The sequence below is a fragment of the Notamacropus eugenii genome, chromosome 1, assembly GCF_028372415.1.
Source record: "Notamacropus eugenii isolate mMacEug1 chromosome 1, mMacEug1.pri_v2, whole genome shotgun sequence".
Classification (NCBI taxonomy): Eukaryota; Metazoa; Chordata; class Mammalia; order Diprotodontia; family Macropodidae; genus Notamacropus; species Notamacropus eugenii.
In genome coordinates this window covers 345,144,102-345,432,459 of record NC_092872.1, presented here as the reverse complement: position 1 = coordinate 345,432,459, position 288,358 = coordinate 345,144,102, and the positions used below count along the sequence as shown (strand labels likewise).

At 38.9% G+C, this 288,358-nt stretch overlaps 5 protein-coding genes and 1 non-coding gene across 24 annotated transcripts in view; 3 read left to right on the top strand and 3 right to left on the bottom strand.

Moving 5' to 3' along the window:
- GDF9 (growth differentiation factor 9) overlaps positions 1–1,467 on the top strand; it is a 2,559-nt gene extending 1,092 nt beyond the window's left edge. Inside the window, exon 2 of the mRNA XM_072630029.1 lies at positions 136–1,467. Coding sequence (XP_072486130.1) covers positions 136–1,064 — 929 coding nt within the window. The 3' untranslated portion in view covers positions 1,065–1,467. The remainder of the gene's footprint in view (positions 1–135) is intronic.
- A 63,589-nt stretch (positions 1,468–65,056) lies between these two features.
- SOWAHA (sosondowah ankyrin repeat domain family member A) lies at positions 65,057–68,336 on the bottom strand. The gene has a single exon (XM_072630015.1). The coding sequence runs from the start codon at positions 68,185–68,187 to the stop codon at positions 66,541–66,543; it is 1,647 nt and encodes a 548-aa protein (XP_072486116.1). The 5' UTR covers positions 68,188–68,336; the 3' UTR covers positions 65,057–66,540.
- A 45,987-nt stretch (positions 68,337–114,323) lies between these two features.
- SEPTIN8 (septin 8) lies at positions 114,324–149,489 on the top strand. Of its 13 annotated transcripts, none has more exons than XM_072630023.1 (12): positions 114,325–114,641; positions 118,071–118,147; positions 120,537–120,604; positions 127,471–127,585; positions 128,945–129,140; positions 130,664–130,850; positions 132,461–132,622; positions 133,047–133,143; positions 134,213–134,381; positions 134,803–134,935; positions 135,207–135,397; positions 148,194–149,489. In XM_072630023.1, exons 4-12 carry the CDS (start codon positions 127,480–127,482, stop codon positions 148,315–148,317), a joined length of 1,365 nt encoding a protein of 454 aa, XP_072486124.1. In that variant the 5' UTR covers positions 114,325–114,641; positions 118,071–118,147; positions 120,537–120,604; positions 127,471–127,479; the 3' UTR covers positions 148,318–149,489. The 13 variants fall into 13 exon arrangements, with proteins under 13 accessions (XP_072486118.1, XP_072486124.1, XP_072486120.1 ...); XM_072630019.1 differs by lacking the exon at positions 120,537–120,604 and adding an exon at positions 117,567–117,696; XM_072630021.1 differs by lacking the exon at positions 114,325–114,641 and adding an exon at positions 117,575–117,696.
- Positions 149,490–168,212: 18,723 nt separating this feature from the next.
- KIF3A (kinesin family member 3A) lies at positions 168,213–229,285 on the top strand. Of its 7 annotated transcripts, none has more exons than XM_072630014.1 (19): positions 168,638–169,008; positions 173,066–173,339; positions 176,940–177,084; positions 187,636–187,720; positions 188,915–189,020; positions 190,383–190,522; positions 190,767–190,964; positions 204,646–204,820; positions 206,695–206,793; positions 208,285–208,356; positions 211,050–211,058; positions 215,025–215,181; positions 217,383–217,563; positions 217,763–217,873; positions 219,203–219,328; positions 226,491–226,544; positions 226,636–226,704; positions 227,277–227,401; positions 228,478–229,285. In XM_072630014.1, the coding sequence occupies exons 1-19, from the start codon at positions 168,676–168,678 to the stop codon at positions 228,524–228,526; spliced, it is 2,508 nt and encodes an 835-aa protein (XP_072486115.1). In that variant the 5' UTR covers positions 168,638–168,675; the 3' UTR covers positions 228,527–229,285. The 7 variants fall into 7 exon arrangements, with proteins under 7 accessions (XP_072486111.1, XP_072486112.1, XP_072486115.1 ...); XM_072630013.1 differs by lacking the exons at positions 168,638–169,008; positions 208,285–208,356 and adding exons at positions 169,268–169,451; positions 171,448–171,540; XM_072630010.1 differs by lacking the exons at positions 168,638–169,008; positions 208,285–208,356 and adding an exon at positions 168,213–168,624.
- LOC140521806 (U6 spliceosomal RNA) lies at positions 191,357–191,459 on the bottom strand. The gene has a single exon (XR_011973097.1). It is a non-coding gene; the product is annotated as a U6 spliceosomal RNA (small nuclear RNA).
- Positions 229,286–237,732: 8,447 nt separating the features above from the next.
- IL4 (interleukin 4) lies at positions 237,733–244,593 on the bottom strand. Its single transcript, XM_072641429.1, has 5 exons — positions 244,394–244,593; positions 244,084–244,131; positions 240,581–240,637; positions 238,669–238,788; positions 237,733–237,927 (listed from the first exon to the last, which is right to left on the bottom strand). Exons 1-5 carry the CDS (start codon positions 244,532–244,534, stop codon positions 237,820–237,822), a joined length of 474 nt encoding a protein of 157 aa, XP_072497530.1. The 5' UTR covers positions 244,535–244,593; the 3' UTR covers positions 237,733–237,819.
- Positions 244,594–288,358: the final 43,765 nt, after the last annotated feature.

The window sequence follows — 288,358 nt, the reverse complement described above, 5'->3', positions numbered from 1 at the left end:
GGAGGGAAAATAAAGAGTAGATGAAGCATTAACTTTAGTATTCTTGCTATTGGGTTGTATATTTGACTTGATATCTAATGTTCTGCCTCATTTGTATTGAAACACCCGTGTTGTTGTTTTTTTTTTTTTTTTTAGGAGTTCTTCAGTCAATGGATCTGCTGTTTAACCTGAATCGCATTACTGCCCCTGAACACTTACTCAAGTCTGTTTTACTATACTCTTTGAAAAATTCTGTTTCTTTTTCTTCCACCACTAAGTGTATATGCTACCTAGTTGTAAAGGAACCTGAATGTTCTAGCCCATCTTATTCCAGGTCTCCACGGTCCTTCACTTTTAATTTACAGTCTGAATTTAGAAAAAATCACACATGGATTGAAATAGATGTGACCACTTTGCTTCAGCCACTAGTTGCCTCCAACAAGAGAAATATCCACATAGCTGCGAATTTTACTTGTCTCAAAGATCAACAGAATCCAGTGCAGGATGAGTTCTTTGACATGGCTGTATTAATGGCCCCATCACTACTAATATATCTGAATGACACAAGTGCTCAGGCTTATCACAGATGGAATTCCCTTAGATATAAAAGAAGGCACCAATTGTCACCCGACCAGAGAGATCCTATGGAAAAAGAACTGACTCAGAACAGAAAATCTTCCCGTCACCGAAGGGATGAAAGAATTGGAGACACCAAAGCGTCAGTTTCTAACAACCTGAGTGAATATTTCAAACAATTTTTATTTCCTGAAAACGAGTGTGAGCTCCATGACTTTAAACTGAGTTTTAGCCAGCTAAAGTGGGACAACTGGATTGTGGCACCACATAGATATAATCCTCGATATTGCAAAGGTAACTGTCCCAGGCTTGTTCGGCATCGGTATGGTTCTCCTGTCCACACTATGGTGCAAAACATAATCTATGAAAAATTGGACTCCTCCATCCCAAGGCCTTCCTGTGTGCCTGCTAAATACAGCCCCTTGAGTGTTTTGACTATTGAGCCTGATGGCTCTATCGTTTATAAAGAATATGAAGACATGATAGCAACACAATGTACCTGTCGTTAGCAATATTGTCTTGGGGGAAATGAAAACTGAAAGCTTAGAACTTTAGGACAACATTCATGCTGAGTCCAGCTGGGTCTTCAGGAAGGCTTCGTTACAGTAAACTTTGGATATAACGAAGGTGAAATGTATTGGGTAGATTTAGCATGTTCTGATAAATATTATAATAAGTGGGTTTTGGAGCACTATTGAATTTTTTTTTAAATTACAAATGTAATATATATTTTGGAGTTCTTAATATGCTTTGAGGAAGTGAATTTTTGTTTAAGTAAGTGATATATTTGCTTCTGTTGAAGTAAAAAAAAAATCCATTAGTATGAATGTTAGCTGGAAATGAAAACAAAAAAAAATTTGATAAGACAAAATGCTATAGTCTTGATGAAAGAATAAATACTTGTCAATAGTATATCTCTTCTGTATGATTTTTGTGAAACCTTAAAGAATTTTTTTCATAAAGGATATTTGGTGCAATAGTGTTTGGTGGAATAGTGGTGATGGGCAGAGGTGCAATAGGTCTTGGTAATTAGGGTTAATAGGGGTGGGGCAAGTGGAAAGCAATAAAGGATTAAATGATACTCTTCTAGAGAAGATCTACATACCTATTTGCCTGTAATTCTTTCTTCCATACTGCTAGGGTGTGACTAAGATAGAATACTGCGTAGTAAAGAGTTCAAGAATTAAAATCCTAGTAGAGTTTGCAGGACCTATTTTTTAAAGAGTTTATTTACTAATTTAATTTTCTCTGGGGTAATTGTAAACTATGAATTTGATACACTCATTAAATTTGCCTTTACAGTCCAGATTAGTACATATCAGAAGTAACACATCTTCATTTTTCACTTCAAAGGCATTAATTTTCTCCTTAAACTTTAATAGGAAAAGAACTTTTCTAGAAAGAAAGGAAAACAGTGATAACTGGAAGTTCAAAGATAAAGTTACATATTCTCCTTGAATATATTTACTTGGCATATTCCACCCAGATGATAAATATGACTTACTGTGATGTGTTGGCCAAAAATACCAAGGAACGATGGGGCATGCTAAGAACACTTTTAAACTTCAGCTCTGGATTAATTTTTTAAAATTTTATTTTAATTGCTACTCTTAAAAAAACAAAAACCACTTCATTTCTAAGTATATTCGTCCTACCCAATGGAGTATGCCTTGTAGCAAAGTCTTTTTTTTTTTTTCTCCTTAAAAATTGTGTGAGGGGACACAGAAATCCAATCAAAGTAATTTATATCTGACAAAATACTCTCCCCTTCAATGAAGGGAGGTACGTTTCCTCAACTCTTCTCTGGGGCTAACGTGTTCATAATTATATAGGATGACTTATCTTTTCCTTTGTATCAATTCCCTCGATAGTTTAATAACACGTTAATTGTACTAATCAATTTCAAGTGTAGTGGCAACTCTATCTAGTCAAAGTCCTTGCACAAAACAAAGCCTTTGGGGTGGGGGGAGGGAAGGGAACACGTGTAAACTATATGGGGGGAAAAGTTGTCACCTGTGACTTCTGGAAGAAAATGTAACAATGGTCTGTTCAATTAAAATAAAGTTAAAGTATTGTAGATGTTTAAAATGATGCTACCTTTATAACATAATTATCTGGAGTTTGACTATGCATTAACAGAGCAGGGAAGTTTGCCTCCTATTCAGTTATTGCTTTGACCAATAATAATACACAGGCAAATTTAGAAATCTTATCATCTAATACAATTAATGCTTGTCAGCCTGCCATCTGCAGGTGGTCTTACTTTCCTCAAGCATCTTCCCAGCACAGAATGGTTTTAGGAATATATTTGCTATTATGCAGGATAGCAATTATTAAATAAAAGCTTCATATTTTCAGTTATTTGGGTGAGGGTCTCCTGGTCATATTAAATGAAACTTGTTCTGTTAAATCATTTAACAAATTTTTAACTTTCTATACCAGTATCTTTACAGATCAAAAACTTGCCAGCTGATTAAAATTAGAATAGTTGAGCCTAACTAGGTGACTCCTTGGTCCTGTCTAAAGGATAGACACTGGTTGGCTCTGCCAAGAGAAATATCTGCTGCTATTATGGCAAATAACTTTTTTTCTCTTTCAATTTGAATTTTAATCACAAAGTATGATGTAGAGTGATACGTTCCACATACAGCTTGTAATGGAAGTCATTTTCAATAAGGAACTTTTTCCAACACTTGAAACATTATTACATACATTTTTACTGAGCTTTACAAAAACCCTATGCTGTTATTACCTCCATTTCATAGATAAAAAACTGAGATTCAGAGAAGTTAAGTGACTTGCCTATGGCCACAGATCTCTGCTGACTGCAAATTCAACATTTTTCCATTATATTATACTCCCATTCTTGTTGGAAATTGAAATATTTGCAAGCCAAGGGAAATGCTGATCCAATGATCAATGGTAATGTAATATTCTCCAATGGTCTTCATGAAGTAGCCCCAAAATATAATTAATCTTATAGTCACACTCTTTATCAGTGGTTCTCAAAGGATATGCTGACGTACATTGGTGAGCAATGAGTTTCTCTAGGGGTATTCCAAATGGTATGGTCTTCACAAGTGAGTCTCTGGACTCTCCTACAAGGTTGCTAACTTAAAAATTTAGCATGCTGCAATAATATTGTGCTGGGAGTAAAAAAAAAAAACCACTGCAGTAAAACCATTGGATATTTGAAAAGCCACCATGGGTTGTAGGTGCTTTAGGGAGATGCTTTAGATAGGAGCTGGAGATTTATGGGAAGATGAAGAGTACAATAGGGGAGCTAGTTGGTGTAGTAGATAGAATGTTAGACTTGGAGTCAGGAATACTCATTTTCCTACATTCAATTCTGACCTCAGAGATTAGCTGTGTGACCCTGGGCTAGTCACTTAACCCTGTTTGCCTCAGTTTCTTAACTGTAAAATGAGTTGAAGAAGGAAATAGCAAACTGGTCCATTTTCTTTGTCAAGAAAACCTCAAATGGGATCATGAAGAGTTGGACACGATTGAAATAACTGAATAATAACAGGGGATGAGAAAGATATACATGAGCTGGGATCTGTGCCCATGGAGGGGGTACCCCACAACAAGGACAACATGGATGCATTGAAAAGGAGCCATTATAGCTTCTGAAGTTAACATTTTCATAATTCTTACCCAGAATTGGTTACTGAGGCTAGATAGGGCTTTGTTTGGGTTTGTTTTTTAAACCTTAGAAACCCTTTTCTAAGAAGCATAGTAATGGGTAGAGGTTGAATTCTTTTTTTTCCAAATTTTAGTTTTGTTCTTTTATTACATTTTCCAAATGTACCCTGAAAAAAACTCAGCAAAATAACCCAATACAAAAGGCATCAGCATTTGAATATTTCTCTTAAAAAACTCCAGCCAGATATTAAGAAATGGAGATTTGAGGGAAGATAAATGATCCCCTACCAGAAAAGATGTTGATTCATAAGTAAGGTTTCACAGGCGTTTAATACAGCTAGTTCTTTCTTTCTAATTCAATGTCCTTTGTCTTTAAGTGATTCTTCTTTACCTCTTAATTTCTGAAATAACATATAAATAAAAACACTAATTTCATTCCTTAATTTATATTATTTGTACTTATTAAACTTTTCTTTTGTTTTCATAAATTCAAATCAAATATGCTGCTCATTTCAGGATTTTTTTTCAGGAATTCTTCAAATGCCTCTTTTCATGGAAGATAAAATTTTCTTCATTGATATTAGGATACAGCATTCTGGGCTTTAATCTAAGTTCCTCAGCTCTTTGGAATACATGATTCCTTTCTCTCCATAGAGGTTGAATTCTTAACCAAATAAGGAACAGAGAAAATTATAAAAGACAAAATTATAAATATATAAAATAATAATAAATTACAAAAAATTATAAAAAGATAAAATTGAAAAGCTTTTGAATAAACAAAGCATTTCAGTGAGGGTATGAAGAGAAGTAGTTGACTGGGGAGAAAATCATTGTATCAAATATCTAAGATAAGGGTTTGATACTTAAAATATAAAGAAACTACAGAAATACATAAGAACATGACCCATTCCCAATAAATAAGTGATCAAAGGATATAAACAAGTAGTTCTCAAAAGAATTGCATACCATTAACAACCACATGAAAGAAAATTCTAAATAAGTAATAAGAGATATACAATTCAGAACAACCGTGAGGCTTCACTTCCCACCCTGAAAACTGACAAGGATGACAAAAGATAGGAATAGTCAATGCTGGATTATAGGTGGAGTTTTGAATTGGCACAAACATTGTGGAAAGAAATTTAGAATTATGCAAAGAAAGTGAAGGAAATGTCCATATCCTCTGACACAGAGATTCCACTGCTAGACATACACCTCCAAAAAGATTACCGATAAGAAAGTCCTCATACATATCAAAATATTTAGAGGAGCACTTTTTGTGGTAGCAAAGAACTAGAAGAAAATTAGTAGATACCCATGAATTGGGAAATGGGCAAACAAATTGTGGTACTTGAGTGTCATGGAATAATACTGTGGAATAAAAACAATGAATGCAGCACAATATGACAAGTGATAAATGCAAAAGTATGGAAAGACTTAAATGATCTGACTCAAAGTGAAGTAAGCAGAGTCAGTAAATTAATATGATTCCACAATGTAAACAGTATGTTGCTTCATCATCATTGTCTTTCACATTGTTTTTATTAGTTATTCTTTGACCCACTTGTTATTTAGGATTTCATTATTAATTCTTTATTTGGTATGGATTTTTGTTCTCTGTTTACTTTTTTTTTTGTATTGGGGGTTGTAAATGAGAAGTTTTTTTTTCTTCCTTTTTCACATTATTTCCAATATCTCTGTGTCTGAATGTATTGTCAGTTTTTATAAAAGTTCTTTATAGTGCTAAGAAGTGCATATTTTTTTAGAAGATGCCACAAATCTCTTAGATCTAGTTGCTGCATTGATTTTTTTTCAGTTCTCCATTTCCCCTTTTGTTTATCTTTCTGTTAATTTGTACCAATTTGAGAGAGGGACATTAAAGTCTTCTTCCTATTGTTATATCTTTTTGTAATTCAGTTAATTTTCCCTTTGTTAAATGTTATGACATATAAAGCATATAAGTTTAATATTGATATTTGTTATCTATAGCACCTTTCATTATAATTTCATTTTCTTTATATTATTAATTTTTGTTTTTATCTCATGTTATGATTGTAATTCCTGCTGTTTTAGGTTAATCTGAACCATATTAAGTTTTGCTTTAACCTGTCATATTTTATTCTGTGTTTATTTTTGCTTTTTTTGGAGGGGTATAAGTAACAGATTGTGGAGCTCTGTTTTCTTATTCAATCTGTCACTTTTTTAAAAAAATTAATTGTATCAACAACATTATATGATGATCAATTATGAATGACTTAGCTCTTCTCAGCAACACAAGAATCCAAGATAAGTATGATGGAAAATGCTATCCACATCCAGATAAAGAACTGATGGACTCTGAATACAGATCAAACCATACTTTTTTCACTTTATTTGTGTGTGTGTGTGTGTGTGTGTGTGTTTTCTTTTTCTTTTTGATGTTTCTTCTTTCACCACTGTGACTAATAGGAAAAATATATTTTACATAATTGCACATATATAATCTAAAAAAATTGATTGTTTCACCCATTCACATTTGAAGTGATGAGAGTTAACTTTATATTTTCCTCCATTTATCTCCAATATTGCTTTTTTCTGAATTAGTATTTTTGTTTGTTCCTCTTCCTCTTTTAAGACAATATTTTGTCTCTGGTTATTTTTACTTAATCTGTCTTAAAAAGAACCCTATTCTTAAAGGTTCTCTTCCCACTCTTCCTCTTTTAAGACAATATTTTGTCTCTGGTTATTTTTACTTAATCTGTCTTAAAAAGAACCCTATTCTTAAAGGTTCTCTTCCCTTTACCCTGAAACCTCCTGTTTGTCACACTCTTTTCCTTAATTTTGGATTTTTATTTAACTAATTCTTTTTTCTTTTATTTAGTTATCTAATTCTTCCCCTCTTTTCTCTCTCAAGTAAGTAGTTAATTAAAATCTCCTCTCCTCTCTTCCTTTTAACTTCTTTTATTAGTTTTTCTGTATCTTTTTCTAAAGAGGTTCCCCCCCCACCTTGTTTTCTTCATTAATTCTATTCGCTTTCTGTCTATTCTAAATTTTTATTCTTTGGTTTGTGGTATACTCATATATTCCTTATTTAGTCTCTTCCTTATTCCTAATTCCTCAAAGAATTAAAGCTTTAAAGTACCACTTTAAAGTTCCTTCTAAATTTCTATGTTATTGTCTTATAGATCTTGCCCCCTTCCTCCCTTTTCTTCCATTGTGCTACTCAGAACTATTAATTCCTTTAGGAGGCAGTGAGATTAGAAGAATTGTCTCATCATAGATATTTCCCTTTAACCCTGATCATGTGTTCCAATTCTGCATCTTGCTTTCTTGATAATAATTTTCTTTCATATACCATATAATCTCCTTTCTATGTCCATGTTTTGCTACCCCTCTTGTAGCCCTGAGGAATTCTGATTTTCTCTTGAGGCATGATGATGGCCACAGAGGCATAACACTTTAAATAGAGTGGTCTCTCTGAGCTCCAAATCTCAGAAGATTATACCCTTTATAAAGACCCTATAGCCCATCACCCATTACAGACTATTTCTCTCCCTCCTTTGGGAGTATTCTTTAGTGGGATCCCTTTGAAACAAGAAATCAAAATTTTCTTATTTCTTTCCCACTGTTTCTAATCCCTCCCTTTGCCACCTCACTCACTCTCTTGTAGTCCCTTGTCTTCCTAAGGGACTGGAGGAATTATTTTCCCTTCATTTTTTATCACTGACTTGATTATGATGCATCACCTATTCTCCTCTGTCTTCTACATCTTCTCTGCCCTTTTATGCACTATAGTTTACACTGACTCACCTATAGGGAAGGGAGGGGCTAAAGTTTAGACTGTAGTGTTTCAAGTCTAATTCTTGCCTGTTCCTTCTTCTATTTCTTTAAATTCTGTTTTCATCTTTAATCCCTTTTGTACCTTGAAAAAAAAATCTCTTTATGGTTCCTTTATTTTTATTTTCTATTTTTAACCCAATACATGTTTTTCAATTTTTTGTTTTGTTTTAATAGTCTTGATGGAGGGGGTGATTTATTATATTACATTTCTTTGGTAGTTGTATTTATTTATCTTATTTTTGCAAGTTGAATAATCAGCTTACTTCTATTTTTTTATTAGTCAACAAGCATTTGTTGAAAAGGGGAATGGGAAGATGAAGGTATCTGGAATAAGGGAATGGTAGAGAAAGTCTGGAGTGAAGCCTGGACACCCTCTTTAAATGGAATTTCTGGGAGGAGTCTTCCAATCAGTTGAAGAGGCCACCAGAGCAGAGGCTACTTCCAATATGTGAATTCCCAGACATCCAGGTATATCACCAATGTAATACCCACAGCAGCTGCTATGGATATACAGATATATTTCTAGTAGATGGTTAACCTGATATGGGGTCTGTAATCCCATCTATACATTTCTTTAATCTGAGTTGGGGTTTGTCCAATTTCCTATTGTCCCTGAAGGTGTGACAAACTTGAATAGGATGATTCAGGAGGATCCATAGGGGCAGTTCTTACTTCCCTATTCTGTCTACTATTAAGTCCCTTTTCTTAGTATATCTTATATAGTTCATTAATTGGAATACAATCTATTCTTCTAAAATCTATCCTTGTTCTTAATAAAGCAGTAAACAGTTCTTTCCTTGTTAATCTATTCTGATTTTGAATCACTGTCTATTTACTCTTCTCTCTTGAGGAAATTAATTTTTTCCCCATTCCCCTAAGTCACCTAACTGTGAAATCTTATACAGTACCTCCAAAAGAAGGTGCCCTATTTCGCCAATTAGTAGAGTTAAAAGTATGTGTTTATAAGGAGGAGTGGTCTTCACTATTACATTTCTATGAAGAACCATTAAGAGAGTGCTATGATAAGCATGGGTGTCTCTGACCATTATTCCAATTTTTATTACCTCTTCCTTTAACTTTCTCATTCCAAATACCAGGGTCTATCTCCACTTGGCCACATAGAATCAGTGGGATACTGTTTATTGCATCCCTGGGCTGCTAAAGCTAACAAATTAGTCCCATTGTTACCTCCTTAAAAGTGGTAATCCCCAAAAGCTTGTTATACAAAGGGATTCTAATACCTATGAATTTCAAAAAACCTATGTTATCTCTCCATAATCCACTGGCCCCTTAGTCACTGATTCTCACCATTCAATTCTCATTTTGGGGGTGAATAACTTTAATATATCTGTGACATCCTGCTGAGTAAAATCCTTAATTACTTACTTAAACACTCTGTGGCCCCATTTCCTTCATAGTATTGGACAGGTTTCACATTTCTGGAAGCCTCTTCATCTGAATTAACTTCATTTTTCTCCCCTGTGTCCTGGTCCATATCAGGCTCCACACATTCAAAGGTGGCACGCACCTTCCTCTTGTTAACTTTTCTTTTTCAGAAATACACTCACAGCTGCCTTTTCTTCTACCACCTGATACTTTCTAGCTTGCTCTTCTAAAGGAAAGTTTGAACACTGTAACATAGAAAGCTTCTCATGCAAATCAGCTAACTCCTTTTTCACCTGCACCTTTTCCTCCAGCAATTCGTTTCCATTTTTACATATAATATGGTAACTTGTTAACAAGGCCCATCTTCCTTTACACACCCCTGCCACCCCAGTTCTATTGTCATTCCTTGCAAATATCTTTATAAATCTCTGTGTTCTCCCTTCTGCAGCCTTGGTTCCTAATTTTTACGAAGTCCTGTGCTTTTAGCCCATTCTCTTGTCAGGGAGGAATAAGGTAAATCCTCCCATACCAGGATACTCATTTCCTTCCCTACAGCCTTCCAAGTAGAGGTTTTATATTGTGCGATCCCATCCTTGTTGACAAATATATCACCAATGCGATACCCAGAGCAGCTGCTATGAATATGTAGACATATTCCAGGGTTGAATTACAAAACATAACAAACTCTTTTCCTCAAAGATGAAACTAAGATAGTTATTTAGATACCAGAAAGCCAATTCCACCATGATAACAAAGAAGTTTATACATGTCATCAATCCAGAGAACACCAACATCCCCAAGCCTTCCCTCCATTAGGCCTCCCCACAAAAAGCTCCCTTAGGCAAAATTCCTCCCTCTCTCTCTCTCTCATGCTAGCTGTTCTGCCTCAGGTCTGCCTCACCTCCCCCTCCCCTTCTGGCTCACTGTCACTACCTGCTTCACCTTTCCTGTTCCACCCATTTAGCAAGCTCCTCCCACCATGGGCTCCATGTGACTCAGGCTCCATCAAGCATAGTAATGTGTATAAACTTCTTTGTTACCATGGTGATGTATTTGGCAACAGGGATGAGATCCCAAAATATAAAACCTCTACTTGGAAGGCTCTAGGGGAGGAAATGGGTATTCCAGGATGGGTGAACCCAGAGATTCTTTGTCAAAGCCTGTGGTAGATATATAATCTTTTTCCTTATATTTTCTTATCACTTATTTTCTGATCCTTTCCGTTTTGGTGAGGAGTCCTGGGAACTGGACCTCAAAGTTATCTCAGTCTCCACTCTTCTTGAGGGATTCATTGACTTCAGTCCCCTGGGGGGACAAGACTGGATGCCATTTCCTGGTGTGAGGCCTCGTGTAGTCTTGCACATATAATGTGGTTCTCTATCCCAGTTCCTACCCTTTTTAGTTCTCTGCCTGAGAGCAGCTGTAAACACGCTACAGCCCCAGGCAAAAGAAGCTCCCTTTTTTGCTATATTTCTACCTCCTCCTTGAATAGGTGAGCAGAGTTAAGGTCTGCTGCTTATTGTCATAGAATAGTCAGATGAGGGCAGCATATGTTGACAGACTACAGAAGATGCAAGGAAATTGCTGAGTGGGTCCCTGAGCACAAATCTGTTGGTTGGGTTGGGTACCCTACCAGAGTTTAAGAAAGGGAGTACTGAGTGAACGAATTGGAGGTCAGTGTTCTCTGCTATTAATATATAAGGCTGTTACCTCAGGATTCTTATTGTCTTGGCCAGCAGAAACAACCACAATTGCTTTTAACTCTTGCACCTTAATTCTTCTTTGGGGGAGTTTTTGAGAGTGGAAATTGGAGGAAATATCTAGTCTTCCATCTTGATGGTCACTTGACATATAGAAGTATCTCTGTGAGATTTGTGTAGTGAGTCAACAGCTTCTTATCTTTCCTCTTATGTATAGGGAAAAGTTCCAATTCTGATGTGTTTCAGTGAAGTTTTCCCTAGTTTTATTTGCTTTTCAGAGGTTCTGAGGTAGTGGTTGATTGGAAGGTAAGGTCTTATCTGTTGCTTCTGCTCCTAGATTTATACTTTATGTTCTTTGAGCATTAAAATTTGTTGAAGGGGTGAGGAAATTAATAAAAAAGGGGGGAGGGCAAAAAGAAAGTCTGCTCCTACCATAATGAATGTATTGTTCACTGCTGCATAGAGATAGGCATCTGCTATCATAGCTTTGAATAGAATCTGTGTAACATTTTCCCAGAACCAGCTTCATCTCACTGGAAATTTGTAGAATAGTCCTCATGGCTCAGAGAATGCAAAGTTATCAAATGCAAAACAAAGGTGCCATTGTGTTTGTTCATGGTCTGCATTTCTGACTTAATTTTTAATTTTCCTCTAGACGTGAAAACCTGATAACAGTATGGATTCAGTGAGACAATATATGTGAAGTATTGTGTAAACCTTAAAGCATTATAGAAATATTAGGTAATTATAATATCAGACAGGTTAATATTTATTCAAGGGCTTTTGTTCAGCATTTCATACACTAGGGTATCTTCCATTAAGAAGATGGATCAGAAAGCAAGTACAAAGGCTAAAAGCAAGACACTTAAACTCTGTCAGGAGTCACATGTCTGTGTGATTTCATGTTTATTAAAGGGAAGAGATTTTTGTTTCGTTGTTTTTTCTAGCACTATTGCACTTTAAACCAGGAAGGAGACTGTTTTCTTTCTTTTTTCTTCCAAGATACTTAACAATTCTGGGACTATAAACTTCCAGACTAAATGGTTCATTAGTGAGAGTCTAGTCTCTTCAAAAGACAGTTGCTGTCTCCACTTGGCCCCCACCCAGAAATTTGGGCTTTCACTTCTTTTCCCTTTCTTTTCAGCCTTTCAGAATCACTAATGAGAAAGAGGTGACCACTAATGCGACAGCACAAATTTGGCTAAATATTTTTACTTGCCAATCAAGGTCTCCCATTGAGGAAACGGTATTTTGGTTTCCAAATATTAATAAATGGATTCTAGTTGAGATGGCTAAATTGTTGGTAATGAGAGAACCCTTGCCTTGGGGATAGCGTTTAGATCATGGGATCATTTTTTTAGAATTGTAAGGGATCTTAGAGATCATTTAATCCAGTCCTCTCATTTAATAGATGAAGAAGCTGTGTCCCAGAGAGGGCGAGGCTTGCCCAAGTTTACAGTGGAAGTAAGTGACAGCAAGTGTTTGAATTCAGCTCTCATATATCCAAGTTCAGCATTCTACATTGAAGGAGAAGGAAGATGGGCCATCAGACACTGAGCCTTTCTTCCAGGGTAATAGTTGCTGGGCCTACTTATTAAGTAGAGCAAGGGCAGGTAGGTGGCTCAGTGCCTGGAGTTGGGAAGACTTGACTTCAAAGGCAGCATCAGACATTTATTTATCCACTGTATAACCCTAGGCAAGTCATTTAACTTCTGTCTGCTTCAGTTTCCTCAACTGTAAAATCTGGATAATAATGACACCTACCTCCTAGGGTGGATGTGAAGAGTAAATGACAATAAGACATAATAAAGAGATATAATATAAAAGTAAGCATTATAGATGTTAGCTACTGTTATTATTATTAAGGGCTTGGGAGGTTGAATTGAAACCCTTTTGGCATTCTCATTTGGGATTTTGGCACAGATCTTGGTTTTTGTGGCATTTTAAAAAATTCTGGCCACAATATATATATAAAAAAAAAATCCAGTGGAATGAAAAGGAAAGAAAAGTGAATGTATTAATTTTCCTTTTTGTACCTCCTTGGCTGTGCTGGCGATTGTTTTCTGCTAAATGTCATGGCTTAAAGCTAGCCTAGAATGGCTCCTTCACAGCTCAGCTGAAACAGAAAGCAAAGTTCCTTTGCTTCATGACATTGGGTGAAGGTAAATACACTGAGAATTATGTCTAAAACACAGTGGCCAGGTTCTGATCAGGAGAAAGCCTGCAGGTAAAAGGAAGTGTAAGAATACGGTATATGGAGCTTAATAATTTAGCAAAACCCAGGAACCTCAGTTCTGAAAATGAACCATACCTCAAAGATTATTCTTTCACTGAGTTCTCAGATAGCAAAATATAGTCTCAGCCTAGAGATCCTGCTTTCAGATTTCCTGGTAGCAACTCATTGTAAAAGCTCAGAAGTGCTCTCATTAAATGGGCCAATCATTGGATAAGGACAGATGGATCTGTTGGGTAATTAAAAAGCAAACAAGCTTGCCCTGAGGGGAGCAATTGTGATTAAAATAGCTGTCCGAATAAACAATGGCTTACCAAGGGGGCATCAGGGGCCAAGGTCTCCCAGTGCATCCTGGGTCATCTCCAGTCATCCTGATGAATATCTGGTCACTGGATTCAGATGGCTCTGGAGAAGTGAGGCTGGTGACTTTGCACAGCCCTCCCTCACTCAAAACAAAGTCAAGTTCAAGTCATGTCACCATTTCTCTGATGGCATGGGCTTCTTCGGCAACAAAAGACAAACATAACACAACAACATGCTTTTGTTGAGGGATTTCAGTCCACTAATGTAACCCGCTGTATTGGGTTTATAGTCAGAGTGATCACCTCTTTTTCTATCTGCTACTTGTACATTTTCCTTATTCTGATCTCAAATTCCAAGGCAAATCAAGGGGCTGTGTTTTGCGATCTCCTTATTAATTACTAAAATTGAATCATCTCTTTTTTCATTATTTAACCAATTAACTCTGTACTGCACCAAAACAGCTTATTAAAAATTTATTATTTAATAAGCTAGAGAAAGCTCTTTCTCCATAAACTTTAGATCATTTCTATCAAACCCTCTAATTTTCTAGGCTTTAAATAAGGAGAAAGGAACAAGTATTAAGCACCTATTATGTGCTTAGGCACTGTGCTTACTGCTTTACAAGTATTATCTCATTTGATTGTCACAACAACCTTGTGAAGCTGATGCTATTAGAATCTCTGTTTTATAGTTGAAGAAACTAGAGGTTAAGCCACTTGTCCAGGACTATACCACTAGGCAGTGCCTGAGGCTGAATTTGAACTCAGGTCGTACTGAGTCTAAGCTAAGTGCTCTCTTTCTCCATTATGTCAACTACCTACCAATAAACATCAAAGTTACTGACTGAAAGGGAATTCCCTTTATAGTGTTGTATATGAATGTGAGTGGAATAGGTTTAGTGAAGACTTCTCAGATTGTAATTCTTCTCCCAGGGGTGAGGTAAGACTGAGAGGCTCAAGGTTACAATATTTTTAGAGTGGAATAATTCCATATAAGGATATAAAACTGTGTAGTACATTAGGGTCTCAATGATTGGATGAAACTTACATAATTCTTCGATGTCTTCATTTCAAAAAGGATTGGCTAGATTTTACATCTAGAATGTAAGATCATATTCTCAGCTAATGAGGATAATGGTCAGTGGTGGAGGGAGGGACTTGCGTTAGAGTCTATATATGTCATTGCTTCTCCTTTGTCTTTGGCTTTTCCTGGTAGACAAATTGCCCCGCTTCTCGAGAATCGAATAAATAAACTTTCTGTCGTCACTTTGAGAGGCCTCTGAGTAATTAGGGAATCTTGTCATCCCACACAAATGTAATGCAATATTACTGTGATGTCAGAAACAATGAATACCACGAATACAGAAAAACATAGAAAGGTTTATGTGAACTGTTGCAAAGTGGAGCAATGTGTATCGCATACATACATAATGACTACACGTATGTAAGGTGGATTTTGTTATTCTTTTTTAGGTACTAGTTTCCAGGACCCACAGCCATAAACAATCGACTAGTTCCCAGGTTCCTGGCTTATAAACAGTCTCATCGTGCTTGCACATCATATTATAATCTTAAGATAATATAAACATTGGCATTTAAGCTGTAAATGCGTACTATATACCTGCACTATGCTGAATCACCATGATATTGCAATAGTTAAGGAACTCTTGGGAGGCTCTTGCTGGCAAATTGCCTTCCTTGTATGCTTCTCTATAAATCATGACCACTGGTCATTAAATGGGGAATGCACAGATTTAGGGGAATGTGCATGGGGTGCCCCCTTGACTGGCCCCCATCGATACTTAGGGGATACTAGGGGAGTTGGAACTCCCATTTTTACCCACCCTTGAAAGAAGAGTAATTAGGGGATACTGTAGTAGTTGGGGCTCCCATCATCAGCAACTCCATTGAGAAGAATTAGTCAAATAACCCTTTTTCATGTCTCTGTTGCTGTCTTCCTGGCTACCCAGACCAAGAGTGAACCTGCAAGAGGTCGGAGCCCCTAAGCTCCTGTGTCTCCTTGCCTAATACTACAACAACGTAAATAGAAAGAACAACCGAAAACCACTAAAAATCAGTGTTGTAAAATGATGCAGAAAATACGTGCCCTCAAAAAATACAAAAGGACACTTCCCCCATTCTTTTCTTTTGGTTTAGAACACTGCAGATGGTCTCAGATATTTAAAAACTTTTATCGAAAAACTATTTACATTCTTTACAATTTGTTACATGAGCTATCACTTCCTAGCTATGATTTTCCCATCATGGTCTACTAACTAAGCCTCTGAGTAAAGCTAGAGTTCTTCATATTTGTTTTGTACTTGGGTACTATTGGGTAATGTCAATAGCTGAACTTGCACTACCCTGAACCAATCAAATCTCAGACAGCTTCAGGATTTAAGATGTTTCTCCTACCTCAAGGGGAGATAACACATTAAAAAAAGTTTGTCTGAAGGGTGGATGTAAAAGGCCCAGCGGCCCTTGCTCTATATTAGTAAGATATATGATAGAACTAGAGCTTTTAAGAGGTAAAGGCAAAGCAGATGGTAAAGCTTACTGTGTGTCTCATAGGAAGGAACAGAGTTGATAACTCCCATCTCATCCAAACCATGTGAGTAAATAAGCAGCCTGCACTGGTTCTGAACATCCCTGCTGGGGGAAGGGTCAAAGAAGGAAGTCACATATGCAGGGTGCTGGCCCTGGGGTGAACTAACACTGAAACAATAACAAGGGATTATTTATAATGTATTGGTGGTGAGGAAGATCACTACCACTAAAACTGATAACCTAAACTCTGGAAACAGTTCCACAGCTCAGTTTTCTCAAGATATCAGTTTAAGAGTTCTCTTCACATTTCTTCAAATGATAAAGGTTAAACTCAATTCTCTCAGGAAATAAGTCCTGACAGTCCTTTTTCTCTGTCCTCTCCAGCCATCATAGTTAATAGTCTCTCCAGGATGCTACATAAACGCTGTCTTCTCCAGACTTTTCATCAAATGAAAATTAAACTGTCACTCCCAGACTCCACTGCTTCTGAGAGAAGTTATTTTTCTAATTATTAAATTAGGATGCAAGCTTTTTCTCCTCTGTTTCTTCACTGAGGCCCTCCTCCTGTAAGGACATGGCTGATTGAACGTTAGAGTTAGGAGTAGGAGAATATGCTCTTTAATCTTGGGCTGGACCCCACCCAATCTTCTACTTAAGAGTGTAAATAGAATCCAGTTTAGGTGAGTTCTTATCCTGAAGGAAATGAGCCCCTATTGTTGTACCCCTTCATTAGAGTTTAGAGTGACCCAGATCATGAAGCAGAAAACCAACCAAAGTGGTCTGGATGGAGGTAGTAGACTCACTTATCCAGATGGCTGGAGACAGCTAAGTCTCATGTTCAAGCCATATTCTCAGCAAAAGGATCTGAAGACTTCTAGCCCACCTCTTCATTAAATGTCCACCAATCAGGGTTGATTTTCAGTTGTGAAGGGAATTCCCTTTCAAGGATTATTTAAAGCTTTCAGGCTCCTGTGTCTTTTGTCTTGTGATTACCAAGAGAAACCCTTAGCCATCAATTTATTGGCTATTCGCTAACATAATTAACAAATTCATTATTAATTACCCAGAGACACAGTCTCAGGTTTTTTCATTCATAACATCTCTTAAATATATGGTAACAGTAACTATAGTCTCTGAGGGAGGTGCTATTGAAGCTGGCATAAAGAAAACCAATCTGTTTTCTGGTTATAGTAGAAAAGCTATACAAACTGTCTAGATGGAAGAAGTTTGGTTTATGCTCAGGGAATTGTAGAACAACTGCCAAGAAGAAAGAGAGATGGTCAATAAGCTCAGTCCCTACGAGTGTAAGCATATACCGAGTGGCACTGAGGCAATTCCTTACATGAAAGAAGCCATAGAGCTTGTTTTTGAGAGAGTCATGATGACATGTAATAGAAGTGGCTTTAGAGCATGCATAGACATTCTGCTAAGTGATTCCAATCTGCTAACTATATGGGTAGAAAATCACTTCTTTGGGTGCTAGAACTTGGGGAGCATTCAAAAAGTCTTAGTTGGTCTCTTGATTTGTCTTCTCCTGAAGTGACTTCTTTCTGACTGAAGACATCTAGTGAGAGATGAGAGGTTGGGGAGGCATTTAAATGGCTGTTAGATGGTTTCTCTCAATTGGACCAGTTCTCTTGGTTAGAATCCTTCAATGACAGCATCAACTGTAAGGGGAGAGGTTTCCATTGTTCTCGTGACTTGAGGCCCCAGGGGCTCAGTGACAGCTTTCTAGACCTTTCTAGACGAGTATTCATCTGGTAGCAATGCCACATTTGAATATGAACTTGGTGAGACCAATACTATGTAGAAACTGTGCTGAGTCTGAAACTACTATTCCGAGATGAAGGTGGTATAGGAAAGAGTATACCCTCAAGATGTTTGAGGGAAATGTTCATCTATTCTTGGAATACGTTCAAATAAATGTTTTTTGAAAAAGTTAATTGATGTTAATTGGTTAAATAAAACTGGAGTGCTAGTCACTGGCGATGAGTAGCTGTTAGCACCAGAATGGGAGCTCATGACAATGGCAATAGAGAAGATATAGCCCAACCTCTTAGGGGTACCCCCTAGACCAGGGCTTCTTAGACTATACACTAGTGTACCTTTTTTTTCCCACCGTCCCTCCAACATTTGTCATTTTCCTTTTTGTCAGCTTTGCCAATCTGATGAGTGTGAGGTGGAACTTCAGAGTTACTTTATTTACATTTCTGTAATTATTAACAATTTAGAGCATTTTTTCATTTGGCTATATAGCTTGTGTTTCTGGAGGCCCTTTTATTCCAAGCAATTGACCCTGAGGCTCTTTTCTTCAAAGTCATTTTGAAGTCCTTCACTTTGTCCAGATGATTGAGTCCAAGGTTCCCTCTTTCTCTGGAGATCCATATTAAAGCCACTGTGCCAAAGGGGTTTAGTTGCATGTTAGTAGGAGTTAACTTGTATAGTTGGGAGGATGGGAGAGGGTCAAGGAAAGGAAGCTGGGGTTCACTACTTCCATATATTCTATTGTCTTGGTTCAAGATGAACCATTTTCCAAGCCATTTACAAAGTCCCAATCCTACTTTATCTAGTACAGGTTAAGGGATCTCCCAATCAGAAAACTTTTCCTTAGTCTCACCCAAATCGTTCTTCAAAGAGTTTGGACACAGCTAGTCAGCACTCTGCACAATGCTTCCCTCCTCATCTTTACCTCTTAGAATCTCTGGATTACTTCAAACACTACTTTCTGCAAGAGGCCTTTTCCGGTCTTCCCCAGCTGCTGGTTCCATCCCCTCTAAGACCTTGTGGATTGACTGATTGTATAATGCTGTTTTCCAGAGATTGATGAAATGACTGGAAATATGGGAATGAAGGTTAAGAGAAAGGTTAAGTCTAAAGTTAGAAATTTGAAAGTTAAATGAATAAAGGCATTAGCAGCTTTAAATAAAAAAAAATTGTATTGATTACTTTCATGTTTAAACTACAGTAAATTCTGGATATTCTCCCTACTCCCAAAATAAACAATAGAATGTAACAGGACATTGGCCCCGTCCTTTGAGCACGCACAGAATACGATGACTGTTGCCAACACACATGGGGGCTTGGTGAGTCTGCTTTTAAGTGTGTGTAATGAAGGGCCCTAACTTCTACTTCAGAGCATACTCAAGTATTTTGTAACTGTTTCCTGTCCATTTATTGTGTGGTGAGAGAAATGATTATTTCCTTCATATATTAACAACCAATTATTGAATTAACACTAAAGGGTTTTCCACTTCCTTATCCAGAAATCAATTTGCCAGTAGCTAGGTCAGATGAAGAGCTAACCCTGAGGAATAACCTGCTTGTCTCAGTCCAATGGTGACTGAGGAAAGCTAAGATCTAATCAAAGACAGTAAAGAAATTTTAAGTTTAGGTGAACGGGTGGATTCCTGCTCACTGTGTTTACTCAAACAGATCTGGAAAAATATGGATTCTCCATTTTGTCATATGGGTGATATGGATATTGATAAATCTCTTTGACCAAGACTGGATGATCAGTGTCATGTACTCTAAGACCCTTATTAGAATAAGTTTACCTCTCATTATAACATTTATTCTCTCATTACTTGTTAACCAATCAGAGTTGATTTCCACCCTCAGGTGCACCCGTTTTCAGAAGACTTAATAAATATCAAAGGTTTGACATTGACAGGATTGACCTCTTTGTTCACCTTCAGGAACAATGAGCCTATATGGGTGGCTGCTTTCTAGACTTAGTTAATAAAATTGATTACAATTTACTCAGAAACTCTGTCTCTCAGAAATTTTCAGTCATCATAGTGGCAAAGAAAAGCTTTTTAAAAAGTTGAGAAAGAACTGACTGCATATGAAAGGCTCCAATAGATAAATTAATAAACATTTATGAAGTACCTACTATGTGCAAGGAACTATGCTAAGAGCTGGAACTAAACCTGTGTCTCTCCCTGGTGGCTTTCAAGTGAAGAAGGCAGCCCACCTGCGAGACTATGGGTAAGGGAGGGGACTTAGGATGTGGCCATGTACACATAGTTCCTCTGTTCTTTGCCTCTTTGTATTTTTTTCACCATGTTAGGTAAGTGAATATTGGAGATGGAGTAAACTAGATCATAACCTTGCAAAAGATTTAGAAGTTTCAGAAATGGAGTCCATAGTAAAATTTTCCAGCAGCTAAGCCTGGTGAAGAGGTTGTTCCCTGAGCAACAAACTGCTTGACTCAGACCAGTGTTGAACTGACTGAGTCATTGAGACAATATTGTGTCTTACAAGCAAGAGAGTAGCTTGTCCTCTGGCTGTATCATATACAGAAGTGAACTTGGTGGCAGTGGTGGCAATGTTTTATAGCAACCACTTTGACTTCGACCCCAGTTTTCCCAGGAACCAAGGTGTGTACTTTGGCTCACGGGAATGTTTTGATGATTAGGTTTTTACTATATATTTACTTTTTATTTTTAAATAAGTTTTTTTAATTGATACTTTGTTTCTTACATCATCATAGTATCCCATGCATCTCTTCTTATTCCCCTCCCAGAAAGTCATCCCATATCTTTTTGGAGAGGGAAAAACATTTGTCACCACTGCTGATTGACACATTAAAGAAGTTCAAGAACATGTGCAAGCTGTAATGCCTGTGGACCACCCAACTCCATGAAAGGGTAGGTTGGAGTACTTTCTCATATCTCTTCATTTGAGTTAGCTTGTTTTTTATACTTCTGTAACATTTACTTTTGAATTTTTGCTATGTTATTCTTTCCATTTACATCATTGTAGTTAATATGTATATTATTTCCTTAGCTCTGCTTACTTTACTCTGCATCAGTTCATGTAGATCTTTCTGTGCTTCTCTGTATTCATCATGCACATCATTTCTTACAGCACAATAGTATTCCATTAGATTCATATACCATAATTTGTCTAGCCATTCCCATTTGATGGGCATGTACTTTAGTTTAAATTCTTAGCCATTACAGAAAAAGCTGCTATATTTTAGATCATATGGGAACTTCTTACCAATGTCTTCCTTGGAATAGACTTATAGCTTTAATAGACTTATAATATATATAATAGTTTTATAATAGAATCTCTGGTTCAAAGAATATAGATATTTCAGTCACATTATTTACGACTCCAAATTGTTTTCCAAAATGGTTGTGCCATTTCACACCTTTACTAACAATGTATTAATGTGCGTATCATCCCACAACCCCTCCAACATTGACTTTTTTGGTCATTTTTGTTAATTTTCAGGGTATAAGGTGAAACCTCAAGGTTGTTTCGATTTGTATTTCTCTTATTATTAATGATTTGATGCAGTTTTTTTCTTAATGTGATTGAGAGTACTTTGAAGTTCTTTTAAGAACTGTTGGTTCCTATTCTTTGACCATTAATCTATTGGAGGATCTGTTAGTCATATATGTGTGTGCGTAAATAATATATATTATGTATAATATGTGTTATCTATGTGTGTATATGTATATACATAGATATATAAATTGTTTATATATCTTGGATTCCAAACTCTTATCAAAGAAATTTGATACAAAGATTTTTCACATTCAACCACTTCCTTTCTTATCCTAGATGCATTGTTATCTGTGCAAAAGCTTTTCAGTTTCAAGTTCCTCCTCTTCTATAGTCACAGTATTATGTTCCTTCAGTTACTTTACTTTAATCTGTTTCAAAGGTGGCCCAGTTCCCTCTGGCTCTCTTCTCCTCACACCTGATTCCCACTTCTCATTTGATATTCTCCCTTCCTTTCTTCACCTTCAGCCAGTCCTATTCATTAGTTTTTAATTTTTTTGTCCCTTTCCAAAAAGAACTTCTCTCACTCTATGATCTGTCTTCCCTTTCTAGTTACTCTAGACCCTCATTCTCTGATTCATGACCTCTATAACTCTCTATTCTCTCTCTTTTCTCTGTATTCTTCTGATAATCATTTAATATCATTTTTGGACTTTGATAAGTGCCAGAGCCTGAACTGATCAATCAGAAGAAGAGCCTAGACCTAAAAGTCTCTTTGTTCTCTGAAGTAAACTCAGAGAATACCTCTTTCTATGTCAACAAGGCCAGATGGGGCTGACTTAGCATTCTTTATGAGACCCTTAGCCTGAGATACTATCTTGAATAATGGGACTTTTTCTGTATCTTAATATTTTGTGGACATATACTATGTTATGGGACATTAATGGTAAAGAAAACACAGATATCCTGAGTCATAATTTCAATTGAAACTTTATCAACTGTCTTATCTTATTGTATTTACAACCTATTCAATTTCTCATGGTATGGTTAAACACATATTGAGATCATAAATCTGAGGGACCCAGAAATCGTTGGATTGTTCTAAAACAGATTTAAACCTGGTCATTCTTGTATTAGTGAGTCAGAAGTTTCCTTCTGGCTCCATGATCTTGTAACTGCTAGCTTTAAGGGAATAAATAATATGCATTTAGTCTGTTTGCCTTTTTAACCAAATTTTCAAGTTGACACTTCATATAATCAAAGCTTCCAAGGCATCCATTCTAGTCTATCCCTTCTAGGCACTTTCTACTACTGTTTGTCTCATGGAATCCCCTTTTCCACTGACTCACTTTGAGAACAATGCCAATTGTTGCAGGTGTCAGAGAAGACACTGTCCCATGGTAGGGTCCCTATCCCACTAAATCCCTGATTATGCAGTCCACCACTGATCTATACCCTCTCTTGTTGACTTTTAAAAAAATATTCCATAGAAATTTCCTCCCTCTGTCCATGCTCTCCCACTCCTCTAAGTGTCAGTTGCCCCCAGGCTTTCCAATTGCCCCTCCCAGGAGAAACAGACCTTTCAAGTACCAAATCCCCCACTCTTCATGGACTTTAAGATCCATGTCTCCCTTCACTCATAGGAATCCCCATTCAATCATAGGAGCATTCATCAGTGGAACACCAAACCCCTCTTCAAAGTAAGGCCTCCTTCCCTTTCCTCTATGTGATTTACATTCAATTTACCTATAAATAGAAAAATTATTTTTTTTTAAAGATTTTACTCTACTTAACTCATAATACACTGGAATGATTTCATTTTCATTAGGGAACTAAGATTTTCAATCTTTTCCCAGAGACTCAGGAGTAAAGAAAGTTAATGAGCTCCTTTTTTAATCTTGCTTTCTTTTCCATAATTGGGGGGAGGAAGAGGAATCCCTATATTTGTTTCATTAAAATATTCCTTTGTTGGACTTAACAACCCTAATTTTGATCTGTATAAATGTTTGGTTTTTACTTTTGATTATACTCAACTAAAAGTTAAATACATTTACTGAAAGGTTTTTGAATTATTTTGTTTAGTAGATTAAAGGTTTTTGGGCAACGGAAGATAATGATAAAAATAACAAATATTTTCAAAGGCACTGCACCAAATCACTTACTCATTTAAATAGTTTCAGATAAATCCATTTGAACTAGTATTCATACAAAACCTTACAATAAAGTGGAAATTGATGTGTGTAGCAAAAATTCTCTTTGTACCTTTATTCCCAGAAATATCATGTTAAAAGCAGCAAATACATACTGAGTGTTTACTGTGTTCCAGATACTGTATGAGGTGCCAGAGCATACAAAGACAAAAATGAAAATCCTTGCTTTTCAAGGAACTTCACCTTCTAATAGGGGAAACAAGATATGCATAAATAAATATTGTTGTTAAAAAATTCCATCTTTTCAATCTTTTCTTCCTCTTCCTCACCTACTTCCCTGTAGGCTCTTCTCTTTTTGAGACCACAAAGGTCACCTTCCCCTCATTGCTAGCCCTTGACTCCTGAGCATCTCACTCCTTTCTTTTTTTTTTTTTTATTTTGTAATGTTTAACAATCACTGCCATACAATTGTGATTTTATCCCCCCCACCTACTCCCCACTCCCCCCCTCCCTCCCCACGACTGCATACAATTCTGTATAGATTCTACATATACTTTCCTATTGAGTATATTTTCACTATAGTCATGCTATGTAGTCAGACTAAGATAAATGAAAGAAATTGTATAACAAATCAGAACATGATACACAAACACATACACATACACAAACATGATCTGCTACAATATGTGAGTGACTTCCATATTTCTCTCTCTGAGTGTGGCAGGCATTTTGCCTTGAGATCCTCCATTGGGATTTTTTTTTTTTTTTTTGGTAAGAAGTTCTTGTGTTATTACAAAAATCTAAGTCTACCAGAAAAAACTCTCACACACTGTGGTTGTTGCTGTGCATAAAGTTCTCCTGGTTCTGCTCCTTTCACTCAGCATCAGGTCATATAAGTCCTTCCAGGCCTCTCTGAAGTCTTCTTGTTCATCATTTCTTATGGCACAATAGTACTCCATTACATTCATATACCATAATTTATTCAGCCATTCCCCAATTGATGGACATCCCCTTGACTTCCAGTTTTTGGCAACTACATAGAGTGCTGCTATAAATATTTTTGTACATGTGGGACCCTTTCCCATTTTTATGATCTCTTGGGGATATAGTCCTAGTAGCGATATTGCTGGGTCAAAGGGTATGCACATTTTTGTAGCCCTTTGGGCATAGTTCCAAATTGCTCTCCAGAACGGTTGGATGTGCTCGCAGCTCCACCAACAACGAATTAGTGTTCCAACTCTCCCACATCCTCTCCAGCATTTATCATTTTCTTGTTCTGTCATGTTTGCCAATCTTATAGGTGTGATGTGGTACCTCAGAGTTGTTTTGATTTGCATCTCTCTAACCAATAGTGATTTGGAGCATTTTTTCATATGATTATAGATAGCCTTAACCTCTTCCTCTGAAAATTGCCTGTTCATATCCTTTGACCATTTATCAATTGGGGAATGACTTGTATGATTATACATTTGGATCAGTTCTCTATATATTCTAGAAATGAGGCCTTTATCCCCGAGCTTAGCTGTAAAAATTCTTTCCCAATTTACTACATCCCTCCGGATTTTGGTTGCATTGGGTTTGGTTGTGCAAAAACTTCTCAGTTTAATGTAATCAAAGTTATCCATTTTGCATTTCATAATGCATTCTATCTCTCCTTTAGTAAAGAATTCTTCCCTTCTCCATAGATCTGATAAATACACTATTCCTTGCTTCTCCAGTTTATTCATGGTATCAATCTTTATACCTAAATCATGTACCCATTTGGACTTTATTCTTGTGTACGGTGTCAGGTATGGGTCTATGCCTAATTTCCGCCACACTGTTATCCAGTTTTCCCAGCAATTTTTGTCAAACAATGAGTTCTTATCCCAGAAGCTGGGGTCCTTGGGTTTATCAAACAGAAGGTTGCTATATTCCTTGCCTACTGCATCTTGAGTGCCAAGTCTATTCCACTTGTCTACCTCTCTGTTTCTTAGCCAATACCAAGTGGTTTTGATAATTGCTGCTTTATAGTACAGTTTGAGGTCTGGTAGGGCTAGGCCACCTTCCCAAGCATTTCTTTTCATTAGTCCCTTTGATATTCTGGACCTTTTGTTTTTCCAAATAAATTTTGATATTATTTTGTCCAGCTCTAGAAAGTAATTGTCTGATAGTTTAATTGGTATGGCACTAAATAAGTATATTAATTTGGGTAGAATTGTCATTTTTATTATATTAGCACGGCCTACCCATGAGCAACTAATGTTTTTCCACTTACTTAAATCTGACTTTATATGTGCAAAAAGTGTCTTGTAATTGTGTTCATATAATCCCTGGGTTTGTTTTGGCAGGTAGACTCCTAAGTATTTTATACTGTCTACCCTAACTTTAAATGGGATTTCTCTTTCTATCTCTTGCTGTTGGACTTTGTTGCTAATATATAGGAATGCAGAAGATTTGTGTGGGTTTATTTTGTACCCTGCAACTTTGCCAAAGTTGTTTATTAATTCTAGTAATTTTTTACTTGAATCTCTGGGATTCTCTAGGTAAATCATCATATCATCTGCAAAGAGTGATAACTTAGTTTCTTCTTTGGCTATTTTAATTCCTTGGATATCTTTATCTTGTCTAATTGCTACAGCTAACATTTCTAGTACCATATTAAATAATAGTGGTGATAATGGACAACCTTGTTTCACCCCTGATCTTATTGGGAATGCATCTAGCTTATCCGCATTGCATATAATGCTTGCTGAAGGTTTTAGATAGATACTGCTTATTATTTTATGGAAAGTTCCCTTTATTCCTACATTCTCCAATGTTTTTAGTAGGAATGGATGTTGTATTTTGTCAAAAGTTTTTTCTGCATCTATTGAGATAATCATGTGGTTTTTGTTAGCTTTGTTGTTGATGTGATCGATAATGCTAATAGTTTTCCTAATATTGAACCAGCCCTGTAGTCCTGGTATGAATCCTACCTGATCATAATGTATTAATCTCGTGATAAGATGCTGTATTCGTTTTGCTAGAATCTTATTTAAAATTTTTGCATCTATATTCATTAGGGAAATTGGTCTATAATTTTCTTTCTCTGTTTTGTCTCTTCCTGGTTTGGGTATCAAAACCATATTTGTATCATAGAAAGAATTTGGGAGGACTCCTTCTTCCCCAATTTTCAAGTATAGTGTATGTAGTATTGGAATTAACTGTTCTTTAAATGTTTGATAGAATTCACTTGTGAATCCATCTGGCCCTGGAGATTTTTTCCTAGGGAGTTCATTGATGGCTTGTTCAATTTCTTTTTCTGAGATGGGGTTGTTTAAGTATTCAACTTCCTCTTCTGTTAATCTGGGCAATTTGTATTTTTTAAAATATTCATCCATCTCATTTAGATTATCGAATTTGTGGGCATAAAGTTGGGCAAAGTAGTTTCTAATTATTGTTTTAATTTCCTCCTCATTGGAGGTGAGTTCACCCCTTTCATTTTTAATATTAGTAATTTGGTTTTCTTCTTTCTTTTTTTTAATCAGATTGACCAAAGGTTTATCAATTTTATTAGTTTTTTCATAAAACCAACTATTGGTTTTATTTATTAATTCAATAGTTTTCTTAATTTCAATTTTATTAATCTCTCCTTTGGTTTTCAGTATTTCTAATTTGGTATTTACTTGGGGATTTTCAATTTGTTCTTTTTCTAGCTTTTTCAACTGCAAGCCTAAGTCATTGATCTCCTCTTTCTCTATTTTATTTATGTAAGCCTTCAGAGATATAAAACTTCCCCTAATAACTGCTTTTGCAGTATCCCATAAGTTTTGGTATGTTGTCTCACTATTGTCATTCTCTCGAATGAAATTGTTGATTGTTTCTATGATTTCTTCTTTAACCCAACCCTTCTTTAGAATTAGATTATTTAGTTTCCAATTGATTTTTGGTTTCTCTTTCCATGGCCTTTTGTTACATGTAATTTTTAATGCATTATGATCTGAAAAGGATGCATTGATTATCTCTACCTTTCTGCACTGGATTGTGAGATTTTTATGTCCTAGTACATGGTCAATTTTTGTAAATGTTCCATGTACCGCTGAGAAAAAAGTATATTCCTTTCTATTCCCATTTAATTTTCTCCAAAGATCTGTCATATCTACCTTATCCAGAATTTTATTTACCTCTTTAACCTCTTTCTTGTTTATTTTGAGGTTGGATTTATCGAGTTCAGAGAGGGGGAGGTTGAGGTCCCCCACTAGTATAGTTTTGCTATCAATTTCTTCCTTCAACTCCCCCAACCTCTCCTCTAAGAATCTGGATGTTATACCACTTGGAGCATACATGTTTAGTAATGATATTGCTTCATTGTCTATGGTGCCTTTTAGCAGGATATAGTTTCCATCCTTATCCCTTTTGATTAGATCTATTTCTGCTTTTGCTTTGTCTGAGATTAGGATTGCTACTCCTGCCTTTCTTACATGAGCTGAAGCACAATATATTCTGCTCCATCCTTTGACCTTTATCCTATGTGTATCCCCCCGTTTCAAATGTGTTTCTTGTAAGCAGCATATTGTTGGATTATGGCTTTTAATCCATTCTGCTATCCGTCTCCGTTTTATGGGAGAGTTCATTCCATTCACATTCACAGTTATGATTACAATCTGTGTATTTCCCTCCAACCTCTTTCCCACCATTTGTGCTTTTAGCTCTCCGGTCTCCCTTCCCCTCCTCAATAGTATTCACTTTTCTCCCCCTCCTCCTGCAGCCTTCCCCTCCTTCTTTTGACCCCCCTCCCTTTTAGTTCCCTTTACTCTTATTGCTTCTTTCCTCCCTTTTAGCCACCCTTCCCTTTCTTCCCCCTTCCCCTCCTACTACCTATAGAGCTAGTTAGGCTTATCTACTTAAGATTATTGTTCCCTCCTTTAAACAAATCAGATGAGAGTACCTCTCAAACAATGCTCATCTCCCTCCCCTCCTTCCCTCTACTATAGTTTTGTACTTCTTCCTGTGATATAATTTGCCATTTTCTGCTTCCCCCTTTCCACACCTCCTATTACATTCCCTTCTCATACTTAAATCATATTTTTGACATGACATCATTTACTTTATGCCCGTTCCCTCTACATATATCCCTTTTATCATAATAGCTGCACAGTTCTCAAGATTAACAGGTATCATCTTCCCTTATAGGGAGGTAAACAGTTTGCCCTAATTGAGTAGCAAGTTTTTGTTTTTGTTTTTTCCCCTCTGTTTACCTTTTTTATGATTCTCTGGAGACCTGCATTTGAAGATCAAATTGTCTATTGAGTTCTGGTGTTTTGGTCAGGAAGCTCTGGAAATCCCTTATTTCGTTGAATGACTTTCTCCTTGCCTGAAATGTTATGCTGAACTTTGCTGGGTAGTTGATCCTTGGTTGAAGTCCCAACTCCTTTGCCTTACGGAATATTGGGTTCCAATTCTTTCGATCTTTTAATGTAGAAGCTGCAAGGTCCTGTGTAATCCTGACTGTGTGTCCTTGATATTTGAATTGTTTCTTTCTGGCTGCTTGTAGTATTTTCTCCTTCACTTGATAGCTCTGGAATTTGGCAACTATATTTCTTGGGGTTTTGAGTTTGGGATCCCTTTCGGGAGGGGAACAGTGGATTCTTTCGATGACTATTTTGCCCTCTGAGTCTAGCACTTCTGGACAGTTTTCCTTGATGATTTCCTGGAAGATATTGTCCAGACTCTTTTCTTCATCATGGGTTTCTGGCAGGCCAATAATTCTTAGATTTTCTCTCCTGGATCTATTTTCCAGGTCAGTTGTTTTTCCAATTAAATATTTTACATTTTCTTCTACCTTTTCATTCTTTAGATTTTGTTTGACTGATTCTTGTTGCCTCATTGAGTCATTAGTTTCTACTTGCCCAACTCTAATCTTCATCGTATTGTTTTCTTCAGTTAGCTTTTGCATCTCCTTTTCCATCTGACCAATTTTTCCCTTTAAGGAGCTATTTTCTCCATTTAATTTTTGTACTTCTTTTTCCATTCGACCAATTTTCCCAGTTAGGTTTTGTGTTTCCTTTTCCATCTGATCAATTTTCCCAATTAGGTTTTGGGTTTCCTTTTCCGTTTGATTAACTCTTCCTTTTAAGGAATTATTCTCTCCAGTTAATTTTTGAACTTCCTTTTCCATCTGTTCAATTTTCCTTTTCAGAGTGATGTTCTCATCAGTGAATTCTTTTTTTATAGTTTTAAAATCATTGGCCAGTTTTTCTTTTATGTCCTTCTTCAGACGTTCCAGGTAATCTAGTTGTGCTTGCGAGAAATTCATAGTCCCATCTGAGGTTTCAGATGGAAGTACAGTCTCAGCTCTAACCTCTTTGGTGTTTGTGTTTTGGTCCTTATCCCCATAGAAAGATTCTATGGTTTTTTCACTTTTCGTCTGCTTTTTCTGATTCATGATGTTGGCTGAGTGTTGTAGCTTTTGGTTCTTTCAGTCAGAAGGTACAGATCTTTAAGTTGAGCTGATGTGTGTCTGGGCTAAAAGCAGGCTTTTGTTTTTTGTTTCCCCGATCAACCCTGGGGTTAGCTTGTTAGGTGTGTGGGAGGTGTGGTCTGGTCTCAGGATATCTCCTCAGCTGACTTGAGGCAAAGGCAAGGTCAGGGGATGGTGATCCCAGCTTCCCTATTGTCTTCCCTTTTCCCCTGGAGGGCTGGGGCACGCCTAGAAGCTAACGCGTGTTCCCGCCCCTCCTGGGGCTCGTCTCCCGGCTCTGAGGCTTGCCTGGGTCTCAGTGCGAATTTTCTCTGCCCTGGGTCGTCTGTCCCTCCAGATCGCCTCCACCACAGTAGGAAAAATCCCCCTTTGCCACTTTTCCAGCCTCTGGTGTTATGAGACCACCCGCCCCCTTCTGCTGTTCCCGCTGATCCAGGATTAATCTGGGGAAGAATTTTATGGTTCCCTCACGGTCATCAGCGGGGAGGAGAGAGCACTTACTGATCACTCTGCCATCCCAGTTCCTGGAAGTTCAAGTAGTGACCCACCGAAGTCCGTCTTCAGGCTGAAGATTTCAAGGGCTGCTGCGCTGATGTCTGGCACTCAGCGGCTCTCACCGGCTCAGCCTGGCTTATCTCCTGCTCCGCTGGTCTCGCCCGCCACTCTCGGGCTCCTCTGGTCCCCTCTGCCCTGCCGCGCTGACCGCGCTGCCTGTGCGCCGGGGTCTTACCCCTGCGGAACAGATCCCTCCCGTGGACCCTCCGGTCCAGCCTGGGCTCCGAATCCGTCAAAGTCCGTCACCCACTGGATTCTACACCTCCAAAGTCTGGTCAGACTCTCCCCCCAGAGATATCCAGAGGAGTTTTTCCAGGAGCTTAGGTGAGTCGTTGCTTTCACTCCGCCATCTTGGCTCCGCCCCTATCATCTCACTCCTTTCTATCACCCTGCTTTCCTTCCTCTCTCCTTTTATGAACCTCCTACATTGTTCCCTAAAAAAGCATTGATTCACCTATACTCAAGGTATCACCAAGTTCTATCTATAACACCTCCTATCTGCCTCTTCACTGTTATCTCTCAGATTTCCACTTTCATTCCTGTCTCCTTGTGTACATTTAGAAAGAAGTCTCTTACTGATCTTTCTGTAGTCACTCTGTGATTCTTACTGTCCTGGCCTGTTACATTTATTCATTTTTCCTGCATTTCTGTTGTTTCAGAAGCAAATAATCTCTTCAGTTCCAGTTTTCTAAAAATGTTTCAAACTCTTATTATTAAATTCCATCTTTTGTCTTGAATAGTTAAGCTCACATTTGCAGGATAGATCACCTTTGCCCATATCTTGAAGTGCAGTGCTCTTCAAAATACATTACTCCATTCTCTTCTCCCTTTTTTAGTGAGTATAAAATAGTCTTCTATTGTCCAAATGTCCTCTCCTTTGTATATGAAGGTCCTTTCTCCTGAGAGCTTACAGAACTTGCTGTTTCTGAATTGAACTGTTAGCTTTAGCTACTGTGTATCTTGGAGTTTGCAACCTTAGCTTTTAATCCTTCAGAGGTTATCTATTAATTCTTTAAATTGAAATTTCATTTTCTGTGTTTAGAGACTTAGTAGTCCTCTTCTATTTATGATGTTTATTTTGTCCTGCTCTTCTGGGAAACCTATGGTTATCTCTATGCATCCTTTCTTTGAGATCTGTACGTTTGCATAGTGAATATAGCTCCTTTTAGTGTTATTGTCTTTTGCTTCTCTTCTAAGCTGTCCTTCACTTCTGTGTATTTGCATCCCCAATCTATTGTTCTCTCTTTTGTGTCTTTGGTGAGGCTTGTCATTATAGATTCAAGTTCTTCTATTCTGTTCATTATTTTTGCTTTGCAGGATATCAAGTCTCTCATAATTCCCATTTCTCTTTCAAACCACACAGGGATAGCATATTCTCCTTTGTCTCATCAAGTGCTGGATCATTTTCCTTTATTTTGCAATATTTATTCATAAATGCCTGAATTCATTTACTAAATCTGGAGGTCATATTTCATTCCATTCTTACTGTTTTTCTTTGTGATTTATCTTTTTATGTTCAAGGTCTTTGAGGTTTCTTTCTGAAATCTTTGGTACTTTAAGTCTTTTCCCTCTTTGTTTTCCCTGTCACTCACTGCCTGACACCTTCCCCTTCCTAGTTTTCTTGGGGGTTAGATCTTAAAGTGACTCAGACCCTTCCCCCTTTCTCCCCCCGACCCCACCACATTGGGCAATTCATGGTTCATTGGACTAGGTGTCTGCCCCCAGTTGACTTTTGGGAGGTCAGAGCTATCTGTGGCTGATGCTGTGCTCTTTCCCTCAGGCTTGATGGAGTGCTGCACAACTCCCCACATGTACAGTGTCTTGTCCTGGTGACCTGTCCCATTCCTGTTTCTCAGTTCTCCGATCTGGCACCAGCAGTTCAGAGCTTTGTATTACTGATGTGTCTAGATTGTTGCCCTTGTCAGTCTCTTGCTTCTGAAGGGCTGTGGCCAAGCTGGCTGTGGAGGTCTGAGCAAACTTCTACAACCTGGAGGTGAGGTCTCCATTGCATTGAAAAGAGGGAGGGAAAACCCATATATAGAAATGGATCTATTCCTTGAGTCTGCTAGTGCAGCCTTGCTGCCAATAGTATAAGAGGTAGGGGAGGGGTGCTGAGAGAGCTCAGGGTCATTAATTCCTGAGATTTATGGGGAATTAAAAAAAAACAAACTTCTTTTGGATTCTTGGTGTCCTACACCATGAAGACAACTGAAGTTGCTTTATCTTTGGCACATCATTTCCATTTTAGGGATATTTAAGAGATTGCGGGGACCAGAGAAAATGTCTAGTCCACCATCTTCTTGCTCAGATGACCTGAAACTGAATTTTGCCGTATATTTTCAGTTACTTTTTCCTTTTAAAATGATGTTAATTAGTGATCAGTGACATTAAGAAGACATTAATTGGTCAAAATGATTTGGGAGTACAAATCTCTGATTAGATAATATTGAAAAGATAGTAAATTAATATTGGGTGGAATATACTGGAAAAAGACTCAAGCTGGTAACATTAAAAAAACCCCATTGTCCTTCAGGAGTGCCCCAAATACATGACAGGAAGATGTAACTAGTCATGTTTTTGGGGGGACCCTATGTGCTAGTGGGTGTGTGGTTTGGGAAAGTAAGTCCATAAGGTATAAGTGCTACAAGCACACAATTACCAGGCTTGACTAAGTATGCAAAATTCTGATTCTGTAGTCCTTCACCTCTCTTCAGAACAGAAGGAAATAAATTATTTGTTCTCCTATTCTCTAGAAGAAAGTTTTATTTTTAGACAATTAGAGCTTGATTTCCTTTTGTTTATCTTTTCATTTACATTACTGTAGCCATTGTATATATTCTTTTGATTCTACTTGTTTTGCTTTCAATTAGTTCATGTGATTCTTCCCATGCTTCTCAGAGTTCTAGAATAACACTGGGGAACACTGAGTTTGGAGAAAACTATTTCCTGGCAGCCCAGTAGTCTAGGCTCCAGCCAGATAATCCAGGACACTTTTGCCCATTGTTCATTGCTCATGGTACCCAGGGCTGGTCATCTTATTCTGGCTCTAGGGCGAGGCCCAGTGCCAGTAGGGTCTTCAGCCAGAGGAACAATCCTGACAGACTAGGTATCTCTTTCTAGGATTTTGTATAACTTTAACTAGCATGCTACCTATCCCAAATTCTGTTGAACAGCAGCTGGAAATTTGAGGTCAAAAGGCCCCAGGGTTCCTTCTCTAGTTAGCCTTCCTCAGCTTGCCTCTCACCTTCAGCTTCCATTCCAAAAACAAATCACTCATGCAGAACAAGTTTAAATCACTGAAAAATAGTGATCACTCTCTAAGAGAATGCAATTTCAAATGTAGTATCTATAGATGAGTAGAAGGGGAGACTTCTTAAGCCTTATAGTTACTGTGAAAGTTTGATCATTTGAGTTACATCTGATTCTTTGTGACCCCATTTGGGGTTTTCTTGGCAAAGAGATTGGAGTGATGTGCCATTTCCTTCTCCAGTTCATTTTACAGATGAGGAACTGAGGCAAAAAGAAGTTAAATGACTTACCCAAGTTCACACAGCTAGTAAGTGTCTGAGACCAGACTTGAACTCACGAGGATGAGTCTTCCTGCCTCCAGACTTGGTACTTTATCCACTGAGCCATCTAGCTGCCCGTTGTGACAGTTACCCTGATCATTATTAGAGAGTAAGCTTTTTAGACTGCATTGTGTGTGTATTTGCGTGTGTCTTTTTCAGTGCTAATACTGAGTCAGGAAGACCTGGGCTCAAATACTTCCTCAGGCATCTACTAACTGTGGGACTCTGGACAAATCCCATCATCTCTGAGCATTTTCCCCATATATGATATTAATAGCACCTGACTTACAGACTTGTCTTGGCAATCAGAAATTGTTTATTATTCTCTTTACAAGGTACCAATATACATGTGTATATTTTATAGGGCAAGGGTTTTTAACCTTGGTTTCCTGAACTTTTTAAAAAATATTTTGATAGCTATGATCTCTATGAATTGATGCAGAATGAAGTAAGCAGAATTAGCTGAATAACCTTATAGAGAAAAACAACTTTGAAAGACTTTAGAACTTTGATTAATGCAATAATCAACCACAAGTCCAAAAGAATGAAGTAGAAAATTGCTACTCACTTCCTGACAGAGGGGTGAACTTGAAATGCATAAAGAGACACACATGGCCAATGTGAGAATCCATTTTGTTGGACTATGCAGCTATATCTTGAGGACCTTATGATTCAGGGTCTTTTTAAAAATTTACTCCATGAAGAAAATAGGATTAGAGGGACAGATTAATTTTTAAGAATTAATTAATTTTAAAAAGAGAAAACTGGGAGGGCCAAGGACTTTGGGGGACTCTGGGGCAGTTTGGGGGACTCTGGGGCAGCAGATGTCTGAACCTCTTGTTACTGCTCAGCTGTGTGGATTCTTGCTGCAGCTTCTTTATAGAATGTTCTAGGGTCCCTCCTCCTTTCCTCAGTGCTACACTTCCATGAATAGATTTCCAAATGTCTTGGGTCATCTGGGATATGGTAGGACTCAGCCATTTCTCTACCTAGACAGAATGCTATAGAGGACTTCACTGGAACCATATCCCTTGTACAGGCCCAGTTGCTGCCCATTCCCCTGACTTCTCATGCTCTATGATTGTCCAGGAACACCGATTTTGGCTAGGTGCCTGTGGCATCCCTTGTTGATAAGCAATCTCAGGATTCAGATAATATGGCCGATGGCTAAGAATCATTAAGAATAATATGCAAATTGTCACTCCTCCATTCCTTTCTAGGCTACACTGCAGCTCCTTGAAGCTTACTCCAGCCCTGGAATTTACACACTGAGAGTACCCTCCACTCTGGCCCCTGAGGCCTCTCTCTATGATTGGACAGTTCTTGTTAGAACTTCCACGTTAAGGAGAGCAACCAAGTCGGTCATATCTTCATTACTTTCCAGACTCCACTCTTGACTCTCTTAGACTTTCTCCATTAAGGCCTGAGTATATACAGACCTTTATTTCCTTCCTTCCTCCCACCTTTTCAGCTTCCTTTTATAGGTTGTCTTCTCCCATTAGAGTGTAAGCTCCTTGAAAACAGGGTCATCTTTGTACTTATATTTGTAAACCTCACTGCTTAGGACATTTCCTGGCACATAGTAAGGGCTTAATAAATGCTTATTTGACTGAGACCCTCAAGGATGTCCTGGGACAAAGGGAGGAGTTGGGGTTGAAGCCAATGCCTTTGACAAGACTACCTGGTTTCAGTGTGATGATTATGGCCCTTCCCTGGACCCCACATCTTGCTGGAGAATGAGAAAGCGATTACTCAATGACTCTTTTGAGGAGGAAAGCTTCTATACTATTAAATCTCAGAGAGGAGATAGGGTCCTTTGCAGCAGCTGCATCCATTAAGAGTCAGTCCTGTGTCCAACATCCCCTTTTGACTTGATTTTTAAGTTTTTAAAAAGTTTTTTCATCCCATACATTTATTGAACACCCACTATATGCCAGTGATTCTGTTTGTGCTAAGCTACATTTGGTCCATCAGCAAGCAGTAAATCACCAAACTAATCAATTAGTGTTGAGTTATTCTTGTGCACCCAGTGCTGTGCAATGGAGAATATCTATCCATTTGGTCCACTCCTACCATCATCCTTCCTCACAAAGATTATCTTACTATTTTTTCTCTAAGTTAAGGATGACATGCTAAAATATAATACTTGAGGACAGCAAAGTTGGCTGACAATTTTCATTGAAGGGAAGAGTACTCCATCCAAAAACAGAAATTCCCTGGATAAGCATTCAATAGAAATAATATGAAATATCATTCTGATCTCTCTTTGGTGATCCCTATCAACTTAGTCCTTAGTTCGACAAGTTCTCCTCTTTTGGAGGGGGGAACATTACTGTCAGTTCTACTTCTTTAATTCCTCCCCAAAAATAAAATGGAAAAACATCCTTGTAGCAAATAAGCATTTTCAAACCAAACAAATCCACATATTAACCATGTACAAAACTGTCTCATCCTCTATTTTGTTCTGTCTATCATCTGTCAGAAGGAGGATAGCATCCTTGGTCCTCTGAAGTAATGGTTGATCACTGCACTGGTGAAAGTTCTTGAGTCTTTCCAAGTTGTTTATGTTATTGTTACTGTATACGTTGGTTTCCTAGTTTTGCTCACTTGTCTCTTCAGCAGTGTATATAATAAGTCAGGTTTCTCTGCAACCATGCTGTTTTAGACAGCTCTAACACAAACACTGTTCAAGTTTGATATTGGGATGAGATGAGGCACTGGTAAGTCACTGAATAGTTAACATCAGAAGTTTTCTTTGCCCTAATATAGGAAGGATATACAATAAGAGTACAATAGCATTCAGAGTCTCTGGATAGGGTTCCACTCATCTTCATATGGAAAGGTATTTTGTCCTCAGGCAGGATTTAGGGAAAAATATGGTGACTCACCAAGACTAAGGGTCCTCCACTATATATTGGTGGGACTTTTTATGCCCTTAGTTGACAAGGAGATGTCATCAATCAGGTCTCAGTAGAAGGAGGAAAGGGGGAGGGAAGGGCCTAACCTCCTAACCTTTGGGAAAATACTGCAAGAGATTTATCCTATTACACATGCCTTTTGTTATTTATAGTCGAATGATATTCTATTACATTTTATACCATAGTTAGTTCAGCCATTCCTCAATTGTTGGACTCTCCTTTTGTTTCTAGTTCTTTGTGACAACAAAAAGAGCTGCTATAAATAATTTTGTCCATGTGAGTCCTTTTCCTTTTCTTTTGATCTCTTTGGGATATAGGCTTAGTAGTGGTATCAAAGTAGTAGGTCAAAGGTTACACACAATTTAATGACTTTTTAGTTCCAAATTGCTTGCCAGAATGATTGGACCACTTAATGTCACCAACAACACTGTACCAGTTTGCTTATCTTCCCATAGATTCTTCCATTTCTTTTCATTTTTTCCAATCTGATAAGTAGAACTCCAGAGTTGCTTTAATTTGCATTTTTCTAAATAATAGCGATTTGGAAAATTTGCTTACTGATATCTTTTGACCAGTTATCAGGAATGGTTATCATTATTATTTTATCTTGGATATGAGAACTTTATCAGAGAAGTTTACTGTGCAAAGTTTTTTTTGGTAGTTATCTGGGTTTATTAATTCCAAAGAAACATTCTTAGGGTGAAATCCTTCCAGAAAAAGTATCTGCTAATTAGTCTGCCCATCACTCTGTGGCTCACACTTCCCCAACCTGATTCTCTGTCATACTTTTTTTACCCTGTCTTATTGTCTCCAAGAGAACTCAATGACAGTCTGTTCCAAGAAGACATTGGGTCTACAGGTGTTTGTGTTCAGATTTTCAAGGAGGTTTGAGAAGCAGAAGGGGAAACAGTATTTTTCAGAGCCAGGAAAGTTGGGGTAAAGGAGAAGGTACAGGTAATCTGCAAGTTCATGGACAAAGCTGGTCCAATTCTCACTTCAGGATAGAAACAGATGAAACATTAGGCATTGGCAGAATATGTGATACTGACAAGATGGCTGCCTCTGCCTACTGTTCAGCTTCCATCCCTACAATGCCCCTTGGCCAGGGTTTCCTTAAGAGTAAAGGTGACTGGAAGGTCCTGAGTTTAGCTCTGAAAATGGCCCAATCACTGGCACATGGAGAGAAACAGGGGCTTTTGGACAAAGGAGTACCTCTGTCTTAGAGCCTGAAATGACATTAAAGAGGCCAAGGAATAAGTCCATCCAATCCTCCAGACTCAGATAATGAGTATGCAAATTGGTTGGTGTGGCTATATGGCTGGGTCAGGGATGCTGTGTGTGCCTTTCTCTTTGTAGGACCAGAGATCCTAAGTATGATCCAATCTCCCTACCTTTTTCTTTTTCTATGTCATCTGATACTGCTTCCACCATCTGCCTGAAGGCTAGCCCCTAAGGAAGTGCTCCCCATCCCTACTTCAGGTGTGTCAAAATATTTTGGAGATAACTTGCTTTCCAGAGGTTAAGGCCCAGGCTGTGCCCTGAGTTGGCATAATAATAATCCTTCGCACTCTGGATGATATCACCCTCTAGCCAAGTGTATTGCTTGGACCAGCACCAGGACCAGTTGTTCACTTAGAGACTTAGCTCCCCCTATTTCCCAGGGCCATCCATCACATGTTAACAAATCCTGTTCCATGTCACTGTACTCCTGTTCTTGTCATAGAGTTATGGTTCTACACCCAGTTCTACACCATGACCCCTAAGACAATGACTATTCCCACGGGACCTAAGAAAGGCTGTATTGTCCCAAATGCCAACCATGAGAACTATCTCAATATCTAGCAATGATTGTGTTGTGGACCAACTCCTTTCAAGTATGTAAGTGGCCCCAGACTTAGCAACTTTAAGCCTCCTTTCTTAGGAGGGGGGCTCCCATATGCATGCATCATTTTCCTCACTCTGAAATTAATCAAACTTCTAATTTGTCCTGACTCTCCTGCTCTAGTCTGCTCTGTTTGTTTGGAGGCAGCCACCTATAGGTTAGATGCTGGTTCCTGTCAAGTTGACAGATGCATAGGTCAAATGTGGCTTCCCTGATGAGTACCCTGGATATGGTATGGGAAAGGTGTTGGATCTGTAACTTTAGCTCTATGGAGGTGTTATGGGGGAAGGGACTAAATTCAATCTGCTCCTAAGATGGAGAGTGGGCTCTGAGGATGTTTCTTGATTTCTGTTCCACACCTCCTCTCCCCACCCCTACCCCCAACCTGGGTGCCCAATTAATCCAGAGTCTCTCTCAGTTGTGGTCCAGAGAGGTAACAACAATTCCACTCTTGTCATAGGAACTGCCTTGGTAGCGGGGCTATCCCTGCTGTAAGAGCTCATAGCACCACCTGTTGGCATCAAGTGCAAATGATAAAGGGCTCAGGACACTGATATGCCTTTCCTCCTCTGCCATGGGGACTTCTGGTTTCAGTTTTTCAACAGAGTGAGAAGCCAACACGGAACAGTCGGTGGTGATGACAAGGATCAACATTATCTATAGGGGAGTTACTTCAGTCTTTAGCTGGATGTTTTTCCTCCTTTCAGATCTTGGATGGGTTTTGGGGTTGGGTAAGGACAGGCCTCCCCTGTCCCCCAGCTCCTCAGACCACACCCTTTTAGGAGGATAAAGAGCTTGAAGGCCTGGGGAAAGAAAGTCTGGCACATTGGTGGGTGTAAGAGTGTATGTGAGAAGTCCTGTGGACATAATCTAGAACCCTCCCATAATCACAGACAATGATGACCATAGGCCCATGGACAACAAACACAGACCTTTGACCACTGATCTGTTCAGGTTAGCTTTCTAGAAGTTTGTCTGGGAAAAAGAAGAGCTACAGCACAATAGCTTGAGGGTATAATGATGAGGAAGATCTGGGTATGGCCAGAGAAAGTAGGGAAGGAATTAGTGAATAAAGAGAGATGAAAATAAGAGAAAGAGAATGACTGAGAGGGCAAGTTCCTGGAGGATCAGGAATATAAATGGGATTGACCTTGGCAAAGAGGGGGTTCATTTCTTCATCAGAGACTGGAGCCAAGGAGAGAGTTGGGGAAGGTAATGAGGATTGATGTACAGAGTATGGAGAATTGGGCCTTCAGATGGATGGACTCTATTTTCTCTGCAAAGTAGTATATAAGGTTCTCTGCTGAGCAGGAGTCAGGAGGAGGTAATTTTGAAGAGACACAGTAGAGACTGTGATAGGGAATTAATAAGGAAAGTACAAAAACATTGTTATGCACCACTGAGGGCCAAGTTGAGATTATATAACATAAATTATGAACTCAGTTGAGAGAGTTACATGATTTTCTCTGGGAAGATTTAGGGGCATAGGGTAGAAATAGAGATGGCAGCTGGTAGGCATGACCCAGGATTAGGATTTGGCAATGCATGACTGGGTAACAGGACAAAGGGGCAAGGGATTTAAAGATACTTGATACCATATAGTTGAACTGGTCAACCACGGATGGGGTCAAGACTGAGAAGTGGCAAGGGAGGTCATGGTGATGGACTGTGAGAGTAGAGAGAGGCAGAAGGACCAGGGGCTATGGAAAAGGATACCTGGATGAAGATCAGAATAAAAAATTGAGGTGAGAAGTTAGATGAGATGGGGTTTGGGGGCCAGTTTTGAGCATCTTTGGTCTTCAATGGATAAAGCTGTGCTCTTCCAGGCAGAGCTCTAGACTTCTAGAACTCTCTCTAGTGGAGAGTTGGAGCAAGCAGAGGATAAAACCACTGTTTGGGCCCAGGGTGAACTGTACTGGAGGGCTTATGGGTAGAGCTGTGAGGTCAGGGATACAGGGAAAGGGGAAATCTGAGCAAGTAAAGAGGTAGCAAAGAAGGAGGACTAGGCTAAAATAAGTTATAGGGGAGACACTAAGGAGAGACATCAGTCTGGGGACAGTTTAAAAAGCTGCTCTGTTTCCAGAATGAGTCATTCAGAGATACTGTTCTTATCTCTTTGGCTCTTGAATATATTCTCTTCTGTCCCCTGTCCTAGCAATTTCTGATCCAGTGCCTGCAGATCCACTCCCAGAAATGGGATGGCTTGAAGGGGCACCTAATGTAAAGGGAGGAGGTCATGCACCTGCTCCTAGCATGGGACTTGCCCAAAGGGCAGGTCTAGGTATATAAAGCACTTATGAATATCAATGCTGTCATACTCTTTCAGAAGGGCATCTTCACTGTCAGTAACTTGTGGACATTCAAGGGAAGTGAGTCACATCCTTTTTCAGATCTCTTCTCTGCTGGATAATTTAATAAACTTCTTTGTGAATCATTTTAGTTTGGGTTTTTTTTCTCAGCTAGCAAGTGGTGTTAGAAGTGGGACCTCTGATGACCCTAGAAGTGGTATTCGACCTAGATGTGATCACTCTGCACAGTGAGAATAGAGTGAATACCCCTATAGTTCAGGTGAGACATAATCAAGTCATCCCTGCCCCCAGACTAGGTCTTAGGACTGAGCACTCTAGGTACCCAGAAATCTAGGGTGCTGTGTACTTTTTTGACCTGGGGAATTATTTAGGGAGGTTTAGAACTAGCCTAAACAAATGAGTAGTTTTCTTGGATTGACCAGCCAAGACCTCTGGGGAACAGATGAGCCATCTGTTAATTCAGCCAGTCCTCCAACAGATCTTTCTCTTTTTTTCTCTCTCCCCTTCTCTTTCTCTTCCTGTACTTCTCTTACCCAACCATAACCTTTAGAAAATAAACTGCATACCAAATCTGTGACTATATACTGGCAGCAACACATGCAAGGGTCAGCAGTAGAACCATGTGACCTGCTGGGAAGAAATCCTTTGTCTGTTTAATTGACCAAGTGACCATGAAGAACCAACCAGTTACATAACATCTAACCTACATTCATTCACTTAGGATCCCAGATTAATGAGGGAAGTTCTTATGTGAATTAATCAAAATAAATTGTTGTGTAGGGTTGAGTGACTCTTGGACTGAATGTTTGTACCCCCAATAGTTGGGAACCCCATTTTTTTCCTTCTCTATGAACTTTGTCTTGTATTCTGTCTAGTGTTGTTGGGTAGATTCTGCTACCTTGGAAGAACTCTAAGGAAAAATACAGCCAGCCAAAAAAACTGCTATAAAACTGCAGCCAGAGAATTTAGAATGCTGGGGAAGATTAGCAAAGTGCCATACTTAAAACAATTCTGCCAGTTTTCTGAAATCTGATGCAAACTCTTCATCCCAGTAAGCAGGGACTTATTCCCACTTCAGATTTTCAGCAGGAAATGAAGCTTTAGGCAAACAAAAGAAAACAAAAATATGTAAGATACTTTCTGTCATTTCAGCCCTGACCAGATTGGGTTTACAAACAAGCAAAGAAAAAAAAACTCTTTCCTTATTTGTAGAAGTTTGTGGTATTGCAAACTAGAGACTAAATTTGTAACTGAAATGAAATATTTTTGTTGTAAATTTCCAAATTATGGTTTGAAGTTTTTTTTTAAATGCTGGTATATTTTAAGAAGGAGAATGTGAAATTGCCACCATAAATCTTTCGAACAGAGCAAATTGAAAGCAGTGGGCTCTGTCATTTGGCGTGCTGGCAGCTAACTATCCTTGGGAAAACTGAGATTTTGAATGACACCATTTATGACTGTAAATCCAGATTTGATTATGTTTGTCCTAAAACTACATTATAATGTGGTCTCATTTAAAGTGAGATAATGGTAATGCTTGATCTTCTGTAGATAGATCTTAATGAAAATGCACTTGATATTTTGCATAAATGTGGTATATTTAGAAACTGTATGAAAAACAATTAGAAGTGTAAATACTCTATACTGGTTTTTGAATGTGATTAGTACAACAGAATGCCAAAGTGACAGATAAATAAAATGATTTACTATGTTAGATGATTTGGACACAAATTCAACCAAATTGATGTTATTTGACAGGCAAAAAGTTGTCTGGTACTTTTTAAACATCCACAATATTGTTTATGTTATTATTAGGTTTCTAATTGTTCTAGTATTGTGATTTTTGGAAAATCATTGATAATCATTGCTGTTAATTTGAAAATTAATGGTTTTGGTTGATACAGAGGTTGATACAATTGTATCACTGGAAAATTAGCTCCTCTTTTGGTGGAGACTGTGGGCTTTATGGTTTGGAAAAAAAAGAACTGCCAAGAATTTAATTTGGTGTGTTTTGCTTAAAAATTAATAATAAAGCAATTACTTAGAGTTTGGGAAAGTACTACAGACTTTGTAAATATCTATGAAATTCTTTGGGTACTTGCTGATTTTCAGTCCCCTGGGTCTTTAGGTTTAATGAGGTCATAAATCCTATTAACTCTGTGGGAAAAGTTGCTGAAAGAATATTATGAAGTTCTAAAATAATGAAGTGGTTTAGTAAGAAACAGCTGAAGTAAAGAGGCTTACAAGTTTATTTAATAGTGATTTTCATCTAATAGATTGGTCATTGCTCATGAAAATTATTAAAGTATATCAGAAATAGTATATATTCAAGTTACATCTTTGAGCCAACTTAATATATACAGATACCAGTTCTAAAGACTTTTATTCTTGCTTTAGGAGTAATACACAATATAAGATAGAAATATCTGTCAGACTCAAGGCTTACAGTGACCAGTGTTTTTCTGAGTTTTGAGTATATGCATTATATGTAAAGTTATAGAATGTGATTACTATTCTTAATTTCCAATTATTTATTTCTGCTCTAAGATGGATTCACACTGAAAAGGACTACAAGTTTTGTATGTATTTATTATTGTCATTACAACAACATGTGAGAAAGAATAATAGCTGTTCCTAGCCATAAGACCTGATGTAAAATCTCTTAGCATTATAATTTGCTGTTTGGAGTTTTGATTCCAGGTATGATTGTCTGATCTGTCATTAAGCTAATAACCTACTATATAATGGAAATGCCAAGTATTGTTTACATGGAGTGTGGTCTAAGAACTACTGCAGGTGGATATCTATGCTTTGAAAGTGTAATTGTAAGACATTCTTGACTCAGTTTCCTATTGTGCTATTTTCTTCTGAAAAGGAAATTTTCCCATCTGGTTAATTCTGAGCCTGACTGTAGTACCCTGTGAGTAATGAGGAACTTGGCAGTTGGTGGGGATAGAAAGAGGGTGTTAGAAAATTCCTAGGTACAACACAGGCCCCTTCCCTGCTCTAGACAGAATGAAAATATTTGCCCCCAGGTGCCAGATCTTGGTCAGAAACCTCAGCCAAAGGGCCCAATCTTCTGATGAAGGAAGAGTTAGGACAAGAAACCGAAAGCTCAATGCCTTTGGGAACACAGTAGACCATCAGAGGAAAGGCATCCAAAACAGATGGCAAGTTTAAACCTTTGGAGTTTCATGTGCTCCTAACCATTCATCAGAAGATTGGGTGAGGTTTCTGATCCATATCCAACTCCTTGGAGCAAATATTTTCATTCTTACTAGAACAAGAAAAAGGACCTATGTTGTGCCATGTTAGACAAACAACTTTTAAATTAAATTCTTATCCCTTATCTGCTCCTGGTAGACCTTTTCTGATTGATAGGCAAACTTAGGGGATCTGACTCTCTTTCCAACCTCCCCCACTCCCAGGCCTGGATTCTTTCCATTGGGAAAAGAAGCCTAGCTTAGTCTGGAACATAAAAACTCCTAGGGTTTTAACTCATACATTTTTTTTTTACCTGTTGCCCTTTTTTCTTACATTAAAAAAAAGGTTGATATTTTATGGTTTTTATATTACCATAGTATCCGTGGCTTCCTATTCCTCTCAGAGAGTCATCCCCTACTACACTTTTTTAGCCATTCCCAATTGATGGCATCTACTTTGTTTTCAATTCATAGCTATCACAAAAAGTGCTGCTCTAAGTGTTTGAGAATATATGAGGACTTTTTTCTTATCATTGGCTTGCTTCTTTGGGGTATGAATTTGGTAATGGAGTCTCTGATTCAAAGGACATGGATATTTTAGGCACTTTATTTGCATAATTTCAAATTGCTTTCCAAAAGGGTTGTATCTTTTCAAAGCTACACCAACAATCTATTGGTATGTCTATCATCCTATAACTCTCCAACATTGACTGTTGCCATTTTTGTCATATTTATTAATTTGTAGGGTTTGGGGTAAAATCTCAGGTTGTTTTGATTTGCATTTCTCTTGTTATTAATGATTTGGAGCATTTTTTCATGTGGTTGTCAACACTTTCAAGTACTTTAGAAAACTGTTCAAATATGTCGAACATTTATCTATCAGGGAATGTCAATTGGTCTCATTTTTTATTAATTTTAAGTGTGTCATGGACAATCAACCCTTATCGGAGAAATTTGATACAAAGATTTTTTTCCCCATTCAACTACTCTTTTTATCCTAGATGATATCCTATAGATAAGATCCTCTTATCTGTACAGAAAATTTTCAGTTTCAAATTTCCTATTCTGCTGGAAGCATAATCCTTCAGTTACTTAAACCTTTTTTTTAAAATGATGGTCCTATTCCTACTAGCTCTCCCTGCACCTCTGATCCCCTCTTTTTGTTTGTTACTCCTTTTCTTTTAGAGTTTTGTTCATTAGTTCCTTTTTCTTTCCTGCTTTTATCTTGTAATGTATTTCTTCTATCTCCTTATTCCTCTCGGTCAAATAGATTCCTTCTTCCATTCCTCCCATTCAGCTAGTCTTCTTTATTAGTTTTAAATTTTCATTTTTTGTGACCCTTTCTAAAGATGAATTTTTTGATTCTCTTCATTATCCATCTTCTGTGTTTACTCTAGACGAGGGGTGAGGAACCTGCAGCCTCAAGGCTACATATGACCCTCTAGGTCTTCAAGTGCAACCCTTTGGCTGAATCCAAACTTCACAGAACAAATCTCCTTAATAAAAGGATTTGTTCTGCAAAACTTGGACTTAGTCAAAAGGCTGTACCTGAGGACCTAAAAGGCCATTGGTTCCCCATCCCTGATCTAGACCCTTATTCTCTGATTCATGATTCCTATAATTATCTGATATCTCTCTTTTTTCTCCATATTCTTCATACAATCAAAATTTCCAAGGCATCGATTCTAGGTGCTTTCTGCTACTGCTTTGTAGAGTTTGCCCTATGGATTACCCCTTTCCATTGTGACTCACTTTGAGAACAATGCCAATTATTTCCAGCATCAGAGAGGATACTGCCTTATACTGGGACTCCTCCCCTACCAAGTCCCTGATTATGTAGCTCACCACTGGTCTGTACCCCTTCTTGTTATCCTGGAAATCTCTTCCATGTTCTTTCATTCTTCCAGGTACAAGTTACCCAAAGAGTTTCCACCTCCAACTCTTCAAGGACAAGTAGACTTTTCAAGTACCAAATCTCCAAGGTTTCATCCAATGTAAGGTCCTTGTCTCCTTTCATATCCTCATTTACCCATAAGAGAATTTGTCAGTGGAACCCCCATCTTATCTCCAAAGTAAAGCTTGCTTCCTTTCTTTCCCTACTCCTCACCTATTCCCCTATGAATCCTTTTTTCTGAGACCACAGAGGTCACCTTCTCCTATTGCTAGCTCTTGATTTGATCCCTGGGCATCTCACTCCTTTGTATCCCCCTGCTCCCCTCCCCATACTTTTATGTACCCACCTATATTGTTCCACAAAAAAGTACTGATTCACCTGTAGGCATCATGTTACCAGGCTCTGCCCATAAAGCCTCCTAGCTGCCTCTTCACTGTTACCCCCATCAGATTTCCATGTTCACCCTGTCCCACCTCCTCATGCACATTTAGAAAGAAGCTTCTTACTGATCTCTCTGTTGTTACTATTGATCTTGCTGTCCTTGCTTGCTGCACATATTCACTCCTCCATTTCTGTTGTGTGAGGTGTTTGAGAAGCAAGTAATCTCTTCAGTTCTGATTTTCTTTCTAAAAATGTTTCAAACTCATCTTTATTATTGAATACCCATCTTTTGTTCTATATAGTTAAGTTCAGATCTGCAGAATTCTTTTTGTAGTGGGTGTAAAAGTCTTGTGTTATTTGAATGTCTTTTCCTTTGTATTTGAAGGTTTTTCTCCTGACGACTTGCTGAACTTGTTTCTGAATTGAATTGCTAAATTTAAGCACTATTTCTTAAGAGTTTGCAGCCTTGGGTTTTTTATTTTTTTCTAGAGGCTATTTGTGAATTCTTTTCATTGGAATTTCATTTTCTATGTTTAGAAGGTCTTAGTAGTTCTCTTCTATTATTCCCATAAATACGATGTCCTTTTTATCCTTCTTGTTCTTTTGGGAGATCTATGATCTGTAGGTTGTCTCTATGCGATCTGTTTTTGAGTTCAATATGTTTCACTTTTACAGTGAGCATATTTTCTTTTAATGATATTGCTTTTTGCTTCTCTTCATCTAGATTTCTGTCACTTCTGTGTATTTGCATTTCCAGTCTGTTGTTCTCTCTTTTATTTCTTTAATGAGGCTTGTCATTGCAGATTCAGGTTCTTCTATTCTGTTCCTTATTTTTGCTGTACAGAACACAAATTCTGTTCTCATAACTCTCATTTCTCTTTTAAAACACTCAGGAATAATATGTTCTCCTCAAATTATACAAGGTCTTCTGTCTTATCCAGTGTTCAATCATTTCCCTTTAATTTGCAACGTTTATTCATGGATCCCTGGACTCATTTACTTGATAGGGAGGTTATATTTCTTTCTGTTGTTACTGGTTTTCTTGTCGATTCATCTGTTTATATTCAAAGTCTTTGAGATTTCATCTTGAAATCTTTGGTACTTTCAGTCTTGTCCCCCCTTATTTTCCTGATCACTCACTTCTTGACTCCTTCCCTTCTGACTAAGATTTTCTAGGGTGTTAGATCTCAAAGTGACTCAGCCTTCTTCCACACTGGGGAATTCACAATTTATCAGCCTCAGCTGACTTTTGGGTGGTCAGATCTGTTCCCAGCTAGAAGCTGTGTCCTTTCCTTCAGGATTATTGGAGTACTACATACCCTGTCCCCTTCACCACACACGGTGTCCTATCCCACTCCCTTTGTTCTTCAGTTCTCTGGCCTGGCACCAGCAATTCAGAGCCTGCTTTCCCATGCACAGGCAATTCAGAACTTTGTAGTGCTGGTGCTTCATGGTTTCTACCCCAAGGGTTTTTGCTCCTGAAGGGCTGTAGCCAAGCTGATTGTGAAAGCCTGAGAAATATTCTGCAGCCTAGAAACAGGGTCTCCACAGCACTGGAAATGAGAAAGTGTGGGTTTTGATGCAAGCCTATGTCATGTCCTTGGGTCTGCTAGTGCAGCCTCAGTGCTCGTGATGTGGAAGGTGAGAGAGGGGTGGTAAGAGGGCTCAGAGTAGGTGAGCATTAGGTCCTAGATTTTATGAGGGATTTTTCAAAAGCTTCTTTTGGATTTTTGGTGTCTTAGACCATGGAGGCAGCTGAAGGTGCTTTATGTTTGGCACATAATTTCTGTCTTGTTGAGGTTTGAAAGATCATGGCGATCAGAGGCTTTCATGTGGAGAGTGAAGATTCAAAAATCTGAACTTGCTTCTCTCATCCTCTTCTCTTGAATTCCTTCTTTAAAGTATTTGTCTCCATACAGACACTAGGTATTATGATCATTCAGCCAATCAGAAATCTCCTTCCACATAAACAGTGCTGTTGGGCAAACTGTCCCAGATTTGGATAGTGAGGGGGGTGGTGGGATTTACATATCTTACATTCTATTTGAAATCCTAATTTCCCCAACTTTGCATGGCCCCCAAAGACTACTTATCCACATAAGTACCTTTTATTTAATGAAAATTTTTATAAAGCTAATAGCATTAGAAATTCCATGTATCCTACAATCTACTATTCCTATTAAAGTCTAAAATTTTGGCACCCTCCCCCCAAGACTCCTTGCCACAAAGAAAACAAAATCAACAACATAGTCTCTAAGTCTCCCAAGCAGTGGTATTTGACCTTTCCTAGTAAGATCTGAAATCTTATCTTCTCCCCTTTTAGGGGTTTGCCTAGTTCAGGATTGGTACCTTTTAGTTCAGGTTCAGTGATGGGATGAAATGAATCATTCATAAGTCATTGAACACATAACAAAAAGAAATATTTACTTGATCCTAATGTGAAAAGCATATGCAACAAGAATACAGTGACCCTTAGCTCTGGTAATGGGCTACCCATGGCTCTATGTGGAAATGTAGGGCAAGGTATTGATGGCTCAAAAGATCTTGGGACATTTACCAAATCTGAAGGACACAGACCCTATGTGGGTGGGTCCTTTTATGCCCTTAGGTGATCAGGTAACCACTCAGAGACTATCAAGAAGCTATATTAGGGGAGGCACAGTTTGAGCCTTGCCCCAACCCCAGGCCAATCAAAGCCTAACTTGGTTGTCTTACAGGGAAAATCTAGTTTACCCCATTTTGTGGTAAACAGGGACAAATACTAGCAGATATTAGTTCTATCACCACCACCATTCCCCCAGTCTTGTTGCTGGGTATTTCCAAGATGCACCTAAATATCCTTTTAGGAAAGGATCATCTCATATCTTATATTCAGGGGTGTGTTGGAGCTCAGTAAAATCCTGTCCCTGACTTTCAGAGCTTGCAACCGTAGAGACTGCTGAGCTCACGCTATTGAGCTCTCTCCTTGCTTATACTGAGATGTTATCTCATTAACAGGTAAGGAGCTCATTTGCACTGGTATATTCTATTGCTCAGCCTAATTTGTATAACTTCTCTAATTTCTGTTTATTACTTATTTGGATAATAGGTATACTATTTGCAATGGTTTTTTGTAGGGATGGAGAACCTGTGGCCCTGAGGTCACATGTGGCCTTCTAGGTCCTTGGATGTGGCCTTTTGACTGAGTTCAAGTTTTACAGAATAAATCCTTTTATTAAGGGGATTTCTTCTGTGAAGTTTGGATTCAGTCAGAGGGCTGCACTTGAGGACCTAGAGGGCAACATGTGACCTCAAGGCCTCAGGTTCCCCACTTCAGATCTAGTATATGGCAGACAATCCACCTGTGTATGGAGAGGCATCATATTATAGTAGAAATGTACTGACTTTGTTCTGGAGACAATTCCTTCCCTCAAGGAGCTTATTGGCTTTGGTGGAGAGTGAATGATAAGTTCACACTAAGGCACTATGATATTTATACAAAGCAGCACTTGTTAACAGGGTTTTACTGAGCCAGTCGCTAACGGGAGAGTGACCGACGGAACAGCAGGCCAAAGACAAAGTGCCAGTAATCAGGTAGCTGAATAATTAATTAGTTTCATTTTAAAGAACAGGTTTGCAAATCGGGAATTCTCCTGATCAGAATTCCACCTTGTTGAAGTGAAGGCAGAAATTATACACATAAATCACAAGTGAGAAGGGAGGGGAGAAGGTGGATTACAAACAATCATTCCCAGGGCCAGAGTGGAAGACAATACAACAATTCTGGAGTCCTGTGAGTCGTTACTTGGTGGGTCAAGGGACTAGAGTTCCATGATGGGATTACCAGGTTCTACAGTTTTGATATGCTTCACTTCAAGCAGGCAAGAAGGCAGAAGGATGCCAGTGATTGTGAGCTTTATCAAAGTTTGGACCAGTTCAAGCTTCATTGTGACTCTGACTCACAAGCTAGAAAAGGCAATTCTGCAAAATCTAATCTATTAGTATATTCATTATACATATTGACTATTATAAAAATCAGAATTTCCTCCACACAGAGAAGGCTTTCTTGAACGGGGTGCTCCTTGAACTGAACCTTGAAGAGAATTAGAGGTTCCTAGATCATGAGGCAAACAGGGAAAGGGGTGATTCTTGCCTCCAACATATACTAGCAAGGTAATTGTGGGAAAATCATGTAACTTCTCAGGTAACTTCCCAGATAAATAAGGCTATAAATTACAGAGGAGTGACCCATCTGCATCTCTGAATGGGTGTTATTTATGCTAGAATTCCCTCAAAAGTAGGAAATCTCTCCCTCCAAAAGTATGTTAATGGATTTGCAGCTGTAAGAACTAGAGACTAGAACACTGTTCTTGCAAAGAGATAGTTCATTTTTGGAGCTTTTGGTCCATTCAGGGGTTATCTAGGGTAGGGTGTACTAGATTTGGAGTCAAAGGATTTCTGCTCAACTTTGTCATTTACTATCTGAGTTTTTAAATGTAATCTTAACTTTTCCGGCCCTCAATTTCCTTATCTGTAAAATAAAAGGGTTGACTTCTATGATCACTTCTTGCTCCAAATCTAAGCTCCTGTGTTAAATCAGTCACTAATGCCGAGCCATACTGGAGTCACTCCATGTTTTAACCTTGCTTGACTTTTGACTTTTTGCAGCCAGTCTGCAGGAGACAGCAGAAAAGGTCAGGAGACAGCTGTCCACATGTTCAATAATGGTATCTCCTTAGCGCTAATCCCAACTCCCTATCACTCTGTAACATGTGAGGTGCTGATGTGGCACTAACCCCATTTCCTCATTGAAATGTGTATCAATCAGGCTTGTCTTCCCTTATAAGGTAGTTGTTTATTCTTATCTATAAAAGCAGGGTGCAGTTTGAATTCTAGGCAGCATCCAATGCTGCTACTTTAATGTGTCATAACAAACTTTTTTCGTCTTAATTTTCCTTATTAATCAGAGGATGTCCTAAAGATGTTTTAAGTTGCCAGCAAGCAAGGGGATACATGTATCAAGATGGGATTGGCACAGACTAAGCCTCCTACTGACTCCCTGTTAGGCAAGCTTTGGGATAAGGGAAAACTGCCCATGCAATCAAGAATATCCAAAGTTTGAGTGACAGAACTCAGTTTGTACTGGACTCAGTACTTAGATAATTGTGGGAAACAAATTTGGTCAAATAAATACAGACCTTTGATTATTGTCAGCTGAGCATGCTAAAAACCAGACTTGAAGAACCAGAGCATAACAAAAATAGATTATGGTACTATTGGCAAAAAGCTATTATATTTTAAAATCTGTTGCGTTGTTTGTGTTACTGTTAGACTTCAAAATTTTCTTGTATTTTGAATTTTGGGAAACAATTATATAAGAAATGCTGTTAACTCGAAAAAGGATACAGAATGTATCATTAGGAAAGTAACTTTCCTTTTAATCTGGATATTATTAGATTATGAATTGAGCTGTTAAAAAATGTGGTTACAATGTTTGTAAACTATTAAGCATTTAATTGGGTTTATTTTACTTTAAAATGGATAAAGTTTTGGAACTATCTAGTCAGACAGAGTCATATGATCTTATCAATCCTGCTGACTGCATGTTGTAAAATTCTACAGTAATGAAGTTTGAGAGGGCCACTCCCAGTCAAATAAATAGGACAAAGAACTTATAAATTATTTTATAGTAAAGAGTGGGCTTTTTCTGGTAGATTATTTGGCTGTCACTTGTGGATATTATGATATTGTACCTGTTAATAAATAATATGAATTGAAGTTACGTCTTTTAGTCAACTTAGTAACAGTAGACCTTAGATTCAAAGATTTAGTTTTTGCCTTAGGGATAAATAGGGAATACAGTTTTGGAGGCTTACTCTAGTCAGCATTTTCTGAAGTTTTGAATCAACTCTCACATGATGGATGTATTCACCATATGTGTGAAACTCCAGAATGTGATTCTTCTTAATTTATAAATGAAGGAGAGCTAAGATGTCTTCATATGTGTTCATTGTTAACTGTTATTGCAACATGAGGAAAATAATAATAATCTAGCCCTAAACTATGATTAGCAAACTTTTGCTCTTTGAGGTCACATATTTTGGGACTGTAATCTGATATTGTTCTGAGTTTTTATTTCCAAGGAATGACACTGTTATTGAGTCAATAATCTATCATTCAAGGGGAACGTCATATATTGCCCAGAGGAAACGTGATAAGAGGACTGCTGCAGGTGGATGTTCCTATCTGGGAAAGTTGGGGAGACAACCTTACTTACATGAAGGTACTATCCTTTTGACTATTTCCCATTGTGATATTTCCTTTCTGAGCAGGAAATTTTTCCACCCAGTTAAATTCTGAGCTTATCTTTGATACCCTGTGAATAATGTGGAACTTTGTGATATTATTGGCTGTTTAACTTTCTCTCAGAATCAAATAAACATAAGGGAGTTCTTTCCCCTGCTATGGCTTATGTCAGGTCAATTTGTATGCTTGATGGGACAATCATAATCATGTTCTCCCCTTTTCCTTTCATGGTTGTTGTCACTGTTCAGTCCTTTCAGTCTTGTCCTATTTTTCATGACCCTATTTGAGGTTTTCTTGGCAAAAGAATTAGAGAGGTTTACCATTTCCTTCTCCAGTGAGTTTCACAGATGAAGAAGCTGAGATAAACAAGGGTTAAGTGACTTGCCGAATGTCACACAGCTAGTAAGTGTCTGAGGCTAGATTTGAACTTAGGTCTTTCTAACACCAGGCCCAGCACTCTATCCACTGTGCCCTGATTATAGAAATTTGCAACCTTTACCCTTTCATAGCAAATTTCTATAATCAGGGAAGGTGAACAGTAAAAGTTTTGTAGTTGCAATACTAAATCTATTAATATATTAATACTAAAACATTTTATTGGATATCAATATGAAAGAACTTACTGTTTCTAATCAGGATTTGTAGTCTATTCCATATCTTAGGAAAATAAGTAGATGAGTTCTTAAGCTTGTCACCCCCTTGCTAATAGTTATATATTCATGTGTAAGATTAGGTCCTTGAAGTGTCTCGTTCTTTCAGGATAATATGAAGAATATATGTCTACATCTATGTCTATCTATCTATCTTCAAAGGAGAGGGATAGAATAAAGATGTAAAAGTTTTTAAAAAGTTTAAAAAAATTTAACAGAGTAGTAAACTTTGAGAAAGCAGCAAGATTAGACTGTTTTCTCTAAGAACCAGGATACACACACAATTGACTTCCAAATATTTCTAATGGGATGTACAGGCCTTGGGCATGTTTTTAGTAATAAGTTCTCAAAATTGAGTTTACATATTAAATTGCATTAATAATTATGAAGAATTTTTATTTTTATTTTTTAATTTAAATTTATTTATCAACATTCATTTCCACAAAATTTGGGGTTCCAAATTTTCTCCCCATTTCTCCCCTCCTCCCACCCCTAAACACTGAGCATTCTAATTACCCCTATCACCAATCTATCCTCCCTTCTAACATCCCTCCCTTTCCTTAGCCCATCTTCTCTTTTGTCCTGTAGGACAAGATAAATTTCTATACTCCATTACCTGTATTTCTTATTTCCTAGTTGCAAGGACAATACTCAACAGTTGTTCCTAAAACTTTTGAGTTCCAGCTTCTCTTCATCCCTCCCTCCCCACCCATTCCCTTTGGGAAGGCAAGAAATTCAATATAGGCCATATCTGTGTAGTTTTGCAAATGACTTCCATAATAGTCGTGTTGTGTAAGTAATTATATTACCCTCCATCCTATCCTGCCCCCCATTTCTTTTATTCTCTCTTTTGATCCTGTCCCTCCCCAAGAGTGCTCCCTCCTCCCACTGCCCTCCCTTACATGATCCCCCCCACCCTGCTTATCCCTTTCTCCCCCACTATACTGTATTGTAAGATACAGGTTTTCATACCAAAATGAGTGTGCATTTTATTCCCTCCTTTAGTTGAATGTGATGAGAGTAAGTTTCATGTTTTTTCTCTCACCTCCCCCCTTGTTCCCTCCACTAAAAAGTCTTTTACTTGCCTCTTTTATGAGAGATAATTTGCCCCATTCCATTCTCCTCCCAATATATTTCTCTCTCACTGCTTAATTTCATTATTTTAAGATATGATCCCATCCTATTCAATTCACCCTGTGCTCTGTGTGTGTGTGTGTGTGTGTGTGTGTGTGTGTTTGTAATCCCACCAACTACCCAGATACTGAAAAAAGTTTCAAGAGTTACAAATATTGTCTTTCCCTGTAGGAATGTAAATAGTTCAACTTTAGTAAGTCCCTTATGACTTCTCTTTGCTGTTTACCTTTTCATGCTTCTCTTCATTGTTGTGTTTGAAAGTCAAATGTTCTTTTCAGTTCTGGTCTTTTCATCAAGAATGCTTGAAAGTCCTCTATTTCATTGAAAGACCATTTTTTCCCCTGAAGTATTATACTCAGTTTTGCTGGGTAGGTGATTCTTGATTTTAGCCCTAGTTCTTTTGACTTCTGGAATATCATATTCCATGCCCATTGATCCCTTAATGTAGAAGCTGCTAGATCTTGTGTTATCCTGATTGTTTTTCCACAATACTTGAATTGTTTCTTTCTAGCTTCTTGCAATATTTTCTCCTTGACCAGAGAACTCTGGAATTTGGCCACAATATTCCTAGGAGTTTCTCTTTTTGGATCTCTTTCAGGAGGTGATCAGTGGAGTCTTTCAATATTTATTTTGCCCCCTGGTTCTAGAATATCAGGGCAGTTTTCCTGGATAATTTCATGAAAGATGATGTCTAGGCTCTTTTAAATTGTCTCTCCTGGATCTATTTTCCAGGTCAGTTGTTTTTCCAATGAGATATTTCACATTATCTTCCATTTTTTCATTCTTTTGGTTTTGTTTTGTGATTTCTTGGTTTCTCATAAAGTCATTAGCCATCTGTTCCATTCTAATTTTTAAAGAACTATTTTCTTCAGTGAGCTTTTGAACTTCCATTTCCATTTGGCTAATTCTGCTTTTGAAAGCATTCTTCTCCTCATTGGCTTTTTGAACCTCTTTTGCCAATTGAGTTAGCCTATTTTTCAAGGTGTTATTTTCTTCAGTATTTTTTTGGGTCTTCTTTAGCAAGGTGTTGACCCATTTTTCATGCTTTTCTTGCATCTCTCTCATTTCTCTTCCCAGTTTTTCTTCCACCTCTCTTACTTGATTTTCAAAATCCTTTTTGAGCTCTTCCATGGCCTGAGCCCATTGAATATTTATTTTGGGTGTTTGGGATACAGAAGCCTTGACTTTTATGTCTTTCCCTAATGGTAAGCATTGTTGTTCCTCATCTGAAAGGATGGGAGAAGATATCTGTTCACCAAGAAACTAACCTTCTATGGTCTTATTGTTTTCCCCTTTTTGGGGCATTTTTCCCAACCAGTTACTTGACTTTTGGGTCCTTTGTCAAAAGTAGGGTATACTTTGGGAATGTGTAAGATCTTAGTTCCTCCAAGGTGGCACAATCAAGCGTGTATTGGTTTGGGTGCAGAGAGGAATTTTTGTGCCCAGAATCTTAGCAGAGTTTCCTCTCCACAGCCACCTGACCTCCAGTTCTGCCAAGTCAGCATGGGGGGCTGATTTTCAGATAAGCTGGATGGGCAGGGCTGCCATTCAGTGTGAGACAAAGACCAACCTCCCCCGGGGGCAAGAATCAGCTCCTCAGTGCCCCCAGGGTTTTTATGCTCCAACAATAGATTAGCTGCTGCGCCTGCAATGTGACCTCTGAGGCAGCTGCCTGCTGCCTGAGCTATGGGAAGGCCCTTCTCCCTTTCTGGCCAGCTGAAAAAACCCCATCACTGACCTTTGGTGCCTGTGGGTTGAGGGATCTGGGAACCGCTGTTACTGGGACTGGGGATTCCACGAGTGGAGATTCTGCCCCCAAGGGCTGTTCGCAAGCCTCGCTGCACAGCCAAGGCTGAGCTGGGCTTTGCTCCGTGTCTGGTGCAACAGACGTTTCCCATGGGCCTTTCAGGTCACCCTGGGTTGGAAATCTCCTCCACTCTGTTGTTCTCCACTTCTGCTGCTCCAGAAGTTGTTGAGAGTCCCTCTCTACAGGTTTTTTATGGGCTGTGTGGGGGGGAACCTCCATATCTGTGTCTTTCTACTCCACCATCTTGGCTCTGTCCCCCCTATAAAGAATTTTTAAACACAGTTGGCTTGGCTTTTTTCTTCCTATTTTGAAGTATCTATGTGATAATATAAAGAGACAGAAGGGTTCATTTTATTAGCCAGGTCCTCATGGATCCTTCTTTAAGATTTTTCCTTCAGCTCCTTGATAGCATTGTCAATTCGAGCACATCTTAAACTGTGGGTCAAGATCCCATGTGAGGTTGCAAAAACTTTGACAGCAGTAAAAGGTTTCTGAATGTGCAATGACCAAAAATTAATTAAAAATCAAATTTGTAATGAATCTGAGGTGTTTCTAGCAGTGCTTGCCCATGTTGCATCATACAACTTCACTATAGCCATGGTTTGGAACACAAAGCGTTCACACTTTGCACTGTGCGTACCCTCAAGACATGCAATTCCAACTAACCCAGCCAAAACAGGAAAAGGGATCAGGAGTGGGAAAAAGTTTAAGAATCCCTGGTCTATATCAGGTTTGGGTAAAGATAGAAAGTTTCAGGTGAATTATGGGCTCCTAATTTTATATTGTTCTTATAGCTCTGTTGCTATAATAGGGTTAGATCCACAATGTTTGAGTTAATTCTTACCACATGGAGTAGTTACTGAAAAATTAAATTTGGGAGGGCGTACTAAATTGCATTGAGTCTTGTTACTGGAAGATTTGAGCAGAATTACTTAGCAAGTCACTTAGAACCAGAGAAACAGGTCTACTAAGAGAAGCCCTCTTCAGAGCTGCCTTGAGAATGAGGCCTATTCCAGAATGTCTAAGAGAAGATGTTTCCAGGGACCAGACCACTACATGTGACATTTGGAACTCAAGATTCTAATTTAAATGGATATTGGGAGTTGGTTACTAGGTTATAAGGAGATGCATTTCTATTTACTATTGATGATCATTATTGCATTACTTTGGCATTTTGTTTCATAGTGTTTATGTTTGTCTGGAAAAGAGGTATGTCCTAGTTCCTTTCATTTATTGCTTAAGATCAGGGGCATTCTTCCTGTGACTTTTTATTCAACTGAATAACTGAAAATTTTCTGTTTGTATTAACTTCACCTGATCAAAACTTGATTTATGGAATAATAATGTTAACTTTTCAGTATTCCTTAGGTGAAAACCAAAAGAAAATTTGAAGTTCCCCAAAATAATTAGGTTATTACTTTAGTTAACTGTATAAAAAAAGAATTTCTCTGAATTGTCTTGTTTACTTTGGTGATACGGAAATCTCCCCTCTCAAATTAGTTCATAGTGAACTCTCTAAGGAGTTTAATCTGTAACCTAATTTAGTTTACCTATAGACTCTATTCAAAAAGGTTTATCTCCTTTAAGAATATATGAGATTAAGTCTGCTTAATTAACTTTTTTAACTTTTATGACACTGAAGGAAACATGGGATTATTTTTTTATTACTCCTGGCCACAGTGCACATTTCCTGTTGTAACTTTAAGTCCTCTAGCTTATAGGCACTAATGCTTACTGAAACTAATTCAAGCAGCAGAGATGAAAGTAGAGGGCCAGTACTGATGGAGTCCAAAATGTGAGGTACTATCGAGGTTTAACTTGAGACTTGTACTAGAGCTGATGTTCTCAGGAAATCCCACTCCTGATAAGCAAGGATAAGATCGTCCTGACCCTGATTGTGTACCCTGAGGTTGTTACGCAGAAGGAACTAAGATTAGGAAGTAAAAGATGTAAGCTAAAAATGTTCTCATGGGAATAACCTTGCTTGCTTGCTTCCTTAAGAGAGTATATAAATCTTGACCCTCAGATCAATAAACCAGTCATGTAGAGATGGTACAGGCTCGCCTACCTCCAGCTGCTATCTCTTTCTTTTCTATAACTGCCATGCCTCCGATCCACCAGTTGCTGGCAGATGAGGATGATGCAATTGAGGATTCGAATGATATAGATCTGATTGTGATGCTGCACCATGACTATGGGTAGGAACAAAGGGGGGGATATTGTGTAAAATCAGTCACTAGTGCAGGGTCATTCTGAAGTGACTCCATGTTTTAAACTTGCTTACTTTGGCTTTTTACAGCCAGCCGGCAGGACAGAGTGGTCTACATGTACACTAATTGTATCTCTTGAGTGCTACCCTCATCTCCCTATGATGTTACACGTAATAAGGGAAGAGTTGAGGTGTCACTAACCCCATTTCCTTATTAAAAAATGTAACAATCAGGATTATGTTTCCCGTATGGAAATGGTTTACTCTTTTCTAGAAGAGCAGGAGACAGTTTGAATTGTCTAGGTCACACCCAACATGCTGCTTCGGTGTGCTTCAACAAACTCCCTTTTTTGTCTTAATTTTCCTGAGTTTGTTTTATTAATCTAATAAGTCTATGACAAATTCTATACAGAGTCCACGTGATTTAGAAAATTCTGCTCTGAAGTTTGCTTTTTTATACAAAGTTATTTCCATATTTTAAATAGTCTTATAACTGATGCTTCAGTATGAATAAAAACCCTGCTACTGAGCACAATAAAATGTACATATATCTTTTTAGATAAAACATATATCGCTCCTGCTGAAGACTAATATATGCTCTAGAATTGTACTTTGCTTCTTTCCTTTTGAAAATCGTGGGTGGTCTTTAGTTTTCAAGGTTTTCTAAAAAGAAAAGCAGATTCTTTATACTTAACCTCTCCTTTGCCTGAATGAGATTTATTTCTTCATTTTGTTCCAATCCCTGTCCTCATCTCATTCTCTTATTGTGATATTTTTAGATATAGTTCAAGATGCTAGGGAAGCCAGTGCAAATTTGTATAGCTTAAAAAAAGAAGTCCTCTACTCCCTCAGCCCTGCAGACCAGGCAACATCAGGTTTTCTCTGATTATTGAAATGAATCAAGTTAATGTCTAGGTTTTTCCATAGTAAGATATTTTCCTCTCCTGTACAGTGGGCCTCCTCAAGAAAGTTCGAGCCTTCTAAGGTTCTTTTCTTTCTAAAATCTTAACCTCTTAACCAATGACCCAGGAGTTATTGAATGTCTTTTCTTCCTCTATCTTTCTTTTCTTCCTCCTTCCAGTTACTTTTTCCCTTTTCTTCTGTGTCCAATAGGGACTATCTCCAAGGGTCCTGATCTGCATCTTGCCACTGGACCCAGATGGCTGTGGAGGGGAAAGTGAGGCTGGTGACCTTGCAGTCAGTATCATCTTCCTGATGTCATGGTCCTCTTCATACAACAAGGACAAACAACAACCACTGTGCCCAGCAGACACAGTATTTACTGAGAGGACTTTATTCAAAGTGGAAACAGGGTGTTTTGTACTGCTGACTCTAGAATGTGTCATAAAAACCATAATATATCTAATGTGTCACACTGGCCTTGGAGCCATGAAGACTTTGGCTCGCTGCTAGACATATGACTTGCTGTGAAACCCTGGAAAAGTTAAAAAAAAAAGCTAATTCCCTAACACTATAATTCACATAGAAGGTGCTGATTTGCAGAGGAGAATTCCCTCACCTAGGAGTTCCCTACACCAATGAAATCAGCCATCCAGTCTTGTTTTTTTAACTTACAATATACTAAGTCCAGGTCCAAATAACCGCCCCTAGTCTTAACCAGTATAGAAGCTGAAGTTTCAGGGAGGAAAGTACTTTGGAAAGGGTTGAAGGGGTGTCAGCAGATTTTCTTTCTCCCTTTGAAAAGCTACATCTTTAAAAAGAAATGTCTGACTATGGGGCTCATTACTCTGTTATTAGAATGGGAAATGCAGTAAAGTGGTAGCTGTCCACAATGAGAGAAAGGAGTGGTTTGGGACAAAGTGAAAACTCACTTGTCAATAGGAATGAAAAGGTCAATCATCTCTGTTTTCTTTGGCCCTGAATTTTCTTCCCCAGTCATTACCAGCACTCACATTGAGTGGCTCTTGTGGGTGATTGAATAAGCCTCTTTTTTAGCAACACCTCTGTACCAGCTCATGGTATTTTTGCCCAGGTCCTTGACAGGGGATATTAATGGGGTGTAGGATCAGCCTTTGTTTATATTACCCCGCCCCACCTCCCCAGCCTGTATAAGTTCATACTCTTTCCAGATATTCAGCCATCCTAAGGAATGGTTGCTGAGAAACGAGAGGCTGGCACCCTATAGTGTGCCTCCCTAGTTTCAGCTACCACCCCCACCTTTTCTCATAATTGGGGCTTAATTTGTGTACTTTTTACATTTAAACTGTAAATTGGAAAATGAATAGAAAAGGAACATTTCTCACAGCCCTAAACCAGCAATCAAGCTGTTCTGAACAATCTGCTCTGCACAAAACCGTACTTTTTGCCAAGTGGATTTTATAAGCTTTGAAGATCTTCATTAGTACAACTCACTTAGAAACCAACCCTCAGGACTATTGATTCGCATATAAATCAGAAATAAAAGAACTGGAAATTTAAGTCAAACTATGGCTCTGGAAAAAGGAAATAACAATGAAAGGAATTTCAGGGGAGTAGGAAAAGAGGGGGGAGAGTAGGAAACTGTTCTCAATTCATTTGGTTAAGGTCAGATCTCACTTTAAAGAAGTAATCCCCACTGCTGGCCAAAGCTTTGAAATGCCAAACTGGATTTTTCCACTTCAAAATAAAGGTTTTGTATCATTTTTCCATCTCCTAGTAGTTATTCAACGATGCTTTAGATTGGGGTTCTAACTCCTTCACAAACATTATGATGCTTCTCTCTTGGCAATAATTTTAATTTGCAGATCAGAGTCCACAGGGAGGAGGAAGGGCAGGGAAAGAGCAATTAGTTAAGGTGAAAAGAAATCAAGATAACACTAACAACCAGCTTCAGAAAACCATTTTAAATAGTCTAGTGAGACAGAAAGCTGGTTTGGGGGCCCTTGGCAATTTCGAGTCTGTTGAACAAGCAGTCCCAGCCTAACTGTAGGCTAACTAAAAACCTCATAGGCAGTTGCAGGCTACACACATAGCATCTGCTTATTCACCTTCTCAGAAGCATCCGCTCCATTATATTTTCCTTATTGGTGGACATACTATATCCCTCCAGCAGAGTAGAAGCTCCTTAAGGGCAGGAACTGTTTCATTTATTTTTTTGTCATTCTTATCCTCTGTGCCTAACATCGTGCCTATACTTGGTATGTACTTGTTGAATTGAATTGACTGACGCAAGAGATGTTAATGGTAAAAAACCCTAGTTAGGCGATCAGCACCAGGGACCATTTTCTTGACCTTTAGGATTATCCATTCCACTTATCTCCTCTTCTGTTTGCAGGGTTTGGAAAAAATGAGTCAGCTCTCCTAAGGAGACAATCTGAAATATTAAAGTTTAAAAGTGTTATATGACTGTGGCATATTAACAATTAACTCGGATTAAAACCTTGTGACTGCAAAAGAATGCCAATTATAATTGCCCTAATTTAGTGACTGATTGCTATCTCCGTCAATCTAACTCAAAAAACATTTATTAAGCGCTTATGTGCCAGGCACTGTGCTAGTCCCTGTATTTAAGGAGCTCATCTTCCTCAAGGAGAGGAAGAAGGGAAGAAATCACATGTATGGAGATAAAGCAAATACAAAATATATTAAAAATAAACACAAAGTTAGGGGGAGGGCTTTCCTGAGTGACGGCCCCTCTAGCTGAGCATTAAAGGGAGCTAGGGGTTCTAAGGTGTGCAGCTTGAAGGCAGGAAAAGGGGAATTCCAGTAATGAGATACAGCCTATAAAAAAGCATGGAGGTAGGAAATGAAATTTCAGGTTTAGGAGCATCTAGTATGCCCTTGCAGTTAGAAATACAGTATATGTTGAAAGTAACGTCTAATTGTGCTGCAAAGACAAATCAAAATCAGATTATGACAGGCTCTAATGCCACACAGAGAAGTTTATATTTATACTAGAACAGGGAGCCACAGACGCTTTTGAGCAGGTGCATGGCATGATCAGATTTAGGTTTTCGAAATACCACGTTGGCTATGACATGGAGGATGGAGTGTATTAGCCAGTGACTGGAATCAGGGACCTCAACTGCCTATTGGAACAGTCTAGGAGAAATAGGGTAAGGGACTGAATTAAGGTGTTGGCTGTGTGAGTGGAGAAAATAGCATGGACGTAAGATTGCATCTCTGCAGAATAGAACCTCAAAGACTTATTTTAGATCTGTTTTGCATATGCTTATCTTATGTTGGACTCTTTGTGACTCCTTGGACTCGGGGTTTTCTTGGGAAAGATACTGGAGTGGTTCTCCATTTTCTTCTCCATTCTCTCCCCAGTTTTATAGATGAGGAACTGAGGCAAATAGGGGTTAAGGGACTTGCCTAAGGTCACACAGCCAGTGTCTGAGGCCACATTTGAACTCAGGTCTTCCTGACTGCAGGCTTGGTGCTCTATCTACTGTACCACCTAGTTGCCCCTTGTACATGTACATAATAGAAAAGTAAGATACTTGAAACCAGGGACTATCATTTTTGTCTCTGTGTACACACTGACTGCCTTAGTATCTAGTACCTAAGAGTTTCTCAATAAATGTTTATTTAATTGGATATGGGGAGGGTGAAAAGTCAAAGATGACTCTGTGGTTGAGAACCTGAAAGAAACAAGGAAATTAGGAGGAGGAGTGGGTTTTGGAAAACATGTGAATTGTGGATGTCAAGGGGACATCCAGATGGGGATATATAGCAGGCAGTTGGACATGTGGGACTGGAGCTCAGGAGAAAGATCCAGTAATGGAGATTTGAGAGTCCTTAGCATAAAGATCATAGTTGAATCCAAAGTAGCTTATATTATAAATACAGGTTCTTAAAGTTATACCATATTTCTGTAAAGCAAATTCTATTTTTCTATTGACTTTTTTTTTTTTTTAAATTTAAGTGAGCTGGTCTCTGAGCCAGGAAGTTCTTGTTCATGTTCCTCCTGAGACCTGAACTGGCTATGTGAACCTGAGTTTGATATTTAACCTCTCAAGGTCATAGGCAACACTGTAAGGCTATAAGTTGCAGCCAAGGACCAAAGTGCCTTGGTAGAGTTCTCTCAGCTAGGAATTCCCTATAACAATGAAACACAGGACCAAAGTTGAGCCCTCATTTTTGGGGGGCAAGTGGCACCTGTTTACTTGATAGGTGTTTCAGTGAACCCCAAACTCATTTCAAATGCCAAACGGGGAAAAACATGCAGCTACTGCGATCTTAGGATATGTTGAAAGGATACTTTTGGGGCTGACCTGATGAGAGACCCACAGCTGTCAGAAGGAAACAACGTACCTAGCCCATCCCAGGAAGTGGCCTAGGGAGATGGTGGGACAGGGTAGGCAGCACCCCTCTTCCTTCCAGAGCTGCCCCTTGGGGTGAGCATGTCAGACCTGGGACTTGAAGCAAGACAAGGCAAGGCAAAGAGGCAGAAGTAGTTCTTGGCCAGCCAACCTCTGAAAGCCCCTTTCTATGTCTAATTTCTCTAATGATAGACTGTCAGGAAAAAGTCTAAGATTAATTGTGAATTGTCCAGAAAAGATCATTCTTAGGGTCTTGTGAGATACCAAGTTGCCACTTACTAGAGGTTTTCACATTAAACTTGTAGGGTTTAGGTAGGACCATCCAGTTGCACTTTTTTTTTTTTAAAGGGGAGGAAACCAAGACTAAAGGAGATAAAGAGATTTGCCACCCAAGGTCACTGAGGAAGCAACTGAGGCAGAGCCCTTTTCCACCAACCCAAGGACATCTGTGGACAGTTTTGGGGCTGAACCCTTTAACTTTTTATAAATACATTATAATTTTAAAAATACATTGTCTTTGCCTCTGATAGCACTTCAAAGAACATTGTTTTCTAACACTTAAAAGCTAAGTTCCCTTTCCAAGTCATGATTGCCCTAAATTGGGAGAGATGTTCATACAATTACACTGTACAAATAATATGTATTTTAGATTTCAACAATGACAGCTACTTAAGATTGTTAGAGTCACTGTATATAGGGACTTTTCTTGTGAAATAATGGATTTAAATGGGCATTTTCTATAGGTTAGCTTTTCACAATGGCAACATTTTTAGACTAGCAGAACTTGCTGAACTGTAGCATGTTTATTTCTATTACTCTGTTTTAGCATATAGGAAATCCTTCCTTAACTGGGAATAATCTATAGTCTTTCAAATCTTAAGTATTCTAAGAAATGCACTATGGAGAAGAAAGAAGGAACAAATTATAATACTATATAATGGAGCAGAAATATGCAGAATGTCTCATTGAAGTACATCAGGCAGTAAAAAGGAAGTATTCTTTAATTTACTCCAGAATAAAAACATTCCAAACAATTTCAAATGCCCCTCTATTAAGTATCTTAAGGAAAAGGAACAACCTTTTACAATAGAAAACTAGTCTATCCCTTTGATACTAAAACAACCTGTAGAAATGGGAACATCACTTGATTGAAAAAGGTTGCCTAGGTACCTTTATAATTAGGAAAAGACTCCATTACAAGCACAAAATCTTAGAGCTTGAGAAGAGCAGAGAACACTTATCTCAACCCCATCATTTTACATATAAAGAAACTAAAGTCTAAGATCACTGAGCAAACAGATGTACTGATATTTTAGAATGTTTTCTTTCATATAACCTATTCAAATTGGTACCATATCCTTTGTTTATTCAAAGCCTAAATACACAAGTCATTCCTTATGTGCAGACATTAATAATTAACAAGTTGCTTTTCAGCTGGAATGCTGTTTCACTGTTTTCTTTAAATATTTAGCATGCCATATTGTATAATGTCAACAAACAAACATCTGTAAGGCTCAAAACAAGGCAGATTCACAGATTCAAAAGTATGGCACGAAGATGCTGGATATTTCACAGGATTTTTAAAACATTCAAAATACTTCATACAAAAAAAGGGAACTCACGGGTGTCAAATGCCACTAAATTCATTTATACAACATGTAAATAAGATCGTGAAAATCAAGGGAAAACTGTTACTGCATAAAACTCCCTCTTTAATCATTAGCTCTATGTTCCACTAGCAAATATCTGGGCATTGCTTCTTTTTAAAGAACAGAATGTCCTTGCAAGAAGAATCCCATTTCACATTCACAGTACAACTGGAAGTACATTCACAATGGTCACAATGGCTGCTCTGCGCCAGGTTTTCTAAAATGAGGTAGGTAAAAAAATTCAGGAATGTCAGATGGCTAGGACTCATTTGTTTTATATCTGCTTTTCTTAAAAATGGTTTTAAAATGTTAACCATGTGGTTTTAAAAAAACTTAATGAAGACCTTGCCTGAAAAGAGAATAAACACCATTTCAAAAAGGGCAGACCATTATAAAATACAGATTCTTCTCTTCATTTAAGAACAAAATACAACTGATTTGCCATCTCATGGCACCTCACAGTCAGATGATGCGGACTGAGCCCCAAAAGTCATTTACACCATGTCACTGGTCTTGACCTAGGCCCATGGCACACAGAGTGCCGACTAACACTGAGTTATTTGGTAAGGGATCAGACCAGCTGTTGCCCTTTTTAATCTTTCATCCTTAGTACCCACGGTTTAACAGTTATGTGAACTGAATTTCTAAATGAGAAGTGAATTCTCCGAGGATCTGACCCCCACAGGAGATTCAGGCGTGCACTGATGGGTCCAGCACCGCAGGGAGGCCTAGACTGGGGGGCTGTGGGGGGGAGGTTAGACCGGGTAGTGGGGGCCGGGCTACCGTGGCCAGACCTGCGACCGCGCCACAAGTCGGGCTAATGGCTCTGGAAGAGGTCGGTGCCCGGCCAGCGCTTGGACCCCGCGGTGGAGGCCTGGGTGGAGGCAGCAGGGAAGGCGGGAAGGCCCGGTCTGGCCTTGGCCTTCTTTCGGGGCGCCATGGGGGAGGCCCCCAGGAGCTTGCTGAAGGAGCCGGACTTCCTGATGCCGCGGGCCAGGTCCTGCAGCATCAGGTCGTCGGCCAGCACGCCCAGGAAGGCGCTGGTGGTGGAGCTGAGGATGGAGGCGGCCACCTGCACGGGCCGCTTGGCCGGGCCGCCGTGCTCGGCCGGGCCGCGGAGGGCCGGGTCGCCCAGCAGCAGGCGCAGCGCGTACGAGGCGCCGGGCCGCAGGTACTGGTAGGCGCGCCGCCCGCTGTGGTCTCGGACCAGCACCTTGGCGCCCAGGCGCTCCACCAGCAGCACGGCCGCGTCCTCGTGGCCGTGCAGGGCCGCCAGGTGCAGCGGGGTGTAGCCGCCGTGAGAGCGGGCGTTCACGTCGACGGGCGCCCCCGCGCGGCGCGCCACCTCCACCAGCTGCAGCACCATCTCGCGGTCGCCGCTCTTGGCCGCCCAGTGCAGGGCGGTGAACCCCGACATGAAGTCGCGCTTGGCCGCCAGGCTCCGATCCCGCAGCAGCAGCCCGTGGAGCTGGTGAGTCCAACGGCCGCTGGCCGCTCTCACCAGCCACTCGTGCTCGGCTGGCTCCAAGGGCACGGTGGGCGGCGGCGGCTGCGGGACGGCGATGGGCAGCTCCTCCAGCTCGGGGCTTAGCAGGCGCGGGCCGGCCCGGGACAGGCGCCGGAGGTGAGGGGACCGGCCGCCCCCCAGGGCGAGCCCCAGGCCCGGCTCCTCCACCGAGAGCCGCCGCCGCAGCCGCGGGGAGTCCCCGGGCACGAGCAGCAGGGACGAAGCTGCCACCGCCGGCTCTTCCGACAGCTGCCGCCGCAGGCCCTGCTCCTCGGCCCGGACCCGGATCACCGACGGGACGCAGCGGACGGGCAGCATGCAGGGCTTCCGCGGCTGCAGCGGGGGCAGCTCCCCGGGCGCAGCCGGGGTCTCCGGAGGGGCCGCGGGCGTGTCCCTGGACGGCAGGGCCGGAGTTGGGGTGGGGGCAGAGGCAGCGGCTGCTTCTTTCAGGTCTGGGGACGGGGGGCGCTCCTCGGACGGCGGGGATGGGGGGGACTCCCCGGACGGCGGGGACGGGGGGGGCTCCGGGGAGGGCTCCCCGGACGGGGGGGACAGAGACCCGTGCTCCTGGGCGGCGGCCGGATCTGAGGACGCTGGCAGCGGCGGCTCAGCCGGGGGGTCCGCGGGGGTCGGCGGGTCCCCTGGGAGCGGGTCCCCAGCGGCCTCGGGCGGCGTCGGGGACGCGGGCTGCGGGGCGCGGGAGGCGCGCTGCTTTTTGCGCAGCACCACGAACTTGACCCCGTCCAGCTCCTTGACCACCGCCACGTCGTTGACAAATTGCTTGAAGCATCTCCTGCGGTCAGCCCGGCCGCCCGGGTCCCCCGCGTCCAGCAGCGGCTTGAAGCGGCTCACGAGCTCCGAGTTGCGCACCTTGCCCCCGCGCTCCTGCAGGAAGCCCAGCACGGCCGCCTGGCTCACCCCTGCCGCCGCGGCCGCCGCTGCCGCCGCCAGAGCCATCCCTGCGGGCTTCGGGCCGGCCGGACCCTCTCCTGGCCTTGGCAGCTCCGCCCGAGGCGAGCCCCTCCCCCGGCTCTCCCGGAGCCCGCTTCCCACCTGTCGGCCCTGGCAGCTCCTTCCTTGGGGCGCTGTTCCCAGTCTCTGGCAGGTGGGCGCTGCCGGGGGAGGGTGTCTGACGGGGGGGGGGGGGGGGGAGGTGAGGGGGGAGGATCCACAGCAGAGGGATCTGGGAGTTGTAGTCCGGGCTGGCTCAGGCTACCTGAATTTTAACCTTTTCATGACCCCTCCCCCACCTTTCGGGGGGGGGGGGGGGGGCGTTTCCACCTACCCTAGCCAGACCTAGGGAACCTCGCCCTCCTGGTTTTATTGTTGCTCTACCCAATTAGAGCTCGTCATCCTTCCAGCCGGCGCTGAAGCTCCGCCTACTCGTGACAGTTGATACAGCCTGAGCTGTGAATTAGGAATACTCCGACTTCTGTCCGGCTTAATGCCAGCTCGCCTAAACTCCCCTCTTGTAGTTGGTCGCTTTTCCCCGGAAAAGTTCAATAACTTTTAAGTGCCAAATGTCTTTCTTGCTTCATTTCTTATTCATTTGAAAAATTAAAAATGAATATGTGGTGCTTAGTGCTGCCTGTAAAGTAAATACATCTGTATTTTGTTCGTGCCCTTCAGAATATTCAGGCCTGGTTGAGGCAGTCTGTGATTATATCAGGTAACAGTAGAGATTTTAGGTTAGTTTTAAAGCAACTCTTTTTTAGTTGTTTTCATTATACATTCTCAGGAGTCCATGTACATTATTAAAAGAACTCTGAGGTATATCACATAATTATCAAATCATTCAATATAGTAAAAGATGTTTAACAATTCAGTGTTGGACGCTACAGCAAAAATCAGGAGCAATAATTCACTTGGTAAAGCTGTAAGGTTGCCAGACTGTTTTGGAAAGCAATGGGGAATTATATAATAAGTTTTAAAAATTTCTCATTCTGTAATCCAGACATTCCACTATTAGATTTATGTTGTAAAGAGTGTTAGTGACTGAAAAAAAAACTCCATTTGTACAAATGTAAATAGTAAAAAAAAAAAAAATTAGAAACAAAATATATTCTCCAGGGGAAATGCTTGAATTAAGTTGTGGTATATGCATGTAAAGAGAGGCCCCTGAGTACAATAATTGGTGACTCAGGTAAAACACCTGAGTTAGATCCATACTAGGTTTGGATGATCTTGGGCAAATAACTGCATCTCTTCTTAGTACCCGGGGCCACTTTATGAGATTCTAAATCACAGAATAGCGCTAATTTACATCAGTGGAGAAAGTTTCTGCACCAGAGTGTTTACTTCACTGAAAAAAAAAAATCCTAGGTTTAGTCTCTCCCTACCCCCATTAATTTAATGAAATATTATATGACAAATAATTGTGAAAAATTATTTTTTAAAAGCATTTTATCTTTCCACCAATTACATGTTAAAACAATTTTAAAACATTCTTTAAAAAGTTTTGCATTCCAAATTCTCTCTCTCCTTCCTTCCCTTCACCCCTTTCTGATACTGTAAGCAGTCAGGTTATATATGTGCAGTTACATGAAACATTTCCATATTAGTCATTTTGTTCAGGAAGACTCAAAAGAAAAAAAAAAGAAAAATGAAAAATGGCATGCTTCAATCTATATTTAATCAATATTTGTTCTTTCTTTGAAGTCAGTATGCTTCATCATTAGTCCTTTGGGATTGTCTTGGATCATTGTGTTGCTGAGAATAGCTAAGTCATTCGCAGTTCTTCATCAAATAATATTGCTGTTGCTGTGTATAACGTTCTCCTGGTTTTGTTCACTTCACTGTGCATCAGTTTATGTAAGTCTTTCCAGGTTTTTCTGAAACCATTTTTCTTGTCATTTCTTGTAGCACAATAATATTCCTTTTTTTTGGGTTATATTAGCCAATCTGATAGGCTTGAGGTGGTACAAAATTTATTTTTAAAAAGAAGACTTTTGAAATAATTTAAAGATGAAAGCAGATCCACAAGATAGCTCTCTCTCTCTCTCTCTCTCTCTCTCTCTCTCTCTCTCTCTCTCTCTCTCTCTCTCTCCAGCTAAACCAGTATAAAAACATTAGTCATTAATACAGTGCACTACTCCCTACTACACCATCGTCATCATCATTAATAATAACAAGGTACAGAGCATTCCTTTTTACCATAAGTCTACATACAGCTCAATGTACAGTCATTCACAGTCACTTTTGTGTTATTTTGTTTAACTTTTCAGGGATTTAAAAAAAAATTGTTTTAATAAAAAAAAAATTCGCCATTAAAGAAAAGCTTGTGATTCCATCCCTGTGGGTATGCTTCTTTCACCAATACATATTACAACTCTTTCCCAACATTAAAAGTTTTCTACAATGTTGAAACCAAAAACATTCATCTCTTAATGAGCCTTTCCCCACTTAGGTGGAGTCTTGGGCGGTACTCACAGACTTTATCTTAGTCTATCCAGCTTAGTGTAGGACTTGTCAGAGCTTATATTCCACTATCACGTCCTTTGAGGACCAAGGTTCATACTGATACCACATTGACTCTTTTTGGGGAGCAGTACAGTGAAGTTTTGGGGTTTTAAAAATGCCATTGGAGACAAACTGCATTTTTCTTTTGGTGTTACTGAGCATGAAGAAGAAAATGTACCTTTGAAGGGAAAGGGAATTACCAGTATTAATGTACCATGTACTAATAAGCAGCCTAGATTAGGATGGTACTAGTAGTAACTTGGTAGTTATTTTTGTTTAATAAATTAGTAATAGCAATATATCATTTGTAGATAATCATAAACTTATTTCTTTTTAAATTCTACCTATCTTCCAAGAGCCAGCTCAGATCTCTCATCTCTATTAAGTCTTCCCCAGTTATTTATGGTAATTTCTTCCTCATTTGAGCTTATATAGCTTCTAGATAGGTCATAGAATTTAGAACTGGAATTCACTACAAACTTATTAAATTCCTTTTGAGGTGGAACCAAGATGGCAGAATAGTGGGAAGCACTACAACTTATCCCCCCCTCAACAACCCCAAAACAAAAACATCTCCAAAGAGATATAGAAAATGAACCAGATCAAATCCTGATGTTGAAATCCAGCAAATGAGTCATTTGTCCACCCCAGGTCAGCATAGGCAGACAGACAGATATCTATAGACACTGGGGATTGGCTCATTGCTGCCTGGCTGCCAGCACCCAGAGAAAAGCGGTGCACCAGACCAAGACAAAGTCCTAGAATATCAGCGTGTACCCTCAGACCCAGACCAGGGCATTGCCCCAGTAGCTTTGTTATCTACTACCCAGGGCAAGTGAGAAGGGGACCTGTTCATAGGGTGTCATGGAAACCCTGCACTGCGTGTCAAGAAAAGAGGAAGTTCAGAAGCAAGCAGCAGCCTTGTGTCTCACCACCCAGGAGTGGAGTGGAGCTCAGTGCCAGAAAAATATCTGGGTTAGGAATCTCAGACGAAAAGAGACCCTACCATTGTGTCGCTCTGAATCAGCAGAGGTACACAGGAGGCTGAGAGTGGCTGAATCCAACATCAGTCTACTGCTATTGAGACTTGCATCTCAAAGTCAAGAATTTGCAGAACTCAGACCAGAGGGACAACAATCAGACTTTGCTCTGAATCAGATTACTTTGGGAGCACTGAAGTTTGTAGGTCCCTAGGCCGTTCTTGAGATCCTGAGTTAACACAGCATTCGATATTTAAAAGCAGAAACAACACCAACTTAGATCTTCCCTCTAGAAGTATGGCAGAGCCCACCCCTAATATCGCATCCAAAGTCAGGAAGTACTCTGGAAGAATAAACAAACCACAACCACAACAGCAACAAAAGAATCCCACCATAAAGAGCTGTTGTGGTGGCAGGAAAGCTAAGGACACACAATCAGAATGAAAAAATGATTGTAAACATCTACAAGCAAATCCTTGGGCACAAATTCAACTAGAATACCTGAAAGAGATGAAGCAATGCCTTCTCAGTGGGGATGGGGAGGGAGGAAGAGAGACAATTTGGATTTCAAAGTTTTAGAAATGAAGGTTAAAAATGGTTTTTACATGTAACTGGGGAAAATAAAATTCCAGATGCCAAAAATAAGAGATGAAGTAAGAGTTTTTAAAAGTTAAAAATGTTTTTTTATAAATGAAACAAGAGCACTTAAAAATGGAACAGAAATGAGAACTATGGAAGAAAGAATTGAAAGAGAATTAACAGCTTGGCATAAGGGGTACAAAACTCCGTTCAAGCTGCAAACTCCCTGAAAATTCAAATGGATCAAATAGAAGCCAATGATTCCATAAGGCAAGAATAAATTTTTTTAAGTCTTCAGAAGATTGAAAATATCTAAGAAAATGTAAGGTATCTCATAGCAAAAACAAATGACCTGAAAAACAAATTGAGGAGAGAATTTAAAAATCATTGGACAATCTGAATTCTGTGACCAAAGAAAAGAGCCTAGACATCCTCTTTCAAGAAACCTTAAAAGAAAACTGCCCAGATGTGTGTGTATTCGTCCTTCATTGCCATCAGAGAAATAATGACATGACTTGCACTTGACTTTGTTTTGAGTGAGGGAGGGCTGTGCAGATCACCAGCCTCACTTCTCCTCCAGAGCCATCTGAATCCAGTGACCAGATACTCATCAGGAAGACTGGAGATGACCTAGGATGAGGCAATTGGGGTTAAGTGACTTGCCCAAGGTCACACAGCTAGTGAGTGTCAAGTGTCTGAAGTGAGATTTGAACTCAGATCCTCCTGGCTCCTGCACTGGTACTCTATCCACTGCACCACCTAGCTGCTCTCCAGATGTCTTAGAAAGAGAGGGAAAAGTAGAAATAGAATCCACCAGTTACCTCCTGAAAGAACACCAAAATGAAAACTCTCAGAAACATCATAACCAAAACCCAGAGTTTCCAAGTAAAAAAAAAAATTACTACAAGAAGCCAGAAAGAAAGAATTCCAAGTATCAGGGGGCCATTCAGGATCACACATAATTTAGCAGCCACCACTATAAAGGAGTAGAGAACTTAAAACACAATATTGCAAAAAGCAAAAGCACTGGGCTTACAACCAAGAATAACTTACCCAGCAAAATTGACTGTAATGCAATAGGGGTGAAAATGGATCTTTAATGAAATAGAGGACTTCTAAGCATTCCTGATGAAGAGACCAGAACTGTGTAGAAATTCTGAGGATCAAGCATGGGAGTGAAGAGGAGCATAAAAAGGTAAATATGGATAAGCAATGATAAAGGACTAAACAAGGAGAAACCTCTAACTTTTAAATATGGGAAGATGACACATGTATCCCCTCTGAACCTTGTCATCATCAGGCATCACAGAGAATCTAATTAGACAAGTTTTGGGAGTGGTTCTGTTATGTTTTGATCTTAAGAGAAGAATGAAAAAGTAGGTAAGAAGAATACCTTTGGGAAGGAAAAGGAAGCAAAATTAGGGAAAACTATTGCACATAATTAGAGTGCAAAAGTAAAAGTCTATACAAACAAGGAGGATGGTGGTGGGGGCCAATGGCTGACACTCAAATCTTACTCTTGTCTGAACTGGCCTGAAGAAGGAAGAATGCACACAGAGTTGGTTACAGAAATACATTTCACTCAACAATGAACTAGAAGGGAGGAGGAGGGGAAATTAGAAGGACAGTAAGGAAAGAGAGGGATTAGTCCTAAGCAAAACAAACTAAGGATATATAAAATACAACTATTTTACAGGTGGCAAAGGATGGGAATATTGCAGGGGGCATAAATTAGGGATAGGTGAACAAGTTATGGGTATACAAATGTGAAGAAATACTATTGTACTCTAAGAAATGATGGTTTCAGAGAAACTTGGAAGACTTGTATGAACTGATGCAGCATGAAGTGAACAGAACTGAAATCAATTTATATAAAGTCAACAATATGGTAAATGTAAAGAACTTTAAAAGAATTAGCAACTTTTATCAGTCATTATAAAGACTAGTCATGATTCCGGTAATGAATGATGAAACATGCTACCAAACTCCTGATAGAGAGGTCAGGAACTCAGAGTGCAGAATGAGATAATTTTTTTGGACATAGCTAATGTGAAAATTTGTTTTGATTGACTATGCATATTTTCAATGGGTTTTGTTTTTCTTTTTTCATGAAGGGGTGGTGAGAAGGTGTATTTTTGCTAATTAAAACAAATATTTTTAAAATTGCTATCAAGCACAAGGGGTAGATATGACAATAAAGATATAAAAGTTTCTGTCTACAAACATACTGGAGAAGGGAAAAGAGGAAGGAAGGAGAGAAAAAGAAAACATACCTAGGTAAGTCATTACAAAGTATATATGAAATAAATGTAAAGTAATTTTGCAGGGAGATCAGGAAAGGTCATGGAAGAGGTGATATCAGATCTGAGCCTTCAAGGGAGCTAGGGATTCTAAGAGGCTTAGATGAGGAGGGAGTACATTCCAGGTTTATTTAAAGTCATGGAGGTGATAAATAGTATGTTGTATACAGGGGAAAGCAAGTAACCTGGTTTGGATGAAACAGAACATGTAAGGAAAAGTAATGTGAAATCAGTCCAGGAAGGCTTGAGACATATTTTGAAAGACAATACTAGACCAGCATGTTCTAAAGCCAACAAGAAACCACAGTGTGGATGATAAATTGGCAAAAGGAGACCAATTAGAAAGCTATTGAAATGAGTTAGGCTAAGTTAGAAGGAATGAAGTCCTAATCGAAGGAGGTGATCATGTAAGTGGAAAGAAAGGAATAAACGCTAGAGATTGTTGTGAAGGTAAAATGGAGTTGGCAGCTCATTAAATACAAAGAATGAGGGAGAAAGAAGCTTCAGGGATGGCTAGATGGAAGGTGGTGTCCTCAATAAAAGCAGGGAAGTTAGGAGGGCTAGGTTTGAGAGTATTGGAGAATTCTTATGACCAAGAGGAATGAGACTTCTTAGGAGAGCTGCGTGGAAGGCTGGGTTAAAGATAGGAAGACAAACTGAAAGCCAAGAAATGCAGAGTAAGACTGCTTGCTGATAGCAGCTTAAGCTTCCTTGGGTACAGGTTTAGTTTTTATAATTATTTAGACTCAGAGTACATAGCCTTCTGTAGTAACCTGTTGTTTGTCCCAAGGACCAATGACATCGTGGGGTGATGACCTGACTTACTAATGAGTTGGATTTAAATGAGGCAGAGTTTTATAAAGTTGTCAGCCTCACTTTATCTTCCAGAGTCATCAAACTCCAGTGGCAAGACAAAAGTCAGGACAACTGGCAATGGCCTGGGGATGAATGGATGACCTTGGCCTAGTCAATGTCTGACTGAGCTCTAAACACTCCATACCACCTACTTCAGCTGTCTTTATAGCTGTTGGAACAAATTGTTCTCGTCTGCCCATTCCACCAGGGGAAGTCTTCACATGCTTGGGGTAGACACCTCACTAACTCACCAAAGGATTTGAGATCTCTGTTAACCTCAACTTGATTTAGCCCTTTATTGAGATGGTTTTACTAGGGGGTGTGACTGCTGCTTATGCTAGGGTGTGACTGCTGCACATGCTACAGCTTCTTGGAGCCACAGTTTGGGTGAAGGTGAACACCAAAGGTGGATGAGAAGCCCAAAAAGGGCTCAGCAACCCTCACACCAGAGGTGCTAGTTCTCCCTGAACACCTCATACACCCTAATCTAAGATAGATAAGTAAAGCATTTCATAGGAGAGAGAGGTTTAGAGAAAGGTGAAATCATTCAAGGGAGAAAAGGGGACAATTTGGAATGCAACTGTCAGAATTTTTTATTATTGGACTTAGAAAACATTTCCTATTCAAGGGCAGGAGATCAGGAAAGGTAACCACATCCTTTTATAATTGTTAAAAATATATTTAGACAAAACTGCATTTGTCTCTTATCCAAGGACAGGTAGTTGTTATAACAGTGAATGGAACCTTCTGCTTTACTGTGTCCTTGCATGGCTTCTTTTATTATTTCTCCTTTAATAGTGCTTAAAGACTTTGTACTATTAGGCCCCTAGGTAGTTGGGAGATTTACATGTTGTTATTCTATCAGAGCTGTTACAAAATGATTGTGGTTCTGTTTCCCACTCCACCCCGTAAGAGGAAAAATAATGAGTTCCATTTTAGACATGTTGAGTTTGTGAAACATCCATATCATTATGGCTATAAAGTAGGAAGGGACCATATAAGCCATCTTGTCCAATCTTCTAATTTTATAGATATAGATATTGAAGTTAAGCAACTTGCCCAAGATCATACAGGTGTTTATTAAGCACCTACTATGTGCCACATACTAAGAATGCAAATAGAAAGAATTAAACAGTTCTTGATTGTTCTTCTAAGACTTGCTGATGTCTAATAAACAATGGGTAATTCTGGACTGAAGCTTAGGAAAGAAGAGGACTAGATATGTAGATGTGAAAATCATTTACTTAGAAATAATTGAATTCATGGTATCTGATTAGATCCCCAATGGAGACAAGAGAAGGAAACCTAAAGGAAATGAGTAGGAGATAGATGGTAAGGCTGAGAAGTATAAATAAAAGGAGCACAGGGTCATGAAAACACAAGGGGTAGAAAATATACTGAAGGAGGTGATAGTCAACAGTGTCAAAAGCTGTAGAAAGGTCAAGAAGAATTAGTACTGAGAAAATGACATTGGATTTGGTAGTTGAAAGACCATATAAGTAACCTTGGAAAGAGCAGTTTCAATGAAGTCAAAAGCCAGATTGTGAGGGATTTAGTAGTGATTGGGAAGTGGAGACAATGAGTATAGATTTATTTTTCCAGGAGTTTGACTTCTTTGATGAAGCCAGTAAATAAGGAAAGATTATGGATAGTTGAAGGGGCAAGGACATATGAGGGAATTGTTTAAAGGGTCCAAGTAGAAGCATTATTTTTAGCAAGGATAAGGGCCAAGACCTCATAATCTGGAGCAAAAAAAAAGAGAATGGGATTGTACATAGGTCAGTACATGGAGTACTGAACTGTGGAAACAATGCTGATGGCCTCTTTTTTTCCAGTAAAGTGTAAGGTGAGGTTCTTTGTCAAGGGGCAGTGAAGGATAGAGGAAATGGTGTAGATGGATGGCTTGAGGAGAAAAGAAAAGGCTTTTCTGGAAGGCATCTTAGAGATTACAAATTTTTTTAAAAATCATTTTAAAGATGAAATTGAGCCCTAGAAATTGAAGTGACTTGTCCAAGGTCACATAGCTAGTCCATAGCAGTTCAGTTTTGAATCCAAGTTCTTTGACCTTTCCGTTGTATCATGCTATGTCTCTATAGTATCTTCTAGTATTAGTTATCTATGATGAAACCATTGAAAACATTTAGCAATTATAAAAGAAATATATTTCTTTAATTGAATGGAAGAACTGTATTAAAATAAACATTACAGCACACTTTTGAATGATCATTCTATAGTATCATTTTTCATTGTCTATATATATTAATTTTTCCACTTTAAAGAAATCTTATTTTAGGGATGGGACCTATAATTAGGGAAAGTCTAAATACTTTCAGGGATCTTTAATTTTATTAGTGTGAGTACTCTATCCATTCATGCAAATCACAAACTTTACAGGTCTACTTAGGTGTTTGTTTTTTTTCATAAGTTTTCCCATTCTATAAGGAATCCACTCCATTGGCTAAGAGCATTCTTTTTCTTTGAATATATTTGAAATAGAAATATTCCATCATTCTGGCTGTGAAATAGAGTGTCAACTCCATAGAAACAGAAATTATGTCTTATTGTAGCTTTTCATAATTCCTTTTTTATTAATTTATTTGTTTTCACTTTTATACAAACACTTCCATAAATCTTAGATTATCTCCTGCTCCCTCCCCCTCCCTTCCCAAGACAACATGCAGTCTTATATGGTTTCTATACATACATTCATATTAAGCATACATACATACATACAATTTTAAGCATATTTTCATATAGGTCATGTTGCACAGAGGAATTAAAATGAATGGGGGAAACCATGAGAAAAAACAAACCAAACCAAAACATAACACTATAGAAAATATTCTGCTTCATTCTGTATTCCAATTCCATAGTTCTTTCTCTGGATGTGGAAGGCATTTTGCCTCAAGAGTACTTTGGGAATGTTTTAGGTTCTTGCATTGCTGTGAAGGGCTAAGTCTACCAGAAAAATTCCTCTCACATTGTGACTGTTACTGTGTACAATGTTCTTCTGGTTCTGTTCATTTCACTCAGCATCAGTTCATATAAGTCTTTCCAGGTTTTTCTGAAGTCCTCCTGTTCATCATTTCTTATAGCACAATAGTATTCCATTACATTCATATACCACAACTTGTTCAGCCATTCCCCAATTGTTTTCTAGTTCTTGGCCACCACAAAGAGAACTGCTACAAATATTTTTGTACATATGGGACCCTTTCCCATTTTTATGATCTCTTTGAGATACAGTTCTAGAAGCAATATTGCTGGGTCAAAGGGTATGCACATTTTTGTAGCCCTTTGGGCATAGTTCCAAATTGCTCTCCAGAATGGTTGGATCAGCTCACAGCTCCACCAACAATGTATTAGTGTTCCAACTCTCCCATATCTTCTCCAGCATTTATCATCTTCCTGTTTTGTCATGTTAGCCTATCTGATGTGTAATGTGGTACCTCAGAATTGTTTTGATTTGCATCTCTCTAATCAATAGTGATTTAGAGCATTTTTTCATATGACTATAGATATCTTCAATTTCTTCCTCTGAAAACTGCCTGTTCATATCCTTTGACCATTTATCAATTGGGCAATGACTTGTATTCTTGTAAATTTGACTCAGTTCTCTATCTATTTTAGAAATGAGGCCTTTATCACAGACAGTAGTTGTAAAAATTCTTTCTCAGTTTTCTACTTCCCTCCTAATCTTGGTTGCATTGGGTTTGTTTGTGCAAAAACTTTTCAATTTAATGTAATCAAAATTATCCATTTTGTACTTCATAATGTTCTCTATCTCTTGGATGATCATAAATTTCTCCATTCTCTATAAATCTGACAAATACACTATTCCTTGCTCCCCTAATTTGTTAATAGTATCAGCCTTTATACCTAGATCATATATCCATTTGGACTTTATTCTTATGTACAGTGTCAGTCATTGGTCTATGCCCAGTTACCACCATGCTATTATCCAGTTTTCCCAGCAGTTTTTGTCAAACAATCAGTTCTTATCCCAGAAGCTGCAGTCCTTGGGTTTATCAAACAGTAAACTGCTATATTCATTGACTACTGTGTCTTGAGTACCTAACATATTCCACTGGTCTGCTCCTCTGTTTCTTAGCCAGTACCAAGTGATTTTGATGACTGCTGCTTCATAATACAATTTGAGATCTGGTAGGGCTAGGCCACCTTCCCTAGCATTTCTTTTCATTAATTCCCTTGATATTCTGGACCTTTTGTTCTTTTAGGTGAATTTTGAGGTTATTTTTTCTAGCTCTAGAAAATAATTTTCTGATAATTTGATTGGTATGGCACTGAATAAGTAAATGAATTTAAGTAGAATTGTCATTTTTATTTTATTAGCTCAGCCTACTCACAAGCAACTGATGTTTTTCTGCTTACTTAGATTTGATTTTATTTGTGCAAAAAGTGTTTTGTAATTATATTCATATAGTCCCTGGGTTTGTGAAAAGAGATTTCTGGGAAGCCAGTTATTCCTCTTGCTATCACCTGAAAAAAGGTAGAGCTATGCCTTACATATTTGTCACTTCCTCAAATAAATTATATGGTAAATTATATAAATTATATATTATGTTAGTTCTGAAATACATATGAGTCAAGTTTTTATGATCATAAGAACCCTCATTTAAGAAAAAAACATTTTTTTCTTAAAAAGGGTGAAAGAGGGGAGTGTAAATCTTAACATCAAAAAAAAAGAACCCTAAGATCTTGGCAAGTGGTCCCATCATTTCCTGGCAAATAAACAGAGGAAGAAGAAATGGAAACATTGTCAGATTTTATATTCATGGACTCAAAGATCACTGTGAATGGCCAGTACAGCCATAAAATTAAAAGATGCTTATTTCATGGAAGAAAAACAATGGCAAATTTGGACAGCATACTAAAAAGCAGAGATATCACCTTATTGATAAAGGTCTATATAATCAAAGCTATGGTTTTTCCAGTAACAATGTATGACTGTAAGAGTTGGACTCTAAGGAAAGCTGAGCCCCACAGAATCAGTGCTTTCACTTTTGAATCATGTTGCTTGAAAAGACTTTTGAGAGTCCTTGGACAGCAAGGAGATCAAATCAGTTAATACTTAAGAAAATTAAGTCAGGCTATTCACTGGAATGTCAAATATTGAAGATGAAACTTAAATACTTTGGCAATATAATGAAAAGGTGGGGCTTATTGGGAAAGACCCTGGTGTAGGGAAACATTGGAGGCAAAAGGAAAAGGGGAGGGCAGCACATGAGATAGATATATAGTATCATGGAAACAATAAATATGAACTTGGATAAACTTTGAGAGATATTGAAGGATATACATATATACATACATACATACATATACACACATACATATGTATACACACACACACACATATATATAATGTAAGGCCTGTTGTTCTATGGCCCCATTGGGTCATGAAAGAGTCAGGACTGAACAACTGAAAAACAAAAAGTTGATGGACTGGCCCATTCAAGCAGTAAAATAATATTTGTTATTCCAAAATTTTAGTACAACAAAATAATTTGTACTGTCCCTTAATTTTTTTTTAACTAGACAATAATCTCTTATTTGTTGTTATTGAGTTGTTTCGGATCCCATCTAACTCTTTGTGATCCCATTTTAGGGTTTTCTTGGTAAATATGCTGGAGTGGATTGCCATGTCCTTCTACAGCTCATTTTACAAATGAGGAACTGAGTCAAACAGAGTTAAGTGATTTGCCCAGGGTCACACAGCTAGTAAGTGTCTGAAGATGGATTTGAACTCAAGAAAATTAGTCTCCCTCATTCCAAGCCCAGTGCTCTTATCCACTGTCCACCTAGCTGCCCAGCCATTTTCTTTTTTTTGATTTTTGAAAATTAATATTTTATTTCCCCTAATTACATGTAAAAATTTTTAACATTAATTAAAAATTTTTTTAGTTCCATATTTTTGCCTTTCCCTCCCCCCATTGAGAAGGCAAGCAATTTGATAAAGATTATGCATGTGCAGTCATGGAAACATTTCCATATTAATCATGTTGTAAAAGAAAATACAGACAAAAACTCCCCAAGAAAAATAAAGAAAAATTATGCTTATTCTGCATTCAGACTCCATCAGTTAATTCTTTCTTTCTCTGGAGATGAATAGCATTTTTCATCATATGTCCTTCAGAATTGTCTTGGATCATTGTATTGCTGAGAATAGCTGTCATTCTCAGTTGATCATCATACAATATTACTGTTACTGTATTTGGTGTTTCCTGGTTCTGCTCATTTCACTTTGCATCAGTTCATGTAAGTCTTTCTAGGATTTTCTGAGAGCATGCTGCTTATCATTTCTTTTTTGCCTCTCTTTTTTTATTTGAATAGTATTTTATTTTTTCCCTAATTACATAGTAAGAAAATTTCAGCATTGATTTTTACAAGATTTTGAGTTTCAAATTTTTCTCCCTCTCTTCCTCCCCTCCCCTCTTCTGAAAATGGTTGGTAGTTTGATGTAATTTATACATGTGCTATCATGTAAGACATATTTCCAATATTCATCATAGTTGTGGAAGAAGAAACAGATCAAAATCAAATAAAATCATGAGAAAGAATAAGTGAAAAAAATATGCTTCAATCTGCATTCTGATTCCATCGGTTCTTTATCTGGATATGGATAGCATCTTCTTTCATGAGTCCTTTATACTTGTCTTAGATCACTGTGTTGTTGAGAAGAGCTGAGTCATTCATAGCTGATCATCGCACGATACTGTGATGCTGTGCTGATACTGTGCACAATAATATTTTCCTGGTTTTGCTCATTTCACTTTGCATCGGTTTGAACAAGTCTTTCCAGGTTTTTCTGAAATATGCCTATTCATCATAAATTATTGCACAATAGCATTCCATTACATTTCTGTTCCACAGCTTATTCAGCTATTCCTCAATTGATGGGCATCCCCCTTTAATTTCCAATACTTAGCCACCATTAAGGGAGCGGCTATAAATATTTTTGTACATTTAAGTCCTTTTCATTTTTGTTTTTTATCTCTTTGGGATATAGACCTAGTAATGGTGTTGCATGGTCAAATGTTATGCTTAATTTTATAGCCCTTTGGGCATAGTTTTTAAGTGTTCACTAGATTTGTTGAATCAATTTGCAACTCCACCAACAGTGCATTAGTGTCTCAATTTTCCCACATCCCCTCCAATGTTTGTTATTTTCCTTTTCTGTCATATTAGCTAGTCTGATAGGTGTGGAGTGGTACCTTTGAGTTGTTTTAATTTGCATTTTTCTAATCAGTACTGATTTAAGAGCATTTTTCTATTTGACTATAGATAGCTTTGATTACTTTATATGAAAACTGCTGGTTCATATCCTTTGACCATTAATCAATTGGACAATGACTTGTATTCTTATAAATTTGACTCAGTTCTTTATATATTTGAGAAATGAGGCCTTTATTAGAGAAACTTGCTGTAAATTTTTTTCATAATTATGATTACTATGTATTTTCCTCCATCCCATTTCCCCCTGTTTATTCTACTGTCTCTCTTTTCATCCTGTCCATGCTCAAAAAGTGTTTTGCTTCTGACTACTGACTCGCCCAATTTATCCTCCCTTCTGTCAGCCCCCAGTCTTATGCCCTTCCGCTCCTACTTTCCTATAGGGTAAGATAAATTTCTATACTCAGCTGATTGTGTATATTATTCTCTTTGAGCCAATTTCAATGAGAGTAAGGTTCAAGTGCTCCCTCACATCTTCCCTTCACTGTAAAAGAGGCACTGTTTGTGCCTCTGTTATGTGAAATGATTTACTCCATTCTGCCTCTCCCTTCCGCCTTCTTCCAGGGCACTCCTCTTTCTCACCCCTTAATTTAAATTTTTTTTTTAATATCATACCATCATATTCAACTCACACTTGTATCTTCTGTCTATGTATGTGCCTTCTAACTGCCCTAATAATGATAAAGCTCTTAAGAGTTACAAGAATCATCTTCTGTTATAGGAATGTAGACAGTTTAACCTTATTGAATCCCTTATGATTTTTCTTTCCTGCTTACCTTCTTATGTTTCTTTTGAGTCTTATATTTGAAAGTCAGATTTACTATTTGGTTCTGGTCATTTCCTCAGGAATGCTTGAAAATCCTCTATTTCATTAAATATCCATGTTTTTCTCCTGCAGACTATACTCAGTTTTGCTGGGTAAGTGATTCTTGGTTTTAATCCTAGGCTTCTTTGGCCTCCAGAAAATCATATTCCAAGTCCTCCAGTGCTTTAATGTAGAAGCTGTTAAATCTTGTGTGATCCTGACTGTGGCTCCATGATATTTGAATTGTTTCTTTCTGACTTCTTGCAATATTTTCTCCTTGAACCAGAAACTCTGGGATTTGGCTATAATATTTCTGAGAATTTTGATTTTTGAGATCTCTTTCAGGAAGTAATCAGTAGATTCTTTCAATTTCTACTTTACCCTCTGGTTATAGCTTATCAGGGCAGTTTTCCTTGATAATTTCTTTAAAGATGATGCCATTCTTTTTTTGAACATGGCTTTCAGGTAGTCCAATAATCCTTAAATCATATTTCCTTGATCTATTCTTTTCCAGGTCAGTTATTTTGCCAGTGAGACATTTTCTTCTATTTTTTCATTTCTTTTAAAATTATTTAATTGCTTATCACTCTCTCTTATTTTTAAGGAATTATTTTCTTCATTGAGCTTTTATACCTCCTTTTCCAGTGGCAAATTCTACTTTTCAAGGAGTTCTCTTCAGTAGATTTTTGTGCTTCTTTTACCAATTGACCTATTCTGTTTTTTAAGGTATTTTTTTCAATATTTTTTGGAGAGGCTTCCTTTATCCAAGCTGTTGACTCATTTTTTCATGATTTTCTTGCCTCACTTTTATTTCTTTTTCTGCTTTTTAACATACTTTTAGAGTTCTTCCAGAAATTCTCTTTGGGTCTGAGACCAATTCACATTTTTTCTTTGGGGCTTTGGATGTAGCAGTTTTGACTCTCTTGTCTTCATCTAAGTTTCTATTTTGATCTTCCTGTCACCAACTATAATTTTCTATGGTCATATTCTTTTGTTATTTGTTCATTTTTACAGCCTATTTCTTGATTTTTAACTTTACATTAAAATTGGGCTCTAAGGTTGAGGGGAACTATTCCAAGCTTTAGCTTTTTGTATAGGTATTTTCAGAACTAGTTTTGAGGCTCTGTCAGTTTTCTGTTCTTCCAGGATAATGTGATCTGAGGAGAGGTATGCTTACTACTCTTCTGGTCTGTGAGCAACCACATTCTTTTCTGCCCTGGAGCTATGACCAGGGTTCCTGCTCCCTAGAGGCCACAAACTCCAGTGTGCTAGTGCTCCTCCTTGCCTTGGAACTACAACCTACAACTGCAACAAAATCTCCATATGAGCAATGCAACAGATCCTGCACCCAGTGCCAGCAAAAGGACCCCTTTCTGACCAGTTATCTGACTTCCTTACCATCTATGGGCTGAGAGCTTCAGAAACTGTTGCTGCCAATTTAGTTGCCTGTGGCTTGCTGGCTTGCTGAGGCATGGCCTGCTGGCTTGCCAGGGTGTTGCCTATGCTGGATCATGCTCTACTCTCACCTTTCCTGCCGAACTTCTAAGTTGTCTTGGGCTGCAAAATTGTTTTACCCTGTCCTTTTGTGGGTTCTACTGCTCCAGAATTCATTTTAAGGCATTATTTTAAAGTTGTTTGGAGGGGAATATGGGACTCCCTGCCTTTTCTCCATCATCTTGGCTATGTCCCTTTCTGAATAAATTTAAAGCTAGGTTCTCTTCATATGCTATGGCCATCCTATACCAAACTTTACTCTTTGTATTAACAAAATGACTGAAGATTCTAAAATTTATGTGGGGAATATGTCTAATTTTACTTTTATCCAGCCATCAGCAATGTATTTTCTTTTATCTGTGCCTTAAGTTTATGTTTTAAAGGAAATAGAGGCTGTCTCGCAAATCTTTCCTTTGCCATGGTCACCTATAATGGCCAGAATATTAGTAATAGAACCAAAAGGATTGCCTAGTTACCTTGGGGACTGGCAAACCTTGGCAACTGCAGGAGTTGCTTCCTTCTGCCAGGATGGTATGCAACTTGTAGGATAGTCTATTTGTTTCTATCTTTGACTATTAGAAACCATTCTTTAGAGGGAACTGGTATAAAGTAAATGATGTGATGATAAAAATGTGATTCAAGCATGCAAAGGCATTGTAAGAGGAGGTGTAAAAGGGAGGAAGCAGAAAGCGATAAATACATCACAGGAAGAAGTACAAAATTATATTATAGTACAGTGAGAGAGGGGAGGGAGATAAGCATTGTTTCAGAGATACTCTCATCTGATTTGGTTCAAGGAGGGAAAAATAAACTTAATTAAATATATAAATCTAACTAGCTCTCTAGGCAGTAGGGGAGGAAGGGAGAAGAAAGGGGAGGGGAAGCCAAAAGGGGGGAAGAAGTAGTAAGGGTAAAGGGTAGTAAAAGGGAGGGGGACTGAAAAAGGGAAGGGAAGACTGTGGGAGGTGGTGATGAAAAGTGAAAACTCTATTGAGGAAAGAAAGGGAGACGGGAGAACTAAAAGTACAAATGGTGGGAAAGAGGATGGAGGGAAAGACACAGATTGTAATCATTACTGTGAATGTGAATGGAATGATCTCTCCCATAAAACAGAGACAGATAGCAGAATGGATTAAAAGCCATAATCTAACAATATGTTGTTTACAAGAAACACATTTAAAATGGGGGGATAAACACAGGGTAAAGGTAAAAGGTTGGAGCAGAATATATTGTGCCTCAGCTTATGTAAGAAAAGCAGGGGTAGCAATCCTAATCTCAGACAAAGCAAAAGCAGAAATAGATCTTATCAAAAGAGATAAGGAGGGAAACTATATCCTGCTAAAAGGCACCATAGATAATGAAGCAATATCATTACTAAACATGTATGCTTCAAGTGGTATAGCATCCAGATTCTTAGAGGAGAGGTTGGGTGAGTTGCAGGAAGAAATAGACAGCAAAACTATGCTAGTGGGAGACCTCAACTTCCCCCTCTCTGAACTTGATAAATCTAACTTTAAAATAAATAAGAAAGAAGTTAAGGAGGTGAATAAAACTCTGGATAAGATAGGTATGATAGATCTCTGGAGAAAATTGAATGGGGATAGAAAGGAATATACCTTTTTCTCAGTGATACATGGCACATATACAAAAATTGACCATGTTCTTGGGCATAAAAACCTCATAATCCAATGCAGAAAGGCAGAGATAGTCAATGCATCCTTCTCAGATCATAATGCAATAAAAATTATATGTAATAAAAGGCCATGGAAAAGTAAACCAAAAATTAATTGGAAACTACATAATCTAAACCTAAAGAAGGAGTGGGTAAAACAACAAATCATAGAAACAATAAACATCTTCATTCAAGAGAATGACAATAATGAGACAACCTACCAAATCTTATGGGATACTGCAAAAGCAGTTCTTAGGGGAAGTTTTATATTTTTGAATGCCTACATGAATAAAATAGAGAAAGAGGAGATCAATGACTTGGGCAGGCAGCTGAAAAAACTAAAAAAAGAACAAATTGAAAATCCCCAAGTAAATACCAAATTAGAAATACTGAAAATCAAAGGAGAGATTAATAAAATTGAAATTGAGAAAACTATTAAACTAATAAATAAAACAAAGAGCTGGTTTAATGAAAAAGCCAATAAAATTGATAAACCTTTGGTCAATTTGATTTAAAAAAAAGAAAGAAGAAAACCAAATTACCAGTATCAAAAAAGAACCAATATTAGAAAATCCATTAGCATTATTGATCATATCAACAACAAAACTAACAGATACCACATGATTATCTCAATAGATGCAGAAAAAGCTTTTGACAAAATACAACACCCATTCCTATTAAAAACATTGAAGAGCATAGGAATAAAGGGAACTTTCCACAAAATAATAAGCAGTATCTACCTAAAACCTTCAGCAAGCATTATATGCAATGGAGATAAACTAGATGCATTTCCAATAAGATCAGGGGTGAAACAAGGATGTCCATTATCACCACTATTATTCAATATGGTACTAGAAATGTTAGCTATAGCAATTAGACAAGATAAAGAAATTGAAGGAATTAGAATAGGCAAAGAAGAAACTAAGTTATCACTTTTTGCACATGATATGATAATATACTTAGAAAATCCCAGAGAATCAAGTAAAAAACTACTTAAAATAATAAACAACTTAGGCAAAGTTGCAGGTTACAAAATAAACCCACATAAATCTTCTGCATTTCTATAAGTAACAAAGCAGAACAGCAAGAGATAGAAAGAGAAATCCTATTTAAAGCTAGGGTAGATACTATAAAATATTTGGGAGTTTACCTGCCAAAACAAACCAGGGACTATATAAACACAACTACAAGACACTTTTTGCACAAATAAAGTCAGATCTAAGAAAGTGGAAAAATATCAGTTGTTCGTGGGTAGGCCAAGACAATATAATAAAAATGAAAATTTTACCTAAATTAATTTACTTATTTAGTGCCATACCAATTAAACTATCAGATCATTATTTTCTAGAGCTGGAAAAAATAGTATCAAAATTCATCTGGAAGAATAAAATATCCAGAATATCAAGGGGACTAATGAAAAGAAATGCTAGGGAAGGTGGCCTAGTGCTACTAGATCTCAAATTGTATTGCAAAGCAGCAATTATCAAAACCAGTTGGTACTGGCTAAGAAACAGAAGGATAGACAAGTGGAATATGCTAGGTACCCAAAACACAGTAGACAATAAATATAGCAATCTACTGTTTGATAAACCCAAGGACCCCAGCTTCTGGTATAAGAACTCACTGTTGGACAAAAATTGCTGGGAAAACTGGATAAAAGTGTGGTGAAAACTAGGCATAGAGCAATGCCTGACACTGTGCACAAGAGTAAAATCCAAATTGGTACATGATCTAGGCATAAAGATTGATACTATGGACAAATTGGTAGAGCATGGAATAGTGTATTTATCAGATTTATGGAGAAGGGAAGAATTTTTGACTAGAGAAGAGATAGAAAGCATTATGAAGTGCAAGATGGATAATTTTGATTACATTAAACTGAAAAGTTTTTGCACAACCAAATCCAATGCAACCAAAATTCAGAGGGATGTAAAAAACTGGGAAAGAATTTTTACAGCTAATGTTGGTGAAGTCATTCCCCAGTTGATAAATGGTCAAAGGATATGAACAGGCAATTTTCAGAGGAAGAAGTTGAAGATATCTATAGTCTTATGAAAAAATGTTCTAAATCACTTTTGATTAGAGAGATGCAAATCAAAACAACTCTGAGGTCCCACATCACATCTATCAGATTGGCAAACATGACAGAACAGGAAGATGATAAATGTTGGAGAGGATGTGGGAGAGTTGGAACACTAATACATTGTTGGTGGAGCTGTGAGCTGATCCAACCATTCTGGAAAGCAATTTGGAATTATGCCCAAAGGGCTACAAAAATATGCATATCCTTTGACCCAGCAATATTGCTTCTAGGACTGTATCCCCAAGAGATCATAAAAATGGGAAAGGGTCCCACATGTACAAAAATATTTATAGCAGCACTCTTTGTGGTGGCCAAAAACTGGAAATCAAGGGGATGCCCATCAATTGGGGAATGGCTGAATAAATTATGGTATATGAATGTAATGGAATACTATTGCACTATAAGAAATGATGAACAGGAAGACTTCATAGAGGCCTGGAAAGACTTATATGATCTGATGCTGAGCGAAAAGAGCAGAACCAGGGGAACTTTGTGCACAGCAACAACCACAGTGTGTGAGAGTTTTCTCTGGCAGACTTGGAACTTTGTAGCAATGCAAGGACTTAAAAAAAATTCCCAGTGGTCTTCTAAGGCAAAATGCCTTCCACATCCAGAGAAAGAACTAGGGAATTCAATCACAAAATGTAGCAGATCATTTTTTTGTGTGTGTGTATATTACGTTTTGGTTTGTTATATGATTTTCCCATTCAATTTAATTCTTCTACACAGCATGACTGTAGTGAAAATGTATTTATAAGAATGTTTGTGTAGAACCTATATAAAATTGTATGCCATCTTGGGGAGGGAGAGGAGAGGGAGGGAAAAATAATAATCTAAGTTATATAGTAGTGATTGTAGAACACTGAAAATAAATAAAATTAATTAATTAAAAAAAAGAAACCATTCTTTGAGATTGGTAGGGGTAAAAACCACCAGAAAGATGGAAGTCTGGTGGCATCATCAATCTAAGAGGAGCCCAACATAGGTGGGCAGTGCTAATCTGATAGCCGAACTTGGTAAAGATTATAATTTTCTATGGGCTCTAATTCCCAATCTGGCAGTGACTGCTATGTTAGGAATTTATCTGCTGTATTTGAGAAACTTGTTAAGGATGCATCTGAAGTTATTCAATGCACCTCAACTTCTGTCTTTGCCCTCCAGACTGAAATTGACTCTGTGGCTCATATGGCTATGGAGGGTTACCTGTCACTCAATATTGTAATTTCTGCACAAGGAGGGCTTGTACCATCAGTAACCAATCTTGTTATTCATGTATCAATTGTTAATGTGACATTATCACAAACATTCTTAAACTTCAGAGAATTCTGAATGATACTCAACAATTAGCATATGTAATGGGAATGGAACCCCAGGTAGTGGGAATTGGTGAGCTCCTTCATCCTCGCTTTCTTTGATTACTTCTCTTCTTCAAGGCAGTGGGATCCTCTCCATTCTCATATGGGCTTGCACAATTCTGTGCACAGTCATACTTTTCTGCCTGTGTATTAACTGCTGTACAACCTGTACTTTTAAATTGACTTCCAAGATGTCTTCAAAATTCAATGATAAATATTAGTTATTCTCTTTTCAAGGACTCTTTCTGTTTGACATGGCTTTGCCTGCTATGACCCTTGTTTGTGGAAAGCTTCAGCTACCTGAATGCCAGGACTGTATGTAAAGATTGTTACCTTTTAAACAAAGCCATCACTCTTTGAATATGATATGATATTATACCTAGAGAATCTTAGAGAATCAACTAAAAAATTACTTGAAATAATTAACAACTTTAAAAAGTTTCAGGATTAAAAAAACCCCACATAAATCATTGGCATTTTTATATATTACTAACAGAGCCCAGCAGCAAGAGATAGAGAAATTCCATTTAAAATATCTGTAGATTATTTAAAACATTTGGGAATATGCCTGCCAAGACAAACCCAGGAACTATATGAACACAATTACAAAACACTTTTCACACAAATAAAGTCAGATTTAAATAATTGGAAAAATATCATTTGCTCATAAAAAGGCCAAAGCTAAAGTAATAAAAATGACAATTCTACCTAAATTAATTTACTTATTCATTGCTATACCAATCAAGCTACCAAAAAGTTATTTATAGAGTTAGAGAAATAACTGAATTCATCTGGAAGAACAAAAGTTCAAGAGGAATTAATGTAAAAAAGGAATTAATGTAAAAAAACCCACAAAGGAAGGTGGCCTAGCTGTACCACATCTAAAACTATATTATAAAGCAGCAATCATCAAAGCTGTTTGGTACTGGCAAAGAAATAAGAGTGGTGGATCAGTGGCATAGGTTAAATACACAAGACACAGTAGTAAATGACTATAGTGATCTACTGTTTGACAAACTGAAATGGGATATGGTGTGTGTGTTCGTCCTTCGTTGCCAAAGAAGACCATGCCATCAGAGAAATAATGACATGACTTGCACTTGACTTTATTTTGAGTGAGGGAGGGCTATGTAGGTCATCAGCCTCACTTCTCCTCCAGAGCCATCTGAATCCAGTGACCAGATATTAATCAGGATGACTGGAGATGACCCAGGATGAGACAATTGGGGTTAAGAGACTTAATCAAGGTCACACAGCTAGTGAGTGTCCAGTGTCTGAGGTGAGATTTGAACTCAGGTCCTCCTGACTCCTGCACTGGTGCTCTATGCACTGCACCACCTAGCTGCCTTCTGGGATAAGAAGTCAGTCTTTGACAAAACCTGTGTTTGTCAAACAAAAAACTGGAAAATAGTATGGCAGAACCTAGGACCAAATAAGGTCAAAATAGGTACATGATTTAGACATAAAGGGTGATACCGTAAGCAAATTCAGAGAGCAAAGAATAGTTTGCCTGTCAGATATGTGAAGAAGGGAAGAATTTATGACCAAACAAGAGATAGAGAACATTATGAAATTAAATGTTTTTGCACAAAGCTAATGTAACCAAAATTAGAAGGAAGGCCAAAAGCTGGGAAATAATTTTAATGCCAGTGTTTCTGATAAAGGCCTCATTTCTACAATATTTAGAAAACTGAATCAGATTTATAGTAATACAAGTCATTCCCCAGTTGGTAAATGATTAAAAGATATGAACAAGCAGTTTTCAGATGAAAAATTAAAGATATCTATAGTCATATAAAAATGCTCTAAATCAGTATTGATTAGAGAAATACAAATTAAAACAACTCTGTGGTACCACTTCACACCTATCTGATTGATTAATATGACAAAACAGGTAAATGATAAATATTGGAGAAGATGTGGAAAAATTGGAACACTAATGTACTGTTTGGTGCAGTTGTGAACCGATCCAGCCATTTTAAAAGCAATTTGGAACTATACACAAAGGAGTATAAAGATGTGTACACACCCTTTGACCCAGAAATACCACTTCTAGGGCTGTATCCTAAAGAGTTCATAAAAAATGGAAAAGCACCCACATGCACAAAAATATTTATAGTAACTCTTTTTGTGGTGGCAAAGAATTGGAAATTGAGGGGATGTCCATCAATTGGAGAATGGCTAAATATGCTGTGGTATATTATGAATGTAATGGAATATTATTATTCCATAAGGATGATGAGCAGGTGGAATTCAAAAAAACCTGGACTTACATGAACTAATGCTGAGTGAAATGAACAGAAGCAAAAGAACATTGTACATAATAACAGCAATATCATGCAATGATAAATTTAGCTTTTCTCAGCAATGAAATGATCTAAGACAATTCCAAAACACTCATGATGGAAAATGCTGTCCACATCCAGAGAAAGAAATACAGAATCTGAATGCACATTGAAGCATACTGTTTTTTCTCTTTTTTCCTTCTCATGATTTTTCTCTTATGATTCTTTTTTCACAAAATGATTAATATGGAAATACATTTAATATGACTGTACATATATAATCTATATCAGATTGCATGCTGTCGTGGGAAGGGGGAAAAATTGGAACACAAAATCTTATAAAAGTAAATGTTGAAAAATAAGAAAAAAAGAATTGGAAATTGAAGGAATGCCCATCAACTGGGAATGGCTGAACAAGTTGTGGTAGATGAATGTAATGGAATACTATTGTGCTATAAGAAATGACGAGCAGACGGATTTCAGAAAAACCTGAAAAGACTTGTATGAACTGATGTTGGCTGAGTGAAGTTTGCAGAACCAGCAGAACACTGTACACAGTAACAGCAACATTATGCCTTGATCAACTTTCATAGACTTAGCTCTTTCCAGTAATACAGAGATCTAAAACAGTTTCAAAAGACGCATGATGGAAAATGCTGTCCACATCCAGAGAAAGAACTATGGAGTCCAAATGCAGATTGAAGCATACTATTTTCTCTTTTTTTTTTTTTGAAACTTTAATTAATTTATTTTTAGTTTTCAACATTCATTTCCACAAGATTTTGAGTTCCAAATTTTCTCCCCCTCTCACCCCTCCCCCCACCCCAAGACACCATGCATTCTGATTAACCCTTCCCCCAATCTGTCCTCCTTTCTATCACACCCCTCCCTTCCCTTATCCCTATCTTCTCTCTTTTCTTGTAGGGCAAGATAGATTTCTATACCCCATTATCTGTATTTCTTATTTCCCAGTTGTATGCAAAAACAATTCTCAACATTCATTCCTAAAACTTTGAATTCCAGCTTCTCTCCCTTCCTCCCTCCTATCCCCACTGAGAAGGCAAGCAATTCAATATAGGCCTTACATGTGTAGTCATGCAAAAGACTTCCATAATAGTCATATTGTGAAAGACTAGCTATATTTCCCTCCATCCTTTCCTGCCCCCTCCCATTTATTTTATTCTCTCTTTTGACTTTGTCCCTTTCCAAAAGTGTTTACTTCTAACTACTCCCTCCTCTCATTTACCCTCCCTTCTATCATCCCCACACACACTTCACTTATCCCCTTCTCCCCTACTTTCCTGTCATGTAAGATAAGATTTTCATACCAAATTGAGTGTGCATGTTATTCTCTCCTTAAGCCAAATATGATGAGAGTAAACTTCACTTTTCCCTCTCACCTCCCCCCTTTTCCCTCCATTGAAAAACCTTTTTCTTGCCTCTTTTATGAGAGATAATTTGCCCCATTCCATTTCTCCCTTTCTCTTCCCAATGTATTTCTCTCTCACCCCTTAATTTTATTTTTTTAGATATCATCCCTTCTTATTCAACTTACCCTGTGCCCTCTGTCTATATATATGTATATAATCTCTCCAACTGCCCAAATACTGAGAAAAGTTTCAAGAGTTATATATATTATCTTTCCATGTAGGAATATAAACAGTTCACCTTTAGTAAGTCCTTTATGATTTTTCTTTCCTGTTTACCTTTTCATGCTTCTCTTGATTCTTGTGTTTGAAAGTCAAATTTTCTATTCAACTCTGATCTTTTCATCAAGAATGTTTGAAAATCCTCTATTTCACTGAATGACCATTTTTTCCCCTGAAGTATTATACTCAGTTTTGCTGGGTAGGTGATTCTTGGTTTTAGTCCTAGTTCCTTTGACTTCTGGAATATCATATTCCAAGCCTTTTGATCCCTTAATGTAGAAGCTGCTAGTTCTTATGTCATCCTGATTGTATTTCCACAAAACTCGAATTGTTTCCTTCTGGCTGCTTGCAATATTTTCTCCTTGGCCTGGGAACTTTGGAATTTGGCTGCAATATTCTTAGGAGTTTTCCTTTTGGGATCTCTTTCAGGAGGTGATCAGTGGATTCTTTCAATATTTATTTTACCCTCTGCTTCTAGAATATCAGGGCAGCTTTCTTTGATAATTTCATGAAAGATGATATCCAGGTTCTTTTTTGATCATGACTTTCAGGTAGTACCATAATTTTTAAATGGTCTGTCCTGGATCTGTTTTTCAGGTCAGTTGTTTTTCCAATGAGATATTTCACATTGTCTTCTATTTTTTCATCCTTTTGGTTTTGTTTTGTAATTTCCTGGTTTCTCATAAAGTCATTAGCTTTCATCTGCTCCATTCTAATTTTTAAAGAACTATTTTCTTCAGTGAGCTTTTGAACCTCCTTTTCCAATTGGCTAATTCTGCTTTTTAAAGCATTCTTCTTCTCTTTGGCTTTTTGGACCTCTTTTGCCATTTGGGTTAGTCTATTTTTAAAGGTGTTATTTTCTTCAGCATTTTTTTGGATCTCCTTTAGCAAGTTATTGACTCACTTTTCATGATTTTCTTGCATCACTTTCATTTCTCTTCCCAATTTTTGCTCCACCTCTTTTACTTGATTTTCAAAATCTTTTTTGAGCCTCTTCCATGCCTGAGACCACTGCATATTTTTTTTTGGAGGTTTTGGAGGCAGAAGCCTTGATTTTTATGTCTTCCTCTGATGTTATGCATTGTTCTTCCTCATCCTTTGAAAGAATGGAAGAAAATACCTGTTTATCAAGAAAGTAACCTTCTATAGTCTTATTTTTTCCCATTTTGAGCATTTTCACAGTTAGTTACTTGGCTTTTGAGTCCTTTGTCAAGTAGAGGGTATACTCTGGGGACCTATAAGTTCTCAGTTTCTCCAAGGTAACACGGTCAAGGGAGAGGAGTTTACTCCTCTCCTGGCCTGCGCTCTGCCCTGGGAGCAACCACAAGCTTTTCTGCCCAGGATCTGCAAGTAGAATTCCCTCTCCAAAGCCTCCACCAGCTCCACCACAGCCAGTGCTCCCCTCACTCCAGGACTGCCACTCAGGGCTGAGATCCAGATCAGGTATGCAATTCCTCCAGGGTCTTTAGGCTGAGGACTCCAGAAATGGATGCTGCCACTGCCTGGGGCCAGGGCTAGGGCAGGACCCTGCTGCCTTCCAACCCAGGTGAAAGAGCTTTCTCACTGACCTTTGAAGCAGTCTTTGTCATTTGTGGATTGAGAAATCTGAGAACCACAACTGCTACCCGTGATTCTGTGCCCTGACATCTGCTCCAGTCCTGTCCCTGCTGAGCAGTGCGACCAAGGCTAGGCTGTGCTCTGTGGGCTGTGCTCCATTCCAAGTGCAATAGACATTTCCTGTCAGCCTTCCAGGCTGCCTTGGGCTGGAAATCTCTTTCACTCTGTTGTTTTGTAGTTTCTGCTGCTCTAGAATTTGTTTAGAATCATTTTTCACTGGCATTTTGTGGGCTATGGGAGGAGAGCTACAGCAGATTCATCTTTGTACTCCACCTTCTTGACTCCTTATTTTCTCTCTTTCTGTTGTTTTTTTTTTCTCATGGTTTATCTCTTTTGTTCTCATTCTTCTTTCACAACATCACTGAGGCAGAAATATGTTTAATATGATTGTACATGTGTAACTCATATCAGATTGCAAACTATCTTGGGGAAAGGGGAGGGGAAGGAGGTAGAAAAAAATTTGGAACCCAAAATCTTATAAAAGTGAATGTTTAAAACTATTTTTACGTTATTGAAAAAATAAAATACTTTTAAGTGAGGGAAAAATAAATAAAAAAGGGAAAAAATTATTACCTGCTTAGGACTTTCCCTTCCAGAGTTGGAACTAACAAGTCCCCACAGTGTTCTGTCTGCTCCATGGATAGATGGACTGCTTTCCTTAACTGCTGTTATTTCCAAGCTTGTGCATGAGGACTTTAGATTGCTCCAGCAGGACTGTTGCATGCTTTATGGCAACAAAGCTACCAAAACTGACAAAACTATCAAAGGTCTCTAAAAGGATTCTACCTGTTCTAACAATAGATTCTTTTTAGGAGTACAAATCTCTCAGAGGTGCAGAAAACGTCAGGTCATGAGGAAATCCACCAATGAAAATGTGAAATCACCAAATCCACTAAACAAGATTGCCCAACCCTGCCACCTTAAATGATGTTATAGACCTGGTATGACTCCTTAAGACTCTAAAAACCACCTGGTGCTTTTTCAGAAGGAAGTCTGATCTCTCACTCACAGAAGGGTAAATGGAGGCACACTTGTGCAGACACAAATTAATGAACCAACTCTCTTCCTTAACCCTCTGTGGAAAGTAATGTGTGACCTCTTTTGTATCTAATTATTGTTGCTACTTATATTTCATGTTTCACTTTGTTCTTAATATCAGAAGCTTTCTGCCAGCCTGTCCAGAAATAACCCCACCTCTGATGCACCTCAAGCTATGGGTGTCTCCCAGTCTAAACAGGACAATGAACATTTGTCCATCTCTCCAGTGTCTGACTCCAAGGAGCTGTCTGCACATCATTCTCCCCTGAAGCTTACTCTAAGGCTTCTGCATCAGCCCTTTCCATTCCTTCAGATCTTTCCTATGGTTCTTGTGGATATTTTACTCTTGGGTATGACTATGGAGCTTTTACTTGTGACTGCCATAAACTATTTTTCAGCAGGAGTGTGAGAAAAGAACATCTTCTTAAATGTGTTACTCTAACTGGCAACTGTGTTGTTGAGAAGCATAGCTGAAAAAAGTTGCTTCATATTGTTTACGAAAGTGTTAGTTATCCCCTAGGTATTAAAAAGAGGAAAAAAGAATAGGAACTTCTAAAATTAGCCAAGACTGCTTCCAATCTATTGCTAGAAATACGGAAATTAGCTGTGGCTCTAAGAGAATCCCAAGTCAAGGGATTCACAAGTCAACTTGATGGCTTGCCTGACTTATCCACAAGTCTGTTGGCTCCCTTGGAGAGCAGACAAATGAATTAGCATACATGATTATGCAAACCTGGTAACAGTGGAGAGAATTCGATACCTTCTTTACTGCTTCCGAGACTGACTTTATCACTTTAATCACCTTGTGGTAGCTAGCTTTTCTTAACAGTTTTAATACTCTGGCTCTTTGATTATTTTAGCACAATGACTGATCTGCTGTTTGAAGGCAATCTGCAAACCCAAGACAACTGGGAAAATTGGCTTGCTTTTTGCTTTACCCATCTCATGTGTGTCAGAGCCTTCTTATTCACTCATCACTATGGCCAAGTTATCCTTTGTACTTTGTGGCTGTGACATGGAATGTCAGGATGCCCCTGCTGGTATGAAACTTTTCCCTGTAAAGCCTGTGCTACCTTCTTTCATTGCTGTCCATTGAGGAAAAGTCAATTACAGTGCTTGTAAAGTAGTAACTGCCCTGTTATTCTCTTTACTAGGAAGAGTTGTTCAGCATGTCACTTAGATCAATGTTTTTAACTGGTCACGACTCATTCTGCTTTTAGGCTTGGCTGCTTACAGATACCTCAGTGACTGACTTTGCTTTCTCAGACTTCTCTTTTTGCTATGTCCGTTCTGTAGATTCATGAATAAAATAGACTTTGTTTGATCACCCTCGTTTTTGCAGAATTTGATTGTGACCTGTCCTGGTCATTTGTCTCAACTGCCTGAGTATAAGAAAGATAGAAGCCCTATTTTTGCCTTGCCTGTCATCCCTTCTTACTCACTTTGTGTCCTTTCTTTTTCATCCTGCCTGACTGACCACATTCCCACATCATCATCCCAACAAGTTGCAGTTTCTCTTGTTACACTGGGACTTTCTTGCTGACGGAAGTCTCCCCGCATCATTTAGTCTTTCTTTGTGTGGTTTGCAGTAGGTTTGCTTCCAGGTATGGTGACAGGGCCCTGTGCTGTGATCACTGTGCATGCTTCTTTAAGGCAGCCATGAAGAAAGGGAATCTTCCTGAGTGTAAGAACAATGACAATTGCCCCATCACCCTAACTATCCCATCTAGATTTCCTAGCACGTGGCTGGAAGAAGTATTCACTTAAAGTCATGTGTTTTGGACTATGCAAGTGCCTCACTATTTTGAAACATCTTACACACCTTATTGACCTTACTCATGCATGTTTCCCTGTTTGTGAATATTAGGATACCAACCCCATTGCTATTTCCTCTAAGCTTGCCCCTCGGCCATCTGGATCCCCTTCTCCACAAGTGACTTGCATACATCTACTCCTGTTTGCACCTTGATGTCTCAGCTTCCTAAGCCCACCATCATGTGCTCTGGCAACGACTGAAGTGTCACAATCCCATTCAACCTCTTTCCACCCTGCCGGTTCCTGAAACTTCTTGTATTCAATGGCTGCAATTCAGCATAATCTGGAAGAACTCAGCATCCTGTCTCCATTGCGACACCTACTGTCTGTACCACCTGCTATAATCACTTCATTAAACATGGGAAGAGACAACTTTTGTGCATGGCATCCAAAAGGTTTGATACAGTAACAGACTGTGATTCTTCCAGCCCCATATATATCACTTGCAAGGCTTTTTTTTTTTATACATATTGGACTCTTGTTTGATGATCCTACACACTGCTGTGCGTTGGTTGTAATATATAATATATTTTAGCAAAACTTACTCAATGTTACTTAATCAGTAAGTTATAAGTTGCACGTGCCCCTTTTCTCTCTTCTTGTCACCCTTGTGTCTCAGTAGGGGACTTCCCCCTCTAGTGTTGCCCATAGAGGACTGCCCTCTGTGTTTTTAGGCCTTAGGAATCCATAAAAAGCCCCTAGGTCTTTTTTGGATTGAAGGAGGGAATTTTGAGAATAATTTTTATACCTTTATTAAATTTAATCAGTATTTACTCAGTTCATTGTGATTTATGAATATCAATGATAGTCTGTAGAACTAAGTTTGGTTTAGTTAACACTGTTAGAATAGAAGTTCTATAAGTTAGGATTGATTCATTAGGTATTGATTATATTGCTTTTAAGATAGATTTAAAATGTATCCGCCATGTCTGTTTGTAAAGATTTATATTAACTTGTGTATTAACCTCATTCAACTCCCCCCTTCCCCTCTTTGGATGTACTTTGAGGGCTATGTTCCAAAACGCATTTTCCCCATTTTCAATATTCTTTTTATAGAAAGTCCCAGAGCCCTGGTGACTAAACATTGATGAAACACCGGTGATTGATGGACATATCCCTTAGCCAATCATATAGTTCTCCCTGCTTCTGGAATTATACTGCTTCATTCTATTTTTGGTATTCCTTCAATGGCTATAAAAGCAATTTTCCTCAAGCAGAGGGATCCTTGACTGCAGAGGAGAGTATTGGACCTAATTGCTTAGGGGTCATTGCTCTCCCTAATAATTGAACATGTGCTTGGAGCTCTGTCTCAGTTGTCTTTGTTGCACAATGCATTTTTGAGGCCACAGCTGAAAAAAGAAATGGAAGCCATTCTAGTATCTTTAAGATTCAGATACAACTGAAAAATTACTCAGTAACAAAAAAACCACTCTTCTCTCCCTTTTATTATGAGGGGCCTCCATTTCTTTTAAGAAATTCTTGTCCACAGTCATATATGTAGTCATCAACTGAATTAAATCCACCCATTCCTTTCCATTTAAATTCATCGACACCCAAGATGTTGATGTTTAATCTTTCTATCTCCTATTTTACCACATCCAGCTTACCTTAGTTCATAGATCTGACATTTCAGGTTCCTGTGTATCATTGATCTTTTCAGCATCAGACTTTCCTTTCGTTACCTGATGTATTTGTAGCTGAGCTTCTTTTTGGCTTTGGCCCAATTGCTTCATTACTTATCACTGTCGTCTGCTTTTCCCCAGTAGCATGTTGGGATACCTTCTGACCTGAGTGGTACATCTTTCAGTATCATATCTTTTATCATTTTAATACTGCCTATGGGTTTTTTGTCTTGCTTTGTTTTGTTTTGCAAAGATGCTGGAGTGGTTTGTCATTTCCTTCTCCAGTGGATCTTGACCTGTGCATCTTGGGTAACCCTACATAGCATAACTCATACTATGAGTCATGAGCTATGCAAGCCCCTGTGCCATAACAGGGCTAGTGATCCAGGAGGGGCGTCATTATCTAGCTTACTCAAATATATTTATCTTTCTACATGTATCTAAATATATCTACCTTCTCTTGTGTTTTATGTTTCAAAGATTCTGTGTATCTCTGATCTTTTCATCAAGAATGCTTCAAAATCCTCTGTTCCCTTAAAGATGCATTTTTTACTCTGTAGAATTATTCTTAGTTGTGAGCTTTATCTTTTGCCTTTTAGAATATCACAGTCTAAGATTTTCTCCTCTTGCTGCCAGGTTTTGCTTGATTCTGGCTGTGTTTCTTTGGTGCCTAAGCCCTCTATTTCTGAATACTTTAGGTATTTTTTTCTTTGACTTAGAAGCTGCAGAATTTGGATGTTACTCTTCTGTGTATTTTCAGCCTGGGGTTTCTTTTAAGAGGTATATTCAGTGGATTCTATTTTTACTTTACCTCTTTAGTTCTGTAGGTGTGGTTAGTTTCTATTTATGATTTCTTAAAAGACAGTATGCAGGTTTTTTGATTCGTCATTGATCAGGGAATCTGATGGTAATTATCTTTCAGTCCTTTGACTTATTCTAATCTTTCTTATTATTTCATGAAATCAATGAATTGATTTGCTCTATTTTTCTTTGCAGGGAGTCAACTGCTCAGATAAGGATTTCTATATAATGTTCCAAGGTATTTGTTCTCCTTCCAGTTTTTAAGAACTCTAATTTCAGTTATACTTTAGCTTATCTTTTGCTTCATTTCTTCTATACAGTTATGGAGTCCATGTGGCAAAAAGCATTCTTTCTTTGAGATTCTACTTGTATTTGTGGAGTTACTCTGTTCTAGGTTTATCTTAATGGGCTTCTCTTAATCTGTAATGTTTCTTCATTGTACTTAGTGACATGTTGTTTCTTGGACTTTATTTCAGGGCCAGACTCCCCACTCCCCCATTTCTTCCCATCCTCTTAGATAAGGTAGGAAGATGCTACTTTGTCCTGGTCCTTCTGTAGTCTGGATGCTGCTTTTGATACAGTTCAGGAACAGATGACTAAGGCTAATTTATGCCCTCTGCCTAAATCCATAGCTTTTAGGACTGTGTCCTATTGACCTGATATAGGTTTTGGCCCTATTCCTGGTCTGCCTTCTTATACAATTTCCAATCAGGGGCTGTCTCTGTCTTTTGCTGTGACTCTGAAAAACTCCAAATGTAAGTCATAATAAGTTGTGCTGGGGCTAATTGTTCAATTGAATCCTGTGTTTTGCTCCAGTAGGAGTTCTGGTTTAAGGCCTTTTCTGAGGTCTGCCCTTTGCCAGAGCTACCTGAGTGCTGTATTGGCCCTGTCTTTTGCTGTGACTCTAGTGTTGATTTACCGGGATGCTATGATTCTAAATGCTGACTACTGGCAAGGGGCTGGTTACCCAGCTGTTGAATTTGTCCTGTCTCTTGCTGTGGTTCCAAAACTGGCTGCCTTGGGCACTGCAGTGACTCTGTCTTCAACTGTGGCTCCAAGGTAAGCTGCCAGGACCCTGACTTTAGGTGTCTTGGAAGACCCCAAATGAGCAGCACTGCTCAACTTTATTCTACTGTGTAGTGAACTGTGGAGATTGTCTCTGAGCCATATTGCTTTAGCAGGAATGGGAGCCCACTGCATTTGGAGACTCAACTCATGGTACTGGCTTTCTCTTCCTTCTTCCTTTTTTTCTTAGTAAATTTTTCTTATCTCAATTGATAAATGATCAAAGGATGAATAGGCAGTTTTCAGATGAAGTACTGAAAACTATCTTTAGTCATGTGAAAAAATGCTCCAAATCATTATTGACTAGAGAAATTCAATTTAAAACTATTCTCAGCTACCACCCCACACCTATTAGATTGGTTAATACGACAGAAAAGGAAAATGACAGATATTGGAAGAGATGTAGGAAAATTGGGATGCTAATGTTCTCTTGGAGGAATCGTGAATTGTGTCAATGATTCTAGAGAACAGTTAGGAACTATACCCAAAGGGCTGTAAACCCACGTATACCCTTTGACTGAGCAATGCCACTAGTAGATCCGTATCCCAAAGAGATAAAAAAGAAAAAGAACCTATATGTACAAAGATATTTATAGTAGTTCTCTTGGTGGTAGCAAAGAGTTGGAAACTGAGGCAATGTCCATGAATTGGAGAATGGCTCAACAAGTGGTATATGATTGTGATGGAATACTGTTACTGGAATAGTAATACGGGAAAGACTTACATGAACTATACAAGGTGAAATGAGCAGAACCAGGAGAACATTGTACATGGTAACAGCAATATTGTGTGATGATCAACTGTGAATGACTTAGCTATTCTCACCAATACAGTGATCCAAGACAATTCTGAAGGAATTACGATGAAAATGCTGTTTGTCTCCAGAGAAGGAAAGAATTAACTGATGGATGATATGCAGATTGAAGCATATTTTTTTATTTACATAATTTTTCTGGCTTTTCTTTCACAACATGGTTAACATAGAAATATGTTTTGCATTACTCTACATGTATAACATATATCAAATTGTTTGCCTTCTTAATAGGGGGAGGGGAGGAAGGGAGAGAATTTGGAACTCAAAAAATTTTTTAAATGAATGTTAAAAATTATTTTTGCATGTAATTGGGAAGAAAAATAAAATATTAAAGTAAAATTTTCTTGTAAGTTTTTACTGATATTTTCTGTTACTTATATCACCAGCATTTATCCCAGGAGATTATTCTTCCCCTTTCCCTTCCCCTTCCCCTTTCCCTTCCCTGAGAGCCATCCCCATATGGCAAATAGTATTTTTTTAGAGAGAAAAAAAATCATCACAACTGATTGATATGTTAAAACGTCTGAAAACATATTGAGTGTATAACACCTGTGGGCCTCCTACCTACATGAAGGAGTAAGTTGGGGGTATCTTCTCATATTTCTTCACTTGAGTCCTACTTGATCTTTATAATTTTGTTACATTTACTTTTGATTTTTTGTTGCAGTTACTGTACGTGTTATTTTCTTTTCTCTGCTCACTTCACTGTCATTTCATATAGGTCTGTCCATGCTTCTTTGTATTCATCACACTCATAATTTCTTGTAGCACAGTTGTATCCCTTTACATTCATGTGCCACGATTTGTTTAGCCATTCCCCAATTGAGAGGCATCTACTTTGTTTCCAATTCTTAGCTATTGGAAAAAATGCTGCTAAAAATGTTTTAGAGTGTATGGGAATTTTTTTCTTATTGATAGTTTTCTTGGGGTAGTAATGGAGTCTCTAGTTCAAAGGGTATGAAGTTCATTCACTTTATTTGCATAATTCAAATGGCTTTCCCAAATGACTGTTGTGTTTCACAGCTCTACCAGCAATATAGTAGCCTACTTATCATCCCACAATTCCTCCAGCCTTGACCAGTGCCATTTTTGCCAATTAGCAGGGCATGAGGTAAAACCCTCAGTATCAAGCATGTGGTGGCTACAACATTCCCTAGCATGTCTACAACCAGATCAAAATGTAATTGGGAAATATTTAACAAAATAAGAATAAAATAAAACACAGATTATATTCCATTTTAAACCTAAATCAATGTGTAACCCACAGAGATCCTTATGTATGGATTAGTGGCCCCCATTTCTATTTGAATTTGTCATCACTGTTTTAGAAGGTTTTCTCAAGGAATTTAGACAAGAAGGGGAGAAAAGATATAAGATGGTAGCTAATTGGGATGGGCAGATCAAGTGAGAGTTTTTTAAGGATGGGGAGACATGGGTCTGTGTAAGTAGGGAGAGATTGAAGATTATAGGAAGTGTGATAGTTCTAACAGTCTGCTGGAGAAGTTGGGAAGCGATGGAATCAAGGGAATTTGCCCTGCTTGTATGCCCTACAGTATCCCAATATCATCTGACCTTCCAGCAATCTAAAAATGCCTGTCTGGGCCATGCAATCTGCCCTTCTGGTGCGTTCATATGACTTTTAGGACTTAGAACTTTTAAAAGTCTTTTCATTTACCCAGAGACTGAACTCTCTAATATGTTGTCTTCCCTCCTCAAAGTGTGAACTTGACCATAGATTGTCATTCTGTAGTTGTGGTCCATCCCCAGTACTGAGCATGGCACTTGGAACTTAGTAGCAAGAGGAATTCAATAAATGTTTTTTTCATTAAAAAAATAAAAGAAAGCAAGTACACAATAGGTTTACAGTTTCATGTATAATCCTTTTTCTATTCTACATTGGAGAAAACACTCAATTTATTTGGTATTGGTTTAAGTTCACAACACAACAATACCCCATGTAGTGAAGGTTTACCTGAGCCAGCAGTTCTCACTGGGGGTCCCTGAAGGTCAGAATGCTTTTCATGAGAATACATGATTTATCTGGTAAAGCTACTCCTCCATTGGACAACTACATATGATGATGATAGCTTACATTTATATAGCACCTACTATGAGCCAGGCACATGCTGAGTGCTTTACAGTTATTATTTCATTTGATCCTCACAACAAGCATGGGAGATAGGTGCTATTATTATCTCTACTTTACAGATGAGGAAACTGAGGCAAGCAGAGGTTAAGTGACTTGCCCAGGTTCACACAGCTAGTAAATATTTGAAGCTGGTCTTCCTGACTCCCAGCTCAGCATTCCATCCATTGTGCCCCCAATCAATATTTGTTTGAAGATGTTTTTCTTCATAGACTTCAAGTAACATCTCAGCAAGACTAAATGCTGAAGCAAATACAAGAATCTAGCTATGTTTTATTAAGCCAGATCTTAAAAGAGATTTGTAAAGATGTACAAATATTTATATATATTATACACATATAATATATATAAACATATAAAAACATATGCATGAATGAATATGTAAACCACTTTAAGGTAAGGAGCTTGCCTAGGCCAGCCGTCTCTTCATCTCTCACCCAGCTTCACTGCAGACTCCTCCATCATGTCTCTGCTCTGGATACCTCTCCCTCCTTTTCCAGCTTCCTTTTGTGTGTCATATTACATTTTCTCCATTAGAATATAAGTTCCTTGGGGGTATGTGCTCTCTTTCTGTTTGTGTTTAACACAGTGCTTTGCACAGAGTAAGTGCTTAATAAATGCTTTTTGATTGATTTAAAATGTCACTCTTCTCCCTAGATTTTTTGAAGATACAGTTATTTTTCATAAAGCTATGTTATTTATATTAACACCTAATGAGTTCATTGTTACTTTTTAATGAATTAATAAATATTTTAAACATTTTATTAATTTTAATTTCTAACAGAAAATGTTGACATTTTAACGCATTTAAACAAAAGCTCTTTAGGATCCTGAGATGAAAAAGTTTGAGGACTATTGGTCTAGACAAAGTAATAACATGTAAATGTGGGCCTTTACTATTTTAATGTTAATTATTCAATAATTAATAATGTTACTGAACCAACATGGCTACCATTCTGGGGCCCTCTGTTGTTGATTTGAGAGTTCACCATACCTAGATACCCCTTGACTTAACAGGATACACATCAGCTATCTTTCTGGTATACATATGTAACTTCTCTGTCCAACCTCCTTCCATCTTCTGCTCTGGGAACAGTAATCAAATCAACACGACCATTCCAGGAAAAGATGGGTCAGTCAATCGCAATCTACTTCAAGACAAGGGGCTGTGTAGCTTTTTGTATTTGTGTTCCCACTGCATAAGTTAAGACTAAGCACATGGTTAAGTGTTTAGTGAATATTTTCATTTATCATAAAAACCAGGTATATAGAGTGATGTACATGCCAGGGAGACCCTCTTTGTCAGTGAACATCGTCAAGAAAGGAATTGAAGCCCCAGAAGACACTTCTGTGAAAAGATACGGAGGATAATAAGAGACTATAAAGACGAAAAAGGACCAAGTCCCTGTTTTTACGAGCTTACAAATAACTACAATACAAGTTAGAAAATGATGAAGTACAAAAAGTAGGGGGAAAAGGACTTTCCTACTATCAGGCAAAGCTCTGAGATGGCACATAATCAGAATGTAATTTTGTAAGTATTTGTGTTAGGAAGTGCCTTGGCCCCCTTGAAGTACTATCTTCACAGTCACTGGCACCACCTTTCTTCCCTTGTAAATACAATACAAAAAGGGCCAAAAATCCTTTACATTTTTTTGCTCTGAAGCTCCTTTGGATGACTTTCAAAGGCAAAAACTTTTACAGCTGAAATAGGAGATATTCTTGCCCCTCTTCTGTAACAACAAAATTAGAGGAACAGAATATATTACTCTTCAGATCTTTGGAGAGGGGAAGAGTTCATGACTAAACAAGGGATAGAATCATAGAAAATAAGATGGACAGTTTTTCTTATGAAATTGATGATTTTTTTTACAAAAACAAAACTAATGCATTTAAAATTAGAAGAAAAACAAGCAGTTGGGGGAAAAAAATCTCTGTACTAAGTTCCTGTGAAAAGGTCTCCTATCCAAGATATATAAGGAATTGGTTCAAATTTTTAAAACTGAGGCCATTCCCCAGTAGATAAATGGTTAAAAGATACGAATAGGCAGTTTTCAAAGGAAGAAATCAAAGTTAAGAACAGATATGTGGAAAAAAATGTGACTAATGATTCTTCTTCTTGTGGCTTTAAGTCAAGCTAGGAATTTCTTCCTGACCCTCAGTTGCCTCTTCACCAGCAACCTTTCCCTTTATCTATCTCCTCCATGAAGCCTGCTAATTTGACATTCTCTCCCTTCCTTGGTGGTATGTGTGTGTGTTTAGGGGGAGCATATGGCAGATTTAAGGTCACATTCAATGCTATTTATTCCAGGTGCCAAAACTTATAGTTACATCTCTGATGCTTCTTCTTCAATGACTTTATGGTCATCACAAGTTGGATATTTGCTCCACTGGTGCAGATCACAATCTATCATAACTTTTCGTCCCATTCTAAGCAAACACACTTCAGGTCTCCTGAACAGGCAACCTCTTTTCCATTGGACCCATACTTTCTGAATCACAATAATAGTGGTGTGTATGTATGTATTAGTGTGTGTATTGTTCTACAGCTTGTGAGAAATCATGGTGTGTCTTCTTCTAGCTGACACACTATTCAAGAACTCCCCTTCTCTTTTAAGGGGATACCTAGCTAGGGTCCATGAACTCTCAAGGTTGGGATTACTGGTGAGGCAAAACCCAGGACTAGTGCAGCCCAAGAAATCTCCCTTCTGGGTAGGTGAGATTTTAAGATTACACAGCTGAGGAAATCAAAATCTATACAGGATGTTGGGGTTCAGGAATACTGTCCATAAACTCCTGCCTTGGGCCACATGACCAAACATTTTATCTTTGCCATGTGTTTCCTCAGGAACTCTTGCTATGGCCTTGACTGCTGCCATCTCTTGGGAATATGCCTTTCCATGACCCTCAGACTGCAAGGACACATCTGCCTCTTCCCTGTGCTGCTTCCCTGAGGCTGCCACAAGCAACTCTTTCCAGGAAAAGATTGTGAGCTTGTGTAAGAGTACAGTCTTCCCATCCAAACCCAGGCTTTCTTTGTTTGCTCGCTTGCTGCACTGTTGATAGGTCTCTTAAACAGGGAGAGGATGAAAAAACACTCAGCAGTTCTACAGGCTAATACCAACACTAGGCTAGTACAAAGGGATGGCACCTCCCACAAGTCTATCCTCCTAAGAGTCTCTGCTAACCTGTATCCCAACAGAAGTCTCAGTTACTAGGAACCAATTAGGAGTTGTCTTTGCTGTCTTAACATATTCTATAGGGGGAGAGGCATGCTCATCACATTGATCAGGAAAATGCTCCATCAACCCTTTTAAGGTACCAAAGGGCATGTTTCTATGCCATAGGCAAAGAGGTATGCTTATCACATTTATCAGGGAACACTCCCAGGGAACTCCCTTATAAAACATGCCTAGCAACCCTATTTGCAAAAGTAAAAAACTAGAAACAAGCTTGGTATTTTTTAGTTAGGGAATGGCTAAACAAAGTATGGTGTAGGAAGATTAAAGTTTTCCCAAAATACAGCACCAAAACAATAAAACTTTGCGTGTAACAGATAAGCCTAATAAATACAGGAAGATGAATTTCCATGCCTGTTTGGGTTGTCTCTTGTCCCAACTCAAATTCATTATCAGTTAAGCTGAAGGGGATCTTCAGGGCTTGCCCAGGTAGCTCACATGACAAAAGGCTTCAATCTCATGGGAGTCAATAAAAACCCAGGCTTAGCCTGGGGGTCACTCTACCTAGCAAGGTGTAGTGGCAATTTCTCCTAACACACTGAAAACCCAACAGAGGCTCTGCTGGACCAGCACCCTTTCAGGTGCTGAGATTCTCCTGGTGCTCAGTCTTAGGCCTGAAGTCAAAAGGTTTTGTTACTGATAACTATCCTATTTTATGGCAGTCAACAGCAAATCCTCATTATTTGGTGTTGTATTTTGCCCACCAAAAAGCCACTGTCTCCCTCCATTGGTTCATGAATTAATGGAATATTGTTATTTCAAGAGAAGTAGTAAACTTGAAGAAGATAAGTAAGGGGAAACAGTCAATAAACATGTATTTAGCAGTTTTTATGTGCCAGGCACTGTGCTAAGGGCTGAGAAAATAAAGACAAAAGACAGTCACTGCCCTTAAGGAGAAAACATGGATATGGGAGGCAGACTCTGGCATTGTAGAGAGACCACTGTGTCTGGGGGCAGGAAAACCTAAATTCAAATTCAAAACTTACTAGTTAGGCAAGTCTCATTTAACTTCTGTTTGCCTCATTCCCTCATCTATAAAGTGGGGATAACAGCATCTATCTCCCAGGGTTTTTGTGAGAATCACATGAGATAATAATTGTAAAGAACTTAGTACAATGCTAGGCACACAGAAATGTTGGCTGTTATTTTTATGATGACAATTATTATTATGAAAACAACTCTGTACAAACAAGCTCTATTAACAGGATAAATTGGAAACAACCAACAGAAGGAAGGTTCTAAAATTAAGGGGGATTGGGATAAGCTTCTTGTAGAAGGGGAGATTTTAACTGGGACATGAAGGAAGCCAAGAGATAGAGATGAGGAAAGAGAGAGAAAGCATTCTAGGTGTGGAGGATAGCTAATGAAAAAGTCCAGAGTTGGGAAATGGAGTGTTTTGCTCAAGGAACAGCAAGAAGGATGTTTAGAGCACATGGTGGGGAGGGCTGTAATGTGTAAGAAGACTGGAAAGTTGCAGGTGAAGGGCATGGTATAGAGGACTTTGAATACCAAACAGGATTTTAGATTTGATCCTGGAAGTGATTGGTGAATAGAGGGGTGACATTGTCAGACTTGCACTTTAGGAAGGTCATTTTGAAAGTTAAGTGGACTGCAGTGGGGAGAGATCTGTGGAAAGAATATTAACCAGCAGGCTATTGCAATAGTCCAGGTCTAAGGTGATGAGGCCTGCACCATGGTGGTGGCAGTATCAGAAGAGGAGATATGGGAGACATGTTACAAAGGTAAAATCAAGAGGGAGAGCAGGGAAGGAACAACCATTTATTAAGTGTTTACCATGTGCCAGACAGTGTGCCAACCACTTTAAAAATATCTCATGTGAGAGAAAGTGGACAGGTAAAGATAACACTTAGATTGTGAGCCTGGGTGATTGGGAAGATGAAGCTACCCTCCACAGGAAGTTAGGAAGAAGGGATAGTTTAGAGGGAAAGAGAATGAGTTCAGCTTTGGACATACTGAGGTTAAGATGTCTATAGGGTATTCAGTTCAAGTTGTCCAACAAGCAGGTAAAGATGAGACTGAAAGTCAGTAGAGATTGCTATTCTCAATCAATGACATCAGGAAGATGATGTTTTGACTTGCAAATGAATCGGATTTAAGGGAGGCAGAGATGTGCAAGGTTACGAGCCTCACTCTATCCTCCAGAGTCATTGGGGTTCAATGGTAAGACAACAAGACAACAAGCAATGGTCCGAGATACAGTGGAGAGATTAGGGCTGGAGTAGAATATTAGAGAGTCCTGATCATAGAAATGATGAATCCATGTGAACTGATGAGATCACTAAGTAAAATAATATAGAAAGAGCAGAGAAGAGGACCCAGGACACAGAGCCTTGTGAGGCATCCATGGTCAGCTAGCATGACACAGATGAAAATCACAAGGGAGACTGAGGAGCAGAAGGAGGAGGACAACAAGGAGAGAGTGTTGTTCTGAAAACCTAGAGAGAATAAAGTCTCAGAGAGGAGAGGGTAACCCACACTGTCAATGACTTCAGAGAGGGATGAGGAGGGATGAGAAAAGGCTGTTTGGTTTGGAATTAAGCAATATTAGTAATTTCAGAGAGAGCAGTTTCAGTTGAATGATGAGATCAGAAGCCAAACTTAAGTTAGGAGAGGTAGAGGAAAGGACATGAAAGCACCTATTGCAGACAACCTTCTCAAATAGTTTTGCTGCAACAGGGAGGAGAGATAATAGGATGATAGATTGCAGTGGGGAGGGATAGAGCAAGTGAAGGTTTTTTGAGAACAGAGGAGACAAGCAACTTAATAGATAGGAAGAGATTGAAGATAAGTGAGAGTGGGGATGATGGAGGGGACAGCCTACTAGAGAAGACAGGATGGAATGGCATCACTTGTGCATACATTGGCATTCATTTGCCTTGCAAGGAAAAGAGCTACCTCATTATGGGAGACATGGTTGAAGGAAGACATTGTGGCAGAAGCCAGCTGGGTGATATGAGATGAGGAGAGAAGAGGGAGTGCTCAACAAATTGCCTCAGTTTTTCATTAAAATATGAAGCAAAGTTTTCAGCTAAGAGGGCAGGTGGAGAAAGACCCATGGAAAGTTGAGAAGGATGAAAAAATTGGAAAGAGCCACTGTGGTTAGTGGGATTGTGATTTAATTAGGGAGGTGTGAAGGTATTGCCTTGCAGCAGTGAAGGCCCACTTTAGCTTGTATAAAATAAATTTGTAGTAAACCCTGTAAGCATGGTTTTGTGATTTTCTCCAGCTCCATTCAGAAGCACATTTGTAGGAGTGAAAGTAGTGGATGGTGGGAGTGATCCAAGGCTGAGGCTCAAGATGGGTGACAGGATAACAGGGCAATACACTTGTGCAGAAGACAGTGGAGAGCTGAATTGGTTCACCAAGGGATCAGTATTGGGAGGGAGGAGAGTATAGGTAATACAGGGCTGGATAGCCTTGGAAAGAATTGAAGGACTGGAATTAGAGGTCACGGTATGGACAAAAAGTAGGGATTGGGGGTGCAAGTCAGAGGAATAGGTGGAATGACACCCCATGACATCCCATCAGGTGATCAGATAAAGGAAATTTCAGAGTTCATAAACTTGGAAGTGGTGCATTTGTAGGTGATGGTAGGATCAAGGACATGACCATCTTTCTGTGTGGCCAAAGTGGGGTGGAGGATTAAGAGTGAATAAAGTAGAACCAAATATATCTTTATATAGCCATATCTCTATCTATCTATCTATCTATCTATCTATCTATCTATCTATCTATCTATCTAATCTATCTGTATATCTACACACAAACACATTGACCACAACTAAGGACAGTAATATTGGCAGCAGATCTATGTTATACACTAAAGATCAGAGAAGGATCAGAAAAACAGGGATGATATAAACTTTTGGGATGGGGTCAACATATACAGATAAGACAATGATTTATAATCTTTGCTTCATTTTGCATGCTTCTTAGAATCTTTTAAATGTATCTGAATAACTAATTAATGGAATTTTAAATTCCATTAAATATCATAGAGGGATGTAGGAGGTGTTCTGGAGGACTAGCACCTCTGGTGTGAGGGAGGGTTTGCTAAGACATTTTCAGGGCTGCTCATCCACCTTTGGTTTCCACCTGGTTGACCTACTCTCACCTGTGGCTCCAAGAAGCTATAGCATGAACAGCAGCCACACTCCAGCAAAACTCTCAGCAGACAAGCTAAACCAGGGTGAGGGTAACCGACAGGCCTCAGACCTGTCAGTGAGTCTGCCCCAAGCATGTAAAAACTTTCCCTGGTGGAATGGGTGGATAAGAACAACTGTTCCATTGGCCATGAAGGCGGCTGAAGCAGGCTCTGTGGAACCCTTAAGAGCCAGGCATCAAAGATGTCACCGTCATCCACTGCATCCTGGGCTATTGACAGTTGTCTTGACTTTTGTCCTGCCACAAGACTTTGATGACTCTAGAAGAGAGACTGAAGCGAATGACTTTGAGCAACTCTGCCTCATTGAAATCCAACTCACTAGCAAGTCATCACCAGTGATGTCATTGTCCTCTTCAAGAACTAAGGAAAACAATAAATATCACAGAATTATAACATCTTTGAGGTGAAAAGGACCTCAGACAGCTAGTCTAATCTCTACCAGAAAGGTGGCTAATTGTTAGGAACTCAGTCTTTAGAGGCAGCCTATTCCACTTTTGGATGACACTATTAGGTAATTTTTCCTTGAAAAGAGTCAGTTTGCTGCCCTTTATCTTCTGTTACTTTATCCTCATTTTTCAGCTAGCTGAAGGTTAGGAATTCTCTCTTTTGGGACCCTATCACCTCCAGGATCAAAAATAAAATCTAAAATTCTCTATATAGCAATTAATGTCCTTCATTACCTCCCCTGCCTCCCACCTTTGCAGCTTTCTTATAACTTACAGCCCTTTCCTCCCACTGGCTGATATTTAGTGCCACTGGCTTCCTGGCTATTCCTTGAATAGGCTGCTTCACCTCCTGATTCTGGGCCTTTTCTTTGGCTGCACCCACATAGGGAATACTCTCCCTCCCCATCTCTGCCTCCTGGTCCAGATAAGATGGCATCTTTTACAGGAAGTTTTTCCTGATGCCCTTAATTGTAGTACCTTCCCTCTGTGGGTCATTTCCAATTTATCTGGTTTGTACATAGTTATTAGCCTGTTGTCTCCCCTTTTAGACTGTGAGGTCCTTGAGAGAGCAGGACTCTTTTGTTTTTCTTTGTATCCCCAGTGCTTAGCACAGTTCCTGGCACATGGCAGGTGCTTAATAAAAAATTATTGACTGTCTGACTTCCCATATCAAAGCTTCAACATTGCAGTTCAGGTGTAGTGTCAGAGGTAGGTGGCAAGCAGGACATAATCAAATCCCTGGACCCTAAATGAAAACTTAGCCTGTATCCCTATTGTTCTGCAGTGGTTTGTCTCACAGCAACTTTTGGCTCAGTTGGGCTTTTAGATGGCCTTTGTGGGCCACACTTAAGTTTGACCAGTGTACCTGGGCCAAGTTATTTGAACATTCTTCAGCTCCACTGGGAAGTTCAGAGCCCTCTATGGAAACATGGAGTTGTCTGAACTTTGGACAAAGCCACGGGAAGAGCAGGAGAGATGAGACAAAGCATTTGAATCTGAGATACCCTCTGGAGGTCTTCACTCCTGCTCGTTGGGAGTGGTATGCTGGAAATTACTGTATAGGTCTAAGTTGGACGAGATGGTTTCTTTGCGGTCTTCTGATTCTGAAATTCTGTGATCTTTGTGACTAGTCAGAGGGAAACGTATGCATGAACTCAAAGCGGCCCCCGGGCTCCAAGCAGAAAGAGGCTAACGGGATGTGCAAGACAGTGATGGTGTCCACATTCGGCATGGACACCGGGGTTTGAAGCTTGGCTCTGAGTTATCGTAGTGTGTGGACTTGGGCAAGGCACTTCCTTCTGGGTCTCAGTTTCTTCATCTGTAAAAATAAGGGGCTTCCATTAAATGATCTAACAACTCTCCCCGGCTCTGCATCTTAAGACACGCCGCAACCCCGCCACGCTCTCCTGTCACACCGCTCCAGAAAGCCCAATTCCTGAAGGGAGGTGACAGGTTTGCCCGCCCGCCTCTTCCCAAGCCCTGCCCCTCTCCTTCCCTCCCCAAATTTCGGGAACTACAAGTCCCGGCATCCTGTGCAGCCGCCCAGTTGTTGGACCAGGGTGGGCTGCCAGGCTAAGCAGAGCCCGCGGCTCCAGCGGGGCCGGGAGGCGAGGCCGGAGCCGCGGCGGACGCGGGCTTCCCCCGGGCTGGGGCGGGCAGCGCTGGCGGGAGGCGGCTCCGCAGCCCCTTCTCCTCTCCAAGGGGAGTTTCCAGGAAGTGGCCATATTGGATCCATTCAGCCGCAGCGACCCAGTGGAGAGCGAACCTCGGAGCCGGCTCCGATCCCACGGTCTCCGTGTGCCGGTCTTCCTCCAGTCCGTCCATGGCGGCTCCGGACCTGGAGCGCCGCTCGGTGAGGGGCTGGCGGGCGGCGGGAGGCAAACTTGGAGTGGAGGGAGGGGGCGCCCGGGGCTCTGCGCGGGCGGCACCCAGCCTGGCATCCCGCCGGGCTGCCGAGCCTGCCCTGCCCGATGCCAGCTCCCCGCTGCGGACCAGCCTGACCTGCGGGGTGGGGCGAGTCCCCCGCCCCGAGACTCCTGGTGGGAGGGGTCCGTGGGAGGGGGCTCTGGTCGAAAAGGTTACGATGAGTGGGAAGACCACCCTGCCCCTTGCAGTCAGTGACTGGCAAAGAGACTTGTGGCATCCCGACAGGGCCCAGGGACCCCGGAGCCTCTTAGCTGCACCTCTTCCACTGGGACGTTTTTCTCTGCCGATGTGAAGAAGCGCCCCATGTTTGTGTCACTGTGTGGGAAGCAAAAACCATATGATCAAGGCCTCTATGGTTTGAATTGACATTTCCCTCCCCCCCCCAAAAAAAACCTCAGTAAACACCCCAGTAAAATAAGGGCTCCTGTGGATCTGGCCCTGCCTGTCTCTTGGGAAGGGCTAAAGGATGGAGTCTCTCTGTGCCATCCACAGATGGGTGTGGATAAATAGATATGGCGTGAATGACTTGTGAGGCCTCCGGTTTTTAGGTCTGTGGCAGTTTCTCCCTAGTAAGCCTGATTCCAAATTCAAAATGAATGAAGATTTGGTCCACAAGGGTTGCAGGGTGCCTCCCAGTTTTGAACTGGTACAGTTGGTCCATTGGTCTGTTTCAGCAGGTAACCTTGTAAAGGTTTTTTATATTTCACCCAGACTTGAATTTCTGCCAGTGCCTTGTTAGGAATTTCCCCTTGTGGTTGATGAAGCATGTCTAAGTATAACACCTGCATGTGTCTGTGACAATGAAAAGCCCAGGTGGGGCAGACTCAGAAGATTCCTTAATTCTCTTTGTAGAATCATGTAGAATGTAGACCCCTGGTCTTAATGGGCCAATATTGGTTTAGGTTTGATCAACAGAACAGATCATAAGACCAAGTGGTAACCAGAGCTGGGAATGGTCGACTTATTGCTTTTTTGCAATATGAGAGTTGATGTGTGTTTTTGTATGTGATTGGCCTAAAAAGTGATAGCTGAAGCTATTCTGTGATGGGAGTTCCCACTGGGCCCTTCTGTGCAAATATATCCAGTGATTACCAGGTTGTGCTTGTAAGAGCATTATAAATGTGATTAATGATGGTTATGAAGATTGGCCCTTTGCACGTGAAAGACCAAAAAAATCACTATTTTCTATTAGATTGTGCTCATCCCCTATTTTTTACCCCATTTTCCAGGCTCATGTCCAGAGACACCCCCTCCCATCCTAGTAAGTGATGTCATTAGCAACCTCACAATGAAAACTAATGAGATGTCACTTGCCAGGCAGGTTGTGGGTTGGCAAAGTGATCTCAAAGTACTTTTTTAGGATTTAGAATCATTGAATTTTAGAGCTGGATAGTACCTTTGATGCAGTTTAGTCCAGTCTCTTTCCTCCCCCCTCCCATTTTACAGTGGAAGAAACTGGAACCTGGATGAGAGCAGTGAGTTGGCCAGTGTCACACAGCTAGTAAGTGAAGGACCCCAGACTAGGATGTAGGTGCCCAGTTCATATCATGATGGTGCCATTTGTACTCAGATAATTCCTGGGGAGGACTGAGGCCTAGAGAAGGGGAGTAGCCCATTCGAGGTCATATAATAAAGAGCTATGACCCAAATCTGAGTTACCTATGTTCTATTACCCTGCCTTATGAAATAGGTCTCTTTTAAAATGACCTTTGTGGGAAGCAGATACCTGCCTGTCTTGGGCCATCTGACAGTGATGGACAGAAGCAGGCCTGAGAAATGGGCATCTTACCCCAGCTTCATTTGATGTGTCTTGGAAAAGGTACTTCACTCTCCTCTGGCTGGCCCTTATCTTCTCTGGTGCACTTCAAAGGGCTGGCTGTGATAGGTTAATTACTTCAGTGCTTCAAGGTTATGTGATTTTGTGAGTGTAAACGATAGCCCCTCTATGACTTAGCAGAGGGCTGCTGTGGCCCCAAAGTGCATCACTTTGCAGCCAACCTGATGGTGAGCCTCTCTGAACTTAGCTATGCTTGTCTCTCTGTGGTAGGCCACTGCCGGACCAGTATTCAGAGCTTTGGCAGCTTGCTAGGACCTTTCAAAGCTTGAGTAGCCTTATAGAAGAAACCAGGGTTCCCTCCATACCATAATGAGACGTTGGAACAGGACTTTGATGGAAGCTGAATTACTGTTTTTCAAATACTTCGAGCTCCATTTATGAGCATCCCCAATCCCGTGTTATTTATGGCCATTTCTTCCAAATGGCAGCCTGGTGGCCTTACGACCTGCCTTCTAAATCAGCTTTGTGATTAACCTTAAGGAGGCAGGAAACCCTGCTTGGCAGGCTGGGCTGGATGCTGCCCTTGGGGCTGGGAGGTGTTTGTTATGGGAGATGTGGCAATTTAGGGCCTTACTGGGCAGTTCTTCACCTTAGTGTAGAGATGTCTTTAGGTTAATGGCTCCTTAGAACATCAGAATCTGGTGTTTCTTGTTCTGAGAAGTGGAAGAGTTGCTTCTGCTTAGCCTGTCTTGTCAGTCCAGCAGGTCAAAAAGGAGCTCTTTTTGGCTCATCTTTTTGGTACCTACTACTATCACAGTGTGACTTTTTGTGACATGTCACACCAGCTTGTAGTTTATTATATAGGTCTATCAGAATCTGTTAGGTTTTTACCCCTCTCCCAGAACCTGTCCATGATTATGAGCCGGATAAGAGAGAAAACTGAGTTGGGCAGTTGGAAAAGCTCAGAGATTTGAAACAATTCTGCTTTTTGGCATGACTGCCTCTTGCCTGGCATCTCTCCTAGCCAGCCTTCCTTCCACCCCCACCCCAACATCATCTCTGCTTTATCCCCAGTACCATCTGCCACTTCCGTTGTCACCCTGGTAATCTTAACACTTCCCAAAGCACCAGTGTTTTCTTGGAGTTCCTGTTCCCACTCTGACGCTTGTGAGTGGGAGAAGAAAAGGAGAAGGGATGGAGAGAGGTGGGGATTGTTCTTCACCTTCACCAAAGAGGACCCACCATTCCATCCCTATTTCCCCATTATCTCTGCCCACAGTCTTCCCTCTCCCCTGTTTCCCCCTTTAATTGTCCAAATTCTCCCTATCCACGATGAGAGATTGTCCTTTGGTATTTGGGACAGAGAAGGTCAATTTTCCCACTCTTCCTACCAAAAAACAAAAACAGAATCATTGATCACTGTAAAAAAAAAAAAAAAAAAGCAACACTAGAAACAAAGACCTTGTTCTGCTGGGGGTTGGGTTGCAGTTTTACCAACTCACTATAACCTAAGATAGTCACTGTTTTTAGTTTCTCTGTCAAATGGGGATAATAACACCTGCTCTTCCTATCTCACAGGACTCGAATGAGGATCAGAAGTGGCATTCAGATGTGAGGGATCCTTGTTATTGAGGGAGGACCTAGTGCTTCAGGGGGTGAGCTCCAAGAAAAGCAAAGACCTTGTTCTATTCTGTCCTACCCCCTGGAGTATGTTCCCTGTGCCGGCTCCCTCAGCGTTAATGGATAGGATTGGTCATAAATGAGCATAGGACTAACTGGAGCAATTGGGGGGTGCACTGGATAAAGCGTAGGAATATTTGAGTTCAAATCCTGACTGTGTCCTTGGGCAATTCAGTGCCTCAGTTTCCTCATCTGTAAAATGGGGATAATAATAGAAACTGTCTCATAGGGTTGTTGTGAGGTTCAAATGAATTAAGATATATAAAGCCATTTGCAAGCCTTAGAGTATTTTATAAAGGATGAATATTACTTTATTATTCAGCCAAGCAGCCCAGATGAGATGGCGGTATAAGATAAAGAGGAGTCCTTGACCTCAAAGAGTTTAAACTCTTGTTGGGTGAGACAAGTCATGAAATAGATTTTTAGAGGAGGAAGAGATCAGTAGGGAGGGAAAGGGAGGCCAGACTTAGAATCAGGATATGGGAACTGGAGGGGTCCTTGGAGAAGATCTAGTCCAATAACCAGAGAGGTAAAGTAAGTTGTCCAGAGTGGTTGGGACGGGACTTGTGACTGCAGATCCAGTACTCTTTCCACATTGCCTCCTGAACTGGGCCTTGAACGATGGGTAATTGGAGAGGAACAAAAAAGACATTTTGGTCAGGGAAAGCAAAGTGTACAGTAGAGAGGGGGGAATGAGCATGGCATGTTCAAGGACCAACAGTAGAGCAAGTGAATGATCCACCTGAGAGTGAGGCTTCCTGGTTTGATCAATTATGGCCTAAAAGAATAAGGTAGAGAAGTATTTGTACCAGATATGATAGCCAACGGGGAGCCATTAAAAGTTTTTGATTGGGAAAATGACAATGAAATGGTTGTTAATCAAAAAAAAAAAAAAAAGCTATTTTTCTTGCAGCAAAGGTAGGATGGGTTAGGGGGGCTGCAAACAAAGGGAGTGTTAGGCTTTTGGGTGATCAAGGTGGAAAATGGTGAGGGCCTGCCTACCCTAGCAAGCAAGGAAGAGATGGGAAGATATTGCAAAGGAGAAATCAACAAGACCTGGTCACATTGGATGTAGGAATGATGATGGACAAGGAGTCGAAGTGGAAGATCTGAGCCTGGGATCTCTGAACCAGGGACTAAGTGGATGTTTTGAGCAGTAACTAAAACAAACTCCTCCATGGCCCATGTCCAAGCCATAGGAATAAGGAGTAGCTGCAGAACTCCAGAGGAAAGGGTCTAAGGGTTGCCCTATCTCTAAAATGCCTTGAGCATTCCCAGCCTCTGTGCTCCTTTGTTGCCCCATTGGTCCCCTTGGGGCCTTTCCCTAAAACAGATGATTAGACCAGCCAGAGAAATATAAACAAATAGTTGGAGTTATTAATGGAAATCAAGGCATCTAAAGTGCCCTGTTTTAGAACTACTCCCATGACTGAAATGACTGAATATTTCATTCCTCAGGGTCCTCATGGAAGAGATTTTTTTCCTTTTTGAGACCCTCAGCTCCCTCTATTCTCTAGAATCATCTGAATTCTCAGAGGTTTTTGGGGTGAGGAAGGGGATCTGATGTACCACTGCCAGGGAAGGAGTCCAGAGGCCTTGGGCTGTAGAGCTATTCTGTCTAAAACTTATTCATTCTTTCTTATTAGGGTGATGTGACAGAAACCAGAGATGTTAGAGGCTTTAGATCTGCCATTTTGAACCCCACTAATTCTTTCCCCTGATAATAGAGGGTGAAAACATGACTACAAGAGTCCCTTATAGTGCTGGAGAGCACTATATACGACTAGCTACAATTCTGGTGTTCTGTGTAGTACTCACTTAAATATTTCACATTTCAGCCCTTCAGAGTAGATGGTATGTCCAGATTCTGGGTACTCTCTTGGTTCTATCGTATTAGACCTAACTCCCATCAATTTGGGTATCATCACGCCCAGATCCTATTTCATCCTGAACCCATTTTATGATGATGCCCCATCAGACTCAGTCCTCTCTGTGCTAATCCCTATCCCGATGGGAGCCTCGTTATGCTCAGTTTTGTCAGACCTAGACTTTGGGCAGAAGCCCAGAGCTGAGTGGGGGAGGAGGCATTTGGCCATGTCAGAATAGCTAAGGGCCTATGTTAGAGCATGTTTAAAACCCACACTTCCTGGCTGAGGGTGCTGTGGCTGAGCTGAGAGCCATGAAAGTCCTGACTCCTGAGGGTGATTGGTGGTTAAGTGGAGTGGACCTATCTTACTCTGAGACTGCTGCCCTCTCACTCTAATCTACTAGTTAGCATGGCATGTTGAGAAAATAACATCACACCCCTTCTCCATCACTTCATGAATTTTCTTGGCTTCTTACTGTGCCCCTGGCATGGAGAAGAACTGCTGCAGACGATCAACCCCTGATCAGAGGAACCTGGAGGGAATCAGAAAACTTCAGGGAATCCAGTAGGTTTCTTTATGTGTCTTTGTATGCCCCAGGACCTTGTTGGAGGGGGGCAGAAGATGGGAAAGAACCTGGGGGGACCCTGCCCTTTTGGTCATCTCCTAGGGTTGAAGGAGAAGTTCTGCCCTATGTCCTGCTATTAGAAAATGAGGGAAAACCTGCTTCATGTGGAGCAGGGTCACCCTGAGCTTGTTACATCCACATTTTCTTTCATACCAACCTTATTAATTCAGTTACTAAAACCCTTCATGGTGGGCTTGGGAGACACAGATCTATTTTGTTGGATAGAATTCAGGCTGCCATAACTGGCAAATTGGACATGAGTAATGGAGAGCCAGACAAAGGTGACACCTGAACTGTGTGGCCTGTGGCTTTGAGGTGTTTGTGGCAGCCCACCCTTCTGTTCAGATGTGAGAACACTATATTGGTTTCTTGATCCCATAGGACTATGGGTTTCCTCCTCATCTTCCCAGCTCCAGGCTGGGCCACTTATTCATAGACCTCGAAACCTCAAAATTACAGCGACTCTTGCACAATTCTATTTGTAACAGACACCTTGGCTAGGAGGGACTATGAGAACCTAAAAGAGGAAACCCTAAGGTTGGGGGTGGAAGCACACACCACATTCACTTCAATTTCTAACCTGAAGGGAAGCAGGAAGCATAATTGTTGTTAATAGCACCCAGCCAGAGCCTTGTACGTGCTTAATTGTTGGTGGCTGAATTTAATTTGTTGAACAACTGCTTCCTGAGAAGCCCTATTTGTCACTCTGGGCAGACTCTGTATGGGGAGCAGGAGCATGTCAAGATCCTACATTGTCTAATGGAGGAATTGGAGACCTGTGAGCAGTTCACATGAAAAAGATTGGGGCTTTAATGGACTGCAAGTGTGAGTTAGTGGTGATCTGTGGCAGCCAGAAAAGCTAAGTCTCCATTAAGAAAAAGTAGGGAATTCAGAACATGGGAGATGACTGTTCTGCTGGCTTCTGCTCTGCTCAGACTGTATTTGGACTACTGTATTTGGTTCCAGGTGCCGCATTTTAGGAGGGATGTTAATAAACTGGAGGCTATCCATAAGAGGGCTGCAGTGATTGTTGAGGGCTCTGAAGACTTTGGCACTTGAGGATTCATCAAAGGAACTGGGTGCATATTTAACTGGATGTAAGAAGTTTTAGAAGGGACCTAATTCAAGGATTTGAAGGGTTGTCATGTGGAAGGAGGATTGAATTTTGTATTTAGACCTAAAGGATACAATTAGGAGCAAGGATGGAAGTTGTGTAGAGGAAGATTTAGGCTCAATGTAATGAAAAACTTTCTAACAACTAGAACTGTCTCAAAGTAGAAAGGGCTGCCTAGGAAGGTAAAGAGTTCCCTTAATTAGAGGTCATTCAGCAGAGGTTAGAGAGTCTCTGAGTAAGAAGGTATCTCAGAGCTAACCCATACCTGAAATACCCTCTGCAATATTCCCAACAAAGTCATCCTCAGGCAAATGGAACTTAAAATGCCTTTTTAAAAAGGGAAGCAGTGTGAAAATAGTGAATAAAATACTGAACTTGAGATTAGGAAAAACAAGGGTCAAATTCCACCATTGTCACTTACTGACTATAAGACAAGTCAAGACAAGACTCAGTTTCCTAATCTGTAAAATGGGGATAACAGTACCTATAATACAGTCTTCACACAGGGTTAGGTTATTGTGAAGTTCCAATAAGATTTTACACACACACACACACACACGCACACACACACGCACATGCACACGCACACACACACACACGCACACGCACACACACGCCCTTTTGCAAATTTTCTACCAGATACAAGTTTTGGTTATTTTTTTAACTGCAAATTAAAAGGAGTAATGTACGGCAAGATAATTTGCTTGTCCCCAGGTGAAAGTAAGGAAGACAAAGGAGCATGCTGAAGCAAGTTTGGCCCTTTTTACCCTGGGACTTATTATGGTCTTGTTAGGGAGTTAGTCCTGTTTGACATCCTTTGAAGAGAGGGTAGCACTAACTAGTCTTTGACTCCCATGTACTCTGTAGATGGCAATAAGTCTCATTAGAACCTTACAGTCTCTTTAGATATGCAGTGGCCTATGTGCTCTCAAGGTGGCTTAAGCCTTGGGTGGATAACTCCAGAATTCATTTCTCTAATGACCTAGCCTAGCTTGGGAAATTTGGGATTAGAGTCCAGGCAGTCTGGAAAACACTTGGAGTTCTTCCCAGAGCCCAGGGAGAGCTCCATTTCAGTCTGTAAGTTTGCTGGCTGGAGGCTGTCCTCCTGAGCTCAGGGCTAGGTGGAACGACTAGCCAGGCCACAGCTAGGAAAGTGAATAAGGCTGTCCAGGGACTGTTAGAACCACTGGACTGGGAGCACAAGGGCTAAAGGAACAGTTGAAAACTTGGGGTTTGTTTTTGAATTTGCTGCTGAGTTTCTGGGCTAGTCATTGAATCTCTCTAGCCCTCATTTTCCTCTTAGCTTGTGTGTCAGGCTGGCGAAGCCACATCTATTAAGGAAAAGATGTATGACAGACCTTGACTATCACTGCTGCTTCTGTTTTTGCTCTTTGACTGACTTTAACAAACATCTATTCAGTATCTACTCAATGCTAGGCATAGTGATACCAAGGCAAACAAGAAAATGGTCCTTGTCCTCAAAGAACTTACATTTGACTCTGGCAGGCAAGTGGGTTAAGATATAACGTGGACACAACTAAGTAAGTAAAAATAAAATGAATATTCAAAGGAATTTCTAGAAGAGATTGGTATTAACTGGGGTTTCCATGACTTGAAGATGCTACTTAGATGATGGGACAATGTATTTATCATTGGATGAGGAGAGGCCTATGGGTAACCAGGGCACTTCAGTTGGTCTGGCCACCCTTTGGGGCAGAGTTATGAAGGAGGTTGAGTGCACATTTGTATAACTGATGCATCTCTAACTAACAATCTCTAGGATGCAGTGTTAGGAAAGCTGGTTTCTGTTTATTTTGGAAGGTCTAATTTGAGGTATGAACTTTAATCATATTCAGAGATTCTTTCTATCCCTTTCCCTACTTTAAGCAGAGGAAGGAGAAATATCTAGATCAGTCAATCAATCAGTCACTAAAAATTTATGAAGCTCTTACTATGTGCCAGGCACGTTGCTAAGCACATAGTAAGAGCTTAATAATCTTCTAGCGATATTTAGGGATATAACAGAGACATCAGATGCTTACCATGCAAACAGGATGTTTTCCTTATGGGTGAGAACGAGCAAACATTTGTCAAATGGAGTAGAGAGCTTAATCAAAAACGCCCAGTTGGGGCAATACCAAATTTGAGGGGAAATGCTATGGACTCATGAGGTTGCCAGTCAGCTGTTGAGTTGCTGGGCTAGTCATTGGGCTAGGGTCTAGACCTAGAGATAGGGATGGTAATGATCCAAACTAGGCCTAGTGCCTTAGTTCAAAATTATGTTGGAAAGCTTTGGCACTGTCATTTTGGGACTGAGTAGTTTTACATACACTTCTGATTAATTATCCTGTGTGCATTATTTCTGAATTTGTATGTTATAGCTCATAATGGGATTATAGATTTAGTGAACTGGGAATGAACTTTTGAGACCAGTCCAACCCCTTTGTTTTATAGATGAGTTGACTAAAGCCCAAAAAAGGTTTAAGTGAGTTGTCAGTGGTTATATAGGTAACTAGTAGCAGGGATTTTGTCCTTTTAAATAAATCCTGGAAAACCCTGTTCTTACAGTCAGATTTCAGTGTATCACAGTCAGGGATATGAAGGACAGAAAAAGCAGATATCAGAATAGGACATATAGCATAGTTGCTGCAACAAAGGAGAGAATCAGTAATTAGGACTTAGATGAACTCAAGGAGTCGAATAGCTTTAGGAACCAAAGAATGTTGGGAGGCAGGATGGCTTGAGTTGGGGGTTGAGGAATCTGCATCATATGAGTTACAACTACTTTTATCTCTCTTTTACTAATGCAACTGTACTACTCGCATAGTTGTAGGGGATAGCAAAAGGGGAAAACTTTGAGTTTTGTCCACAGCAACAGCTCCAAAGAGTATCTAGAATCCCTGGGAAGCCAACTTGCATTGGCAAAGCCTTTGGTTTATATAGAGCAGTCAGGAGTTACTTCACAAGAGCTATTGATATTTATAGTGGTTGTTTCTTATGTGAAGGGTGATTGACCTAAATATTAGAGAATAACGCTAAGGATCTGACACTTGACCGTAGGGTATTCTTAATTACAGCTATAGACGATCCCTAAGCTTGGAATGAGCATTCCTTGTGTCCTTAGCCCTGCTTTGAGGAATGCAGAATTAAATGTTACCATTTAGTTATGTTGTTGTTGAATTGTTTCAGTTGGGTCTGACTCTCCATGACCCCATTTGGGGTTTTCTTAGCAAGGGTACTGGAATGGTTTGCCGTTTCCTTTTTTCCACTTATTTTACAGATGAGAAAACTGAGGCAAACAGGGTTGAGTGACTTGCACAGGGTCACACAACTAGTAAGTACCTGACGCCAGATTTGAACTTATGAAAATGAGTCTTCCTGATTCTAAGCCCATTCCTATCCACTGTGCCACCTGGGTGATCCCCATTTGGATTCAGTAGGCCCTTGCCAGCATGTTACTACTGTGTTGTCTGTAAAGTCTAGTGCCAGCCAAGCCATTTATAGAATTGGTATACTATGCCAAGGGTAGAATTTTGGGGCTCCGAGAGTGCTTTCTGTGATTATAGCTGAACCCAGGGTCTATGAGTGAGGACTCAGGGACAAAAACATCTTTTTCTTTCATTCATAGCTCAGTCATTGGGAGGTGAGTAGGGAAGGGAGCTGGAGGAGAAGAGGATTAGTGAGGGTTGCAGAGAGGGGTGGGGAAGATTCTCAGTACAGCTGGCTTCTTGGGTTTTGGCTGAGCTACAGGACGTTAGATCATGTCCCGATTGTGTCACCCTTGGAAGAAGGAAGATGAACAAACACAGCAGCCATCTGTGCAAACATAACACGTCTTTAATTCTGGGCATTTTTAGCTTCTCCACTTAAAAAGAAAAAAATTCAGGATACAAATTCAGTCCTCATTGTGAGTTCCTGAAGGTTTTTCAAGGAGGTAGTTTTGTGATTTGAGTTGTTTATTTGGAGACTTGGTTTTAATACAGGTGGAGATGGGGGCAAGGTGATTTTAGAGGCAGAGAGGATAGGTGGGAGGGCCCCTGCAGTAACACAGGTGTGAGATGTGAGGATCTGGATCACTTGGTGCTTTTGGAGATGGAAAGGAAGTGCTACATGTGAGAATGGTGATGCCATTAACAGACACATTGACAAGAGGATCATTTTTTTTTCTGGAGAGTGTTGGAGTTTTGTCTTAGACATACTGTTTGAAATGATGGTGATACAGGTTCAGGAGTCAAAAAGCATAGCCATGTGAATGGTTGAGCTTTCTGAGAAGTACGGAGAGAGAGAGAAGAGGGCAGGTGAGCTGGGGAATTCACATTTTGAGATTTGGAGGAGGAAAAGGAGATAAGGAAGAGATAGTGAAGGCTCAGTGATTGAGAAGGGAGGAGGGGGACTACCATGCCACATAGTGCAGAAGGATCAAGGAAAACTAAGAACTTAGCCATTAGGAAGTCATTGATGACCTTTGGGTGAATCCTTTCAGTAAAATTGTGGGAGGCAGAAGCCAGACTGCAAAGTATTGAGGAGAGAATGGGAAATTTAAAAGTGGAGGTGGTGGTGGAGCCCAAGAGACATTTAGCATGAGAGATAGGAGAAAAATAGAATTGTAACAGGGTGTAATGGGGCACTGTTTTTAGGACTGTATGAGACTAAGACTTGGAGGAGGAAATGGCAAACCACTCCAGTATCTTTGCCAAGAAAACCCCAAGTGGGGTCACGAAGAGTTGGACACAACTGAACAGCAGCAAAGCTGAGACTATAGTATATGGGATAAAAGCCCTAATGATTTTAAGCTGTGAAGGCCAGATGCCATACAATCTCTTTCTCCCTCTACCATACCCTTGTTGTACATTTGCCCCATCCTCTGCTAAACACACTCCTATTTCTTTTCCCTCTAGAAAATCTGTTCTGAAATCCTAAGGTTGATGCTGTTGCCTAGAAACCCTAGTTCCTGGGGACATTTTCATTTTAGTTACAGCCATTAATAGTTGCTCTGTTTGCTCCTTCCCTAGAGCTGGAGGAAGTGTGGGTAGGCTTATGATCTCTCTTCTCTTGTTAATATTCTTCCCCATAAATTAATCTCTGAGGATGGGGAAAGTGACAGGAAAACGAGAAGGGTATTGGGACCAGGAGAGATGGTGGTTGTGGATACAAATTCCCAAGGAAGAAATAAATTTCCGTTGGGCAGGGGAGTAGTTTGGGCCACTTTCATTGACCAAGTCATGAAAATATGGCCTTTTGAGCCTGGGAACAGTCACTTAGAGGACTATATTTTCTTTTTTCCATTCCCAGGAGTCATAAGAGCAAGTTTCCATCTAAACTGGAGTTCAGCTCGTTTAAGTTAAGGAATCTTAAATAAACAAACAGTAAAGGAATCTTCCCTGGCCTCAGCTCCTTTTTTCCTTTTTCTTCCATGACCTATAGTATTTGTATAGAGCTTTGTTCTTTCTCCCTATGGGACAAAATACAGCTTCTGGTTCTTGTTCTGTCCAAAATAGTGACCTCTGGGCATCTGGATGTAGAAGGGGATCTCATGGCAAGAACCTCGAATGTGCAGGCAGGGTTAGGCTTGTAGTCCTTTGTGAAGTGAATTTTATTGTGATTTTTCATGTCTTTGTTCACCTGTCACTCTTTCTATTCCTATCTTCCTACCTGGTGGTTCCCAGCCCTGACCTCTCTCTCTTTTGGCAGAAAGAAGAAATGCGCCTCCTCACTCTGGGTGGCCATGTAGGCTTTGACAGTCTCCCAGACCAGCTGGTCAGTAAGTCCATATCTCAGGGCTTCAGCTTCAACATCCTCTGTGTGGGTAAGTCTCTGAGAAAACCTGGCAAAAGAATAGTTTTGGAACCACAGTTAGAGGGCATGGCTCCAGGGATACTGAAGATGCAGGCCTGTCTAGTCTGACTGTCACAAAAGGAAAAGAATTTGGAGAGTAGTGCTGGGTTCAGAATTCAGGTTCACATGAAGACCAGTGTTTGGGTACAGTAAAAAAATGACCAAAATAATAAACCTGGATATCAGGGTAGTCTGATATCAGAGGGAGTCTGGAGAGGAGTTGTGATCCTTGGCCTAGAGAAGTCTAGGGGAGGTTAGGAGAGATGGTTTGGTAACTCTTAGTATTTGAAGGTTATTATACAGGGGACTATAGAAGACAGACCAAGAATGGATGGGCTTAGGTGTCAAAGAGAAACATTTAGATTCGACATATGGAGGAACTACTGGGGTAGGACTCCTGGGTTTTTACTATGGTAGAGCATTCATCTTCAGAGACTCCAGGAGACCTAGAGAAACTAGAGGCATGAAAATGGTGGGATGGGTCAAATGTCTTCTGTACCCCATAACATAATCCTATCAGTCTTTGAGTAGTTCTTTCTATACATGAGGACATGGATACGCTTGTGGTTGTACTGTAACACTGTGATGACTGGACGTGTGAGGGGCATTATCCAGAGACCCTAGGGAAGGGTTCAGCTTCCCCTACTGGGCATTGTCCTCTTTTGGTGAGAAGAACATGGCTGTGGTGCAGTTCAGCAGAACTAGAGGAGATAAGCCTCTAACATGGCTTGCCTTCATCTTTAAGAATAAATGCACAAACCCCTGAGTTGTGGGGAAGAAGGCTGCTAGATACCAGGGTGGGCTTAGGGACTTAGCCCAGTTGAGGCGCCTCCTTCCTTGTCTCTAGACAGTGATTATCTTGTTTCCTTCCCTGCTTTATGGCCTTTGGAGGAGATGCTCAATGAACTGATACAGATAAATACGTGGGCATAGGCATCATGGAAGTGTGTCACATATTGGGCATTACATTACGCATGTCACATATCTTGAATCTTCTAAGCTTTTTACTTTTTAAAAATGTTTATTCCTAAGTTCACTGAAGCTGGAAGGGGAAGTTACTCCATGTGGGAGCAATGAGTGAGGAGGCTGATTCTTAGTTTAGCTGAGCATGTGGCTTCTGCCACAGATCAGCTTCTGTCCTGATCTGACCTGACCAGCCTGCTTTCCACACTCCTCATACTTTAGCCAGAGCTCCCTGAACCCCTACACAAAAAGCTACCAGATGACAAGAGGCTGGGTGATACCTTCCCAAACTCCAAAATCTGCTTTAGAAGTTAGGAAGAGAGCAAAAATCCCTCCTCTCCACTGACAGCATTCTGTGCTTCCCCAGGGGAGACAGGCATTGGAAAGTCAACACTAATGAACACACTCTTCAACACAATCTTTGAGACAGAAGAGTCTGGACACTATGAGACCTGTGTACGCCTCCGACCACGTACATATGACCTCCAGGAAAGCAATGTGCACCTCAAATTGACCATTGTGGATGCAGTTGGTTTTGGAGACCAGATCAATAAGGATGAGAGGCAAGTGGTGTGATGTTTGATTTTGCTCCATCGCCTTCTCATCAACTATTATTTTAATAAACAGTGTCTACCATGGTCAAGCTTTGGCCACTCAACTGTCAGGGCCCCTCCTCTGCTATCATTCCCTTGATTATTTAGATGAATTACAGGAATTCTCTGCTCTAGATGCACACAGGGCCCCTGACTATGTTCCCATGGATTTCTGTCTAGAACAGCTCATCCCTAGGTGGATAGAAAGTTTTAGAAAAATTCAGTACGTCAAGATAGTATATGATGGAACCATAGAAATTCAACTTTTGTCTCCTTCTTGAAAATGTTGTATCATTGAAGGGAATAGTTTCCATGTGATTCTGTCTTTCTGGGAGTTGATATGAGTTTCTCCAGCTCAAAGAATGTGGATTGTTTTCCACACAAAGTAGGATGATGACAATTTGGAAAAGCCTGTTTGACCATATTGTACTCACAATGAATTACCTATATCTGTCCTTTCCATCAGATACCAAGGATCCAGCATCACTAGGGCTGGCTCAGTATGGCCTATCTTAACATCCTAAAGGACTTTTCCATGGGAAATTATCCATTATATTTCATCCAAGGTAGACTGTCCATTGGGATTTGACCTGTGAAATCCATCTAAAGAAAACCACTTTTTTCATGAGGCATATACCCTGGGTTGTGAGTCCCATGACATTTGTCCTGAACAGAAATTTGCTTCATTTGAGGGGCTGAGGGGGAACTTAGATTTAGAAATTCATATAATTTTAAAGTTAGAAATGGGTCTTCAGGCTCATATAATCCAAGCTTTTCATTTTGCATGTCGAGAAACTGAGTCTGAGAGGCATCGTCCTGATAAGGTGGAAAAAGTACTGAATTTAGAGGCACAGGACCAAAAGCCAAGCTATATCCTTTCCACCTGTGCAACACTGGCACATTGTGTAACTTCTCTGCCCTCAGTTTCCTGACATGTAAAATGAGGTGGCTAGCTAGTCCTTCTAGCTCCAAATCTATAATCCTAAAATCCTGTAATCCAAGAAGTGGTATCTGATCTGAATCAGCCTTCAACATTCCCTGAAGAGACTCTAGCTGTATCTAAGTGACTGACCTCTGTTACTTGGGAGAACCGTTTTTCTCATCGGTTGTGAACCTGAATTGGACCTAGCCTGAAGAGCAACCCTAGCCTAACCAGGCCCTTTCACTCCCTGTGGCACAACTCAAGTCTGGACCTGTCTGATGGCAAAGTCCAGTGGTTCCCTTCCTTTCTCTGTAAGTCATGCTGAACTCTGTGCTCATAGGCTTGATGAGGTTACGTTTTGAGGTGGCAGAGAAAATATTGTCCCCGAACTCTTTGACTTCCATTATAGAGCTAGGTCAAAACATCTTTGGGTCCGCCTGTTGCTGGAAGAAGGTACCCCTCGGGCTTTACTAAGTGAGTGATAGGTGGCTGTGGTCCTCGGGCCTTTCCCCAGGGTGTGGCCTGGCCTGTCTGTCTGTCCATCCCTAGGCCTGATGGAGTTTGTCTGTAGTTACAGGCCTATAGTTGACTACATCGATACGCAGTTTGAAAACTACTTGCAGGAGGAGCTAAAGATCCAGCGCTCTCTCTTTGACTATCATGACACGAGGATTCATGTCTGTCTCTATTTCATCACCCCCACCGGACATTCCCTCAAGTCCCTGGACCTGGTGACCATGAAGAAACTGGACAGCAAGGTGGGCAGCACCCTTTCCCCATCCCCGCTCTTTAGGGCCCCCAACCCAGGCAGGGAACCAGAGCTTCAGTCAGCTGAAGATGCAGTTACTCCTGCTCAGTGGGTCTGGTGCCAGGAGTCTGATTACAGTGTGTGTTCTCCAGAGCTGAAGGACCTGCCACTGTCGTTGAGCGGATTTCCTCTGAGTGAGGCTTAGCGAGAGGACTTTCTCGATGTCTTCCTCGGCCCTGATTTTGAGGCCCTCACACAGTTACTCACACAGTGCTCTCCACTATTCATCATCTTCCCTCTTTCCAGTTTCTGCTTCTGAATGACCCTTTTGTGTCTTTCTCCACTGACCCTTCCCCAAGTCAGTTCTATTTCTAATAAGTATTCTCAGCTGATGCTGCTTCTCAATCCATCTATTCTCTGCTTCTGTACTCCATGCTTAGTTGATCTACCACCTTCTTCGCTTTTCTCTTTCCCTCCCTGGCTCTATCCTTTTATTCTTTGTGGGTCTGAAATAACCTCTCTCAGAAAGCTCCTCATTTTTCCCCCATCCCCCCAAATCCATCACAGTCCCTCCCTTGCTTACTGCCTTTTTGTCAGCTCTCTCTCTCTTTTCTTTTATCCATCCATGAATATCCCTTAGTTTGTCCCCAACCCCATTGAAAAAAAAATTATATTAGTAGGTAGAGAAAGAACATAAATAAGGATCCATGTGTGTGTGTGTGTGTGTGTGTGTGTGTGTGTATAAAAAGGACCTTGACAGTCCTTGAATATACATGTATACATACACACACACATAAAAAATATTTGGAAAGGGTTGTTCCAAACAGGGTGCATGTCAGTCCTCGGGGTGAAAGACGAGGAGTGGAGCCTCCTTATTTTGCCCTTGGCACTGGGTCCAGGAAGGTTCTTCCACCCTTTACTTATGTGAGAAGTAGGATTGCAGACCACCAAGTTAGAGCTCAGCGGATCCTCAGGAGTGAGCTAGACCAAGCTTCTTAAACTTTTACAATCCCTTTAGTACTTCTTAAACTATGGGTTATTTATGACTGATCTAGATCAGTCTTCTCATCCTAAGAAAGAGAAATCTGAGTCCCAGAGCAGTAAAATGACTTCAGGCTCACACAGATAACAAGTAGCAGAGCAAAGCTTCACACTTGGGACCTCTGGCCCCAGATCCACCTCTTTCCACTCTGCTCTGCTGCCCATGCTGCTTCCTCTGTGAGATATCTGCTGGGTTTTTATGAAGGTAGAGACGCCTGGGCAATTGGGGAAGGATTCCCTTTAGCACATGGGAATTCTGCGAGGCTGTCTTACCCTTGTAGCTAGAGGAATCCTGCCTGCACGCAATTTTTCCTGCCTTTGGGCCTCATTTAGTTCAGGGGGAATAATTTCTCAGAAGAACGATTTTTGTCAGTTGTTGCATTTGTGGGGAGCAGATATGTTTTTGTCATTACATCCTCGTGCTTCTGGAGCCAAACTATTCAACATCTGTACCCACTATGGTGTTAGAACTGATCCTGGAATGTTCAGAGGAACTGTAGAGAGTGGCTCTTTTTGCTGCCCCTCCCAGCACTCTTCTCCAAACCCCCAAATCACCTGTTATTCACCTCTCCCTTTCAGGTGAACATTATCCCTATCATTGCCAAAGCTGATACCATTTCAAAGAGTGAACTGCACAAGTTCAAGAACAAGATCATGAGTGAGCTGGACAAAAATGGGGTCCAGATCTACCAGTTCCCTACGGATGATGAAGCAGTGGCAGAGATCAATGCTGTCATGAATGTGAGTGGGTACTGCCAGGATTTGGGGACTGCTGCAGTGGCAGGGTGGGATACCTTGTAACTGCTAAACTTTTGGTCCTTCAGGTCAGGCCAAAGCCATGGTCGCAGGACACATAGGATTCATACGTAGTCGGTAGGAACCTCAGGGGTAGAGGTCGTCTGAGCCTTCCCAGGATGTGGTTTTTATGTCTCTAGCTTTGAGGAGACACACTAAGGCCTAGAGTGTCTGGGTTTAAGGGATCCCACCAGATACTCACATCTAACTCACATCCTTTCCTCTTGTTTAACTGGGAGATAAAAAGCTGAGAGGCCCAGATCTCATGTCAACTGTACTCTTCCTTATAACTCTGGAAGCTGGATTTTTGAGGGAGGCAGAGAATCTATCTGCTCTGGATTCACTTCATCCTGATCTCTATTTATTTCAGGCCCATCTGCCCTTTGCTGTGGTTGGCAGCGCTGACGAGGTAAAAGTTGGGAACAAACTGGTTCGAGCTCGGCAGTACCCCTGGGGTATCGTGCAGGGTGAGTGAAGGTGGCAAACCTCTGGAACCCTTCTCCCTCTTCCTGTCAGGAATGTGGGTTTGGGGAGGAGTGTTTAATTTAGAAGAAATGAATTTACAATTTACTCACATCTTTTCAGGAGCACATCTGTTTTGTAAAGTAAGGTGCATGTATATTCAAGTGGCATTTTAAAAGTTTATCTGTCTGTGTATTTATGAGCTGTTTTTCATGATGTGTGTAAATAGAACTATTTATACTTGAAAGACCTTTATTTTGGTGTCTGGAAAAGCAGCAGTCTCAGAATCTCTTTGCTCCTTGAATATTTGAAGTATGCCTATGTGTGTGTGTGTGTGTGTGTGTGTGTGTGTGTGTGTGTGTGTGTGTGTGTGTGTGTGTGTAAAACGTGTGTGCGCATATCTAAGAAACCTATCTCCACTTCAAGTTTAGATTAGGACTCAAGTATAGTCACTAGACATTTTGGACTAGGAAAGAGAAAGGGAGAGGAGAAATTATTTGAGGAGAAAACTACAAAATTTATCAGATAAGATGATCATACTGCAAGATGGATTCTTTGTTCAAACCCAAACTGTGCCTTTTTTCAGATCTTGGGTATCCAGGGGTTTCATGGAGTTAGGAATAACATGAAAGAGTCTAGTTGTAGTGGACACGTTTAATTCGTGTCTGCTTAGGACTTGAACAAGAGTGTAGAAGGGAAATGAAACAGTGTAGTGTTGAAAATAAGGTTGCTGCACTTTGAGTCTGGGGATGTGGGTTTGAACCCTATCCTACCTGGGCTCCATAGCATGATTTTGTGTGCATTGTGTCACCCTTGGCCCCAGATTCCTTGTCTGTAAAATAGGAGGGGTAGACTATACAGTCTCTGAGGAGCTCTTCAGTCCCAAGGTTCTGTGAGTCTGTGAACTTTAGGTTCTCCCTCACTAGATGTCCCATCATAGGGCTCTAACCCCATCCATGCCCCATTTGTTTGCCCTATGATCACCCAGCAGGTACCCCATCTGTCTGCTCTGTAATCCCTGAGTGCCTGTCCATTTGTCCCCTTTGAGTGCCTGTGTCTGTCCCATGCCCTCAGTGGAGAATGAGAGTCACTGTGACTTTGTGAAACTTCGAGAAATGCTGATCCGTGTGAACATGGAGGATCTCCGAGAACAGACACACAGTAGGCACTATGAACTGTACCGGCGCCACAAACTTGAAGAGATGGGCTTCCAGGACACAGCGGCAGAAAGCAAGCCTATTAGGTGACACCATGCATGACCCTTTTCCCATGGTAGAACAAAACCCTCTTAGTAGGCCCCTGTTTTTCAGAGACCATGGGCCTGGATCACTCCAGTTAACAGGGGGAGGGGAGGGTTTGACCACCTTCATTCAGTAGAAGAGTAGGTTTTATCAAGTTTGACTGACTTCCTGGGTCTGTCTTTGCTTTGTCTCAGGTTATGGGACCCTTAGAAAAGAATTTCTGCAACCCCTTCCCTCCCTTAAACCCTAATCACCTTATACCTGCGTCCTTACTTGCTACCTAGTCCTCCATACCACTGGTAACCATCATTCTCTTGCCCAGCCTTCTCTTCACTGTTAGAACTCTCCCTTCCATTCATCTGCCATCATTCTGTAACCCTCCCCTTTGGCCCCTCTCCCTGGGCAATGCCTGGGCCTCTTTAGCCTCCAGGAGACCTATGAAACCAGGCGGAAGGAGTTCCTGTGTGAGCTGCAGAAGAAAGAAGAGGAGATGAGACAGATGTTTGTGAACAAAGTGAAGGAGACAGAGCTGGAGCTGAAGGAGAAGGAGAAGGAGGTAAGTGATGAGTCAGAGGTCCCTGAATGGAGTATGTCAGTTGGTTGAGGGATGGGAGAGTGTGGGAAGATGCTCTCTTGAGTTTATGGGTAGCCCAAAAAGACTTCTGCCTTATTCTTACATCCTTGGAAACCCACCAAAAGGAGCCTAGAAATTGGCTACAAGTGTTAAGACCCACAAAAGAATCAACCTGGGAGAATAGGGGGCATCTCAGAGACCAGGTAGGACCTTGGAGGAGGACATTTTTTCAATAAGCAGATTTCCCCTCTAGCTTCATGAGAGATTTGAAACCTTAAAGAGGACCCACCAGGAAGAAAAGCGGAAGGTAGAGGAAAAGCGACAGCAACTGGAAGAGGAGAAACTTGCCTTCAATCGGAGGAAGGCAGCTGTCGAGGCCATGCAGGCCCAAGCCTTTCAGGCCACCTCACAGCAACCACTGAGAAGGGACAAAGACAAGAAGAAGTAAGTGACTGGCTAGCCAGTTTCTCCCTGTCCATTGCAGTGACCAGGATCATCCCCTTGGCAAACCTTGGTTCTACCCTATGGTTGTAAATGGCCTTGATTTCAAGTCCAGAACCAAAATTTAGGCATTTTAATGGTGTGGTATCATAGGGGGTACCTGCCTGTGCTTATCTTTTTTTTTCCTGCCTGATTATTTAAGGACGGAGGTCAGGTCCTGCCAGATGTCCCAGGCTAAACTGTTTTGTCCCAGGGTATAAAGAGGACTGTGTGGGTGGAAGAGCTGCCCCGGGGAGGGCACAGGCAGGACAGAGATAGCTGCAGCCTGAGGGAGACACAACTTGAAGCCAGGCAGTTTTCCAGATGGTGCCAGGTGATTTCACAGTTTCTGCTGCTGCACAGTGGCCCTGTGGCTCAGCACCATGCCGTAGGAGAGAGGACACTGCTTTGCCTGCCTCACACATTTGGTGTCTGTGGGACCTCAGGCAAACCACTGAACCTGCCTGTGCTTCAGCGTCTCCACCTATAAAAGGAAGGATTTGGCCTCGATGCTGTCTGTATGGTCACTTCCAGCTCTTAAACCCAGGGTTCTGTGATCCTGCTAACTAACGTCTGATTGCAGCTGATTATCTATAGAAGAGAGATGGGAGACCACTTGGGCATGGGGATGTATAAATCAGGTCATTTGAGTGTCAGCAGGAAAATGTGTGAGTAGGATCTGTTTGACTTTTTTGTCTAGCCAGGTTTGCCCAGCCATTCTAAAGGCAGTCATGGTTCTGGGACTGGATGCAATGACCCTGCCTTTGGGACTTTGAGCATCAGGAGCGAGAAAACCTGGCCTCATAGATAGATAGAGTCCTTCAAGGAGGAGTATGTGCCAGGACTCCTCAGGAGATAGAAGACCAAGAATGGGTCCTAGTTATAAGATCCCTAGGAGCAGCAAAATGACTTATTCCAATTCTAGAATGTTCAGATTCAATGGCTGAGTTATTTTCCTCAGTGTTTCAAATAAACTAAATTTCTTCCCCCACATCTGGAGTCTTAGCACAACCATACCCTCCACCCCTGCTTACAGTTTGGAATGAAAGGTCTATCAGAGTGGGTGGAAATGGACGAAGGCTCTTTGCAATTTTAGCCGCTGGGGTGTTAGACTTGGTCTCAGGAACCACAGGTGTCTGTTTCTTCTGGCTTTTTGAGCCTCAGAGATGGGGATGTGCAGGTGGAGAAACTCAGAGGCAGGTTTTGAGTCCTATCCTAGGCTACTGTAAACTTGGTAGTTGCCGTGTTGGGGAAGAAGTTGAGATAAAACTCTGGGTTGGCAGAAATCAGCGTTAGCGCTGAGCAGATGGGTTCTAAGGGATCAGGAGGGTATCAGAGGATGTTGGTAGTGAGGGAAGCCAGACACTGATGACCATTTTAGACTTCTTAATCTACTTCCAAACGATCCTTCTCCTATCAGCTTTTCTAACCTATGGGATCTTATTCTGACTATTCAATGTACATTAAGCCATTAAGTTTTTAATTAACTCAGATTCCTATTTGCATATGGATTGCCCCTTTTTAAAAAATCATTTGTGACCACTGTAGTCCCAGCCCTCTAAGTTCAGTTCAGTTGGTATGATAAAAAGATGACCAGATTTGAAGTGAGGAAAAACTTGGATTTGAATTCAGCCTCTGATGCTTAGAACATGGGCAAGCTAATTTTCTTTGAGACTTCATTTCCTCCACTATCAGTAGAGGGATACCTTTCTCATAGAGTGACTGTTAAAAATCAAGTGAGATAATATTTATAAAGGGCATTGTAAACCTTCAAGCACACTATGTCAACATCAACTATTATTTAAAAACATTAAACTTTCATCAAAGACCTGATATCTTTAGGGACCTATGATAGTGATACAAAGATGTGACGTAGACCCCGATCTAAAAGAGCATATGCTCTAATGGAGGGAATGGGGAAATTGTTTCCAAATACTGTGATACAAGGGAGGTGGAGATGAGGGCAAAGGAGAGGTTCAGGCAAAGCACGATGAGAAATTTGAGAAGGTAGAGATCCCTTTCAGCCGGGGTCAAGGAAGGCTCTGTGGAGGAGATGGCCTCTCAGGATTCCAGTAACCAGCTGTGGGGAGACTCTTTTCCAAATATCAATCAAAAAACAGGTATTTATAAGCTTGATGGGAGAGACAGTATAAACAAAGGCATAACTGGAGAGTACTGGAGGAGGAGGAGGGAAACAGAACATAGTCTAGTTTACATAGATTATAGGAAGGGGGAGTAGTATGATATAAGACTGGAAAAGGTACGGTACAGAGCCTTGAATTCCAGGACTGAGTTTATGCAATGGAGAACCACTCCAAGTTTCTGAATAGAAGACTGATGTCCAAACAGCCCATGAGGATGGTGGGTAGCAGGGAGGCGAATAGATGGGAGGCAGAAATAACAATGAAGAGGCTGTTCCAGTGTCTAGGAGAAGAGTTGATGTCCATTGTGATTGTAGTAGGAGTTTAGAAGAGAGCCTAGCTATTAAAAAAAAATTGGAAGTAGAATGAATATGTTGGCAGCTGATAGGTTATGTGCAGTGAGGGGTCAGAGATGACTGAGGTAATGAGACTGGAAGGATGAGCATGCCATCAAAGAAACAGAAAAGGTGAGGAGAGGGACAGCTTCTAGGTAGGTGATGATGACCTCAGCTTAGAATGTTTTGACTTTGAATATCTGGGGAGAAATGTTGAACATTAATGTGAAATACAAAAGCAGAGTTCTAGAAGAGCTAGAGGCATCACCTGCATAGGCTTAAGACATGGGTCAGGAGGTTGGCGTCAAGGAAGAGAGGAGAGCACACATTGAGGATAGAGCTAAACCTTGGGGGTGGAGAGGAGTGTGTGTGTGAGGGGAGAAGGAAAATGAAGAGCTTGAAAAATGAGAACAAAGGTGCCATTGGTGGAGTTATTACCAGTCAGCGTGAGTTCTGGGATTCCTACACAGTTAGGAAAGTCTGTCTACCCCAAAGACGACATATGGGACTGTTCAGGTTCTACTTTCCGTTGTTACAGGTAACTGAGAGTTGACTGTAAACCCTTTTCTGTGCCTCTCAAAGGAGTCTGTTGATCCATTTTCCAGATGATTTAGTAATAAGGGAAGGCATTTCCTTGTCTTCTCTTTTGCCTCCCAGCTCCTCTCCTCCCTTTCATACTGAAAGCCTTCTACTCCTTCCAGATTCCAAAGCACTGTTGCTTGTCCTGTGTGTTTAGGAAACATTTCTGTCTCTTCCTTCCTCTGTTGATAGTATGGCAAAGCTTCCTCGGTTAGGGTTTGAGCCCTTAAGGTGCAAATTCGAATCTCAAATTGACCATAATCTTGCTATATGACTCTGGGCAGACGCCTCTTCGTGGAAGGCATATAGTGCAGTGGATAGTGCTGTACTTGGACTCTAGAAGGCCTGGATTCAAATCTTGCCTCTGCTACTTAGTAGCAGTGTGACCATAAACTAATCACTTACCTCTGTGAGCTTGTTTCTTCATTTAAATGGTGATAATAATGCCTATACCTGTAGAACCTCCATCACAAGTCTGTGGGGAGACTCAGATGAAATCATCCAAAATGCTTTGCAAACTTGAGCATACTACATAAATGTCGACTGTTATCATTTATTTGTATTGCTCTTATATCCTCCAGCCCTACTCAATGTAAGAAGAAAAGTCACAGGCCTTCAGGATAGAACCTGAGAGGTACAGCAAGACAGGACAGGCTGAGGGGGAACCTCCCTCCAGAGGGAGGATTTCATTCTCATAGCACTTGTTGCCCTAGAGAAGATACCTGTGCTTAGGGATCAGCTTTGCCCCCTGGGGAATGCTCTCTCATGCGCGCATGCGCTCTCTCTCTCTCTCTCTCTCTCTCTCTCTCTCTCTCTCTCTCTCTCTCTCTCTCTCTCTCTCTCTCTCTCTCTCTCTCTCTTCCCCCCCTCCTCTTTCTCTCCTCTTTCTCTCTCTCTTTCCCTCTCTTTCTCTTTCTTTCTTTTTCTTTCTTTTCCTTTCTCTTTTTGACTTTCTCTTTCTCTCTCTCCACCTTTCCTTCTCCCTCTTCCCCTGTCTCTCTCTGTCTGTCTCTCCCATTTAACTACCCAGATCTTGCCCTTACTATAGCTATTCCCTTATAGGTGAACAGAGAACTGTTTTACCGACAGTGGTTTGACAGGACAAATAAACCCTGTTCTTGTTCAGGGCAACATTTATTGAAAACATATGCTCTGAAGGAGAACCTCCAATTTTCCTCCAATTTTTCTTCTGTCACATGAATTTCACGGTTGCCTCATTTCTGCCTTGTACTCTGATCCCTGCATGGAAGCTCACCACTGTGGTAGCCTTTGTGTCTGCATTCTGTTTGTCTAGCAACAGATGCTCACAGAAGCCTATTTTCTTCCGTAGGCTGTAGTTAGTGAAGCGTCCTAAGGAATCAAGGGAAGCTATTTTACTTCTGGCATAGAAAGAAGAGGAGGACTGATGGGGTGGTAATATCTTGGAGTAATCGGTATAGATTCTTGGATTAGCTTTGCTAAAAAAAGAGACTGGGGATGGGACTAATGCATGCATAGCAAAGAAAAAGCATGTGACCTCATCCTGGAAAATAACCACCTGAGGGAACCTGCAGAAGGGGTTCAGACTCTGGGCTTAGGGGCTGGAAGGAAGGCTGGCCTAGGGCAAGGTTTTGGGCAATATGATGTCCGGTTCTGAGGTGAGTGGCACATGAGGATCCTGTGGGCTAGCTGGTCAGACAGTCACTGAGCCCTTCTGAAAAGGCTGAGAAAAGAAGACACTCTTATCAATGGCTTCTGGGGGCACAAATAGCTTGTGTTGGTTCCTGCTCCTTCATGCCTTGTGCTTACTCAGCTAATTTGCATTTTCATTTGGGTTGGAACTTCGAAGCCCAGGTTGATTTTTGTTGGGGCCTTTTTTTTTTTTTGAATCATTAACTGTACATACTAGAAAGCTTCAGTCAGTTTGAACAGTGGTGAGCGGTGGTATGAAGATGGCTGAGGGGTTTGGGGAAAATGCCATCCCTCTCATCCTCATGGGGAGTCCCACATCAGTGCAGAAACTATCCTTTTAATGACCATGTATTAAAAGGTGCTGCTTAATTGTAATTGCTTGTTAAATATTAATCCATTTTTTCAAAGCTACTTCCAACAGCCTGAGATGTTACAGACTGAAATTGTTCCTGATCTAGTAGTTGTCACAAATGCCAAGCTGACTGCTTTCTCCTACTGTCTTGTCTTGCCGTACTTTGCTTCTTTTTGATTTGGTCTGCATATCTTTTAATGTGTGTGTTTTTTTTTGTTTATTTTTATTTTTCAGTTAAAGCACGTACAGATATACATGTCGAATGGACTTTAGACTTTCATGTGTTAAGTTGCTTGAGTTACCTACCACCTTGTGATCCTTCTCCCATAACATGGTGTGAGGACAAACTGAGAGCCAGTACAGACTCCAGTGTTTACAGCAAAAGCTGAATACTACCCATAGGGGCTGCAGTCCGTCAGATCCCCAAAGGCTGGGCTGCCCCCCAAACCCTATGCAAAGACAAAAAAATGATCTCATGTTGGAACTGAAACTGACAAGGTTTATTTTTTTCAGAACCAGTGGTTGGTCTTCCATTTATAGTGTCACCATCTCTTGATGGAGCAGTTTGTGCCGATTTAATGAAGCCCCACGGCCCCAGCTACGTTGTATTTAACTGTTCAAAGTTGAGAAGGCTACTTACAAGGTGCCTGCCCTAGGTGTAACCCAACAGTCTGGTATATGTGCTGTGCTGTGAGATTCACTTAAATTGCTTTAATTTTTCTAATCGTAGTTTAACTTTCCTAAGAATTTTTTAAACACTTCTAAATTTGTATCATGATGCAAATAAAGCCAAGTAATATCCCTTCCCATTATTTCTTACAAATAACACACTTCTCATTAAAACAAACCACTAAAATTCTCTAAGCTTTTCCTATGTATTATTAAAATATACACAGAGACATGGGTAATAAACTTCATATTATGACAGTGCTTGGAATTTCTTTACTGACAAAAGTGATACATAAAAATAGGGTCCTTCCTACTGTTGGTGTAAATGGAATGGCAGATGATAACAGAATGTGACCAGTGGTACTTACTGCAAGTGGAAGAATAATTAGCCCTGCGTCTTTTAAAATGCTTTGTTGTCACTTGAGATACAAAGTCTGCTCCATGTACACCTGTAGAGAAGAAGCTAGTCAGCTAGAAGAATATCTTGATATAACAATCTTTCAAAACTCATAATTTCATTTTCTTGACTGAAATGAAGAAGAAAAATTATGAAAATGTCAGATTTATACAAACAGTACAAAGATAGTCAGCAGCACTGACTTTTCTCAGCTAACAGTAGAGAGAGCGCAGTTTGCTTTGCCAGATATTGGAAAGATTGGGGTTAAAACCCTAAAGAGCAAGGCACTCAAACATGCTGTGGGTTATTATGCTGAGAGGAAACAAATGTCCTTTCTCCTTGGTGCCTTTAGAATCTTTCATTTATTGTTTGGGCAATGGTGTTTTTGTTTTGTTTTGTTTTTGCCAATGCAGAGATGTGGGTTTATTGCATAACTTTTAGTGGATGGTCTCTAAAGAAAAATAAAGTCTTTATTCTTCCCTCTTTATTTCCCCTCCCCTTCCCCCACCCCATACACTCATCTGGCCTGTTTTAACAATTTCCAGAACATATTCTTGGGTTCTTCTTTGCTCCTATCCAGGACAGTTTTCCACTTGTGGGGTGGTGTGAACAGTGCCTGGCTTTTGTTGCATCTGTTCTCAGAAGCAGCATCTACGTATTGGGAGCTGAGCTCACCCTGGGATAGGGCAGATATACTAATTCTCAAGTTATTTGAGAGAAGAGGTTAGCATTTTTATGAATTTATTAAATTCACATTATTGTGAAAATGGAGACCTCAGGAGAAATAAGGCAAATCCGTATGACAATCATGTTAGGGTGGGACTTCTTGTCTTTCCTTTAACGTTTTAGATCCAGTTCAAGAGTTTGCTGAGAAAAGATCATTTATGACTTGCCTCTCTCAGCCAAATTTGTTGAGAAGTAGGAGGCCCAGTGGTTCAGCGCATTCACAGGTTCTGTAGGAAAATAGAACAATGTGTTTATTACTAGATAGAGTGTGGGTGTGAATCTTGGAACTTGAACAAGAGCCAGAAGACCAGTCAGCAACTACTGACTGCCCTTGTTGAGGCCAGCAATATTGAGGTCTGGAATGTGGATATCCAAGGGATTGGAGATATAAATAGCTGTATCCTGATTGGCTGCCACAAGCACATGGATTCCAGATGTTTCTAACAGAAAAAAGTGAACTTTGAGGTTCCATCTATGCTGTGTTTGTTTCATGAAACCTTACATCTTGGTCTTATTAGCCTTACCTATCACCTGCCCCTCAGCAAGTCACACATGTCAGCATAAGCTTATATATGTATCAATTTTCTTATGTTTTATTTGTATTTGGGTTTTTGTTGTTGAGTTTTTGATTGAGTTGTTTTTTGTTTTTTTTTAACTGAACCAAACTAGTAGTCCTTGGTGCATGAGGTGAGTTGAAAATCTATGTCTTATTTAACAATCTACCGTTATGGTATGACACTAATCTACATGGCTCTTATTTCTTGACATATAAAGGATGACTACCCACTCCAAAGTGTCTTTTGTGGGGAATGGATGCCCAGGGTTCCACCTGCATATGTCTATTGGTTGGCATTATAAGGATACTTTTTGGAATCACCTTAGCTTTTCCTATCATGTCTTTTGTGGAGTAAATTTACATGTAAAATGACTTTGGATGATTTGAATTTTGCAGACTTTCTATGCATGTGTGTTGTGTAAATATGAATGAGATAGTCTACATTAAATGTTATGAGTGTTACTGGGTAAGGAAAATGACTTCCTGATTTGTAACATTAACATGCTTTTCCAAACTGCTTCATTCATACATTCATTTGTTGACTGTTTTTGTACCTTTCTGTTCACCTTATACTCATTTCTTATATTAAATTTCACTTTTTTTTTTTGAGTTTTGCGGTGTCTTTTTTTTTTTTTTGCAATAACTTCTCCAACCTAACAGCATTACCAGATATGCTTGTTTGCTATAAAAACAAGAGCAGTGGCATTTGTGTTGAGTTAGACAATAGTGTGCTTGCCTGGCTGTGTGAAAGCTGCAAGTGCTGGACACTCAAGGGCAAAAAGGGATGGGGGATTCCTGCTGCATATCTTTGTGTCACTTAGCTGTTTCTCTGATTGGTGAAGGAAGGAAATGGAGAATGGAGAAGAAAAGAGTATCAATCAATCCACAAGTATTTATTGATCATCTCTTGAGTCCTGCCCTAAGTTCTATGGGCCAGACTGAAGGATAAAAGATAAACCCTGCCCTTCAAGAATATATACATGTATATATAAAAAAAGGACAACATAAAACACTATAAAGTGTTAAAAAGAATAGATTCATACAGAAGGGGGAGACCAATCTCTTCCATGGTGTAGTTAGGGAAAATTTCATAGAGGAAGTAAGACTTCAGACACTAGTAGAAATGGACATAAAATAGTCAACTATTGAATTTCACATCATTAGTCTGTGTGGTATCTTATAATAAGCCCTTTGGGAAGGGCCCATGATAACCTATTTCCTCCATCTGACCATGCCACCCTTCCTTATCAGTGTATATACCTATTAAATTAAAAAAAATCTGGGAAGTGTGTATTATATGTAGGGTACTTAGATGCTGTCACATCTTTCCATCCACAAATAAGATCTCTCAGAAAAAGTTTTTCCAACACAGTTGTAAGACTTCCAAATCTTTTGTTTTATTCTCATGGCAGGTTTGTTTACAACCTGAATATTAATTTTCCATAATTCTTCCTGGCACTCCTGCCTTTGGGTTTTATAGTATATGTACTGAATGTCAGGGAAGAGTTAATTGCGAGATTAGACAGTAGAAGTTGAGAATAAATATTCTGTCATGTCATGGTGGAAAGGTGTGCGGTGGAGGAATTTTAGACAGACCATGAGCACTAGGTTTCCTGATCCCTGCAGGCTCAGGTTCTGAGCATGAATCCTAAGGCTTTTAGTTAGTAACACAGAAGCCCCTTTAGGTTGATCACATAATTTAGTTTCCTGTTAATTTGGTTTCAGTGAGAATTTGTGAAGCTGGCAAATCAACCTAAATTATACTGTTTGATGGTGGTGACCAATACTATACAATGCAGACTCCAATAGAGGTTCCTTTTCTCTGCCTAAGGATTTGTCTTGGTCTGTTTGGGTTTTGGGTATTCCCAAGTATGACTGTTATTTACACACATCAGACCTGTTGGCTTTGATGCCTCAGCAAGAAGCAAACACAGCTAGGACATTAACAAAAGGCCCAAAGCCCCCCTGGTATAGATTTCTGTGGTCAAACCATCCTAGGAGGGTATATCAAAAGTTCCAGGAAATGATTGCATTGAATGGCCCTCTTGAAGAGAATAGAAGACAGATTGTCAGGACAAAAGGCAAAACGTTTAATACTTTCCATTCTTTCCTTTTGTGGGGATACTGTTTGAGGGCACCAAAAGGGCTGGAAAAGTCACTCCCTAGGCACTGAGTTTTGAGCCCATTGTTTTGAGGTTTTAAGGTAGACAATTCATCGAAACAACCATTCAGCTGCAAAGTCAAGTCATGGAACTTTCTAACTAGGAATACATTTTGACTGAGCTTTTTCATTCTTTTTGAGCAGATGTATTGGGATATCGGCCTTAAATCAAGAGGGCCAGAGATATACAGACCTAGACTACAATATCACTTTCATTGACTAGATAGTTATGGAAGAGTAATTTGTTCGACTTCACAGTAACATTCTGTGTGAGACTGAAATGGTCAGGGGAGGGTAGGTTCTGATCCCAAAATTAATACTGAAGTCACAAGTGATTTTTTTTCTCTACAGAGTCTCTAATGGAGATAGCTGGAGACCAAAGCAAGTTTCATGACTTAAGACAGTCAGTTTTTAAAAGAGGAGACAAAAGAGTTGCTAGATGTCTGTTTATCTATCTATCTACATCATAGCCAGGCAGGAAAAGATATAAAGTTATTTATATTTTTATATATTTGTGTAAACTTAAATATATGCATAGATATGTATATCTGTATATACATGTGTATATGTATGTATATACATATGTATACATATATATGCCTTGAATTGTTTAATAATGAATCACTTCAGAAAACATTTCATCACATTTAAAGATTATCCAAAGTGATTGTTTCAGTAACGAACTGCATAATTCTATAGAAATTCAATAGACCGGTCATCTGGAGACTGGGTTTTTATTCTACCCCTGTTACTAACTGGCCCTAAACTGGCCAGTCACTCCCCCTCTCTAGGCTTCCTTTCTTCATCTGTAAAAATATGTTAAACTAGATAATTTCTAAAGGTAAAGTTTAGCTCTAGTATTCCAGGGCTCATTAACTAAGTGTATGCGTTGAGATAGAAGTTGTTTTCCAAAAAACAGTGAAGTAAAACTAAAGAAAAGCACCATATAGATCTCAAAACCAGACCAACTCAAAAATTTGTGATGCATTTACATTTGACTATACAAAACTATAAAACTAGGGAGCAAAGAAGAAAAAAGAGGGTACTTGGTCAACCCTGGAGTATGTACTTCCCGCTAGGGAATGATGAATGATCACTTCCCTGGCAAGCCAGCCCTTTGAGTACAATTAAACAGCCTCTTGCAGGTGCTCCTGTGGCTCCTGGTTCAGATATTGTGCAAAAGGACAGAATTCACAGCCAGTAACTTTACTAGCCTCTGAACATTTGGTTGGAATTTATTCACTGCTTATACAAAGACTAAAACATCGCTGGCTAGAGAGGACAAGTAAATAATGATGCTTCAGTATTGATGGCTTAGAAAGGTAACTGGGTTTTTGGGGGGAAATGGAAAAAGAGAAAAAACAGTATTCCTTTACTTTGGGTAAATAGATACTATGTGCTATTCTTTTCAAATTCGCCAACTTTAATGATGCCCCTTTATGTTGGCTAGAGCAATTGTTATAAACTAAGTAATGTGAAACCATCAAGGAACACAATTAATAACAAAGTGAAAACTTGTTTCTGTTTTTGTAAGAGTGATTACTTACTTCCCTTGTTCACAATGCATAACCTAGCCTTAGTAACAAGAGAGGATGAAAATCACTACTGAGAAAGTGACAAAATGCACTCTGTCTATCCATAGTGATTTGGTCCCATTTGAACAAATTTACCGAGGTATTTAAGGTTTGATCCGATAGTTCTGTCTCAGCTCTCACTCCTAGAATCATTGGGACTTCTTTTTAAAGTATTTCCATAATCGTCTAGTTTGACTATGGAAACAGTACCAAAAGTATTGTGCAGCCTTGCAAAAGGTCAAGAATTGTCACCCCAAAGAGACCTTCAAAATCTAGATAAAAAAGCTCCTCAAGAAGGTCATTCATTGTCTTCTGGAGAGGCTGTGGTCCTTTGGTTCTGTGCGGCACTTTGCTCTAGCTTTATATTCAAATTTCTTCACAAGAAAACACTGAGCAAAGACTTATGTAACAGCACCTTTAAAGTCTGCAAAACCCTTTCTTTACATACAGTTCATTTGATCTTCTCGACAATCCTGTGATACTATTATCTGCATTTTGCAGATGAGGAATCTAGGACTTAGAGAGGCCTGAGTGCCTAGAGGACCTCCCAAGGTCTTTTGGGGGCAGGGAAATGGCATTTTCAGTGTCTTTACTGGCCTCCTTATAAATCCTGATAATGACCATTTCCCTAGCTGTAATTTTCTAGTTTGTTTCAAGGTAAAAACTTTTTTGTGACTTCTCCATCTTACATTACATAGATGTTCCAACTGAAGAATTCAGAGCTGCATCAAAACTGGAAGTTAACAGATTTAATTTGTTCCCTAGGGATATGAATTCTGTCCTGCCTGGCAATGATAAAAGAAGGTACTTGTAAAATAGGGGCAGGAAGTCTAACTGGAAAGTTAAATAGGAATGGGTTATTAGGCCAAAAGCCTTTTTAGCTGCAGAACTAGAGAAATAGAGCAGCCATGACTAAGGCTATGCTACCTTACTTTCAGAAAGGAAGCACTGTACTTACACCATCAGGGGTTTCACATGGGTGCTGGACATATTTTGGGACAGCTTCTTCAACTTTAACCAAAATTTAAAAAGCAATTAATCTTCCATTTTAAGCACATTCATCATCAAAATCAGTAAAATGGCCATCACCCTAATGTGCATATTTCATCTTAACACATTCATCATAAGGGAATCTAAAAGTGTCAGACTCACTTTCTCCTCCCTGTTCTGTAGCTCCCATAGTCACTTCCCTGGGGTTAGGGAAATAAGGGAAATAAATCTAGGAATTATGTTCCAATCCTCACCCCATGTCAGACAATGAACAAGGCAAGTCTCTCAACCACAACTTTCCTCCATCTAAGGTGAAATTTTGATGATCAAGAGAGAAACAAAGACCCAGCACATGGTATAATAGCAGAGGAGCTGTTTTAATCCTGTCATCTGACCTCCTAGCCTCTGGGAGGAGGAGCAGTTTATATCATGGAGAACAAACTTAAGCTAAATTTTCTTGATGCATCAGCACCTTTGTGGTATGAGTACTTTCAAGAACACAAAGGAGGCTTGCATGCCATTGGGAGGGGGGTGATGGACATAGAGCAACTTTCAGAGAAGCTAGTCTGGGGTGATTTTGATTCCTACCTGTGCTTTCTACCTTTCCAGCTCTAAGGGGATGATCACAAAGTCCAACGTGGAGCCCTTAAAGTACAGTAGCTGGTGGCAAGCCATACAGTGCTGCTGCAACTGCCTGGTCAAGAGTCCAACGGGGCAGGAACGATTCCTCTGAGACAGCTCATTTAGTAGACGGGGACAATTGGATAGCACCATAACCTGGAACTGGAGTGAAGAGATTTTTTTTTCTAAAAAAGTAAAGAAAAAAATTAGAACATCAGCTAACTCTTTACTTTAAACATATCATCAACCCAAAGTACAAACTAGTTCAGATTCACATCAGGGAAATTCAGGTGTTGCCATGATGTCCAATCCCTGTGGAGTATAAATCATTCAAATATGGTTAAAGAATCTCTGCTTTTTAACAAGCTTATAACCTCACAATCCTGAAATGCCAAGATTGCTGGATAGCCACAGGAGCTGCCAAGCTAAAAAAAAGTTATGTATGTCATTTTCACATGGCAAGTAACTTCTTAGCTTGGTTGTGACACTTTCCTCAAAAGAATTGCTTCTGGTGACTTCCTATCATTCATCATCATGTCATAGACATTTTCTGTTCTATTCATGTTACATAATTTTGCCTTACTAACAAATCATTTCCCTAAGGAAGACTACTATCATTCCCCTTTAAAAAACAAACAAACACAATAACTACTACCTTTTTATTTTAAGTGCCAGATCAATATGGTCTAAAGCCTGAATAAAGGTTAAACATATGGGTGAGTAAAAAGACAGCTGAGAGAATGTGTGTGTAAATTATTGCAATCTGATAGCTTTTTATGTACAGTATTATTAGAATGGAAAAGTAGAAATATTTTTGCAGTGTGTATTTTAAAAATGAGAGAAAAATTATCATTATAGTGCCGTCTAAAATATTTGTAAAGTTAATTTAATCATCTTTTAAAAGTGGGATTCTGGTTGAATAATATTTTGAATATTGGTATATTTAAGGTCTATTTTCCACTGTTGCATTCTTCATAAGACATGCAGATAATTTAATTTGTGTGCAGACAGACCCTTTGTGTGCATCTGTGCTTCGTAGTCTTACTTGGTAAATAGCTGCTTAAATCCAAACAAACCAACCTAGAACTCCCCAAATTCCCCTGCTTACAGGGAATAAGAAGTCCATCAGTGTTGCTGTAAAAAAAGATCCTAGGGAAGACTTCCTAGGACCTTCTACATTCTCAGCAGCTCTGTAGGAGTACAGTGATGATGCATAGCAAATATCATCTTGGCTGGCATTACCTGTAAAGAGATGAAAATAAAAAAGACACATTCCTACCAGGGGATGCAGTGGTTTGCTTTTTTTTCCTTCTTAAACACATGTGCAAAGGGAGTCTAGTTCTCTTAACATATCTAGACTTGTTCTCTTCTCTCCCCTGCCCCTGCCTGCTCATCTTTACACTTTCTTAAAAAGAAAAACCAAAACTGGTCTTTGTTAATGGGTAGATCTACCCTTTACTGCATACAGCATCTCATTTCCTCTTTGAACCAAATCAGAGTTCTGAATAGCAGTGTGATCTATCATGGCAAGACACCAGCCCCACCTTTTCTTTCAGCAAATAGGGGTTTTCAAAATTTGGCTATGCCATCTCCTTTAAGATTATGGGACACCTCCAGTAGATGTTACATTATCTTGACTTCGCCATGATAGTCTTCATAGTTTTGTAGGGTCACAGATTTAGAGCTGAAGGGGATCAGAGGTGATCTAGTCCAATCCCTTCATTTTACAGGTGAGGAAACAAGGCACACAGACGTTAAGTGGCCTGTCCAAAGTCAAGAGAATAGTAAGTATGAGAGCCAAGATCCAAGTCTAGGTCCTTTAACTCCAAATCCTGTGATCTTTTATAACACCATATGTTTGAAAGCTCTCTTAGAGCTCTTACGCAACATTACATAGTGGATAGAGTGCCAGACTTGGGGTCAGGAAGACCTGGGTTCCATTCCTACCTTGGCTCAGTCTGAATTCTGCCCCCTCACTCACAACTCACAAGCAGCAGCAGACACTCACCCTACCCAAAGGAAAGGAGGGTTGGGATGGGGAGAGAGGGGGAGGTGAACTGAAGCTTGTGTGGAGATGTGGGCAGTTCAAGGAGCAAAGGAGACACAGCTAGAGGGCAAAAGAGCACTGATTCCTGAGAGAAAAGGGACCCTGGGTTTTCAGTTTCCCTCCCGTAGATCATACTTAGAGCAGGGATTCTGATAGACCAACATGTGTACCTTTAACATGAGGAGGCTAAAGACATGCCTCAAATCCCTGTATTTTCTGGGACCAAAAAGACTTCTTCCCCCTCCCCATTCTGAAATCTATAGTGGAATAACCAAGAGAAGAACCCTAGAACAAAGGGGAGCCTGAAGCTCTGTCACTCTGAACATACAGAGCTTTCTAACTAGCTGACAGCGACTGAATCTAGCAGCAGTCCTCTGGAACTTCAGCCAGGGGTAAAAAACTATATATGCCTGTTGACCTTTCTGGAAATGATGCCCCACCTCTCTGCTCTTCTGCTTCCTGGTACAGAGACAGTTCAGTCCGGCAGCTAAAATTACCTATTTCCTTCTCCCCCAAAAGGACTTGAAGTAGGTTCTCCCTATTTTTTCTCATTTTATTTATTCTTGTTTCTAATATTAAAAATACCAAAGATACTTGCCTTCAGATGCCAAAATCATTTATTAAGAGCTCAGAAATTATGGTAATATAATGATACATACCATCCGTTTTGAAATTTCATAGCAAAAAGAACCATTGAAGATAGCAGAGTAGCAAGATAGTATAGCTGAGTTCTTCCACACAACTCTTCAACAAAGATATAAAAACATGCCGGACAGAGACCTAACTGGGGGAAAAAATCAAAATGAGTAATTTTCCCAGCCCATTTCAATACAGAAACACAGAGTTCTAAGGACACTGATGTAGCATCTTGCCAGGAGCAATCCCCACAGAGCTTTCCACCTTAGAGACTGAATGAGGGAACTTCCTGTGGTTGTTCACTAGGGAGAGAAAAAGTCCTAGACCCATACACAGGGAACTAATTTTGTTTAGAGAGGAGAGACAATTGACAACTGGCAGCTCTGTCACTGCCCAGTGCTGAGTCACAGATCCAGTGCAGAACTGAGGAAAGGACCTAGAAAGGTACGTTGACTCTTAAAAAAAAGTCCTAAGTTCAAAAATAGAGTGGAAGAATGAGCAAATAAAAAAAGAATCCCACCGTAAAGAGCTATTATGGTGACACTGACACTCAACCCACAAACTCCCCCAAAAGAGAATGAGTCCAAATCATCTATAAGCAAAAGCCACAAAGAAAACACAGTTTGGACACTAATAGAATTCTTGGAAGAGATGAAGCAAGAACTTACAAAAAAAAGACATAAATGAAATGAGCACTCTGGAGTAAAAAATTGGAAAAGAAATGAGACCTATAAAAGAAAGAATTGTTAAGAGAATTAACAATTTGGCAAAAGAAGTACAAAACTTTACTTAAGCAACAGACTGTCTGAAAATTGGGTGACCAAATAGAAGTTAATGACTCCATGAGACAGCAAAAATATTAAAGCAAAGTCAAAAGAATGAAAAAAAAAGATGTAAGGTAGCGTAAGGAAAAACAACTGCTCTGGAATATATTGAGGGGAGAGAATTTAAGAGTAACTGTACTTAAAGAATACTTAAACCTATGACCAAAAAAAGAACCAAGGCATATTTCAAGATAGCTGCCTAGGGTTTCTTAGAACCCTGGGACAAAGTGAAAATACAAAGAAAACACTCACTTCTTTGAAGAATACCCTGAATAAAACTCCCTGTAACATTAGAGCCAAAATCCAGAACTTCCAAGTCAAGGGGGGAAAAAAGACTGCAAGCAGCCAGAAAAAAAAGATTTCAAGCACTAAGGAGCCACAATAAGGACAACACAAGATTTAGCAGCCACTACTACTATAAAGGAGCCAAGAACTTAGACTATGATTTTCTAAAAGGTAAAAAATATAGCCTTACACAAACAAGACAAATATTAAATGGGGGGAGTTGGGAAGGAGAGAAGAGGTATGTGTGGTAGAAATGGATCTTTCATGAAATAGAGGGATTTCAAGCATTCTTGATGAAAAGACAAGAGCTATGTAGAAACTTTGAAATAAAATAAAAACACAGGAGACGAGAAAAAGATTACCAAACATAAGCAAGTTATCATTAGGGACTAAAGAAGGATAATATGGGGAAATGATACATGCCTCCTCAGAACCCTATTAACATCAAGCATTATAGAGGAAGTTGAATGACAGAAGGTCTCGGGGTAGTTTTGTTATGTTTGGAGGATATTGAAGAAAGGGAAGGGAAGAGGAATACAGGTAGGGGAAAAAAGAAATAGGAAGGATGGGAGAAATTATCTCATATAATCAGGATATGCAGATAGAAGACCATTTACATGGAAGAAAGGCATGGGAGCAAGTGCTACTTGAATCTCATTTTCGTCTATACTGGAAAAAGGAGGAATGCTACACAAGCATACAGTTGGGTTCAGGAATACATTTCACTCGGCAGGAAAATGAGAGAAAAAAGAGTAGGAAGAGGGGTTGAAATAAGAGGAAAGGTAGGTTAAGCAAATCAAAGATTAATTAAACAAAACAAACTAAGGAGGATAGATCACAAAGAGGAGTTGAAAAGAAAGGATAAGAACTTGTGACTGAGCTAAATAAACAAGAAGGAGACAGGGGAGTAGGAAGCAGATTGTATTAAACCTAGAGCACTGGTGTTGAGCAGCTCCTTTTTTACCACCCTCTTCTTTATAAAGTGGGGATAGAAAACAAAGAATAGCATCAAAAACAATATATAATTAATAAGCATAATTGAATGTGAATGGAATAAAATCACTCATAAAATCGAAGAGAATAGTAGTATGTATTGCAAACTCCAATGATGTGTTTATAAGAAATGCATTTGAAACAAAAAAATGAACAAAGTTAAAATAAGGGGCTGGAGAAAAATCTATTATGCTGCAGCTGAAGTTAAAAAAAAAAAAGCAAGGGTAACAATCATAATCTCAAAGCAACAGAAAAAATAGACTTAAAAGATAATCAGGGAAAATACATTTTGCTGAAAGATATTGAATATCAATATTAAATTTATATGAACTAAATGGCATAGTATTTGAAAACTTACAAGAAAAGCTAAATGAGTTACAGGGAGAAACAATAAAATTAAAATAGTGGAATGCCTCAGTTTACCCTCCTCAGACCAAGATGATTTTTTAAAAAGGCATTTTATTTACTTGGAATCTGAATTCTAGTCCTTCTTTCTGTTTTTTTAGTTCAATTTTATATTCAGTTTCAAATTCTCTAGATCTCTTCTTTCCTTCCTCTGAGAAGGTAAAAAAAGCCCATTACAGATACCTATAGTCAAATTTCCTCATAACCATGTCTAAAAAAAAAAGAAAATGTCCCTTAATTTGGACTCTGAGACCATTAGCTCTGAAGGTAAATAGCATGTTTCATCATGAGTCCTTGGTCATTGTATTGATCAGAGTTACAAAGTCTTTCAAAGTTGATTATCTTCACAATATTGCTATTATTTGATAAATTGTTCTCCTGGTTCTGCTCATTTCACTTTGCATCATACAGGTCTTCCCAGGCTTTTCTGAAACCTCCATCATTTCCTTCAGAACAATGATATTCCATCATATTCATTCTCTAATTGATGGGTACCCCACCCCAATTTCCAATTCTTTGCCACTATACAAAGATACATATTTTTATACACACATATGTAAATATTTTTTGCATATATGGGTTCTTTTCCTGTCTCTTTGATCTCTTTGGGGTACTATAGATGTTGTAATGGAATCACTGGGTCAAAGAGTATGCACAGTTTAATAGCTTTTTGGGCATGGTTCCAAGTTGTTTTCTAGAATGGTTGGACTAATTTGTAGTTCTACCAACATTGGTGCATCTGCATAGCCCCTCTAACATTTGACATTTTCCATTTTTGTCATCTTAGCCAATCTGATTGGTGTGAGGTGCTACATCAGAGTTGTTTTAATTTGCATTTCTCTCATTATTAGTAATCTAGAGCATTTTTTCATATGACTATAGCTTGGAGTTTTTCCTCTGAAAACTCCTTCTCCTTTGACCATTTATCAATTGGAGCATGGCTCTTTTTTTATTTGGCAAATTTGATTTAGTTCCTTTATATATCTTAAAAATAAGCCCTTTATTAGGGAAATTTGCTGCAAAGATTTTTTTCCTTCAGTTTCCTGCTTGTCTTCTAATTTTAGATGGATTGGATTTGTTTGTGTAATTTTACATAATCAAAAATATCCATTTTACCTCCTGCAAACCTGTCTCACTCTTGTTTGGTCATGAACTCTTCCCCAGTTCATTGATCTGACAAGTAATTTCTTGGATGCTCCACTAATTTGCCTTTGATATTGCCCCTTATGTCCAAATCAAGTACCCCCTTTTAAGCTTATCTTAGACCAAGATAAATCTAATCAAAAGATAAATGAAGTAAAAGACCCGAACAGAATTTTAGGAAAGTTAAATATGATAGATCAACTGAAATTATTGAATGAGAATAGAAAGTAGCATCCATCTCAGCTGTGCACAACTTTACAAAAATTGATCATATATTCAGTCAAAATGACTTCACAAATAAATGCGGCATAAGCAGAAATATTAAATGCATCTTTTATGAACTATAATGCAATAAAGTAATATTCATTGCAGGGCTACTGAAGAAATTACTAAAAATTAATTGGAGACTATATGACTTGATCCTAAAGAATGGGTGGGTCAAAGGACAAATCACAGAAACAATTTCATTAAAGATGACAAAACAACATACCACTCAGTAAATAAATATTTATTAAGAGCAAAACTATGTGCCAGGCACTGTGTTAAGAACTGGGGATACAAATATGGAAAAGAAAGTAGCTGTTCTAATCTAATTGTAAGAAAGAGGGAGGTCAATGTACAAAAGGAAGCTGAAGGGGAGGAGGGTACTTGGCAGTTCGAACTCTACAGCCTGATGGGAAATGAAGCGATGACTGGCCTGGGTGCCCTCTGTAAATGGAGGTTTGGGGATGAGGTCTCCACCCTCAAGTCAGAAGGAGAGGCCTCAGGGGCAGGATCAGTGTGAGTTCCAAAGCTGAAGTGATCTTGCAGTTATGAACTGGTTTCTAGGGCATAATAAAGTTCAGATAAGAGGGAACTCTACATATCACCACTCCCACTCCAACCTCTCTCTTTCTTTCATGTGGTCAGACAGAATTTGTCTGCTTCTTATTGTGGCTTGTGGGTTTGAGGGGACAGAATTCAAACTGAGCTTAAGTAGGATTTGAACCCAAGTCTGGTTCAACTTGCCTAAGCAATACTGCCTAAGATCTCGAAGAGAGTTTTCATACATATGGTGCAGTGGAAGATCACTGAATTTGAAGTCAAAGGATGAGAATTTGAAAAGTTAATGTCAGCAAAATTGCAGGATATATAATAAACCCCAAAAAGTCATCAGCATTTTTGTATTCATGAAAACCAAAAGTAAAAGATAGAGAAATTCCATTTAAAATGACTACAGAATGTATAAAATATTTGGCAGTCTAACTGCCAGGACATTTACAGGAACTATATACAGAAAACATATACAGGAACAAAAAACATTCATACATTCATCACACTATAAAGGCAGATCTAAATAACTGGAAGAATATTAATTGCTCATGGGTAGAATGAGCAAATATAATAAAAATAATACTAACTCAATGAACTTACTTACTTAGTGCCACACTCAATCAAATTACCAGAGGATTATTTTATAGAGCTAGAAAAATAATAAAAACTAGAAAAATAAAAAAAGCTCATATTGAAGAACAAAAATTCATCTCAAGGGAATTAATGAAAAAAAGTCTGAAGGAAGGTAATTTAGTAGATCTCAAGCTATGGTACAAATCAGTAATCATCAAAATAGTCTTTTACTACTGGTTAAGCAAGAGATCAGTGAATGGAATAGATTAGTTACACAGATTAGTCATGCAGACACAAGTAAGCATGGTAGCATAGTGTTTGATAATCCCAAAGATCCCAGTTATTGAGGTAAACTGGGAAAACTGGAAAGCAGTCTGGCAGACATGAGATTTAGACCAATATCTAACAACATATGCCAAGATAAATTACAAATGAGGAATGATTTTACAGATAATGAGTGATTTATTGTGTTCGTCCTTCGTTGCCGAAGACTATGCCATCAGAGAAATAATGACATGACTTGCACTTGACTTTGTTTTGAGTGAGGGAGGGCTGTGCAAGGTCACCATCCTTACTTCTCCTCCAGAGCCATCTGAATCCAGTGACCAGATATTCATCAGGATGACTGGAGATGACCCAGGATGCAATGGGAGACCTTGGTCCCTTTAGGCCAAGGTTCATTCAGGTACTCACTTAGGATGAGGTAATGCCCATTCATTGAATAGGCCTGTTTAAAAAGTAGCTAGGGGATGGCCCCTCTAATGAGGCAAAGAAAAAGAAAGACATCAGGCTGGGAGGGAAACAGCAACAGTTGCTGTTGATAATCACTCTTAAGCCAGGAAAGTTCAGAAGACAACCCGTAGGCAAGGGCCTAGTGTTGTCAGTGTATGAGTTTCAGATTACAGTAGGTTTACAGTTTTGGAAAAGGCAAGGCAAGGCAAGGCAAGGGAAAGGAATCTAGCCAGTAAAACTCAAGTTAACTGGGCATCTTCTGGATATCCAAATTTACCTTCTTTTGGAGAGGAGAATATTAACAAGTTAGAAGAGCAAGGAAGAAATTGCCTGTCAGATCTATGAATAGGGAAAGAGTTGATGACCACAGAGGTAAAAATAGACAATTTTAAATGTAAAATTTAGGAGTCTTGCACAAACTAACCAATGTAGTTAAAGTTAGAGGAGAGCAGGTAAAAAATTTCTGCAACAAGTTTCTGAAATACATAGGAAACTGTAATTTATTAGAATAAGCCATTTCCTAACTGATAAATGGTCAAAGGATTTGAACCAGCAATTTGCAGAGGAAGAAATCTAAGATGTCAATAACTACATGAAAAAATGCTCTAAATCAGTGGTGACAAACTCATAGAAATGGAACCACTAAACTATACTTAAAGATCCCTCTGGGGCACATAGAGAAAAATACACACGTGTGTATATATGTATAATATATGTATGTATATACATATTATTAATGCATCAGCACATTAAAATGAGATAGGAGCTATAATCTAATTTGATTCAGGCCATATTCAAGAGCGCTGCGGTTTACATATGGCCTGTTGGCTGCATATTTGATACCTGGGCTTTAAATCAGTAGTAGAAAAATTAAAGTAATCCCAAGGCATCATCTCAGAGCTATCAAACTGGCAATGTTGGCAAAAAACAAAATGACAAGTGCCAGAGAAGTTGTAGGATAATATTTACATTAGTGCACTGTTGGCGGAGCTGTTAATTGGTGTAGCAATTCTGGAAAACCCATTGGAACCACGTCCAAAAAGTTATTAAACTGAATACCCTTTGGCTTAGTGACACCATTGCTAGGATTATACTCTAAAGGGGTCAGTGAAAGAGGAAAAGGACCCATGTGTAGAAAAAATATTTATAGCAGCTCTATTTGTGGTGACAAAGAATTGGAAACTAAAGGGGTACCCATCAACTGGGGAGTGACTGAACAGGTTATAATATATGAATGCAGTGGAATACTATTGTGAATGAAAAGATGACAGGAAGAATTTGAGAGAAACCTGGACTTATAGGAATTGGTACAGAATGAAGTAAGCAGAACTAGAATAGTTTATACAATAATAGTAACATAAAGAAAAATAACTTGGAAAAACTTAAATACTTCAATCAACACCATGACCAATCACAATTCCAGAAGACTTATGATGAAACATGCTATGTACCACTTAACAAAGAGGTTATGGACTTTGTACAGATGAATACATTTTTTTTGGACACGTCCAATGTGGGAATTTGTTTTGTTTGCTTACACGTATTTGTAACAAGGGTTTCGTTTTTCTTTGTTTTTTAATGTGAGGGAGGGCACGTGGGAGAGAAAGAAAGTGAATTTTTATTCGTTATAAAAATATATATTTTTTAAAGATGAGACCCTGGTTCAGAGAATTGCTTAGTACATTAAGAGCCCTGTATAATTTCTAAAAGGTGATGAACAAATTGTGGTATATTAATGTAATGGAACATTATTTTGTTACCTGGAAAGGCTAGTATCACTTCATTCAGAGTGATGTAAATAGAACTCAGAGAACACTTTCATACAATGATGATAGCATTTAAAAGAAAAATAGCTTTGAAAGATCTAAGAATTCTTATCAGTACAATAACTAACCACAATTGCAGATGATTGATGGGGAGTCATGGTACTCATCCCCTTACAAAATTAATGAACTCAGACACTGCCAATGTGGGAATTTGTTTTGCTACATGTCAGTTACAAGGGTTTTGTTCATTTTTCTTCCTTCATTTTTTGGAGGGTAAGGGGAAGTGAGAGAAAGGGACTAAATATAAGGTTATAAATAAAAAAAGAAAGATAGGAAAGAGGGTTATTGAAGCATTTTTAAGTACACAGAAGAGAACAAGAGGAAGACCAGAAGGAAATGAAAGAATTATGGTAGCTTTAAAATTTACATGTTGAATGTATTATTACATCAAGGTGTAACAGAGTCACAGTTTCATGTATAACCTCTTTTCTACTATATATATATATATATATATATATATATATATATATATATATATATATACACACACACACATATATGGAAATGCTCATTTAACTGATATTTGCTAAGTTAAAATTTTTTTTCAGTTAAAGTTTTTAAAATTCTTCAATTAAGAGCTCAGCTCATTGTCCATTTGCAAATATTTACCATTAAATTTAACATTTATTTTTTAAAAAAAGAAAACCCATGACATTGCAACAAGAATACCATTCATATGCCATTGTTAGGTAATCATTCTCATCTGAATTAATGAGCTTCATTTCTTAGATGATCTTCAGCTGGGTATTTTCCCTCCCATTCTGGGACTCATTTCTGTAAGTAAAGTCAGTCTTGAATCAGATGGATTTCAAAGCCAACAACCACAGAGGCCAGCAAGTTTTTATATACAAGTTTATCTACCCAATACATTCTGCCTTTCATTTACCACACACAAAACATATATAGCCAAGAACATTATAAAGAAAAATAATCAGATATTACTTTATAAATACAATAACACCCATCATTCTTAGATATTACATATTAATAAAAATAGCCTTCTTTTCCCAATTGGTAGTATTTTATGTAAAGATAGCTTTCAATTTCATTTTTATAAGATTTTTGAGTTCCAATTTTTTTTTCTCTTTCCTTCCCTCCCCTCCTTACTCCCCAAGACAGCAAACCATCTGATATAGGCTATACATCTGTAATCATATTAAACATATTTCTACATTAGTCATGTTGTGAAAGAAGAAACAGAACAAAAGGGAAGTGCCATGAAAAACAAACAACAACAAAAACAAAAATAGTATGCTTCAATCTGCATTCAGACTCCATAGTTCTTTCTCTGAATGTAGATAGCATTTTCTAACATGAGTCTTTTAGAGTTGTCTTACATCACTGCATTGCTGAGAAGAGCTAAGTCTATCAAAGTTGGTTATCCCACAATGTAACTGCTACTGTGTACAATGTTCTCCTGGTTCTTATCACTCTACTCAGCATCAGTTTGTGTAAATCTGGCATTTGGAGTATTTCATCACCTACAGGAAATCCTCTGCTGGATATGATCCATAATGGTCGCAAAGACCTTTGGAAAATTACCTGGTAAGTAGTCCAAGAATATGAATAAACAGCTAAACAGCTCTCAGAATAAAAATTGCAAACTTCTAACAACCATTAGAAAGAATGGTTCAAGTCATTAACAATAAGAAAAATGAAAATCAAAACAACCTTGACACTTTACTTCACACCTAGTAAACTGGCAAAGATGACAAAATCCTGCAATAACCAATGTTGGAGGGATTATGGAAAGATAGGCACATGAATGTGTTACTAGTGTAGTTGTGAATTAATACAACCATTTTGGAAAGCAATTTTAAATTATGCCCCAAAATTACTTAAATGTCCATCCCCTCTGATCCAATGATTCCTACTAATGTGCTGTAAGAAATGATAAATATGATGAATACAGAGAAGTACAGAAAGGCTACAGGAACTGATGATTCTCAAATCTATCTATCTATCATGCCCTAATCTCTCTGCTGACCTTGAATCTCACATCTGCAACTACTTTTTGGACATCTGGAACTGGATGTCCAGTAGACTGAATTCATTATCTTTTCCCCTACCCCCTCCCTCCACTCATAACTTTTCTATTGTTGCTGAGGGCAACACCACCTTCAGGCTTATTACATAGGTGTCATCCTTTATCCCTCATTCCTCTCTCTCTCATCCCTCAAATTCAATCTGTGGCCAAGGCTAGTCAATTTCACCTTTGCAACATCTCTCTAATATAGTCTTCTCCTCTGATACTGACTGGTATCAGCCTGGTAGATGTCCCCATCACTTTACACTTAGACTATTGCAACTGCCTGGTGGTGGGTCTACCTGACTCAAGTCTCTCCTCACTCCAATTCATCCTTCATTCAGCTACCAATGTGATTTTTCCTAAAATACAGGTCCTACCATACTATCCCCCTATTCAATAAACTCCAGTGGCTCCCTATCATCTCCAGGATCAAATGCAAAATCCTCTGTTTGGTATTCAAAGCCCTTCATAACCTTGACCAGGGGTGGGGAACCTGCAGACTCAAGGTCATATGTGGCTCTCTAGGTCCTCAAGTGCAGCCCTTTGACTGAATCCAAACTTCACAGAACAAATTCCCCACCCCTGACCTAGCCCCTTCCACGTTTTCAGCCATTTTATACCTTATTCCTCTCCATATACACTTTGATCCAGTGACAGTGACCTTGCTCTTCCTCAAACAAGACACTCCATCTCTTCACTTTAGGCATTTTCTCTGGCTGTCCCCCATTCCTATAATGCTCTTCCTCCTCATTCCTACCTACTGGCTTCCCTACATTCCATTAAGACCTAACTAAAATTCCATCTTCTACAGAAAAAAATTCATGATCCCTCTTAATTCTAGTATCTTCCCTCTTTTATTTCCTATTCTTTCTGTATTTAGCTTGTTTGTATATATTTGTTTTTTGTCTCTCCCATTAAATTGTGAATTCCTTGAGGGTAGGGACTGTCTTTTGTTTTTGTATCTCCAGCATATGCCTGGCACAGAGGAATTTCATAAAAGTTTAGTAGCTGAGTATTGTTGAAAATACACAGAGATACAGTGTAGAAATATACTTAATTCAACAGGGAAATTTATGTGAACAAGGAGAAAGGGTGGGATCTAAGAGAGTAAAGAATGGGAAGGAAGATTCTTAAGCAAAACAAACTTCTAATTTCAGAAGGCTAGAGACTTAAAGGAGAATAAGTAAGAGAACCATTGATCTGACCAAAAAGAGGAAGGTCAGAGAAGCATGATCTAGCTACCCCAGCTATAGATTATGAGATGCCATTTCCTATCTTTCCTGAGTTTCGTAAGGAGAGCAAAAAGGAGAAAAATTTATAATAGGATACAGGAGGAGGGAAGAACATGCATAACAATCTTGACCATTAATGAGATAAACTCATATTTATGTGTGAACAAACAGAGGAGGGCAGAAGAATGAATTATAAACAGAATCCAACAATATATTGTTTGCAATAAAAAACACTTGAAAGAAACATTCACAAAGAATTCAAATGATGGGCCAGGGTAGAATTTATTATGGCTTAAGGAAATACAAAAACACAGGGCTGGCAATAATGATATCAAACAAAGCAACAGTAAAATAGTTATGGTTAAAAAAAGATAAGCAGGGATAAGATGACTGGGTAAGACAGTTATGTGAAAAGTCATAGAGAAGCCCAGATTTCCCATAGGAATCCCAAAAAATATCTGAAAATGGCCCAAGAAAAACCAATTATAAAGAATCTCAAAAAATTTAGAAGTTCTTCCATCCAGTCCAAAATTGCACACATGCAATTTTGTATACTGACTGGTATCAGCCTGGTGGATGTCCCCATCACTTTACACTTAGACTATTGCAACTGCCTGGTGGTGGGTCTACCTGACTCAAGTCTCTCCTCACTCCAATTCATCCTTCATTCAGCTACCAATGTGATTTTTCCTAAAATACAGGCCCTACCATACTATCCCCCTATTCAATAAACTCCAGTGTGCACACGCACATACACACACGACCAGATGAGGATAGAAGCTTATAACTAGAGAAGCCAGCACTAGTTCAAGTAAACTGCTGAGGCAGAGATGGAGTTGAGCCAGAAAGTCCTCTCCAATTCTAATAACATAACAGGAATCTAGCAGAGGAAGGGTAGCCAGTGCTAATTCCCATGAATTTCCATAAACAGCCTTGAATAACACCAGTGCTCTGAATGAGTGCTGCTATAAACTGGTGTCAGCTCCAGTAATGAAACCTGAAGCCAGATCTTAGTTTTTGCCTGTCAGAACTGAAGTAGTGACCGACCAATCCCTCACAGATCCCTCACAGTTCAGGGAAGGAGAGCCCAGCAGTGTGCCCCATAGAACACTGGAAGTCAAAGCAAGAGATGGACTCAGTTGAATGCTTGGCCTTCAGATCCAGAAGCTGTGCCAGAAGCCCAAGACCTGCAGCTTCTCTGGAAAGCATCTGAGTGGGGCCTGTCAGGGCAACAGAATGGAACAATACCACCTTCTTTCCTAAAGAACAGAATGGAATAAATATAGAGTGATTATCCCATGACAGCAAAGAATATTAGAGCAAAAATGAAAAAATAGAAAATATAAGATGTCTATTATCATAAATAACTGACCCAGAAAACAGGTTGAGAAAAGGGATAACTTAAGTATCCTTGAGGAATATCCTTAAGAAATCCTTGAAAACCATGAACAAACATAAATCTGGAACCCATATTCCAAGAAATCATAAAAGAAACCACCAAGAGTCATTAGAAACAGAGCAAAAAAATAAAGAATCCACCAATCTTTGCCTGAAACCTCAAACTGAAACCACACAGGAATGTCATAGCCCAAAGCAAGAGCTTCCCAGTGAAAGAAAAAAATAATGCAAGAAGCCAGAAGGAAAGAGTTCAAGTATCAACGAACCACAGTCAGAACCACCCAAAATTTGTTTAGTCATTCTTTCAGTTGAGTTTAACTTTTCCATGACCCCTTTTGAGGTTTTCTTGGCAGATACTGGAGTGGTTTGCCATTTCCTTTTCCAGCTCATTTAACAGATAAAGAAACTGAAGCAAACTGAGTTAAGTGATCTACCCAGGGTCACACAGTAAGTGTCTGGTTTTGAATTCAGGTTTTCCTGACTCCCAGACTGTCACTTTATCCACTGCACCACCTAGCTTCCAGGTGAGATTTAGCAGTAATTAAAGAAGAGAAAAATCTCAGAATACCACATCCCACAACTCAGAATATCAACCCTGTAAAACTGAATATGATCCTATAGGGGAAAATATAGATTTTTAAAAAGAGATGCTGAGTAAAAACTTGGAAATGCAAACACAAGAGTCAAAAGAAACCATAAAAATAAATACATTTAATAATTAGAAGCAGGTAAATGAAATACTTACATTATAATGGAAGAAGAAGCAATAAAGGTCCCTTCAGAATTCTAATGTCTTCAAAAATCACAGAATGTGGTAAATAAGACATAAACAGGGCCTAGATCTGCTTTTGTCTGGTTTTGAGAAATAAGTGAAAAAGAAAGGGAAAAGAAAATGCTATGGGAAAAATGAGGAAGAAGGGGGAACAATTTATTATTTCACATAAGAGGTGGGGTGTGAGAAGAAGAAAATACAAACATGGAAGATGGTGTAGGAAAACAAGCATCTCATGCTCTTATCTGAAGCATATAAAGATGGGTTGAACATTCAGACTTACAAACACACAGAGAGATTTAGTGTAGAAAATATATTAAACCCAAAAGTAAAATAGGTGGGGAAATGGGAAAGGGGAGTTTAAGGGGAACAAAGTTGCAGAGGGAATAATCACCAGCAAACAACATTTCAACTTCAGAGAGATGATCATAAGAGGTGATAAAAAAAGAAATGCTGAAAATATTAGAAATAGAATTGGAGACCAGATTGGTAGAGATAGGAGGAACAGGGAAATAGGAACAGACCACTTCAGTTATAGATTACGAGTGGTGAACAGATTTTTTCTCTTTCTCTACAAAAAAAATTGGAAGGGGCAGAAGGATAAAAAATAAGGGAATATGAGAAAACAGCCCTTATGTTCAAGTAAATCCTGAAAAATAAAAATTACCCTATAAATCTTGTTATCTTCACTTAGGCCAATAAGAGTTTAAAAATGTTTAGTCAAGATGGGTTCAAAACATTTCTCTGATGCTTACTTCCCACATGACCTTGGGTAAATCACTTATTTCCTTATCTTTAAAACAATGGGGGCTGGACTAGCAGGACTTCGAGTTTCCCTCCAGCTCTGGGTCTATGATTCATCTAGACAAAAATAAAATCTTAGAAGTAAAAGTTTGAGTGATGCTCTGTAATCCACAAGAGGAGTGTTCTGGTAAGATGACTTGCATATTTGATAGATGGATTGTTGTTGAGTCATGTCCAACTCTGTGATCCCATATGGGATTTTCTCAGCAAAGATACTGGAGCCATTTGGCATTTCCTTTTCTAACTCATTGCAAAGATGAGGAAACTGAAGCAAACAGGGTTAAGTGACTTGCCCAGGTCACACAGTTAGTGTCTGAGGCCAGATTTGAACTCCTGAAGAGGAGTCTTCCTGACTCCAGGCTTGGCTCTGTATCTTCTACACCATTCGCTGCCTGTATTAATTAAGGTTCTCTATCCACTGCACCACTTAGCTGCCCATATTCATTAAGCACCTTCTTGTTGGTCAAGCACAGTGGTAAGTTTAGGGGATGAAAATACAAAATAGCAAGACAGTTTTTGCTCTCAAGGAGTTTGAATTCTAAGGCAACCCATATAAAGGAGCTAGGAAGGGGGGAGATTGGAGGAGGTACAACTTGATGTGAAGATGGCTAGGATATGTCATAGACACCTGGTTCCTGGCAAGATAAGCCAAAAGTTCAAATATCAGAGCCTGCCATCCCAGGGATAGAGTCCAAAGTTCCAGTGAGTGGATTTGAGCATGATGGCAGGAGTTCTGACAGAATTGTGTAGAAATGATTGGGAAGTTGGTCACCCAATTTACCTGGTCATTGATCAGATTACTGTAGAAAGAACAGGTCATGGGTTGCAGGTCTTGGACCTCTTATACAGTTTCTGGTTCTGGAGGCCAGGCTATGAGTTGGTCCTGTCTCCAGCTTTGGCTTCCAGTGTTCCATGGAGCACACTGTTGAGTTCTGCTTCCTTGCACAGAGGACCTGCATTCATATCCTAGTTCTGGTACTATAAATTTTTGAGCTTGGGAGAGTTGTTGATTCTCAATTTCCTTATCTGTAAAATGAGAGCATAGGACTAGACCACCTCGAAGAACTTGTCTAGATCTAAATCTATGATCTTAAAATGCTAAGGGAATCAGTTTATAATCTTGACTCAATAAACCTATTCTTTTGAACTAGATTAAGGATTTATGGGCTGCTTCTTCACCATATGAAAAGGTATAAAATATTGCCCTCTTTAAATTCAGGGATATAAACCTCTGCACTATTAGTTGCATATGTAAGTATTTTATCATTCAAGGAAGTGTGGTTTAGAATCATCTGATTTATGAACCTATGTTTCAATAAAGGATACTGTATTCAAGTACTAACTTTGTTTTTAGTACATTTTATCCAGTGTCAATTTATCCTCAGTCTTCTATTGTAGTGCCAAACTGAAACATGGCCTTTAAACAGTACAAAGTTACTACCGACAAAAGTGAATTCAGCCTCTGCTCCTACACACTCTTTCCCTCACTTGAATTAAGTAGTTTATATACCTTTAACTGGATAACAACTGGAAAGAGAGGCTGGAAACAGATGAATGAAGGATTTCATGTGTAAGGGTGGGTTGAAATCATTCTGTTTGGCTCTGGTACTTTGAGTAGGTCAAAATACTTTTTCACTGGATAAATCAGAACTGAATGTGAGCAAGGTCTGTACATCTCCTTGACACAAAGTCACTGCAATAGAGACTGGGTCAGCCATTTGTATATAAGGGAGGAACTATTTCAGAATGAGAAAAGGAAGAGATTCAAAATGTCTATATTCAAGATGCTAGAGCAAGCAGGAACCATAGGGAAGACAATAGTAGCAGAGAATGGAGATAACATGACTTCTCTGGGTATCTCTGGGAGAGAAGGATTCATATTGAGAAGATTCCCCCTCCCCCCAAAAAAGGTTGACCCTTTCCCTAGCTTCCCCTCCCAAAGCCTATCTACAGACATCATAATATAACCTGCAGTGTTGTTACCCAATTGTTTCCAGTAAACTGAGATTTGCCTCAATTACAAAGGGGTTAGAGATTAAGTAGAAATAGATATGAATGTAAGGATATGCAGAGATGCCAACCTGTCTATGCGTTAGGAATTTTTTCTAATTAGGGGCTCAGAATTATCAATGAACTTAAAATTGTTCATCAAAAATAAACTCCCCAAACCTGAAGATAAGGAAACCTTAGAGACCACTGTACAGCTTCCTAATGATTATAGTAGTGTTACCCACAGTAAAACACCTCTTCAGAGCTCTTATAAATGGAATAAGACTTTCACCCATAATGACTGCCTTAAGTAGGTGGCAGGCAGATCAGCACCTTTATACCCACTCTTGTAAAACCTAAAAAAAGTCAATAATGTAATCCGTCGATTCATGGAGAATCTACAATACATGGCATGTTCTCCCGAGCTGCATACAAAGTCAGCCTGAGGCTCGCAGGCAGTAGGAAGGGAGGCTGCCAGCAAAGTCAGCATCAGGGCAGGCTGACAAACCCGCAGCCTCCTAGCACAACCAGACATAGGCCGAATGTAGCCGGCAGGGCTCTGTGTCTGGAGTCAGCAAGAGCCGCTGGGATGTGAACATTATGAGATGGAGTTTCATGATCCTGATAGCAATAATAGTAATAGCCTTTATGCAACTTTAGAGCTTTACAAATATGATCTCATTTCATCCTCAGAACAACCCAAGGAGGCAGGTGCAAATCTCAAGCGTTCTGTCTATATAAATGTTCTCTTTTTTTCGGTGTTTAAGTTCGGAATAAAAAAAAGCAATAAAATAAAAATATAGTAATACAAATTTTAAACGGAATGAGGCCAGAGGCTACTGCAGCGTGAATAGACTGACAGGAGGGAGCTCCTTCAGGAACTTCCAACTTTGGGGGCCTTGCAACCTTGGCACAAGCCAGAAAACCAAGCCCAAACCCCGAGATTCTGGGGGCTTCTTACGGGAGGCTCCATTTGCACCCCCAATACACCCAGTTTTCTCCTCCTGTATGCAGATTCTAGTGGGAGGCTGTGCTGCTGGGCAGGTGTGGCCTGCGCTCGAGAAGGGAAGGCTGAGGAGGGGGACTGGGACTAGGGTCCGGGGGATTCTAACCCTTCTGGGCATCCTCAGAGAGCCCTCCCCTCGGATCCAGGCGGGCCTCCTATCTCCCCCCACCCGCTCGCCGTAGGGAGTCAGGCTCTCTGGCCACCCCGCCCCCCACCCCCCGAGCTGTCCCTCCCCCTGACGGCCCCATCTCTCCCCGGGCTGGTGGGGCTTCCTGGGCCCTCCAATTCCTGGGACCGCAGCTCCGACCCGTCTCTCTGCCCGCCGCCACAGTCCTCCCCGCCCATTGCTCGGAACTGACTGGAAGGCGACAGCGCCCCCCCGAGGGGGGCGAGGGCGACGCTGCGGCATCCAGGGGCAGATTGACACACAGGGGGGCTCTCGAGGTCCCGCCCCCCCCCCCCCCCCCCCCGCGCACGGCGACCCGCCCACCCCGGGCTCAGGCCCGCGCCCACCAGGTGGCGGCAAAGACGCACCGCGGTTCGGGTGCGAGACGATGCGGGCGTCCTAGGAGACCAGCCAGTGGGGAAGCGTCTGGGGAGGAGGGCGGCCCTTTATTTTATATTTTTGATTTGTTAAAAGAGGGAAGGAAAGAAAAAGAAGGAGGAGAGAGGGGGAGAGCCGGATGCGCAGGTGCATCCGAAGGAACGTGGGAAGAAGGGCTGGCGGGGAGGAGGAAACCTAGATTGCGCACGCGCGTCTCGGCCACCGCCTCGCCTCGGGAGCCTGTGGCCTGACATTCCGGGAGGAGCCCCTGGACCGGACTCTGCCCGGGAGCTCGAGGTCCGGCTCAGCTGCGCGGAGGGGCGGGGGAACCGGCCACCCCGCGCGGATCAGTCGGGGCCAACATGCCGGTAAGAAGCCGAAGCCTCGCCCCGCCCCGTCCGGTGGCCGGGGCCGTTGCCATGGAGGCACCGAGCGGGGAGGGCCTTCCCCGGGAGGGGCGGCCGCGGTCTGGGCCAGGTCCCAGCCCAGGCCCCGGCCCCTGCCCAGGTCCGGGCCTCGGTGGAGGCTTTCCCCGGGCTTCCCTCTGGGAGGGCCGGGAAAGGCCCAGCCCCAGCGGCGGCTTCATCAGGAACCTCTTCCGGGAAGGATGGGAGAGGCCCGGGCGGGGCGGCGGCGTTTGCTGCCGCAGCAACCGCTTCTTTGGGGGGCTGCCCCGGGGAGGCCGAAAGTGCCCCAGCCCCAGGTCAAGCCGCAGCTTTCTTCGTAGATGGGACAGGCCCGGCCCAGCCCAGGTGCTTCCTTAGGGTCGGGCGAACCCAGCCTAGCCTCCTTGAGGAAGAGAGGTTCAGCTGGGCTCGGAACCTGGCGTAGGGACAGCGCTGGCCCCGGGCTCTTTGTCATCGCGCGCCCAGCTTTGCCGTTGAACCCTGGTTTCGGGCCTCCTGCCCTTAGGGATGCTGGAGATGACCCTGGACACCTCCGGGGGGGTGGGGCTGGGCTGGGCTGGGCGGAGCGGAGGTGGGGGAGGGGAGGAACCTGGCCCAGCCCTCCATTAGAGAAGCGATGGAGCTTCCCAGAACCTTGAGGTCAACGCCACTTTGTGCGGCCATCCGACTTTCAGGACCAGTGGCCCTTCTTTGTGTTATGTAGATAAGAGTAAGAAGAGCCAGATGCTGCCATGGCCCCAGATTACTGACAAATAACTGTTCCGTTTAAGGGAATTGTTATGGCTACTGTATCTTTCTAAGGAACTGTAGTTCCTGTTCTCCAACTTCCAGTCAGTTATTTGTTAAAGGAGTATGTCATAGAATGGTGCTGTTGAAATTTCCTGTGATTTTCGTCTCATAGATCATTAGTTGAGAAGGCCAACCCTCTCATTTTACTGATGAGGTAGCTAGAGGTGTGGTGACTTGTCTAAGGCCAGGGGAATAGTGAGGGTGAAAAGTCAGGTACTGTTTCTTGCAGGATTCTTTTCATTGTGCCATCTGCATCTTGGTATTTCACAATATAGTAAAAGTGTTAAACTTAGGGTAGAGGCTACATCAGCTTTGATCATATACATTCAGCCAGAGGAATGGGATTATGTTCACTGCAGGCTCTGATTCTTAAAAATTCAGTAACTGAGAATTTTAGTGTAGTCTTAAGTGAGAAATTGTATATTTAACACTTTGTAGACTTTAATGCTCTATTTAAAAGTGAATAGTTACTGTTTTTCCCTAATTTTAAGAGTACTTGAACTCTTGGTTGTTCCTGAAATAGAACATTTACAATTTTCTAGAATGAGTGTTACAGAAATGACTTATGGATACTGTGCAATATGGAACCATTTCACTTTATATGCAATGGTGCCAGAGAAACCCTGAATTCTTAATAAAGGGTTAGAAAGTGGAGGAAACTAAGGGATTGAATTCCACATGCTTTTCTGAAATTTATGTTATTTACTATGGGAGAAAGTGAAGGAAACAAAATGCATTAGAGCATTGAGCTTAGAGTCACAGAATCTTAATTCAGTAGCTATCTCGACCCTTTACCTGTATGACCTTGGGCAAGATACTTGATTTTTCTGGGCCTCAGTTTTGTCATCTGTAAAATAAGAAAACTGGACTGGATGACCTCTAAGGTCTGTTCCAACTATAGTCAGTTCTCAATATAAATGGACTCTTCCTCAGATCTCTCTATACTTTTCTGGAGATCCATGTGGCCTTTCTGTCTCTTCAGCCCCACTAACCAGAGAGGCTTCAGTGCCTGAGACCCTGTACCCTAGAGACTGAATCAAGCACCCCTGGCACCAGGCTACAGGCCCAGCAGCTGCTATAACCACCTGCAGGAAACCTGGACCACTGTGGAGTTTTGCCCACCTTTGTGCCTGTGGAGTGGAATTTGCATAATATGAAACTAAATGGAGAACTGTCTGTATATGATCCAGTGGTCTTAGGGAAGTGTGGTTTAGTGGCTTCAGAATCAGGAAGATATATTTTGAATTTACTTTTATATGTGCTTGTATAATAAATATCGCACACATTAGCATAGGGTATGGGACAAGGTTGATGATCCAATAAAGGAGACTGATGACAAGAAGAGCCAATGTGTCTTTCCAAGACTGGAGCAAAAAAGTAGAGAGGAGGAGCTTAAGATGTGTGAACTTCATCTTTTCAATACAGTAGGAAGAGAAGTTCTCATTTGGAGAGGCAGATGTAGATTTGGGGACTTGTGGAAAGAGTAGGTTTGAGATTTCTGCTGATAGAAGTAAGAAATTTTATTCGGAGAGGAATAAAGAAAATTTTGTAGTTGAACACATTTTGTAATTGAGTTTATGTGGGGAGAGAGAGAGGGAGAGAGAGAGAGAGAGAGATTAGGGACACTTTGTCTAGGGACAGAGAATTAGGATACATATATGCATATATAGGGGTAGGATAAGGACTGATGATCTTATGTAAAGGAGACCTGATTTGTAAGAAAGGAAGTAGGAAAAAGTAGTGTCATGAAATTCTAGGGGAGAGAGTTTCAAGGAGAAGGTTACCTAAAGTATCAAGTAATGTAGCGCAGTCAAGAAGGATGGGATTGAAATCATGAGATTTGGCAATTAGTAGATCATTTATAACTTTGAATCCAACTGCAATTAGTAGTGATGTCACAAGCCAGATTTTAAGGGGTTTTGAAATGTCAGGTAAGGAAATAATAGCAAACAAGTGCAGGTAGTTTTTCTAGTTTCCTGAATTGTAAAATGATAGCATTGGACTAGATGACCTCTAAAGTCTCTTCCAGATCTCTTTCCATTAACCTGTAAGCCTCTTCTGTGAAGCCACCTGGCATTGTGACCCTGGGTAAGTCACTTCGCTCTCAGTGCCTCAGGAAATACTCTGTGATTCTGCATTTGCTTTTCCTGATCTACTTTGTTAAGTATTTCCTTGACAAACTTCCCTATCCAATAAAATCCCAGTTCTCCTTGGGTCGCTATCCAATAAAATCCCAGTTCTCCTTGGGTCGATATCTACTTCTGGCTTCCTCACCCTCAGTGCTGTCCCTCTGAGATTACACCCAATTTATCCACTCTGTGTCTTGTGTGTAGAGTTGTTTGCATCCTGTCACCCCCACGAGACTGGGAGCTCCCTGGAGGGCAGGCCTGTCTTTTGCCTTTCTTCGTGCCTGGTACACAGCTGGCAGTTAATAAATGTTAGCTGCCAGACTGCAGGGCTCTGGGAAAATCATGTCAGTACCCTAGGAATGAGGAAGCCAGAAGTGGACACCAACCTAGGTTTTCCTGTCTCCAGAGCTGGCTCTGATCCACAATACCACACTGACTTTGACCACATGATATGTAATTGAAATTTGAAATTAAAAAAAGTAAGTCCAGGAGCATGATTTCAGACTGATCAGGCTTGCCTACAGCCACCAAGAAAGACTCTATTTGAGGCAGGATATGGCTCCAAGGTTTTTTTGATTTCAGGGCTGGGCTTTTATCCATTCCTCCAGGCTGTTTTATGACACACCACCACATCCTCACCCTATGCCTTTTATTTGGCTGTACCTTGTGTCCGTACAAGCTAGGTGGTGGAGCACCAGTGCAGGAGTCAGGAGGACCTGAGTTCAAATCTCACCTCAGACACTTGACATGCACTAGCTGTGTGACCTTGGGCAAGTCGCTTAACCCCAATTGCCTCATCCTGGGTTATCTCCAGTCATCCTAAGGAATATCGGGTCACGATTCTGATGGCTGTGAAGGAGAAGTGAGGCTGGTGACCTGCACAGCCCTTCCTCACTCAAAACAAAGTCAAGTGCAAGTCATGTCATCATTTCTCTGATGGCATGGTCTTCTTCAGCAAAGAAGGACGAACACACAATTCTCCTTAAAACAACAACCACCAAAAAACTATGTAATTGTGTGACTTTTTGCAAACAACTGACAAATGCTTGCTGTGATTCATTCAGCAGTACTCTATCTCTCAGCTTAGTTAATTTTCACTGACTTTCCATGCCTGGAATTCTTTCCTTCCTTTTTTTGCCTCCGGGCTTCTTTCAAGTCCCAGCTAAAATTTCAGCTTCCAGTAGAAGCCTTTCCTAGCCTCATTTAATGCCACTGCCTTCCTTCTGTTGATTATCTCCAGTGGCCTCTGAGCTGAACCTTTGCTAAGTGTTTCAAGAGACTGGTGAGGTGAGTCTTTTTTTGCATAGAAAATAAAGGTACCCAGACTATTTTTCTTTTTAGCTCAAGTAACAAGATTTGGAAAATATGTACATAATGTTTGTGGAGAATCATTAATCTTAGTGACAGGAAAGTCTCACATTGAAAATCATTCTGATGTGTCTTAAGATTAATGTTGATTTTTTTTGTCTTATTTTGGTTATTAGATCAATAAATCAGAGAAGCCTGAAAGCTGCGACAATGTCAAAGTTGTTGTTCGATGTCGACCCTTCAACGAAAGAGAAAAAGCAATGTGCTACAAATTATCTGTTACTGTGGATGAGATGAGAGGAACTATTACAGTGCATAAAACTGATTCTTCAAATGAACCTCCAAAGACATTTACATTTGACACGGTTTTTGGACCAGATAGTAAACAACTTGATGTTTATAACTTAACAGCAAGACCCATTATTGATTCTGTTCTAGAAGGCTACAATGGTAAATAACCTCACTTCACTTTTGAATTAAGAGGATTATAAATTTTTAAAAACATAGAAGCTTGCAGTCCTATTTGAACATTATAAAAAGATTTTTTACTAACTGAGTTTAGTTATTAGCCTAGCATATTATTATTCAACAAATATTAAGTTCTTGCTTTTGTATATACTAGTCCTGTAAATATGTCAAAGCTTAATAAGTAATGGAAAGTCATCTTTGTTAACATTTTTTATTTAGTAGTTTATTTATTTATATGTAAAAACAATTTTTAACATTTGCTTTTAAAACTTTGAGTTCCAAATTCCCTCTCTCCTTCACTCCCCTCATTGAGAAGGCAAGCAATTCAGTATAGGTTATACGTGTGTAGTCATGCAAAACGTATCCATAATAGTCATATTGTGAAAGAAAACATAATTAAAAAAACTTAAGAAAAATATAGAAAGTGAAAAAAAGTGTGCTTCAATATGTATTCAGACACCAGTTCTTTTTCTGGGGATGGATAGCATTTTTCATAAGTCTTTCAGAGTTGTCTTGGATTGTTGTATTGTGAGAATAGCTAAGTCATTCACACTGATCATCTTACAGTACTGCTGTTATTTGTGCTCGGTACATTTCAGTTTGCATCAGCCCATGCAGGTCTTTCTGAGAAAATCCTGCTCATCATTTCTTATAGTACAATAGTATTACATCATAATCACATACCACAGCTTGTTCAGCCATTCCCCAATTGATGGGCATCTGCTCATTTTCTATTTCTTTACCCCCAGAAGAGAACTACTATAAATATTTTTGTCCATATAGGTCTTGGAAATCATACTGACAAAGGATATAAATTTATGCCCCTCACAGTTTGTATTTTGTTTTATTATATTAGTCACATGTGGATTATCCATATTGTTGATCATACATAGACAGTATATGATCCTCAACTGGCTTTCCTCCGTTAGATATAAACTTCTTGGGTAGCTCCTTTTATTTAGCTGGTATGTGATGTGTTTAAGAATGGTAACCTTGAAATGTAGTAGTAATTGCCTTATCTGTAAAGAAAATGCTAAGATTCCATGATTAGCTTGAGCAAAACAATTAGATACATCTTTTATGAAAAAATTGTGATCCATTCTTAGACCTAAATATTAGTGATTTTTGTATTATCACTAGCCATACTGGCTCGTATTATAATAACTTCCTACCAGTATTTCATCTACTGTTCTACTTTGCACATGTTGTGCTAAGTATTTTTTGATGATACTGTAACTGGACAAGTTGAATTTTTTTTCATTTGAATCTACTTCCTTAAGATGGTCAGAAAGATGTCTCAGGAAAATTATAAAAAACACTGCTATCATACCACTTGAAAAATATTTTAGTTTTTTCCATCCCACAATGGGTTTGCCACCAGAAAACAAATGTCATGAAAATTTCAGATAAAGCTAACAAAAATGGACAAGGTAAAGACATTAACCTAATCATCATTGGATAACTAGACTCTGGCAAATTCATGACAACTGACCACCTCATCTATAAATGTGATAGGATTGATAAAAGAGCTGTTGAAAAAGAGGCTACTGAGATGAGAAAGAACTACTTCAAATGTACCTGGTCTTGGATAAACTGAAGGTTGAACCAGAGGGTGTTATCGATGTTGATATCTCTCTGGAAATTTGAGACCAGCAAGTTTTACGTGATCATCATTGATGCTCCTGAGCTCAGAGACTTTATAAAGAACACAATTACAAACACATCTCTGATTATTGTTGTTGGCATGGGTGAATTTGAAGCTGTTATTTCAAAGAATGGTAAGAACTTTGAGCATGCCCTTTTGATCTATACACTGGGTGTGAAACATCTCATTGCTGATGTTAAAATGGATTCCACAAAGCCTCCCTATGACCAGAAGAGAAACGAGGCAGTTGTCAAACAAATAAGTATTTTCCGTAAAAAAAAATCGGCTACAACCCAGACACTGGTTGTTGTGGTAGTTTCAGATTGGAATGGTGGTGAGATGTTAGAATCAAACTCTAATATGTCTTGGTTTAAGGAATGGAATGTCTCTTGTAAGGATGGCAATGCTAATGGAACTACTCTGCTTGAAGCTTTGGATTGTATCCTGCTGTCAGTTTGTCCAGCTGACAAGTCTCTGTGGTCTACACTCCAAGATGTGTACAAGATTGGTGGACTTGGTATCATACTTTCTTGGTGTGTGAAGACTGGTGTTGTAAAACCAAGCATGGTGTTGAATTTTGCTTCAGTCAGTGTTACAGCTGAAGTAAAGTCTTTTGAACTGCACCATGAACCTTTGATTGAGGCCTTGCCTGTGAATGACACTGGTTTCATCATTAGGAATGTGTCTATTAAAGATATCCTCTGTCATAATGTGGCAAGTGATAGCAATAGAAGCAGCTGGCTTCATTGCACAGTGAAGTCCACATATGTAAACTGTCTAGCCAGATTAGTGTTGGTTATGCACCTGTTCTGGATGATCACACTGCTCACATTGTTTACAAATTTGCTTAGCCAAAGGAGAACGTTGATTGTTGTTCTCTCAGGAGACTGGAAAATGACCCTAAATTCCTGATATTTGGTAATGCTTGCATCATTGATGTTTCAGGCAAGCCCATGTATGTCTTTTCTGATTATCCTTCTCACAGTCATTTCGCTGTTCATGATATGAGATAGACTGTTGCAGTTGAGTTCATCAAGCTAGTTGACCAGAAGGTCCCAAATTCTGCCTGAAGGTTCAGAAGGCCAAGTATTTGTTTGTTGTCTTTCCCATTAAGGTTAGGGACTATCTTTTGCCTCTTTGTGCCCCCAGCATTTAGCACAAAGTAGGCACTTAATAAATGTTTATTGATTGATTGATTGAACACCTGCTACCCTAGTCTTCTTACTTAGTGATCAAAGAATTGAGAACTATTTTGTCTCAACTGATAGCTGAATTCAGAACTGTTTGTCTCAACTGACTAAAAAGGACTGGTTAGTGATTACAACGCATTATAAATGTTTCAGGAGGAAAAGAATGTTTTTGTGGACCCATTTATTTCCTTGAAGTTTTAAGTTACTAGTTTTTAGAATAGTAATTTTTAAATAAAAACAGTTTGACCAAAAATCTGTCACTGAATTTTGCTATCTTCAAAACAAAGTTTAATGCAAAATAGTATTTTATTTTTCCCAGCCAACTGACATGTTGCTAGCTCCATGAATCCTTCCTTGATTTCCCTGCCTTCTCAGACCTAACATAGCACTTGGTATTGCACCTTCTTAATGTGTAATGCTATGTTTTATTTTATAGTCATCTTTGTGTTTTGTCCTTCTGTTGTTCAGTAAGCCCCTTGAGAGTAGGGATTGTTTCATTCCTTTGTATTTGTATCCCCCACCTAGCACAGTGCTTGGTGCATAGTAAGACCTTTGTTTAGGAATGCTTATTAATTGTGTGACACATTGTTTTATATTGTAAGTTTTCTGTGTGCAAGAAACTTACTTAGCTAATGTTTGTATTTCCTTCAGTGTTTGAATGTTCTGTACACATTATGTGCTTAATAAAATGTTAGTTGAATTTAAATTTTGAATACCTTTGGAATAAATGTTTTCTTTCTATTTCAGGTACTATATTTGCATATGGACAGACTGGAACTGGAAAAACATTTACCATGGAAGGTGTACGAGCTGTACCCGAACTTAGAGGAATTATCCCAAATTCATTTGCTCATATATTTGGTCATATTGCAAAAGCAGAGGGGGATACAAGGTAAAAACAAAAAAGACCATTTTTTCCATTTCCCTGCTTATTTTTAAGTAAAATAATTTTTTTATGTGAGTAGATACTGATTTCAAGGTTGTCATTCATATATATATGTGCATATGTCATTGTACTTGGCAATAACCTGATTATTTCCCCAAGTATTTGGCCTTCAATTCAGCCATCATATGTTAAGTTCCTACTAAAGTGCCAAGAATTTAGACCAGAGTTTTAAAGACAAAAAAGAAATATTCTTGTTCTCAAGAAGCTTACATTCTGTTGTATGAATATAATATACTACATATGTATAGAGAGGTAAATAAAGAATGCAGGATTTCATTGCAATTGATTTGAAGAGATGGCTTGGAATGAGAAATAGGGACTAGACCTTTTTTTCACTAATATAGTGAATTCCTAATTGGTGAGGAAACTCCTACCAATGTAGCTTGTTTAGAGTCTTAGAGAGTTGCCTAGAGCACTGTACTGTACACAGCTAGTTCTGGACCCATGCTTTGAAACTCAGGTACCTGAAAAGGAAGGATTGTCTCAGACATGGGGCATAGCCTATGAAGAAGTGTGGAAGTACGAGATAGACCATCATCATATATGAGGGGATGAAGGGGATTAATGTGAAATCAGTCTAGAAAGACAGGTTGGAGCCAGACTGTGAAGAAACTTCAAGCTGGAATTTGTATTTTATCCTGAAACAATAGGAAGCCATTGAAGCTTCTTGAGCAGGGGAGTGATGTAGACTTGTGCTTTAGGAATATCACTTTGGTACTTCTGTGGAGAATCCATCAGAGTTGGGAAATCTTAGAGGCATTTATATCATTTAGGAGGCAATTGCAGTAATTTAAGTGAGAAACTAAGAGGACTTGAACTAGGAAGAGGGGGTGCTATGTGTAGGGAAAAGAGAATGGATGTGAGAGATTTTGTATTGGTGAATAATGAAAACTGATGATAGATACAAGAGTCATCTGCATAGAAATGATAATTTGAACTCATGGGAGCTAATATGCTCACCAATAAAGAAAAAAGAAAAGAGGGGCAGGATAGAACCTTCACTTAGGTGGTAGAACGTGGATGATAATGATGATGATGATGATGATCTTTTATATAGCCCTTTAAGGTTTGCAAATTATTTTGCAGATATTATCTCATTTTATTCTCACAACAACTCTGGGAGGGAGGGAGGTACTATTATTATTTCCCATTTTACTGATCAGGAAAGTAAGACAGAGATTAAGTGGCCTGCCCAGGGTCATTTAGCTGGTAAGTGTCTGAGGTGAGTTTTGAACTCAGCTTGACTCCAGCAAAGGAGGCAGAGAAGAAGCCAGAAGACAGAGAACCAAATGTCATGAAAAACTAGAGAGGAAAGGGTGACCATGGTCAAATGCTGTAGATCAGGAAGGATTAAAGGCTGAGAAAATGCCATTGGATTTGACAATTAAAAGAGTAAATTCAGTGAAGTATTGTGTTCATAAACCAGTTTTCAAGGAGTTGAAGAGTGAGAGGAGAGGAAGTAGAGACAACAAATGTTGACAACTTTTTGTAGTTTATATGGAGCTGTAGGATGATGACTTGTGGGAGTAGGAAAAATTTGAGGGTTTTTTAAGATAAGATTTGTTGGTAGGCATCTTGGAAGGAGCTAATAGATAGGGAGGGAATGAAGATATGAGAGAGAGAGAAAAGGTGATTGCAGGAGCAATCTGTTGGAGGAGATGAGAAAGTATGAGACCAAGGATGTAAAAAGAGAGGTTGACCTTCACCTGGAGAAGGCTCTATGTCTTCATGAGATACTGGAGTAAAAGAGAAGAAAATGGGGGAGGAATGATGACAGAGTTTTGAGATATGGAGTAAGAGGAAAAAGAAAGTTAAGTGGAAAAATTTGCTAATGGAAGATGGTCTCAGTTTTCTCAGCAGAGTATGATAAGAGGTCTTCTGAGTGGAAGAAGGTTTGCAGGAGACTGGAAAAGAAAAGAGAAGGTTTAGAATGGCTTTTAAGGAGTGTGAGTTAATTGAGGAAGAGTAAAAGGACTGTTTTGTAAATAGTTCGAATAAACAGACTAGATAGATTTTGAGTAGACTCATTCATCATGATTGTATGATTTATTATAGCACCCCTCAGCCTCATTTGAGTAGAAGCAAAGGCAGCAAATAGTGGGGATAATCCAGAGTTTCAGTTTGGCAAGAGGGGCAGAGGACAATGTAAATTTGAACTGGTTAACTATAAAGCCAAGATTGGGAAGAGAGAAAAGTGAAATCAGAGCAGGGGTAGTGGCCTGCATAAGCAGTGAGAAACTGGAGGTCATGGTGATGATGAAGAATAAGTTTAGGAGATAGGAGGCACAAAAAAATAGAAGGTTATGGTCAGAGGATTTTCATATTTCTTAGTTGTGGAAGTAGAGTACTTGTGGGTACTACTGGGATTGTCTGTCTCTGACTGAATTGGAATGAAATTGAAAGTCATGGAAATTGAGGAGGCTCTCAATAATGCACTATTAGTGGAGTTGTGAACTGTTCCAACTATTCTGGTATTAGTGATAATGCTTACTGATGGTTTTAGATATTACTTACCATCTTAAGAAAAGCTCCGTTTATTCCTGTGCTTTCTAGTGCTTGAATAGGAATGAATGTTGAATTTGTCAAAAACTTTTTCTGCATCTATTGATAATCATATGATTTTTATTATTGTTCTGGTCAATTATGTTTATAGTTTTCCTAATACTGAACCAGCCCTGCATTCCTGGAATAAATCTCACCTGGTCACAGTATAGGATCTTTGTGATATATTGTTCTAATCTCTTGGCTAGTAATTTATTTAAAATTTTTGCATCACTATTCATTAAGGAAATTCTATAGTTTTCTTTCTCTGTTTTTGATATTTCTGGCTTAGGTATCAGAACCATATTTATATTATAAGAGGAATTTGGTAGGATTCCTTTGCCTAGTTTTCCAAATAGTTTATATAGTATTAGAATTAATTGTTCTTTAAATGTTTGGTAGAATTCACTTGTGAATCCATCTAATACTGGAGATTTTTCTTAGGAGCTTATTTTTGGCTTGTGGAATTTCTTTTTCTAAGATAGGGTTATTTAAGTATTTTATTTCCTCTTTTGTTAATGTGGGCAATTTATATTTTTGTAAATATTCATCCATTTCACTTAGATTGTCAGATTTACTGGCATACAATTGGGCAAAATAGTTCCTAATTATTGCTTTGGTGGTGAATTCACCTTTTTCGCTTTTGATACTGGTAATTTGACTTTTTTTCTTTTTAAAAAAGTATCTAATTAATCAGTGGTTATCTGTTTTATTGTTTTTTTCTATAAAATCAGCTCCTAATTTTATTTGTTAGTTCAGTGGTTTTCTTTCAGTTTTATTCATTTCTCCTTTGATTTTCAGGATTTCTAATTTGGTGTTTAATTGGGAATTTTTAATTTGTTCTTCTCCTAGTTTTTTCGTTGCATGCTCAAATTTATTGATCTACTCTTTCTCAATTTGATTAATATAAGAGTTATGAGACAGAAATTTTCCCTTAGTACCACTTCAGCTGCATCCCATAAATTTCAGTACGTTTTCTCATTATTGTCATTCTCTTTAATGAAATTGATTGTTTCTATGATTTGTTCTTTGACTCCACTCATTCTTTAGGATTAGATTATTTCCAATTAATTTTTCATCCATGTTTCCACAGCCCTTCATTGAATATAATTTTTATTGTATTATAGTCTGAAAAGGATGCATTTAATTTTTCTGCATTTGGTTGTAAGGTTTTTATGCTCTAATACATGGTATGTTTTTGTGAAGGTGCCATGTACAGCTGAGAAAAAGTTATACTTCTTTCTTTTCCTATTAATTTAGCTCCAGATATGTCATATCTAACTTTTCTAAAATTCCATTCATCTCCTTAACTTCTTATTTATTTTATGGTTAGATTTATCTAGTTCTGAGAAAGGAAATTTGAAGTCCCCCGCTAGTATAGTTTAACTGTCTATTTCTTTCAATAACTCATTTAACTTTTCATTTAAGAATTTGGGTGCTATGTATCATTTGATGCATATATGAAAAAGTATTGATTTTACTTCATTGTGTGTAGTACCTTTTAGCAAAATGTAGTTTTCCTGCTTATCTCTTTTAATTAGATCTATTTTTACTTTTGCTTTGTGTGATTTTATGATTGCTACCCTTGCTTTTTTTTTTTTAATCTCAGTTGAAACGTAATAGATTCTGCTCTAGTCCCTTATTTTTTCTCTGTATGTATCTCTCTGTTTCAAGTGTTTCTCATAACCAATGTATTGTTGGATTATGGTTTTTAGTCCATCCTGCTATCCACTTCCATTTCATGGGTGAGTTCATCACCATTCACAGTTGTGATTTTTAACTGTGTGTTTCCTTCCATCCTAATTTTTTTTTCCATTTCTCCCTTGCTCTCTCCCTGTCTTCTGACCACTATCTCTCCCAATCTGCCCTCCATACTATCAACCGCACTCCTCTCATCCCCTTCCCCTCCTACTTTCTGGGTAGGTAGAGTAAGAGGTTTCTATACCCAACTGAGTATGTATGTTATTGCCTCTTTGAGCCAGTTCTGATGAGAATAAGGTTTAAGTGTTGCCCACCAGCTCTCCCACCCCCATCTTCCCCTCTACAGTAAAATTTCTTCTTTTCACACTAATTTTATTCCCCTGTTCTTCCTCTCACTTCTCCCTTTTCTCAGGGCATCCCTCTTTCTCATTCCTTAATTTTATTTTTTAAAAACATTAACTTACACCTGTGTCCTACGTCTGTATACTCTTTCTAGCTGCCTTAATGATAAAGTTCTTAGGAGGCACAATTAACTTTTTCCTATATAGAAATGTAAACATTTAAACCTTATTGATTATTATTTATAAAAATAACTTAATAAATAGTAATTATTGTTATTTCTCTTTTATGTTTACCTTTTTATGCTTCCCTTGAGTCTTGTGTTTGAAAGTCACATTTTCTATTCAGTTCTGGTCTTTTCATCAGGAATTCTTGAAAGTACTCTAATTCATTAAATATACCTCTTTTCCTGAAGGCTTATATTCAGTTTTGCAGATAGATTATTCTTGGTTGTAATCCTTGCTCCTTTGCCCTCCAGAATATCATATTTTAAACCCTCTGTGCCTTTAATGTGGAAGCTGCTAAATCTTTCATGATCCTGACTGTGGCTCCACAATAGTTAAATTGTGGTTCCTTGCCATATTTTCTCCTTGACCTGGGAACTCTGGAATTTGGCTGTAATGTTGGAGGGAGTTTTCATTTTGGGATCTTTTTCAGGAGGTGATCACTGGATTCTTTCCATTTCTACTTTGTCCTCTGGTTCTAGGATATCAGGGCAGTTTTCCTTGAAAATTTCCTTTTTCTTTTTATGTTGTACATATATAGTCATGCAAAATATATCCATAATGGTCATGTTGTGTAAGAAAACATAGACAAAAAAATCCTCAGTAAAAATGAAGAAAGTAAAAAAAGAATACTTCAATGTATATTCAGTTACCATCAGTTCTTTCTCTCAGGATAGATAGCATTTTTCATCATAAGTCCTTCAGAATTGAATTGCATTGTTGTATTGCTGAGAATAGCTCAGTCATGCACATCTGATCATCTTATAATGTTGCTATTACTTTGTACACAGTACATTTCACTTTGCATTAGCCCACACAAGTCTTTACAGGTTTTTCTGAGAGCATCCTACTCATCATTTCTTATAGTGTAATAGTATTCCATCATAATCATGTACCACAACTTTTTCAACCATTCCCCAATTTATGGGTATTCCCTCAATTTCCAATTCATTGCCACCAGAAAAGAGCTTCTATAAATATTTTTGTATACACAGGTCTTTTTTCTTTCTTTCTTTTTTTATCTCTTTTGGGATAGATACCTAATAGTGGCAATAATTTCTTGAAAGATGATGTTTAGGCTCTTTCTTTTTTTGATCATGGCCTTCAGGTGGTCTAATAATTCTTATCTTTAATGGATCTGTTTTCCACGTCAGTTGTTTTTCCAGTGAGGTAGTACACATTTTCTTTTATCTTTTCATTCTTTTGATTTTGTTTTGGTGTTTATTAATGTCTCATGGAATCATTAGTTTCCTCTTACCTAATTACAATTTTTAAGGAATTATTTTCATCAGTGAGCTTTTGTACCTCCTTTTCCATTTGGCCAGTTCTGCTTTTTAAGGAGTTCTTCTCTTCAGTGAATTTTTGTGTCTCTTTTACCCTTTGGCCCATTCTGGTTTTTAGGGAATCATTTTCTTCAGTATTTTTTTGTCTTTCCTACCAAGTTGTTGACAGTCTTTTTATAATTTTCTTGTGCTGTTTTCATTTATTTTTCCCATTTTTTCCTCCACCTCTATTATATGATTTTAAAAGTACTTTTTGAGCTCTTTTAGGAATTCTTGTTTGGCTTGTATCCAATTCTCATTTTTCTTTGAGACTTTGCTTGAACAGTTTTGAAATCATTGTCTTCTTCTGGGTTTGTATCTTGATCTTCCCTGTCACTGTAGTAACTTGTTATAGTCTGGTTCTTTTATTGTTTGCTCATTTTTCCTGTCTGTTTCTTGACTTTTAACTTTATGTTCAAGTTAGGCTCTGTTTCTAGGGTGGAGGGGGCACTATCCTAAGCTTCAGGCCTTTCTTGCTGCTGTTTTCAGAGCTAGCTCTGAGAGTTTGTAGGTTTTCAGTGCTTATGATCTAGGGCAGACCTGTGCAACATACAGCTGCCAAAGGATTTCGGGCAGCCCATGAAAAAAGATGTAATGAATGCTTTCTCCATGCTTAACCCACCTTCTAACAGTCATTATTGTATTCATCATGTAACTTGTTGGGTGAGTTGCCACTGCACACTCTCACCTGTTTGTCACATGACCCACAGCAACCAACTATTATCAGTCTGTTTCTAGTCTGAGAAGAGTGAGAATTGCATCACTTTGCTGTATTTTCGGTTGTTGCTGGTGTTGAATAGGAACAAAGGGTCATGCGCCAATGCCAACTGATGCCTGCTATAGGATGAGTGGCAACAATGTGAGGGCTTCTTCCCCTCCCTTGCTTTGTGGCTACCCTCCAAGTTACGTGAGTTCTGGTGCTCTCTCCAAGGTCAGACACTCACTTTAGTATTTCTTTATAAGTGAGCAGTTGCTGTGGAGAATTTTTGGTACTAATACTAAAGTTTTTGGGGTGACTTTGTAAAATGGATGATAAAAAGAAATAGAAGATCTAATCAGAACATAGAGTATTTAATCCAGAGTGGACAAATAAATACTTGTTTACTTACATGAGAGACAAAATACTGTGCCTTGTTTGCTGAAGTAATAGCCGTTTTAAAGGTATACAGTCTTTGTCACCTTTTCAAATCAAAACATCCTGACTTAAGAAATTGGACACTGAAGAAAAACAAAGCATCCAAATTGTTGAAAAATTTCGTTGGGGCACAGCACTTTTTGAAGATAATAAACTCAGAAAATGAAATGGCTACTAAGATTAGTTTCAGATTTCTAAAGAAATCGCTACAGCTGGGAAGTCTTTTACTGAAGGTGACTTCATAAAGAAATATTTGCTGATTGCAGTTTCTGGATTATGTCTCACTTAGTAAAGTAATTTTTTTTTAACATTAATGTGATTTCATTATAAATAAGCATCTTAAGTAGTAAGTATAATTAATTGATATTAATTGAAATTTCCCTTTTTAAAAATATGATTTATTTGCAAAATAGTTTAATCATTAATTATACCTTTACTTGGAAAGTGAGTCTCTAAAAACCTATCAGCATCCCAAAGAAGTTTAGCCTATTTTAATTGTGGCCCTTACCTACTGCTAAGTTGTGCAGGTCTGATCTAGGGAGAGCTTTGGCTACTGCTCTTCTGGCCTGTGCTCTGGTCTTTATCCAGGAAGGGACCTTCTTCCTCTGTAAACACCAGTACTAATACTCCTTTTGGCTCTGGGACTGTGACCAGGTCCCCCCACTCTTCTGCAGCTGCAATTGCTAGTGTTCCCCTGTCTTAGAATTAAGACGGGGTCTCTATTCCCCCTGGGTGGCCATAAGCATTCCTCTCCACCCTGAAACTGCAACCAGGGCCCCTGCTTCCCTGTGGCCACAAGTGCTAATGCGCCTTATGGCCCCGGGACTGAGATCCAGAACTACATATGTGCAGTGCAACAGGGTCCTGAAACCAATGGCTATCAAGGATCCCTTGTAATCTCCTTTTGACCAGTTGTTCAACCTCCACAGTGTCCGTGGGCTGAGAGCTCCTGAAGTTCCTACTGCCAGCGAAGCTGCTTTCAAGGCTGGTGCCATGGTGTGGATTGTTCAGTACTCTAGGCTTGACTACTTCCCTGATGAGAGAAATCTTTTCTGCCAGCTTTCTAAGTTGTCTTGGACTGGAAAATTGTTTCAATTAACTTTTTATTGGTTCTGCTGTTCCATAATTCGATTTGAGGTATTATTTTAGAATTGTTTGGAGGGGTATTTGGGAAAGCTTGACTGAGTGCTCTTCCACTTTACCATCGTGTCTCTACTGCTTCCCTAACTAGTCCTGTTGAATATTTTGAACCAGATATTACATGTGAATCTCAAATTCAACATGTCCTAACAAAACTTAGTATTCTTTTCTCTTTTCCTATTCCACGCCTAACACACACACACACCCCTTTCCATTTCCAAATACATCCATCTTCCAGACTTTCATATTACTATAGAGGGCACCACTGTCTTTCCAGGCACCCAGGTTTGAAACTTCAGTGTTATCGTAAACTCCTGTTATTGCATCCACATATCCAGTCAACCGCCAGATCTTGTTGTTCTTAGCTCTACAGTATCTCCTTGTCTTCTCCCTCCTCCCAATGTCCTTCCCCCAGTAAACTTCAGTGGCTCTTTATAACCTCCAGGCAGACTTCTAATTTTCTGATATCTTTGGTGTCAAAACCTTTTATAGCCTAATGCTCTCTTAACTTTTCAAGCTTCTTACACGTTGTTCTTTGCCAAATTCTCTTCAATCCGGTAACACTGGCATCTTGGCTGTTCCATGAACAAGATACTCCATCTCCCAGCTCTGGGAATTTTCTCATGGGCTGACCCCCATGCCTGGAATGCTCTTCTTCCTCATCTCCACCTTTTGGCTTTTGTGACTTCCTTTAAGTCCTAATTAAAATCCCATTTTCCACATGAAGCCTTTCTCAAACTTTTTAATGCTTTTGTTATTTTATTTCCTATTCATCTTCTATGTAGCTTGTTTGTATATATTTATTTTTTGTCTCCCCCACTAGATTGTGAGCTCCTTGAGGGCAGGGACTGTCTTTTGCCTCTTTTTCTATCCTAAGTGCTTAGCACAGTGCTTAGTGTATAATAGGCACTTAATAAATGTTTATCTATTAACTGACATGATGTATCTCACAAATATTCCTTTCTGTCTGTGTAGCCACCATCCCAGTTCAGGTGCTCATCAACTCTCACTGGCACTATTATAACAGCCTTCTAATTCGTTCTCTTAACCTCAGGTTTCTCTCCACTCCAATTCGTGCTCCACATGAATTTAGCAGCTAAAGTGATTTTCCTAAAGTGAAATTATTTTTAGGATCAAATATAAAATGCTCTGTCTTTTATAACTCTTCACAACCTGACTCATATTCTCTCTATAAACTCTGCAGTCTAGCCATATTGGCCTACTTGTTGCACACACAGTATTCCTAACTTAGAATGTAATTCTTCTTTATCTTCACCTCTTAGAATCCCTGGTTTGAATCAAGATGCAAGTCAAGTACCATCTTCTACATAAAACCTTTCTTAAATCTCCCTAACTGCTAGTGCTCTCCCTTCCAATACACATATGTCATCTTCTTTATTAGAATGTAAATTTCCTGAGGACAGGAACTATTTCAGTTTTTTCTTTGCATCTCCAGGATTTAGCTTAATACCCAGTAAAAATTGGACATTTAAAAATGTTTATTTATTAATTGGTTGGTTTTGGGTACGAGGGAAGAGGGGAGGTTGGGCTTCCTGTCATTGACCTGTCTTGTAGTTATTGTCCTGACATCAAGAAGTTGTATATCTAAATCTCTGGTCCTACTTGCATCAGGACCCCTGGTAGCTGATAAGATCAGTGAGGGAGAGAAATGGGGAACAATCTTAGAACAGAGAGCCCGTGGGTACAATCACCAAGACAGATCATATCTTCACAAAGGATTTGGAGGAGAGGATTGGATAGGCAGATAATCAGAAGAGAGCAGAGTCAGGAAAATTTAGGAAAGGGAGAATATTCAGGAAGAGGGGTATTCAGCCAGGTCAGATGTTTCAGAGAGGTTGAAAGGTTAGGAACCAAGAAGGTCACTAGATTTAGCAATTAAGAGATCATAGTTAATCTTTTTGTTTGGCATTGGTGTTGTAAGTCAAATTGTAGTGACCTGAGAAGTAAGTATTTTAGGAAATAGAGGCAGCAAAAGGTAATCAGCTTTTTTACATGTTATTTTGAACCAGATACCATATGTGAATCTCAAACTCAACATGTTTTAACAGAATCTATTATTCTTTTCTCTTCTTAGGTTTTTGGTTAGAGTATCTTATTTGGAAATTTATAATGAAGAAGTGCGTGACCTTCTAGGAAAGGATCAGACACAGAGATTAGAGGTAAGGATATTTTGAAAATTTGAATACTGTCAGGTAAGAATTATTTTTCCATAGGACTATACAGAATCATGATGTTAGAGCTAAAGGGAACCATCAAAAACCCCTTTATGATGTAGAGGAGATAAAGAAAGTTAGATACAAAAATGTCAAGTGACTTACAAGGTCATAGATTTAATAAGAAAGAGAGTAGGGACTCCAACTCAGGTTTCCTTACTCCAGGTCTAACACTCTTTCTGTGATACCAAGCATCTTCCTCTTATCAAGTTTTAAGAGGACAATTAAACAAATCAAAGTTTTAGCTACTTTAATATAAAGAATTTCAGTGTTTTAGCTTAAAGTTGAGCTCATGACACTGTCCTGACCTGTATAATTATTTTCAGCTTAATCTTGTCTAATTCTCTTTATAGACAGTTATTAGAAATTAGTTGGAACTCTTGTGTCTTAAAATTGAAAAGATATTGCAATAATGTATTCTTGTTTTGCTGTAGTTTTATAATACCTCTTCTGCCATTTTACTTCATCCTGCAAACTATTTAAATTCCTTTTTAAAAAGTTTGATTTGCAAAGAACCTTTCTCATTTGGCCCAATAATCATAGATCAGATTTGTTCCCATTAAAATAATGTCTCATGCCACATGCCTTGTGAATGATATACTTTTCATAGCTAATAATTGTTTTTCTCTAATGGATATACTGCCCAATTTGTTTTAAGTAATAACATAAGGTTGTATAGAATCACTTTCCCACTTGGCCTATATTCTGCTGGGCCAAAACGTGAATGTTGACTGAGTGAAGAGTCACTCTTACATAATATGAGGAAGTGCTTTTTTCCCATATAATGACTGTGATGATGATAAAAATAATCCTCTCTCAGGTGAGTCAGAGTAATAGCAACCTGTGTAGTATTCAAGTCCTCCCAAGCAGGCCAACATACCTCTTGTTTTCCTTTGATTCAGCTCACAGTTTCTTTTAGAATGTAAAACAGTTTAACAAAGGGATGGGTATGTAGAGTAATAAAATGTTGTAGAGTAATAAAATGTTGTAGAGTAATAAAATGTTTTCCTCCCATCCTAAGGATTATTATAAGTTACTTATATTGACATTATACCATTTCTGTAGTAATCTGTAAGTAAATACAAGGAATATTGATTTACAAAGTATCATATATTATCAGAGTGTAATCTTATTTTTTAGGTTAAGGAAAGACCTGATGTGGGTGTTTACATCAAAGATCTGTCAGCTTATGTGGTTAATAATGCAGATGATATGGATAGAATTATGACATTAGGCCATAAAAATCGTAAGTACAGTCTTTAATTGGCAATAAATCTTTAATGTTGAGTAGATTAGTTTAGTGTGAAGGTGGTAATGTAAGTTTTATTACAGCTTGATGCCATGTGAAAGAGATATGATTCTGAAATATTCTAACAGTTCTTTCTGTAGTTGTTTAGGTGTATCTAGCAGTGAACAGAATACTTGAGTAAAGAGGTGGGACAAATTTCTTTTCAGTTGTAGTCTATTTTATGCCATATAAATTGTGATATCCCTTAGAAATTTCCACATATTTTAATCTCAAAAAAGAAAGTAAATATTAATAGAAGATAATTTACAAAATTTGTATATGGAATGAATATCAGTGCTTTTTAAATTTTCCATTTCCTGTTAAATAATAGTTTAGTTTAAAATTAAAGCCATTTTATAAATAAAGTATGGACCTTTTAAAAAACTAAGAATGCTACCATCTGTAGTGTTTTGCTTTAAAGAAAATTCAAAAAGAAAATCCACTACTACAAAGACTGTATGTTTACATTTTGTTCCTGTGTACGTTAGTCTGTGAAATGACTCTGGACACTATTAGATTCCAGGTTTATGGCATAAATCAGACACTTGCCTTTCTCAGTACTTCAGACATCTGTGACTTCATCTGTTTGCATACTCTCTTTACCAGATCCCACTTCTTCTGTGCCTTAGTATATGACTTAATGAGTTGCTGTGACTGAGTCTGACTTAATTAGGTTGTTTCTTGCAGAGACAGACAGTTGGTTGCTGGGTCTCCATATGTAATCTGCTCCAACTGCCAAAAAGTTTGTGTTCCACTGGTGCTAGGTGTTTGGGACACTAAGTATCACTTCCATTTCATAATAAAGCATCCCAGTGGGTCTTTAGTGCAGGTTTGCCTTTTATTATTCTTAAGTTTATTATATCTTCTTGTAGGTTACTTCTGCATGAATTTATGAAATAAGATCTTAGAATGAGATCATTACTTTGGAATAAAATGAATATAATCTTAGTGCTTTTTAAAAGCATAGCTAAAACAGTGGTATGTTGAACTTTATATATAACATATCTTTTTTAACTTTGACACTTTGCTGAACAATGACATCTGGGATTAAAGTTAAGTATTTTACTTTAAAATTTTAGTTTAAATGTGAGTGATAGAACAGATTCCTTCATAATCAACATCAGAACCCTAGATAGAAAGATTTCTAACAATGGTTGAAAAAATTCATTGTTATCTATGTAATTCAGAAGTGGATGTTTCTTTTTTTGCCTTATGTCTAATAAAATTACATATTTTAAGTCACTATTTAATCATTTAATTTGTGCTTTCAGACATTTTTGAACATTACCTTTTTAAAGTGATTTTCTTCTCATATTAAAGGTTCTGTTGGAGCAACTAATATGAATGAACACAGTTCTCGTTCTCATGCTATATTTACAATTACCATTGAATGTAGTGAAAAAGGTATTGATGGAAATATGCATGTTCGGATGGGCAAACTACATCTTGTAGATCTTGCTGTAAGTATTAAGATGATAAGTGAGAAAGAGATTTTTCTCTTAGTAATTTAACAGATGAATTCCACTTTCATTTTCAAAACTGCTTATACAAATGAGAAGTCAGTTATGTAATTTAGTCTTAAAATTTTTTGAGTTTTCATTCACTTAATTTTTCAATGGACAATTTTTAAATTTCTTGTTTTCTCCTGAATCTACTGTTTTTCCATCTTAACCCCTCTTTGTACCCCTCTTTGTTCATTATTAGGGTTCAGAAAGACAGGCAAAAACTGGAGCTACTGGACAGCGACTGAAAGAAGCAACAAAAATTAACCTATCACTCTCCACTCTGGGTAATGTCATTTCTGCCTTAGTTGATGGAAAAAGCACTCATGTACCCTATCGAAATTCAAAACTGACTCGTCTTCTTCAGGACTCCTTAGGAGGAAACTCAAAAACCATGATGGTAAGAACTGGATGGTTGATCTGTTTCACTCAGTGCTAATTTAATACATGACTTTGATTCAGTGGTGAATTTCATCTCACAGCAGATGAGTTGTCTTTTTTTTTTTTTTAAACCGTGGATCATTCTGTGTGAAACATCCTACATTTACTGATAAAAGTGACAGAATCCAGTCTCATTTCCTCTTTATGGCATGGAGAAATAAGTTCTTGGAGTAACACACTTTGTTGTTTTGATTTTTGAATTTCACCTTATTTTCATTTCCAGATTCTCTTCCTTTCCTTTCCCCTTCCCTCCCCTGTTAAGAATACAAGGAATAGTATTAATTACGTATATGTGTAATCATACAAAACAAATGTCCACATTAACCATGTTCTAGAGGAAAAAAGCAAGAAAAAAATATGGAATGCTTCTTGAATTTTCATGTCATCCTTGTGCAGGGCCATGCTAATCTTTTAGTATATGTGTTGCTGAGACAAGTATAGAGCAAATTCTTACAGGTTATGCCAGTGAAGCATAAGACTTACATAGGACATAGTGACTTATCACAAATAGATTTTTCATTAGGTAATATTCAGTTCTTTGACTACGGCTCCTCATAATGCAGAGAAAAATTAAATGTGGCCCTCAGTCCTGCATATCTCCCTTCCCCAGTGTTAGTGACAGAATGACTTTAAAAGGGCTATTAGGAATCAGTGTTATAACATATAGAGGGGTGGGCAGTGTGGTACAGTGGGCAGAAAGCCAGCAAGACTGGATTTGAATGTGGCTTCTGACACATGCTTTGCAACCTTGGGCAGATCAGTTATCCTCTACCTCCTTTAGCAACTCTCTGAGACTTAATTTTCAGAGAATTTGCTGACCTGCATTGGTAGATGTAATTTGTTCACCTTGGAAATTCTGAAGGGGATACAAACAGGGCATTTCCCTTCAGTAGAAGGAATGTCCTTACGCTAGTCCAGTGAAATCACAGGTCCATTCTCTATTCTATAAACGTTAGTTAAGAGATACTCTAAATATAAGATCTTTTTCCTGTGACCAATAGAATCAGCATGCTTTTAGAATAAGAATTTCTAATCTTTTTTGTGTTGTGAATCTGTCTGGCAGTCTGATGAGGATTCTAAATTCCTTTTGAAGAATAATGTTTTTAAATTTGTAAAATAAAAGACAAAAGATTTATAAACAAAGCCAATTATTTATTGAAATAAATTCCTATAAAATTTCATGGATTCCCCAGGATTAGACCCTGTTGGAGATTCTCTTTAGAAAAACCTCTTTAAGTCCTTAAAAGAACAGAACCACATCAATATGGTATCTACTAAATATAAGAAAGTAATGGTGAAATTGTCATATTTGATGTAAGTAATAAAAGAAGGTTCAGGGTCATAGGTTACTCAAAATCTCATAGTTATATATTATAAATTTTTTTTGAAGAAGAGAGCTGAGAAACACTGTGACCAATTTTTAAAATTAAATGTTGATTTTTTTCAATTGGCAAAAATCTGCCTTCTCTTCGTTCCATATACCCTCCTCGTTGAAAAAAGGGGAAAAAAAGCTAATGTCAGAGTAGAGCAAAACAAATTTCCACATTGTCTTTGTCTAAAAGAAGGAGGGAGAAAGCCGTAAATGTGTGTGTAAATTCTGCACTCTTGAGTTGTTCACTCTCAGAATCTTATTCATTCCACTGATTAGAATTCCTAAATCTTTCAGAGTTCTTTATCTTTATAATATTGTTTTAATTGCATAAATTATTCTCTTAGTTTTTGCTCACTTCACTTGGCATCAGTTCATATCAAGTCTCCAGTTTTCTCTGAAACTATTCCCTTTATCATTTCTTACAACACAATAGTATTCTATTCACGTTCAAATAAGATAATTTCTTCAATCATTCTCCCTGTTGAGAAGCATTCTCTTGGTTTCCAATTCCTTGACACTGTGAAAATAGCTATCATATACTTATGCATTCTTTGAATTTGTTTTGCTTAAGACTAATCCCTCCCTTAATCTACCAGCCCCTTTTTCTTTCTTTTCCTTCCTGTTTCCCTGTTGAGTGAAATGCATTCCTATATTTGTTATCTTCAGTCTTAGTCCACTGGCTGCCTCCCCACTGCCTTCAAACATGTTCATGTCTTCCCCTCTCCTCAAAAAAATCTTGATTTGAACTTTCTATCCCCAATATCATCCTGTATCTTTCCTTCCTTTTGTGGCTATACTCTGTGAGAATGCCATCTATAATAGAAACCTTCACTTCCTTTCTTCTTAACCAAGACTGCTCTCTGCAGTTACTAATGATTTCTTAATTGCCAAATCTAATAACCTTTTATCAGCCCTCATGCTTTTTTTAAAAAAAATTTTTGTCTGTAGCCTCTGACACTTTTACTCACCCTCTTCTTGATAGGCTTTTCTCTCTAGGTTTTTGTGACTACTCTCTCCTTGTTCTCCTTTTTAAGGTCTCTCAAGTACACATCGTTCTATTTTCTGACATTGCCACCACCCTGGTGCAGAGCCTCATCACTTCTTGGATAGATTACTGCAGTATCCTGCTGGTTGTCTATCTTTCACATGTCTGTCCCCCTAAAGCCCATCTTCCACTCGGATGTCAAAGTGGTCTTCCTACTCACCAAGCTCAATGGCTTCCTGTTGCCTGCATGATCAATTTGAAAAACCTCTCTTTGGTATTCAAAGCCCTTCATAACTTGACCCTCTCCTCTCTTTTCTGTCTTTTTTTATTTGTTTTTGTGGAAGCAATTGGGGTTAAGTGACTTGTCACACAGGCAGTAAGTGTCAAGTGTCTGACACCACATTTGAACTCAGGTCCTCCTGTCTCCAGGGCCAGTGCTTTATCCACTGTACTGCCCAGCTGCCCCCAGTCTTCTTAAACCTTAATGCCTTCCACATACTCTTTGATTCAGTGTCACCAGTTTTCTTGCTGTTCCTTGAGCAAGATACTCCATCTACTAAATCTGGGCATTTTTATTGGCTGTCTCTCATGCTGGAAATTTTCTCCCTCTTCATCTCTGCCTCCTAGTTTTCCCAGCTTCCTTTATGTCCCATCTAATATCCTACTTTCTACAGGAACCTTTTCCCAGCACTTTTCTTGTGTTGATTGTTTTCAGTTTATCCTGTACATAGCTTGTTTGTTTGTAGTTGTTTGTTTGTTGTTTCCCCTATTAGATTGTGAACTCCTGAAGGTCAGGGACTATCTTTTACCTTTTTTTTGTATCCTTAGTACTTAATACAGTGCATGAACATTGTAGTAGTTGTTGTGTCTGACTCTTTGTGACCCTGTTTTGGAGTTTTCTTGGCATAGATACTGGCATGGTTTGCCATTTCCTTCTCCAGTTCATTTTACAGATGAGGAACTAAGGCCAACAGAGTTCAGTGACTTGCCCATGGTCACACAGCTAGTAAGTAATTGTCTGAGACCAGATTTGAGCTCAGTAAGATCTCTATCCTCTTGACCACTTAGCTACCTTAGCACATGATAGGTGCTTAATAAATATTTATTGACCAGGGAACTCTTTGTATTCCTCCCTCCTTTGATGCATTGAGAATGCTGTTCAAATATCAGCTGTTCCCACCACCTTCTTGTTGGTTTAGACCTCTATTTTCACACCCTGATTATGTGAGGTAATTTTCACTGTCCTTCCTGTACCTCCTCCCCTAATATATTCTTCTTGATTGCTTTTTCCATTTTTCTTTTAAAGTCATCAAAATATAACAGAAACATTCCTACATCTTCTGCCTAATTAGATTTTCTTTTATGACTAGAGGGGTCACATATATCATCTCTGCATATTAGAATGTAAACAATTTATGCATTAGGGCCATATGATTGTTCATATTTATTATTTTATGTTTTTCTTGACTCTTATATTTATGCTTCAGACTGTCTACATATCTCTGGTCTTTTCACTATTAATGTTTGGAAATCTTCTTTTTCATTAAAGGGGTCCATTCTTTTTCCCCTCTATAGAATTATACTCAGTTTTGTATATCCTTTGCTTTGTGGAATATTATATTCTAAACTCTCTGCTGCTTTACAGTAGTGGCTGCTAAATTGAACCTTGGTACTTGAATTCTTTCTTTCTGACTGCATGTAGACTTTTTTTCTTTGAACTGGAAGATATGGATTTTGGCTATAATATTCTTGAGAGTTTTCATTTTGAGGTTTCTTTCAGGTGATGGGTGGGTGCTTTCTATTTCTTCAACAAACATTTATTTCTGTTAAATTTAATTTTTAATTTTTCCTCAATTACATGTGAAAACCAAATTTGTTTAAGAAAAATCTTCAGTTCCAAATTATTTCCCTCCCTCCATTCCCCTCCCCAACACTGAGAAAGCAAGCAGTTTGATATAATTTATACCTGTGGAGTCATGCAAAACATATTTCCATGTTGGTCATGTTGGGAAGATAATACAGACCAAGAAAAATAAGGAAAGTAAAGAAAAAGTATGCTTTGAGATCTGCATTCCATCAGTTTTTTCTCAGGAGATGGATAGCATTTTTTTTAGCATAAGTCCTTCAGAATTATCTTGGATCATTGTATTACTGAGACTTAAACAGTGTTTTCCTGGTTCAGCTCATTTCACTTTGCATCAATTCATGTAAGTCCAGCTTTTTCTGAGAGCATCCTGTTTGTCATTTCTTATAGCACAATAATATTCCATCACAATCATATACCACAACTTGTTTGGCCATCCCTAGTTGATGGATATCCCCTCAATTTCAAATTATTTGCCACCACTAAAAGAGCTGCTATAAATATTTTTATATATATATAGGTCCTTTTTTTTTTTTCAGTCTCTTTGGGCTACAGACCTATCAATGGTATTGTTTGGTCAAAGGGTCTGTATGGTTTTATAGCCCTTTGGGCATAGTTCCAAATTGCTTTCCAGAATGGTTAGATCAATTCACAGCTTCACCAGCAGTGTATTAGTGTCGCAGTTTTCCTACATCCTCTCAAACATTTGTCATTCTCCTTTTCTGTCATATTAACCAATCTGATAGAGTTGTTTTAATTTGTATTTCTCTAATCAATAATGACTTGGAGCAATTTTTTCATATGACTAAAGATAGCTTTGATTACTTCATCTGAAAGCTGCCTGTTCATATCCTTTGACCATTTATGATTTGAAGAATGGCTCTTATTTCTATAAATTTGACTCAGTTCTCTGTATATTTTCTCTTTATCAGAGAAACTTCCTTTAAAATGTTTTTCATGTTATGATTATTATGTATTTCCTTCCATCCTGTTTTCCCTGTTTATCTTACTCTCTTTCCCTTTTCACCCTGTCCATTCTCAACAGTGTTTTGTTTCTGAATTTTACTTCCCCCCATCTTCCCTCTTTTATCAACTCCCCCTTCCCACCCCCAACCCCCTGGCTTTCTCTTATTCCTTTTACCTTATGGTAAGATAGATTTCTGTATCCAACCAAGTGTGTTTGTTATTCCCTCTTTGAGTCAATTCCAGTGAGAGTAAGGTTCAAGTGCTCCCTCCCTTTCCTTTCACTGTAAAATTCTTTTGTGCTTCTACGTGAGATCATTTATCCCATTCTGCTTCTCCTCCTACCTTACTCTGAGTGCATTCCTCTTTCTTACCCCTTAATTTTATTGTTTTAGATAATTATCCCATCTTATTCAACTCACACTTGTGTCCTCTGTCTATGTAACTGCCCTCATACTGAGAAAGTTTTTAGGAGTTACGTGTCATTTTCCTATGTAGGAATATAAACAGTTTAACCTTATGGATCCTTTATGATTTCTTTCCTGTTTACTTTTTTATGCTTCTCTTGAGTCTTATATTTGAAAGATTTTCTATTCAGCTCTTGTCTTTTCATCAGGAATACTTGAAAGTCCCTTATTTCATTTAATATCCATTTTTTCCCCTGAATGATTATACTCACTTTTTCTGGATAGGTAATTCTTGGTTGTAATCCTAGCTCTTTTGCCCTCTGGAATATCATATTCCAAGCCCTGTGAGCCTTAAATGTGGAAGCTGCTAAATCTTGTGTGATCCTGACTGTGGCTCTACAATAGTTGAATTGTGGTTCCTTGCCATATTTTCTCCTTGACCTGGAGGCTCTGGAATTTGGCTATAACACTGGAGAAAGTTTTAATTTTTGGATGTCTTTCAGGAGGTGATCAGTAGATTCTTTCCATTTCTCTTTTACCCTCTGGTTCTAGGATATCAGGGTAGTTTTCCTTGATAATTTCTTGCAAGATGATGCCTAGGCTCTTTTTTTGATAATGGCTTTCACAAGGTCCAATTAGTCTTAAATTTTCTTTCTTGGGATGTTTTCCAGGTCAGTTGTTTTTCCAATGAGATAGTCACATTTTCTTCTATTTTTTTCTTTCCTTTGATTTTGTTTTATTGTTTCTTAATGGCTCATAAAGTCATTAACTTCCACTTGCCCAATTCTAATTTTTAAGGAATTGTTTTGTTTTTTTAGTACGCTTTTGTATCTCCTTTCCATTTGGCCAATTCTACATTTTAAGGAGTTCTTTTCTTAAATGAATTTTTTGTACCTCTTTTTCTGTTTGACCAGTTCTGCTTTTTTAAGGAGTTCATTTCTTCAGGGAATTTTTGTGTATCTTTTTCCATTTGTCCTATTCTGTTTTTTAAAGTGTTATTTTCTTCAATATTATTTGTGCCTCCTTTACCAAGCTCCTTTTTTATGATTTTCTTGCATCGCTCTCATTTCTCTTCCCAGTTTTTCCATTACATCTCTTACTTGATTTTGAAAATCGTTTCTGAGCTCTCCCATGGCTTAAGACAAATTCATGTTTTTCTTTGAAGTTTTTGATGTAGCAGTTTTAGCTTTATTGTCTTCTTCTGAGTTGGTGTTTCAATCATCCTTGTCACCATAGTAATTGTCTGTAGTCAAAATCTTTTTCTGTTTGCTCATTTTCCAACCTATTTTTTTGCCTTTTAACTCCATGCTAAAGTGGGGCTCTGCTTCTGGAATGGAGGGGGCACTCTCCCAAGCTTCAGAGTTTTGTGCAGCAATTTTCAGAGGTCATTCTGGGGACCTGTAAGTTTTCAGTTTTTGCAAAGTGATATGATCTAGGGAGAGGTGTGTTTACTATTCTCTTGGCCTGTGCTCTGATCTGAGTGATCGCAAGCATTTTTTCTGCCCTGGAACTGTGACCAGGGTCCTGGTTCCCCTGTACCTACAAGTTCTGCTGTGCTTGCTAGGGCTCTTCCTTGCCCTGGGACTGAGATGAAGGACTGTGACCCAAATTCAAGTAAGGGCAGTGCAACAGACTCCTGCCCCTAGTGCCAACAAAGGGACCCCTGTGATCCTATTCTGACCAGTTATCCAACCTTCTTCCTGTCTGTGGGTCCAGAGGTCCAGCAGCTGCCACTGCCATTACTGATTTGGTAGACCCAAGTTCTACTGCTAGTTTGCTGGGGTGCAACCTGTCCCTCTCACCCTGGTACAGTAGACTTTTCCTGCCAACCTTCTAAGTTGTCTTAGTCTGGAAAATTATTTCACCATCCTTTTGTGAGTTCTGCCACTCCAGAATTTGTCTTGAGGCATTATTTAAAGTTATTTGGAGGGTTTGGGGCAGAGCTCAGGCAAATTCCTGCCTTTTCTCTATCATCTTGGCTCCGCCCCCTAATGCTTTCTATTTCTGTTTTGTCTTCTGGTTGTAAGAGACTTGGGCAGTTTTCTTTTAAGATTTCTTGAAATGTGATGTATCTGTGTGCTCTATTTTTGGTCATAGCTTTCAGATAGTCCAATGATTCTTGAATTTTTTCTCCTTGATTTATTTTCCATGTCAGTTGTTTTTACTGTGATACACCTTACATTTTCTTCTATTTTTTCAGTTCTTTGACTTTATTTTAATCTTTCTTATCGTCTCATGGAGGTATTAGTTTCTATTTCATTCATTCTGACTTAAAGGGAGTTTGTTGCTTGGGTCAGGTTTTGTACCTCTTGTGCCAACTTGTTAATCCCCTTTTGATTTGTTCTTCCATAGCTCTCATTTCTTTTTCCTGTAGTGCTCTTATTTCTTTTAAAAAAAAAACAAACAAAAGCCATTTTAATCTCTTTTGAAAATACTCTTGCTTCATCCTTTCCAGGTATTGTATTTGAATTTGCACCCCAGCTGTAGTTTTCTTTAAATCTCAGCTTTTAGGTGTTTTGTAGTAATTTTCTTCCTCTGGATTTCCCCCTTATGCTTTGCTGTCACCATAATAGCTTTTTATGGTGGGGTTCTTTTTTTTTTATTTTAAATTTATTTATTTAACTTTTAACATTCATTTTCACAAAATTTTGGATTCCAGATTTTCTCCCCATTTGTCCCCTCCCCCCACCCCAAAACACCAAGCATTCTAATTGCCCTTATCACCAATCTGCCCTCTCTTCTATCATCCCTCTCTTCCCTTGTCCCCAACTTCTCTTTTGTCCTGTAGGGCCAGATAACTTTCTATACCCCTTTACTTGTATTTCTTATTTCCTAGTAGCAAGAACAGTACTCGACAATTGTTCCTGTAACTTTGAGTTCCAACTTCTCTTCATCCCTCCCTCCCCACCCATTCCCTTTGGAAGGCAAGCAATTCAATATAGGCCATGTCTGTGTAGTTTTGCAAATGAGTTCCATAATAGTCATGTTGTGTAAGACTAACTATATTTCCCTCCATCCTATCCTGTCCCCCATTGCTTCTATTCTATCTTTGGATCCTGTCCCTCCCCAAGAGTGTTGACTTCAAATTGTTCCCTCCTCTCATTGCCCTCCCTTCCATCATCCCCCTCACCCTGTTTATCCCCTTCTCCCCCACTTTCCTGTATTGTAAGATAGGTTTTCATACCAAAATGAGTGTGCATTTTATTCCTTCCTTTAGTGGAATGTGATGAGAGTAAACATCATGTTTTTCTCTCACCTCCCTTCTTTTTCCCTCCACTAAAAAGTCTTTTGCTTGCCTCTTTTATGAGAGATAATTTGCCCCATTCCATTTCTCCCTTTCTCCTCCCAATATATTTCTCTCTCACCGCTTAATTTCATTTTTTTAAAGATATGATCCCATCCTATTCAATTCACTCTGTGCTCTCTGTGCTGTGTGTGTGTGTGTGTAATCCACCCACTACCCAGAAACTGAAAAGTTTCAAGAGTTACAAATATTTTCTTTCCATGTAGGAATGTAAACAGTTCAACTTTAGTAAGTCCCTTATGACTTCTCTTTGCTGTTTACCTTTTCATGCTTCTCTTCATTTTTGTGTTTGAAAGTCAGATGTTCTTTTCAGCTCTGGTCTTTTCATCAAGAATGCTTGAAAGTCCTCTATTTCATTGAAAGACCATTTTTTTCCCCTGAAGTATTATACTCAGTTTTGCTGGGTAGGTGATTCTTGGTTTTAGTCCTAGTTCCTTTGCCTTCTGGAATATCATATTCCATGCCCTTCGATCCCTTAATGTAGAAGCTGCTAGATCTTGTGTTATCCTGATTGTATTTCCACAATACTTGAATTGTTTCTTTCTAGCTGCTTGCAGTATTTTCTCCTTGACCAGAGAACTCTGGAATTTGGCCACAATGTTCCTAGGAGTTTTTCTTTTTGGATCTCTTTCAGGTGGTGATTGGTGGATTCCTTGAATACTTATTTTGCCCTCTGGTTCTGGAATATCAGGGCAGTTTTCCTTGATAATTTCATGAAAGATGATGTCTAGGTTCTTTTTTTTGATCATGGCTTTCAGGTAGTCCCATAATTTTTAAATTGTCTCTCCTGGATCTATTTTCCAGGTCAATTGTTTTTCCAATGAAATATTTCACATTATCTTCCATTTTTTCATTCTTTTGGTTTTGTTTTGTGATTTCTTGGTTTCTCATAAAGTCATTAGCCTCCATCTGTTCCATTCTAATTTTGAAAGAACTCTTTTCTTCAGTGAGCTTTTGAACCTCCTTTTCCATTTGGCTAATTCTGCTTTTTAAAACATTCTTCTCCTCACTGGCTTTTTGAACCTCTTTTGCCAATTGAGTTAGCCTATTTTTCAAGGTGTTATTTTCTTCAGCATGTTTTTGGGTCTCCTTTAGCAAGGTGTTGACCTGCTTTTCATGCTTTTCTTGCATCTCTCTCATTTCTCTTCCCAGTTTTTCCTCCACCTCTCTAACTTGATTTTCGAAATCCTTTTTGAGCTCTTCCATGACCTGAGCCCATTGAATATTTATTTTGCCTGTTAGGGATACAGAAGCCTTGATTTCTACGTCTTTCCCTGATGGTAAACATTGTTCTTCCTCATCAGAAAGGAAGGGAGGAGATATATGTTCAACAAGAAAGTAGCCTTCTATGGTTTTATTTTTTTTCCCTTTTCTGGGCATTTTCCCAGTAGGGTTACTTGACTTCTGAGTGTCCTCTCCACACCCATCTGCCTCCAGATCCACCCAGCCTCCACCCAGCCAACCCTTGGGGTCTGCTGCTTCCCAGCCTTAGGGCTTTGCCAGGGCGGGGCTGCTATTCAGTGTGAGATTAAGTTCAGGTGCTCAGGTGGGGGCAGGGCCACTGCATGGGGCTCAGTTCCCTCAGGGGGTTTATGCAGAGACCTTCAACTATGGATCCGAGCTCCTTCCTGCTCTGGGAGCCTTGTCCCATGCCGCCTCCGCTGCTGCCTCCCAAGGGGGCCTGAGTTATGGGGGCACCCCACTCCCCTCTCCGTGAACTGAAAAGCCCCTCTCACTGACCTTTGGCACCTGTGGGTGGAGGGACCTGCTGGGCTGCTGGAGATTCTGTCCCTGAAGCCTGCTCGGATCTGCTCCTCTCGGTGCCGCGCAGCCAAGCTAGGGCTTGGCTCTGCTCCGGGTCCGGTGCATGAGGGACCTTTCGGGTCAGTTTTTCAGGTCTCTCTGGAACAGGAATCTCCTCTGCTCTGTTGTTGTGTGGCTTCTGCTGCTCCTGAATTTGTTGGGAGTTCTTCTTTATAGGTATTTTATGGGCTATGGGTTTGGAGCTAGCATGTGTGTATCTTTCTACTCCACCATCTTGGCTCCTCCCCGGGACTATCCTTGTGGTGGGGTTCTTTTGTTTTGTTTTGTTTTCTCATCCTTCTAGCCTATTGACTTCAGATTTTGTTAGGGCCAGGCTCTTCATGCTTATAGAGGGAAGATTTGGGCTGTTCCTTCTGTTGCTGCTTTTTTGGGGCATATTGAGTGTTACGCTATTCCATACTGTCAGTGGTAGCTCAAGCTAGGGACTTGGAAGGTTTCAATGGTTCCAAGTTGTTTGATCTAGGACAAAGTCTGATTATTGCTCCTGTAGTCTAAGGCCTTTAAGTTCCTGACCTGGATTTGGGTCTGAGCAACAGGACAATGGGCTTGTCCTTTCGGGAGGTTCAGTAGATTGCCACTAATAGCCATTTGGAATGTTGTGCTGGTTGTTCTTCTGCAGTTGTCAGGCTAGGCTAGAATTTGGAATTGAGATTTTTCTCCTTGCCTGGGGTCCAGGTCACACTGTTGCTGCTAGCTTCTGGGCTTGCTTCTTACTTGATACACAGCCTGGGTTCCATTATTACTGTCAGCCTGGTATTCCCTCTTAAGTGCTCAAGTCTCTTCCTCAGTCTCTCCTGGATCTATGGCCCAGAACTGAGTAGTTAGTGACAGAATTGCCAGTTGTCAACTCTTCCACACTCAAATAATTTAGGCCCCTCTATAATAGATCTGGGATCCCTCTTTGACTTGATGCACAGCCCCTCCCTGTGCATAGTATATTCTTGGTCAAATCCTGCCCTCATTGTCTGTAGACCTCCGTCTTCCTCTGCCAACCTAGACTGGAAAAATGACTCGCTAGGATTTTTTTTTCCTTTGATTTCTCAATCAGAATTTAGCCTAATAACTTTTCTAGGTCTGTTTATAGGAATTTTTAGGGCAGCAGGAATTCACTATATTTCTTGTTACTCTGTCATCTTGGCTCCCTGTCACAATGGCTTTTTTAAAAAATATAGTTGATGCAATCCTTTCAGTCAGCAAAATACTAGCTATTACTGTAAGAGTCATATGATCAACTTTCTGATGCATTCAGATCATTGACTGGTTGGAACAAACATCAAAATGAAAATCAGGTCAGGGAAAAGGATAATTCTTGATTGTTAACCATTGCCTACAAAAGATATGAACTAGTCTCTACGTTGAGGAGGCCAAAAGGACCCAGAAATTGTTTTAGCCAGAAAATACTTGCTCTCATCATCAAGTATGAAGAGAGCATCTGAGGAGTGTGGTTTTAGAATGTAAAGTCATTAATAAAGCACTGTGGAGATCGCAGAAAATTGCAAGGAGCTTCACTTCAGCCTAAAATCAGTCAAACAAGCCTTGTGTGTTAAAGGCACTGTGCTAAGCACCAGGGATACAAAGACAAAAAAGAAATACCCCCTCTCCTGAATGAGCTTAGGGAAGACAATGTATACATAAATAAGTGTAAACCAGAAAAAATTGCAAAGGTAAAATAAATACAGAATACTTCATTGAAGACTCAGAAGAGCTGCTTTGCCCTAAAACATTCATAAGTACAACTAGTAGAAGGACAATAAATAGAAAATTGAACATATTTATCAACATTTCTATAGCAATCTTTGTTATTAAGTGACAACAGAACCACTAACCTCTAACATCTCAGTCCCTGAGGAGGTGGTGTTTAAGACAAAGTTGGAAAAAGTGACCAGGCTAGTCCAGAGGCAGTGTCTAGGAAACAGGACAATAGGTGATACAATCTTGAAAACATCAAGAGATTATTTCACAAGTTATTTTACAGAGGAGACACATGCTAAGAGATTGGAAAATAATCACAAATTACATTAATATCATAAAAAGCCGATTGAGAACAAATCAGTGACTCCTTCCTGCTTTCTCATGTTTTATACATTCTTGATGTGAATGATATGTGCTTGTATCAGGGGTATCCTTGATGAAAATATGAGATAAGAACAGACAAGCTTTCTCAAATGATTGCATTATCTTTATAGTCACATAGTTGACTAAAAGGTACAAAAAAAATTAGATCCCTCTGTGTTTACTCTTTGATTATTTATAAAAAAACAAAAAGCAGGCCTCTTCCAACAAGGATCCTCTAACATATACGTGCATATAAAATTAAAACCTTATACACCAATATTTTCCCATATAACTCATGAATCTTTCAAACTCCACAAAGAATCACAGTTTTGGGCAAACCAGAGGTAAATGGAGAGATGTATGAGGGTAAAAGGGGGCTTGAACATATCAAGAGTGATTCAACAAAACATGTAGATGTCATTCAGGAAATGCTTTATTTGAAAAGGAAATGGGCCAATTTATATAGGTAGAATTAGTGATAACAGATACATGACCCAAGTACTACATACACTAAATATAAAGAGACCTAAAGGAAGATAGCCTATATTTTGGATGGTTCTTCTTCCTGATCTCTGGGAGGATATGAGAAAGAATTCCATAGGATGATAAATGTGGTTGAGTTACGATGTGAGACAGTGGAGGGTATTATCCACCTTGATGAGATTATAGATCTGTTGATGCTTTATAGTACTGCTAGTGTAACTTTTAACAAGTTGGAAACAAATTTGTGGCATTTTTCTTAGGTAAGTTACTTAGAATATGTAACTTTAATTGCTTTTCCCAAGTCTGGCATATTAATAACAGTGGTATTTTTTTTAAATATGCCAAATATCAAAGAACTGGTTTTTGTGTTCCTTCTATAACAGTGTGCAAATATTGGGCCTGCAGACTACAATTATGATGAGACTATCAGTACATTACGATATGCTAACCGTGCTAAAAACATTAAGAATAAAGCTAGAATTAATGAAGATCCAAAGGATGCATTGCTTCGCCAGTTTCAGAAAGAAATAGAAGAACTCAAAAAAAAGCTTGAAGAAGGTAACTATGTAGTTTTTTATATGGAGCTTAGCATATTAGCATACCTGTCAAGAACTTTAATATAGATAACTTGTTGAATGTTCCTTGAAATTTTGAAATTACATTGGAGGTTGCCCTTTTAGAAGACATTTCCAGAAGGTAGTAACAGTTTGGTACACTTGTATTATTTCAGCAACCATTTGTGCTTTTTTATACTTATGGTAATACGTAAGAAAAATAATTTAATCTTTTTTTAAAAAATTGATTTGTATATTAGTAGAAAATATTTAATATTAACAGATAACCCTATGATGATTATGAGATTTTTTGTTTGCCTATATTTACTGTAAAGATCTTTAGAGTTTTAAATCTCTATTGTATATACATAATAGAAATTACAATTGTGGCTTTGAGTAAGATAGAAATAATTTCTTAGTTATTGTTGATAATGAGAGAAGAAAAACATGAATTTCATTCTATATAATATGTGTTCCAGAAATTGTTTTCATTTGGCTTTGAAAAGTATATTTGCACTTAGATTTGAATAGGAGTGTAACCCATCAGGTATGTTGGATGGTGTTGAGGATTCTCTTTCCAAAAAATAACCAAACTGTTCTGAAAACCTGACTTAGGAAATTGGGAAGCTCTTTAGTTTCTTAGTCTTCTTTCACCTACTCTGCTCTTCTTGGCAGTTTTTTATGGTGAGAATAAATGTGTTTCTGTAACTGGTGTCAAGTTTTGATCTTTTCAAATCTTCCAGGGAAGAAATGAGGTTAAGCATTCAAAGTTTCACATAAGATTTTTTTTTAAAATTTATCAAGTAAATAAGAAGGAATTGAGCCATTTTAATCATTGTTTATTGTTAAGTTGATATAGTTATATCAACAAAGCAAATATCTTATAGAAAATAAATAATATGTAAATTTGGAAGCAGGATTTATGGGATTAAGGCAGCTATGGAAGTTCAGGATTTTAAATTTGACCACTAGGTGGTATTTATAGCAGGTTTTTAAATCTTATAAAATTCTAGAATTCTAATAAATTATAAATAAAATTCTGTGTTTATGTTTACATGAAACTGCTTACTATATGCTAGACATTGTGCTGGGTACTGGGCATACAAAGACAGAAATGAAATAGTCCTTACCCTTAAGGAACTTATATTCTTTCAGGGGAGCAAATATGTATGGAAATAAATATGTGCGTGGGGGGCAGCCTGCATAAAGGCCTAGCCTGTATGAGGAATAGCAGTAAGTCCAGTTTGAGAGTATAGGAAAAGGAGTTACAGAATAAGGCTGGAAAGGTAGGTTGGGGCAAAGTTATCAAGGGGTTTAAATGCTCAATAGGAGCTTATGTTTGAGGTGAGACTTAATGGGGTGTTAGTGGAGTTTGTGCAGTAGGAGAGTGACATGGTCAGGCCTGTATTTTTGGAAAATCCCTTTGACAGATGTATGGAGGTTGGATTAGAGTGGAAAAAGACATGAGGAAACCAATTAGGAGGACAAGGCAAAAGATGATGAGGGCCTGAATTAAAGAGATGGATGCATGAATAGTGAAGAGGGATTGGATGTGAGAGTTGTTGTGGAGATAGAAATGACATTTTGGCAATCAGTTAGTTATGTGGGGGGAGAAAGGGTTGGGAGCTAAGACTAATTCAGGGTTTTGAACTTCAGAGACTGAAAGGGTAGTGACCCTTGATGGAAATAGAGAAATTTAATGGAATTTTTGTTTTACTACTTAGAAGATGGTTGCAAAATATTACTCGACTTCGTATTTGAATACTATCAAATGCAGCAAAAATAAATACATGATATTGGTGTAGACAATCCCAAATAGCCCATAAATTAGAATACTGTAAATAGTATGAAAGACATGTTAAATATGTTTCTATCCAGGAGAAGAGATTTCAGGCTCTGATATCAGTGGGTCAGAAGATGATGAAGATGAAGTGGCTGAGGCTGGAGAACATGGAGAAAAAAGGAAAAAGAGAAGGGGTAAGATGTTTTAATAAGAAAATTTAGAGATACAAAGTTGTTTGCTTCCTCATTCCAATTTTTATAAATATGTTACGTGCGCAACTTTTGTAGTCATCTCCTATGTAACACAACTTTTTTTTTAGAAATAAAAATGTTAGGTAGCATTAGCATTAGGGAAATATGCTACATTGGAGTAGCTTTGCATATTCTTCCGCAATGAGTTCATGATTATGGCAAGTTGATCTACATATTATAATACTGAAACGTATTGACCAGTATCAATCAAAACTTCATACATAATTTTTTTGTTAGGGTTCATTGTTAATTGTTATTCTCTAAGACATGCCAATTTTAAATGTAACATGATTTTAGCTGAAACCAGTTTTGATTGGGCTTTCTAACTGTTCTGTGGAACCCAAGGCTTTCGTAAAAATTGACTAGGGTTTGTGGAGTATTTTGTAAGCAATTTGTCTTTTAGATAAGTTTGTGAAAGCCGTAATTTTTTTTTCACATTTTAAATATGTACATATTTTATTTCTGAATCTAATTCCTTCCTCCTCTTTTAACTCTAAATTATACCCTTATACTCACTCTGAATCTGTCATTTGTCCCCAAGGGCAAAAAAGTACAAGTACAAAAAGTGAAAGGTACCAGTTCTTTACATAGAAAACTTATGATTTTTTTCCCCCAGAATATGAAACAGAATAAAAAGAAAGGAGAGATTTTTATTCCTTCCCCTGTCCCAAAACTTCCCTAAAATTTATTTTGGTCATTATTATTTTAGACCTTCCTTTCCTTCTCTTAATCATATTGATATTGATAAATATTGATCATATTGATAAGTAGATTTAAATTTTACCTCATTATAATTTTCTCTGGCTGTTAAAATTTTGTTCTTTCAAATTTTTATGAATTTTTAAAATGTATGGATTGAAAATCCTAATTTTTTTATTTTTAAAAAATATTTCATAAGTAATAATTTTTAATGAGAGTAGTTTCCTCCCAGAGATGCAAATTGAAAAATTTTCAGCAGTAGAATATGAAAATGCAAATCTGTAAAAATTTTGGATTTTACAAGCAGTGTTACTGAGGTGGGAAAAGACAAACACTGTTTGACTAAATGAAGGTTAATAAGTTAAAATAATTTTGGTTTTGTATTTACTAAAACTTGGTTCCTTTAAGTAATCTAGAGAGATTTATCAGACTCAAATGTCAGAGGTGGCTAATCTCCATTCCGGCTTACTGAATTAATGTGTTTTGGGTGAGTAATGAGTATTAGTAGATTACTAAATGGGTTATTTTTCTAAGATTGGTATTATGATATTTTGGTATTATGAAAGTATAGTGAGTTCTCTCAGACTGTTTTTAAAGAAAAATATATAGTCTTAAAAAAACCTTCTTTTACGTCTTTCACATTCTGTTTTCTAGAGCTGAGTTTTTCTCTGTGTTTTCATTTTCTTGTTTTTTCTTTCTTTGGTTTTCCCTTGGGTTCATTTCTTTGTTTTCCAGGCAGTAGCAGCAGCAGTAGTTCAGATTCTACATGCTCTGTGGTAGAGAAATCCCTGGATAAATCCTTGACTAGTGAGTGGGAGCTCTTAAAATCCTTTAACAAAGCTTTGGCTTTATCATAACTTTTGTGCTTCATATTTCAAATGCTGCACTGCTCCCTTCATTTAAAAACAACAGCAACAAAAAGCCTGAGAATTTTTCAGTAGGCCAAAATGTGGACTTTTTTTCTCTTTTGATAAATTTCCAGTTAAGCAATATTATTAAACTTATGCTAAGCTTAAATTTGAGAGTCATTTATAAATTCATGCTTTGCAGATGAGATAATGTAAAGAGAACTAGTAAGCTGTATATGAAGGTTAATTTGCTAGTTACTATCTGTATTACTGGATTGTTTTATTTACTTTCTCAAAGTAATTTGAAATTGAAGATGTATTAGAACTCACATTATGACTTGAATTATTAATCTCTTGTTATACTAGTGAGCCAAAAACCATGCCCCTAAAAACATAATTGAATTTAATAAAAGCTTGATTAACAGCCTGTTAGTGTTTTAATCCTTTGAGAAATTCTGTCAACCTTAGCTCTAGATTAAAAATGAGAAGAGACGTATATGAGTTCTGAAAATGATCTTGCTTCCTTTGACATGTATTCCATTGTTTTAAAAAGTTTCTAGTAAAAATGAATTTAGTAGTAACTTAAGTGGACAGAATCCCTATTTGATAATACTGTGACAGTTGGGTGTATGAGATAAACGCTGAAACAGGCTTAGAGAAGTCACAGAGCTATGGAAAAATTTGTGCAGAACCTGTTTAGACTATACTTAAACAAAGGCTGTTTCCTTAAACAAAAATATTTTCATTTATTTTAAAAGAAATTCATAGAAAGGAGGGAGAGAACAGTACTTTCTCAGACTAGCTTGCAGCTTACTTTCTTTTAAAACATTATCTTTATGCTTAACCTTTCCTAAACTAATTTAAAAGACTGGATAAAAGTTCTCACGGTTGTAGGTCTCTTCTAAAGGAAGAATTCCAAAATATATGAAATGCTTTTTCTCTGCTGATAATTATTAAGCATTTTACCAATCAATATTAGCACCTATTTTTTTTGAACTAGTATGTGTTAGAGTACTGTAAAATGATATTTTGCATTATCATAAAATAAATAAGAAACCAGCCCCTAAATGGGAGACCACAACCCATATGTTAATTTCATTTGCTGATTGTAAACAATTTCTTTTAGCTGGATTTTAAAATAATAATTTTACTGAAAGACACTTTGGAATGTATTTTACTTAACTCAACAACTTGATTATAATAACTTATTATGTGCCTAGCCTCTGTTAAATTCCTATTTCAGTGTCTCATAGTGGTATGGAGGCTACTTAGGGTTCTCAGATTATATTCCTATTGAATATGAGCTCTGGCAGATTGTCAATATGGAAAGGCTTTGGAGAGGCTCATCAAGTGATGACAACTCAGTGAAGATCATCTCCTAAGGCAAAGAAGGGTTGTAAACAGTGCTGGTATTACACCAACAAAATCACAGATCCTTGAAATATCAGGCATATGCCTGTCATTTCAGATTAATTGTTTCTTACAGATGTGTTTGTACATTGGGAATTAGAGGGGTAGCTTTCCCCATATGTGTTGGTTGTGCATTCTCCTGATTAGAGAATTAGATTTATTTCTTGCTTAGGTTTAAAATGCTTGATTAGCTAGCTAGTTAAGATTAACTTCTGTAGTTGCATCATAACAATTACAGATAACTGTCTACTAATGCTGAGTGTATTTTGGTGGTTGTGATGGGAGGAGGGGGGGTTATACCTTTATGTAATATTCTCTTGAAATATAATCTGATAAAATTGTAAAGAAATTAAATTTTGAAAAATCAAATTGTTTTTGAGTGCGCATCGATAATTTATTTTTAAATTTTTTTTAAAAAATCTACTATTTAAAGAGTACCAGAAGTGAAAAGTTTGTTGAGGTAGAGAATCCTTTCTTAATGCAGATGACTCATAAGCTAATATTTCTGTTTTATAAGTTTGAAATATCTGGTTTTCTTCAAGTGGAACACACATTTTGTCATTATCCTGTCAAGGAACATTAAAATTGGGAATTTATAGAAACAAAGTGTAAGTAAAATGGGCAGTTTTGAATAAATGTGCAGTTTTGGACTGCTTTCTGGGCATTATTAGCTTAACCTTAAGTTTCCTGGCTTCATGTGTTAACATAAGTACAATCACATGGTACTAAATTTTTGGTAGCATGAGCTGCTGAAGTTAGATTTTTTAAAAAAAAATTTACAAGCTTACAGTAAATGTTCTTTCTTGCCCTAATTAAATCATAACTTAACCCCATGTAACAGGCATAGCCTGCGTAAAGTTGTGTCCTAATCAGTACTATTTTATAATAACAATAATATATTACAATTAAATCCAACTGCTAATTCTTCATGCATAATAAATTCATCTATAACATTGTTCCTTTGGATTAATTAATAATAAATTATTTCACTTGGTTACATTTTTTGGGTAACCATGAAAGGATATAATGGGAAGATATGCCTGGAATCTATTATTGCTTTAGTTTTATACAGGAGTTTCTTTTTGCTTTGATAATTATTTTATTTTTTGCTATAGCTACAGTATAGATTAATGCCTTTGCATATTTTATTGTTTTACAAAAGAAATAATGTTTCTTTTTTTCCTCCTCATCTCTATGTACATGCTTCCTGTCTTCGATTTACTTACTTCTGCTTATTGCAAGATCAAGCAGGTTGGTGTGATTGATTTGCACTCCACATGGTACAATTATTGATCTTGTAAAGGACTTGTTCAAGTTTTTGTTTTTTTAAATTGAGAAGAAATTACTGAGAATAATTAATTTTGACAAGGTAAGTATTTGATATTTTAACTTTTTTCAGGGAGAATTTAACATCTTTTTTTAAGCTTTTGATTTTTAAATTCTTAACTCAGTAAACACAATTTTTGCATTATAAATGCAAAGGTTATAACCTGTAGCCATCTTTCCATTTTTCCTAGGTAAGGAGGGAGTAAACACTCAGCTAATATTTAATTTTTATTTCTGTTCTCAGTTCAGTTGAATAAACATTTTAAATTCCTACTATATGTAAGGCTCTACTCCAAGTACTGAAGTTATAAAGACAAAATGAAATAGTCCCTGCATTTAGGCATTTACATTTTGTTAGAATAAAATTCTTGTCCTTCACTTGTCCACCTGAATAGAGACTAAGCACTCTACATGTGATTTGATTGATAGAGGGAATCCTACATAAGAAAACTCCTTCGTCTAATGTAAATTGGCACCTTCTCTACCACTTATTGTCTTAGAAAGTGCCCCTTTCGGCAAAAAAAAAAAAAACCCTCCTTATTCTAATACTGCACAATATAGATTAGCACAAGATTTTTGGTAACCAAATCTAAAATTTTTTAAATACATCCTAACCTAAAACAGTTATGATACTTATAAAAATTTATTCAGTAAGTTATCCCTGCTTTGCTTGAGGATTAATGATATAAATTTTGACATTTAAATTAATTTTGGCTGCAGTGACATTTATTAAAAAGGGACTTTTAAAAAATACATAAAATTTCTTGAGAAAAATATTACAGAAAGCACAGTCTAACAGTTTGCACCACCTGAATATGTAGTTGAGCATATTGCCTGGATGATTCAGATTTACTCATGAAATTAATGTGATAATGATATTTAATCTGAATTGCCAAGATAATTTTTTCCCTTTGATGACAGGCACTTACTGAAATATAAAAAGTTATCAAAGTTTTTTTCCCTTAGTTTTCTTCCCTTGAAGTACATTTTTCTTCCTCTAGTTACAAATTTGAATATTTTTGATATGTTTTGAACTAGGACTGCCTTTGCTGCTATTGATCAGTCTTGGGATGTATTTCTTCTCTTTGTTTTCTGGGCGTGCACTGAGTTTTTCTTTAAACGCCTGCCTTGGGAAACAATCACAGAATTGAATTTCAGAAGTAAAATCAGGTCTACCACCATACTTTTCAGATTAATTTGTTTTGTGCTCAGCTTGTATTTATGATTTAAACATATTCTTATGATTTATATTTATTTTACTTATGTGATTTTGTATTTACATAAATTACATGACATATATTTTCATAGGACAAATACCCTACAGACTTAATAAAGTTAATACATTACCAAATATTGGTCATATTACTCCCTTTTTACCATTAATATGCCCTATCATAACATTCTTTATATCAGTTAACACAAGTTTCATCTAATTCAAATTTTAGTCTTTCTTTATGTGTTAATACTCTGCTTTGCAACTCTTTTACCATTCTCATTCCTAAGAAAAAGGTGATATAAATGTTGAAGTCCTTGAAAAATTCTTTGGAATTAGGAGTTACTTTATAAAAAGAAAATGAGTGTTTAGCCATTTGGAATTCATAAAGTAAAGTTAAGGTGACTGGGCCAAAGACATCAACAGAGGTCATGTCTTAATTTAAATTTCTGGACTGCAATTAATCACACCACACCAGAGCATAAATGATTGGATCAACACTATTTAATTTCTTATTCATCCTGTTTGTGCTATTACTTAGTAGAATTTCTTTTTGAGCTGTATAAAATGTAGAAATAGACTGTCATCTTTGTTTTAAAATTTTATATTGAATGCTAAATTCCTTTTCTCTCCTGGAGACTAAAGATCTTCTTTAAACTTCCTTGAAGAAACCAGAGAAAATATGTGTTTAGAGACATGTATAGTCCCTGTACAATGATATTTCACCTGTCTTCTCTGTAGTATTTTTTTCTTTTTACAGCAGAATTGGTTGACACAGAGAGATCAACTGTTTAGTGTCTATAAGTTCTACTTGCTTACTGCATTCTTTCTGTGGAACTTTGGGGTGGAAATCAATAATAGTAAGCGAGTGTCCCAAATCCATTTTATGAAAAATTGTGCTTTTTCTCTGAAGGAAACAATGTTTCAAAGTTGTGTTACTAGAACTGGATTTTCTTGTATTCATTTTCACAAGTAACTTTGTAAAGTTAACTCTAGTTTTAATTCTTTTTAGTTTCTTTTAATTAAAAGATAGATTTTCTTTCTAATTCTTTTATTTAGAGCACTGCATTTGGAGTCAAAGCATACCTAGATTTGATTTCAAGTTTTGCTCTTTATTGTCAGTGTTACCTCAAGCAAGTCATTGATGCTTCTTGGGCCTCAGTTTCCTCATGTGAATGAAGAGATTGAACTTTAAATCTTATGGTCCTATATTTTTATGCTAATATTTTATATTAGTCATTTAAGAAGGCCTTATAATTATAGTAGTAACTTATATTTATATATCACTTTTGCTTTAAAGTACTTTAATAATAATTCTCATTTGTTTCTCATAACAACCCTATAAGTTAGTAGTTGAAGAATTATCATTCTTGCTTTAATGATGGGGAAACTGAAAGTCATAGTGGTTAAAAAGTGGCTTAAATAGCCAGACCAGGATTAGAACCAAAATCTTCCAAGTCTTTTGCTCTTTCCATTACACTATTCTGTCTGTGTGGTAAGTTTGTCCATGTTTCTGAATTTGTCATATTAATATATCACCTAATGAACTTCCTGTTCATATCCTTTGATCATTTATTATTTAAGGTTTGGTTCCTATAAATCACAGTTAATAAGTGTGAATGTATGCACAAGCAGGCCACATAAACAATGGAAACACCTAATAGAATCATATAATCTCAAAGTTGTAAGGGAGAATTAGAGGCCATCTGCTCCAACTCGTAATAGGAATCCACTTTGTATCATCTGACAGATAGTCATCTGACTTTTGCTTGAAGCCATCCACTGAGAAGGGAACCTGTGTAATTATATTATGCTATATATCCTAGGGGAAAGTACAAAGTTTAGGTAAAATATAGTCCCTACCCTTACAAAGTTATGTTCTCTAAATTCCAAATTCATTATTCTCTTAACTACATTCACTTGTTTCTGTTTTCTCATTTTCTTCTTTCTTTTCTTTTATTAGAACTTATCTCTTCTTAACTATATATAACACTGTCTTTGAAAACTTATTCCATATTTCAGATAACTAACTTAACATAAAAATATTTGTAACAACCCATTAGTAAGTTGGAGACTATCATCAATATAAAATTTATTCACCATAAGCTATCTTGAAATATATATTGTATATATAAAGAAAACTTTGCATTTTTATTAAACAAGTTCAGTTGATAGCAAAAGAAGTTTAAAAATAATTATTTATAAAAAATTTAACTAGTTCTAATGTTGATTTACATTGAAAATATAACTTTAACAAGAACAAGTTATTTGGATTGAATATTCAAGTTATGTGTTCTGACTAAATGAAGAAATTGCTTAGATTTATTCCTTGTTCTAAGAAAAGGAATTAAAGGGCACATAGTTTATGTGTTTGGGGCATTTGTTGGATCCATATAATTGCATAAATTATTTGCTTTTTATCAGTTTTCTTACTCCATTTCATGATGGGTCTATCTTGCCTCTCTTTTTCCTTTAATGATTATTGGCTTACTGCCTCCTTGAATTTGATGACTGCTTCAAAAAGGCCATTCTGGGCACTTGTGATATAGAAAGTAAAGTATAATTATCCAGTTGGCAAATATGCTTTTTTAAACTGAGGAACATTTCACCATATTATCTTACAACCCTCTCCTCCCCCTTACTTTAGCGATAATCATGTTTAAATAAAACTCACATAGGTAAAAAGAAGGTTTCACCAGATAAGATGGTTGAAATGCAAGCAAAGATTGATGAGGAGAGGAAAGCACTTGAAACCAAACTTGATATGGAAGAAGAAGAAAGAAATAAAGCCAGAGCTGAACTGGAAAAAAGGGAGAAAGATCTTCTTAAAGCCCAGTGAGTATTATGCTAGTTGCAAATGAGATAATGTATGTTAGGCAGTTTGAAAACCTTAAAATTCTCCATAAATGTCATTAGTAGTTTATAATCTGATTTTAAAATGAAAATTTGATTCCAATTAAAAATTTTATTTATCCAACTTTAGTTTCTGGTTCTTTGGAATGGAATAGTTTCATAAAGATACTTAAGAATATTGTCATAAATGATAAATTGAAAAGTAATTTGTTTTTCATTTTGTCTGTAGGGGAAACATTGGTGTTATGTACTAAATCAATTTCATAATGACTGCCGCTGTTAGTGAGACACAGACATATGCATTTTAAAAAAATTATATATATGTATTTTCATTCAGCAGAAATCTACCTTATCATACTTAATATATATAGTTAATCAAAACAAATTTCCACATTAGCCATGTCCAAAAAGAAATTGTCTCATTTTTCACTCAGTCTTTTACTTCTCCACCAAGAGATGAGTAGCATGTTTCAACATCAGTCTTCTTGGAATTGTGGTTGATCATAAGAAGTTGCTATAAATAATTTTATACTTTAGGGTCCTTTTCCTCTTTCTTTGATCTCTTTGGAATGTAGACTTGATAGTGGTATTGCCTAGTCAAGGGACATAGTTTCAAATTACTTTCCAGAATGACTGAATTCACAGTTCTACCGACAGTGCGTTGATGTACTTTTTTTTCTCCCAGTTCCTCTAGCATTTGTCATTTTCTGTTTTTGTCAACTGTACCAATCTGATGGGTGTGAGGTGCCACCAACCTTACATTTTAATTTGTACTTCTCTAATTATTTGTGATTTAGAGCATTTTTTCATATGAATATTGATAGCTTTGATTTCTTTCTCTAAAAACTTCCTGTTCATATCCTTTGATCATCTATCATTTGAGGTTTGGTTCCTATAAATTTCAGTCTGTTCTCAACATATCTTGAAAATGAGACCTTTATCAGAGAAACTTGTAGCAAAAACTTTCCACCATTTATGTGTTTCTCTTCTAATTGGTTTTGTTTGTATAAAATCCTTTTTAATTTTATGTAATCCTAATTATCCATTTTACCTTCTGTGATCTTCTGTGTCTCTTGTTTGGCCATGAATTCTTTCTTTATTCTTAGATCTAACAGTTACTTTATTACTTCTCTTATTTGTTTATGATAGTCACCCTTTATGTCTTATGTTACATATTCCTTTGTAATTTATCTTGATATAGAGTGCTAGATGTTGGTTTATATCTAGTTTCTAGTCCAGATGGTTTTGATGAATGCTGCTTTTTAATATAGTTTGAAATTGGGGAGTGCCATTAGCAACACCTTTCTAACTGGTTTCCCTTTCTAAAATCCTTTCCCTACTGCAGTCCATCTTCCATTCAACCACTAAAGTGATTTTCCTAAAGATTATGTCTGATCACGTCACTCCTCTCTCTTCTCCCCCCACTCAACAAATTCCAGTGGCTCTTTACTGCCCTGCCCCTAGGATTAACCATAAAGCCCCGTTTGGAATTTAAAGTTCTTCACAACTTGGTTCCTTCTTACTGTTTTAGTCTTGTTGCATGTTATTCTTTTCCACATACTCTACAATCCAGCTCTGTTGGCCTATTTTTTCTTCCTCGTCTAATACTCCATCTCCTATGACCATGCCTTTGCAATGGCTTTGCCCTGTTTTTTCTCACCTCAGCCTCTTGGCTTCCTTCAGGACTCAGCTTAAATCTCATTTTGTACAGAAGCTTTTCCCAGCACCCTGAACCTCTAATGCCTTCCCCTCCAAGATTACTTCACATTTACTTTGTATATATTTTGCATGTATGTAGTTATTTATGTGTTGCCTGCTGCGTTAGAATTCAAGTGAAGGAGAGATTAAAGTTGCATGTCAGGGAAGGTTTGCTTTGCTGGTTCAAGGTCTTGGAGTTGGTAGCAGGGAATCGGGAATCATAGCTAAAGGACATAAAGAAATTGCTTTTATTGAATAGGATTATCTCTTCTGTGGCTACAGGGAACAAGATGAGAATGGGCAGTGATTCACTGAAGTTTGATTGAATAGAAAAAAGCAAGGGAGATGAAGGAGCTCAGTAATTAATATTCCAATTTTGGAGCCCTCTTTTAGTTTTTAAATTTAGTAAACTTTTCTGGGTTTAAATATTTTTTACTAGAAATCAGAAATGCCAAAATAGATTGTATTCTTATCTTAATAAACAGACAAGAGCATCAGTCACTTTTGGAAAAATTATCTGCACTAGAGAAGAAGGTGATTGTTGGAGGTGTTGATTTGTTGGCCAAGGCTGAGGAACAAGAGAAACTTCTTGAGGAATCTAATATGGAACTAGAAGAAAGAAGGAAAAGAGCAGAACAACTTCGAAGAGAGCTTGAGGAAAAAGAGGTAATGGTGACTTTTTATTAATGGTTGGATAGTTTACTTAGCATGAAACTTTTTCAATGAAGAGCTTAAGAGTATGTTAAATTTTAAAGCATATTTATGGATTGCATTCAAAAATGATAGTTGGTAAGTAGTTTTATAATTTTTGTCATTTGTTATTGATAAAGAATATTTTCTGAACTTGAAACAATTTTTGCCTTAGCAAGAACGCCTGGATATTGAAGAGAAGTATACTAGTTTACAGGAGGAAGCTCAGGGAAAGACCAAGAAGTTGAAGAAAGTTTGGACTATGCTAATGGCTGCAAAGTCGGAGGTCAGTATCTAAAAATAACATTTAAAAAAATTGTTTGGTTTTTGTTTTTTGTATTGTCCAAATTTCCTCCTATGGCAAAAGTTGTTGTGGACTCCCTTGACTTCCTACTGCCATTAACTAATCAGGGGGGACAGCTAGGTGGTGCAGTGGATAGAGCACCAGTGCAGGAGTCAGGAGGACCTGAGTTCAAATCTCCCCTCATACACTTGACACTCACTAGCTGTGTAACCTTGGGCAAGTCACTTGACCCCAATTGCCTCATCCTGGGTCATCTCCAGTCATCCTGATGAATATCTAGTCACTGGATTCAGATGGCTCTGGTGGAGAAGTGAGGCTGGTGACCTGCACAGCCCTCCCTCACTCAAAAAAACAAAGTCAAGTGCTAGTCATGTCATTATTTCGCTGATGGCATGATCTTCTTCCGCAATGAAGGACGAACACAAACACACACAACTAATCAGGGACTCAAAAAGAAGGTAATTGCATTTAATTCACTCAGAGTGAGACATTCTCCATCAGAAAACTATGGGCAAGTGTATCTGTCATAATTCAGTAAGTGGCATTTATAACATTCTGCCATTAAAGGTTAAGACTGCTTGTTGGTCATGTAGAGGAAGCTTATTACTAGTTACAAAGGAAAGATTGTGTCTTTATTAGCATAGCATATTAGCATAGATCTTTATTAGATCAAAGGGAATCATGCGTCCCTTGTCTAATAAAATAAAGAGAAGTAGACTTCTTCCAAGTCTTCTTTTTCAGTAATGAAGTAATTAGAAGCATTGTAATGCAGATTGATCCTGCAGTTCCTGCTGAGACAACAAATAGCAAAGTGATCAATTTTAATAAAGCACTCTTAGCTCTTAAAAATCTTCTTTTAATACCTGTAGATTATTCCTCCTTTCACCTCTCAGAAAGCCATCTCTTTTTGTTATAGGGAATTTTTTTAAATCAGCGCAGCAATAGAAATAATTTTAATAAAATGTAACTTTTTCTTTTTTATAACCTTTTTACTTCTGTGGTGCTAATATTTATATAAGGTAATCAAAAAGTGTTCCTTCAATTTCAAAGGAACAAAATAATTTTCTCTGCTCTTTTTATTGTTGAAGTTAACATATTTTTTAATTTAATTAATTTAAAAAGTTACTCATTAAAATGTAATTGTTAGCTTCTGTGTTAGCTTAAAAATCTTTATTCTTATTTCCTTGATTTATTTTTATGAAGAAAAGCTTTTGTAGAAGTTCTAAGACCACAGTAGAACAGTTAAAATTGTTCTTTGCTATGAAATAGGACTGATTTTACAATTTGTTTACAATATTTTCATGACTGTAGATGGCAGATCTTCAACAGGAACATCAGAGGGAAATTGAAGGTCTTCTGGAAAATATTAGACAGCTTAGCAGGGAACTTCGGCTTCAAATGCTTATTATTGACAACTTTATTCCTCAGGATTATCAGGTAAATAATGAGGGTGTCTATTTATTTTACTTCATTTAAAGCATTTATTAAGTACCTCCTTTGTGAAGAACACTGTATTAGGCACTGGAGAAAGATAAAAAAAATTAAGATAGATATTATTCTGCCCTCTTGAACCTCATAACCTATTTGGTATGCAAATAATTTTTATGTAAAATATAGTAATAGTATAGTTGGTGACCTCCATAGAAGTCTTCTCTGTTATAGATCATCTTTTTTTTTTTTAACAGCTGTTCTTCCTATCACCCTTTATCAGATAGCACCACCATCAGTTTCCTCAACAAGTCAACTCTTTAATGACCCCCTTACCAAGCATTTCAGCTGTTTTCAAGTAGTTCTTTTTGTGCATTAGTTGACTCTTATATCTATGGGAAATAGCTACTTCATTAAGACAATAATTTGAAGTAGGGAAATCTCTGAATGTGATGAATTCAGTACAGATTTGCTGAATGGCAGGATGACTAAATGCTGTGATTATAAAGTGCCCCTGACTTTATTGCTTTGTATTCCTGTTCTCTACGTCTACGTTCCTGTGAACATTGGCAGTCAATAACTGATTTTCATTGTAGTACTAGCTGAAAAGCTTCCAGAAATCATTGTTTGTGGTTTATGAATGACAAAGGATTTTGAATTAATATTCACTAAAATACTTCTCTGTGAACTACATTCTAGAGTGATTCAGTATTTGATCCCATCTTTAAGCGTTAATTAGATTTTCCTACACAGGAAAAGCTTCACATAGTATGGCTAGGTATACTGAAGTCCTTTCCCAAAAGACAAAATATGAGATCAAAGAGTAAAAATAAATTTTAACATTTTCATTGTTTTTAAATATAAATTTTTTTTAAAAGATGAAGCTTAAATCTTCAGTTAGACTCAAACCTCAGCATAATCTTTGTGATAGTGATCTTTTGGGGGAAAATTGGCTTTGTTTGATCACCATAGCCACTCCACTTCAGCTCATAGCACCTTTTCTCCTGAGTGTATAGGGAGTGCTTGCCCTACTACTATGTCAGTTTGTAAGCCTGGTGCTTCCTTCATATTATTGCAATAAGTTCTGCATGTTGGGGCATGTTCACCCTATTGGTGGCAGAACTGTTGAAATGGAATGGAGGGTGTTTGGTCTTGAGAGAAGTGGTATGTAAAACATTACTCTTTGGTTTGGGAACTAAAAAGAGCACACAAGGAAGAACTGTTAGAAAATAATTAAGTATAGAAATCAGTCATTATTTATTAAGCACTTATACTTAAGACAGACACTCTCATAGGCCCTGAGGATACAAAGAGAAAAGTGAAACAATCTCTGTCATCAAGGAGCTTACAATCTTTCAGGAGAGATATACACTTAAATAAATATTTACAAAATAGATTCAGAATAAACAAGATAATTTTCTGGGAGAGGCACTATCAACTTTGGCAGTAAGAAAAGACCACATGTAACAGGTGGTGCTTGATGAGCTTTAACAGAACTGAATGTTATTGTAAGGGAACAGAGATGAAGAGGGAGTACATTCTGGGCGTGGCGGACAGGTCTGTAAAGAGGTTATTTGTGAGAATGGATGCAAAAGATGTTGTGAAAGTAAAATGATATGTCATGTAATTAGCTATCAGGTTGAGGGAGAGTGAGGAGACAAGGATGACTCCAAGGATGACTCCACACAGAATCAAAGCTAAGAGGATATCAAAGCCCAGCGCAAGGAAACGTGGAGCCTGCAATAAGACTGTAAAGCAAACCAGATTTTTTGCGGATAGATACTCTTAAAACAGAACTCTCCCTGTCAGGGAGAATGATGGAGAAAGATCCACTGGACCCACAGGTGGAATTGGATTTCCTTCTGGGGATATAGAAAGAATGGGCTACTTGCTTCCTCACCAGTAAAGTCCTAGTGGGTTTTTATTGGGTTTTTATCTTGAGTCTAGCAAGACCAGGCATTAGGAGAAAGGAACAAGGAGCCTGGATCTGGGGACTGGTGCTGATTCATGTTAGTTGGAGAAGGAAAGATTCCTGGGGAATTGGAGGCTAGTTGATATTCAAGTTAACTTCTGGGGAAAGGAGCTAGTCCAGGGGAACTTGCAGACTCAAGACCCCATGTGGCCTTCTAGGTCATTAAGTACAGCCCTTTGACTGAATCTGAACAAATCCCCTCAATAAAAGGATTTGTTCTGTAATACTTGAACTCAATAAAAAGACTGCACCCAAGGACCTAAATGTCCATATGTGGCTTTGAGGCCAGAGGTTCCCCACTCCTGGGTTAGTCTTACACTTGATCTTCCCTGTTGGGTTTTTGAACTTTTCAAGGGATTTTTTCATTTAGCTGGTCTGGGAGGCTACTGTATTTCTTAAGAGTTGTGAATCTGAATCACTAGAAAGATGATGGTACAGTAGATAGGTATAGGGAAGTTAGGAAGTGGCATGGGTTTTGGGGAAAGATAATCTGTTCTCTTTTGGACATGCTGAGTTTGATTTCTTACAGCATATCCAGTGACATGGACTGGACATACAAATTTATAGATCTGGAAAATCATCTACACAGAAGTGATTATCCCATGGCTGCTGATGAGGATGGCATGAGAGGGAGAGTGGAGAGAGGTAGAAGGTAGAAGGGGATGGAGAGAAAGAGGAAAGTAGGGATGGAGAGAAAAGGATGCTGGACAGAACTTTGGAGTATACCCATGATTAGGGAGCAGGATATGGGTGATGATCCAGTAACATCTATGATTGTCAGTTGTAAGTTTTTTTTTAAACTATGACAGTCAAAGTTCATTCAGCAAAGATTTATTATATTCCTTCTCTCTACAAAACACTGTGTTAAGGACAGAGAAAGAAATTAAACAGTGTATCATCCGTAGGGAGATAAAAATGGTATCTATAGTATGCCATATTAAAGTATATTAGAGTTACAAAACAAATTGCTACATGCTATCCAAGTAGGATCTTTATAGACTGAGTAGATCAGGGAAAGTTTCATGGAAAAGGTAATATTTGAGTTATATTTTAAGGAATAAATAAGAATTCAGCCGGAGATAATGTGGAAGGAAGGCATTCTAGCCATAGAGAACAGCATAAGCAAAGGGAGAGAGGTGGGAGTGTGTGTTTGGGAGACAGAGAATAATCTGACTAAGGCATCAGTAGAGTGGTAAAGTACCAGATGGTACAGGGCTTTAAATTCCAGGCAGAGAACTTTGAATTTTACTCAAATGGCAGTAGGGAATCATGGAACATTTTTAAGTAGAAGAGTGATACATAAAAAAGATTATCCTGTGGCAGAATGTATTTTGATGAATATGATATGTATTTCTTGGAGAAGTTAGATTTTAGCCATGCTGTGCACTAATTGATGCTAGCTAGAACTATTATGGATCAATAAAGCACCAGAATTTTTTGTTTTACAAGAGATTATTCTGTTCATGTATGTGAAGGTCAGATTAAAGTAAAGTTAGGCATACTAGTTAGGCCACTATTATAGTCCCAGCAAATGGCAATGAGGGTCAGTAGTAGAATGGTTGCAGTGGGATTAGAGAGGGAAGAATATGAGAGGTTGCTAAGGCCCAATCTGTAAGACTTGGTACCTGATGGAGGTGAGGGAAATGTGGTGCCTAGGTTTCAAAAGATGGGAGAATTGTGGTGTCTTACACAGAAATAGGGTCAGAAGTAGAAGTAGACTTAGGGACAGAGATAATAAACTCAGTTTGAGACTCTGTGTTTGAAGTGCCTCTGGTAAATCTGGGTGGAGATGTATTGTAGGCATTTGGAGATGTGAGTCAAAATCCCAAAAGGAGAGACTAGATTGGAAGATTATACATTTGGTGAATCCTCTGCATTAGAGTAATAATTTGTTGAAGCTGTGGAAATGAAGGAGCTTGCCGAGAGTGCAGAGGGAGAAGAGAAGAATGATGAGGACAGACTTAGGGATATTTAACCTGAGATCTCCAGACTCTCCTTGTGACATATTTCAGAGGGCCCAGGAACTTAAATGGGAAAACATTTTTATTTCAGTGTAGTTTGCTTCCTTTGTATTCTTTATGTTTTATGCATTTATGCATTTAAAAAGCATTATGAGAAGGGGCCCACTGTTTCACGAGACTATCAAAGGGCTCTGTGAAACAAAAAGGTTGGAAACACCCTTATTAAAGAGTTATGAAAAACTAGAGAAGGAGAATAAGAAATGAAGAAAGAAAAGAAGGAAGGAAAGAAACAAGCATTTATATGCCTGCTATGTGGCTGGCACTGTGCTCAATGCTTTACAAGTATTTTCTCATTTAATTTTCACACTCTGGAAGATAGGTACTATTACAGGTGAGGAAACTAAGGGAGACAACAGTTAAGTAACTTGTCCAGAGTCACACGGTTACTGTGCATGTAAGGCTATATTTGAACTTAGGTCTTCCATCTACTGGCCCAGGGCTCTATCTGCTTTGCCACTTAACTGCCTCTGAGTTGAAAACCAGGGGAGTATCCAGTAGGGAGGGGTTGTTAATAATGACAAATGCTGCAGGATGGTCAAAAAGGAATGAGAACTGAAAACTGACCATTAAACTTAGTGGTTAGGACAGGAGTTCTTAACTTGGATTTCAGTATAATTCATTTCCTTTATAATCCTATGTATTTTAAACATTTAAAAACATTATTCTGAGAAAAGGTTCATAGGTTTCAACACACTGTCAAAAGAACCCATGACACAAAAAAAAGTTAAGAATCTCTGGCTTAGGATATAATGAATAAACTTTGAGAGAACAGTTGCAGTAGAGAAGTAATGGAAACAAAAGCCAGAAAACAAGAGGGTCCATTTAGGGAAGAAGAAGAGGGAATTGAAGTGATTGTGATATTAAGATAAAGGATATCAATAAAATGTATTTTAAAAATTAAAACAATTAGAATCCTAACTAAAGTTAACTACTCTTCCTGGCCTATAAACATTAACCCATAACACAAATGAAAGAACTTCTATCCTTTCAAAAGTACTTTTCCTTAATATATTATGTAGTATTAACCTAAAATCAGGAGCCAGTATTACATGTAATGGGGATAAATTAAATCCTTTCCAGTAAGATTAAGGGTAAGCAAGAATGCCCATTATCACCACTACTTTTTCATAAAGTACTAAAGAAAAACAATTATTGCTTTTTGCAGATGGATGATGTGATGGTTTATGTAGAGAACCTTAAAGAGCCAACTAAAGATCAATTGAAACAACTTCATCAATCAAAGTTGCCTGATATAATATAAAGCCATGTAAATCATAAGTATTTCTCTGTATTACCAACAAAACCCAGCAGGAAGAGAGATAGAGAAATTTCATTTAAAATAACTAAGGCTGTATAACTACTTGTATAATTACCAAAACACATGCGGGACCTACATGGATATACCATAAAAGAATCTTCAAGGAAATACAGATTCTGAATAATTGGAGAATATTCATGATTCATGGGTTGGCTGAGCCAATATGACAGTACTATTCAGTGTATTCATTTAGTGCCATTCCAATCAAACTACCAGAGATTTACTTTTTAGAGCTAGAAGAGAAACAGTCATGAAGCAAAAAGTCAATCTCAATGGAAATAATGAAAATTAAAAAATGGGCCAGAAGGGGACCCAGCAGTGCCAGTTCTCACACTGTCCTGCAAAGCAGCAATTATCAGATGATTTGCTACTGAGACAGCTTAGATACACAACAAAGGGTCCTAGTTTTTGCTAAAGCCAAAGACCTGATCTGTTCCAGTAAGCACTTTCTTGTTGTCATTGACAACACTGACATTGACAAAACCTCCTCTGGAAACACTCTCGCTTTGGTTTCAAACCTCACATCCGGGATCTCTTATTTCTAAGATGTTCTTCTCTTGCCTTTTCATGAGTCCTTCCTGACCTCTGAGGTGAATGTTCATTCAGAATATTCTGTTTTTGCCACCTGTAGATGCAGGCTCGCTTGACAGTATGATTCCTAACTCTTCAAGGATCACCTTTCTGTAAATAACTCCCAAATCCATTTCTTCAGCTCTGCCATTCAGCACTACCCATAGATTGTCCCACCAGTACCTGACATTCAACATATCTTTTTCAAAAATGTACCTTGCTTTGCTTCTCTTAACTTGGTTTTATTTATTAATGGCACCACCACTTGCAGTACCATGTGTTCAAGATAACTTTGGAGTTATGTTAGCAGGTCCTTTCCATTCTGCCTTTGCAGTGTATTATCTGATCTATCCTTTCTCTTCCTGCTGTTTCCAGCACATAACCCATCTGCAGAATTGCTTTACTTCCAGAGACTTCCTGCCTCCAAACCATTGTTGGCTCCACTGCCAGACATTATCTTCTGCATATAGAAATCAGAGATATGGTCTTGTCATTAAATTACTCAAACTCTAAAGTGGTTCCTTTTTGCCTAAAATACCTTTTCCTGGTATTCAAGGTGCTCTCTAATCAGATGCCTCCCTACTTTGAAGCTTTATTTCACGCTTTTCTCTTTTACCTGTTCTTCAACCCAGCCAAACTGGAATATGTCATTCCCCACCTGACCTGAATTTACTGTCTCCTCCTCTTTGCTCACACTTTGCTCCACCATTCTGTCATTTGTAACTAATTCTTGCTTAGTTTCTGAATTCCAAGCTATCCTTTAAAGCCTAGCTTAAATGCTACCTTTCTAAAAGCTTTCCATAAAGCTCCATTGTCTGTAATGACCTTTATTCTCTGTCACATAGCTTTTTGATGCACTCACCATTTCTTTTGTTGTGTTCTAATTATTTCGGTAGGTATCTCTTCCAGATTCTCAGATCTAAAAGAGCAGGGAACCTGTTTTAGCTAAACTTTGTATCTTCCCTAGTTCCTTGCATATGGTAGTTAATTAATCCAGTTCACTTGCAAGTCTTTACTTGCATCACTTTCCTGATGTTATAGTCCTCTTCCAGAACAAAGAACAAACAAATTAATGTTTGTTGAAGAGCTGATCCCTTGGCATATTTATAATCTTTCATTTTTTTTTAAGTTCAATTATTGAAGAAAATATTGAAAATAAAGTATTTTGAGGGCTGTTTCTTGAAAATAATCGTGTAAGGTACATATGACACCAACCCATTTCCCCCATAAACTTAAAAATATTATGTTGTTTTAACATTATAAGTAAAATATCTTTACATCTTTTCAAAGGAAATGATTGAAAATTATGTTCACTGGAATGAAGATATTGGAGAATGGCAGTTAGTAAGTATACCTTCAGGCATTAATCTTAAAATGCTTTAGAATAATTTGTTAGTCTTTTGTTTGCTAAATAATACTTTTCTTTTTATTCAAGAAATGTGTTGCCTACACAGGAAATAATATGAGGAAGCAGACTCCAGTGCCTGATAAAAAGGAGAAAGACGTAAGAGAGTTTTGTTACTTTTGCTGCTACTTCTTTTGCTTTAAGAATGTGGTTTATTATGTTATTCAGACAACCCTTTGGCCAAACTGCCTTTCACCTGGGGATGGAGGCCTTTTGATAAAAGCATTGTTTGAAGGGATATTGTAGTGGTTGTGTAGGGGGGCGTAATTGGGGGGATTGAATGGGACTCAGTGACTCAACTGTATTCCTCTTATCTCTACTTGTAGCTGGAAGATCATGGAACTGTTTTGGAATCTAAAATATATCTATACTTTTTTTTTCATTGCTGCTTTGGTTGTAGGCCAACAGGGACAGAGGGAAGGATTTGTTATATCTCTTTATTTCTAGGGAAATATGTAGCACAACAGGGCTTTTTCATTTTTTACTCTCCTAGCACTTGGTGATCACTCTTTATTCACTAGGCTTTGGATAAAAATGTCAAATTGCTTGTGTAGCAGACATCTATTTAAATTGCATTTTTAATGACTTTTATAGAGTTTGATATTTTAATCAAAAGAGTACATTTGTTAGAATGGCATTAAAAGTGTTCCATGTTTGTTTCTTTTGCTTAGCCCTTTGAAGTGGACCTTTCCCATGTGTATTTAGCTTATACTGAGGAAAGCCTGAGACAGTCTTTGATGAAATTAGAGAGACCACGCACTTCAAAGGGGAAATCAAGGCCCAAAACTGGAAGAAGGTAAAAATATTATTAAATCTTATGAAACTTGGTCTTGAGATATTCTAAGAGACAAATTTTATTTTTATTTCTGTTAATACAATCAAGATCTTGGCTGAAACTTTAAGGATCTCATTTGAAAATTAGTTTCTTTAAGAAATATTGCATTGATTTTTCTAACCATAGCTATACTTTCAAAAGTGTATCTGATCAAAGGACAAAGGGCAAAATTTTAAGGAAGACTCATATGTCTTCAAATTTTTGTAGTCCTCTTGGGTTATCTATTACTTAGTCTCACTTGCAAACACCACAAAAATCTGCTCTGTCTTAGTCTCAAAATCTCTTGAGTCATGAGAATAACTAGTCACTAATCTCTTCTGGTGAGATGCCTCTTTTTCTAGATAAGTTATTCAGGAGAAGTATTTCCTAAGAGACCATCATGAAAGCTTTCATCTAATAGACTTCTTTCCATTTTCTCTCAGCTTAGAGAAATGTCCTTATCCATGTCTATGTATTTCTCCTTGAAGTTTTCAGCTACATTTATGTCAGATTGAGGTTGTATTAACACCCACATCATCCATCAACCAACTGGTGTAAAGATAGCTTATCAAGAAAAAGTCAGGGCCCATGAGTTAAGCTTTTTTTCTCCAACCTCATGTCCAGAATGATCCTACATTTTGTTTTTTAACATCCTGTGGTAAAACTAGCAGCCCAGGAAGTGAAAGCTTGATTTTTCAATATTTTGAAAGATAGATATGATTGTGTTGTATCTTTTTTAACGCTTTCATTTCTTGAAAATTGAACTTAATACAAAGCTAGTTATGTATACATATTGAAGAAGTGCTAAGTTGTACATATCTTAGATTTAACCTTACTGGATCTTGAAGGAATAGAGAAGTACTTTTTATTCTAGAGCCCTCCTTTCCCCTCCTTTCCCTACTTCCTACCTCTGCTGAGAACTCAGCTTAGTAGAAGTAGTGATTTTAAAGATTATCTGTTACAGAGTATGAAATATATTTCACATTTTGGAAATGCTTGCATTTTGGCCTATTGAGAAAACATTCATTTTTTTCTTCTTGTTTTTCCCTCCACAACAGAAAGCGTTCTGCGAAGCCTGAGACTGTAATTGATTCTTTGCTTCAGTAAACCTTGACAAATCTGAAACCACAATAAAATTAGCATATGTTCCAATGGTTGGCCTAGCTGGTTAGTTTACCTGAGAATGTTGAGGATCTTTGTGTAATTTGATAATGCCAGGGTGATAAAATAATGCCTTACTCTGGAGTAAGAATTGGAAATGATCTTTTGTCCAAATACTGTTATGCTGTATATGTTATATTAACATAACATGTTCAAACAGTATAACTAGTAGTTGATAAATTGTCGTAATGTGCACTACTACTATTTGTTTTGTGCAGGAAAATTTGAAAGACCATATTGCAGAGTGACGGTGTTAGATGTGTATTTAAAGTCATGAGCTATTTACCCAATACCTTCATAGAGAGAAACTGAATTTTAAGACATGAAAATGCTAAATGTCATGTCACGCCTTGCACATAGAGACTGGCAGCTTCAAGTATCCTGTGTTGTACTGTTGTGTTTGAATGTGATAGCTTTCATCTCTGATACGGCTCTTTCTGAACACTAAATCTCCTTCTTTCACTATTTAAATATTTGCTCATTGCAATGGTAGTATTTGCTGTAGTTAATGTATGAAATGAAGCAGCTCATCTAAAGAAAACAAAACACACATCTTTATCATGTCAACAAATAATGTACACTGACAATGTACTCCTCCTTCCTTTCCAACCTTCCTGTACCTCCTTTGTCTTATTGCACATGTAAATTCAAGTGAAACATACATTTTTGTTGGGGCTAATAAAGGTAGAAAAGCCTGTGGATTTATATTTTCAGTGAATTGTCATTAATTTAAGGATGCCACATTTTTCACAAGTAGCCAGTTAGAGAAATTATAGGAGAGCAAGTAAGTTACTAATTTAAATGGCATTGTATTGCCTATGCTGAGATCACATTTGATGTATGGGTAGATGAATTGATATTTTGACTGCATCTGAGTCTTTATTTGATTTTAATTACTCTTTATGTTTTGTCTATAAGAAGAATTCTCATTTTTCAGAAAACCCTACACACTTAATGAATAAGCCAACTTAACAGAAATTAGCCATTGACAAAAGATGTCTATTGAGAGCTTTGCAGATCACTTGGTGTTGGAATAAGTGTAAGAAACTAAACAAAAATACTCACCTGGAAGATGTTTAGAGGAGAATGACTTCCTTCTCAAGCCCATTCTTCAAGCTGGAGACCTTCATTTCTCTTCTTCAGACTTCCTGTGCTTCGAAAATGTGGAGCATACATCTTTACCTCTTCTCACATGGTCGTTTGAGTGAGGCCATCTCCCTATTTAAAACTGGTTGTTTTTTAGTTAAGATTAAAAAAATATACAAAGTAGTTTATTAGAAACTCATTCATCTAGTGGTTGGTCTGCTACTTACAAAACTGATACTTTTTTTGAACATTATACTTCTACTAACCACTAGCATTTTAGTTTTTTGTGTGAATTTTTAGACTTAAAAAAGTATTATTAGCTAGTGCTAAACCACCATGATTTCCAATGTCTTAAATCTTCAAAAATTTATTATTTATTAACTTTACATGATTTCAGTAAGCATTTCAGATGTTCATTTATGATTTTTTTAAACTAACTAAAATGGTGAAAAAGTGGTGAGTTATCTCCAAGAAGAAAGAGCACTGAGGTCCTCGAGTGTGATGAGTATAATCAGTGTTCCCTTTGTAATATATGAGAGGTTTTAAAAATCTGTAACACTTCCTCTTGTAGGATATATGGTTAAAATACTGTGAAGACTTTAGTGAATTTGTGTCCTGAGAAACAGTGTCAGCAAAATTCCTTAGAAGTTGACATGTTTGTCAGAGACCTATCAGGCACTGGAGACCAAGTGGCACTGAGGAGAGGACCGTAGATCTGGAGTCAGAGGATGTCGGTTCAAAGCTAGGTCTGGGACTGATCCACCTTTGTGACCTTGAACAAGGTGTTTATAACCTCTCTGAGCCTCAGTTTTCTTATCCATAAAATGAGGGTGTTGAATTAAATGGCCCCTGGGGTCCCTTCAATCTCTAAATTTAAGCTCCTGTGAACTCTGGGCGTCATTTCTGCAGAGAAATCTTTCTTGTCCAATGGAACCTTAATTTGTATTTTTTTCCTTTTAAGAATACGTTCTTTTTCAGTCTTTAACTCAATAAAAAGTAGTTTGCTGCAATAAAGGAAGTGTCTGATTATAATAGTATAATAGTATAATAGTTTGCATTTATAAAGTTCTTTAAAAGTTCTCAAAGGACTTTATGTACATTTTTATTTGTTCCTCAATAACTGTTTGATGTAGGGAGTATTCGTATTATTATCCCCATTTTACTGATGAGAAATTTGAGACTCAGAGAGGTAGGCAGTATTTTGCCTGATGGCACACACAGCCAGGATTTGAATTCAAGGCTTCCTGACTCACAATATAGCATTCTTTTCATTGCACTAGAGCATAGAATTACTCCTCATGTCTTTTTTCCCCTCCAAAGTACAACTCAAATCCATAAAAGCAAAACTGTTATATATTTTTAGTGACTAAGAAAAATTAAAGTGTTTATGCTAGAGCTTTTGTGTTAAGATGAGCATTATATTTTTAGCTTCATGAGACATTGACATTAGATTTGTTGACCAGGCAGATTTGAAACAAGGGAGGTACTGAATTTTGGGTCGTTCAATAGTTACAATGTAGTTTACAGAGCTGTTATGCTAACATGAAATAAATTCATAAGGCTCACTACGTTTAAAAATCCACAGGCTGAGTTTGTAGTGACTTCAGTGATAATTTCATGAAAGTGCACAACACATAAACATTCTTAAAATGAGTGGATTTATCCACTATATAGAGAAGTTTGGTCTCAAATATAAATAATGAAGTTCTCAAGTACTCTGTTCTCCCTTTGATTTAAAAAGTAATAAGAATTATTTATTTAAAGTAGCATTGATAGAGGTGGAGATTATTAGTTTATAGTTTGTGATTTCATAACCTTTTTTAGGCTAGTAAAATATAGTGGCATTTTCCATACCATACATAATTCTCCATTGAATTAAATGCTAGTTAACTATTAAAACTCTTCTTAATATGCTCACAGGATGTTGTATATTTTTCTCATGATCATAGTTAGTTGGCATGTCTGCCAACCTTCTGGGTGGGTAGATGGAGGGATAGGGATTTTTTTTTTATTTCTCTGATAAAAACACTTTGATTTTTGAAAATTGGGTTCAATTAAAGTCCTGTTAGCCTTGAATGTTTTGCTTTTTCTATGATCCAGTTTACCTATGACACTTATTTTAGTTTCAATATTGGTTAGGCCTTATCTTTTTTCTTTTGCTTTATAATCTGTTTTTAATAATTCCTTTTTTCCCTGAAATCATATCTTAGAGAATCTCCCCCTCTTCCCTCCAAGGATGGGCTAAAGAAAGATCTGTTTTCTCATTAGAACTTACTGGTGTTTGGTCAAGTTTTAATGTATGTTAATACTTTAATGTTATTTAATTATTCCTGATTCTCAAATGCTAGAAAAGACATCTCCCTTAGTGCCTTTGATGAATTTACACTGTAGTCTAAACATATAAACTTTTAGCAACAATGCTGTTTTTGAGCCCTAAATAAACGTTGTACAGTTAACTTTATTTGTATTATTTCATTAATTTTGAAAGTAATATTTGTTTAATTTTTATGTAAAAATTTTATTTATGTTGTAAATACCAGTATTGTATGTATACATGCAGCATGTTCATCCTGATGAATAAAAATTTAAGGTTAATACAGGTCTGATCCTTCTCAATTCCATTTATGCATATTTTTCCGAGCTTGGGTATTTGTTAGGTATTAGATATTCTTTATGTTTAGTGTATCAGTTTATTGGGGAATGAAATAAGCATTTATATGGTACCTGCTCTTTTCTAGTTGTTGTGCTAATAAGTACTTTATAAATATTTCATTTGAGTCTCACAACTACTCTGCAAGATTTTACAATGGAAGAAACTGAGGCAAGTAGAGGTTAAATGATTGGCTCACGTTCACAGAGTTTCTCAGGTTGGATTTTAACTCAGGACTTCCTGACTCCACACCCAGTGCTGTGCCACCTAGCTAGTCCTAGAGGAGTAGTGGTCTTGGAAAGAGGCCTGAATCATTTTAAATCCAGAAGTTCTCACTAGTTGTTGAACTTCAAAAAAAAATTTGTTCAGAAAATTATACTTTCTAAATATATATTATATTCACAGCTCTGTCATAAACAGTATTTTGAGAGGATTTTTCTTCAAGATTGTTAGCTTTTCATTCAGATTCTAATATCCCATAATATAGCTTATACCCAGAATTGTTTCATCTTTGGAGAAATCATTGTGCTCACAGTGATTAGTAAAGTAATTTTAGGGCCCAGATTAGCCTAAGCATTTAATGGACATGGTGTCTTTCTGTAGGTCAAACTTTTCAGATGGGCCTACTTAAAATATTTGTCAGTTTCACCAACATTCCCCTAGTCTTCTATGTTCAAAGTCTTGTTTTTGATTCCTCACTCCTAACATTTTTCACATCTAACTAACTACTAAGCCTTGACATATTTGATTGACATATTTCACTTTCATTTTATTCCATCTTAGTATCATAGGCTTTCTAACAAACTTTTCCATCTCTGTATTCTTTTTCCTCATATCCCCCCATTCCATCCTTCACACTGTAGTTTTAGATGTGGTCATCTCATGCTGAACAAAATGCTCGAATAGTTCCCTGTTCACTGAATAAACTCCAAACTCCTTTCCCCGGGCACACTATGTACGCTTCAGACTCCTCTCTTTTCCAAACATACCCTGCCTTGTTGCCTGGGTATGCTGTTCCGTATGCTTGGAACACTCTCCCCCCTCTTTTCAGTTGAATTCCTCAATAGCTAACCTCATCCATAAAGGATTTCCCTGATTCTTCATTGATCTTTACTATTGAGTACTTCATGTAATAACTTTGTTTTGCACCTCTGTGATGTACTCATCATGTATTATTTTGTATCATAGTTATTTGTATATATGGTCATTTCTCTACCGACTACAAATTCATGCAAACATCTGTACTTTGTATGTCTCCTGGAGCTTTAGCACAGTGCTGTACTCTGTTTGGTTACTTAACAAATGTTTATTGAATTTAATTTGAAAAATTGAAGAGTAACAAAATAAGTTAAATGACTACTTTTACAGAATTCACTGAAATTAGTGAGTTCATCTTATTTTTGAAAATCCTTGCTAAAAAAAACAAAACACAACTTTAGACTACTAAAACTTTTAGGAGTGGTGTGTAGGCAAAGGGCTACGCTAAGAACCATTTACAGGGGTCTTCATGCTTACTATCATAAGTGAAATTTCATTTAGGCCTAGAACCTGGTAACACAAAGAACTGCTTTAATTCATACAAGACAATAAGTGAGCTGTGATTTATAATTATAAAAAAAATAGCACATTGAGATCAGGGTCTAAACCTAAAACTTTTTTTTAAGAGTTTTTTATACTGACACTATATATTTCTATAACTCACACTAACTTTTCATACTAACACATTTGGTAAAAATTATTTGAACTTCTGACTGTTAAGTTGTTCCATTCTCAAAGGCAGACATTCAGTCCTGCTTTGGAAGCTAAATAAATGAATGTGTGGGAAAATGAATCTGAAAAGTCTCCTTCAAAAAAAGCTAGTTTCCTCTTAGCATCTGCTGGGCTTCCTGTGACCCAATCTTCATTTCTTTTATCAATGTTATCTGAACATCATATCGTCATACTCAAAACATGTATGACTTTGAATTTCTTTAATAAAGATCAGTTACTCCCACTTTTGGAGGATGGAAAAATTTTACTCTTTAATTGGAGACAACTTGCATTTATGTAGAAAGGCGCTTAACTGGGACTTTACAACTAATAAAATGTTTATCAAAGTTGATAAAAATCTTAGCAAGAGGATATTGCCTAACCGAAAAATAGAAGCTGTATTACAGAGTAGTCATGGGGACTCTGCTTTCTATTCCATTGCAAGTAAGTGAGGGTTGAGCCTGTAATGATTCGCCTCATACCCAGTTGTGTGTACTGCAGTTGCATCCTTTTTACTATCAGCAAAAGTTGATTTGTGGTGGTTAGTACAACTGTAGCTGTGAGGTTGAAAATATTGCAATGAATCAGAAGTTGATTACTTTCCTCTGAACCTCTATAGTACTTAGAGTTGATGCCATAACAAGCTAGCGCCTCATTACATTGCCATCTCCCCAACAAAACCATAAACTTCCTGAAGTCAAATACCAGTGGCTTAATATATTTCTCCCTTGCTGAATATGTGGTAGGTGTTCAGCATATTTTTGTTTACCGAAATTCTGGGACAGTAGTTTGACTCTCCCAGAAAGCTGAGACAAAAAGACGTGCTTCTAAGAAAGAACAAAGGAGGTGAGCTCAAAAAGGTGGATAAAGCATTTCCATTCATCCTTAGGTTCATTTGAGTGGGGAAATGAAATTCTCTTTGCTTGTTTAGATTTAAGTTCAGTGGATCCATAGTATTGCTTTGGTGACATCTTCTCTGATTTAAACTTTTCCGTCAATTTGCCTTCTAAAACTTTTCTAAATGGGATGATTTCTCAAATGAGATTGAGTACTTTGTGATCTTTAAAGCACTAGACAGGCTTCAGGTGTTTTTATCACGTTGTTATTCTATTTTCCTTCCTTTTCTATGCCTCACCCCTATTGCCTATTTCCTTCCAGGTACTGAGCACCCCACTCCCTGGTAAATATGAACTCCCACTGAAGGTGGCCCAGAGCCCCACTCCTCTCTAGTCCTTGCGTTCACTATCCCTTTCCCAGCAGTCATTCATTGGGGACATTTACATGTTGTACCCAACTAGACTATATGCTCCTTGAGGGCAGGACCTTTTTTTTGCCTTGGGGGAGCAGTGCTTAATAAATGCTTGTTGACTGATATGGCCATCCACACAGACTACAATCCTGGTAAGATGGTGAGCCTTGCTATTGTTCCCTAAGGTCCACTGTGCCTTAACATCTGCTCTGATGCTTTGCATTTTAGACCCCTTGGCGTTGCCACCTGGCCCATTACACTAAGGACTCCTGGCCTTTGTCATATTCCATACTACTGCCCCCTGAGGGCCACTGGGCTTGTCCATCTGTCCTTCAGTTGAACCCTCCCATATGTATGGTCTCTGACATCAGTGTCAGTTCCTTTGGAGGAATAGCTGCCACACTTCTTTTATATCTTCACTGTGCAGTACTTGGCATGTAGTAAACACTTAATAACTTTCCCATTTTATTCAGTTATTTTTGCCCTAATGATCCTCTCCTCCCACTCACCATGTCTTAACTGGGTAAAGTCCTACTGATTTTTTAAAGCAGGGGTTCTTCTTTTATACTGTGGATGCTGTTGGCAGTCAGGTGAAGCCTATGAAAACCTCAGAATAATGTTTTTTATGTTTGTTTTTTGAGAGGCAATTGGAGTTTAGTGACCTGTCCAAGGTCACATAGTATCTGAGTATCGGATCTGAACTCAGGTTCTCCTGACTCTAGGGCTGGTGTAATGTTTCTAAATGTATAAAGTAAAATACTGAAGAGTAAATTGAAAACCAGTTCTGTTGAAATAGTTATAAAAATATTTTTTAAAAACAAGTTCATAGACTCTAGTTAAAAAAATACAACACTGATTTAATAGCAGCTGAAAAGCCACCTCCTTCAAGTTTTCCCTGGTTCCTTCCCTCCCTACCCATCTTCCCTTGAGCCACCATAATATTTTTCAACTCTTAAAGCATTATGTTTTGCCTTTATACTGTGGTTTCTCACTGTAAATTTCTTGAGGTTAGGGACTTATTCTTATCTTTTTATCTCAATACCTTGCACATAGCCTGTAAATTAAATTTGCTTACTTAAAGAACTTATTGGTGTGGATATTCCCTCCACTAGTGTAAATTGCAGCCCTCCCACACCTCATCCTGTAAGATTCTTGTTTGTATCTTCTGCTAAATCTGACAGTCACAAGCTCTACTGATAGGGGTAGGAGACCCCACGATAATGAACAGTGGAGACCCCAGGCTGCTGCAGTACCTGGATGAACTACTTTGTTCCTAGCTAACCATATCATCTGTTATGGCTATTTGTAATACAAGTCTTACCATTCCCCAGTAGAATATGAAGTCCACTCAGCACCAAACTTTGTATCTCCCTCAATGCCCTAGTGTTCTGCAGCCCCCAGCTAAGTGGCACAATGGTTACAGTGGGGTCTGAAGTCAGAAAGACCGAAGTTAAAATCTGTCCTCAGATACTGGCTGTGTGGCCTTGGGTAAGTCACTTAAATCTGGTTGCCTCAATTTCATCAACTGTGAAAAAGGGATAATAAGAGCACCCACCTCCTAAGACAGTTGTAAGGATCAAGTGAGATAATATCTGTAAAGTGCTGAGCAGGGTGCCTGGCACATAGCTTAATAAATTAATAAATGCTTATTTGTTTCCTTCCTTCTCATACTGATTCTTAAATGGGTGACAGAGGAAGAATTAGAAGAAAAAAACACTTTCATGTGAACTTTCTTATTTTGGCCTTCAGAAGGATGACTTTCTCAATTCCTGGTTGCATAATCACTTGCCAGACTGATCTTTTGTGGTTAAAGGGTTAGTTTCAGGTTTGTTTGTTTTTTTTTAATTTTTCCCCTTCCCCTAATTTTTGGAAGGCTAATGATTGCTCTTTTTAAAAAATACTATGATTTTGTCACACTGGTGGCACTTCACTTAAAGTTACACGTAAGTGTGTTGCGGGTGTTACAAACTAGTTTTGAATTGGACCTTGTGACTATAAGAGTATGTGGAATAGGAAAACATTTGCCTGTGTTACTCAAGATGAAAAGAGAGTCCTGATATTAGACCTAATTTTTTTCTTATGAAAGTGCACTTAAACAGTTTCTAATGACTTGGCATCCCTTGAATTCATTGATGTCAGGCCTTTCTCTCAGATTCATTCCTACATCACTCTTTGATGGTTACGCTATATTGTAAACAATTTCCTAATTTCGTCTGTTTTGTTTCCTCAACTAAGTTTTGACCTCCTTAAAGGCAGGGACTGTCGTATGCATTTTTTGGGGTCCATTATAGTGCCTAAACCAATCCTAGGGTTATAATAGGACACCAGTCATTACTTGCTGAATTATTTTTCAAAGAAATGGAAACCATTGACTCCATTTGCCAAATAAAAATAACTAATATTGATGAAAATAAAATATCAATCTTAATATATACTTTAATGATGCATTATAAATATATAAATATATTTAAAATATATAACTATTAGAAACTTATAAATTAATATTTATTCTCTAAAACTGCTTTTTGAAAATATCTTCTGATTGACGGTTTTTAGTTTGCTCAGGAAATCTTGCAATTTAATAATCTTGGTTTCATTCACAGGACATTTGGTCTGTAAAGGGAAACATTATACATCAGCTTATGTCATTATTCTATTCTTGCCAATATCTGTTTACTTGGGAACAAATCTATTTTCAGCCCCTGCCTCTTGGACCCCCATAGCATCTCCCTTAAAGCTACAAGTAGCTGTGTTCCAGGTTATTACAAATTCGTTTTAATCGGGCCTTACGTCTCTACTAATGGAATGGCAGGAGACCATTTGTGTTTCATAGCAGCAATTTTGTCTGCTGAAAATAACTCATATTTACATCAGACATATAAAACAATTGATTGACTGTAATTTAACGGTATACCCTATCTAACAATGGCAGATAAAATCACATATACGGGACATTTTTGAAGGGCAACTTTGAAACCCTCTGCCACATGCTCATATATACTTCACAATTAGTTCCATTAATATTCCAATAAATATGCTCTTGAGAATGTGGGTGACATCTCGTTATCCTATAAAAGCTTGAAGGAAAAATTTATGGATGGTAGGTAGAAGCTGTGGAATAACATTAACATAAGAATTATAACACATTTTAGAGCAAAAGGGATCCTCAGAGGTCATCTGTCCCTTGTCCCCTAATTTTGCACATGAGGAAAATAACTTGTCTATAATAAGGAAATGACTTGCCTAAGGTCACAGTAACATGGAAGTTATTTAGATGGTCCCTCTAAAAGGAGTGACTGATTTCTCAGACGACAGATAAAGGCGGGCGCAGAAGGGCATGTAGCCATCACTGACCTGATTCACTAAGTACATTAGGTTCCTAAGCATGTTGTTTATCTTAGGGAGTGTGCAGCTGCTGGAGACCTGTTGGAGCACAGTGACAGCTCTGCATAGTGTTTCAAAGTCATTCATTGTCTAGAAAGAGAAACAGTCGTCACAGAAGCCCATACGCGCTGTCTCACTCCTCTAGTTCTGTCTCTGTCTTTCTGTCTTTTTCTCCCTCCCTCCCTTCCTCCCCCTTTCTTGTTCCCCTCCCTCTCTCTAGGAGGGATTTGTATTCAGACAACATTTCGTATTTCTCTAAGGAAGACAAGTGGAGAACGAAAGTTTGCTTATCTAAACATCAAGTATGTTTTGACTGCCTAAAGTCTCCACCTCTTACATATACACAGAGGAGTGTCCAAAGTTTTTAGGATAAAAATAAGGTTAAAGGATTATATATGCTAAATGAAAAAAAGTGCTTTAAGGGGGAACTTTTAAAGATCATTTCCTTTAAATATTGTTAGATTTGTTACCCCAAGGATACATATACCATGTTAGTAGAGTGAGGTGAAGATCTATTAGTCAAAGAGTACTTTGATCTTTAGCTCTGCAAATCTAGAATCCTCTGTTTATGTAATTAGCTGGCAGGAGCAGACATGAAGCCTCATAACTTCACCATCACCATGGCATTAAAGAATATCATTTCAAATGACGTTAAGGAAAACCGCTTAAGTATAGACTAGACAGTGTCGAATATAACTACCCATAGGGTCCAACATTACTCATATATCCTGATATTTTGATTAAACCTGGGCACCTGCAATCTCATTTCAGAGCCAGAATAATTCAAATCTGTATTTGGTGATTTTCTTCTTAAGCCTCCCTTAGCACTGCTGTTCTGTCAGTGCTGTCAACGCTAGCTCAAGAAATGGAAATCCTCTGAGTTGTAAAAAGTAGTTTTCTGATGGACTGTGAATCCCCTTGAAAGGATGTATGTATTAGTTACATTTGGTGACAAATAGCACTCCATGTTGAATGAGATGACCTCCAAGGTTATCTACTGCAACCTTGCACTTGAACAAGCATCCTTGCTGAGTTGTCATCCAAGGGAGAACCCCTAAAGCAAAACATTCCTCTTTTGAATAGCTCTACTTGTTAGGCAGTTTTTCCATATCTCAAACCTAAATTCATCTTTTCACAAATTTAGTCACAGCTTTCTAATTTGCTTATTTCAGTTCTTTTGAATTCCAGGGAAGGCTATGACTTCTTGGTCCTCAAGTCAAGTCAGTAAACAATTATTTCATATCGACTATGTGTCAGGCATGGTGCTAGATACTGGAGATACAAAAAAAGGCAAAATAGACAGTCCTTGCTCTCCAGCAGTTCATAATCTGATTCGGGAGACAACAAGCAAAAAATATGTACAAATAAGTTACATACCAGCTAAATAGGTATGGACAGAGGGAAGGCACTGGAATGAAGAGGGATTGGGAAAGGCTTCTAGTAGAAAGTGGGATTTTATCGAGGAATTACCAGACCATGATCATCTCCCCCACTGGTAACCTAGACTGCACCAGGGTTCGTGGGCTCTGATAAATTAGCTTTTGCCATGTTTTATTAGAATGTTGGACTTTGTGTCACTTCTTGGCTCCTTCTGTCTCAGGCTACCTCAGGTACCCTAGTACTTGAATGTGAGCTCCTTGAGAGGACGGTCTTGCTCGTGTGTTTTTGTATCCCCAGTACTTAGCACAGTGCCTGGCATGCAGTAAACCATTTACTAAATGTTCGGTCTACCCATTTCTCTACCTATTTATCTATCATAATTTTATGGATTGAACAAACCCCAGAAGGTCCTATTGAATGAACTATTGTGCCTTACAAATCACCACTTTCCATAAAAATCAGATATCTGTAGCTCACCAAGATTATGTCAATACGTACTTACCATGACCAGCTGAGAGCATGATGATTCCACAGGCGACAACTTTGGAGTACTGGAATTCTTGACACACACAAACACACACATGGAAATCCATTACACTGGGTTTTTAAAAGATATTCCTTAGGAATATTAAAAAAACCCACTTTGTCCTACAAATACTGTCTATCTTGAATACAACTGGAGGTATTTTGTTTTCTTTGAAAAATACTTTTTGTTTCATAAGTTAATCCAATTTTTAAAAAGAAAAATGAGACAAGGGTGAAGGAAAGAATCCACTGGAATTCTTTTAGAAGATGGCCAACAGCTTAGGGGCTCTTCAAGAAAGCTATCTCTTATCTGGCTATCCCAGACAATGAGGGCAGTGCACTGAGATTCAAGGGTGGGGTTATGAGTTACAGATACTGTGTCTGGAGACCCAGTCAATTCTCAATAAATTCTTATCTCATAGATAGTTAGAAGAGAAGTGATGGAGCGGTGGTGTCAAATTCAAATAAAAACGGGCCATCAAATCATACAGAAGGAGCCCCATGTTAACTTAGAAAACCACATATCAACATTCCACTTCATCGTATTTGTTTTGTTGTCATTAAATGGTTCCCAATTAGATTTTGATCTGATTTGAGCAGCATGGGAAGCTTGGTGGACTGCATGTGGCCCCCAAGCAGCATGCTTGACACCTCTGCAATAGAAGGTTATATAGGACCACTCTAACATCTGATAACATCTATGAGACTTAAAATGACAAGTAATTTACAGTTGCTTCACTGACACATTTTTTTTTGAATATTTACTGTATGCCAGGCCTTATTTCTGGAAAAGAGAAGAATGTAAAATTAAATATGAGGCAAAGTTGTTACTCTCAAAGGGCTTCTCTTTTAGTGGGAGAAATGAGAGGCACAAATGATCACCATACTGGAAAGTATCAGTTCTATAAGTTAAGTATGTACTTAAGATCCACAAGGAGTTCACCATCGCATTGGAATGGAAGTATGCTGAGCACGTAAAAGGGGTTCTAAGCGAAGTGAGCTCGAACACAATAGTCACTATTTTGCTACTTGTAACCTTTGACTTCAAAAAGATGCTAACTTGAGCTCACTGTTTACAGTGGTGTGGTATGAAGGCTGGCTGTGTTCAAGTCCTTCCTTGGACACATGTGGCCAAGGACAAGTTGCTTAACTGTGCAGTGCCTCAAATTATTAAGTTATAGGCTTAATGGTCTCTCAAACTATTAAGTTATAGACAATTGCCTAATCCCTATTAGTAAAGAGTGTCTATACTCTTGACTGAAAGTTTTTACTCTTTACAGTGGACCAAATATACGCACACATATATTTTCTCCAGTTCTGGGCAATGCCCTAAATTTGCACTATGCAATTTATTTTTATTCCTTAGAAAATAATTCTAACAATCCAGCAGGGAGAGATTATAACTTCCTTTCTCAAATGGATATGTCCACTGTCTGCTACGCTTGAGTTACATATCCATAGTGACGGACAGTTTGTATGGTACCATCCTAAAACATTCTTCTGCCCTTAAGTGATGGTACCTGGTCCTTCAAATTTGCTTCTCTACTTTTTTCCTGGTTTTCACCTCTTCGTTGAATATTTTTTTTTTCTGAGAACCCAAATAAAGTCTTGGTCTAATTTTTAAATCCCTATGAGAGTCCTCCACAGCTTATATCTACTGAGAATAATAGGGTAAGATGCTGTTCATTTTTCAAAGCATCATTACATATGTTCACAATAACCCTGTGTCATAGTAGGTTTGGTTTCATTTCTGCTTTAGAAATGAATAAATAAAGAGGGGTGGTGACTCACTAAAGGTCTCAGTTTAATGGCAGAATTTAGATTCAAACAATGTAGTTCTATTTCTAGTTCAGGTCACTTCCAATCATATCATGTTTTTAACCTTGTCATGTCAATGGAGCACAAATCGGAGATTCAGCATACAGTTTATATAAGTCTACTTCAGTGTCTCAGTATCACCATTTGGAGGCTACAGATAGGATGTTCTTGGCTTCAGTTAGGCAAGTTCTAGAATTTTGTTCCTAATCATTTTTGTGTGTGTTATTGAGAAAAAAGGACTTATAATGCAACTTTGAACTGCCAAAGCTGGGAGAGGGACCTGGTCTTAGCAAGTTTTTTCTTTCCTGCATAGTTCAATCACAGTTGAGATCTGATCAAGAGAAGCCCAATGGAAACAAAAGCTATGTAATCACTAGACACTGATATCATAAAACAAAACATTTTTCTTACAACAACCTTGCGAGGTAAGCAATACAATTACTATCTCCATTTTAGAGATGAGAAGAGTGGGTCTTGAGAAGTTGTGACTTGCCCCAAGGTCACATGCCTAGCAAAAGTCAGAACCAGAATTTGAACTCAAGCTATCTGACTCCAAATCAATATTCTTCCAAAGCACAAACATGAGTTATGGGAGACACACACACACACATATGTGTGTATATATACATATATAATTTGAAATATTGAATATGTACTTGAAGTATTGAATATATATTTTGAAAGCATTACACAGTAATTATATATTGAGTTGAATATATAATTTGAAATATTGAATAGATTCAATTTTCAAATAATACAGTCATATTTATGTAAATTTCAAACATACATACATACATACATACATACATATATATATAGTTACTGTGTAATGCTTTCAAATTAAAGCTGAAAAGAAAGTGTCAGCACTAGTGCTGTCTAATCAGGTAGTCCTGCCTCAGGGCTCTAAATGGTCTGGCCACCATTCAGGAACCCAAAGAAAACAAGTAGTTAAACAAGAAACGATGGTAAATTGTGACTTTTGGGCTTTCAGTCTTGGTCATGTTTCCATGAAAACAGGAACTGAAGAGCACAAAACTATTGATACGGCTGTAGTGTTTGTCAGAGAAAATTCACTATCAGCTGTTAAATCTGTGTCCTCCCACTACAGATGAAGGGGAATTAAGGAGACCACTTTGCACTGCTAGAACAATGGATTTTTTAAAGACTAATTTTTCTGTGAAGCTTTCAAAATGTTTTACCAAAACAGTTAAAACCCTAATTCTCTCAAACCAGCCTTGATATAAATGTGTTGTTAGATGACCAGAGAGGAAAGAGGAAAAGTGTCAGTAATATTTCTATTATTACAGACCATTGCATAGCTAAAGGAAAAGTTCTCTTAATCTGTAACATAATTATCTGTCTCTATTGGTAGAATTTTTTTCTTTGAAAAATTGGACAGATTGATAGAAACATCCCAAGTACATTCTATTTGTACTTTGAGCAGAATCTGAATTATGGTGGATTTCCTTAATTGTTCTCCAAAGTAATCTACGCAAAAAATAACAAAAGTTGTTTGTTGATAAAAATAAACATGTATATTCCTTTTTACTCGGTCACAATATCCACTTTTTCCATAGGCAGATTCCTCACAATTCATTTGCTGCCTATCTATACAAAGGATTCTTGGTAGGATACTCTAACTCCAATATCCAGTAGTCTTACCTTTGTATCCTCAAAGATGTCCGGCACTTCCATCTCAAAGCAGGGAAACTAGCAAAGCAGAGAAAGAAATTCATTGAATTACAGAGAGAAAACCATTGAATTATAGGAATACTCACTTATTCTTTAAAAAAAAAATTTTTTTTTTAACTATTCTGGCTAGGTGAAAGGAAGCAACATTTACTGCTTCAATTGCCAGAAGTATCCATTGTCTTCTCTAGGAGCTGTTGGATTTTTCTAAGTAATACCAGAATCATCAGTCTTCATTCAAACACCAATAAGAGATAATGCCCAGTAGTCATCGCCTAGGTACCTTTTTCACAATAAGAGAGTTTGCAGTGTGGATGATCTCTTTAACAGAGGTCTGGCAGATCCTTCTCTGTCCTTGGACAACATCACTGGTACATGTTAAGAGGCAGAACAAAGTTGGTATCAGTTGGAATGTGAGACCCATGCTCAGATCTCTATCAACTAAGTGGTAACAGTTGATCCTTAATTTACCAAGAGAAGCTAGCAGTGTGACTCTGCCCTGAGGTGTCTATATTTATAGATTCAAAATTGCTGAAAGGAAAGGAAAGAGGGTTATTTTGTAATTTAAAAATCATCGACATCTGATTATCCATCACTTCCAGGAGAGACAGTGCCTCATAGAAAAAGGTAAAATTTTCCTGTGAAATCAGACCAATAGGAAAATGAAACCTTTTAAAAATCAACAACAAAGTTCCAGTGTAGGAAATTGCACCATATTCTGCTCTATAGATTAATCTTTTTTCTCAGCTTGGGGTTGCTACCACCTTTTCACTTTGCATAGGAGGAGGAGGAGGCCACAGGTGTCCAAAATTTGTTTCAATGCAACTATGTAACCTCCTGAGATAAGCTATGTAGTAACAGCAGGAAAGTTTGACTGATACAACTTCTGGCATGCTTCTTTCTGCGGCTGCTGCCGGTGAGACTTCCATCTCATGCTTCAGAAAGATAAGAATTCACGGACTCTGATACCTACTTTGTCCCAGTTCCCAGGGAACTTTTTTCCTGGCATGGAATGGATCCTTCCTGGACCTCACCCTTAGAACTACCACTGATTTCAGGCATCAGCAATCTCAGGACTTTATCACTGGACACAGAAATGGAAGTCCTTCTCTGGAAAAAGAAACTTCTATAAAAGATCATTCATTCAGCCATTGTCCAGTTGACATCCAGATCAGATACTGGTCTCCTGGCTGTTCCACAAACGAGACACTCCGTCTCTTGACTCTGGACCAGGACTGGGATGTCTAGAGAAGTTGAATCACTTGCCTAAGGTCCTAACCATGTCCATGTACCAGCCATGTCTCTGATGCCTGGAATGCTTTCCCTCTTCTGCTGCCACTATTCACCTCCCTGGCCCAGCTAAAATCCCATCTCCTACAGGAAGCTTTCCCTCACTCCTCTTTGTTCCAGTGCTTTCCCTCTTTTAATTATTTCCTATTCCTGCATATAGCTTGTTTCGTATATACTTGTTTGTGTGTTGTTTCTTCCATTAAATTGTAAACTCCTTGAGGAGAGGGACTGTCTTTTGTATCTTTTGGTAATCCTGGCACTTAGTACAGTGCCTGGCACATAGTAGTTACACAATAAATGTTTATCGAATGAATGAATATCAACTGTATGCAGAACGACATTGTTCAGTTGTTCAGTAGTATCTGAATCTTCATGACCCTGTGGACTGTAGCACACATTGCACTACTGTCCATGTGGTTTTCTTGATAAAGTGGTTTTCCATTTCCTTCTCCAGTGGATTAAGGCAAGCAGAGGTTAAATGACTTGCCCATGGTCACATAGCTAGTAAGTGTCTGAGGCCAGATTTGAATCTAGGTTTTCCTGACTCCAAACCCAGAGCTCTAACCACTGAGCAACCTAACTGCTTCCTGTGCTATGCTAGGTGCCAAAGCATTGCTTAGCTAATACCTTTGTTCCGAAATATTACTAATATTTAATGTACAGAATACTTTTTCAGGTATTTGGGAAATGTTCCAGTCAGGCACTGGGTCTTTCAGATCAAATCATCTGAAACCCAGAGATGTTTCTAGTGTCAGACAGGTTTTCATTACTCATCAGCTTAGCTGAACTCATTTTTTTTTCATTGCAAAATTTTGAAGCTAGATTTCCTAATTTTCAGTATAGATCACTTGCCACTACATCACACCTAAGGAAGTGCAGACATGGATTTAAAACTTCTGTTTCTTTTCAAGACATTATTATAAAGACAGAAAAAAGTTTCTAGCATAATAACAATTTCTAACATTTATGTTACACTCTAAATTTTCCAGAGCACTTTACATACATTTTTATCTCATTTAATTTTTGCAGCATTCCTGCAAGATAGGGACACTTTGTATAATTTTCTTCAAGTTACAGATGAGGCAACTGAGGAACAGAAGTGTAAAGCCTTACTTGTGGTTCCACAGTGAGTGTCAGAAGCAGGGTTTGTACCCAGGTCTTGTCAGATTTCAAGACCAGTATTCTTTTTAATATAATATTCTGAATCTCAGGAATCTGAGTCCCTTTTTTCAGTCAATACAATTGAGGCTGCTAGTCTAGGGGAAAGAAAGCTGGAAGATGAGTGATTTTCTCCACCTAAAACAGGACAACAAGGAATAAAGTTCAACTACAGAACAAGAGGTTTGGGTTAGATAGCAGAAGGAAGCCAGTCATTACCAAGTCTGACGGAAAAGGGAACAGATTTATTTTTGAAATGATCTGAGTTCATTTATGACTACAGATAGCCATAGATTAGAGATTTCTTGTCATTCTTCCCAGGATCTGGCCTTTACATATAATTTTCTCAGCTTTACAGAAAGTTTATGACAGTCGCTCCCTAAATACAATCTCCTCCTTCACCCTTTTCCAGTCTCTATCTCTTTCTATCTCTCTGACTCTCTGTCTCTGTTTCTTTCTTAAAAGAGGGGAGGGTGTGAGTGTGTGTGTGTGTGTAAGTGCACACGTTTATATGTGTGCATTCACATGTTCACCCTCATGAATACATACACTCATGAAAGTGATATCTAGTCTTTAGGGGATCTCTGACAGCTTTTTTAGTGAGAGACCTACTAAAATAGAGTAGTTATAGTAGGAAATAGAAGAACCTGGGAATCAGTGTAACTAACAGGCAAACTCAGTAATTTTATAGATGAGGAAACTGAGTCTGAAAGGAGCGAAATTTTTTGACCTTAGGTAATTCCTTCCACCTCCCTAGAACTCAGTTTCTTCATCTGGAAAATGGGACATATTCTGTGTGACTAGGAAGCATATGGAATAGGAAATACAGTGCTGGACTTGGAAACAGGAGGACCTGAGTTCAAATCTCATCTTTGACACTAATGGCATGACTGAACAATAAATATAACTTCTCTGGACCTCAGTTTTCCTTATCTACAAAATAAGGGGACTGAACTAGATTGCATCCATAGGCCCTTTCAGCCGTAGATCTATGACCCTCTGATCATCTGACAGCCCTCTTCTAGTTCTGACATTTTGACATTCTGAGAACTGAGATATTCTTGCAGGCAAAGATTGGCCCCCAAAAGCCAGCAGAATAACTCCAAAGTATAGCTATCTTAAAAAGAATGATTCCCATGCTCTTCTTTCTTGGACCAAGATGAGATGTTTGAGCTTCTAAAGGTTAGTGCAATGAAAGCAGATTACTCCAATTTTTCCAACACGGAAGGGTAATATTCCAACGCTCACAGAAAGCTGACTGCTGAATTTTCAATGCAAGCCCTATAGAGAGTGCATTTCAGACATACCAGATCAGTAATTACCTTGCTTTGTTTGGATTTATTCTTTCTCAGTTCTTTGGTACTAAAATGAAGGAGCCTATTCTTGGGCCTTTGTAAATCAATGACAGGAGTGGTAATTTTAAAGTAGTGGTTTTAATATCATCTTCTCTTCCAGTGAGTAATATTGCCAGGTCTTATATAGCACTCCTTTGCAAAATAGACACAATCTCTCATTTGATCCTCACAACAACCCTGAGAGGCAAGGCAAGGATTTGAAATCCTATCTTATAGACAGATGAGAAGAGAATGAAAAATGACTTGCCCAAGGTCACTTAGTAGATTTAGTGGTGGGAGAGTGTGAACCCAGGTTCACTGACTCCCAATCCAGGGCATCTTCCACAGTAACAGGTTTCTTCTCAGACACAGAAAAAGATCATTTTCTCTGAGTCTAGAAAGGAAGGAATGTTTAGATGGGAAGAAGAAAATAGGGAGAAGAATTAAACTGAAGGAAAGAAGCAAGCTAGTAGAAGAAAGGTGCCGGAGGAAGGATCCCAAGGATTAAGTTGATTAGGGAAAGGACCCAAAGTCTTCTCTTCTCCTCCCTCAGTTAACCGTGTGTGTGAAGGACAGCTCCAGAGCTGCCCATGAATGCCCAATCCAATGACTTTTCCACAATCCTCGTGCTCCTTAAATTCTCTGCCTCCTTTGACACTGTTGGTCACTCCTCCATGGTACTCTCTTTCCTCCAGGGTTTCAGGACACCACTCTCTCCTGGTTCTCCTCCTACCCATCTGACCACTCCTTCTCATTTCCTTTGCTAGATATTCATCTACATCACGCCTGCTAACAGTGGGGATTTCCCCAAGGCTCTATACTGGGCCCTCTTCTCTCTCTATACTATTTCTCTTGGTGATCTCATCAGCTCCCATGGTTTCAGTGATGATCTCTGTGCAGATGATTCTCAAATCTACTTGGCCAACCCTTACCTTTTTCCTGACCTCCAGTTTCACATCTCTAACTGCCTATTCAATATCTCAGATTGGACAACTCATAGATATCCTAAAATAGACCTGTCCAAAACTGAACTCATTTTTTCTCTCCCCAAACTCTCTCTTCTTTCTAAACTTTTCCTATTACTGTTGAGAGTACCACCATCCTCCCAGTCCTCCAAACTGCCATCTAAGAGTCATCCTCAACTAGTCAATTTCCAGTCCAGTTGTTTCTGCTTCTGTACCCTCTCTTACATATGCCCCCTTTTCTCCTCTGATACTTCTATGCCTTAGTTCAGGCCCTCATTACCTCATATCTGCACTTTGTGATATTCTACTCGTTGGTTTCACTACCTCAAGTCTCTTCTCACTTCAGTCCGTTCTCCATTCAACTGCCAGATTGATTTTCAAGTCTAACCATATCATCTCCTCACCCTCCTCCTATTCAGCCAAGTCCAGTGGCTACCTGTTACCTCCAAAATCAAATATAAAACCCCGAGGGCAGAGCCCTCCATAACCTGACCCGTCCTACCTTTTTGGTTTTCTTCTATCTCTCCCCTCCTCACATGCTCTACAATGCAGTGCCACTGGTTTCCTTATTGTTCCTTGTATATGATACTCCCTCTCCCAAGTCTGAGCACATTCTCTGGCTGTTCCTCATGCCTGGAATGCTCTCTCCCTTCTCATCTCTGCCTTATGGCTTCCATGCTTCTCTTCAGATCCCAGATTAAGTCTCACTTCTGCAAGAAGCCTTTCCCAGTCTTCATGCCTTCCCTCTGAGATTATCCTCCATTTATCCTGTCTAAATCTTATTCTTACGTAGTTGTTTGCATGCCATCTTTTAGACTGTCCCCTCCTTGAGAGAAGAGACTGGCCTTTTGCGTTTTATGTATTTTTGCCTTTCTTTGTATCCACAGTACATAGTAGACAATGAATAAATCCTAGCTGAATGGCTGCCTTTCTTTTGGAGGGATATTGAATGTTTTTATTTTTCAAATTTCCCCATCTGTAAAAAGGAGAGAGTTAAATGAGATGATCTCTAAGATGACCTCTAGCTCCATGATCCCATAATTTTGTAACCATGGCACAAAGGACCCAGGTGATATTGTAGGACATCACACTTATCTTGGCTGCCCTATGCAAAAATCTACAAAAACCTTTCCATCAAATAACAAAAGAGCTGTCATGAGCTCTCTACTTACTGTAGGCACATTGGCGCCAATGAACATATTGAAAGAAAATTTTATTAAAGAAATGTAAAAATCTGTTCTGCAGATAGGCAAAGCACAGCCATTTGAATTTCCACCATGTCCCCATAGTTAATACTTAAGGAAATTAATTCAGGCTATTCACTGGAAGGTCAGATACTGAAGCTGAAGCTTAAATAGTTTGTCCATATAATGAGAAGATGAGACTCATTGGAAAAGACCCTGATGTTGAGAAAGGTTGAAGACAAAAGGAGAAGGGGATGGCAGAGGATGAGATGGATAGATAGTGTCATGGGAGCAATAAACATGAGTTTAGATAGACTTCAGGAGACAGTGGAAGAAAGAAAGGCCCAGCGTGTAATCATCCACCGGGTCACAAACAGTTGGACACAACTGAATGAATGACTGAGCAATAAACCATAGTCTTCTCATGTCCTGTGTACCATGAATATTCCCTTTGAGTCTCTGGATAAAGAATCTTTCCATTCCAAGGTCTACTACCACAAAGTCCACTGCACTGCTATGGATCAATTAGTGTAATCATTCTAATGGTGTAGACTGCCTGCCACTATCCAATCAGCACTGGCCTAACTGGTGCTCCCTTTTCCTGGACACCCACTGATTTTGGGGGGTATTGTTATGTTAGCAGAGGAAGCCTGCCTGCCTCTCTGATCCAGGCATGATTATATTCTTTCAGCAGGACATAACCCAGATCCATCAAAAGCTCATGTAACTCAAACAAGGTGGGAACCTAACCAGTGTGGGTTCATTCTGTAGACATCTATGTAGTTGTTTGTGAGAAGAGAGATTTCCTGCCTTGTCTCATGTCCTGATCTAACATAAGATGGTAACAGTCTTTGATCTGTGCTGAGAGAACATTGATCTGGATTTTGAAATAATCCATGCCAAAAGACTATGGATGATAAATTGTCTTTCTCATAAGATTTGTTAGGATGTTTTGTTTCCCTCCTGACCTAGAGTTCAGCCTATTAGACAGCACAGTGGTACAGATAAATGTGTACAGTGGTGTGAGAGGTCCTGGATTCAAATCCAGCACCTGACACTCATTATTTGTGTGACTCTAACCCCCCGGGCCTCAGTTTCCTTATCTGTAAATGAGGGGCTTGTACTAGAAGGCACATTCTAGCTCCAGATCTATAATCAAATAGGTATTTGGGTTGCAGTTGTAGACCTTGTATGAGCAGTGGTTTGCCAGAAGGATATCAGAAGGCTTTCTCCAGGAGCAAGTCACTTATTTAGGAGGGAAGTTGTTTTGTATAGTAGAAAACTAGCCTTGGAATCAGGAGACCCAGGGTTCAAGCCCCATCTCTGACACAAACAGGCTGTGTGTCCTTGGTCAAATCACTTAAACTCTCAGTGCTCTAGGCAGCTGTCTTAAAATGTGTTTTACATGATTGCACACATATAACCTCTATACCTGATTGTTTGCCATCTCAGGGAGGAAGGAGGGGAGAGAAGGATAGAATTTGAAAGTCAAAACTTAAATAAAAACCCAGATGTTAAAATCATTGTTTTAACATGTAATTGGGGGGAAAATAATATATATATATATTTTAAAAAGACAATTCATAGACTAAGCTCCTTCTTGGAAGCTCTGTAACACAAAATAAGGTCTCAGGTGCAGTTGCTAGCTTTATTCTTATCTTTTTTACATAGTTTGATGACTATAGTTCTTTACATTCAGATCTGGGAGTCTGAATAAGAAATCCAAAAGGGAAAAAAAAAGATAATTAGGGAAGGGAGGTGAAAAAAATTTGCTTGTATATCCATGCAAATTTTGTTGTTATCTTGTCAAAGCTCCTTCCTTCCTCTAATCCATTGCCTGTGGTGATTCCCACCTGCTCGGGCAGGGCTCCATGCTTTGCTTCTTTATCAGGGTATCTTAATGCCATGGGTGCCGGGAAGACCCCAACTGAGTCACAGTCCAGCATCCAATACTTCAGATGATTCAGACTTCAGAAATGATGGCTGTTGAGTTTATTCCACAGGCGTGGACAAGGCAAGAATCATTACTAAATTTGATCTTGATATGTGCATCACCTCTTATACAATGGAGTGAGGCGGAGGGAGGTGTAATACGAAGGTTGAGGGGGATGAGGTTGACAGGGCTGTTGAGAGAATCACTTTCCATAACAGGAGGCAGTGGAAGGAAACAGAGAGAACTCTCAGAAAATGAAGTCGTAAGTAGAAAAACTTACTTCTGGGATTTCAAGCAGCTTCATCATGGGTCCTGCCTAACTGCTGAGAAATCAGTTGATCTGGGAAAGTTTGTGGAAAACCAGCAACAAGCGATTGGGTCATTTGTCCCATGGTTTTGGGTGGAGAAAAGAGATCAGATAACAGACAGCTATTTTTTTTTTTCATATCAGAAATAGAGAACAGGTAGAGTCACAAAACAATGGGCCACAGCTCTTTCGTGACTCAGAAAGGAGTTCTCAAAGGGTTGGGGAGCAGATAAGAAGCTAGTGATTTGTTTGTTAACGAGGGAGCCATGATTCCTCGGGTCTTATCTCTGGCTGAGGCAAGAGCCTTTCTTGCCAGGGAGTCAGGGAAGGATATGAGGGAATCTCTATTTTTTGTCATCTGTATTTTGCCAAAAATTAACAAAATATATCTAACATGACAAGTGGTAACAAAGTTTCCCCAGTGATTAGAAGGATGATAAGCTGATAGAATTGATAAGTATTTTAGCTCCATTTTGAGAAAACTAACCGTTACTTGTGCTACTCAGTCAGATGGAAACAAGAACCTCAGGGTGTGAGATCTCCTCTGAAGGGTTCTTTTCTTTTTCTTTTTCTTTTTTTGAGCTGCTCAGTGTGGCTGGCCCATAGAATCAGAGGCAAATGTTATTTAGAGCTTTTTTCTGAAACTGCTAGTGCCTGAGCCAGCAAACAGAGGTGTTTGGTGAAGAGTTCACCGGAAACTCACTCATGCTCTCGCTTCTCACCCAAGACTTTTTTCTGGCTTCCAGTGCAGGCTACCCAGGGAAGAGGAAGCCCTCTTAGATGCCCTCTCCTGTCCTTCCCAGTGCCAGCTGCTTCCCTCTCTCCCCTTACCCTGGCATCTCCTCCTGCCTTCTGTCCATACCACACTCAGGGTTTGCCTTGAGCAGGACATGGGAATTTAGTCATATGGACAGGAAGAAGACACCCAGGTGATACAAGCTGGTTGGACTAGTCCTCTTTGCCTAGCAGATGAGTGATATGTAGATAGGGAGTAACGGATTAATATCCATGAATCCAACACCTTGACTCCAAAAGGATTTTGGTCAATGCCTATGTTTAGTTTTATCAGATCTACTTAAGTTTGGTATATTCAAAAGAGACATCCTGCGCCCAGTTGACATGTCTCCCATCAGCTGCAAGCCTTCTAGGATGGGGCCATTGGTCTGGATAGAGCTGATCTTCTAGGGCTATGAGTCCTTCGCTCTCTGACAGGGGAGAGACATATCTGGGCTACCCTCCCCAAATATCTACAGAAACGTTTCCAAAGCCCCCAAAGGCAGGTGTGAACTTTTCACTTGAAAGTATTTCATATGTTTCACTTCACTCCCTATCCTGTGCTGTCTTCTTGATTCCAGAGATCATAGCCTGAAGGTTTAACCCTTTTATTTCCAGAATTTATCCCCTGATTTCTACCCCACCCCCACTGGTGACTGCCTCACGTGGCCCACTATTTTAGGCAGACTTCAGTCACGTTTTACTTCCCTCTCTATCCTCAGGCCATTTTCTGGTGTCATTGCTGCCCTCCTACCAGGGAACATGCAATTGACTTCACTCAGTTCTGGAGAGTCCATTGTTAAATTTTCAGTGTGAACGTTTATACCTCAGAAATTGGCAAACACCAGGGCTTTTTTATTGTTTTATTGATTATGTAAACTTAAAAAGTCTTGGAGAAAATGTTAATAAATGTAGTTTTCAGAACTTATTGTTAAACCAGCACACTTCTGACTACTACTCTCATTCGCCCCATTCATCAGTTCTGGGACCATGATCAAATCAGCTCTGCCATTGTAGTGTGTCAGTCAGCTTCGTAGTGGCCACACTCTCTACCCTGGAAACTTTTGGGGTCCAAGTGCCCCTCTCTGGCCACCATTCACCTGTGTACTGTTTCTTTCTTACAGAGATTCCCAAACTTATTTGGCCTACCTCCCGCTTTTCAAAAAAAAGTACACTCAGTGCCCAACTGGGGTTTGGTTAGATTTAACCCTTATTTTTACTCAACACCCTCCCCAATTGCACCCAAGGCTACTACCACCTCCCCTAATCATTCCAGTGCCCTAGGAGGTGGTATCGCCCTCTTTGGGAACATATAGCTTTTATATTAAGTCCCTGGGGTGAGGGGCATGCACATTTAGCATAGGGCCTGACAAATGGTAAACACTTAATAAATGTTTGTTTATTCTTTGACTACGAAGTACTTATCAAAAGATAAAGTTTTTAAAAGAATGGGAAAACAATAACTAATCTGTTCTACAAATAGGCAAATCACAGCAACTTTAATCACTACCATTTCCCATAATCTTCTTGGGACCCCAGTGGGTATGGGGATTCTCCAGTGGGTATTCCCCTGCAGCCTCTGAAGAAAGAATCTTTCCATTCCAGGGTCTTCTGTGATCCACAGACTACTCCCACAGAATCCTCCAAAGGCACAGGTGGTACGTACCATCAACTGGCATAAGCATCCTACTGCCTCGGTTTCCCTTTTCTGACTGGATCTGTAGATGCCCCATAGGCACTAGCCATCTTTGGGCTCCCTAACTCAGAAGGAATCTTGCCCTTGCCTCAGTCTGGTGCTCTGAGTGACTGTTCCATTTCAGCCATGAGATGATTGCTTGCCTTTTCCCCAACTTAAGGTTCCCCTGACTCCTTTCCATTAATTAATTCAATGTCTTACTAAATAAGGTGCCAGCCAGTGTCTGAGGAACCAGGGACATCTAGTGGAAAGACGAGGAAGGGCAATTGTTGGGTCTATGGATTAGGTTTAGAATGTCCTCCTTGATAGGATCATAGGATTCAGGGCTGAGAGATAAGCCTAGAGATAATCGAGTCCGAACCTTGCATTTAACAAGAAACTGAGACCCAGAGAGAAGTGACTCCCCTAAGATTGCGCTGACAGCAAGTGACAGAGTCAGAATTTGAACTCATGTTCTGTGACTCCCAAGTCAATGTTCTTTCCCTGCTCCTCAGCATTCTCCCATCTGAGCTCCCACTCTGAAAAAGGTGATCCTTGGATGAGCAAAAAAAATTACCACCATCCCCCTTCTCAGCTTTTTTTTCCTGAAGGATCCACATGGAACTTGGTTGCCAGTTTCTTAATCAGTTTTTCATCTATTATCACTGATCTCCCTCTTTTCTAGAAATGGCAGAATGGAAAAAAATAAAAGTGTTACTCTGCAAGAATCCTCCAAAGTGGAAGCATGTGCATTACTTAATTTGGGTCATTAAACATTTATTAAGCACCTACTGTGTGCAAAAGATTGTGCAACAAGAGAATAGACACACAGACTTTTTATGGGATCAATGTTCTTAAAACTTCACTTCTGTTATATTACTCTCCTGCTCAAAATCTTCGGTATCTATTACATCCAGAGTAAAATTAAAATGTCCACTTTGTCATTCAAGGCCCCACCTTGCCAGTACAATTCAGTGGCATAACTTCAGCATGAGCCCTCTGTTTCAGCCAGAGTAGTTTTCACACTCTGTCCCCATCAAGGCATATTGATCCTATGACTTTGTTCATCATGGAGTTTTGCTCATGGTGGGGCTCCCCAGAGAGGGAAGGTTTGGTTCCAAGTTTTTCCCTGTTAAAATGCTTTGCACCTTATCCTTCCATATATACGTCCTGCTTAATCTTTGGGATTCAAGCTAATCAACAAGAATTTGTTGTGTGTCTACTATGTGCCAGGCACTGTTCTGTGTTCTGGGAATATGTAGATAAAAGTGAAATCCTTCTTGTCCTGTAGGAACTTAGAATGGGGGTGGGGTGGTGGTGGTAGGGAAATATGCATATATAGGTATATGCAAAATACACATTGAATAGATCGAAGGAAGTTTTACAGGAAAGTTACCAACAGATGGGAGCATCAGGAAATGTAGAAGGTGTTACTGGAACTGAGCCTTGCAGGAAACAAGAGATTCAAAGAGGAAGAGGTGAAGAGGGAGAGTATTCCAGGCATAAGACCCAGCTAGTTCAAAGGCAGGGAGGTGGAGTGCCTTTGGATGAAGTAAAAATAGGTCCAATTTGTAACATGGATTGTGTGAAGGGGAATAATGTGTAATAGTGGATCTGGTCGATAGTAAGGGTTTTACATGACAGAGGATCAATCAATCAACATTCATTAAGCACCTACTATGTGCCAGACACTGGGCTAAGTGCAGGTGATACAAAAAGAGGCGATCCCTGCCCTCAGTGAGCTATTGTCTAATGGGGGCAAAAACAGGCAAACAAATACAATCAAAATTCTCTCTCTCTCTCTCTGTCTGTCTCTCTCCCCCCTCTCTCTTTCTCTACACACACACACACACACACATATATAATAGTAGATAATCAACAGAGGGAAAGCACTGGAATTAAGAAGGGTTGGGAAAGGGTTCCTGTAGAAGGTGGGATTTTAGTTGGGATTTAAAGAAAGCCAGGGAGGTCAGTATGGAGGAGACAGAGCATTCTAGGCATGGGGAACAGTCAGATAAAATGCCTGAAGCCAAGAGATGGAATGTCTTCTTTATGAAACAATCATGAGGCCATGTCACTGGATCTAAGAGTATGTGTAGGGGAATAACTTGTGAGAAGACTAGAAAGGCAGGGAAGGCAGAACATTTTGTATTTGATCCTGGAGGCAATAGGAAACCACTGGAGTTATTGAGTTGGGATGTGAGTGATGGGATTGGACTCATGTTTGAGGAAAATCACTTTAGTGGTTGAATGGAGGATGTACTGGAGTGGGGAGAGACTTGAGATAGGAAGACCCACCAGCAGGCTCTTGTAATGATACAAACACAAAGTGAGGAGAGCCTGTACTAGAGTGATGGCAGTGACAGAGGAGAGAAGGGGTCATATTTGAGGGATGCTGCAAAGGTGAAATCAACATATTGGATACAGGGAAAGTGAGAGATAGAGAGAAATCCAGGATGACTTGTAGGTTGTGAATCTTAGGGATTGGGAAGATGGTGTTGCCCTCTATAATAATAGGGAAGGTAGGAAGGAGGGAAGGTATAGGAGGGAAGATAGTAAGTTCTGTTTTGGACATACTCAGTTTAAGATGTCTACTGGACATCAGTTCCAGATGTCTGAAAGACTATTAGAGTTGAGAGATTGAAGGTCAGCAGAGAGACTGAGGCAGGCTAGGTAGATTTGAGAATCATAAGCATGAAGATGGTAATTAAACCCATGGAAGTTGATAAGATCAACGATTCACATAATATACAGGGAAAAGAGAACAGGGTCCAAGTTGGAACCTTGAGGGACACCTACAATTAGAAGGTGTGATCTTGAGGAAGATCTAGCAAAGGAGGCAGAGGAGGAGTGGTCACATAGGTAGGAGAAAAACCCAAGAGTTTCTATTTGAGACTAGAGAAGTGATATAAACCACTGCAGTTTATTGAGGAGGAGCACAAGTGTCATGGTCAGACCTGCACTTAAGGAAAATCATTTTGGTAGCTGTGGAGGGGATGGGATGGGCTGGAGTGGGGAGAGACCTGAGACAAGAAGAGCAATTAGGAAGCTCTTGGAATCATCTGGAGGGGAGGTGATGAGAACCTGGACTAAAGCTACTATTTTATGAGTGGAGAGAAGGGAATGAATGCTTGAAATGCTTTAGAGGTAGAAACAAAAAGACTTGACAACTTTTTGGACATGTGGGATGAAGGAAAGTAAGCACTTGAGAAGTTACAAATTTGGGTGCCTGGAAGGGTGGTTAGTGTCCTCTATAGAAAAAAAAAATTGGAATTTTTTTGGGGAGGGTCAGAGGGTCAGAATTCAAGTCCTACCTTCTCTGTGAAACCTTTACTGATGACTCTAATTTCTTTCATCTCCTAGAGCATGTTATATTTATTATTACTTTATGAAGTAACATTATTTCTTGAGGTACATGATCATCTTGTATATATGTTTTGTTTTTCTAACAAGATCATAGATTCTTGAGAAAAGGGGTACTGTCTTTTTTGACATTTTTCACAGTGCCTGGAAAAATTCTAAGTACACTTTTCAATTCAGTTCAACATTTATTAAATACCTGCTATGTGCAAGTAAGTTTGCTACTAATTCTTGAAGAGGCAGTATGGTTCAGTGGAAAGACCTGTATGGGGTCAGGACTTACTTTTGCCAATTAATTCTCTGTGTGACCTTGCACTAGTCACTTAAATTCCCTGGTGAAGTGGTTAAGATTCCTCATCTATAAAATAAGAGGGTTAGATGGTTTCTGGGGTCCCTTCCAGCCCAATATCTATGCACCTATGATACTACTATCCTAAAATTCCCTTCCAGTGCTAGATGCTACAATTCCTTGTGTTATCAAGAACTAAATGACTGAATAATAGCACCCTTTACTTTCAAATGCTGGCTGGTCTGTAGTACAGTTTGGAGTGTGAGAGAACCTACTCATAAGAGCAGTAGCAAACATTTTCATTGTCATTTGGATCTCAAACATTCACCTTCTTCCTTAACTTTACTCTGCTCCTGAGAGGGGAGTGGGAAGGGGACACCACCAAATGCAGGGCATAGTAGAAAGTTCTCATTTTAATGCTTGTCCAAGCCCTTCTATGAGAAGATTCTTTCTTATACAAGAGACTCTTTGGGGATTTCTCACTTCTCTGGCTTATCTATTCCTACCCAAATGTCACCTGGGAATATCAGTGCATAACATCCCCTTTCAGTATGTACACAATTTCTCCATACAAGCACTTAGTCTCACAATGCAACAAACACAGAATGATTTTTCCCCCACAGCAAAAGCACATAGAAAGGATTCAGACCTAAGCCATTAGTGAGTCAAGAGAGTCTCTTTATTCCTTGTGGAAGGGAGGGTGTTCCCCTTTCTTTCTACCCCACAAGACACGGGTGCTCTTCCTGACTCACAGGATTGCCCCTCAGAGGAGGGGCTACAGCATGATCTCCTATTGTTCATCATAGTGATTCCTCTTCCCTGTTGTTTACAGCCTTGGCGCTGGCTCCTGGTCACACAGTGCTGCCTGGTCTCCTTAACTCTGCTTGGTCTGGTTCGTCACCAGTGTCTTGATTCCCAGTATCTTCCTGTTGTTTGACTTGGCTTGCAGAGATGCAGTTTCTCCTTCTCATAAGAGATACTGCTAGCTCCTAAGCATCTGGACTAGGAAAGGTCCACTAGGTTATAACTCCTTCATCTCCTTAGTGAGGATGGCTCTAGGCTATTGATGCTGTACCCTACATGTAACCATTACTTTTTCTCCTACAGAGGGTCACACCAGTCCTTCCACAGCTGAGCCAGGGATGGGGCTGATAGTATTACAGAGATCTTGGCGGGGGGAAATGGGGAAGAATATTTACTATTTACTCTGTCTGTTCTAGAATACTGGATCCAAGGGTGCCTTCTACTTTTGCTACCCAAATGAGTGTCTTGAACAAGTTAGGGTGGATTTGCCTTTGTGCTCCCTTGTCTCCCACCTCATATATGGGATGTTTCCTTTGTTGTTTAGTCATTTCGATCTTGTCTGATGCTTTCTAGTCTTTGGGGTTTTCATGGCAAAGACTCTGGAATAGTCTGCCATTTTTTTCTCTAGCTCATTTTATAGATGAGGAAACGGAGGCAAACAGGGTTAAGTGACTTACTCAGGGTCACAGAACTAGTAAATATCTGAGGCCAGATTTGAACTCAGGAATATGAGTCTTCCTGTCTCCATGCCCAGCTCTCTATCCACTGAGCCTCCTAGCTACCAAGGATATTTCCTACTTGCTTAGTATTTTCCACAGAATGATGAGCTTCCAAGATCCTTTCTGCCATCTATTCCCTATCTTTCTCTGGGGTCATTGGGCCAGGCCATTCAAATTAGCTGTGTCAAGAAAACACTGGAAAACAAAATGGGGTATGGAACACTCTTTGGTTCCCATGCCAGTGCTTGTGACAAACAAGTGTGTATGTATGCATGTGTGTGTGTATGTGTATATTTGTGAACAAGTTTGATAATTTGAAATGTATGACAGAACACTTAACTTATCAGTGGATGGTGGTTGTGTAGGTTATTTAGAAATGAAAACAGTCATGAAAACCCAAAGCTTTTACTTTTGTAGTCTTTACCAGATAGACCTGGTCTGAATGGAGATAACACTAGTCAATGCAGGAAGTGCCAGATTTAGACCACAGGACCCATGTAACTCTTGTGTGAGAAACTCCCTTCTGATAAACTGAACACCTAGAACTCTTTGGAGAAGCCATCCACTTCTCTGGCTCATTTCCCCCAATTAAACGATCGGTAAACTTTAGGAACTGATTCACCTCCCCTCTATGGGTAGTCACCAGCTCACTTGATCCGTCCATCCTTGCTAGCTAACCGCTGAAATCTCTTCTTCCTTTTCTCCCTTTTCTGCTTTTTGTGGTTTATCTCCCTAAGAAAGTCATTTACAATAGATGCCTCTATTTTTTTCCCTCTCACTCCCTTCTCTCTACAATCTGACTTCTGACCTCATCTTTTAACCAAAAGAGTTCTCTCCTTAGTTACCAATGATCTCTTAATTATCAGATCTGACGGCTTTTTCTCACTCCTTATTCTTCTTGATTTCCTTGCAGACTTTAATACTGTTGATCACTTTCTCCCAAATACTCTCTTTTCTATAGGTTTCCACAACATTACTTCTTACCGTTTCTCCTCCTACCTCTTTGAACATTCCTTGTCAGTCACCTTTGTTGGATTTTTGTCCAGTTTACCTGCTAACCATGGATATTCCATAGGGCTCTGTCCTGGGCTTTCTTCTCCCTCTAGATTATTTTGCTTGGTGATCTCATCAGTTCCCATGAGTTCAATGATCATCTCTATGCTGATGACTCTCCAATAAGCCCAACTTCACCATTCTCTTTTGACTTTCTCCAGTGTCACATTTCCAACTGCTTGTTACACATTTTGAAATGGATATCTCAAGGACATCTTAAATGTCTGAATTTTATTTTCCTTCCCCTCCAACCCTCCCTTTCCTCCAAACCTCCCCTCTCTCAAACTTCCCTATTGTGGTCCAGGGTACTTCAATCCCCCTTGTCACTCAGATTTACAAACTGTCACCCCTCTTTTTCCCCATATCCAACCACTGGGGTCAAGTTCAGGTGTTTCCTCTCTTGTATGTGCCCCCTTCTCTCCTCTGATGCTACCACCATTCTGACACAGGCCCTCACCTCCAACACCTGGACAATTGCAACAGTTCACTAGTTGGTCTCCCTGTCTAAATTTCTCCTCACTTCAATTGCTCTTCTACTCAGCTGTCAGCAGGATCTTCCTAAAACACAGGTCTGACTGAGTCATTGCCCTATTCAATAAATTCGAGTGGCTCCTTGTTACCTCCAAAATGGATTACAAAATTCTCTGTTTGGCATTTGAAGCCCTTCTTGACCTCATCCCCTCCTACCTTTCCAGTCTTATACACACTCTACAATCCAATGTCACTGGCTTCCTTGCTTTTTTGGGGGGAAGAAGGGGAAGCAATTGGGGTTAAGTGACTTGCCCTGGGTCACACAGCTAGTAAGTGTCTGAGGTCATATTTGAACTCAGGTCCTTCTAACTCTAGGGCCGGTGCTCTGTCTACTGTACCATCTAACCATCCCACTTCCTTGCTACTCCTTGCATAAAGCACGCGATCTCCTAACTCAGGGCATTTTTATTCCCCTGTGCCTGGAATGCTCTCCCTCCTCATCTCTGTCTCTGACTTCCCTAGCTTCCTACCTTTTACAAGAACCCCTTTCTATGCTTTAATGCTGGCACCTTCTGTCTGAGATTTCCTTCAACATACACACACATACACACAAACATACAAACACACAAATGCACATGTATATAGATGAATACATATAACACATGCATGTATATCTACTTATATGTGTTTGTGGGTACATATGTGTACACATACAAATGTGTATAAACTTGTGAACTCCATGAGAGCAGGAGACTGTCTTTTGCTTTCTTCTGTAGTACAGTGCCTGACACAGAGCAAGTTCTTAATAAATGCTTGTTGATGGACTGACTGATTGACAAGTTCTCTTTACATGCATTGTTTCAAAATATGTACAATGGCATTTATAAATTAGGGCACCTGGGTGGCGCAGTGGATAAAATGTTGGGCCTAGAGTCAGTATCTGCCCTCAGACACTAGCTATGTGAACTGGGCAAGTCACTTAACCCTGTTTGCCTCAGTTTCTTCATCTGTAAAATGAGTCGGAGAAGAAAATGACAAACCACTCCTGTATCTTTACCAAGAAAATGCCAAATAGGCACACAAAGAGTCAGACAGGACTGAACAACAACAATTTACAAATTAATGGAAACAAATAGGATTTATGTGAACCCAAAGAAAGCAATAGTAATACCCAGAAAGTAACTCTCTCACCAGAGACCTGTACTATCTCAGTGATTTACAATACTGTCCTGGGTGGCCCTCTAGCAGAGGGATGGTTACAATTCTTCCCTGCATATATTGCCTTCTATAACTTTTCTGTGGACCTGTACTGAGTTCCTTGTTTCTAGCCGTTCTTTTTTAAAAATCATGGTTATTGCCTTTTGTTTTGATAAAACTTTTTTTGTTTTTATAAAACCTTTTATATATATTTTATATATTATAAAACCTTCTGTTTTTATATCACTAGCATTTCCCGAGGTAGCATTCCTTTCTCTTCCTTCCAGAGAGAAATCCAGTATAACAAAGAATTAAAAAAACAAACAAACAGGAGAAACATCCCAACCTGTTTAGCAAAACTAACCAACACATCAAAAAGTCTGACATCTGCAGCGTTCCATAGGCATAGTCTTCCACTTGTACAGAAAAGGGAGAGAGTTGTTTTCTCATTTCCCTTCTTTGTGGTCAAACTTGGTCAATACCATTTTCCAGCATTCCATTTCAGTTGTGTGGTTGTTGGTCAAAGTCATCGCACTTACTGTTTTCTTGGTTCTGTGCATTTTGCTTTGCATCAGTCCATATGTGTCTTCCTGTGCTTCTATATATTCATTATGTCTTCATCATGTGCCTGCTGCAAAAGATTTAGAGAGCCTCCAAGCAGTGGGCATCTATCTTGTTTCTGCTACAAAAAGTGCTGTTAAAACATCTTGGTGTGCCTTTCGAGAGCTTCCTTTTTATCCTTCCTTTTCGTTGTTTCTTAACTTCAAATACCCTCAACAGGTATCACCAGTCATAGTTCTCTGTCACTTCCTGCAGCCCTCCCCAGTGCCTGATAGGCAGTGGTCACTTTATTTTAGGCCTTTTTTACTCTTTCTAGAAGCTCCATTTCCTACAGTTCTTCTCAGTTCCTCACAGATGCATTTCTTGTAGACCTGTTCATTATTCTGTCACTTTCCTCATCTGTGTCCTGAAACTCTCTTCCTCTGAAGTTTTGCTGTTCTGTGCAGCTCCCAGAAGATGGTGCTAGTTCCCTTTACCAGGGAACCAGCCAATATTCTTGACTCCAGCCCCACTGAGAAAATAATCTTGCTGTGAATTAAAAAACACAAAACAAAACGCCAGACCTGTGATTTAATTGTGGAGGGACTCCTTGAGATATCCCACCTTCTTGGGGAATATTCAGCTGACATTCCAACCAAGTATTGCTCAGTGGCAGGTCTTAAATATGTGTCTTCCTAACCTGAAGTTGACACCCTCCATTATGTAACATGACGTCTCAATACTTTACTATGACACAGTGCTTCTTGTGTTTATTGCTCAAAAATATGCTTCTAGACCCAAATGTCTTTGTTATTCTGAAACCTTCACTGACAACCACAACCCCAGCCTTCACAAGATAGATGTTTTTCTGGAGATTCCATTCTAGTTTTCATTCATTCTTCCTCTCCCTTGGAAACTTGAACTTTACCTGGGAACCACCTTGGGATGTGACAGGTGAGCTTTCACTTTGATTTGCACAGAGCAATCCTTCCCCTGACTTTCCAGCCATCATTGCCAAACCATACCATTTTACCCATAGGCTGCCGTCACCTCCTTTTTATGTCTTTCCCCCAGTAGAATAAAGCTGTTTGAAGGCAGAGGCTGTCTTGCTTAATTGTATTTGTTTTCCTAGTTCCTAACAATGCCTGCCCCTGTTATTAAGTGCTTAATAAATGCTCTCTCTCTCTCTCTCTCTCTTTCTCTCTCCCCCCCCCTTACTGTTATTTTATCCTCTTCTTCCAGTTCCTGGACAGTGTGTGTCCCACTTACAGTAGCATTCCACTGGGTTTAGAGTCTCTGGGAATAATCCACTCTCTCACCTACTCTCTTCTATATTTGTCCTTGGGCAGCTGGCCATTTATTCAGATTGCCTGGTCTCACTTTCTAAAATAATTGTCTAATATAGAAACTGTCATCTGAAATAGGGCACCATCTAAAATAGGAGACTACTGGGAGATTTCAAGGTTATATGCCATCTTATTAGATGAATCATGGACTAAACAATTTCTCTGATATTCATGACCTCTCAGACCTCTTCAAAACAGAAATTATAAGCTATATGGCACTCCATTAAGCCTAATGAAAAGAGCTCAGCATCTAGCTGGAGTCAGTTCTGTCCAGCTTGAGGTAGAGACTGAGATGCTTTGATATCCAATCTCCAAGAAAACTACCTCAGAGGGGAGGGAGTCAGAAAGTGAGTATCAAGGGAGAAAAGTCAAATAACCAGGGAGGAGATTTTTGAGGCAAATGGAGAAAAAAGGTAACCAGGGGAGGATATAGATAACTAATGGGTTGTATAATTAAGAATGTGTGTGTGTGTAGGGGGGGGCGTCTACTGTGGGGTAGTGTCCTCTCTGATACCTGCAATAATTGACGTTCTGGGAGTGAGGCACAATAGGAAAGGGAGATCATGAGAATACAAGGTAGTGGAAGAGGCTCCCTAGAGCGAAGAGCCCAGAACACATATCTTGGAAGTTTTGATTGGAGGAGAAATGTAGAAAATAGAGAGAAACTAGATAAATATAGTTATGAACCTGAGAATGAGGGTCTAGAGAAGGCAGAAAGAGAGGATAGATAATGAAGAGAGTGAGAGAATTCCTTCTGGGAAAGGGACACACACACACAAAAGACATTTTTAAAAACTCTAACGGATGACTATTCAAAAGGAAGGGGGAATCTACTTGACTGAAGAGAAAAAAAGGGAAGAAGAATTATATAACCAGATAAAAGCAGGAAAGAAAAGAGAACTGATAAGCAAAATCCACAGAGAGAAAGGGGTAAAAAAATGAGAGGAAGGGATCAGGGGTGAGGGGCAGAAAGCCAGTGAGAAGAGGAACACCTTAAGAAAAAGATCAAGTTAAAATAACTGAAGAAATGAAATGCTGTGTTTATAGTAGAAGAGGGAAAGAAGACTGCTGCGACCTGGGGCAGCCCCTACTTCAGGGATATATTGAGATAGCAATGATTTGGGATATAGTCCTGATTTCAGGGAGACCATGATTTCTCTGTTGGTGTGGTGCAGGAGGAGGGCAACAGCTGGGCACTCATTCTTTCATTGTTTTCTCACCAAGATGGATATTAAACTAGGATTATTTCTATCTGCTACAATCAGATATTTGCAGTCAGGGATAAAATCCTTTGGGGGAAGTTCAGGATAAAAGCCACTTTTCTTGTTTGCTCCAGGTGACACAGCAGACTGGGAGAGTAATAGTTAGCTTATTCAAGCCAACTAAGCTATTCAAAAATTTAACACTTAAAAGACAATCAAGTATAGTGAGGAAATGTATCTATCGAATCACACAATCAAATGGTATTTGGAAAAGTTATACAGATTAGTTTAGAAAATGGAATACCTAAAAGAAAAAAGGGATTCATCAGCACAGGAGTAAAATGAAATTGCAACTCACATAGTGAATGATCTCACCCAAGAAGTCTGTTCTTAACAGTCCCCCAGGGTGAAGGTACTGGGAATCAAGGTGCTTATTGAAGTGCTAGCTTTCCCCACTGGCCAGTAGCTCTGGTGGGACCTGTCCACTCTTCAAGGTCACTCTTCCTCTCCTGTGCATACTTTCTGTTCTGTTTCTTTCTCTTAACAGTCCTTCTGAAGTTCCTCTACCAATCCAAAGTCACATCTCTCTCCACCTATGTTCTGTGGATTGTCACAGGGCTGTCCTTTAGGGAACCACTACAAGTCCACTTTAATAGGTTGGAAAAACAGATTTCTTTCAGAGCATTCCATGGATCAGGAAGAGAAACTGCCTGTTTCACATAAACAAAAATAAACTTATCTAAGTTTCTTTAAGTTTATTCTCATTTCTTTTTTTCCCAACTTTGTAACATTTTAATTTAAAGTTTTGAGTTCCAAATTTTACTCCCTCCCTCCCTCCTTCCCCTTTCCTCTCCCTGAGGTGTTAAGCAATCAGATATAGGTTATGCATGTGCAATTATGTAAAACATTTCCATATTAGTTATTTTGTACAAGAAGACTTGAATAAGAGGAAAAAAATGAAAGAAATAAAGTGAAAAACATCATGCTTCAGTCTGTATTTAATCAACATTAGTTCTTTCTCTGGAGGTGGACAGCATGCTTCATCATTAGTTCTTTGGGGTTGTCTTGGATCACTGTATTGCTGAGAATAGCTAAGTCATTCCCAGTTCTTTGTTGAACAATATCGTTGTTGTTGTGTACAGCACTCTCCTGACTGTGTTCACTTCACATCAATTTTACACAGTTTATATCAGTTTTTCACATCAGTTTCACTTTACATCAGTTCATGTAAGTCTTTGCAGGTTTTTTTTTTTTGAAAGCATGCTGCTTGTCATTTCTTATAGCAAAATAGTATTCCATCACAATCATATACCACAACTTATTTAGCCATTCCCCAATTGATGGGTGTCCCTTTGATTTCCAGTTCTTAGCCACCATAAAAGGAGCTGCTATGAATATTTTTGTACAAATAGGTCCTTCTTCCTTTTTTTGGACATCTTTCGGATATAGATAGTAGTATTGCTGAATCAAAAGGTATGCACAGTTTCATAGCCATTTGTACATAGTTCCATATTGCCCTCCAGAATGGTTAGATCAGTTCACAACACCAACAACAGTGCATTAGTGTCCCAGTTTTCCCACATCCCCTCCAACATTCAGCATTTTCTATTTTTGTCATATTAGCCAGTCGGATAAGTGTGAGAGGTACCTCAGTATTTTCTTATTTCCAAGGAAATTTAGCTAAATTTCTCTCCAATTCAGGACCCTTTCCAGGCTAACTTGTTACTTTCATTGAGATTCTTTTTCTCTCTTCCACTCAAATTATCCTATATATCTCCTCCAACGTTACACTCTTCAAGAAAATCCCCTCTTATCTCGCTGTCTTCTAAACCTTCTGCAGTCTGGCTTCTGACCTATTCATTGAAACGAACCTATTCTCTCCAGATTTACCAATGATACCTTAATTGCTTAAACTAATGTTTTTTGCATTCCTCAGCCTTTTACTGGCTACATTTTAGGAAGACCCCCTGGAACTTTTTGGAGCATTTCTTGGAGATCACTGCTAGCAGGAAGATGAGCACAATCCCTGACCTGGCTTACCAAAAGACAAGAACTTCCTTGTTGACTGACTGGAAGGAATTTCGTGAAATGCAGATTCAGCACTCCTGCAAAATCCTTCATGTTTTATTTACATGGCTCAATCACTTAAGAGGTAATAGTTACTATAAGTTATTGAATACTTAAAACTTATCAATGGATACTTATGAGTGTTTTCTATTTAGTATTTCTTTTTTTATAGAGGAAACAAATAGCTGCCTTATACCGAATTGATATGGTGCGTGGAATATCTTTCTACTCCCTAATTTGAGACTCTAGACATGAGCCCAACCTAAACATTAAGAGATTTTTCCCCTGGGGCTTCTAAGACTGGGGACTAAGGAACTAAAGTGTGAGAGAAGGAACCTGATCCTTGAGAACTGAACCCAATATATGTACATGGCTCCAGAACTGAGAAAGGTCCCTAAGTGGAAACAAGGGAGAGTACCCCAGCCTCAGTTCTGTATGTGATTTTATGGAAGGAATCTGGAATGATTTTAAGGTATGAATGAAAAACACTTTCACCTGTAAAGTGCTTTGTACTACTGAATCAAATGCTTCTTCATAATCCGTAAACAATGATCACAATGAGATCTTACATTCTTTGTTCTATATCTTTCAGCCCAATGGGAAATGGTAAAGATGTGCTTCATTATTAAATGTCATTTGTGAAAGCTTACTTGTTCCCTTGATTCACCCTTTACAGCTTCTCTCTACTCTATGGGACAATTATTGCTCATATTGTTCCATCCTCCTTATTTATAAAATTGTACAAATGAGTTTATATCTAGTATTGCCTTTGGCAGCCATCTCAACTCTTAGGAAGTAAATCAAATGTTTTTCAGACTAAGTTGTTTTCTGGGTTCTTTTGGTTTTATTGCTATGGCAATAGCAATGAAATTATTATAGAGGCAGTACAGTATAGTGGATAGACAACTGACCTCAAAGCCAAAAAGACTTGCATTCCAGTCCTGTGTTTGATATATGACTGGTTATATGATCGAGAGTCACTTAGCATCTCAGCACTCTAAACAACTCTCTAAGACTATAAATTGGATAGAAGGTACCACCTGCGCTGATTGAAGGAGTTTTCTCATAGTGCAGTTTCCTCTACCACTGAAATGATGAATCAGTTTCTACTTCTATTGAATTGTGGTAATTGGTGCTAATTTGATGTCCATTTCCCATTTCTTTAAGTAACTCAGGATTAAGTTGTTCTAACTGCACGACACATCTTTTTTCATCCTTTTTTCTTCTTCTTTTTTTTCTTCTGCTAATTCTGATCTTTTGCCTCTTTTTGCATCCCCAGCACTTAGCACAATGCCTGGCACAGAGTATATGCTTAACAAATGTTTATGTTTGATTATTTATTGATTTGTCCTGACAAGTTGGTAGTCTGAATATATACAGACAATGAACTGGGAGACAACTACTTTCTCACTAAAAAATCTTTTCCTATGTGTTAAAATATGATCTTTTTTAATTTCTACAGTGCTGTTTGATGTTTGTTATGTCCAAGTCTTCTTTTCTCAAAGAAAGTATCTTTGATATAAAAGTGTGAAGCTTCTGTATAGTCCATAGGTCTTTGGCCATTGTAGTTCCTTTTTAATGAAACATACTTTCTCACAGATTTTCTCATTATTTTCACCTTTTCCCACCTCTACAATGAGGTCACAAAATAGAGGTGCTCATTTAATTTAGATAGTCTTGTCAAATTCTTTGTAGAATTTCTCTACAGCAGCAACCAGTATTGGTGCATAAACTGCAAGTATTTTTATGGTGGTGGAACCATGAAATATGAGGTGACCAAACATCTCATGAAAAAGGTCTTTGGATGTATAATAAAACCAACTGTACCAGCTTCCTTTTTGCCTCTCCAGGGAGTACTTATGAGCCACCTTTTTATTTACCTCCAACTTTCTTTTTTCTTCTGATTATATTTATGGCAAAAATGTTCAGAGTGATGTGATTTAATTCCTCTAGCAGTATGCCCACTTGTTGGTCTTTGGACAACAATTTCTCATTTAGAGTCAACAATCAAATTAAAGTTTATAGATGGTGCGTGATTCTTAGCACCATCTGCCCTCTTTTCTGCTACTCTGTCTCTGTTACTGCAGGAGCCTGTCCAGCAGGATAGAAGCTGACATAGTCTATGCTCTGTTAGCCTTCAAGAACCCAGGGTCACCTTCATAGCACAATGAAGCTTTGGAGTAGGGCACTATGGAGAAATAACCTGTTCAACAGCCCTTAATCAAAACATAGAGAGAGGTATAAAATAAGGGGATGTATACTTGCCAAAAAATGTTTCCCACCATAATGATGGAGCTCCAGTGAAGAGTCTGAATTGAAGATTCCCACATGGCTGGTGAGGTCCTTTTTGTGGATGACATTGTGTTGACCATACTATGCCCTGGAGCACTGAAGAGACTCTTGAAAGACATCTGCAACTACTCAGAAGAGTTTAGCCTGACCATCAATATAGGAAAACTGAGCAAATAAAGAATATTTATTGTGCAGTTTATGACATGCATTTAAATGGAAAATCTAGAGAGCTCATCTATCAGTCTGCCTTTTTGGTACAGAGAGTACAGATAGACAATGAGTTGAGCACAGAGTTGAACAAGAGGAGGAGAATTGGCTGGATTAAAATTACAAAACTCCTTTAATGACCCTGTTTTAAGCCAGGTTCGTGATGATTCTAAATGTGATTGAGATCTGGAAGGATTAAGTCATTGAAGATAAAAATGAGGAATAAGAAAGATTAAAAACAATGAATGAATGAAAGCTATGTACTGGGGAATACAAACATGAAAGAAAAAAACAACACAGCCCCTGCCTTCAAGGTGGCCTGGGGGAAGTGTGTGGTCAGGAAAGTCACGGAGATTGTGAATGGAGTCATTAAAAAATTGATTTAAATATCCTTTCCAGCATTATTATTATTGTTGACCCCATTATAGTTCCCCAAGCTTGAAATGGAAGGTGGGTGGGATATGGGGTAGACTGGAGGATGTGGTGGCCGGGGAACAAGAGTTTAAGAGTCTAGAATGGTGACAACTTGACAATCAGCTCAAGGTCAGTTGGGCTTCAGAGTTGGAGGTGGAGTCTAGCACACAGGAGCATGACATGAACACAGTTACCTCTTGGGGACAGATGCATTCTATTTCTCATACTAAGAAAGGTCCATTTATTCTTATGCTTTTAGGGATTTTTAAAAAACATGAATGAATGCCGTATTGCATTTTGAAATAGAATCTAATTGCCTCTCTATCATTCTCCTCCTTCACCAACTCTGAGCAGTAACACGTTTCCCAGCACAGAGACTCAATCTTCCATTAAATACAGATGATCATGCATTAGGGATAAGTATAGGCTATGCATGCATCTTTTTTAAAAATTAAAAATGACATTATAAAGGTTTTTTTGTGACTTCATTCTAGATATACAGAATACTGGTGCCTGCTCAATTTATGAGGCACGAGCCAGGTTTCCTTATACTGTCTTTAAATGTATAAAATACCTCAGAGGTGTAAAATGCCACATAAAATATTTTTGCTGAGTGGGTAAGAGAACAGAGAGTTGGGCAGGATGGAATAGTAATTATCACCATAATAGACATGGAAGACTCTATCCAATCTATTATCATTTATATACATATTTTATTTTTATAATTATGTGTAAAAGTAATTTTCAGCATTCACTTAAAAGATTGAATTGTAATTTCTCTCCCTTCCTCCCTACCTTCCTCATTTAGAGGGCAAGGGGCAGCTAGGTGGTGCAGTGGATAGAGCACCAATGCAGGAGTCAGGAGGACCTGAGTTCATATCTCACCTCAGACACTTGACCCTTACTAGCTGTGTGACCTTGGGCAAGTCACTTAACCCTAATTGCCTCATCCTGGGTCTTCTCCAGTCATCCTGATGAATATCTGGTCACTGGATTCAGATGGCTCTGGAGGAGAAGTGAGGCTGGTGACCTGCACAGCCCTCCCTCACTCACAACAAAGTCAAGTGCAAGTCATGTCATTTTTTCTCTGATGGCATGGTCTTCTTCAGCAACGACAGTCGAACACAGACAGATTTAGAAGGCAAGCAATTTGGTATAGGTTTTATATACATGTAGTCATGCAAAACATTTACATGTTAGTCACATTGTTTTTTTAAACATAGACCAAAATAAAAACTCAAGAAAAATAAAGTTTAAAAAAAAAGTATGCTTTGCTCTGTATTCACATTTATATACATTTTGATTATTACTTAGGCCAATTCAAGTAAGCTTGATAGAATATAATCTCAGTCCCATGACCCCTTGGTACAGGACCATCTCCTCACTGGTGGCGATGAATGCTCTGCTCTGCATGACGGGTGACTGGGCAGGGTGGAATTGTTGAAAGGGGATCTTCTATCTCCTTCCCTGAATCTGTAAGACAGAAGGGTCCAAACTCAAACCTTGCAAGAGAATGGAAGAGCTCTCATCTCTCCTTTCTCTACAGAGCTCAGCTAAGCCTTTTACCCCTCAGGCAGGGCAGGGGATTCCTCTCCACAAATAAAGAGAGAGTCGCTTATCAGTGGGCTTTGAGACTGAAGCTATATGTTTAAAGGATGTGGCTAGATGTCTCTAATTGCTCTACTGTTTGTTCATTTTGGAAGTATTTTAAACAAGTGAAATGACACACTGCCCTAAGAAAACACAACTCACACTGAATTAAAGAGAAAAAGTGCACCTCCAGACTTCTCTTTCTAATCTATTTCTGTCTGGAAAGGAATGAACTAATTACTTTCAAAAAGAAAACCTTTCTCCACCCTCCCCACCCCTACAAAAAAAAGGATGGAAAAAAAGGATGATCTTTTCCCCCCATTCTCTCTTTTAACAATGCCAATTCGGGTAAACCTCGTGAATTAGTTTCTGTGAATGTTCTTGTTAAACTGGATTTTTTTTTCTTTCTTTGTGTATATTTATTGCTGGATTCATTTGGATCATGTAATTGACGTGCACACCATGATGAAGACAGTGAGCTTCTCAAATATATAGAACAACCACTTTTCCCTGAGGGGCAGGCCCTCCTCTAGTTTATGATGAAGTTTTGGCTTTTGAGTCCTCAGCTACTATTAGAATGTCTTCTTGAAGGAAGAACCCTGACAGGGGGCAACCCCAGTGAGAAAAGGTAGCATCTCTCTGCTCTACTTTGTGTTAGCTGAAAATTATAATGGCAGAGAGTTTATGGCTATGCATTTTAACTACTGCTTTCTCAGTAAGGGTTGAACCAAAGAAGTTTCCAAAAGGAACAAGGAAATGTCCTTCCAGATCAAAAGAAAGTTTGAAATTGAAGCACAGGATAAAATTTCAAAAAAAGTAACCTTTGGTACTGACAGATATGGTTATTAATAACTAATGATTTGGGGAGACTCAGAGTAAACTTCTCCTTCATCTGACTCAACCCAACCCTACAAGGAATCTCTAGTCTCAAGTGAATTCCTTTCAATCAAGCTTGGGTAGAGATAGATCCTTTTGTCTAGATAGCCCAAAGCTGGGAGTAGTCTGAGTAGAGAGATAATTTCTCTGTCCAAGAGTGACCTGATGTCACTTTCAGCCCCTCATTTTAATATAGCTCACCTCTTATTGTGTTAACCAATCAGAGTTGATTCCTACTTCTCTTCCAAAAGCACATATAAGCTCTGAACCCCTCCCCCTGCCATGGTTGTCTTTAAGAGTGATGGCTAAATGACCATCCTTTTATTTATAATGTGCTGGCTTTATTAATAAAATGACTGAATTACCCAGAAACTATGTCTCTTAGAATTATTTTAATTGTCGCTGTACCATGTTCTGGACTGTTAGCTTAGCCTGGGAAGCAAAGTCTGGTGCAAGATCTGTATGTTCCAGCATCTCTTCAGATCCTCAAAGATGTATGAGGTGTTAAAGGAGGACGAGCACCTCTGCAGTGAGGATGTGAGCCCTTTTCAGGGCTGCTTTAGTGTCACCTGTGGCTCCAAGAAGCTATAGCAGACACAGTAGCCACACTTTGGCAAACCTTCTCAGAAGGAGGGCTAAGCCTATCAGTGACTTAGGGAGATGTCTACCCCAAGATATGAAGACTTCCCCTTTATAGAATGGGTAGATGTGAACAATTTGTTCCAATAGCCATGAAGGGAGCTGAAGCAGATGCTGTGGGGTACTTAGAACTTGGTGAGACATTGAAGATGACATGGTCATCCACTGCATCCCAGGTCATCATCAGTTGTCTTGACTTTGTCTTGCCACTGGACCTTTTTTTTTTTTGGCGAGGCAATCAGAGTTAAGTAACTTGCCCATGGTCATACAGCTAGTAAGTGTCTAGTGTCAGAGGCTGGATTTGAACTTAGGCCCTCCTGATTCCAGGACCAATGTTCCATCTATTTTACCACCTTACTGCCCCACTGCCACTGGACTTTGATGACTGGAAGAGAGTCATTTCTGTGCAGCCTGCCTCACTTGAATCCAACTCACCCATGAATCAAGACATCACCCTGTGATGTCATTGGTCCTTTTTAAGAATGAAAGCTGCATAATAGCAGCAGCTACTCTTCACGAAGTGTGACCCCTGACAGCTGGGTCACCCTGCTTATAAAACAAAGGGAACTCTCTAATCTCTGCCAGCCAGGCCTCCAGTATCCTCTGCATCTGGACAGATAATCTTATTGGGATAGGATAACTCTGGGAAATTAACTGAGTTGTATTCATAAATAGCCAGTGTAAATGAAGTTCTAATGGAAGCATCTAGGGGGCACAGTGACTGGGTCTGGAGTCAGGAAGATCTGAGTTCAAATTTGCCCTCAGAGACTAACTAGTGGTGTGGTCCTGGGCAAGTCCTTAATTGCTATATGCCTTGATATAAAATAGGATTAGTGATAATTAACCTCTGTATCCTAGAGCTATGTGAGGATCAAATAAGATTACTTTTGTAAAGTACTTGGTACAGTTGCTGTCACGTAGTAGGCACTTGATAAATGCTTATTTCCTTTGGGGTTTTTTTTGTGCTTATTTCTTTATAGCAGCTCCTTTTGTGTTGGCAAAGAATTGAAAACTGAAGTGATGCCCATCAATTGGGGCATAGCTGAACAAATGGTGGTATATGATTGTGTTGCAATACTAGTGCTCTATGAGAAATAATGAATGGGATGGTTTCAGAAAAAACTGGGGAGACTTATATGAACAGATGCAAAGAGAGGTGAGCAGAGCCAGGAGATCTTTGTACACAGTAAAAGCAATATCATATGATGATCACCTGGAAATGACTTAGCTATTCTCAGCAATACAATGGTCCAAGGCACTTCTGAAGGACTTAAGATGAAAAATGCCATCCACCTCCAGAGAAAGAACCAATAAATTCTGAATGTAGATTGAAGCACACTTTTTTTTTACTTTCTTTATTTTTCATGTTTTTTCCCTCTTTTCTTTGATATGTGTTCTCTTTTGCAACATGGCTAATATAGAAATGTATTTTATGTGACTGCACATGTATAATCTACATCAAAGTGCTTGCCTTCTCAGGGATGGGGGAAGGGGAGAAGAGAGAGAAAGACTATGCAACTCAAAAATTATAAAAAAATGAATGTTAAAAATTGTTTTTACATATAATTGAGAAAAATAAAATAAAAGACATTCTTTTAAAAAAAACAAATAAAAAACTAAATGCTTATTTCTTTCCTTCATATGTGTAGACCCAGATAGATCAGAATACTATATAATCCTGTTCCAAGCTCAGCAGTAATCAGAATTCCTAAGTCTGCCCAGTAGGTACACCATAGTATCTTATTCTTCACTTATCCCATATACTGCTGACATTTTCCTTTGATAGAATATATAACTGTAAGTACAGCTAACAGGATGAGAGACACAATAATGTTTCAATGATGACACAACTTTGTGGTCCATCCCTTCCAGTTTATTGGTATTTCTAGAGAAAAGAGCCTGCAAAGTAATGAGTGACTACCTCCACAGAAAACCTTCTTTCTTTCTCCCCAATCCTACCATGTTTTTTTTCAGTTAATGAAAGAAAAGTGAGTGGTCTCCATGATGCCGGTATTTTGATCATCCCTGTAAATCTCCATTTGTGATTTTCCCATTCTCTGTCATCCCTGACATCACTCCGGATAATCTGACAGCTACCCCAGCCCCAGCTCTCCTGATCTGCAGCTGTACAATGTGGCTTCATCAGCCCCTAAGGACCCAAGACTGAGGTAGGACAAACAATACCCAGGAAAGGTCCCAAGCTTCCCATGAAAATAAAGGCCCATCTTTTTAATACCAACATTCTACAGGGATTGCTTTATCACAGCAAGATGTGGAATGTAAGCTTCTGAAGGATTAAAAATGAATATAACACTGACAACAATGGAGAGGCAAATAGAAGGTCTGAGCAACATACAATATTTAACCAATGAGGAACTTCAAAGTAGAACAGGATCAAGAGATATCATCACAACATTTATAAAGCGCTAATTATGCGTCAGGCAGTGGGTTAAGTTCTTTTGGATTATTATCTCCTTTGATTTTCATGATGACCCTGGGAGCTAGGTGACATTATCCTCATTTTACAGATAAGGAAACTGAGGCAAACAGAGGGTAGGATTATTCAGCTAATAAGTGCCTGAGAAGGAATTTGAACTCAGGTCTTCATGGCTCCAGGCCCTGCGATCTATCCGCTGTACCACTTGGATAAAAAGACAGATTGGGAGAGGTAAGGAGGAAATATGACAGGTGGCTTGTCCAAGTGCTCTGTTGGCACCTTCACAAGGAAAAACATTGGAGAACAGATCAGAGGTCCTGGATAAGAGTTGCTCAGATCACAGATTCATTTGAGTTTTTGAATAGCTGTGTCCCACAATATATGTGGGCAATTGTGACTTGAGAAAATGTGTGTAAGAATTGTAGATTGGTGAAATGAATCACTTTAAAGGCACTTAGGAAATCTGTCAGAAGGATTCTGTCAGCAGAAATGAGAGAGTGTGTTCTTTTGTCTCTCTGCCACTGGGCATGGCCACCCTACAAATGGAGCCTCAGGATTAAAGGAAGCCACTGAAATTCAGAATAGGCAACCTTAGGTTAGAAGTGGATGCAGCATCACACAGTCCTCTGATTCTGCCATAGTACATGATGTACGTGGGCTGTCTGGTAGCACAAGTCACACCCTGTCAAAACAAGACAGCCCCTTGTGAAAACCCCAACTCACCACATCAAAGACATCAAGGGAGAAAGACTCAGATGCCTTCCCACCATCAGCTAGCCTCTCCACCTACACTCTGTCCACATATTGTTATCACTACCAAGTTGATGTAGAGGCGTTGTTCAGGAGGAACCCTGGGAGGCCCTTTTCTCTGGTGTCTCATTAGTCAGATGCTATATTCCCTTGATAAGCTTCTTCTTTGATAAGATTTTACTATGTATTAGGCGCTGGAGATGCAAATACAAACAAAAAGAATGTTAGTCTCTGCCCTGGAGGAGTTTATTCTGAAGGTGGAAAACAACAAACACATAAAAGGGAACTGAAATTAGGGGGTGGGGGCTGGAGGGGGAGGAAGGTACTTGGTTCTGGGGCATAGTTTTTAAGTACAGAAATCAAGAAGATGGTTGGGAGGAGAATGAAGGCTGGTTTGGGAGTATTAACAAAATGGAGGCCCCAGAAGGAGCTCACCAATGGGAGAAGGGCACTAGTCTTGCTGTGGGAGAGTCCAGGCTGAGAAGGCTGCAGAAGTGGTTGCATGTTCCAAGGTGAGGAAGCCCAGGCACTGAGGGATGTCCCAGGAGTCAGCAGCAGAAGATGGTTTTAAAGTCCAGAAATCAGAAATAGGGCTTGGAAGGAATATGAGAAAAAGCAGACGCACTCCCTGCCCTAAAGGTGCTCACATTCTAATGGGAGAGACAATATGTAAATAGACAATTATGTACAAATAAAATTTGGGGCAGCTAGGTGGTGCAGTGGGTAGAGCACCTGTGCAGGAGTCAGGAGGACCTGAGTTCATATCTCACCTCAGACACTTGACACTCACTAGCTGTGTGACCTTGGGCAAGTCACTTAACCCCAACTGCCTCATTCTGGGTCATCTCCAGTCATCCTGATGAATATCTGGTCATTGGATTCAGATGGCTCTGGAGGAGAAGTGAGGCTCGTGATCTGCACAGCCCTCCCTCACTCAAAACAAAGTCAAGTGCAAGTCATGTCATCATTTCTCTGATGGCATGGTCTTCTTCGGCAATGAAGGATGAATACACACAAATAACATTTATACAGGGTAACTGGAGATTGTTGTGTTTGTCCTTCATAATCAAAGAGGACCATGACATTAAGATGATGATATGACTTGCACTTGACTTTGTTTTGAGTGAGGGAGGGCTGTGCAAGGTCACCAGCCTCACTTTCTTCTCCTGAGCCATCTGGGTCCAGTGACCAGACACGGATCAGGACAACTGGAGATGGCCCAGGATGCAAGGGGAGACCCTGGCCCTTTAAGGCTAAGGTCTTATCACATTCTCACTTTGAGTGAGATATTCAATGAATAGGCTTCTTTAAGTAGCTCCTCGAGGGATAGCTCCTTCAATAAAAAAATGTCAAACTGGGAGGGGAAGACCCTCAAGGTTCCTGGTCTTCTTTTAAGAGAAACAGTTACTATTTAGTAATTACATTCACTCTGTGCTAGGTGGTTAGGGACTTGTAGTCCAGTCTATGAGCTCCAGAGTGGGTAACTGAAGATAATCTCAGAGAGAATATAGTCACTGGCCACTAAGTATCATAGAAAGGTTCAAACTCACATCTTCCTGATTTCTAGTCTAGTACTCTATGCAGAGATATTATAGGAGCAGCCCAGCGGAATTTTCATGTGCTGTGTGTGGGATCATCCATACCCTTATCTACTTCCATACACAACAGTATCCCATTTTTTCTTTTTTTAGGGAAAGCTTTGTCATAAATAGTCCTGTGTTATAAAAAGACCATTTTAGGCAGGGCTTTGTTATAAGAAAGTCTATGTTACAGGAAGTATACATTATAAACAGGGCATTTTTATAGGGAGGACTATATTATAGGCACGGTTATGTTGTGATGCCTATACAAAAACATCTATTATAGGTACTAAGTCAGAGAGAGAGCTTCATTTTAAAAAGTGAATAGATCATCATTATTTTAACTCCGGTGGCAATTAGAACTGAAATATGGCTATGGGAAGGTGTAGCTTATTTGAAAGGAACAGAATAAGTTAATGGAAAAGACCAATAGAAAAAAATGGATATGTATGTATACGTGTACAATTTTATTCATATCCTTTGTTTTTATATCATCTATATTTCTCACTTTGTCCCTTCCCATACTCCCTACCAGACAGCCATCTGTAGGAAATGATGAATTTAGACTTCTATTTTATTTAGACCTGCGGTGAACTTCCAGTTAGTATTATTCAGTTGAGTTTGATTCCACAGGGGCAATGATTATTACTGCTGTACTTGTTTACTGATATTGTTTAGCCATTCCCCAATTAATGGGCACCAACCTTGTTTTCTGGTTCTGTGCTATGACAAAAACTTTCACCTACCAACACATTCCCTCTGATGTTAGTGTTCTCTTTTTTTGTTATATTTGTCCATTTTCTGAGTATCAAGTGAAACCTCAGGATTGTTTTGTGTTCCTCTTATTGATGATTTGGAGCATTCTTCCATATGGTTGTTGATGATTTACACTTCTTTTGGGAGCTGTCTGTTGATATCCTTTGGTCAATTCTCTATTGGGGAATAGCTTTTGACCTTATATATTTTTGTTAATTGACAGAAGCGTTATATGTTTAGAAGATATTAACAAAAACAACTTATTTATTCTATCATTTTTTAAAAACTGGGACAATTAACTCTTTTGTCCCATGTGATTTCATTTATGATTTCTTGAACTAGAGCTCTGAAAAACCAGACTTTCATAAAGTCCATTGGGATTCAAATGGAGCTACTTGACCATGCCTTAAACCCAAATCACTCTGGCTCTCATTAACTGGCCAATGATAGGTCCCAGCCCAAGTCTCACTAGGTCATGAATTTTGATAGCTTAGAGTGAATGTAAATAGCGATTGTTTCTGTTCTGGCCAGAAACCCTGAGGGTCTTCCCCTCCCAGACTGATTTTTTTAACTAGATAAAAGAGGCCATTCTTTGCCTCTTTTGTCACCTAGCCTTAATCAGTGAATGGGAATTGCCTCAGACAAACTGAGATCTGGGAAAGGCCTTGGCTTAAAAAGACCTGGGTCTCTCACTGCATCCAGGGCCATCTTCAGTCATCCTGACCTATGTCTTATCACTGGACTCAGATGGCCCTGGAGGAGACAGTGAGGCTGGTGACTTTGCACAGCCCTACCTCACTTAAATCCAATTCACTTGCAAGTCAAGACATCCTCCTCCTGATGTCCTCTTGGAGAAAGAAGGACAAATAACAACAATAGAATCTTCACAATGTTTACTTATATATGTGGCATCTGTGCTGGATAATTTGCTCTAATAGGAGGTTGGGCCAGCTCCTTAAAAGGCACAGCATTTTTGCTGAATGGGTCACTGTTGCTAGGCTGTGTGAAAGATGATCTCTCACAAGTGAAGCCTCCTCAAAGAGTTTATTGTTTCTTCTAGTATTGAAACACACTCCCTTGAAAAACTACATCTGCTGCTAGCTGACCTTGTAGAGAAGCATGCTTTGTAATATATTTGGTACTGTGGCCGATTCCCCTTTCTCCTAACCTTGTTTCAGGCACGTAGTAGAAGAAAGAATAGCAAATGCCCTACTCCTCCCACCTAAAGTACTTACCCTTGCAAAGCTTCCCACCAAATTTGTATTCTTTGTTGCTGGGGAAGATTTCCATGAATAGATTGTACCCCCTGAAGTCCAGCCAATGGGATAAGGGGAAGGTGGTTAGGGAGGCTCATTACCTCGTTAGAGTATAACAGACCTTACTTTCTGTACTCCCTTGTATTCCCTGGTCAGAGCTATTAATGTGATGGGGTGGGGTACCCTTTCTCATGAGAAAGCAATAAACTCCTTTTTGCCTTTCCTAAGACAAGTCTCTGATCAACTATTTTCGGGGGTCTCAAGGCCCGTACCACACAGCTTTCTTCCTTCTTCCTTCCCTGGATGATTGACATTCTGCATCTTTCTGAACAAATTGTGTCTCTGTGGTCCTGAATAGGTACGTTGTCTTCTGTTAATCTAATCTAAATTTTATGGTAGTGATTGCTGAACACTAAAAATAAATAAAATTAATGTAAAAAAAAATCAGAATTGCCCAGTCAATATAGAATAATGACAAAAGAATGACACACAGGGAGCATCTACTCAAGGAATGGCCACTTAAATAGTCCAAATGAGGAGCTCTTTTGTCAGTTTTCACTTGCATTGCTGTCTCTATGGCCTTCAATTTTCTGCCAAGTCATATGATTCCTCCCAGGAAACCTGTCACCAACAATCAGATTTACCTGGAGAAAGAAAACAAAACATAACGACCACTCCAGGAGTCTCTGTGCACACCTCTAGATCATGATTTATTTAAAATGTTTGGAAATAAAGGCTTGGACAGATGTCAAATTTCCAACCGAAGCCATGCCTGTTTTCAAAGGATATTACAACTGAAGTTGGAGGGAGGGAGGGCTGTAGGAGGAGCTTTGTTATAAAATTAAAATAACTATAATAATAACTGTCATGTTGATAGCACCCTAAGTTTACAAAGCAGTTTCCTTTTAACACTTCTATTGGGTAGATAGTCCAACTTTTAATAACCCTGTTTTATACCTAAGTTTTATGGTAGTGATTGTAGAACACTAAAAATAAATAAAATTACAAAAAAAAGAAAAAAGATGTTAAAATAGTTTTTACATGTAGTTGAAGAAAATAAAATGTTAAATTAAAAAATAAAGTTGTAAAAAAACTGTTTAATACTTTTACTCTGTTGAATGAATGATTGAATCAATTAAAATGTTTGGATCTTTGTGATCACCTTAATTGAGGTGGAGGGGGGACATTAGTTCTTCTCAGTCATCACCCCCAATTACAATGGTCAAATTAGAGAAATTCAGAATTGGTTGAATGACTGAGCTTAAATTGTAGTTAGTAAAAGAACAATGCCAACATTGTAAAAGGAAATATTTTGTGGAATGCCCTAGAGACCTGTCCTTGGTCCTATGGTGTTCAACATTTGGATATAATAAAATACTAATGCCCTACAAGAAACAAAGATTGTGAGGAATTCAGAGGAATGTGGGAAGACTTTTATGAACTGATTCAATGAACAGCTTGGTTGCTGTCCTTTGTCTTCAAATAGGACCAAAATGACATCACCATGATAAAGTGAAATTTCAGTGTTTCTGACTGTGGTTGATCAGACCAATACCACAGGTTGGGCACAGATAGTCCGTGTGAATATGTGGGGTGGATATCCCGAATTTGTGCATCCTGCATTTACTTTGTGCTGTCTCAATTCTGCTTTGCTCAAAGAGTACAACATCCTTTTTGACGCAAGCATGCCACGCTGAGCAGTCCTGTGCCAGTGTCTCCCATGTTGCATAGTCAAATCCAAAGTTCTTGAGAGAGACCTTAAGAGTGTCCTTGTATCGCTTCTTCTGACCAATGTGATTATCTGCCCTATGCAAGTTCTCCATAAAATAGTCTTTTTGGCAAGTGTACATTTTGCATTTGAACAACATGGCCAGCCTATCGGAGTTGCACTCTCTGAAGCATAGTTTGAATGCTTGGCAGTTCAGCTCAAGCAAGGACTTCAGTGTTTGGTACCTTATCCTGCCAGGTGATCCTCAGAATCTTCTAAGACAGTCCAAATGAAAGAGATTCAGTTTCCTGGCATGGAGTTGGTAGACTGTCCATGTTTCACAGGCACACAACAATGAGGTCAGCACAACGTCTCTGTAGACCTTCAGTTTGGTAGTCAGTCTAATACCTCTTCTCTCCCAAACTTTTCTTCAGAGCCTCCCAAACACTGAGGTAGTTCTGGCAATGCATATATATATGAAACTAGATAGAACTAGTCTTGTGATTTCACTGGTAAAGGGAACTTCCAGGTGAGGAAACATTCTCTTCTAACACAATTTGCCATCTTCTCTGCAACTTATAATTGTAGAGAACTGCCAGCAGTATTAAGAGGTTAAGTAATTTGGCCAGGGTTACACAGCCAGTACGTGTCAGAAGCAGGACTTGAATCCAGGTCTTCTTTGACTTCAAGTGTGGTTCTCTATCCACTATGTCACATACATATACATATGATCTCTCATGTACATAATTATTTTTTCATATACATAATTATTTTTTCCCCAACTAACATCCATATCTTCTCCTTTTTAAAATTCCTGCTGACATAGTGAAATAGGAGGCACACAGTAGAGGCTTCATAAATATTTGCTGACTTAGCATTGTCAGACTTTTCAGGCACAGATAACAGATTCCTGATGCATGGCAAACCACTCCAGTGTCTTTGCCAAGAAAACTCCGAAATAAGGTCACAGAAAGTTGGACATGATTGAAGTTACACGATAACCAAAAGTAGTTTGATATATCAATAAACCAAAGCTTAATTTATCAAAAGCAACCATTTATCAGACATCTTCAAATTAAGCATTTATTGTATCTATATCCAGTTTCTCATTGCAGAAGGATCTACGGATCAGTAATTTTACAAACTTTGGGGCCTGGCATGCTGTGGTCCATGGGATCATAGAGAGTAGGGTATGACTGAATGACTAGACAAAAACTACAAAATGTATCAGCACCAACTCTTTTTAATTGTCACAACTCCTCTTTTCATGAAATAGTCCACACAAATGAGTGTCTTATTTTACTCAGCAAATTAAGAATACTGGAATTTTTGCAATAATCAAACCAATAAACCAATCTTAGACAAAAACAATTAAAAAAATATGTGATGTAATGAGGTAAGTGGCCAAAGAGAGCCCAGTCCTTAAAACTTGCTTGCATTTGTCTTTCCTGGTGGGTTCTATAGAGTTCATTCAGTTGTTTACTGACTTGCTTCCAATCTAACGACGGATAGAGACTTCATGAGCCATGAGTCACTGAAAGGCTGCTGTTATATGGTGATGAGGGGTCTCCTGGTTGGCTGTAGAGCTGATGGATCTTGATGCTGAGGGGGTGCTGAGCCAGAGCTGAGTTAGCATGCATATGCTCATGTCTGCTCCTCCAACAACTCTTCGTGTTCTTCTTTTGTGGCCGTGACAAAGGCAAGAATTGCCTTGCCTTTGAGTACATAGTGCCTATCTTCCTTTTGTGTTTATTCTTTCCTGATCTTAGATGAGGAAGTATTCCGAGATTCGAGTGTGCATGTGACTAATGAGACTGAAGGATCTACCAATGTCACCAGAAGTCCAACTAGCAGCTATAGCTAGTAGGAGCAGCCCCAAGACCAGTGAGGACCCACCATTTTACCACAGGGAATTTCTTGACTTATCTTGGCAGCACCATGAGCTGTTAACTGAAACACTGTGACCTGCAAAGAGTCAGCTTGGTTGAGCAAGGGAGTAATTCATGCATTGTCAACACTACTTAAAGCAAACTTAGTATATGTTCCAAGAAAAGAACAAAAGTATTCCTAGGTCTTGGAGTCTCAGGGTATCCTATGGCTCTTCAGGTTCCATACCATGTGGGCCTTTACTATCTTTCTGTTTTAAGCCCACTCTCCCCAGAGACTGTGTGTATGTGTGTGTGAGTATGTGTATATGTGAGTATGTGATATCTGGCCACTGGACCCAGATGGCTCAGAAGGAGAAAGTGAGGCTGGTGACCTTGCACAGCCCTCCCTCACTCAAATCAAAGTCGACTGCAAGTTATATCATCATCTTGATGTCATGGTCTTCTTTGAGAATGAAGGAAAAACACAACAACAACACAAATGTGAGTGTGTACATGTGAATGTATGTGAGTGTATATGTGAGTGTGTGTATGAATGTGTCTATGAATGCGTATGTATGTGATGTGCATGTATGTGTGCATGTGTGTAGATGAGTGTGTATGTTGTATATATGTGTATATATGTATGTATATGGGAATGTGTGTATGTGTATATATATGTGAGTATATGTGTGAGTGTGTGTATGTGTGTATATGTGAGCATGTGTATGAATGTGTGGGTGTGTGAGTATGTATATATATATGTATGTGAATGTGTGAGTGTGTATATGTGAGTTTAGGTATATGTGACTGTGTGAGTGTGTTTATGTGAATGTGTGTAAGTATGTGTATATGTGAGTGTGTATATGTGTGCATGAGTGTGTATGTGCATATGAATATGTGTTATGTGTGTGTGTATGCACACATGTTTGCATAAGCAGAGGGGAAAATGTACCTCTAGTCTGGGGTATGTTTTGTAATTCCTGTCCCCATTATATCTTCCTAATATATACTGTCTTGTAAGAGCTAATGGATGCTAATTGACTGATCAGTATTGGGGATCATCTTGGATAGCACCTCATGAGTGACTACTAAAAGCACCAACCCTTCTGGCTTGCTCTCTAGAATCCTGAGGGAAGAAATTTTAGTTCAACAGCTGACTGAAAGGTGGAAAAAAACATAAAATGTTATTGTGTTTATTGTTGATTACATGAAAGCATTTACCTGCTTTAAAGATCTTGTCCAGCAGGTGTCTCTTAGGTATATGTTTTATTCATTTTTGGGGGGGTTGAACCTATGGTTTCATTGCCGTAGGAACTTCCAATGAGAAAACTCCTTCTAACAATACCTTTTCTGCAATTTAGTTTTAGACTTGCCTGGAGCACAGAGAGGTTGTCACACAAGTGCCCAAGGTCACACGACCAGCTCTGACAACTGGAATCTTGGCAGGAGGTTAGTGACTGAAGGCCATGCTGCTGCACAGATGTTGAGATCATACAGTTCCCTGGTAGATATGATCGCAGAGATAACCCTCCATAATGACCCTCTAGCAATACCAAGCAAAGACTACAAGTAGGGATGCTTCAGAGAGACTTCACCAAAAGCTGAAGGTCTGTAGGGGCTAAAAGACATAGACAAAGAATTGTAAAGGGAAAGCAGTCAGATGCAAAGTGGACATCCCTGCATCCCAGCCCCTCCTCCTGCCCCCCCACCAAAGAAAAAGTGTCTAAGGCTGAAATAGTTCAATTGTCTATGAAGAGGTCAGAGAGACAAGGAACTTGCCTCCAGAGGCCAGACTGAAGTTATACCTCTGGTATGATAGTAGAGGAGAAATCACTTATCTACATAAGATTTCCAAAAGAACGTGGAACAGACCATTTGAAACTAATTACTCTAAGGCAATACAGAGTGGAGTGGCTTCCAGAGGCAAAGGCTGAGGTTCTGAGGGATTTAGGGGACAGAGACTTCTGCTGATTCTGAACTACAGGCTGTCACCCTAGCAAGAAAACATCTGTAGCGCTCTTGTTAAAAAGAACATACTATCCAGTCAAGACAGTGGCTGTAGGAGAAGGCAGTGGTTCATTTGAAAGCAAATCCAAGGAGTCTAGCAGGTCAACCCATCCAACAGAGAAGCTGTGCCCTAAGAAAAATCCAGCCACTGAACAACCCCAGTCTGGCAGCAGATAAACTTGGGGAGAAGCCAGCACAAGAGAAAGTCCGGTGAAGCTGTGGAGTAACTCACTCATTACTTCATTGTGAGGACCCTCCAGAGAGAGAGAAAGGTCTAACATTTCCGGAGTTCTGAGTTGCTTTGCCCACGTGTTCTCCCTATACATGTGCCTCACTATCATCTTCACTCTTCCTCCCATGGACTCCTTCTGGAAAATACTTTTTATCTATTCTTCTGACCACATTATTTGAGTAAAATGCCTTTGCTAAAAAACCAAAGCAAACCAAAGCAAACCAAGACTACAGGCTCATTGTTAAGGAGAAGCACACCAATTGGGGCTCATCAGCTACTGTTAGGAGAATAGCCACCCATACTAGAACTTTGTAGTAGCAGCACTTTCTCTCTCTGGAAACCCAATTTGCTAGTACCAGTGTGAACCCTAAGAAGAGTATTATACATAGGAAATACATATTTATCAAAGGTGGGGTTTTTGCTCTTATAGGCACAGTCCAAATAGAAAAGAGATTTCCTGTAGGTGATTATGTCCTCCAGATAATCTCATTTGCAGATAATATTGTGTTGTTTGCAGCAAGCCTTTAGAATTCTATTGGACTTCAATAAAATTAATGACAACTCAAAGAAGATCATCCTAATTATCTATTCAGGAAAAACCAAATGGATCAGGCATGTTTATTGTGTAGACCATCACATTCACCTAAATGAGCAGCCCATTAAGTTAATCCACCAATATATCTATCTTAGACAGACGCAGCAAATGAATAATGAAGTAGACCCAAGGTTGAGTAGGAGGAAGAAAATAGGTTGGATTATATTTGGGAAATTTTAGTGGTTTTTAAAAAATGGTTCCAACCTGGACCAAAATTTAAACCTGGACCAAACTAAAATAAATCAAACTATAGAACCTTTTTGACATCAGTGTTTTCTTAGTGATGCAACACAGATTCAAAGTATCAAACATCATAGTCTCTGAAGGAGCAAAGCTTCAGATGACCCACAGGGCAATGGACAGATGCAACTTGGGTGTCAATAACTCGTAACATATTAGCAGGGATGACGTTGGAAAAAATGTAAAAGTTTTAATCTAAGAAATTCATGATTGCTGATCTCATATTAAGAGTGAAGGATAACAGGTGGACAACCTAAGTGAGTCTCTGGTGCCCACAGAATGCTTAAAAGATTGATTTGTGAGGAAATCCAGGAATCAAATATAATGACGAATGAAGATCATTGGAGGGAGAAACAAACAATTTTGTCATTGGATCAAACTAATTACCTGGACAAAGAGAAAATACATGAGATCAGGCAACAAGAGATCACAGCTTTGTCTCAGAGGCATAGAGGACTTCAATGATCCAGACGTAGACTGAAAGTCTTTGTCAAAAGCAGAGATTTGCCCTAATGATGTCATTCTTTTGTAGCAGTGGTGGGGAGATGTGGTGAGCAGGGTCGTTCAGCTCCTATTGTCTGAACCCCAACCCAATCTATGACTAACTCATTCAGTTGGGTTTCTCATTATAAAACTCTTCCTTTTCTTTGGGAAGTTGAGTCAAATGATTTGTAATTTCCCCTATTTTTCTTCTTGTTGTTCTGAGCTCTCAGTCAGAGAGAGCACTTTGGTAAAACACCTCTTAGATTTTCTCTCTTTCTCTGTCTCTCTGTCTCTCTGTCTGTCTGTCTCTGTCTCTTTCTCTACCCTCTCCCTTCCCCCTCTCTTTTTTTCTCCCCCACTGAGGGTGCTCCTCTCTCAAATTGCCTCTTCTCAACTGAATTTCCAATAAGTACACTCAGACTAGCAAATGTTAATGCTGTTCATAAAGACAAAAAATAATTGTCTAAACTAAAAAAAGGCATTTCTGTGCCCAGAGGTTTGAGGTTTCTGTGAGAGAGTCCTAGGGGACAAAGGAGATACAGAACTACCACCTTGAGCTCTCTGTTCAGTGGTTTGGAAAAGGTTTCCAGAAAACAACATTTGTTCTGACACTTCTTGATTGATCTAAACTGTAGCCTTAATCCCAGAGT

Bases quoted from the DNA above. Each gene is read 5' to 3' on its own strand.
- SOWAHA (XM_072630015.1), bottom strand. From the start codon at position 68,187: ATGGCTCTGGCGGCGGCAGCGGCGGCCGCGGCGGCAGGGGTGAGCCAG.
- SEPTIN8 (XM_072630016.1), top strand. From the start codon at position 114,612: ATGGCGGCTCCGGACCTGGAGCGCCGCTCG. The intron at 134,382-134,802 runs GTGACACCATGC...GGGCCTCTTTAG, and splicing joins GCAGAAAGCAAGCCTATTAG to CCTCCAGGAGACCTATGAAA. The intron at 135,398-148,193 runs GTAAGTGACTGG...CTACCTTTCCAG, and splicing joins AGGGACAAAGACAAGAAGAA to CTCTAAGGGGATGATCACAA.
- KIF3A (XM_072630014.1), top strand. From the start codon at position 168,676: ATGGAGGCACCGAGCGGGGAGGGCCTTCCCCGGGAGGGGCGGCCGCGG. The intron at 169,009-173,065 runs GTGCTTCCTTAG...TTTGGTTATTAG, and splicing joins ACAGGCCCGGCCCAGCCCAG to ATCAATAAATCAGAGAAGCC. The intron at 217,874-219,202 runs GTCAGTATCTAA...TCATGACTGTAG, and splicing joins TAATGGCTGCAAAGTCGGAG to ATGGCAGATCTTCAACAGGA.
- IL4 (XM_072641429.1), bottom strand. From the start codon at position 244,534: ATGGGTCTCACATTCCAACTGATACCAACTTTGTTCTGCCTCTTAACA. The intron at 244,132-244,393 runs GTACCTAGGCGA...CTGCTTTGCTAG, and splicing joins ACTCTCTTATTGTGAAAAAG to TTTCCCTGCTTTGAGATGGA. The intron at 240,638-244,083 runs GTAAGACTACTG...GTGTGTGTCAAG, and splicing joins ACATCTTTGAGGATACAAAG to AATTCCAGTACTCCAAAGTT.